The following is a 282,941-nucleotide window of genomic DNA, read 5'->3' as shown; positions in this document are numbered from 1 at the left end:
GGTCACCCTAATTACATAAGACTGCATTGTCCAAAAAACAGAGGGCCAGGGGGTCTTAGGCCTCTGGTCCCCTAGGGTAGGACTGAACAGGATGACTTCAGTTGGGCAGATGGCAGTGAAGAGGAGGGCAGCTCACTTATTCTTCAAGTCCTCCACCAGCCCCTGCATGTTGCCAAACTCTGCCTCCAGCCTCAGTTTCTCCTGGGCCAGCGTATCCAGCTGCCGCCGAAGGTTGTTGATGTAGCTCTCGAACATGTTGTCCATGTTACTGCGAGTCGTCTTCTGCTGCTGCAGGAGGTTCCATTTGGTCTCCAGAATCTTATTCTGCTGTTCCAGGCTCCGCACCTGCATGAGGGAGGAGGGAATGAAAATGTCCACATCAGGCCAGGGCTCAGAATCTGGGGGGGAAGCAAGCAGTGTTTTCTACTCCTCGAACAGTGGGTCTCTGGAACCCAGGAAGCTAGTTAGCCGTGACCTAACAGAGACACTATGGTGAGTGGGGAGGGAGCCATGTTCTTCTAACTTAGGGGAGGAGGGGGCATGGGGGTGCATGGTTGGAAGAAGAGAGCTAGGAGAGTCCTGTTGACACTGTTTTGCAGAATAAACAGGTCTTTTTTATTTAGAGTGCGTATTACAGATCAGTTAAAAATAGCCGAGTGTTAACACTTTATATAAGAAAATGTAGATTGTTCTATTATTTACTATAATCATCATCTAGAGTGACTATAATCATAATCGTTTAGAGTGACTTTGAGAAACTCATACAGTTTACAGAAAAACGTTAGCCCTAGGGCCTGGAGAGCAGTGGCCAGAAGACCTGGGTTTTAGCCAAACACTGCTACTAACCTGGGCACATCACCTTGAGTTGCTTCCCCTCTCAGAGCTCAGGGCTCCACGCTACAGTGGCCTAGCCCTAGAGGAACTCAGGAGGGCCTTTCAGGAGCCCCACTTAGGCAGAAGTCACTTGTGTCCAGGGAAAAGACAAAGGACTAGGTAGATCTGTCTGCGAATGGAAGACTTCCTCCTACCCTACCCCCACCCTTCCATACCCTGGAAACCACAACCCTCTCCTCCACCCCAAACATGACAGTCCTGGGTTCCTTGGGCACAAGGAAATCCAGATTTTAGGATGAAATTAAGGCATGTTAGAAGGGAAGGGTTTAAAAAATAACAGACTGGTTCCAGGAAGAGGAATTTATTTTCCTTAATCAACACAAAGTTGTAACTTTTTTTTTTAATTGGGAGGGACTTAGCCCCGGCCGGTTTGGCTCAGCGGTTAGAATGCCGGCCCACGGTCCAGAGAGACTTGGGTTCGGTTCCCGCTAAGGGCACGTACCTCAGTTGCAGTTTGTACCTTGCCCTGGCTGGGGTCATGTGGGCGGCAGCCAGTCCATGTGTCTCTCTCACATTGATGTTTCTCTCTCTCTTTCTTCTTCCCTCTCTCCCTCCTGCTCTATCTGAAGATGAATGCAAAAGCGTCCTTGGGTGTGGATAAAGAAAAGAAGGTTGACTTAGGGTCTGGCCTAAATCCAATAAATACATCTGTAAATCCCTTTCTTCCCCAGGTCATTCTGCCCCAAGATTATGAAAAATAAGTGATTATAACATTTGGCTAAACTTTATACCTTCATTACATGCTTGAATAGGCAAAACCTCTGATTTAGGGATTATCATGCCCATTTTATAGATGAGGATATCAGAGTCAGCAGGGAACCCATCAAAGGAAAGGGCGAGCACTGGGAACCAGGAACTGAGACTCAAAGCCTGTATTTAACTACTTGCGGGGAGGACTCCAGAGCTAGTCAAGAAACAACGTCAAGGGTGCTTGCTTAGAATCAAGGAGCTAGGAAGCCCTCCCCAAAGATCAGGGAGTTCGCGCTTCCTGAGGAACTCCAATCCCTAAAGATGGCAATCTGCCCCAGGATTTCCCCCCTTCCGTTCCCAGAATGCCTCCCAGGAGCCAGTCAGCAGGGAGGGGCCCAATCATCCAGCACGCTGAGGCCCCCGGGGCTCCCCAAGGGCGCACACCCCCATGGCTGCAAAACACGGCCTGGCCTCTGCTCCGGGAAAGCGGAGCCAGGCCGTTGGGGCGGAGCCTGGGAGGGAAGAGAGGGAACAAGGGCCAAGTGGGGAGAGGGGCGTGGTGGACAGACGCGTTATCTAAAGCTATAAACTCTGAGGTTTAACAGGACGTGAAACCTGAGCGGGGCGTCCAACGCCCAGAGACTTTGAATCCTGGATGGGCTTTCCTCAAGCCAACTTCTGGCGTCGCCCCCACGCCCACCCCACCCACCCCACCCCACCCCTCCCAACCTCAGAGGCACAGAGCTCCCCAGGCAGAGCGGTGCATTGCCCAGGCCCCGCACCCCACCGCGCACCCCACCGCGGGGCGGGACTCTGCCACGCCCGGCCACGCCCACTGCAGGCTCCAGGGCAGGGGCCAAGTATGACTCACCTTGGTGCCCCCCAGACAAGCCTTGGGACGCCAGAGGCTCCAATCAATATTTGCCCGTTTAGATCAAGACACCAGTTCCTTCCAGAATCCTATCAAACTCCCATTTTACAAAACAGCCCAGGGGCACCTTTGTGAAGTTGTTGGGGTAGAGCTAGCGGAGAACGGTGAACCTGGAGGAGGGGCACCTCTTCCACCTCACAGCTAAATAGTTGGGACTCTTCAGGCTGAAAGCTTTATCCACAATCAGAATTTGGGTTGGGGTGAAATGAGTGAGGGAGAGAGAAAGCCCCAAGATTTACAATCAGAAACTGCCAGACCCCCTACCCATTCCAGGACGAGCCCAAACCCAAGTGAATGGGAGGAGTGAGTCATAGGTTGGAAGAAAGGGTTGCCAGAGTGGGCAGGGCCCAGCAGGATGCCCGTGGGGCCTGGAATGTGCCCACGGACAGGGCGACCAAGAGAAAGGGCGTGGACCCTCGTCAGACCCCAGGCACAGCTGGCCATACAGGGGGAGCCCTCACCTTGTCGATGAAGGACGCGAACTTGTTGTTGAGGGTCTTGATCTGCTCCTTTTCCTGGTTGCGCACAGCCTGGATATTAGGGTCCACCTCCAGCTTCAGGGGGCTCAGCAGGCTCTGGTTCACTTGGACAGCTGTGATGCCCCCCATACCCCCAGCAAGACCCATGTTGGCGCCCAGGCCAACCCGGTAGCCACTGCCCACCCGGGAAAAGGACGAGGAGCTGATGCGGGTGCCAGGCCCACTCGAGTACGAGCGGCTGCTGAAGGCCCGGGGGCCAGAGCTGGACACCTTGAAGGACTTCTGAGTCACCCTTGTGGACATGGTGGAAGCTGGAGTGGAAGCGAGGAGGCCGAACCAGACAGAGATTCAAGAAAGAGCCAAAAAGCTGCTTGTAAGTGGGGGACAGCATGGCCCTTTATAAAAGAGAGCCCAGCCCAGAGAGAGGGGGATGGGCCTCGTACCTGAGTGGCTAAACCCTGAGGAGGCCGGGCCTAACCTGACACCTGCCACCTACAGGCCGGACTCAGGTGGGGGCAGCAGAGAGCTGCTCCCACCCTGGAGCCCATTCCTGCACCACCCCAGAAGCCCAGGAAAGAGCAATTTGGTGAATGTGAAATGGCAAGAATCCAGGGCCCTTGCACAAGTTCCCTGGAACAGAGACTGGCCAGGGATTACCCACCACTACTGCTACCCTGACTCCTGAGTCTTGTCTCCTTCCCTCCTGTGGGAAATCAGTGCAAGGACTGGGAAGCACAGCAGGTCAGGGATCACTGCCATTTAGGTCTCTAGGAGCCGCTGACACCCAAGTTCTTGTCTCCACTTTGAGTGACTGTGAAGGACTGTCCTGGGCTGGAGGACTGGAAACCTGGGTTCTGAATCCTTGAACCTGAGGTCAACCATTTGCCTAGACTCTCCTCAGTTTGTGTTGTACTCTCCGCACCTGGTGCAGTGCCGAGAGGGGCTGGGTAAATATTCGTGGAATGAATGAATGAACACACACACACACACACACACACACACACACTGGGCAGTCTTCCTTCTGAGTCTGTAGGTACAAGATAAAGTGAGATCCAACACAGCACTTTTCCTGGACACAGCCCAGTGCCCTCTCTCCTCCCAAGATCTCAGGATTCCCAGAGCCAGGCTGAACACTGTAGGCCTTGCTGAAGGGCACAGAGGATGAAGAAAGAGAGCTAAAGAGGTAGAGGAGTGAGGAGAGCTTAGGAGAGAGGAAGCCAGCTGCACTGGGGTCTTCGTTGTTCTCACTGTCCCTTGGGGGAGTCGTTCCCATAGCTCCCAGTGGGTAAGTCAGGAAGGGAGGCAGGATGGAATGGGATGGAGGAGGGGGACGGGGGCGGGGACTGATGGTGAGTTGACCTGCAGCCACCCTGGCCCTCTTTCTCTTCCTAGGCCCCCAACTAGCCCAAGGAAGTGAAGAAAGAGTCTCTGCACCTGTCTCCCTGAACCCATTATCCAAATGAGTCAGGAGAGCAGGTTGGGGCACAGCATGCACCTGCAGATTGAAGAAAGGGGAGCTGAACAAGACACCCCAGGCCTGGGCGGGCTGGGTGGGGCAGGCTGTGGGTGGAAGGCAGGAGGTTTGTTTGGGTCCCCGAGGCAGAGATTCCAGCTGTAATCACCTGGTGATGGGCTGACTTTTCTGCGAGCTCCTGCAGGGCATGAAGTAGGGACTGGATGGCTCTAACTCCAAAGACCAACAGATGCCAATTGCCCAGATCCCCTGGGGGAGAGGGAGAGGTGACCCAGGAGCCCCAAACCCAGAGAAGGGGGTGACTAAGACTGCCCATCTATCATGTGGGTGGTTATACAGGTTCCTCCTCATCCTTCTCCAGCAGAGACAACTTGGCTCCCAGAAGGACAGGCACATAGACCCCTACAGAGGGACAGAGAGACCCAGAAGCCCCCCTCCCAGGGACAGATATAAATCCAAAAAAGACTACACACACACACACACACACACACACACACACACACACAAGACAAAGACACATTTTGAAGTCCCTTCCAAAAAGACAAATCCAGAATCTCCCAGAGGGGACACAATGATCACATCCCTTTCTCCCTCCCCTCTCTCCTGCCCCTCCCCAGCCCCTCCCCAGGCTCTGGCCTCCAGATGGACTCCATCAAGAGGGGAAATCCAGTTAGTGCCTGTTTGTGCCAGCCCCTCTCCCAGCCGCTTTAAACAATGCTCAATTTTCCAAAGAGTGGTTTGAATGCCTGCCATCCCCTCCCCATCAAACACCAACACCTAGCAGGGCAGCGAGATTTCTCCTTCCAGAGACTAGAGGGAGGGGTATGGGCTCGGTGCCAAACCCAGGACAGAGAAGGCGGAAGGAGAGAGGGAGGGGCCGGTCAGACTGGTACGACAGCTGTGGGGAGAGAGGACAACCAGCTCCCCACTTCTTCCCCTCCCCCACACTGTTGTTGGGTGGATCTGGGCAGACTCTGAGGGGAGGGCCCATATCTAAAGTCCTGAGCACAGAAAAACCCGGAGCCCCCCTGAAATCTCAGCCCCTCTGCCACCTCCCACCTGGTCCCCTGGTTCCAGGAGTGCCTTGTGTTTAAGGTGCGGACACAGGGGGTTACAGGGACCCTGTGGTTGTCGGGCTATAGGACTGGCCCAGATCTCACCCTCTTTGCTCCCAGAACAACCCAGGACCAGAAGTGTCTGCATCTCATTTGTCGGCTCCCTATTGCTCAAAGACCCCAGCAACCCTGCCCACCATCATGTCCCAAGCTCAGCCTCAATGAGAGAAGAGGCTAGCGCTGCTCTCCTGAATGGCCCTGCTTGAGGTGTCAGGGTGGGGGCAGAAGGGGAAGGCCCCGGGACGAGGGCCAAGCGGTGAGAGGAGAGAAAACCGGACTGGGGCAGCCTGCAGGTACAGCTCCTCACCAGGCCGGCTGATGGCTGTGGTCTGCCCGGCGAAAGGGAAAGTGCGCACGATGATTGTGCCTGGCCCAGAAGATGCGCCCCAACCGCCTTTCCCGAGAACAGAAAAGGGAAGGAGGAGACACTCGACTGTCCCCCACCCGCTCAGGAGGCCCTGAGCCCTGGGTGGCTGTGTCAAGGCTGTGGGCAGAGGTGGGTGGGCAGGCAGGGTATCATGACATCACTCAATCATCAGAAAAGGTGGTCTGAACAAGTTCTCAGTCTCAGGACTGGTGACAAAGACGCCACATCACAGAAGCACCATTCACAACAGCCAAAACAGAAACAACCCAAATGTCCACCAGCTGATGACTGGATCAACAAAATGTGGCATATCCAGACAATGGTGTATTATTTGCAATAAAAAGAAGTGAAGTACTGATACTTGCTACAACGTGGATGAGCTGGAAACATTAAGCAAAGTGAAGCAAACCACAGATCGCATAATTCCATTGATGTGAAATGTCCAGAATAGGCAAATCCATAGAAAAAAGAAAACAGATTCCAGGTTGCCCAAGCTGGAAGAAATGGAGGTGATTGCTAAAGAATGAATAAATTGCTAAAGAATTTGTTTCTTTTGGGGGTAATGAGAATGTTCTGCATTCAATTGTGTTGATGATTGCACAAGTTTGTGAAGATGTTAAAAACCATTGTTTTGTACACTTTAAATGCCTGAATTGTATGGTATGTGAATTATAGCTCAATAAAGCTTTTACCAAAGGAAAAGAGAGAGAGAGAGAGAGAGCAATACCACAAAGCATAAATTAGCTACATGTTAAAAGCGGGGACTTTATGGATCAACATAGGCATCGGGATAGAAGAGAAGGTTTTGTTTAGATGCTGAAAGTAAAGAAGTTCCTCCAAAGGGTGGTGTCTCCAAAGCACTGAAATCACTTTAAAAGATGGACACAAAAGGAGTTGCCAAAGAATATATATGCATAACCCATGAACACAGACAACAGTGTGGTGATGGACGGAGGGAAGGGGGGATGGAGACTGGGTAGAGGGGAGCAAAGTGGGGGCGGGCGGAGAACATCTTCAATAGTGTCAACAATAAAAATAAAGAAATAAAAACGATGGACAATTTAAAATCTTATTGTTGACATAGTAATAACTGAGTTGACATTGAACAGCCAGCAAGAACAATTAAAGTAGGAAGCCACAGATGGTGGGAACACCCATCAGTAAGCCACATCATAAATAATGAAGTTGATTTGATTGTTGATTTTTGTGCTGTGTGCCTCAAGGCCAAAATTGTTCACAGTCAATGCCCAGTGAAGGGTGGCTGTTTTTCTTTATGAGTAATGATGGCTCTGATGAGGACAGCGAGCGGAACGGGAAGAGACTGCCTACACCGGCAGCAAGCTCCCGTCCCTGGAGCTCGAGACTGAGGCGCCGTACCATCTGTCCCCTGGGTGCACTGTAGCGGGATTTCTAGGTCAGGAAGGGGTCTGGACTGAATGTCCAACTCCTCTTCACTCTGAGAGCCTTTGCTCCATGTCCCACCACCACAGAGCTTTACACATAGATTAGACATTCATGAACTTTCTCAGAATAGAAATTTGGATTTTGATAAATGTGCTTAGAAGTTATTAGAACCTGGATGGGGAGAAGGTGGCAAGGTAAGCCTTATTGCAGAGGAAAGGAGACATAAAACCTGTGGGGGAAGGGACATCCCCTTCCCCTTTCCCTCTTGGTTCTTTTGGCTGGTGAAATAATTAAAGTGACATAAGCATATTTACGGAGTGGGAGGGGGAATCAAGTTTTAATACATACTCACGGAAAATTCACATAAGCATGAGAATTCCATAAACGGTAAGGCAAAATGGGGGATTATATGTCATTTGGGACTAAGCAGAGAGAGTAGGGGTCTGGGACTTCAAAGGGAAAATAGGCCAGTCACAGGGAGATGAGAAAGAGCAAAGGCTGGACAAACAAATATTTGCCCGGACCACCCAGAAACAGCGGAACACAGATAAAGTCTAACAAACAGACCTGGCTAGATTCCTCCCTGTCTGCCACATCTAGTTCATATCCAGCTCCCATCCTGGAACAGGTTTTTCGGTCTGAATTCCTATGAGGGAGGCAAAAAAAAAAAAAACTCTCATTGAGTTCGTTGGGCTTTAATTGTCAGCTGGAAATAATCTGCAGGCTGCATGCCGGGTGGCACATTCTGGGAAGACTTGTTCTGAGCCCCTACAAGCCCAACAGCCTGAAGATGATGAGGTCTCCCTCCCCCCTTCACATCCTCACATCCTCACCTCCACTCATACCAAACCAGAAAAGGTCAAGCCAGGCGGGAGGAATTCAGCTGTGGCTCAGCTGTTGGAGTCCTTCCCCTGAACTCTGGTTGTCTGGTGGAGTTTACACATCGGAACCACCCAGGCCACACTCAATCTGCATTTTATAAAGTTTCCTCCAAGCAGCCAGAGTTGAGCACCAGACTTTGGCTCTGGTCCCACCACCAAGACCTAGAAACACACTTTTCCCCTCCCCAAGCCCAGAGCACTGCAGAGTCCCTGCTCAGAAAGGATGATATACCTGCCCCTGAGGAAGGAAAACAGACAGTGGCCAGTCCCCAGAGCTTGACCCTCCACCACATTGGCCAAGTACACAGACAGAGACTGAGTGAACCTGACCAGGTCCCACTTGCAGCGTAAGAAAAGCAGTGTGGGGGACCTGAATGATGGGAGGCGGAAGGCAGGACATCACCAGAGAAGGCTTCCCAGGGGATGGTCCCTGAAAAAAGCCTCAGGAAGGAGCACTCCCCATCCCCCCACCCCATCTTCACTGCAGTAAAAACACGTTCCTAAAGGTGTGTTGAGGCAACCAGTGTAAGGAAGGAATGGGAGGACTTGGGAATCAACCATCGCCCCTGTCCTCACCCACATCCCCACACTCCAGCTCCAAACCTGGGCTGCTTGGCAATGAGCTATTGTCCAGAGGTCTGTTGTTCTGAATTTCCTCTCAGGCAACCTGAGGACCAGGGTGGGAGTGGAGAAAGGAACCCAAGGCCTTTATTCCCTCTTGATTTTATTCACCCATTCATTCATTCAGCTACTCATTTGCTTTTCAGGTACTAGCCTAAAAAGTTTAAGGAGATCACTTTTGGTTCCTTTCCCACCAGTTAGGTATAAGTGGGAACCTTCTTTGGCCAAGGCAAGATTTATCTAGAAGGACTCTATTAAAAAATGACCATTAGGAGTCCTTAGTCATTAATTAAGCATATTGGTGGCTGACTATATACTGGGCACATGCTGGGAAGGTTCTGAGGGAACTGGGTCTTTAATGGCCTTCACTGCATGTTGGGGAAGACAGATAGACACATAATGCCACTTACTCTAATATTGTAATAATTATACTTACATGGTACAAAAATGCCTTATAAATATTAATTCATTTAATCTTCATAAGAACCCTATAAAGTAGGTGACATAATCACTATTTTTGTCAGGTTGGATTGAGTAACATGCCCAAGGTCACACAGCAGTTGGCTCTTTCTCCATGCTCCTAACCTCTATATCACATTTGGGTGCAAAAAAAGTGGCCTGGTGGTTTAACAGCTCAGAGACTGGCCTCAGATTGGCCCACTGGTATTATTAACAGGGGCAGGGCCTGAGAGGAGGGGACTAAAGACAGCATACTTCGAGGGGCAAAGGAGCACTGGGTCTGAGGATCCCTTGAGGAGTCAGAACTGGTGGAAGGGTGACAGATGCTGAGGTGAGTGCCCTTATCTCTGCGTCGCCTGAAGTTGGTTTTGTCTGGAATAAAAACTTCTGAGTCTCCATTTTTTAACCCCCTACTCCCAGTCACAGTTCCTCAGGGAAATTAAGGACTCAGCTTATAAAGGGGAGCTCTTTGTAGCCTGTAAACATCTCCCAGGCACCCCCTTAAAAACCTGTAATGTGTAATGGGTTAGGCAAGAACCTTTTAATGCCCTGCGACCTTGTACTTGCCAAGGAGCCCTAAGTTAGGGCCACTCTCATACACTAGTCCAGATGCTCACAGCGGCCCCTGGGGGAAGAAAAGGGCTCCTTTCTTGTTTTCCTGATACATAGGAATAGTGACCCTTCCATTCCTGGTACAGAAGAGAAAGCCACACAACATTGGCCGGGGGCTGGGGAGTGAAAAGTCATGGGTAACTCACAGTCCTCTGAAAGGTGTTCTCCTAGTCTTCATATCTCATCCCACCTCACCCAGGAAAATGGCCATTGCTTAAGGTGTTCTCAACCTTTTCCACAGTCATGAGTCATGGCCAGCATGACATGATCATTTGTGTATGGCAGGCTGGGGTCAATAGAAGGGTCTGCTTGGGACCAGATGTGCTCAGGCCAGAGGCTATGGATGCCCCAAGCTTCACCCAGACACTCAGAGAGCTGATGGGCCTGGTATACTACATAGTTTTAGACCACTCTTGGCACAGTCATCATGACCAGGCACGCTGGCTGGGAAGCTCTGGCTTAGGGAGACCAACTGTTTTGCTGAGGTGAGGAGCTGAGGGAAGAGCAAGAAGAAATGGGATGCACACCAATAATGGGCACTCAGAAAGGGAAGCTAAAAAAAAAAAATTCCATTTACCATTGCAACAAAAAAATTAAGAAATCCCACCTGGCCGGTGTGGCTCAGTGGTTGAGTATCGACCCATGCACCAAGAGGTCACCGTTTCGATTCCAGGTCAGGCACATGCCCAGGTTGTGGCCCCAATCCCCAGTGGGGGGCATGCAGGAGGCAGCCAGTCGATGTTGGCTCTCATCAATGTTTCTTTTTTTTCTTTTTTTTTTTTTTTTGGTACGTGCCCCTAGCGGGAGCCGAACCCAGAACTCTCTGGTCCGCAGGCCGATGCTCAACCACTGAGCCAAACTGGCCAGTGCTCATCAATGTTTCTATTTCTCTCTCCCTCTCCCTTTCTCTCTCTCTAAACTCAATAAAGAAAAAATAAAAAGAATATTTTAAAAAGTAAGATATGTAGGAATAAACTTAACCTAGACGGTAAAAGACCTAGTCTCAGAAAACTACAGAACATTGAAAAAATAGAGGAAGATATTAAAAATGTGGAAGCATATACCATGTTTATGGGTTGGAAGAATCAACATCATAAAAATGTCCATACTACCCAAAGTAATCTATACATTCAATGCAATCCCTATTAAAATACCAATGGCATATTTCACAAATCTAGAACAAATACTCCAAAAGTTCATATGGAACTAAAAAAAACAACCTGGAATAGCTACAGTAATCTTGAAAAAGAAAGACAAAGTAGGTGGGATCCCAATACCAAACGTCAGGTTGTACTACAAAGCCATTGTAATCAAAACAGCCTGGTACTGGCACAAGAACAAGCATATAGATCAATGGAACAGAACAGAGAACCCAGAAATCAACCCAAGACATTATGCTCAATTAATATTTGACAAAGGAGCCAAAAGCATACAATGGAATAAAAACAGTCTCTTCAATAAATGGTGTTGAGGAAATTGAACAGATACATGGAAATAAATGAAACACCATACACAAGAATAAACTCAAAATGGATAAAAGACTTAAATGTAACTTGTGAAACCATAAAAATCCTAGAAGAAAATGTAGGCAGGAAAATTTCAAACATCACATGTAGCAGAATATTCACCGATACATCACCTAGGGCAAGAGAAACAAAGGAAAAAATGAATAAATGAGACATCAAACTAAAAACTTCTGCACAGCAAAAGAAACCAGCATCAAAATAAAAAGGGAACCCACTCTATGGGAGAACATATTTGCCAATGATACATCAAACAAGGGGTTAATATCCAAAATATATAAAGTACCTATACAACTCCACAAAAGGAAAACAAACAATCCAATTAAAACATGGGCAGAGGACCTGAGTAGATACTTCTCCAAAGAGGACATACAAATGGCCAACAGACATTTGAAAAAATGTTCAACGTCACTAATCACCAGAGAGATGCAAATTAAAATGACTATAAGGTATTACCTCACACCTGCCAGAATGGCTGCCATCAACAAATCCTCAAACCAAACGTGCTGGCGAGAGTGTGGAGAAAAGGGGACTAGTATACTGCTGGTGGGAATGCAGACTGGTACAGCCACTATGGAAAACAATATGGTGTTACCTCAAAAAATTAAAAATTGAATTGCCATTTGACCCAGTGATCCCACTTCTAGGAATATACATAAGAAACCTGAAACAGCCCTGGCCGGATTGGCTAAGCAGTTAGAGTGTCGGCCTGCGGTCCAGAGAGACCAGGGTTCGGTTCCCGCTAAGGGCATGTACTTTGGTTGCAATTTGTCCCCGGCCCTGGTTGGGTCGTGCGGGTGGCAACCACTTGATGTGTCCCTTTCACATCAATGTCTCTCTCTCTCTCTCTCTCTCTCTCTCTCTCTCTCTCTCTCTCTCCCTCTCTCTCTCCCCCTCCCACTCTATCTGAACTAAAAATGGAAAAATGTCCTCAGGTGAGGATTAAAAAAAAAAAAAGAAACCTGAAACACCAATCAGAAAGTATATATGTAGCCCCATGTTCATAGCAGTGCTATTTACAACAGCTAAGATCTGGAAACAGCCAAAATATCCATCAGTAAATAAGTGGATAAAAAAGCTGTGGTACATATACAAAATGGAATACTTAACATGGTGGTAAGAAAGAAAGGTCTCTTACCCTGTAAGACAACATGGAGGGAACTGGAGAATATTATGTTAAGTGAAATAAACCAGTCAGAAAAAGACAAATATCATGTGATCTCACTTATTTGTGGAATATAATGAACACAATAAACTTTAGAACAAAATAGATCCAAAGACATAGAAGACAGAAACAGACTGACTAACCTCAGAGTGAAGGGGTGTGGGGAGGGGTGGGAAGAGAAAAATCAAAGAACTTATATTCATACAGGCATAACCAATGGACACAGACAATACAATGCAGTGAAGTCAGAGGTGGGGAGGAAGATGTCATTGGTGGGGGGACATCTGTAATACTTTCAACAATAAAAATATATCCAAGCCCTGGCTGGTTTGGCTCAGTGGTTAGAGTGTCCACCCGCGAATCAGAGAGACCTGGGTTCGGTTCCCGCTAAGGGCATGAACCTCGGTTGCAGTTTGTCCCCGGCCTGGTTGGGGTTATGTGGGTGGCAGCCAGTCAACATTTCTCTCTCACATTGATGTTCCTCTCTCTCTCTCTTCCTCCCTCTCTCCCTCCCACTCTGTCTGAAGACAAATGCAAAAATGTCCTCAGGAAAGGATAAAAAAATTACATATATATATATATGTGTGTGTGTGTGTAATTTTATATATATATCTAAAAAAAAAAAAAAAGATAATTAGCTGCCTGGGATTAAAGGCATAAGGAAGGATAAACAGGCAGAGCAGAAAGGATCTTTAGGGCAATGAAATTATTCTGTATGATACTATAATGGTGAATACATGTAATTATACATTTGTCAAAACCCATAGAATGTACAGCACAGAGAGTGAACTCTCATGTAAACTACAGACTTTGAGCGGTAATGATGTACCAATGTAGGTTCATTGAGTGTAACAAATATACCACACTGTGTGGAGGAGTTTGTAGATGTGTGGAGACAGAGGGTATACAGAAACTCTATACTTTCTGCTCAATTTTGCTGTGAATCCAGAACTGCTCTGAAAAATAAAGTTTATTAATTTAAATAAAAATTTTTAAAAAGAAGGAATGGGATGCAAACCTATAAAGCTCGGCCCACCTTGGAGAGAAGTCTCAGGGGTCAAAGGCATCTATCAGAGCTGAAAGCTACCCCACCGGGTTTCTCCCCAGCCATAAATATGTCGCCTGAGGGTAGTCACCCACTATAATGTAACCACAGCCCGGAAAGGAAGGACTGAGGAAGGGGCTGTGCTCAAAAGTAAGCTGCCCCAAGGCCAGTCCTGCCCACCCCTGTCTCCACCTGTGGGAGGAGAAGGAAGTAATGGCCTAATCTGGCTGAAATTTGGCTGCACCCCAACAGTCACACCTGTCTGAGTCTATTTCCTCCTCTGATATTAGGGGTTGATCTAAACAGCTTCGGATATCTCTGACTCCACCACACTCCCACAAAACATAAAAAAAAAAAAAAGTTTTATTTGTCTTCAGATTACTAAAGGATTCTAAGGAATTTGACTTCAGTCTAAAAACAATGATTTCTCTGAAGTGTGGAGGCTAATGATAGCATGCAGGTGTTTTGTGATCACATAGAAACAAAGCTCAGCCCCTGCCCTCAGGAGAAACAGGAGCCAAGTGCTCTGCCAAAACCAACAACCCCTACATGTCCACCCCAATCTGTGCCCACACAACCTCGGCCTACACCACACACTGCCTCTGTCCACATGCACCCTCACAGCTCATCAGTCACTTCCTCTCTCTCTTTCTCCCTCTGCGTGTGTGTGTGTCTCCCTCCATCTCTGTCTCTCCCTCTTACGCACGCGTGCACACACACACACACACACAACACTCTCATAGGAGTATGTGTCACCCCTCTCCTAGCCCATTTACCCATCACAGCCACGTACACGCCACTCTTCAGTGCACATCACACAGGGACCCATGCACACACAGCCCCAATATCCAAACCCAAACACATACACAATATTGCTCAGGACTCTTGATTTTAAGTGACTGAGACCCAACTCAAATGAGCTTAAGCATAAAAGGTAATTTATTTGCTCACACAATTAGAAAGCTCAGAGGTGCATTTGGCTTTTAAAATAGCCAGATGAGGGACTCAGTGATGGCGGCAGGACCATCTTCCCCCACTGCTCTTGACTCTCTTTTCCTGTGTTGGCTGGCCATCCCCATGCTGCAGCAAGTGCCTCTTTCCCAATTCTTCCCACTCAAGTTCCAAGGCTGATTCTCAATGGGCTGACTTAGGTCACATGCTCATCCCAGAACCAATCACTGTGGCCAGGGGACTAGCATACTGTAATTTTGACTGGACTGGATTATGTACCAGCTCCTGGAGAGGGGGGTCAGCCCCACCCAAACTATATAGAAGGGGGCAAAAGAGATGATTTACCAAAAGACAAGGAAGAGATGTTGGACAGGTAAAAACAACAGATGTTCACTACCCACACTGACCCGAATGTACACAAAGGAAGAGGTGGAAGATATCGGTGTCCACACTGAGCCCTATATAAACATAAATACTGCCTGGCCAAAGTCCACCTCTGCACTTTATCCACAAAATATGGATTTCAGATGAATGAGTGATCCAGACATATGCTGTAGGATTTCAGAGAAACAGGAAGAGCTATTTCAAGTGGGTTCAGGTTTGGTCAAGTTGAATTTAGAAACAAAGTAAGATATGGCTACAAAATCTGGAAATGCAATGAATCACTGAATGGGAACAGGTTTCCTAAGGCCAGAGTTCCTCCTGTACATCACAGGGGCCAAGAAAGTGCGGGGCAGGAGACATGGTAAAGCAGTGTTTTAGGGAGATCAAGCAGACTGAGATATGTAGGTTAGATGGTAGGGGCAAAAACTGAAGGCAGGAGACTAGAAAGGCTGCTATTGCAGAATGAAACTGAGGAGGCATTTGGTGTGATAGGAGCAGTGGGATGGGAACACAGGGTGGAATCAAGCACTGGTAAGAAGGAAGAACCAGCAGATGTGGCAGTTGATAGCATGGCTGAGTCCAAGGCGAAGGGAATTGAGAAAGTAACTCAGATGCACTTCTGGGAGCTCCCTGCTGAACCCTAGCACCTTCTACTCCAGCCAGACTGGTGCACACACTTGCCCTGAGCCGCTGGACTTACCCCTGCCATCCATTCATCTCACCAGCGTCAGCCCACAGCTCCTGGCAGACAGAGCTGCCTCATCTAGTGTCTGTGTCTGGCTCCTATCTCTGTGCCAGCCTCTGCCTGGCAGGACACTGACCCAGAGTAGAATTCCCCTAAACATCCATTTTACACGTGTCCTTACCTTTGTTTATCATATGCAGGTACCCACACACAGCCACCTTCACTCTGCCAACAGCGTGAAGAGGCTGCCAGAACCCTCCGTGGTCCTTGGCCACAGAAGCAAGTGCGACCAGCACATTTTCTCCCTCTGATTATGCCATGCCTGGAGAACAGTATTTGGCTCTTATCTGACTCTTAGGAGGCACTTGGACAAGTGGAACAAGGAGGAAAATGGGTACCACATCCTGCAGAGATACAGCTGCAGAAAGATGGGAGTAGGAGCCCTGGAGAAAAAGAGGCATGGACAGCCAGGAGGAAGAAGGGACATGCATCTGTGTGGCCCAGCAAGAAGAAATCCCCAGAAAGACCTGCTCGCTGTAAGCAAACACTTCCCCAAACTTCGAGCTTTGTACGGGTGGGATCTGCATCATCCTCTGGGAAGTGGTGGCTCTCCATGCATGAGGAAGGGTTCAAGCAGAAGGTCAAGGGGACTCGAGCATCCAATGGGTTTTGGAGCCTCAGAAACACCTCCTGAGGGTCTATGTGCTGCACACTTCACCTCATGTCGACTCATAAAGACCCTGCCAGGCCTGGGATGGGAAAGTGCCCAAGTTCACAGAGCTGTGAAGGGGAGAATGGGAATCATAACTTATGGACTCCTCACTGGTAGACTGAAGTCTATTTACCCATGTTCTCCTGCTCTCCCCACCCCCAAGTGCGACTGAACTTGACTCTCACCACCCCTCCCTGCCAATCCCCCTGTCTTTCCTGAAGACTTCCCCTGTGCAGCTTCTCCCATCGCCTCACGGTCTTCAAGACCACCCTCGATGGGACTTGTGTTTGCACGGGCTTTAGCACAGTTGCTTCATGAGAATTTAAGCCTGTTCCCCTGGCAGGACAGGGTAGCGTCTCATGCGTCTTTATGTCCTCTTCAGTGTCTTTCCAGCACATTCCCAGATGGGACAGAGCGCTGGCCCAGAGGGTGGAGGGTAACTAGACGGAGGTGGCAATTGGGGCTCTAAGGAAAAGGCTACAGGATAGTAATAAAGAATCACATGCAAAAATCTGCCACCATGCAAAACAGAAGCCTGCAAATCTGCTTTTTAGAGAACTGGCCATGCAAACTTAGCCCTGCCTATTGACCACCCCTTTCCTTCCCAACTCTCAGTCCAGGGCTCTTTTCCCTGCTGACTGTGGTGGTGATGGGAATGATGCTGATAATTATGCCAAATCTCACTTATTGGATTCCCACTGTGACGAAATGTCAGAGCTCTTACACATATTATTTGTTTTTTGTTTGTGTGTGTGTGTGTGTGTATTTTTTTTTTTTTTTTTTTTTTTTGTAGTATGTGCTCCTAGCGGGAACCATACTTGGGACTCTCTGGTCCGCAGGCCGACTCTCAACCACTGAGCCAAACTGGCCAGGGCTGTTTTTTTGTTTTTGTTTTAATTTTATTTTCTTCTTTTTTTTCTTGATTGATTTTTGAGAGAGGAAGGGAGAGGGAGAGAGATAGAAACATCAATGAGAAAGAACACCGATTGGCCACCTCCTGCATGCTCCACACTGGGGATTTGGTCCACAACCCAGGCATGTGCCCTGACCAGGAATCAAACTGGCGACCTCTTGGTGTATGGGTCAACACTCAACCACTGAGCCACACAGGCCGGGCACACATATTATTTGTAACCCTAAAATAATCCATGTGACATTACCCTCCCCCCCCCATTTTACAGATAAGGAAACTAAAAGTCCTTTAAGACTTGACCTCAAGTCTGGGGTAAGCCCAAAGCTAGAGCATGCTCTTTCCAGTGATGCTCGCTTATTGCCAGGGTCGTCATCTCCGTCAAGGGAAGCAGTAATGTGGATAACCCAGAAGGATTCAAAGACATTATTTCTTGTTTATTTGACAATCAAATATATACATTACATTCGTTCAATTAGCATTTATCAAACTTCTAAATTACCTCGCTGACCTTGGGAATTCAGACAGACTTAGGGGACCTCTCCCCTGCCTAAAGGAAATTTCCATGAAGGCAGGGACCTTGACTGTCTTGTTAACTATCATATCTACAAAAGTAGAAAGTGCCTAGCAGGCACTCCACTCCACCAGTATATGAGAAACAAATTCACAAATGATTGACTCAGCCTGCGGCATCATGTGTGTGTGGGGTGGGAGTGGGGGGGGGGGTGACTGACAAAATAAGAGGGAGAGGGAGAAAGCAGCTCAAGAAAAGCCCTGCTACCTGCCACTCCATTACCAACCTCCCTCCGGGATTCCCTGGTCTCTAAGGGCTAAGTAACCCCAAAGTGGGACCCAATGACTCACACATTCTTATGGCAGATCTGCTGACCTGGAGAGTGAGAATGGGCTGGTCCTGCGCCAGCCTGGGCCAGTGTAGCCCCGGGGAAGCACATCAGGTGAGCTCCCATGGCAACACAACTCAGCCTGTGTTTATACATTCTCAACAGAATTCCAGGCTGGGGCCATCTATCCCCCAAGGCCAAACAGCTCCCTCTCCTTCCTTGCCTTCCCAGGTTTCCCAGGGGATCATCTCAGGAAGTTAAGAGAAGCTCAACAACAAAAGAAGCCTCCAGAACATGGGAGGCAGAGAAAAGAAAGCCCTACCAGGGAGAGGGCCATTTCCCTCCCAGACCAGAACTTCTGGCTCAGAAGTGTCCAGCTGTAGAAGTCAAGATCCTCCTCCTAGACCCATGGGTCCATAGTTCCCATGGTCCCAGGTCCAGCCATAGTAACCCTCCACCCCCAACCACCCCTCCCCACCCATGGCCTGCCCTGTTCCACTTGGCAGCCAGGTCCTACACAAACTCTCTCTACTCAAGAAATTCACCAGGCCAGGGATCCTCCTGCTCTCTCTCTGTCTCTCCAGCCTGGCTCTACCCTAAACATCTCCTTCAAGAACCCCTCCCAGACTTCCCCCTCCCCAGGCTTCTCCTTCCAGCCCTCCAGCCTGGGCTCTGATTGGACATCCCCAGCTCTGACCTGTTCTCCCAGAGTTGGCACCCCAATGGCCCAGGAATTCCCTTAGGTGGTAATGGCATAATCAAACATAATCGCAAGGAATTTTAGAAATAAATGGTACTGTTTCGTCATTATACATATGAGACAACTATTGCCCAGAGAGGGGAAGTGACTTGTCCAATGTTGCACAGCAAGTTAGAGACTGAGTTAAGACTAGAACACAGGTTATCTGTTCAATCTGTTCAGAAACTATGAAATAAGTATTATCTCCATTTTAGAGCTGAGCAAACAGCCTCAAGGTTAAGAATGGTTTGTGCTCTCGCAGTTAGCCAATGGGAGAGGCAAAACGGGACCCTGCCTGCCTTCAAAGCCAGTCTCACCCCCCTGCCTTACACCTCCCACTCTCCCTATTTCTCCAAGGTAGTGCCATAGACTTTTTATAACCCCATTTAATCTTTACAATTAAGCCTATGAGGAAAGTACACATAGCCTCATTTACAAATTATGATGCTCAGAAACATTTTATGTTTCCTAAGGTCACATAGCAAGTAAGTGCCAGAATCAGAATTCAACCCACCTCTTCTAGCGCCTTGGGTTTCCCAGGCCCCTGAGTCCAGCCAGACAGGCTGAGAGACACAGAGGAACGTGGGCTCTGCAGGCCAGCATGAGGGCTTTGACTGTGATCAGCCAGCACCTCTAATAAAGAAGACGCCTGTTGGAGGCCTAGGAACCCAGGCCAGCTGAGCGCGGCTGGCTCGGTAGCTGACCCCTCAGCTCTCCATCCTTCCCACTCATGCTGTGAGCTGACACACCATCCAGTCCTTTCCCTTCTGCAGATTCCTACTACCACCTCCAAAGTGCTCTAGGATTCGTGAGGAAAATGAAATAAAATTAAAATTAATTTTCATTGTGAGCATTATTTCATACAATTTTTGGAACAATATGACATAGCAGGAAAACATAAATTTGGGACTCAAATAACTTGTGTTCTAGTCTTAACTCAGTCTCCAACTTGCTGTGCGACATTGGAAGGTCACTCCCCTCTCTGGGCTACAGTTGTCTCATCTGTATAATGACGGAGTAGTACCATTTATTTCTAAAATTCCTTGTGATTATGTTTGATTATTAATTACATTTAAATTAATTTGGTTTTTAGAACTTTGCATTTTCCAAGTGATTATAACTTGAAATCATACTTTATTTGGCTGTCAGCTTTTGTCCTGTCATATATAAAATAAATTAAATGATGATAATATTTGTGAGGTTCTTGTCACCCCCTGTAAAGTGCTAGAATAGGAGTCCTGCTGCGATGGGAGAAAACTTCAAACTCTTCTCCAAGAATCCTCCCTTCCTGCTGTCTCTCCTCTCCAGCCTCAGTCCGAGGGCTCTGGCGACAAAGCACGCCCTCAACTGCGCTCCGCCATCTGCCTGAGTCCCTCCCACTGCAGTGACAGCCACTGAGCATAACACAACTTACTAAACATTGAAAGGGCGCAAAAGGATAGACGGAAGAAGGACCGACTGATCCAAGGAGGAGGGGTAGAAATGAGGGACTGGAAGGGGGATGCTCCTTTGAAAGGGAGTTGTGCTGGGTCTCTTCTCACTCAGACCTAGACCCAGTCAGGTCTGCCCAGAAGCCCAGAAACAGATGAGTGGGAGCAGCTGGCCCCAATGGGGCAGGAGCAGAGCAAGGCCAGGATGGTGAGGAGAGAGCTTCTGGGGAGGAGGTGCTGAGCGGGTTTCTTAAAATTCTCCAATGGGCCCGGCCGGTGTGGCCCAGTGGATTGAGCATCATCTCGTGCACCTAGAGGTCACTGGTTTGTTTCCAGATCAGAGGATATGCCAGGGTTTCAGGCTCGATTCCCATGCAGCCGATCGATGTTTCTATCTCTCTTCCCCTCCCTTCCTTTCTATCTAGAAAGTCAATAGAATTTTTTTTCCTCAAATGGTCTGCAATTCTTGGAAGAGATTGAGTAAGGTTGGGTCAGGCCTGGGAGGAATGCAATTGGAAGGTATGTGTGCACAGCAGACACCTCCCAGAGAAGGAGCCTATCCAGGGCCATAAACCCTTCTTCCCACCTGGAGAGCTAGCAGAGCCATCTCCAGAGCTCAGGCTGAGTCAGGGCTAAGGGTGGGGGGATTGTGGGCCTGGGCAGCCTCTGTGAGTCACTCCAGGGTGTGTGGTCCGTCTGGAAATGAGAGGGAATAAAGGGGGAGAAGGGATGGATCAGGCTGACTGGTCTCAACAATGGCTAATGTCTCAAATTTTTTTTACCAGTCAGTCCCAGACCAGAAATTTTCCTCCCAGGAAAGTTAGGTCCCACGGATGGACAACACTGTCATCTTAATTGGCCTGTGCTACTGAGCTCTGGGGTTCATGCACAGCTCTTCCTGGGCCTGATGGGTTCTCACTCTCTCTGTCGCTATTAAGTAACTCTTTAGCTTTAAACACTACAGTTGACTCACCCTATGGACCCTGGCTCCCATGGAGGCAGGAGAAAGGAGGCAGTGTTCCCTTGCTCTCTGTGTTCCTGAAAAATTCTCCACCTCCCCGTGATGTTCCCTTCCTTCTTGCAGGCTGGTGAGAAAACCCTCTGCCTAGTGGCCAGGGCGGGGGTGGGGGAGATGACATCATCGTCTGTCCTGAGGGTCCTAGACATGTACACACTCTCCCTCTGCCCCTCTGTCCCTGTCCCTCTTCACATCCCTCATTCATTTGCTCCAAAATGTCTTCTGGTGCCCAGCCAGACTAATCTTCTACAAACACCACTTTGATCCTGTAACTCCCCAGCTCAGAACTTCCCGTTGCCTTCAGAATAAAGGTCAAACTCATCTGGAGGCTGAGCTGAGCCTGCCCTGCCTGGCACTAGCTGCCTCCCTGCCCCAGCCCCAGGGCCCTTCCCTCCCAGAGCACCTCCCTGTCTCCTGCACCTGCTGAAACTTTACCCTTCCTGCAGGCCCTGGCTTCAGCACACCTCACTCATTCTGCAAACATTTACTGAATGAAACTCACACACCAGGCAGCCTGCCACAGTCACCACTGCCGGAAGTGGCCATACTCACAGAGACCCCAAAAAATGGGCCTTTGTTACACCCCTGGGCTAGGTTACACTTGCCTGAGTGCCCCTCCTGATTGTAAACCTGATCCTCAGGCATACTGCTTGCATTAACATTGGCTAATGGGGTGGTCTCTCATATTTGTCTCATTTGATCCTCACAATGACCTTAACAGTTCAGTATCATTATCCTTATTTACAGATGAAGAACTCACATCTCAGAGAAGTAACTTTTCCAGCAAGTGGTAGTGAGACTCAAACCAGAGTCCCCAGACTCCTAGCCCAAGGCCCTTACGGGCACCAAGTCGCTTCCCTCAAAAGCAGTCACGTGTCATACGTGTTTCTGTCCCCCAGCACCCAGCACCGGAACGTGTTTGAATCAGAGCGAACGAATGAGTGGTTCTAGGATTCTGTTTTATCCAGGTGAATCCTCTTCTCCCCTCTGATCCCTATTTTCTCTCCCGCACATTCCTCTTCTCCTAGCTTCTCCTCTCCTTCACCTGGGGCCCCAAGGATCCAGAAGACAAGGGAGGAAAGAAGCTGTGATTCATCTCACTGTTACCTGGGGTCAGGAGGGCCTCCATTGACCCAGCCCAAAGGACATAATCCAGGGCAGGAAGTCTCCTCCCTACACCCCACCAGCCCATTTGGTAGACAATGTGAACCCTAGCCCTTTTTTCATCCTTCCTCAATTCCAGCAGGACATAGGTGGGGCAAGAAGGAGCAGCAGAGCCAGGCAGAGAACAGTAGGGGGTGGAAAGGGGACTAAATTCAATGACTCACCACCCTCATGCCTACCCTGGGGTAGGGGTGGGGGACACCTGGACTCTTGAAATTCCAGCTCATGCCTGGGGAGACAGTGAGGTGTCAGTAAACTGGACATGAGGAGGAGGAGGAAGAGCTCTGTTGATACCAAACTAAGGGGCAGCCATGGCAACGGAGGCCAGAGTTATCAGGGCAGGGATCAAAGGTCTTGGGCCAGAATGAGGGCCTTGCTGTCAGCCAGCCAACTGGGCCTGTTGCCCAGACCATGCTAGCCAGTCCTTCTCTGGTGGAGCACCCCCTTGTGGGCAGAGTCCATCCTGAGAGCTGGAGAGGGGTAATTCTGAGGAAGAAGAAACACGTTTTACAAATACACACGTGTTCCCATCTCCTCCCCATCCCTTTCTGTGAACTTTCTCTTTAGAGACCAGACACAGACAGACAGACGCTGAACCAGGGGAAGCTCTTGGTCTCTGTGCTGGACAAAGAAGGAATGAGAAGCTGAGCTAGCAGCTGGAAAGAGCCAGTGTGGAGGTGTCAGTCAAGGAAGGCTTCCTGGAGGAGGAGGACAAGGTAGAACATAAGGAGGCGCTGTGTCCCAGGCTAACAAAAAAACAGTGAAGTCTTCAGAGCAGAAGATGGTGTCTCCTCAACTGGTGTGAGAGACCAGAGACGCACCATTGCTTCTTCCCTTCTTCTAGTCACCAGAATCATAAAGTCTTGGTGCCCGAAGGGGCCCAGGGGCTGCCACTACCATCCTTAACAATGCTTCCCTCACCTGTTATCTATATCCATTCCCGCCCTTACCTCCTTCCTGGAGGTGGAGTTGGCACTCCCTGTGCTCAGGGGCAGGCCTTCCATGGTGCTATGAACTCCACCCTCTCAGAACCTTGCTCCATCCAGTTGCTTCTCTCTCTGGCCCTGGTACTCCCACCCTCATCCCAGGATGGATTTCAACCCCCTACCTGTATCCATGAGCAAGTCCCTTCATCCTTAAAAAATAAAAGTAAGAAAGGAAGGAAGGAGGCCAGGGAAGGAGGGAGAAAAACCATCCTTGACCGCTTACTTCTCTCACTCCTTACCTCCAAAGCCAGACTTCCCAAAAGAGGCCATATTCATTGTCAGGTCTCACGTCATCCTACCTACCACCACCCCAGCCACCATCCACAGAAATGATTAAATTCTTCAATGATCAACTAATAGCCAATTTGGGTGGGCTCTTTTCAAGTTATCTCTTACCTGACCTCCTTGGAATATTGCAATGGACACCACTGACCACTCCCTCTTTCTGGAAAGACTATGTCTATAGAATAAGACAAGACATCTTGGCCTCCTGACAGCTCCTAAATTCCTTACCATCTCCCTGGCCACTCCTTTCCAACCTTCATTCCTGAATCCTCTTTATCTATCCACCACTTGAACCTGCAGTCCTTTATCTTTTTGGTGGGCCATGCATGGCCTTGAGACCCTAAGACACCATCACAGATTGCCAGCATCTCCCATATAACTCAAGGGACTCAGGTGCTCAGGAAATCCATCCAGAGGCTCTGTTCAACCTCTTTTCTTCCGGCCAGTCCCATTCACTCCCAAGGTAATGGCTCCTGGATTGCCATCTCCAAACTCTCAAGAAAGCTGCAGACCCATGTTTCTACTTGTCACCTGGGTGTCTCACCCAAGTCTCAAAGTCAGTAGATTCCAAAGTCAGTAGATATGACTGAAGTCATATCTAAGGCGACCCTCCTGGCCTCACTTCCTCTCATGATCTTTGTCTGGTGAACAGTATGACTTCCTCCAAAAGAAACCTGGGAGTTACCTGAAGTCCCGGGGATGGTACTATAACCTGCCTCATATGCTTGCTATGGAGCTAAATAAAGCTTGTAGAAGCGTGCCTTGCACATCATAGGTGCTCAATAATTGTTAGTTATTATTGTTGCTATTCCACTTCTTTTTTTCCCATATATCCAATTAGACACCAAGAGCTGCCAACTCTAACTTCTGAATTTCTCCTGAATCTATCCTGTTCCCTCTGTTTCCACTGAGCCTCCCTCAGTTCAGGCATTCATTATCACTTGCCTCGATGATCGCAGTAATCTGCAGCCTTGTTCCGTCCTATCTTCCCAGGACAGCCAGCTGGAACGGTCTTGCCAAAATGCAGTTCTGATCATACACTTCCTCGCTTCAAGTTTCAATGTCTCCTCAGCTCCTGAAACATTAGCCCTCAACCTTTAGTGTATCTCTAGGGATCTTGTTATAAACAGAGGCCCAGACCTTAACCCCAAAGAGTATTCAGGTAGAGGCGGTACCTGGGCACCTGCATTTGTAACATGTCCCCAGTGTATCTAGTACAAAATAAAGTTGAGAACCAGGAAAGTGCAAATTTCTCATGGCTTACAAAGCCTCCTTAACCTGATCCTTATTCAATCTTTCTCACTTCATCTTTTTATCTCTTCCTTTTCTCTGCTACCCATATATTTAACAAATATTTATTGAGTATCTAGTAAGTCCAAGCACTAAGAACACAATAATGAGCAAAATAGACAAGGCCCCTGGAACTCACAATTTAGTTGGTAAAAGATAGTAACCTAATAATCACATTAATAAAACTGTAAGTACAGCCCTTGCTGGTTTGGCTCAGCGGTTAGAGTGTCAGCCTTCGGTCCAGAGAGACCCGGGATTGGTTCCTGCTAAGGGCACATACCTCGGTTGCAGTTTGTCCCCGGCCCTGGATGGGTTGTGCGGGTGGCGACCACTCAATGTGTCCCTTTTGCGCTGATGTTTCTCTCTCTCTCTCCTCTCTCTCTCCCTCCCACTATATCTGAACAAAGAATGGAAAAATGTCCTTGGGTGAGGATAAAAAATTTTTAAAAAGATATAAGTACAAATAGCTACAATTTATTTTCATGAAACCAACATGATCTTATAAGAGTACATTACAAACGAAGCTGGCCTAAATTTGAAGGAGTTAGGAAAACTTTCCTGAGGAAGCACTATGTATTTAAAGATATGAAGTACATGTTAATAGAAAAAGCTGAAGTAAGAGGAAGTGAGTGATCTAGATACAGGGAATTGCACGTGCAAAGGCCCTGGGTAAGCAGGGTGCAACATGTTCCAGAAATAGAAAGAAGCCATATGAAAAGGGAAGAAAGGTATAGCTGGAAACTGGAGAGGGAGGGAGAGCCAGAGGATGCAGGACCTTGTAAGCCATCTTAAGGTTTGGGGCCTTTCCCCTAAAAATAATAAGACCTAATTAGATCTAATTAGATTCAGAGGGATGATTTCATTTGAGTTTTTTTAACAAATCCTGCCTGCTTGAAGTGTGGAAAGTGGATTAGGCCAGAGCAGATTCAAAGAGAGCAGTTAGTGAACTTAATAGAGTAGGCCAAGCAAGAGCTAATACAACGATAACTTGGACTAGGGTGATGATTGTGGAGCTGAAGAGTAGAAAGAGTCAAGAGTTGTTTAGGAGGTAAAACAAACAGGTTTGACAATGCGTTGATATTGTAGTGAAGGGTGGGAAGTGCTCAGGATGTTCCCAGTTTCTGCCCCTGACACCTCTTTGGGTTGTGATATCATTCCCTGAGAAGGGAAAATTAGAAGAAAGTCACATGAATATCAGACAAAATGGACTTCAAAATAACGAACATATCTAGGATAAAGAGGGACATTACATAATACTAATGGGGTCAATTAGTCAGGAAGATATACAGTCCTAAATGTATATGCTCCCAACAACAGAGCTTTTAAAAACATAAAGTAACAGGACTAAAAGAAAAATTCAAAATTATACTTGGAGCCCTGGCCAGTATGGTTGGAGCCTCAGCCTACACACCAAATGGTCGCAGGTTTGATTTCTGGTCAAGGGCATATACCCGGTTTGCAGGTTTGATCCCAGGTTCGGCTCAAGTAGGGGCACATGCAGGAGGCAACCAGTTGATGGTTTTCTCACATCAATTTCTCTCTCTCTCTCTCTCTCTCTCTCTCTTTCTCTCCATTTCTCCCTCCCTTGCATTCTCTCCAAAAATCAACAGAAAATATATCCTCTGGTAAAGATTAACAAAAACAAAGTTTTATATCTTGATTTATGGGAGCAGTTCTACAACTGTATCCATTTGTCATAACCTACTGAATTGTATATCTAAAAAGGATGAATGTTACTGTATGCCAATTGTACCGCAAAATCTGAATTATTAAAAAGCAGGAGGGAGCCCTGGCCACTTTGGCTTAGCGGTTAGAGCATTGGCCTGTGGTCCATAGAGACCCAGGTTCGGTTCCCGCTAAGGGCCCGTACCTCGGTTGCAGTTTGTCTCTGGCTCCGGTTGGGGTCATGTGGATGGCAACCACTTGATGTGCCTCTCTCACATCAATGTTTCTCTCTCTCTCTTCCTCTCTCTCTCCCTCCTGCTCTGTCTGAAGATAAATGCAAAGGTGACCTCCAGTGAGGAATAGAAAAAAGCAGAAGGCGGGGGAAACAAATACAGGAAGATCATTGCTCAGTCGATCTGATAAATTTATGATTTCTTTTAATCCTCCAATTGTGGATAGTATCCAGTGATCAGCAGGAAATACAGGTCTGAAAGTCAGAGGAGGAGACTCCGTTGGATGTTTTTTGTTTGTTTGTTTGTTTGTTTGTTTTGTTTTGGTACGTGCCCCTAGCGGAAACCGAACCTGGGACTCAGGCCGATGCTCCAAATGCTGAGCCAAACCGGCCAGGGCTCTGTTGACTGTTGTAACAGGTCCCAGTGCTGGTCATTTTATCTGGAAAGCCTTTTCCTTGACCCCCTTGTCTCCCCAGCAAGTTCTTATTCATTTTTTGAAGGTCTGGCCAAGCATTCTCTCCTCCATGAGGTTCTCCATGACCCCTATCCTTCAACACCTAAAATATGAGCTCCATGAGAGCAAACTACCTTATCTGGCTTTTCTGTGCTGTATCTCCAGAGCCTAGAACATGTCTGGCATACGGTAGGTGCCTTACAAATAGTGAGTGAATGAAAGAATTATCCCCTCCTTTGATAGTACTTTAGAACTTTTCATAGTACCTATACGCTCTTATTTTGTTTGTCCAGTTATTTGTCCCTTCTATTTAATTATTGTCTGTTAAATGTATCTTTGTATTTCCCAGCTCACTGTGGAACTGAACCAAACTGAGAGACTCAAACCTCCATACTGATGATTCTTCCAGAAGGAGGCAGGTGAACACCCTTGAACAGCACCTGCTATGCTCCCGGTCCTGTCGTGCACATTTAATTCCTGCAACAACAGATAAGGAAACTGAAGCTCACTAACTTGGGCACTTGACTTGATCAAGATCACTCAGCAGGCAAACAGCAGAGCTAGGATACAAACTCAGATGTGTTGGACTCCAAAAATCTATGCTCTTTTACCATCTTCTCTACTTTGAATCCTTAACTCCATGATTTTCAGCACCTTCAGCCACTTTCAAATGACATCATCTGCTCTGATCCTAAAGTCTGGGAGTTCCTGACTTGCCACACCTAAAGTCTGACCTGCCACATTTCCTGGGCCCTCTACAGCTGCTGTCATCCATCAGGTCAATTCCCAGTCCCTGGGCTCTTTCTTTTTTTTTTTTTATCCTCACCCGAGGATATTTTTCCATTTTTTGTACAGATAGAATGGGAGGGAGAGAGAGGAAGGGAGAGAGAGTGAGAAACATCGACGTGAAGGGACACATCGAGTGGCTGCCACCCGCACGACCAACCAGGGCAGGGGACAAACTGCAACCGAAGTACGCGCCCTTAGCGGGAACCGAACCCGGGTCTCTCCGGACCGCAGGCTGACGCTCTAACTGCTGAGCCAAACTGGCCAGGGCCCTGGGCTCTTTCTTTTTCACTGATGTCTTCGGTTTCAACCCACCCCAAGAACCTGTCATTACAGTGATGTTTTGTTTGTTTTTATTTTTGTTTTTATCCTCACCCGAGGACATTTTTGCATTTATCTTCAGATAGAGCAGAAGGGAGAGAGGGAGAAAGAGAGAGAAAAACATCAATGTGAGAGAGACACATCAACTGGTTGCCACCTACACAACCCCAACCAGGGCCGGGGACAAACTGCAACTGAGGTACGTGCCCTTAGCGGGAGCCGAACCTAGGCCGACGCTCTAACCACTGAGCCAAACCGGCCAGAGCACAGTAATGTTTTAAACCTAGATTCCTTTGCTCCTGTGTTTCCATCACTCCCACCCTCTCATCTCTTGGTGAGAGATGCCCTAAGATCGTTTCTTGTGCGGTTTGTCTCAACAAAGAACCATGTTGTGTAACCTCCCCTGGGACCTCAAAATCATTCACATATCCTTTCATGTTTCGTAGGTAGACCATGTATCTCAGCACATATGCTTCCATCTCCTCCCACCTCTATTCCACTCTTCCCATTGGTAGAGAGAGTTGTATCTGGGGGAGACCAAAAGGACCAGGGTCAGAAGGAGAAGAGGTCAGAAGAGAAGCTGCTGGGGAAGCTGGCTTTGCCAGAGAGGCTGTAGCGGGGCCCAGGGCTGGGGGTGGGCTCCTAGAAGAGCCAGATTCCTGGAGAGTCCTCTCTGAGCTTTAGTGAAGATTCCTGGGCAGTCACATGCTCCTCAGCGCTGATCTTTTCTTCCTTTTCCCCTGGGGAATACCCCCTGGGTGCAAACCCAACTGAAGTAAGTATATAAAAGTGTCAAAGCCACTCGCCAGTTTTGCTGAGTGGTTAGAGCATTGGCCTGCGGTTCAGAGAGACCCGGGTTTGGTTCCTGCTAAGGGCACGTACCTCGGTTGCAGTTTGTCCCCGGCCCTGGTTGGGGTTGTGTGGGTGGCAACCAGTTGATGTGTCTCTCTCACATCGATGTTTCTCTCTCTCTGTTCCTCCCTCTTTCCCTTCTGCTCTATCTGAAGATAAATGAAAAAAAAAAAAGTCCTCTGGTGAGGATAAAAAAAAAGTGCCAAAGCCTTCTTTGACCCTGCTAGCCTGGCCTGAGCTCGCTCAGCACCCCTCCCCCACTCGGCACTGGACAGGCCTCCACAGAGCCTCCAAACAGGGCAGGAGCACCTCCAGAGAAATTCCCGAAGTCTGGAGAGATTAAGACTGGGTCCTGCACCCAACTCAACTGCAACCCACATCATCGAACCTGCCTCCACAACTCACCTGACCACATTTGTTGGTGCCCCAGCCTCACCCAGTACCCCCTTTACATTAATTGTTTGAATGAAAATAATTTCCAGTAGTCCTTAGGGTCCTCCTGTGGGAGGCCCACTGGCATGCACTGGGCCCTCCACTGAGGGGTGCTGGGGAAGCCTCCCAGGCTACCCTTTCACCCACCAGGCTGCCTCCAACCCTCCCCAATACAGGAAACTCTTACTCTTTCTAACACACCTTTGGAGAAGAGGATGGGACTCAGCCCCTTCCCCACCCCCTTACCTCAGTTGCTATTCTAAACTATTCTCCCTCAATTGTTATTCTCCCTCCTCAGGGTTGAGCAAGAAATTTCCAGGCTAATCGATAAAGCAAAACCTGAAGGATGCCAGGCCTCATGATCCTGACTCATCCCCTAATCTCCCACCATCTAGTTTCCACAGAAACGTTGTTCTCCTGCCCTCCAAGGGACATTGGGAGGAGGGGGAGGAATGAGCTGACCCACCCTTATCAGGATCATCTCTGAGTTTACTCAGTAGTTAAACCTGCCTCTCAGGTTCCCCACTGTCCCTGAGCAGGACCTGGGAATGCAGGGTAGGATGGGGGAGGGGAACCATTCCTCACCCCCTGCAGGTCTCCCCTCTGCTAGGTCTCTTTACTCTAAGGGCCCTTTGACTTTGCTCTGGAAACCTCTCACCAGGGCTCCTCCTGCTCCACCATCTCCCAGGACCAGCCTTCCAATCACCTCTTCCTTCTTTCACCTTGCCTCCCGCCCCACTCTGTCTGAGAGCCCCAATGCTGGGAATCTGGGGACTGAAACTCCCCCTAATGCTCCCCTCCCAGCACTCCCGGAGGCTCTCAAACAGAATGAAAAGGTCCTGAACCACAGAGGAATCTGGAAGAGGTAGAAAAGGGCAGGCTGGTGCGAGAACCTAAGGTTGGTATTTGCCCCGTGCTGCAAGAGGTCAGGAATGTGGCCACTGACATCACTATGGGAGATAAGACCCAGTTGGCAGCTCTCCTCCTCCTCCTGCCCCTAGACTGAGACTCCACAGACCCCAAAAGGTCCTGAGCAGTTGCAGTGGGGGAGGGATTAGAGACTATCTGGAAAAGAGCTTAGATAAGAATCCTGGAATCTGGGCCTGATCCCCAGTGGAATTCAAAGTCCCCCAAGGGTTTTTTTTTTCTTTCTTTCTTTCTTTTTTTTGTGGTACGTGCCCCTAGCAGGAACCGAACCCAGGACTCAATGGTCCGCAGGACCACGCTCAACTGCTGAGCCAAACTGGCCAGGGCTCTTTTTTTTTTTTCTTGATTGATTTTAGAGAGAGGACGGGAAAGGGAGAGAGAGATCGAAATATCAATGAGAGAGAACATCAATTGGCTGCCTCCTGCATGCCCCCAACTGAGGATTAGGCCCACAACCTGGGCATGTGCCCTGACTGGGAATCCAAATAGCGACCTCTTGGTGCATGGGTCGATGCTCAACCACTGAGCCACACCGGTTGGGCCCCCAGGGGTCTTAAGTGACTTAGAGAGAGCCCTTACATTGTTGAGCCATCCCCCACTTCAGTCCTCCTGGATGTGTGACTCTGCAATAAATAACTAGTATTTGTTTAATAATTGAGTGAATGATAGTTAACACTTGCATCCACTGCTGCCCAAGGAGATAGCCTGGACAGGCTTTATTATTTCCCCTTTACAAGTAAAGAAACTGAAGTTCAGAGTTAAGTGACTTCCCCAAGGTCACACCGCTAGCAAAGTGTCCAAACTGGCTGACTTCAAGCTTAGCAGAAAATAGTAAAGACAATCTATCACATGTTTCATATATACACTTGACTGTAATTCTGCACAACATGACAATTCTGGAGGGGGGGAGCGGCCAGGGTGAAGGTGACACTTAGGAGACCCCCGTTTTGACTGGCTCAAACCGCTAATCTCCCGGAAACCTTCCATGTAAAATGAGTGGGCATTCATTTGTATGCTGTTTTGCATACCATTTGCTTTTTGGCCTTCATCAGACCCTGACCCTCCCCACACCAGCTCCCACCCTTATCTACCCCTAGCCAGTTCCCATTAAGTACTATGGGGCTTTCCCCACTAGAAGGTGGCAGGCCTGGGGCAATTCAGGGCCAATCCCCCCTCATCTGAGATGTCTTTCACCCTGGTCCACTGGCCCAGCTACTCCCAGGCTCCTTCCCTTCCCAGGCCTATCTCCTGCCTGTTCCCACCTCTTCAGGTCAGCTGGCAACTGAATAAGAATCAATAGGTGTACTCCAGAGCAAAGAGCACAGACAAGTGTGTGATGCCAGGCCTTGCCGAGCAAACAAGCTGCTGGTGGCGACAGACTTGACGGCCCAGTACCTCAAGATTCCCTCGCCTCCTGCCCCCCCCCCAGATCACTCAGCAGGGGGTGGCCATCCAGCTTCAGGGGTACAGGGAGCAGTGGGAACTTTACACCCATATCCTGACCTAAGCTTCCTGGAGGAGGCAGCCCCTCAGGGCAGGCTTGGGATCCAGAGAGCCTTTTGAGGGGAGGCAAAGGAAGGAGGGGGCCCTGCAGAAAAGTTCTAGTAAAGGGAGGTTGGCCACCAGGTCTGCATCTCAACTGGACTGTTTCTAGGTGTGTGTGTTTGTCCTCTTAGGCCCCATACCACCTGAGACACGTTACAATCTCCATGAGGGAGTTTGGTCTCTGTTACTTGCTGCTGTTCTCCCAGCAACTAGAACAGGGTCTGATGCACAGCGAGTGCCCAAAAACTATTGGTGGAACTGTAAGTGCTCAGGAAGTATGTGTTTACCCAAGGATGTAGGCAAAGCTGATTCACAGGTGTGCAGAAGTGCTAGCGTGTCCCCTGATCAAATCACTATGCATTCCATGGAAGCCAGGCCTCCGTGAGAGTGAGCCGAGGGGGTGGGGGGAAGTGAGTTCAGGGAGTGTGTGTTCAGGAGTCTGAACATACTTGGTCACTGACATACACATGTATGATCTGGGCAGGAATGTGTGCCAGTGAACACATGCAGGCGGGCGTATTTGGGACCCATGTGAGGTGGGGGTCGACTGTGTAAACCAGGAGAGTTTCAAAATTGAGTCTCTCTTCCTCTTCTCCAGCCCCCACCTTTTCTTCTTCAGGACTCCTGGGGCTCCAGGATCCCCCCAAGATCCCCTCAGCGGCAGGACTTGGGCTGCAGGCCGAGAATATCTATGGAGACTCACACCCCACTTCACTCGTTCATTCCCCAAAACTCCCAAATTCTCAACCGGCCAGCAGCTCCTCTACCTGGGGAGGGGTATAAAAACGTCATTTCCTGCCCTGCAATCACGTCGCCAGGGCAAACACCACCTGCTGCTCTCGTCCTTCCCGGTTAGTCACCCCCTTTCTAGGGGGCCCGGGGTGGCCTTGGCAGGGCTGTGCTGAGGGGACCGGAGCAGGCTCTGAACCCGATGCGCGGTGTCCCCCGTGGCAGTCCACCTGTGGCTGAGCGCTGCGGCGGGGCGGGGGCGGGGCCTGCCCTGCGGCTCCCCACCTCCTCCCTCGGCCATATAACTTGAGTCTCTGACCTGGCACTCACTGCTGCTTGAACCTGAGTCTCGGCTTCTCGCCTTCCTCCCTGAACAACATGAGTTTCAGCACCCGCTCCAGCTTCTCCTCAAACTACCGGAGCCTGGGCTCCCTGCAATCGCCCAGCTACCGGGCCCGGCCGGCCAGCAGCGCAGCCAGCGTCTATGCAGGCGCCGGGGGCTCCGGCTCCCGGATCTCCGTGTCGCACTCCACCATTGTGCGGGGTGGCTGGGGGTCCGGGGGCCTGGCTGCGGGGGTGGTCGGGGGTTTGGCGGGCATAGGGGGTGTCCAGAGTGAGAAGGAGACTATGCAATGCCTGAATGACCGCCTGGCCACCTACCTGGAGAGGGTGAGAAGCCTGGAGGCTGAGAACCGGAGACTGGAAATCAAAATCCGGGAACACCTGGAGAAGAAGGGACCCCAGGTCAGAGAGTGGGGGCATTATTTCAAGACCATCGAGGACCTGAGGGCTCAGGTAAGGGGACATGGAGGGAACAGCCCAACTCCCAGCCATGTTTGTCTTCCACTCAGTACCCATACTTCCTCCCCTTCTCCCAAGGATAGGAATTTTAATTCCCGCTTTCTATTTCCACCCCACCTCCTGTTGTCCAGGGAGGCTGTTAGGAACGCCTTGGATTTCCATACACACCCCTAGCCACAGGGCCCCCAAGGGTGGTAACTGCTCGGGTGGGTCCTTTCCCTGGACATCGTGGGAAGCGGAGGCCAGAGCTTATGGAGCGGACAGCATGGAGGGAGGTGGGACAAGGCCCATAAAGAGGACCCAGACACTGGCTTCTGGCAGAGTGGGGACAGTTGGAGGGTTAAGCGGATGTGGTTAAGGCTGAGTCATCTCAAGTGTAAACTGGAGGCCTACCTGGGGGTGGAGTGGGTAGGGTGGGGTCAGGTGGGGTGTAAGCAGGTGCACTAGGGGAAAAAATGCCTGGAGAGGGCCAGGGAGAAGACTTGTACAGTAGCTGCTCACTTTAAGCAGGCCAGCCATCACAGGCCCGGAAGTAGGGGCAGAAGGAGACTTGTGAGAGCCCTGGGATTTAAAACTCCAGGAATGGAAGGACCAGTGTGAGGGGCACAGGGGAAGGGGATAGCCTCTGGCTATTCCTGGGATTAGAAAGTTTTCACTGAGACATATCACACACTTGGCCCATCCCATCATTGACTTCCCATTCATAGAGCAATCTCTCTCATCAATCCCCAGATCTTTGCAAGTTCTGTGGACAATGCCCGCATGGTTCTACAGATTGACAATGCCCGTCTTGCTGCTGATGACTTCAGAGTCAAGTAAGGCTGGGGGGACTAGGGAGCTAGGACTGGAGCTAAGAATGGTCTGCTTCCTGAGCTGGGTCAGCTAGGGGCTCACAGTGGGACCTTTTTCTTTTTTTTTTTCTTCACTGATTTTTAGAGAGAGAGGAAGGGAGAGGGAGAGAGATATAGACATTGATGGGATCAGGCTCACAACCTGGGCATGTGCCCTGACCTGGAATCGAACCAGTGACCTCTTGGTGCATAGGTTCATGCTCAACCACTGAACCACACCGGCCAGACCACAGTGGGATCTTGTTAAACTGTGGGTGGGGCTAGGTGGATGAGAGTTAGGCTCCATCATTTTATTCATTCATGTAACCCAGTTTACGAACACTGTCCTCCAAGTGCCAGAAATGTCATTCAGAGGATTACCATCTGATTCCTGACTCCGTTTCTGGTTTGCAGTGGGCACACTGCTGCTCTTAGGAGGTGGCATGGGTTGAGAAGTTTCTAGATCTGATCACCTTCACTTTCACAGGTATGAGACTGAGCTGGCCATGCGCCAGTCTGTGGAGAGTGACATCCATGGGCTCCGAAAGGTCATTGATGACACCAATATCACTCGGCTGCAGCTGGAGACAGAGATCGAGGCTCTTAAGGAGGAGCTGCTCTTCATGAAGAAGAACCACGAGGAGGCAAGCAGGGGCCACTGGCCAAGCCAGGAACCAGGGGTCAAGACAAGTCTGGGGGAATGATGAGTCGGGCTACCTCCAAGGAGCCTTGCAGGGAAGTTTAGAACTACCAGCCTCGGCTCCTCTTAATCAGACTGTTGCCAGACTCGGTGGGTCTCCTAAGTTACCACATGATGAGGTCAAGAGGCCACGGGTGAGAGAATGAGATGAGGACAGAGGCAGAAGCACTTGCATCAGGAGTGAGGGGTAATGGAGGAGTGAGGGCAGATGGGGCTGGCAGGGCTTCCCGGAGGAAAGCGTAAGGAGCAGCTTTGTGGAAGGAGGGCAGATGGAGGGACAGGGGGAAGGAGGGGAAATTACTTGTGAGCGATAGGCATGGGCAGTGCGTGTGGCATTTTACCCACCCGGAGAAGAAAGCCGAGAGTGCAAAGCTGAGAGTTTCCTGTTCTCTTCTCCAGCTGATCCTGTAGCCCTGGAAGAGGCAGTCACAGCTGAAGAGCCTTACTGGAGCTCAGCCCGAGCCCCTCCTCACTTTCCCCCTCTGTCCTTTAGGAAGTAAATGGTCTACAAAACCAGATTGCCAACTCTGGGTTGACCGTGGAGTTGGATGCCCCCAAATCTCAGGACCTCAGCAAGATCATGGCAGACATCAGGGCCCAGTATGACGAGCTGGCTCGGAAGAACCAAGAGGAGCTAGACAAGTACTGGTCCCATCAGGTACAAAAGGGAAAGAGATGGATGCCAACCGGGCACAGAGGCCCAAGGGGTGGGAGGGAGGCCGAGAGAGGAAGGACCTGAGAATCACGCCCACCCTGCAGATTGAGGAGAGCACCACAGTGGTCACCTCGCAGACAGCTGAGAAAGAAGATGCTGAGAGGACCCTCACAGAGCTCAAACGTACGTTCCAGTCCGTGGAGATCGACCTGAACTCAATGAAAAATCTGGTAAGAGCCCTCACCTCACATGCCCAACTCCTCCTGGCCCCTGACCCCTGTCTGCCTCAGACCCATCCTGTCTTAAACAAAGTCCTACCCCTTCCATCATGAATTTCTTTTGCTCAGAAAGAGTTGTTACTCTGCATCTCCCACTTCTCCTACCCCCTACCCTAGAACTTGGACAAAGTGGGTGCTCAAAAATGTTGCAAAGAGTGAAGTCCTGAGTTCGGAACTGCTCTGCAGAGAGTTGTAGACTCTTTCTCCACTATACCTCGGGGTTTACCTGACCCTTTTCCCTGTGGCCCCTGCAGAAGGCCACTTTGGAGAACAGCCTGAGGGAGGTGGAGATGCGCTATGCCGTGCAGATGGAACAGCTCAACGGGATCCTGCTGCACCTGGAGTCAGAGCTGGCTCAGACCCGCGCAGAGGGGCAGCGCCAGACCCAGGAGTACGAGACCCTGCTGAACATCAAGGTCAAGCTGGAGGCTGAGATTGCCACCTACCGCCGCCTGCTGGAAGAAGGGGAGGACTTCAGGTAGGTGAAGCTCTCCTCCCACCCACACAAGCTAGGGTTAAGATATCATTTCTCCCCAAATCCTGAGCTTTTGAAAGCCCTACTGAGCACTGAGCTGGTGCTCTGTGCATGCCACTATGTCTGCAAGGGAATAATAGTTACAGAGTTTCCCTCCTAGAGAAGAGAATGGACTAAGTAGCGCCCCTAGCCATACTTAGAGTACCAATGGAATTTGGCCTTGTGTTTCCCTTTTATGGAAGTGCCCAAGGGGAATTTGGAGATAAAGGCACAAGGCGAGGCTTTTTTCCATTACTTTCCTTGTCTCCCTTCTCTTTGGGTCTGTTTATAACTGCAATTTGGTTTTCTGTTACAGCCTTAGTGATGCCCTGGACAGCAGCCACTCCATACAATCCATCCAAAAGACCACCTCCCGCAAGATTGTGGACGGCAAAGTAGTGTCTGAGTTCAATGACACCAAAGTTCTGAGGCGCTAATGGCAGCAGAAGTGGGGCATCCCTTGATGGGGCAGGAGGCCAATAAAAAGTTCAGAGATCACTGAACATTACTTTGTGTCTCCCTTGGCTGTTTTCATACTGTGTGCGAATCCCATTCCCAATAGTCCTATCTCTGATTCAGGAATCACCTCTGACCCCTGGGTTTTATATAGGTGGGGGAGTGGCAGAGGACGAGTCTGGGTTCTTGGAAACACCTTCTCAGAGTAAGAGGAGGAAATGGGCCAAGGGCAGTGGGGAAAACTACAATGGAATTGTGGAATCTTAGCTTTGACAAGACCTGGTGATTATAAGGCCTATTCAGCCTGAGAAGGAAGTAAAGCCAAAGACAAGGAGAAATGGAAGGAGAAAGGCAGGCAGAGCACACAGCTGGCTCTTCCTACCTTTGCCGCTCTGCATTCTTGACCCACCGCCCTGTGCTCCCCACGCTTCTCCACTTACCTCTCTTGCATTCAGCCCCCAAATCTATGGTTTTCTGTGCTCTGTTCCTTCACTCATCTGGAATGTGACTTCTAGTGCACTAGCAGTCTGGCTAGAAGTGGAGTAAATGCCATCATTGCAGGTGAAGGAATATTTCAATGGTCCCCATCTAGGTAGGTGGTGCCCCTAAGTAAGCACCCACTTAGGCATTTAAAAGTACCTTAAAGCTAACTGAAATGTCACAACTCTGCTTTTCACTGGAAGTGGCTGGCTTCTAGTAGTGAAAACAATGGATGTCTAAAACTAATCATATGCTCTGATTGGGATGATAATTTACCTTTTTAAATTAAAATACCATCACCCAGCCCATGTGGCTCAGTGGTTGAGTGTTGAGATCATGCACCAAGAGATCACCGGTTCAATTCCTGGTCAGGGCACATGCCCAGGTTGTGGGCCCAATCCCCAGTGGGGGGCATGCAGGAGGCGGCCAATCGATGTTATCTCTCATCGATGTTTCTATCTCCCCCTCTCCCTTCCTCTCTCTCTCTCTCTAAAAGCAATAAAGAAAAATAAAATAAAATAAAATTAATTAATTAATTACAATACCATATATAAAAGTAACATATCAAATCCAGAAGAAAATAAGATTAAATACTTCCCATCCCATCCCCAGAGGTAACCACTGTAAAATAGTTTCTTAAACTGGACATATACACATTTTTATTTATACTTATAGGATCATACTGTTCTGCACCTGGATTTCTTAAACTCTGCTTTCTTCATTTCACAACGTATCTTGGACACCTTTCTGAAACAGTATGTGTACACCTAACTTGTTGTTGTTTTTTAATCCTCACCCGAGGACATTTTTTCCATTTTTTGTTCAGATAGAGTGGGAGGGAGAGTGAAGGAGAGAGAGAGAGAAACATCGACGTGAAAGGGACAAATCAAGTGGCTGCCACCCACATGACCAACCAGGGCCAGGGACAAACTGCAACCGAGGTACGCGCCCTTAGCAGGAACCGAACCCAGGTCTCTCTGGACCACAGGCTGACGCTCTAACCGCTGAGCCAAACCAGCCAGGGCCACCTACCTTTTTTTAAAAAACCCAGATGATTAAATTTGAAGTCATTTCTACCTTCATTTGGAACCTATATGATATGCATATTCCATTTACCAAAAGGAAATTGTTAGTTCAATATTGGGGGACACGGAATTGCAGTGATTATACATTCTGTCACCTCCTGTTTTGGTGACATTTTTGATGACTTTTTTTGTACCCATTGTCCGGTTGAATGTTTATATCATACAAATCTGCTCTCAATCTGCAATAAATAATAATTACTATGTTCCAAATTCTTCCCAAAAATTAGAACTTTTATCTATTAATGTCCGATCACGGTCACCAGATCAATTTGAAAAGTGATATCTAGGTCTTTCTTGGCCCTTGCCTTAGTAATTTGTCATCAAGTTTGAGAGACAACATACAAAATATGACATCATTTTACATAAAACTTTTTATTGCACCTGTATAGGAATGATGTTGGGATCGTTATTTAGAAGGACCCTCAGAATCACTTTCTCTCAGGTCTCAGCAACCAAAATTTGGTGGAGATGGTGCTGTTATATTTAATCTCCTGTATATTAAACATCTCTCTTTTTTTAAATCACTTGCTGAGTACTCCAGGGTGTGGAATACAAATGTGCTTAACCCAGGTCTTCTAGTGATGGCTGTCTTGGTCTTTAGTAGTTTTAGTTTTTGCAAAAATGCTGCAATTAATGTTAACTAATATGCAATTAATATTTGTAATTAAGCCCTGGCCAGTTTGGCTCAGCAGTTAGAGCATCGGCCTGCAGACCAAAGAGTCACAGGTTTGATTCCGGCCAAGGGCACGTGCCTTGGTTGCAGTTCGTCCCAGCACTGGTCGGGGTCCTGCGGGAGGCAGCCAGTCAATGTGTGCCTCTCACGTCAATGTTTCTCTCTCTCTCCCTCCCACTCTGTCTGAAGATAAATAGAAAAATATCCTCAGGTGAAGATTAAAAAAAACTTTTTTGTGATTAATAGGTATGCTATTTGAGCATACCTATAGGATAAATTCCTAGAAATGATATGCTGGCCTACTATAGTAACAAATATTTATGAAGTATATACTTTGTGCCAGGCCCTGTGCTAGGCATTGAGTATACGTGTGGTAAACAAAATGGGTATTGTCCCTACCTCACGGAGCTCACAACCTAACGGTCAAAAACATGTGCATTTTTATTCAGTCTTTCAACAAATACTTTCTGAGGACCTACTATGTACCAGCCACTCTTCTAGGCACTAGGGATACATCAGTGAACAAAGCAGAAAAAGTCCCTCTCCTCATGAAGCTTATATTCTGGTGACAGGAGACAGATAATAAACAATGAGAATAGTACAGCATGCTAGCAGGGGATGAGTGTTATAGGCCTGGGCAGAGCAGGCAAAGAGAGTTGCAGTGGGGAGAGGCAGGAAAGTAAAGGGGGGATGCATGATTCAAGATAATGAATCTTTGCCTAAAATGGAAAACTCAGTTTTGCTAAGAAATACAGTGTGTTTACTCTGCATCGCTAACCATATGGGGGTCGTTGGTGGAGAAAAGCTTAAAACTGTTCAAGGCCCAGAGGACACCAGGACAGGCAGCCTCTGTGGATGGTGGAGAAGCCCCCAGAGGGAGGGGTGGACATCTTTATCACTGTAGGGCCCTGAGAAAAGATGGGTCAGGAGAGCCTTCGAAATGACAGCGCATCGGCCTCTCCTCCTGAGCAGGGTCTAAGTGTGAGTTACACAAGAGACTGTCTGGGAGCTTCTGTGGGCAGGGTCCCCTGTGGCCTCTGCTACCTGGAGGAAAACATTCTACCTGAAAGCAAGGTGCCCTGGTGAAGTGTTGTTCACCCTTCTGAAAACATAACAATCACCTGCCTCACTTGCTTGTGTTCTCTCTCCAACCCCAACTTTTTCCACCCACATTCCAATCTTTGCAGGAATCTGCAGAAGAGTCTTTGGGGAAGGTGGTTGAGCTTTATTTTCTGAGATTTGTTTGAGGAAAGCACTGGAGTAATTCACCTGCCCTGTCCACCCCTCTGTTTTCCAAATGTTTAAGTATAATATGGAATGTGCTTGCTCAGACACACAGATGCCCCAGAGGTCTGATGGGCACCCCCAGAGGGTTATACCGGCCTGACTGGCCATCACTGTAAATTAGTCAGGAGGAATCAGCCTTCCTCTGGGCCCCTAAAAAGGAGAAACTGAAGGCTCAGCCGCTAGATGTGGGACAGGGAGCAGACAGGCCCGAGAACAGCAAAGGTGATGGGATGGGGACCTGCCTAAGGGTGAAGCAGAAAGTCCCTGGCAGAGCCTGAGCAGGGCTTGCAGCTGAGTCAGGCTGACTGAAGTAACCCGAGATAACGCACCTGACATGACTAGGTCCTACCAGACAAGGTCCCACAATTCCCAGGGCGCTTATGTATTTGATCCTCATTACAATCCTGTGAGGTATGCAGGGCAGTGGGTATTTCTGGCTCTGGCTCAGAGGTAGGCACTGAGATTCACAAGATCATGTGACTTGTCTGAGGCTACTGCACTGGAAGCTTAAAGCAGGAAACCACATCCCCGGATTCCTAGTTCCAAACTCTGTCCTTCGTGTAATATAACTTAACCCTAATATAACTTAACCCGGGGGTTCTCAGCCCTGGCTGCAATTCAAGTTACCAGAGGAGTTTTACAAACAATACCATGTCCTACACCTCATCTCCAGAAATTCTGATTGAATTGTTCTGGGGTGGAGGGCCCAGGCTCCCAGCAAATGTTAAAAAGCTCTCTATGTGGTTCTAATAAACAGGGAAGGTTGAGAGTCAGACCCAAGCTGTACCTCCTGATGCAGACCATGGACATGCCTGTTTTTGTTGTCGTTGTTGTTGTTTTTTATCCTCACCTGAGGATATTTTTCCATTCAGATAGAGTGGGAGGGAGGAAGAGAGAGAGAAACAATGACGTGAGAGGGACATATTCACTGGTTGCCTCCTGCATGACCCCGACCAGAGCCGGGGACGAACTGCAACCAAGGTACATGCCCATTACTGGAATCGAACCCAAGACCCATTGGACCTCGGCCAGTGCTCTAACCATTGAGCAACCGGCCAGGGCAACATGCCTGCTTTAAACAGCACACTGCCCAGTGCCTTTGGGGTGATCTTCCTCATCCCTGTGGGAGGATGACTGCATGAGGGGTGGCCTCTTTTGTCCCCAAAGTGCCAAAGGAGAAAATTAGCAATTCAAAGGTTGTAATATGGAATTATCTGTCCCATTTCACTCATCCCTGTCTAGGTGAAATCAGGACCAGATACTAAATTAATAAAGGGTAATGGAAGGGACAGAATGGCCAGTATCATATACTGTCATTTGTTTTGTTTTTTAAAGGCAAACACAACAACTATATACATATATATAACATACACACACACACACACATATAGCGCCAGATAATATTCATTTGTATATATCCTTGTGTATGCAAAGATCTCTGGAAAGATACACAAGAAATTGGAAGTAATGATTGTCTCTGAAGAGAGAAATTGGTATAGGGAAAATCAAGGTGGGAGGGAAACTTACTTTCCCTTGCATATTCTTTTGCACCTTTTGAATCAAACACTGTAATTCAAATACAAAAATAAATTTTTGTTAACTTTTACAATAGTACAGGAAACTACAGCCCCCAGGAAAGAAAACGTTGTACCCATCACTGTTTCTGTCCCACCTCATTCATTCAATGAGTCATTCAACAAATATTTATTGAACACCTACTGTGTGCCAAGAACTGTTCTAGGAGCTGAGGATTCAGGGGTAGAAAAACAGACAATTCGTGCTCTTGTGGAGCTTACATTCTAGCAAAGGGAGACAGATAATAAATGATAAATGTAATGAGTAAATTATATAATATGTTAGAAGAGGCATTATGGGGAAAAAAATGAGCAGGATATGGGGAATCAGGAATTGTGGGGTGTGTTCATTTCTTATTATTGTTGTAACAAATAGCCATAAACTTGGTGGCTTAAAACAACACACATTCGCAATCCTACAGTTCAGGAGATGTCCTTGGGAGAGGTCCTTGAGTCCTGCCCTACCTGTTATCTTCAAAGTCAACTCTATAATCTCTTCAAATCTTTCTGTCTCTGACATCTGCTTGCATGTCATCACGTCTTCTTCTCTGACTCAAGACTCCCGTCCCTCTTGAATGAATGTCCTTTGGATTGCATCGGCTCCACCAGACAAATTCATGATAATCTCCCATCTCAAGTTCCTTACCTTAATCATGGCTGCAAGGTCCCTTTGCCATATAAGGTAACGTATTCACAGGTTCTGGGGATTAGAACATGGACATTCTTGAGAGAGGAGTAATCATTTTGCCTACCATGGGAGAGGAGAAGCAGGTTGCAATTTTAAGTTGGGCAGTCTGGACAGAAGGGGCATTTGAGTCAAAACTGAAGGAGATGATGGAGTTAGCCTTGCAAAACTGGGGGAGCAGGAGTAAGGAGAGAACCTGCCTAAGGTGTGTGAACAGCATCCCTCTGCCCCTGATGCTCACACTCAAGTCTCCACTTGTGTGTGCCTTTAGGTCCCCTTGGGTCCCAAAGGGGATTGTGGAAGGGTGGACTGTCAGTCTACCTCACCCTGAAGTTCCCTCCACTTGCCTCCTGCACACTGCCACAAAAGCCCCTCAAAGGCCACCAGTCTGCCAAGTCCAACAGCTTCCTCTGTCTGCTCATCTTTTCACCCTACGGCACCTGACCCTGAGGCTGCTTTTGGTATCCATGCCTCTGCACTCCCCTGGCCTGCGGCCGCTGCCTGTCTGCATCCTGGACTGGCCCTCTGACACAGCAGGCTGCCCTCCGCCCCTCTCCCTGAGCACCCTTCTTTTTATTCCTTGATTCTACCTGCCATCTCTGAGCTGATAGCTCAGTGTTTACCTTTAGCCCTGGAGCTGCAGAACCGTACTTTCCAACGGCCTTTGTTTTGTTTTGCCACATGTCATACTTAGCTATTTATTTCTCGCTTCCTCCATAAGAGTGTAAATTTCTTGAAGGCAGGTACCCTGTTTTATACAACATTGTTTCATCCTGAATGGATTATAACAGCACTGGCACTTATAACAATAACTAACATTTATTGAATGCTTTCTATGTGTCAGGCATTACGCTAAATATTCACATATATTAATTTACTTAATTTTAATCAACCTCCCTATGTGATGGGTAGTATTATAAGCCTCATTTTACAGATGAAGAAACTGAGGCTCAGAGTGGTGAACTGATTTTTCTCAAGGCCACATAGCTAAATAAATGGCAAAACCAGAATTCAAACCCAGGCCGTCTGGCTACAAAGTGCAAATGCAGGGGACAGCGTGGATTGTCACTCAGTTCCATTCCAAGTCAAGCCTTTCTGCTTCAGAGGTCATAAAGCTTTAAAAGTACATTTCTCAGACACCCTTGCAGCGAGGAGGAGACTTACCTCCACTAATGAGATGTGGTTCAATCCTATTTGAAGGGTGGGAATGAGACAAAAAGCCCTGTCCTGCTGCTATGGTTGTTGCTGCTGGCAGGCATGGTCACAGGGCTGTTGGATTTTTCTGGAGCAGTGTCCTGTCATTTGTTTCGTGAGTAATGAGAGGCGTCTGTACCAGGAAGAAGTAGTGGCTTCCTGATCCATGCATGGGTCACAGCTACAGGAGTATGTCATGAGGTCAGTCAGCTTCCTGAGGCTGGAGTGGTTTGTGTTTCCTGCAACTAGAGTCAAGTATGAGACCTTCAAGGAGGAGATTTGGGAGCAGTTATCTGACTTGACTGGGTTTGAAGGCACTGAAGTCCCAGTTACCACATGTAATAGCAAAACTATTAACTTAATTTACCACCGGAAGCTACCTGGAAGGCAAGGTTTCGGCCGACTACCCAGCAGTCACAATGGACCATAATGGTGAGGAAAAGAGAATCGAGGGCTCTGCTGTGGTCTGGCAGCTTTGCTGCACTGGTAAGCTCAAAGAAAGAAAATGGAGCCTGGCCTGTGTGGCTCAGTGGTTGAGTGTTGACCCATGCACCAAGAGGTCACTGGTTCGATTCCCAGTCAGGGCACATGCCCAGGTTGTGGGTCCAATCCCGCAGGAGGTGGCCAATCGATGTTCTCTCTCATCAAAGTTTCTATCTCTCTCTCCTTCTTCCTTCCTCTCTCTCTAAAATCAATAAGGAAAAATTTTTTTAAAAAGAGAAAGGATCCCTGGCCGGTTTGGCTCAGCGATTGGAGCATCGGCCTGAGGACCAGAGAGTCCTGGGTTCAGTTCCCGCTAAGGGCACGTACCAAAAAAAAAAAGGAGTGGAAAGCTTAGAGTTATAAATTCTTGACTCAAGAGGACCAGGCTGCTTCTAAGACTTCATAAATGAATCTCTCAACTCCTGCAGTCACAGGACTGATGCAGTGGAAACCGGATGCTGCAGGTTATTGAACTACATCATAAGTTGAAATCAGCCTGGCCAGAGTGGCTCAGTTGGTTGGGCATCATCGCATGAACCAAGAGGTAATCAGGTGGATTCCCAGTTGGGCACAAGCCTGGGTTGCAGGCTTGATCCCCAGTAGAGGGCATGCAGAGGGCAGCCAACCGATGTTCTATCTTTCCCTCACCCTTCCTCTCTCTCTAAAATAAATAAATATATATATGTTGAAATTCTATAAGTTGAAACCACAAGCAGGTCTTACATAAAAGCCAAGACCTTGAGGAAGATCCTAAGAATGCGCAAAGAGGCTTTGAGATATATTTCAGAATGCTAACTACCCAGTCCCTGCTAAATCTCACTGGCTGGCAAAGGTAGCCTCTCCTCTGTCTAACGAGGCTGGTCCTGTCCTGCTTGAACACTGTGAGGGTCTCACCTGTGGGAGCTAACGTGCAATGGATGACTGGGTGCATCAGTAGGGGGACAAGTTCAAACTCTGACTCTAGAGGAGAAGGTGCACAAACCAAAAGATTTTGCTAGTTTATATAAACACAAACTTGAGGAACAAGTGGGGTTGGATTCTAAAGGTGCTAAACCAGAGAGAAAGATTTTTTTATTTTTTAAATTTTTTAAAAAGAAATGATGTGTTTATTTTCTTTATTGATTCTAGAGAGAGAGAAAGGGAGAGAGAGAGACATCAATGAGAGAGAATATCAATTGGCCGCCTCCCACATGCCCCCCACCGGGGCTTTGGCCCACACCCTGGGCATGTGCCCTGACCAGGAATTGAACTGGCAACCTCTTGGTGCATGGGTTGATGCTCAACCATTGAGCACCATCGGCCAGGCTGCAACTTTATTCTTAATAGCTAAAAACCAGAAACAATCTTGATGTCCTTCAACAAGTGAATGCTTAAACTGGGGTACACCTGTGCAGTGGAATACTACCCAGCAATAAAAAGGAATGGACTATTTATTGGCCCTGGCCGGTTTGGATCAGCAGTTAGAGCGGTGGCCACAGACCAATGAGTCCCAGGTTTGATTCCTGTCAAGGGCATGTGATTCGTCCCTGGCCCTGCTCAGGGTTGTACGGGAGGCAAACCAGTCGATGTGTCTCTCCCACATCGATGTTTCTCTCTCTCTCCCTCTGTCTTGCTCCCTCCCATCGTAGCTGAAGATAAACAGAAAAATATCCTCGGGTGTGGATTAAAAAAAAAATAGGAATGGACTATTGATACATGTAACAGCCTGGATGAATTTCCAGGGAATTATGCTAAGTGAGAAAAGCCAATCCCAAAAGATTACATACTGTATGATTCCGTTTTATTTATACAACATTCTTGAAATGACAAAGATATCGAAATGGAGAACAGTTTAGTGGTTGCCCAGGAATTCAGGAAAATACAGGGACAGAGGAAGGTGGATGTGGACACACAAGGATAATAACAGGAATCTTTTTCTGTCTTTACACCACCGATGTCAAGATCTTGTCCGTGGTATAACGCTATCGTTTTGTAAGATGTCACCATTGGGGGAAACTGAGTAAAGGGTACATGAAGGTCTCTCTGTGCTGTTTCTTACAGATACAAGTCTATAATTATCTCCCAAAAAAGTTTAATTTTTTAAATGGATGTGTAAAATGTTTTGCATTTATTTGCTCCAAAAATAACTCAAGGGTTAAAAAAAAAAAAATTCAACTCTTACCCTAACTAAACACACACACTGAAAATTTTCCTCCTACGTGTTATAGTAGAAAACATCTCCCCTTCTTATTTTAGGAGACTGGAAAGAGGTTGCAGGTGCCCCGAGACTCACCCTGTTTTCCCAGGAGTCCCAGGGCAAACTGGAAACAGGAGACTTTTCCAGCTAGTGGGGTGCGGATGAAGGGGCGGCAGGAGGTGAGGAGGCCCTGCCCTGAGTGTCGGTCCCAGTCTCCGCGGGGCCACGGGACAGGCGTAGGCCCTGAACCCTGAGGGCGGGGGACACTCAAGCGCCACCCGCCAACTCCACGTGGGCGCACGGAGTGGGGTGGCCGCAGCGCCCTTCGGGGCGCATTGTCAGCGCAGAAGGTGTAAAGACGCTACAGAGAGAACGTGGGGAGCCAGCAGGAATTCGGCTTCCCCACGCGGTTGGCTCGGGAAATGAGCCGAGACGGCGGACCGCGCAGAGCCCGGAGCAGCTTCCCCAACTCCAGAGTTTGTGTAAGGAGGAGTTTTGGAATCCAGGGTCCGTCTTCCTGCCCATCCCCTCTCTGGCTGAGCCAACCTAGCCTGGTGCGCCCCCAAGCTCCAGGACTTTGGCGCCTTCTCTTGGTTCCTCCCCCGACCCCTTTGGGTTCCCACCTTGGTTGTGCTTTCAGGGGATTCCCACTCGGACACAAAGCTTCTTTGTGTTCTTGCAGTTCCTCTTGGCCCCTCAGTCCCGCCCACGAGGAATGTGGCCTTGGACGCCGCCTCTGAGGTGATCAGGTTGGAGGAGGGTGCAGCAGGTGCCTGGGCAGCCAGTTGGTCAGGTGCCCCCTGTGGGGAGATGGGGAGTGAGGATGAGCTCCAGACCCAGAAGGGGCCGAGGCCAGAACCTCTGAGGCAGACGTTGAGCAAGACCGCCTGGGCTCCAATCCCTGGTGAGCCACTAGCCGAGTGAGTGTGGGCAGATTATTTAACTGTCAGTACCTTAGTTTCTTTGATCCTAAAAAACAGCTAAAAATAGTGCATGCTTCTTGGGGTTGTTGGAAGGATTAAATGAATTAACATATGCAAAGCTTTTAGAACTCTGCCTAGCCCACAGTAAGTACTGTATAAGATTTGATATTATTATGAGTACTTAAGCACTAGAATTCAGGTGTCCTCTTCCCAGGTTCTGTAATTGCCCCTTTCCCCACCCCTCGTTGAAAGTCCTGTCACAATCTGGTTATGCTCACTGGCCCACAGGAATGAGAAGCCAGTCCCCTCTCCCCGCCGAGGTGCCTCTCCCCTCTCCAAACTCTGGGGAAGTCCTCAGCTCTTGGTGAGTGGAGGGAAGGAGAGTGATGTTCTGGCCTCACCTGATCTGAGTCACACACCAAAGTAAGAAAAGCTGGGAAGCCCTAAAATCTGAATTCTTGTCCCAGCCCTGTCACTACCTCCATGACCCTGAGTCAGCTACCCTCTGGGCCTCATGTTTTTTTCATGAGTGAAATAAAGATTTTCCTTTCTTGAGCACACATTTATAGATGTAAGACACGGGCCTGGCCTGGCCTATTTTAAGGGTTGTGACAACCACTTGAAAAAAATGCAGGTGGAAGTGAGTCATGAAGTTCCATAAAGTTCCACACATTCTATAATCCTGGCATTATATGGGGTCTTCCAGTTCACTCAATGCTTACCTTCCTGCTCCTCCCGTCCACCACCACATCAGCTCCAGGAGATTAAGGATGGGACGTTTAGTCTGTTTGTACTCAGATGTGACCCCAGCACCTAGCACAGTGGATATAATAGGTAGTCAGTAAATACGTGTGGAATGAATGAATGGTTCAAATTTGGCCTCTTGGGATAGGGATTTTATTTATAGCTTTCCTTTCTTTCTTCCTTTGTAGCTCACCTTTGTACCAGGATATAGAACCTAGCAGGAGAATAGCTGACCTTCCTCAGTTTGTGGCCCCACTTCACACCCTTCACAACTTTATCTGATATCTGGCCTCTGTGTGAAGGCTTTAAGATAGATTTTAAGACGCCCTGGCCGGTTTGGCTCAGCGGTTGGAGCGTCAGCCTGCAGACCAGAGAGTCCCAGGTTCGGTTCCCACTAGGGGCACGTACCAAAAAAAAAAAAAAAGATAGATTTTAAGAGACTTCAAGATAGTGCCAATTGGGCACTCTAGTTATTAAAACATTATGTCTCCTACTGGGTGAAAATCTACCTCCTTCTAACTTTCTAGACCCAGCTCTGCCCACTAGACTTACACAGAACTTCCTCCTCCATTAGATTGCATATGTGAATGGTCAGTATTCTCCGAATCGGTGTAGAGGGAGCCCCAAGCATAGTGTAGGATTTTGCTCCACTGCTGGCCTCAGCCCTACCCACCTGGGGATGAGCTGGAGAAGTTCTCTCCACAGGAACATCTCAAGGAATTAGAAGTACAGTGCTCCTCATATCTTGGGAGTCTTTCTCCCAAAGGCCCTGGTCAGAACACGATGAAGCAGATCCTCCACTTTTTCTCCATTCATAGGCAAGATGGCGAGAATTTCTAGAACCTAGAGAATGGAGCCACAGGAGAGAAGGGGGTTGTATCTGAATGGCTATGTGGAGCAGAGCCCTTCTACCAACCCGTTTATAAGAAACCGGAAACATAAAGTTGAGTCAAAGGCTTAAAGTGGAAAGGAAGAATGAAGTTCTCTTAAATATGTGAAATGTCTGCCACTTTACAGCCAAGTTTTCATCTTATGGGATTTTTAAAAACTAATCAACAATATTATATAGCAGTGGGAACGAATAAAATACAGCTACACACATCAAGTTAGATGCATCTCAGAAAATAATATTGAATGAAAAAATCAAGTTGCTGAAGAATTCAGTGATTCCATTTATATCAACTCAAAACATTCAAAACTAAACTACAGATTGAAGATATCAACATATGTGATAAACTACAAGGGAAAGGAAGGGAATGATAACCCAACATTTAAGGTAGAGGTTTCCTCCAGGAAGGAGCAGTATGACATGGTGTGGCACATGGAAGACCTCAAAAATGCCCAGGATATTTCTTATCCTGGATGGTGGCTATATGATTGTCTATTTTACTGTAATTCATCATACCCTATACATATGGTATAATTATTCTTTTGTATCCATTTAGTTTCTGATAAAAACAAAAAATAAGTTGAGAACAAGCATATCTTGATATACAGTAAATTTTTTTCCTGTAAAAGAAAAAGTGCTAAGCCCTGGCCGGTTTGTCTCAGCAGTTGGAGCGTCGGTTGGAGCACGTACCAAAAAAAAAAAAAAAATGTGATGAAATGACTGGTGCTGTAGCAGGAGAGATCTAAGGTAAACATCTGGGGATTCTAAGGATTACAATGCCCTGAACCTAAAGCACATAGAGTTCTCCCCAGATCCCACCCCAGATAGCAGAGTCTAATTGGCTGACCTTTCTCTATAACCTACACCCTCAACAATCTGAAGACATTCATTAACATTGTTGAGCTTCTTCAATGCCCTTCCCATACCTGTCTGTGTTTGAGTTCTGATTTGTTTCCACGGTTAGAGCTAATAATTTACACTCAAGGCCAGATAAAAGGGAGCCAACTCACCCTTACCACATGGGAGGGATGGGGGGGGGGGCAGAGGCTTTGAAGTCACCAAGTGTGGGGAGTGAATTTCAGCCCCTTGTGGCCTATGATCTCACCCCAAGTTAGTCCCCTTTGCCAGGCTTACGCTGTTCCTTTTCCTTTCCTCCTCCCAAAAGCAACTGGGATCTCTTCTAGGGAGCCTTCCTCCCCTCGTCGCTCTTCTGTTCTCTACCCCCATCAGCCTGCCCCACCCCAGTAATGTCTAAAGCAGTATTTTTTTTAACTTATCTTTATTGTTGAATGTATTACAGATGTTCCTCATTTTTCCCCCATTGACTCCCTTCTCCCCACTCCCGCCCCCCTCCTGCCTTTCCCCACACTGTTGTCTGTGTCCATTGGTTATACATATATGCATATAAATTTTTGGTTTATTTCTTCCCTCTCCCCACCCCCCTTCCCTTGGAGGTTTGTCAGTCTAACAACCAATTTGTGCTTCTTAATCCCTTCACCTTTTTCACCCATTCCCCCAAACCCCCTCCCATCTGGCAACCAACAAAATGTTCTCTGTATCTATGAGAATGTTTCTGTTCTTAAAGCAGTATTTTTCAAACTGAGGGATATGAGCAGAAGAGTTGACTAACCAGCATATAAATATATTTTTAATAAAATAGGGTAGAATAAAGTAGACCACATTGCCTCCCATGTGGTAAGGGTGAGTACTACTGCTACACTGTTTCATGAAACCCTTGATAGAGATAGATAGATAGATAGATAGATAGATAGATAGATAGATAGATAGATAGTCAGATAGATAATATATATTATTATATATGTATATAACTGTGGGTTTTAATCAAAAAAGTTTTTTAAAATATGATTTTATTGATATTTACAGAGAGAGAAAGAGAGAGAGAGATAGAAACATCCATGTGAGAGAGAAACATCTATCGGCTGCCTCCTGCATGGCCCCCACTGGGGATCAAGTTCGAAACCTGGGCATGTGCCCTGACTGGGAACTGAACCAGGACGTCTCAGTCCATGGGATGATGCTAAATCCACAGAGCCACACCAGCCAGGCTAATCAAAAAAGTTTAAAAGCCACAGTCTAGAGCACTTGGTTGTTTCATTCTGAAGATCTAGTCTGAGTCTGTATATACGACCCATTTGCCTTGTCTGTTCCTCTTCCTCCTTCTCCTGCCTCTACTCAGTATCCAATAGAACAATAGAACTTCCTGCAGTAATGGAATATATACTATATCTGTCTTGTCAAATATGGTAGCCACTAACCACAAGTGACTATTGAGCACTTAAAATATGGCTAGCATGCCCTGGCTGGTGTGGTGCAGTGGTTAGAGTGTCAGCCTGTGGACTGAAGAGTCACGGGTTCAATTCTTGCTCAAGGGCAGGTACCTGAGTACCTGGGTTGTGTGTTCAATCCCAGCCCCAGTTGAAGGAGGCAACCAATAGATCTCTCTCTCTCTCTCTCTCTCTCTCTCTCTCTCCCCCCTCTCTCTCTCTGTCCCCCTCCCTTCCATTCTCTCTAAAAAAAAAAAAAAAATCAATGGAGCCCTGGCTGGTTTGGCTCAACAGTTAGAGCATAGGACCATGGACCAGAGAGACCCAGGTTTGATTCCCATTAAGGGCAGGTACCTTGGTTGCAGTTTGTCCCTGGCTCCAGTTGGGGTCGTGTGGGTGGCAACCAGTCAATGTGTCTCTCTCACATTGATGTTTCTCTCTCTCTCTCTCTCCCTCCTTCTTTTCCCCTCCCACTCTATCTGAAGATAAATGCAAAAATGTCTTTGGGTGAGGGGAAAAAAAAAAAATCAATGGAAAAAATATCCTCAGGTGAGGATTAAGAATAACAACAAAAATATATGGCTAACATGACTGAGGAAATGAACTTTTTACTATATTTAATTTCAATTAATTTATATTTAAGTAGCCACAGTAGTGGCAAGTGGCTAATGGCTACCATATTGGACAGTGCAGTATTAGGCTATAAGCTCCCTGTGGGCAGAAACCAGGCTATTTTTCTCACATTATATTGTTATAATCCTGGGACTTAGCACAGTTTCAGCACATGTTAAATCACCACTAAACAGTAGGGGAGTTGTTTTTGAGATAAAATTAAGTCACTCTGACCTGTAGCATTTGCCAATTTCCATGGTGTAAATACTCTCATTATGATCAATTTAAAGCCATTAGTGGTTTAATTCTGGCAAGCAAAATTCCTGAACTTAACAGCCAGCTTTCACTAGCTTAGGAATGAATGAGTGAATGAATGAACACATGCATGAGCAAATAATCTACCAGGATGGGGCTCTATATGGAGAACACCCAAAGGAAGGAGGAAAGAGAGTAGAGGGATCTTTTTTTTTTTTTAATGATTTTTTATTTATTTTTAGAGAGAGGAGAAGGGAGAGAGAGCAAAAGATCGATGTGAGAGCAAAACATGGATGGGCTGCCTCCTGCACACTCTCTACCAGGGATCAACCCCTTAACCCAGGCAGGCACCCTGATTGGGAATTGAATCCGTGACCTTTTGGTGCACGGGAGGATGCCCAACCAACTAAACCACACTGGCCAGGGCGTAGAGGGATCTTTTAAGCTGTCAACAGGCATCTTTCTTCCTTTGCACCTCCTCTCTGTACCAAGAAATAGAACCTAGCAGGAGAATGGCTGAACTTCCTCAGTTTGTGGCCCTGCTTCACACCCCTCACAGCTTTAAGAAATCCCAGGGGCTTTCCAGCAGGTCCCATAAGTCATTCTAGCCAGAGGAAAAACCTGCACGTTACAAAAGCTATTGAATTAATATTAAAGCATGTGAAATGAATACTAAGTTCATGTAAGGTAGTCACTACCATTTAAACAAAAAAAAATGTCCCAGGTACAGAAATTACTGCAGCCTCCCTCATTCATTTAAACAACCTTAGTAATGGGAAGGTGCTAAACTATAAATCCTGCTGTCATTTAGGAATGCTCAGTGCAAATATTTAAAGGCTCCAGACACTATTTTCACCTCACCCCTGAAGGGCACCTTTGAAGGGGTCATCCCTGCATTCCACACATGCTCAAGAAAGGAGGGGCAGGTTAGCCCTAACCGATTTAAAACACAGAATGTTCAAATAAAAATCCAAGCAATAAAACAGAATATTCAAATAAAAATTCAAGCAACAAAACATAAGATGAGGATACAAGTAAAGTCGCAAGGTAAATTTAGAGCGAAAGAATGGCATGGCAGCCAATGGTACAGGCGTTCACAGGAAGGGTAGTGATCGTGATTCATGGCAGAAGTGGCACCTGGGGGGGTGCTAGGACGTGTGCAGTGGGAGAGGTGTGCCTTTCACATGAGAAAATAATGAGAATAAGGTCCCCAAGGCTCACCTGTGGGCCTAGCACATAGTAGGTACTCAGTAAATACATGTTCATTGAGTGAATAGGGTCCCGGAGAATCTGAGTCTGCTCTTGGCTGCAGCAGTGACGAGAGAACATGGGTGGGCAAATGCCAAGCCTCAGACAGTACATCACCAGGGAGATAACCTTGAGCTGGCAGGAGTAGCAGGGGCATAGGTGGGGCTGAGCTGGGCCAAAAACACTAACTAAAGGTCTATCCCTGCTGCTACTATCCAAGAAACCAACCCTGCAGCTGCCCCAAGGTCCCGGCCGAAAAAGAAGGTGACATTCTGCCTGCAGAACATGGCTCCGCCCAGCGAGGGTCTCAAAGACCTGCTGCCTACCTTAGCGCTGCCTTGAACCCTATCTGGCACCAGACCAAGCCACATGCTGTTCCTCAGAGCTATCAGGTCCCTGTGTTGGCAGGGCCAAGGACAGCTGGACAGTCACAGACCTGGTCAAATCAAAGCCTTCCTGGTGTTTCCTGGAGCTGTCGCTCATATGGCACCCATTCCAGGCCTCTGTCACCCCACCCCAGTCCTTCTCAGCAAGTTCTCTGGCTTGTTCAAGCTCCCAACAAGTAATACACAAATAATCCTTAAAAGACAGTATCATATTGTTCAGTCTGTTACCCAACAATTCCAAACTCCAGAAATCTCTAAAAACTAAAAGTTCTTTGTATTCACTTACATGAAGCTATTTATAGTTTTCATATATCGCACTTAGTGTAAATATTGCTACATTTCACTGCAGAAATATCCATGTCTGATCCCGTGATTCCAGGTGCCACCTCAGCCCCACTGTGATTGTCCTTGAACATTGTATGCACTACATGCCCTTTCTGAAACCTAAAAGATTCTGAATCCCAATAGTCATCCAGACCCAAGGGTTAGGAAGGGACTGTGGATTCACAGCACAAGCCCAGGCTTACATTTTACAGCCGAAGGATTTCAAGCTCAAATCCCTGCTCCTCAGAGCTGAGACAGAGAAGACCCCCAAACATGGAGTAGGCGGACTTGGACAGCTCAGGCAGTGACTGTTTACCGACTGGGACGTAAGCGTTGTGTTTCAATGCTTCAACAAGAGCAGTGCAGGGGTATACCAGCTGCCCAGGAACCGTGGCTTCACCTCTTCCAGGGGCCAGACTACACGCTCATCTCCTCACTGATTTTCCTTCAGCATTTAGATGAAGCCCTTGGTGGGGATGAAAGAACTGAACTGTGTAGCACACTCAGTGAATATCGGCTACTTTGATTGTTCCTTCATCCAGTGTTTCTTGACCACTCTGTTCTGTGCTAGGCCCCTGGAGGCAAAACAATGCTTAAATTACAGGGTGAACTCAAGCAGAAGGACAGAAGGTACACATACAATTAGAAGCAAATTGAACTGAGTAGACTCAAGGAAGATTTCAGAGGAGGGAAGAGTTTGGTCTTGAGAAAAGGAAGCCTGGGGGCTAAGAAATGAGCCCTGGGTGGTGTCAGGAGACCTAGGCCGGGTCAGGCCAACTCACGGTGCAACCGTAACACATTCCTTCTAACATCCCTCTATGGGCCCAGTTTTCCTCATCAACAAAGTGTAGACTTAGCTTTCAATCTCCTCTCAGTTCTCTTCCACTCTCTGTGATGCCAAATATCTGAAGGACTATTATCTAAGAGAAGAGAAATTAGACCTAGTCTTTGTGACACCCAGGGGTACAAGCAGACCAAAGGGTGGAAGCCGCGGGAGGCAGATTTCTGCTCAAATGAAGGACTTTCTGAAATGTTGTCATATAGTCAGGAGGGCTGCCTGCCTCCTCATCCCAGAGAGGCAGTCCGAGGTTTGGGCATCGGGCAGAGAATCAGAGCAGATGGTCATGTGGTCCCTACCCATCCAAAGGGTCTGGGATTCAATAAGCTGAACCTCAAGAGAGGCCTGGTATTTGTAGAGCATTTGCCAGCTTACCTAGTGGCAGTTTTACCTAATTCCACCCTTGAAACAGGTCTAGAAGACAGGGAGGCAGGAACTTCCAGTTTCAAGGAGGTGCTGGGCCCCAGGACCCTGGGTAGAGAGCAGAAATATTGTTCCTAGGCACCTGGATATTAAGGGAAGAGAATTTATTGTCATCTGTGCACATAAAATGCAAATTACATACTAAAGAGCAGAATATAATCAGTGGGGTCTTAGTGGTGACAAGAGCTGGCAGGGTTAATGGAGTAGTTGGTGTCCTCACTCCCCTCTCCAGTGGGGGTGCAGCTGCTGCCCTTGAGGAGTGCAAAGTGTGGCTGACCTATCCACAGGACACCATGAGGGACTAAGGTCCTGCAGAGTCTGTTCTGCTTGGTTGCCAGAGAGAAGTGCACTGAGGGTTACAGAGAAGGAGGGCAGGCGGAGGAAGGGGCTCCCTGGAGGTGGTGGGCACCATGTTGATAGGTAAGGATGAGTGGGATGTAGATGGGCAGAGGATGGAGCGGGGAGTGGTGGTAGGAGCATCATGAGTAAGGACACGGAGAGCCACCTGCCTTGGTCCATGAACACTTCCCTTCTAGAAGTAAAGCAGGGACCATTTTTGGAGAGGACCCAGGGATCAGGGAAGTGGGTATGCTGATTTAATCATGAAAATACCTCCTCCTCCCCCACATTTGGAAGCAGCCATGTATATACACATAGGGGCCTCCTCCCCCACATAGGGGCCCGATTGCACCTTTGCCCCAAGACTGAAGGGCCTGCAGACAGCACTCTTGCACCAAGCTCAGAGCTGAGGCTGGCATGTGCCACCTTTCCAGCCCTGTCCTGAAGGACTAGTGGGATGGGTCGGGGGAGCAGGATATGAAGAAAGCGGGGTGGGGGAGGGTGAATGAAGACTCAAAGGTCTGAAATCCTAGCACTCCTGTTAAATGTTATTTCCCTTCTTGTAATAGTAGTTCCACAGGGGCCAGTCCCAGATTCCCAGAGATATCCCTGGACAGAAATCCAAGAGCTCAGCCAACACCCCCTCAAGAACAGTCCTAGAAAGGTCGGTGTCTCCATCCCCCTCCTCGGAGACATTCGCCTAGATCCAGGAATCAGTGTGGGTCTGCAGGTCTGCCTCCCAATGGACTCTTTCCCAACCCCACCCTGGCTTCTGGAGCAGAAGAGGAAAACAGGGAAGGGATAGAGGTCATTGAGGCCTGGGTCTGGGGGTCACAAAGAGAGGAAACATTCAGGGGACCCTTTTTGAGTGAGCTGAGCCTCTGGGATGTCCCCACAGATACAATGAGCTCATTTCAAACCATCCCCTTTGCTTTTGAATTTCTGCCTACTGCTCCTCCATTCCCCACTCCCACCTTCCTGGGCCCGGCCAAGTGAGAGTGCGGAGAGGGCAGGTAGCACGCAGGAACTGAGCTCTTCCCTCAGGAGAGGGCAGGTAGCACGAAGGAACTGAGCTCTTCCCTGGGGGCAGAACAGCTCCTGTCCCCTGCTGCCTGGGAGGCAGGGAAGGCTTTGAGGTCTGAGTTCCACTGTGGACAAAATTCCTGGCCAGGTGTAGACACAAGGTCCGAGAATCCCCGACTGGTGGGTGAGGGATGGTGTCTCCTTCCTGGCCGGCTGAGACAGTGGCAACAGGTGAAGGTAAAGGGCGCGGGGAGGGGGGGAGGGGAGGTAAGAGAGAACAGGACCCTGACTTCTCTACCATGTACAACCTTGTACAACAACAGTCCACACTTGGCTTCCAAAATTATCTTTAAATCCGTATCCATCCCCCTATCAATGCTCACCTGCCTTCATTATAAACACTTTTGATGCTTCCCATTGAAAGTATAAAATCTGATCTCCTTGTCCCTACATTCCATCTCTCCCACCACCCTGATATTTGTCTCCCTACCTAATGCTCCAATCTCTTCCTTCTCTAAACCCTCTGCTCCACCTGAACTAATCCCAAATAATGTGTCCTAGTCTGCCTCCTGCCCCTCCTCTGTTTACTCCTGCCCCTACTTCCTACATCCCACACTTCTCTCAAGGCTTAGCACAAACGACACCTCCTCCCTGAAGCCTTCCCCATAATTCTAGCACCTGCTGCTGGTGTCCTCTCCTTCTCTGGACTCCTCGGATTAGCACCACACAATGAAGTTGTTTTTATTATTATTATTTTTTTTTATCCTCACCCAAGGACATTTTTTCATAAGATAGAGCGGCAGGGGGAGAGAGGAAGAGAGAGAGAGAAACATCGACGTGAAAGGGACACATCGAGTGGCTGCCACCCCCACAACCAACCAGGGCTGAGGACAAACTGCAACTGAGGTACGCACCCTTAGCGGGAACCAAACTTGGGTCTCTCTAGACCACAGGCCGACGCTCTAACCGCTGAGCCAAACCAGCCAGGGCTAAAGTTGTATTTTTTACTACTTGGGGTGCCTGGCCTCATATATGGATGGCATTGATTACTCAAAGGGACATTGTATTGGTCTAATCATGGTGCCTGTTCCAGAAGAGATAGGGTAGAAAAGCCCATATCAGGGGTCAATAATCCCCAGCTTGAACCCAAGAGATGTCTATGTAATGATTAAAATGAAAGGTCTCATGTGTTGTAGAACTGTGTACCTGAAACCTGTGTAACTTTTTTGTTAACTGGTGTCACCCCCAATAAATTCAATTAAAAATTTTAAAATATGAAAGATCTCCCTCCAGGTTCAGAAGCAGAGACGCTGTACAAGCCAAAGGAGCCATAAGGGATGCGAAGGGAGAACCAAAGCTGGAGGTGAGGGCTGAGGTAGGGTACATAGAAGGAATATGGGAGGCAAGTTCCCTCCAGGGAAGAAGATAAACTTCAAGAACCCAAGAGCACAGAAACTAGTTCCTGAGAAAGAATGTGATATTCATCCTAGAAGAAAAAAAAATGGAAGCTCTGGAAAGGAGGGGTCTTGATCTTATCTGATATTTGCATTCCAGAAGGCCCCAACTGCTTCTTCTCCTCCTAATTAGAAAATACCTAAGGATCCCAGCTACGTGCTGGGAGAAAGGAATTCAGGCGCCTCCTCTGACCTCCACACCCAGTCCTGCTCACCTCACCTCTGACCTCTGGGCTTGCTGTGTGGATAGATGGATGGGGACAGAGGCTCTGTCTGCATTTCTGTTTCTTTGTCTACATTAGGTTGATCCTTCCAGCTGGTATTTTTTGGCAGATAATGTAAGAGCGTCTGGGAACTGTCAGGACTGCATTCCTGCAGGGAAAAAAAACAAAACAAACAGAAATATTCCCCAAGAGAAATAGCCGATTCTCTCCTTCAGTTGGCCACACACCCCACCCTACCCTCATCGACCTTACTCTACCGCCATGATGTCTACTTATGCACTTTTGACATTTCATGCACTCACTCAGCTGGCTGTCCATTCAAAATCACTTATTAGGGTCTACTATAGAAGTGTCAGATGCAGTGCTGGAGTACACACACTTCTGTGGGAGTCTCTGTCCTCAATGATATATGATAAAAGCTAGAATCCAGCTATGCATGCTGTGAGTGGGTGAAGACAAAGTTTTGCCTTGTAGATGTCCCAGAAGCAGTAACATCTGAGCTGGTCCTTGAAAGATTTATACAAGGTGAGCATCTCAGGCAGAAGGAAAAGCAGGGGCAAAGAACTGGACCCTCTCAGTTGACCTTCCTCTTTCTCCTACATCAGATTTCTCTCTCATTCTGCTAGGTCTTTCCCCTTGGCATTCAAACCAGTGCAGCTCCTTCTCTAGCAATCTGTCCCTTTCCACAGGCTCTCCCTTTTCTTACCCCTGTCCACTCCTCAGGTGGCCCTGGCTCCTATCGCCCCAGGGAAATTGCATTAGCTCAGGTTCCCAGAGACTCCACATTAAAATCACCTCGGACACTTGACATTCCTTATATTCCTAGACCTCTCAGCTTTCAGCAGCATAATGCTCCCTCCTTGAAACACCATCTCTTGCCCAGCTGGTGTGGCTCACTGGTTGAGCATCGACCCATGCACCCAGAGATCGCTGGTTTGATTCCTGGTCAGGGCACATGCCCAGGTTGTGGGTCAAATTTCCGGAGTGGGGGCATGCAGGAGGTGGCCAATCAATGTTCTTATCTCTCTCTCTCTCTCTCTCTCTCTCTCTCTCTAAAATCAATAAAGAGGGAAAAAAAAGAAACACTCTCTCTTCCTGGCCTTCTTGACACCTCACTTCAGGTTTTCCTGCAGGTATACCTCTTCAGTCTCTTCCCCAGCTCACTTTCTTTATCTGATCTATAAACACTGATGTTCCGATCTGATCATTAACATCAATGTTGCTCTTTCTCCTTCCTCCCTCCCTTCTTTCTTTCCTTTCTTCCTTCCTTCCTCCCTCCCTCCCTTTCCTTCCTTACTTCCTTCTTTCCTTCCTTCCTTCTTTGCTTCCTCCCTCCCTTCCTTCTTCCTTCTTCCCTCCCTATTTTTCCTCCCTTCCTTCCTCCTTCCCTTCCTTCATCCTTCTCTCCCTCCCTCCCTTTCCTCCATCCTTGCTCCTTCCCTCCCTCCCAAAATAAATAAATAAATAAATAAAATAACATCAGTGTTCCTCAGGCCAGATCCTAGACCCTCTTTTCTTATTCCTGTGTACTATCTCCTTGAGTAATCACACCCGTTGCCATGGCTTTAAGTACATTTTCCATACACTAAAGACTTCCAAATGCAGGTGTCCAACCCAGACCTTCCTTCTGAGCTCCTAAACAGTCTATGGAATTTTCTATTTGATGTCTCCTTTTAGATGTCTCTTAGGCATCTCAAATTCAACTTGTTGACAACCAAATTACTGAGCCCTGGACGAGTGGCTCAGTTGGTTGGAGCATTGTCCCATACACCAAAATATTTCAGGTTTGATTCCTGGTCAGGGTACACACCTAGGTTGTGGATTTGATTCCTGGTCGGGGTGAATACGGGAGGCAACCAATGGATGTTTCTCACATTGATCTCTCTCTCTCTCTCTTACTCTTACTCTAAAAATCAATTTTAAAAACATATCCTTGGGTGGCCCTGGCCAGTTTGGCTCAGCGGTTAGAGCGTCGGCCTGTGGTCCGGAGAGACCCGGGTTCGGTTCCCGCTAAGGGCACGTACTTCGGTTGCAGTTTGTCCCCGGCCCTGGTTGGTCGTGCGGGTGGCAGCCACTCGATGTGTCCCTTCACGTCGATGTTTCTCTCTCTCTCTCCCTTCCTCTCTCTCCCTCCCACTCTATCTGTACAAAAATGGAAAAATATCCTCGGGTGAGGATAAAAAAAAAAAAAATATCCTTGGGTGAGGATTAAAAAAAAAGAAAGAATTATTGATCTTAGTCTCCCCACCAGCTCCTCCTTAATTATTGCTCATCTTAGTAAATGATGTATCATCCATCCAGTTGATCATACCTCAAACCTGGGAATCATATGCCACCCCTCTGTCTCTCTTACCCCACCCCCCTGCATCTAATGAATTATGAAGTGGAAGTCTACTTCCAAAATATATCTAAACCTATTCCCTTTTCCTCATCTACACACCTTGTCCAGGCTGCAACCATCTCTCCACTGTACTGCAACACCTCCCTAACTAACGATCTTCTCGTGGCCACCAGTGACCCCTTACGTGTCCTCCACACACCATCCAGCATGGTCTTCTTTAAAAATAACCTCATCATGTCCCTCACCTACTTAGGATCCTTCCATGGTCTCAGAAATGCCCAAAATACATGTCAGGCACCTGACTCTCTCCAGCGCCAGCTTTTCCAGTCTCCCCCTTGTTGACCAGTCTTCAGCCACACTGGGCTTCACCTGGTTCTTCTAACCAGCCACATTTTTCCAGCACCAGGACTTGGGAGTGTGGTCCTCTTTGCCAGTCACACTTAACACATCCATTCCACACACCTTGCCCCTCACTTAGCTCCCTCCCACCTCACCGACAGGGACTCTTCCCTTACCTTCAATGGCTCTGGCTAAATGCTTTGATACACAGAGGTGTTCAGTGAATATGGGAGAAGGAAGAGAGGACAGAGGGAGAGAAGGAAAAGTCATTGTAAGAGAGTGAGGCTTACAGAAAGCAGGGGAGAGCTGAGGAATGAGCCTGGAGAGGTGCTTTGAGCTGTCCCTTTAAGCATTTAGTTTCAAGATCTGCACCTGTTTGAATTATTCTGTTTTTGTCATTGTTATAATGTTCTGTTTTATTTTATTATTTTTTTTATCTTCACCTGAGGACATTTTTGCATTTATCTTCAGGTAGAGCAGGAGGGAGGGGGGAGAGAAAGAGAGAAACATCCATGTGAGAGAGACACATCGACTGGTTCCACCCACACGACCCCAACCGGGGCCAGGGACAAACTGCAACCGAGGTACATGCCCTTAGCGGGAACCGAACCCGGGACTCTCTGGTCCACAGGCCGATGCTCTAACCGCTGAACCAAACCCGCCAGGACTAATGTTCTGTTTTATTGAATAGCAGCTGAAGGCGTTGTTGGCTGACTGAATACTCCAGCTGGTCCTGGGGAAGCAGGATGACCCCCCCCCCCCCCATTGATTTTAGAGGGAGAGGGAAAGAGATAGAAACATGGATGAGAGAGAACATTGATTGGCCGCCTCCTGCATGACCCCACTGGGGATTTGGCCCACAACATGTGCCCTGACCGGAATCAAACCAGCGAACTCTGGGTGCATGGGTCCACGCTCCACCCCTGAGCCACACCTGACGGGCATGACTCTTAATCTTACTCTGCCCCCTGGTGGCCTTCAGAGTGAAGACGGCTGTTCTTTCCTAACCCGGCACTACTATGTTGTGCTTTGATTTTTTTTTCCTGCCTTTTAGCACCACCGTCTGGCCAAAGCTACTAATAGTTACCTTCTCCACTTGCGTACACCTCCACTTTCGATTTAGCATTCCCAGGGTAGAATCATGACCTCTTGGAGTGAATGTGGCATTAGTGGACTGAAGTCCCACCCGGAACTTTATCCCATACTTGAAATTCATTCTGGAGAGCCATGCTAGAGGTGTCTACAGAGTAGCAAATGACCATGGTCCAGCAGTCAAGGAACTGGCAATATGAATGCCAGGAATGGGGCCCCAACCCAGGACATCTCCCTTGTATTCCCATACTTTCCTGGTCCTTCCCCCCATCTGGTCCTCCCCACACACCTCTCACTCCTCACCCTGCGGGGAAAGTCAGGGGTCTCCTGCCGGCTGCGTTTCCAGATTAGCTCAGCCTAATTAACATAATCTGTTATATTACCCATCTGACTCTCACCACCCTTTTAAAAATAAATGTTGTAGTTGTTCCTTCTTATAACAGAAGGGTGTGTTAATTGTTGAAAATCAGACAACACAGGTGAGCAGAAATAATGGAAATAACCATTGTTAACACCTTGATGTATGTCCTTCAAGATTTTTTTTAAATCCTCACCTGAGGATATGTTTTTGTTTCTATTTTTATTGATTTTAGAGAGAGAGGAAGAGGGAAAGAGAGAAAAAGAATCAATGTAAAACAGAAATATTGATTGGTTGCCACCTCTACATCCCCCAATCAGGGATCAAACCCACAACCTAGGTAGGTGCCCTGACCAGGAATCAAACCCACAACCTTTTGGTGTACAGGATGATGCTCCAAACAACTGAGCCACCTGGCCAGGGCGGTCCTTCAAGATCTTTTAACATACATTTGTTTCTGTTTCATCAAAGTGAGATTGAATTGTATCCCTTGTTTTGTAATCTCCTTTTAATACATAACATATATAATGGGAATTTCTTTTCTCATAAATAAATATTCATCTACATAGATTCTAATATTATTTTTAAGAATTGAATTGTATTTCTTCAATGAATGGATATAGCATAATTTATTTAACCAGCCCCCTCGTTGTGAATATTTACATTGTTTTTAGTTTTCTGCCATCATAAAGTGAACTGCAACAAACATGCCTGTGGCCTTTCTTTTTTTATTTTATTTTTTTTTTGTTAATCCTCCCCGAGAACATTTTTTCCCAATGATTTTTAGGAAAAATGGAAAGGAAGGAGGTGGGGGAAGAGAGAAAGAGAAAAACGTGGATGCAGGGGCCGGGAATGAACCTGCAACCCTGGTGCCTGCCCTTGACCGGAAATGGAACTCCGAGACCCTTCAGTGGGCCAGCAGACGCTCTAACCACTCAAAACACTGGCCAGGCCCCTGTGGCCATTTTTAAAGTAATTTGAATTGCAAATGCTCCTGTGGATGACGTTGACCCGTTAAATTGTGAAGCCTCAGCCCTGGCCGGTTTGGCTCAGCGGTTAGAGCGTCCACCTGCGGTCCGGAGAGACTGGGGTTCGGTTCCCGCTAAGGGCATGTACCTCGGTTGCAGTTTGTCCCCGGCCCTGGTTGGTCATGAGGGTGGCAGCCACTCGATGTGTCCCTTTCACGTCGATGTTTCCCTCTCTCTCTCTTCTTCTCTCTCCCTCCCACTCTGTCTGTACAAAAAATGGAAAAATGTCCTCGGGTGACGATAACAAAAAAAAATTGTGAAGCCTCAGAGATAAACCCATTCACCTCTCTTTCCCTGATGCAGAGCCACACTTCCAGGCGACAGTCCTAGGCCACCCTCCCCTCTCCCCTCTTCCCTCTGGAAGCACTGGGACAAGTAGACTCCCTTCTAATCTAACTCCCACACACCTCAGCGTTCAGCTGCTCCGGGGCTTCCATGTTTCTTACTTTGTTCTTACCTCAGACATAAATCTGTATCCATCTATAAATTCGTTTCAAAGTAATGTGCTGACATGTTCATAACCCCATAATTGATGATTGGTAAATTATTGTGCTGACTTGTTTATAGCTCTATAATTGATGACTGGGAAAGTCACTGTGTGCCCTCTAGCTGAATCTGTTTTGTAAAGACCCCCTGAACCAAGAAATTGTTGGGAGCCGGCTACGTGTCTGACAGAGTCCACGGAGCCTGGAGGTCTTGAGTTAGAGACTCGACCTCCCCCACAATCTCAAGGAATTAGGCTTCCATTGTGTTTGTGCAGCTTGGGGCTAAGTGTGACCCAATGTACCTTGAAATACCTGGGTGTTCCTGCATGTTCCTGGGCGTGCCTGGGTGTTCCTGCTATCCACAAACTAATTCTATACAGCATTGGTGTAGCCCTGGGCATTATATCAAGAAGATCCTATTTTCTTTTATCATTAAACTTTTGCTGTAAGGTATAAAAGGCATGTAATAGAGCATATTGAGGCTGATCTCCGAAGACTCTGTCACAGACGCCAGCAGGCTAATAAACGGCTCTTATTTGGATTTCAGTTCTCTAGTGGTCCTTCTTTGACTCTATCACGCCACAACAGTAAGGTGTATTTTTACCTGGTGTTTAGGTCCTTTACAACAATATCTAATACTTGTAAAATGTTTTGCAGTTTATTAACTGTTTTATATGGAGCTACCAGACACTGTGGAGTACTCACTCTAGGCACTGTGCTTAGAATTTGAAATAACTTGTCCCTAAGCTTCCCAAGATAAGTAAGTATTAGGGTGTTCCATTTTATGGAAGAGGAAATTGGGGTTTAGAGCAAGGCCAAATGGCATAGTGGAAAGGGTTTTGAATCCAGCCCAGATCAAGTTTGAACTGTTTATTGATGCAGTGTCACAAGCTGTCAGCCCACCCCATAGACGCTTCTCAAACGAGACCACTGACTGTGAATGCCTCGAGGCAGGGCATGCGCTCCTAGGTCTCCAGTCTGCACCACTCTCTGTGACTGACTTACACTCCTTCACGTTCGCCTCTCTGAACCCTGACAGCATTTGAATTTGGGACCCCTGAAAATATTATCCCATTTGATCTTTAACAAAGACCTTGTGCCCTTACTGGTTTGGCTCAGCAGTTAGAGCATCGGCCCGTAGACCAGAGAGTCCCGGGCTCGGTTCCCGCTAAGGGCACATACTTTGGTTGCAGTGTGTCCCTGGCCCCGGTTGGAGTTGTGTGGGTGGCAGCCACTCGATGTGTCTCTCTTACATCGATGTTTCTCTCTCTCTCTCTTCCTCTTTCTCTTTCTCCTGCTCTGTCTGAAGATAGATGCAAAAAAATATCCTCAGATGTCCTAGCTGGTTTGGCTCAGTGGTTGGAGCATTGGCCTGTGGACCAGAGAGTCCCCGGTTCGGTTCCCGCTAAGGGCACATACCAAAATATATATATATATATCTCCTCGGGTAAGGATAAAAAAAACAAACAAAGACCTTGTAAGGAGAGCAAGGGAGTAGTCCACCCTGCATTGTCTATAGAGAATTTTAAAACTATCAATAAAACTGATTAAAAGTCTGTTTTTATCTTCAGTTTGTGGGCAATTCTAAACAAGGTCAGAATACTCCATGCGAACATCTTTTGTTGGTATAAATAAATAATTGTAATTACTATTGAGTTTTAATAATAAATGGGCAATCTTCAAATTAACACACTTTCATTTTCTGCCTTTTAATAAACATAGAATTCTATATGGAATGAATACCCAATGTTTTCCACTACCCTTGTTCATTTTGAGAAAAGTCTGTAACAGTTGTAAAGTCTGTCCAAGCACTGGCTAGCCAGTTCTTGTGATAATGCATATTCCTGGGTTTAAACAGTAGATGAGAAAGACACAACCGCACACACAGTGACTGTAAAAGAAATAAAACTTAATTTACTCCAGTTCTGCCATTCTACATGGACAGTTAGAATTTTCATTTGTGTTTGAAATTTAAAATGACAGTGCAAACTGCAAGGTTTAATATTTTTGCTTGGCAAAGCAAACTTTAGTTCATACATAAAATGTTTTACTGGATTTGAATAATTTTTTTTTTTAAGGTTCTTTTTTTTCTCATTTTTATTTATTTTTATTCTCACCTGAGGGTATTTTTTTTGCATTTATCTTCAGACAGAGTGGGAGGGAGGAAGGGGAAGGGAGTGAGAGAAGCATCGATGTGAGAGAGACGCACCGAGTGACAAACTGCAACCAAAGTACGTGCCCTTAGTGGGAACCGAACCCAGGACTCTCTGGTCTGCGGGCCAATGCTCTAACCGCTGAGCCAAACCAGCCAGGGCCTTTTTTTATTATTATTATTGATTTTAGAGAGAGAGGAAGGGAGAGGTAGAGAGAGATAGAAACATCAATGAGAGAAAACATCGATCAGCCGCCTCCTACATGCCCCCACTGGGGATTTGGTCCACAACCTGGGCATGTGCCCTGACCGGGAATTGAACTGGTGACCTCTTGGTGCATGGGTAGACACTCAACCACTGACCCACACCAGCTGAGCTGAATAACATCTGTTTAAGAGGAGGAAGAAGAGAGAGAAACATTGATATGAGAGATATATCAATTGGTTACCTCCCATACGCATCCAGACTGGGGATCGAATCTGAAACCTAAGTATGTACCATGACTAGGAATCAAACTGCAACCTTCCCATGCATGGGACGATGCTTCAACCAACTGAGCCATACCAGCTAGGACCAAATAATATCTTTTAAGTTAAATCATACTTTATTTTTCTGTTTTTATTATTTTTAAATCCTCATCTGAGGATATTTTTCCATTATCTTCAGATGGAGGGAGGGAGAAACATCAATGTGAAAGAGACACATCGATTTGTTGCCTCCCACACGACCCGAACCAGGGCCAGGGACCAAACCGCAACCGTGGTACATGCCCTTGACCAGAATCGAACCTGTGACTCTTTGGTTCGAGGGCCAATGCTCTAACCGCTGAGCCAAACCGGCCAGAGCAACCATACTTTTAAATCATTAATTGTTCTAGAGCTGAAGAGTGAATCAAGAAAATAATAATTCTGCTCTGGCTGGTTTGGCTCAGCGGTTAGAGCATTGGCCTGCGGTCCAGAGAGACTCGGGTTCGGTTCCCTCTAAGGGCATGTACCTCAGTTGCATTTGTCCCTGGCCCTGGTTGGGTCGTGCGGGAAGCAGCCACTTGACGTGTCCCTTTCAGGTCGATGTTTCTCTCTCTCTCTCTTCCTCTCTCTCCCTCCCATACTAGCTGAACAAAAAATGGAAAACTGTCCTCAGGTGAGGATAAAAAATAAATAAATAAATAAATAAATAATGATTCTGTCTAAAACCAATTTTGTCCTTTAGAGGGAGAAGTGTCAAGTACTCTATACAGTACTACTGGAGAAAGACGATTCATTTTTTTAAATATGATATTTATTAGAATTATTATGGATCAACCATTTATTTCTTTGTTAATTAGTATTGTTATTGAATGAATAATGTTTGCCCTATGGTTACTGTGTCAAAGTTCTCCAGAGGTATAGAAACAATAGGATATACATAGATATAAGAGGAGATTTATTATAGAAATTGGCTCACACAGTTATGGAGACCAAAAAGTCCTGTGATCTGCTGTCTTCAAGCTGGAGAACCAGGAAAGCCAGTAGCATAACTCAGTCCAAGTCCAAAGACCTGAAAATCAGGGCCTAATGCTAAAAGTCCTGGTCTGAATCCAAAGGCCAAGAATCAGAAGTGCCAATGTCTGGGGGAAAGAGAAGATGGGTGTCTCAGCTCAAGAAGAGAGAGTGGCCCTGGCCAGTTTGGTTCAGCGGTTAGAGCATCAGCCTGTGGTCCAGAGAGACCCGGGTTCGGTTCCTGCTAAGGGTGCATGCCTCGGTTGCAGTTTGTCCCCGACCCTGGTTGGTCGTGCGGGTGGCAGCCACTCGATGTGTCCCTTTCATGTCGATGTTTCTCTCTCTCTCTCTCTCTCTCTCTCCCTCTCTCCCACTCTATCTGAACAATAAAATGGAAAAATGTCCTCGAGTGAGGATAAAGAAAAAAAAAAAAGAAGAGAGAGTGAATTGGCCCTCCCTCTACCATACATCATATGCGGGTCCTCAACAGAATAGACAATGCCCACCTTCCCTAGTGAGGATGATCATTACTCAGTCCACTGATTCAGATGCTAATCTCTTCCGGAAACACCCTCACAGACACACCCAGAAGTAATGTTTTACCAGCTACCTGGGTTATCTCTTAGCCCAGTCAGGTTGACACATACAATTAATCATCACAATTATAAAGTTGAACAGTACAAAAGATATACAATGAAAAGTAAGTCTTCCTCCTAGCCAGATTCCCAAACTCATACTTCACTCCAGATGCAAACATTATTTATAGGATTTCTAATGTATAGGTAGATATAATTTTAATCTCACTGAGGACATTGAGACTTACAGAGGTTGAGTGATGACCTGGAATCACACAGCTGATGGAGCTAACCAACTGAACTAGATCTTTTCCTTGACACCACACTGCCACCCTTACATCATCCTGAATTCATATTTATGTGTTGGGTGTGCATCCTGGACTAAGGATCCTTGGAGAGAAAGAGCTGTACATGGCTCCTGCTTGGGGCAGTACCCAGCACTGGGCCTCTGGGCACTATAGCGGGAGGCCTGGGATCTGGTCCACAGTTAAGCCTCTGCTTGGTGCTGGACAAATCTCTTGATGTCTCCACCTGTCCTTCTTACTTACTCACTGGGCTAGGGTGAGACTCAAACAAGCTAAGTAGAAAGATGTCTGGAAAGTAAAAGTGTCATACAGATTCAAGAAAGGGATTATGATAGGGTTAACTTTGCACTTTCATTTGAGTACATGTGTATGTGTTCAGATGTAAACTTCTTGGAAATGTGTTACCTGTTCACTACCTCTCTTCTTTTATTTATTTATTTTCTTTATTGATTTTAGAGAGAGAGGAAGCGAGAGAGAGAGAGAGAAACATCGATGAGAGAGAACATCGATTGGCTGCCTCCTGCATGCCCCCCCCCACTGGAGATTGGCCCACAACCTGGCATGTGTCCTGACCCGGAATCAAACCAGTGACCCCTTGATGCATGGGTCAGCGCTCAACCACTGTGCCACACCAGCTGAGCGCTACCTCTCTTCTTTTAAAGAGAGTTGGCTTCTATTTCCCTATGAGTGCCCAGCCCAGTGCAGATAATGAGCCTGTCAAAGGAGCTGCATGGGCACCTAGAAGGTTCAGGGCCAAATCACATACCCAGGTAATGACACTTCCTTCCAGGAGTACCACAAGCATCCCAACTAGCTGGGGTACAGGAGAGCTGAGCAAGGAAATTTGATCATGAGAAGCAGCCTATACAGTTGGCCCTCGTTTATCGCTGCTAATCAGTTCCAGACTCTACCGCGATAAACTAATTTCCGTGAAGTAGAATTCTTTATTTACTATACAGCTGTTCCTCACTACTTCCCTTCACTCTATCTATGGTTGAGGCTTCTATCGCTGTAGAGTGAAGCCGCAACCGTCAAAGCGCAAAGTGGCGAGGGACAGCTATATTCCCAAAGAAGAACACATGTCCCCTTCCACTGGCTGACATTCTATGACTGCACAGACAGTACTATATTAGTTTAACCATCACTGCGTAACAAAACAACCCAAGACTTAGAGGCCTAAAACAATAGACATTTATTTACTCACAACTCTGCAATTTTTAGCTGGGCTCAGCTGGGCAGTTCTGCCGGCCTCACTTAAAGTTGTTCATGTGGCTAAAGTCACCTGGACCAGAACAGTCCAGGATGGACTCGTTTGCATATAAGGCAGTTGGCTGGGGCTATTGGCCAGGATTGTTCAGTTCTCCTCCATGTGGCTCTCCAGCAGAACAGCTTAAAGTTCTTATTTGGTGATGGCAAGTCCCAAGAGAGTGAAAGTAGAAGCTGCAAGGTCTCTGGAAGTCTAGGCTCCAGAAGTCACACATTGTCACTTGTGACATATTCATTGGCCAAAGCAAGTCACAAAGCATTTCCAGATTCAAGGAGTAAGAAAATAGACTCTACTCCTTGATGAAGAAGATGCAAAATACTTTGGTCATGGTTTTCCATCTAGCACACACTTTATAATCCACCATTCAATAATCCTCATCAGTCAACAAGCCTGCACTGATTAAACACCTAATATACACTAGACGTTGTGCTAGATGCTGAAGAACAAAAGAACTCTAAGACCCAGTCTGTGTAGGAAAATTTGTGAAAAACTTTGAAATGAGCAAAAGATTCCTGAGTGCTTTTTCAATGGAATTGAATTCTGGGCTTTGTCCAAGGACACTTTAGTGTTATTTGAATCTGTAGGAACCTCTACCTTTGACTTTTTTGTTGTTTTTGTTTTTGTTTTGGCATTAGAGATGTAACTCAGATAGGCTTTTTATTTTGTGTTTTTATTTTCTTTATTAATTTTAGAGAGAGAGAGATAGAAACATCGATGAGAGAGAACATCATTGGCCACCTCCTGCATACCCCCCTACTGGGGATCAGGCCCACAGCCTGGACATGTATCCTGACGAGGAAATGAACCAGCGACCTCTTGGTGCATGGGTCGACGCTCAACTACTGAGCCACAACAGATAGGCTGTTTTAAAAAATGATATTTAGAGAACAAGGAAGAGAGAGAGAGAGCAAAATATCAATCGGCTGCATCCTGCATGTGCCCCAAGTAGGGATTGAACTGGCAACTGGGGCATGTACCCTGACCAGGAATTAAACCAGCCACTTTTTGGTGCATGGAACAACGCCCAACCAACTGAACCACACATGCCAGGGCTTGTATTTTTGAATTTTATAAAAATAGTTTATTTTAAAGACTCTCAATAGGATTTCAACATCTTATTTTTAGATATACCAAGAAGACAATCAATATGTTCAGTATAGCCTTTGGTTGTTTTTTTTACTAGATTCATTTATAGCCCTGGCCGGTTTGGCTCAGCGGTTAGAGTGTCGGCCTGCAGTCCAGAGAGACTGGGGTTTGGTTCCCGTTAAGGGCACGTGCCTCGATTGTAGTTTGTCCCCGGCCCTGGTTGGGTTGTGTGTGTGGCAACCACTCGATGTGTCCCTTTCACATCTATGTTTCTCTCTCTCTCTCTCTCTCTCTCTCTCGTTTCCCTCCCTCCCACTCTGTCTGAACAAAAAATGGAAAAATGTCCTAGGGTGAGGATAAAAAAAAGAAATCTAGATTAATTTATAGCTTTGTAAGTTGGAAAAGCTGACATTAATGCAAATGATGTTTGTCCATAGAAATGCAAATGGATTTTGTCCAGTGAGATAAAATTGGTTTCCACCTAATAGAAAAAAATATTCCAAATATTACATTTTCATACCTGTAAGATATTAATCAGTTTTGTACCTATTAGCAAATTCATTTCAGTATTCCTGATAGCCTATAAATGTCTCCTCTTCAGATTCTTTTTTCAATTGGCTTTAATAAATTGTAGGTTTCCTTCTTAATTAGTGACTTAAACAAAATCTTTGATGTGTGTTCACCTCACATTTGTATGAGAGTTATTATTTTACATTTTAGAAAATGATCCTATAACATAGTTGTCTCAGCTATAAAATGGTAATAACAGTAGCTCCCCATGGGGTTTTTAGGTAGATTAAATTAGATAAAATATATACATATATTATCATAGTACCAAGCTTATAAAAGTGATTAATAAATATTATCTACTTTATTGTTATTTATATTATTCAAAGGACTTAGAATTTAGTTGGGAAATCACACAAAGCAGCAAAGAGTTTGAGTACATCATTAAGCTCTAAACTGTGGCACAGATTATTAATCCTGGTGTTTAAAAAGGCCAGAGGAGTCTGGAGTCATCCAGGATGGCTTCCTGGAAGAGTGGTCTTAGCTGATCCTTGAAGGATGAGCAGGATTTGGATGAGGAAACAGAAGGGGGACAAAAACATCCCAAGTAAGGCAATGTCAAGATGGCAAAGAGTATAACTTGACCAGGCTCTGTGACAGTTTCATCCCTAACTCTCTCCCCTATTGCATTTACCTTGGATTTGTCTATTAGAGAATACTTCACTATTCATTTATCATTTATTTACATACAATAAAAATATTAATTAGTTGAATTATTTTTTCTTTTTTTTCCCCTCCTCACCGGAGGACATTTTTCCACCTTTTGTTCAAATAGAGTGGGAGGGAGACAGAGGAACAGAGAGAGAGAGAAACATCGACGTGAAAGGGACACATCGAGTGGTTGCCACCTGCACGACCAACCAGGGCCGGGGGACAAACTGCAACCGAGGTACGTGTCCTTAGCAGGAACCAAACCCGGGTCTCTCTGGACTGCAGGCCGACGCTCTAACTGCTGAGCCAAACTGGCCAGGGCTAAATTATTTTCTTAACAATACCTGCCAAAAGCACACAATTAACTAGATTTGTGAACTTCTGAGGGGCAGAGGTCAGGCTTTTAGTTGTTTCTCAAATACACTTCAGCATTAAAATGTCTGAACTGGCCCTGGCCGGTTTCTCAGTGGTTAGAGCATCGGCCTGCAGACCAATGGGTCACGGGTTTGATTCCGATCAAGGGCACGTACCTCAGTTGCGATTTGTACAACCAGGGCTGGGGTCATGCAGGAGGCAGCCACTTGATGTGTCCCTTTCACATCAATGTTTTCTTCTCTCTCTCTCTTTTCCTCTCTCCCTCCCACTCTATCGGAACAAAGAAATGGAAAAATGTCCTCGGGTGAGGATAAAAAAAAAAGTTTGAACTGATAAGTGAAAGGGGAAAGAGAGTGAACTTCAGTCTGCTACTGTCAAACAATCCTGTCCTAATGAGCAGCCCAAGACTCCTCTCCTGCCTGGGTCCAGAGTTGGATTCAGGTTTGAAACTCTACATGGCAAATCTGTAGCCAAAGTCCTCCCTAGTTCCTCCTTTGACTAATAATCTCCAAGCCAAAAAATGGGAACTATGGCATCTTTGGTGATGAAGGTTGGATTTGGGCAAGAAAAATCCCATCCACACTCCTCAAGCAGTCGGCCTGCGGTCCAGAGAGACCCGGATTCGGTTCCCGCTAAGGATGCGTACCTCGGTTGCAGTTTGTCTCCGGCCCTGGTTGGTTGTGTGGGTGGCAGTCACTCGATGTGTCCCTTTCACGTCAATGTTTCTCTCTCTCTGTGTTCCTCTCTCTCCCTCCCACTCTATCTGAACAAAAAATGGAAAAATGTCCTCGGGTGAGGATAAAAAAAAAAAAAGAAAGAACATTGATAGGGTAGAGAAAAGAGGAAAAAGAAAAGGAAAGAGAAAAAATACCTGTAAAAAACACCTCCTGGCCCTGGCCAGTTTGGCTCAGAGGTTGGAGTGTTGACCTGTGGACCAGAGAGTCCCAGGTTCAGTTCCCGCTAGGGGCATGTACCAAAAAAAAACCTCCTGGAGTTTATAATCTAATTAGAACGATGAGATAAACCAAATACGCAATAAAATAGAAGACCAAGCCAAGAAGGTGACTTGGGACAACATGTTGGAATAGGTAGGACTTCTCTGGCAAAGGATTTGGCAAAACTGAGAAGGTACAGCTTTTCTAGGTAAAGAGAATAGTAACAGTGGGAAAGCCCAGCACCTGCTCTGGGCAAGGCAGAAGTTGGGGGCAACAGATAAGGTTGGAGAAGCAAACTAATGGCAGATTATGAAGTGCCTTCGATGCTGGGGAGAAGGGCCTTGGAAAACGATGGAGTGTATATTAGTCAGGATTCTCCAGAGAAACAGAACCAATAGGATATATACAGATATATAAGACAAGATTTATTATAGGAATTATCTCAGTTATGGAGGTTGAAAAGTCCCATGATCTGCTGTCTGTAAGACCAAGAAAGACAGTAGTATAATTCAGTCCAAGTCAAAAGGTACGAGAACCAGAAGCACCAATGTCCAAAATCAAGAGAAGACAGATTTCTCAGCACAACAGAGACAGTGAGTTTGCCCTTTTCTCTGCCATGTGCTATTCAAGCCCTCATCAGACTGAATGATGCCCACCAGCACTGTTGAAGGTGATGCTTTATTCAGTCTACCAATTCAAATGTTACTCTCTTCCAGAGATACCCTCACAGAAACACCCAGAAATCATGTTTTACCAGCTATCTGGGAATCTCTTCCCAGTCAAGTTGACACGTAAAGTTGACCATCACAGAGCCCTGTTTTAAGAAATTTGATTGAAGCACCCTGTGCTGGGTGGACTGGGTGGAGATGAAATGGAACGACTCCTGAAGCGGTCCAGAGGGAAAAGGAGAATCATAACTAGAGCAAAGACAGTGGGGGTGGTACAGAACGAAAGGATTGGAAAGGTGTTGGAATTTCGCCCAAAAAATTCCTTGTTTCTGGTTGATCTTCTAAAAAGTGGAAGATCTGGCAATCCTGGGCTCACATTTCACTTGATAGGAGGAGTCTGGACTAAGTCGTGACTGCTTCCTTTAAAGAAGATGGACAGAATAGGCTAGGCTACAATACCAAAATAGAAGGATTTTAACACAATAAAGATTTGTTTCCTGTTCAAGCAAAGTCCAGCATAAATTGGGCAACCTTCCCGGGAAGCTTTCTTCCTAGCAGTGACTCAGGGATCCAGGCTGCTTACACCTTATGGTTGTACTATTTCTATTTGTTTTCTCCATGGTCACATAAGCAGGGAGCAAAAGAATGTAAAGCTTTGGCCCTGGCCGGTTTGGCTCAGTGGTTAGAGTGTCGGCCTGCGGTCCTGAGAGACCCAGGTTCAGTTCCCGCTAGGGGCGCGTACTTCGGTTGCAGTTTGTCCCCGGCCCAGGTCAGTTGTGCGGGTGGCAGCCACTCTATGTGTTCCTTTCACATCGATGTTTCTCTCTCTCTCTCTATTCCTCTCTCTCCCTCCCACTCTACCTGAACAAAAAATGGAAAAATGTCCTCGGGTGAGGATAAAAAAAAAAAAAAAAAGAATGTAAAGCTTTGTACCTGACAGGACACATATTTCTTCCACTGACAGTCCATTTCAGAACTAGTCACATGCCCCCAAGCAGGGAGCTGCAAGATGGAAAACTCATGGACACTGGGTGAGCAATAAGTTTCTCTGCCACAGGGAGCATATGCTCTGCATGCACTATGCCACAATGCTTACCAGTCTGCTCAAATCATTCGCATTACCTCTCTGGGTCCTGGAGGCATTTTGTATTTGCAGCCTTGGGTACAAAAAGAGAGGAACGATCGGGAGAGAAACCTGTGGAATGCTATCAGGGAGTAGCCATCATAACAGAACCCTACACTGGCCAGGTGTCTTCTGCCTTTCCTCACCTCCCTAAGGGAGCTGCTATAAGTGATAGAACCTGGGAAGGGATCTAGCCATACCTTTCCCATTCGCCTGGGCATTCCCACTGAGGGGATGCCCACTTCTTCTCCAGAGGTGAAGATTCAAATGTTCATGTGCTACAACTATTTTCATATTTCAAACTTCTCATAGTTAAGAAGACTCCTATATTCTATCCGCTTTACTTTTCCCTGCACTGTGCTTCCTCTGTTTACCCTTGTTCTGCAGAACAGAGCTGCAATGAGAGCCTGTATTACTAGGCTCTGTACAGTACAGATCCCCATGAAAAATGTTACTCAGGAAGACTTAATGTTTGTGTTGTCCCTTTAAAGTGCTTGTTTTATATATATCTTATTTTTCTTTTCTGGTTATTATTATTATTATTTGTTCATTTCTGCCTTCTTTTGGATTATTTAAATAACTTTTAGAATTCCACATTGATTTATTTGTTGGATTTTTAACTATAATTCTTTGCATTATTTTTTAATGCTTATTCTAAGGTTTAGAATGCAGCCTTAACTTTCCACAGCCTACTTAGAGTTAACATTTTATCTCTTCAGATAGAAGAACCATCATCTTTATGCTATAGGTGTAGTACAGGGTGGGGCAAAAGTAGATTTACAGTTGTGAGTATGTGAAACACAGTTTATTCTTGTATTACTTTCCATATGAACAACTGTACACCTACTTTTGCCTCTCCCTGTATATGCATTTCATCTAAATACATTATAAAGCCCACAAGACAATGTTCTAATACTTGCTTTTAGCAGTCAGATGTATATTAAAGTCTTTCATATTTACCCAACAATTTACTATTCTTGATACTCTCCATTCTTTCCTGAAGATCTGAATTTCCCTCTGATATCATTTCCCCTCAGCTTGAAGAACTTCCTTAGCTTTCATTTTAATGGAGGTCTACTGACAATGAACTCTTAGTTTTCTTGAATCTGAAGATGTGTTTATTTTGTCTTCCTTTTTGTAAAACAATTTTAAGAGGTAATTCACATACCAAGTAATTCACCCACTTAAAGTGTACATACAACTCAGTGGTTTTTAGTTAAGTTTTTAGAGTTGTGCAACCAGCATCACAATTTTAGAGCATATTCATAACCCCCAAAAGAAACCCCACATGCTTTAGCAGTCATCCCTCATTCCTTCCATCCCCCAGCCTTAGGCAGCCACTGATATACTATCTTTATAGAGTTGACCATTCTGATCATTTCATATAAATGGAATTATGCAATATGTGGTCTTATGAGACTGGCTTCTCTCACTTAGCAAAATGTGTTCAAGATTCATCTATGCTGTAGCATGTATCAATACTTTGTTCTTTTTTTTTTATTGCCAAATCATATTTTCTCTGGATACAGAATTCCAGGATGCTTACACCTTAGAGCATTTTTTTTTTTATTCTGGCACTGCAAATATTTTGTTTCTCTGTCTTCTGGCCAGCATAGTTTATGGTAAACCCAGTGTCATTAAAATTATTGGTCTCGCCCTGGCCGGTTTGGCTCAGCGGTTGGAGCACCGACCTGCGGTCCGGAGGGACCCGGGTTCGGTTCCCGCTAGGGGCATGTACCTCGGTTGCAGTTTGTCCCCGGCCCTGGTTGGTTGTGCGGGTGGCGACCACTCGATGTGTCCCTTTCACATCGATGTTTCTCTCTCTCTCTCTTCCTCTCTCTCCCTCCCGCTCTATCTGAACAAAAAATGAAAAAAAAAAAATGTTCTCGGGTGAGGATGATAAAAAAAAAAAAAAAATTATTGGTCTCACCCAGCCGGTGTGGCTCAGTGGCTGAGCATCGACCCATGCCCAAAGAGGTCACTGGTTCAATTCCCAGTCAGAGCACATGCCTAGGTTGTGGGCCAGATCCCCAGTGGGAGGCATGCAGGAGGTGGCCAATTGATGTTCTCTCTCATCAATGTTTCGATCTCTCTCTCCCTCTCTCTCCCTCTCTGTCCAAAATCAATAAAGAAAAAAATTTTAAAAAAAAACAAATTTTGGTCTCCTGTATGTGATGTCACTTTTTTTCTGAATGCTTTCAAGATTTTCTTGTTGTCGTTGGTTTTTAGTATTCTGACTATGACAAGCTAATACAGTTTTCTTTGTATTTATGCTGTTTGGGGTTTGCTGACCTTGATTCTTAACCAAATGTGGACAGTTTGGGAGTATTATTTCTTCAAATATTATTCTACTGCATCTCTGTTTTTCCTCTCCTTTTGAGACTTTAATAACATGTATCTTTTGATATTGTCCACAGGTCCCCAAGCTCTGTTCACTTTTTTCTCCCTCTCTTCTTCAGAGTTGATCATTTATTTCTATTGATTGACCTTCAAGTATAAAGACTCTTTACCTTTATTCTGCTCTTAATTCCATCTCATGAAATATATTTCAGATATTTTAATTCTAAAATTTCCATTAGATTATTTTTATTTTTTTTCTCTCGTGGGATTTCCTAGCTTTTCATTCATTTTATTTTACATTATCTCAATGAGCATTGTTACAATAACTGCATTAAAATCCTTGTCTGATCATTTCAACATCTGGGTCATCTCAGCATTGGCCTCTGTTGATGCTCTTATTCCTAGAGAATAGGTCACATTTTCCATGTTCTTCATGTGTTGAGTAACTTTTATTGTATCCTGTACATTGTGAATGTTATATTGCGGAGACTCTAGATTCTGTTATATCTCTCTGTGGTAAGCAGAATGGCACGTTCAAAGATGTCCACATCTGAATCCCTGGAACCTGTGAGTATGTTATGTTACATGGCAAAGGAGAATTAAAGCTATAAATGGAATTAAGGTTGCTAACCAGGTGGCCTTAAAATTGGAAGATTAACTGGATTATCCAGATGGACCCAATATACCACAGGGGTCCTTAAGGGTGAAAGAGGAAGACAGAAGAAAAGTGAAAGTCAGAGTTATCATTGTAAGAAGGATTCAGCCTGATCTTTCTGGCTTTGAAAATGGAGGAAAGGGGCCATGAATCAAGGAATATGTACAATATAAAGAAGCTGAAAAAGACAAGGAAATAGATTCGCCCCCAAGGTTCCCAGAAGTAACAGTCCTGCCTATACCTTGATCTTAGTTCAGTGAAACCTGTTCCATACTTCTGACCTCCAAAGTTGTGAGAGAATAAATTTGTGTTGTTTTGAACCACTAAGTTTGTGGTAATTTGTTACAGCAGGAACAGGAAATGAATATATCCTCCAAAGATGCCCATGTTTTTATTTTAGTAAGCAATTAAATTGGTTAGACCCAAACTGCAAACTCTCTCACTTGCAGTAGACAGCAGCAGCTCAAATCTGTTTGATTCCCTTGGTCCTTTTCTCAGCTGAACTGTTTGCAGCAGAATTCTGGCTCTCTTCCTTACAGGATCCCCCCCACACACACACACACACACACACACACACTTTCTGAGAGCAGAGACTGACTGCCCTGGGCAATGCCTTCCTAATGGCAAAAATGTGGCAGGATTTCTAGGGAAGTTTCAGCCACACTGGGCTGTTCCACCCCACATCAACACCTTCTTCCAAGTTTCCTCTCCCCTCCAAAGTCTGCTTGCCTTCCTCCACAGCTTTCACATAGTTACAGGTTTTGTGGGTTTTTTTGTTTTTTGTCTAAAGTTTATTGTTATTTATGAGAGGGTCAATCTATCTACTGGTAACTTATTTACTATACTAAAAATAGAACCCCCCCCAAATTTATATATATATATATATATATATATATATATATATATATATATATATATTAATCCTCACCCAAGGACACTTTTCCATTTATCACCAGAGAGAGTGGGAGAGAGAGAGAAACATTGACATGAGAGAAACACATCGATTGGTTGCCTCCCATACAACTCCAATTAGGGCCAAGGATGGAAATGCAACCAAGGTATGTGCCCTTGACTAGAATCGAACTTGAGACTCTTTGATCTGAGGGCTGATGCTCTAACCACTGAGCAACCAGTCAGGGCAATACCGATATATTTTTTTTTTCATTTTTTATTTTTATATTTATTTATTTATTTATTTTAAAGCTTTATTGTTGGATGTAAAATGTATTACAGATGTTCCACATTTTTCCCCCATTGACCCCCCTCCTCCCCACTCCAGCCCCCCTCCTACCTTTTCCCACACTATTGTCTGTGTCCATTGATTATGCATATAAGTTCTTTGGTTTATTTCTTCCCACCCCCCAACCCCTTTCCCTTTGAGGTTTGTCAGTCTAGCAATGAATTTGTACTTCTTAATCTCTTGACCTTTTTCACCCATTCCCCCAACCCCCCTCCCAACTGGCAACCAACAAAATGTTTTCTGTATCTATGAGAATGTTTCTGTTCTACCTGTTCATTTTGTTTGTAGATTCCATTGTTGATAGATATGTATTCATTGCCATTTTGTTTGTTCATATATTTATCTTTTTCTTCAAAAAGACCCTTCATCATTTCATATAATAACGGTTTGGTGGTGATGAACTCCTTTAACTCTTTCTTGTCTGGGAAAGTTTTTATATGGCCATCAATTCTAAATGACAGCTTTGCAGGATAGAGTAATCTTGGTTGTAGGTTCTTGTTTTTCATCACTCTGAATATTTCTTGCCACTCCCTTCTGGCCTGCAAAGTTTCTTTTGAGAAATCAGCTGACAGCCTAATGGGTACTCCCTTGTCGGTAACTAGCTGCCTTTCTCTTACTGCTTTTAAGATTCTCTCTTTGTCTTGAACCTTTTGCATTTTGATGATGATATGTCTTGGTGTGGGCTTCTTGGGGTTCATCTTGTTTGGGACTCTCTGTGCTTCCTGGATTTGTATGTCTGTTTCCTTCACCAAGTTAGAAAAGTTTTCTTCCATTATTGTTTCAAACAGGTTTTCGATTTCTTGTTCTCGCTCTTCTCCTTCTGGCACCCCCCCAAGATGCGAATGTTGGCATGCTTGAAGTTGTCCCAGAGGTTCCTTACACTCTCCTCATTTTTTTGGATTCTTTTTTCTTTTTGCTGTTCTGATTGGGCATTTTTTGCTTCCTTATATTCCAAATCAATGGTTTGTTCCTTGGATTTACGTACTCTATTATTGAAGCTGTGTAAATTATTCTTTATTTCAGTTAATGCCTCCTTCAATTCTAACTGTGTATCCATGATTTCTGACTGATCCTTTTTTATGCTCTTGAGGCCCTCCCTAAGTTCACTGAGGTTCTCACTAAGTTCATTGAGCATCCTTATAAGCAGTATTTTGAACTCAGTATCTGTTAGGTTGCTTATCTCCCTTTCGCTTAGTTCTTTTATTGGGGTTTTGTTCTGTTCTTTCATTTGGGACCTGTTTCTTTGTCTCCTCATTTTGGCTGCCTCCCTGTGTTTGTTTCAGTGTATTACTGAATGAGAGGTATGGGGCTCACTGAGACCCGATGCTGCTCACTTGAAAGAATTTAGGAAAAACCTGAAACAGGATCCAAGACAGGCCAATCCTATGGTTAAGCAAGTGGCAACAGCTTGGGTGGGCTTGAAAGTTGGGTGGGGTGGGACGGGGCCTCAGGGAGTCAGCAGGGCGGGGCTACCAGTGTGAGCCAGGTTGCTGGAGTCCCAGATATGGCTTCTGTCTGCCGCCCCAGGGAAGGGCTCACCAAAGGAACAAAGGCCTCTTACAGCACATTTGTCCCCGAGGAAGCCCCCCCTCCAGCCCTCACTCCAGTGCCAAACAGCTCAGTTCTTCCCTGTGTGTCTCTGGCGCCCCTCGAGCTGCCTCCCCTCCAAGCTTAGAGGGAGAGAGGCCGATAAGTCTGTGTGCGGGCCCTTTAAGGAGCTACCTGGGGCTCCAGCCACCTCAGCCTCCCTGAGCCTCAGTTCCCGCTGGTTTTCCAGCCAGAAATGATGGGGATTCTCTTCCTGGCACTGGAACCCTGAGCGGGGCACCTGGTGTGGGACGGGGACCCCTCAGTCCTCAGGAAGAACCTTCCCAGCTGAGGTATCCTCCTGATTCTTATCCACCACACGTGGGTGTGGGACCAGCCAGTTGCTCCGCCTCGCACCGCCGCCCCTCCTACCAGTCTGGATGTGGCTGCTGCTTTAATTCCGTAGTTGTAGGACTTCCATTCAGCTTGATTTCAGGCGGTTTTGAATGATGGTTGTTCTGTAGTTTAGTTATTAACTTTGATGTGGTTGTGGGAAGACGCGATACCGCGTTTACCTACGCTGCCATCTTGACCGGAAGTCCCGATATATATTTTAAATTAACCTTACACATTCAAAACTGAGTGATAAAGAGACTCTTATTTTAGAAAAATATACATCATTAAAATAGTGATATATTTTGCTTGGAGTGTGCTGACATAAAGCAGAAAACAATTATAATTTATTATTTCAACTACACAGGCTGAACAAAAGAGAAGTAACTGTCATATGAACCATATTCTCTTATTAATGGATTAGCTTAATCCTGGTTATCTGAAGAATGTCTTTCCAGCTTTACCAGAAAGAAAATCATAATATCCACAATTAGCATAGCAGATTCATAAAATGACCAAAAAAATCTTTGAAATCATCTAGTTAAGTGCCCTCCTTTTACAGATTAGAATTCTAAGGCTCAGAGAGGAACAAGGAAATGCTTTATTTAACTAAAATTTATTAAGGTAGTTGAGGTTTTTTTTTAAGGAAAGAAACATGGGTTTGTTTGGGGTTTTTTTAATGATTTTAGAGAGAAGAAGGGAGAGAGAGAGAGAGATTGATGCGAGAGAAACACACAGTTGCCTCCCGACACGTGTCCCAACTGACCAAGGATGGAACCCACAACCTGGGTATGCACACTGACTAGGAATCGAACCTGCCATCTTTTGGTGTATGGGACAATGTTCCAACCAACTGAGCCACACTGGCCAGGGCTGTAGCTGAAATTTTTTAAACTGCCAGGTATAATTATTTGTGTTATATTTATATATCATATTTATAAATATGTGCATGTGTGCGTGTGTGCATGTGTGTGTGTGTGTATAAAAACAGGATGATGACCCTGGCCAGTTCGGCTCAGCAGCTAGAGCATCGGCCTGCGGTCCAGAGAGACCCAGGTTCTGTTCCCGCTAAGGGCACGTACCTCCGTTGCAGTTTGTTCCTGGCCCTGGTTGGGTTGTGTGGGTGGCAACCACTCGATGTGTCCCTTTTATGTCAATGTTTCTCTCTCTCTCTCTCTCTCTCTCCCTCCCTCCCTCCCTCCCTCCCACTCTATCTGAACAAAATATGGAAAAATGTCCTCAGGTAAGGAGTAAAAAATAAAAATAAAAACAGGATTATTTTCAAAGGAAAATTTGGACAATTTCAACCAAATTATTGTAAGAATCTCAAATATTAGGTTAAGCCTATTAGCTTAGTAAATTCAGACTCTCGAAAACAAATATAAACTTACATGCATTTGCTTGTTTGCTCTATATTAACTTAGTTTACAAACGTTTTCCAGTTTGAAAAAGTCTAAAGAGGAAATCGTTTTTGCTTTCTTCCTGTGAAAGAAACCATTGCTTTTAAGGGTTACATTTTCCAGTTCAATGAACATTAAATTAATCCAAGCATAGGAATCAATCTATGATAACCTCCTCAATGAATATAATTCCTTGAAAGTCTGACTCTAGTTCCAAAAATATATGTACTGAGTGCCAACAATGTTCCAGATGCTAATGCACAGAAAACACAAAAATAATCAACATGGATTCTGCCCTTGAGGAGTTGATGGAAGAAGAGTGAAGGCAATTCAAGGAGGAAGGTGACAAATGTCGAAAGAAGATACAGGCACAGTCCTGGTGGGGTTCAGAGAAAGCAGCTCAGAAAAAACTTCCTAGAAAAGGTGACATTTGAAGAGCCCTTGTATTCTTGACCCATTTGGTAGTGAAGGAGGAAAGAGCATTCCAGGCAGAACAAAGAGCAAAGGGCAAAAAAAAAGAACTAAGTTAGAAAAGCACAGGTGTACATGGCTGGAACATAACAACAAACAAGGGAGGATAGTAGAAAAAAAAAGTGATTTGAGGCTGGAGTACACCAGTCTTGAATGTCTGCTAAGCCATGTAGAGAGTCATGGAAAGTTTATTAACAGGGGAATGTATTCAGATCTGTGCTTTAGGAAAATAAATCTAGTAGCTACACATTATATGAATTGAAGCAAGGAAAGACTGTAGGCAGGAAGACTCATTAGAAGACTAATGCAGTGGTCAGGGTGAAATATGACAAGGGAAATAAAAGGAAAATGGAGAAGAGGATATGAACATAAGAAATATTGAAAATGTCAGGACTTGGAAAGTGATTTTCAATAACCAATTTCTAACCCACAGAAGCTGAGATAATAAATGTTTGTTGTTTCAGGATAATTTGTCATACAGCAATCGACAACTACCACAATTTGTTTCTTCTTAATTTCTTCAGAACAAATGCTACAAAGTGAGTGCTGTAGACCTATCTTGAAATTTTAACAGTTTTATGCTTTAAGAAGTATCTGGGACCCTGGCCAGTGTGGCTTAGTTGGTTGGGCATCATCCCACTCACCAAAGGGTTGCTGGTTCGATTCCTGGTCAGGGCACATGCCCAGGTTGTGGGCTCAATCCCCAGTGGGGAGCACACAGGAAGCAGCCCATCAATGTTCCACTCTCACATCAATGTTTCTCTTCCTCTCTCCCTCTCACTTTCTTTCTCTCTAAAAAATCAATAACCATATATTGTTTTAAAAGTCTCTGGGAAACTGAACATGGACCTGAGATAGAGAGCCCTAAGTCCACTGTTCTACCACTTGCTAGCTGTGTGCACTCAGGTAAGGTACTTACTGTTTCTGAGCCCAAGTCATGATTATTATTATTATTATTATATCCTCACTTAAGGATATATTTTTAATGATTTTCGAGAGAGAGGAAGGGAGCAGGAGAGAGAAACGTATATGTGAGAGAGAAACATTGATCAGTTGCCTCCTGTATGCGCCCCAGTGGGGGATCAAACCCACAACCTGGGTATGTGCACTGAACAGGAATTGAACCTGCAAATTTTTGGTGTACAGGACAACAATCAAACCAACTGAGCTACCCAACCTGGGTCTGAGTCATTATTTTTAAATAATATTAATAATATTAACCTTAGAGGGCCCTTATGAAGACTATGCAAACTAGTTTTTTAAGCGTCTGTATTACCATGAAATATATAGGTGCTTAGTAATTGAAAGTCTCTCTCTACCCTGTATATCCCTATCTTATTTGGCTTTTCTCAGAACTCTTTGAAATGTACTGTCCCTAATGGTAATTGGGTTAATGCTTTTTTTCCCTTAATTCTCAGATATCATTCCATTTTAATGATCCAAACCAGAAGAAATGCAAAATCTCAGGCTCACCCCAGTCCTAATGAATTGGAATATGGCTTTTAACAAATTCTTCAGGTGATTTGTTGTTGTTTTTTATCCTTACCCTAGGACATTTTTCAATATTTTGTTCAGATAGGGAGGGGGAGAGAGAAAGAGACAGAGACAGAGAGAGAGAGAGAGAGAGAGAGAGAGAGAGAGAGAGAGAGAAACATCGACATGAAAGGGACACATCGAGTGGTTGCCACCCACAGGACCCAATCAGAGCCTGGGATAAACTGCAACCGAGGTACGTGCCCTTAGCGGGAACCGAACCCAGGTATTCTCCAGACTGCGGGCCAATGCTCTAACCGCTGAGCCGAACTGGCCAGGGCTCTCCAGGTGATTTGTAAGCACATTAAAATATGGGAAGCACTGAACTGGTAGCTACCTCAAACTTAATATAGCTAAAACAGAGCCCACACACCCTCTCCAAATCGGCTCTACCCCAGGTTTTTCCATCTAAGTAAATGACATCACCCACACGTTTATGCCCAAAACTTGGGAGTCATCTTTGATAGCTCCCTCTCCTGTGTCCTCCATGTCTAAGCAATCACCAAGTCTACTTCCAAAATATTTCTGCACCTACCCCTTTCCATCTCTACACTCATATCTGGACCACCATCTTCCCTCACCAGCATTATAGCAGCTGGGGCTGACTTACCCAGTAGGCACAGCAGGCACAGTGTCTAGGCCCCACCATGCTTTTAGGAGACCTCAAAAACATTTTAGTTTAAAATTATAAGAAAAAAACATTCAGGTTAAAGAAAATGTTTTAATGTATAATATTCATAAATCTGTCTTTGTATCAACAATCATAAAATACAATTTTTAATATTGTTTTTATGGAGAAAGGGGCTTATGAATGCAAAAGTGCTTAGAGTCCATGAAAAGTCATAATGGGGCCCTGGCAGCAACAACCTTTTATTTTATTTTATATTTTTTTTAAATATTTTTCTTCATTGATTTTAGAAAGCGAGAGAGAGATAGAAACATCAATGAGAAAGAACGTCAATCAGCCACCTCCTGCATACCCTCCACTGGGGATGGAGCCCACAACCTGTGCATGTGCCCAGACCAGGAATCAAATTGGCAACCTCTTGGTTCATGGATCGATGCACAACCACTGAGCCACACTGTCCTGGCAGCAACAACCTTTTTAACTAACTGGTTTTTCTCTTTCATTCCTGCATCTGTATAATCCACCCTCCATTCAATAGCCTAAGTTATTCCTGTTATGGTCTTTTTTTTTTTTTTTTTTTTTTTTTTTTTTTGCATTAAAGTATAACTTCTGGCCCTGGCCGGTTTGGCTCAGCGGTTAGAGCGTCGGCCTGCGGTCCAGAGAGACCCGGGTTCGGTTCCCGCTAAGGGCACATACCTCGGTTGCAGTTTGTCCCCGGCCCTGGTCGGTTGTGCGGGTGGCAGCCACTCGATGTGTTCCTTTCACATCGCTGTTTCTCTCTCTCTCTCTGTTCCTCTCTCTCCCTCCCACTCTACCTGAACAACAAATGGAAAAATGTCTTCGGGTGAGGATAAAAAAAAAAAAAGTATAACTTCTGTAAGTAAACTGCACAGATCTTAAGTGTAGTATGTGATGAATTTTTACATAAATATACACTCAAGTAACCACCAACCACATCAAGATACTAATCCTTCTCAAAATTTTATTTTGAGTCATGACATCCCCTTATATAAAATCCTTCCATGCTTTCCCAACCCACTCAGAATAAAATCAAACTTTCAAACCTGGTTTACAAAGCCACATGTGATCCAACCCCTACCTATTTTTCAAACTTCATCTTGTATCCCACCTTTACCATACTCCAGCTACCAGCCTTTAAGTTCTTCAACTTAACCCTAGATGGTTTGGCTCAGCAGTTGGAGCATCATCCCAAGGACCAAAGAGTAGGTTTGATTCCAGTCAAGGGCATGTACCTCTGTTTGATCCCCGGCCCTGGTTGGGGTCCTGTGGGAGGCAAGCAGTCCGTGTGTCTCTCTCACATTGATGTTTCTCTCTCTCTCTCCCTCCCTCCCGCTCTATGTGAAAATCAAAGGAAAAATGTCCCCTGGTGAGGATTAAAAATAAAATAAAATAAAAATAAAGTTTTCAACTTACCAAGATATTCCTGCCTTGTACTTTTGGGGTTTGTTTGTTTTTTAATATATTTTTATTGATTTTTAGAGAGGAAGGGAAAGGGAGATAAAAACATGGATCAGCTGCGTCCTGCATGCCCCCTACTGGGGATAGAGCCTGCAACCTGGGCATGTGCCATGACCAGGAATTGGACCAGTGACCTCTTGGTGCATGGGAGGATGCTCAACCACTGAGCCACACTGGCTGGGCTGCCTTGGAGCTTTTGATCTAGCTGTGCATCCTCGGCCTTCTCCTAAAGCTCCTCGTAAAGATGTTTACAGGGCTAGCTGCTTGTTTTTGTTTTTGTTTTAGCTGCTTGTTCAATAAGCTTATTGTCTATTTGAAAAATCTTTATAGAAAATTTTTGTTTGGTTTATTAGCTCTCAGCAGCCCTTTCCTGAGTTCTATGGAAGCTTGCTTTCTTCTGAGCTACCCAATCTTTCTTCTGGGCAAAAGACATTTTGGGATGGTTCCATGTCTCCTTTTTAACTTCTTTCTTGGGCTTCTTCTCATAGACTGGATTCTTTCATATAGCAGCATAAGTTTGTTTTTGTTTTTTAATTTCTTTTCTTTATTGATTTTAGAGGGAGAGGAAGGGAGAGGGAGAGAAAGATAGAAACATTGATGAGAAAGAACATCAATTGGCCACCTCCTGCATGCTCCCCACTAGGGATTTGGTCCACAACCTGGGCATGTGCCCTGACCAGGAATCAAACTGGCGACCTCTTGGTGCATGGGTTGATACTCAACCACTGAGCCACACTAGCCAGGCAGCATGAGCTTTCTTATACATCTCCATCGTGTCTGGAGTTATGTTGTTCTTTATGTATTGAATCATTTCTTATAAGCATCTTCTTCTATTAGATAAAGCATGTAATCTGCAACATCTGACCCATGATGTGCTTCTGATGTACTTCTGCATTGAATTCCTTGCTTTCTGAATCATAACCAGGGAATCGTTTGGTACTATGAGGGGTAGATAAGCCTCCATCCACAGCTCCCTTCAGGACCCCAAAAACTTTATTTCCAGTAGTAGTTCTGACAAGTCCTACATCCTAATAGCAGGTGAAGGCACCAGGTTGACCATCAATGCTTTTCACATTGTATTCATCTCCAGTCAGCTCCACCTAAACTTCACAGACCTTGTCCATGCCAAACCTATGGAGAAACCTGTGGGCCAGCAGCAAGTCAGTACAACATGCTGCAGCATAATTTGTCAGGCCAACCTTCACACCATACTTTGGGAGTTTATTAGCATAAACTGCACAAACTATCATATCTCCTTCTATATGGGCATAAGCAATCTGACAAATGATATCTCTGTTGGTTAAATGAGCTATCATCCTGTATTTAGGTGTGTTGTACTTATTTTTATCCTGGGTTACCAAGGATTTCTGGGCATAGTAATCAGTTTTTACCTCTCGTCATCTTCTAAATTTCACTTGGTATTTCTTGAAGTACTCATTTTTGACAACTTTAACAAACCCCATCCTGTAGAACAGAGACCTGTGTCCACAGATCACAACAGACCTGCAGGCCTAGCAGGAATGGCTATTTGTAATTCACATCTCAGTTTAAATGTCACTTCCTCAGAGGCCTTCCCTGACTAGGCAATCTAAAGTTGCCAACAGCCACCTTTTATTAAAATCACCTTAATTACCTAGAGTGCTTATCTTTCCCTCACTGGACTATAACCTCCTTTGCAGCGGTTTTGTTTTCTCTTGTACTCGAAAAAGCCAGTAACAGCGCCTGACACATGGTAGATCCTCAATGAAACTTCTCATTGAATGAAATGTTAATGTGAAAAATAAAATAAAATGAAAATAAAAATAAAATAAAATGTAGCATTAGCTGGAGAAGCATGGATAGCATTAGTCTGTGAAATTATTGACTGAACCTAGCCAGTAAAATGAAGGTCTAAATGAGGTTAAAAAAAAATTTTTTTTTTAATAAAAAACCATGACAATTAAGTGTTTTATATTTTTTACTTTGTTATTCCCTCTAAACCTGCCCAATTAAAACCATCTTTTCCCAGGAGTGTGGGTTTGTTTTACTTTAACAAAAACAAATTAAAAAAGAAACAGAATCTTCGCTTTCAGAAAATCAATTGTGGCACATCCATTCCGAGTTCCAGCCCGCTTCCATTCGGTCCCAGAGAAATGGCGCTAGCCAGCGCGGCCCGCCCCTTCCGCTTACCCCACCGACAGGAAGTCCGCCGATCAGGAGACCCCGCCCCGAGCTCAGACCCTGCCCCTCGTCGGCGCGTAATCCTACGTAACACGTTAGGGATTTCGCGACAGCCTGTGCCCCATCTCTTAGGCCACATGTCGCGCAGGTCTTCCGGTAGGACGCCGCACCACCTCCTTGCGCTGCTTTACGAACCTAGAGCAGTGACGCCCCGCCTCCTGTCTTACTCCTCACCTCCCCGCCCCCTCCCATTTTCGAGTCTCCTAGACCGGCGCTCCCGCTATAATCACGTGATTGCCTCATCCGGGTCCTTTGCGTTCTCTCTCCCTCTCCCAACATGGCGGCCTCAGGTGAGTGAGCGGCCGAGTGCGTCCAAGGACCGGGCTCCCAAGCCACTCTCTGAGCCTGATCTACTGATTCCCTGGAGTCGGGAAATGCTCCAAGTGGCACTGCTTCCCTTCGGATTTGGGGGCTGTGGCAGGCTGGCGACTTGGCCCTGTTAGGTTATCGCCTCGGAATATTTTGGGGGAGGGGAAAGACACCCTCCCCCTTACTCCCTTTTCACCCCATCTGCGTGAGGTTGGAGCGGGGGTAATAATGGACTCTGGCTTCAGTTGGAAGGAAGAAGAGGCACAGAAAGATACGCGGGAGGCGGGAGGCCTTCTGATAAACGCAAAGCACTGTGCCAGCGTGAAGGCGTGGAGGAAAGAAGGAGGCGGTTGGCGCGCGGACGGGTGCACGCTAGACTAGGTCTCCCAGGCGCGAGGCCGTTGCGGAGGGGAGTGGGGGCAGGGGAATGGGGGGGGCAGTTAGAACGCGAGCGCAAGTCGGTGGAGGGGCGGGGGATGGCAGTGGTGCGCGTGCGCGGTAGGCGAGCCGAGGGTAGTAGAGACGGGCGCGCCTTAAAAGCACGCGCGAGAGTGCAGATGGCAAGATGTTACGCGCCTGTGCTGCTTTTATGTTCTTCCACTTTCTGCTCTTCCCTTTTTAGAGTGTTGCCCAGCGTGTATATTTCAAGGGTTGTGTGTTAGTTTTGGAGTTTGAAGTTACTAGAGTTAGGTGGGGGTGGGAAACCCCCTGTAGTGCGCCCACGTGTTGGAGGAGAGGAAGCAAGGGTGGAGACCTAGATTTCTTTTAATTAAGTCAACACATTTTTACTGAGCACAAACTATGCTAGGCACGGTTCATGGTGATGGAGATACAGTGATGAATAAAATCAGATCCGTTGACAGCTTCCACTTTGGTTGAATTTTTATGGCTTCAGTGGTGGGGTTCAGCTCTTTAGGGAAAAAAAAGATAATTGCACAACTACTAGGAGGTGATTTAAAAATAATACTAGTTGCTGGAGTTGGTTTCTGTTTAGACTTATTGAGGGAATATCACTGTCATGCAAGTCTACTTGCATTTCTAATGGACTTAGCAGTGAATTGTGCAGCATTTTGTAGCAGTTTTAGTTTTGGGGATATACAGTGGGCATTCCTAATCTGAGGATTCAACCAATGGGGATGGAAAATATTGGGGGGGGGTTGTTTTGTTGCTGGCATATGCTATGTAGCTAGCTTATGATAGTTGTGTGTACTGAACTGTATACTTTATATTATTTCCTAAATAGTACAGTGTAACAACTATTTACATAGCATATACATTGTATTAGTATTAATAAGTAATCTAGAGATGATGTAAAATATGGGAGGGTGTGTAGTTTATATGCAAATACTGTGCCATTCTATATAAAGGACTTGAGCATATGAGGATTTTGGTATCCATGGAGGTCCAGTAACCAACCCCCTACCGTACCAAGGATTGACTGTAGTTCCTTTTCCCTGGCACAGCCTTGCATTCTACAAAACATTTATTGAACCCCTGCTATCTCTGGACACTCATTCATCACCAGGAATTTACCATCTCTGTTATTGCATAGGAGACTAAGAATTGTGTATGTCTTTGGAAAATGTTGAGGGAATTGAGGTACGTTTGAACATTATACTTTTTCATCAGTGTAGCTCTAGACAATTAACCAAGCACTTTGATGTCTTGTCTCATTTGATGCTCTGGGATAAATGTAGGCAGATGGTGGTATCTCCCAGCTGAAGAAAATGAAATTATTTGTTCATGGTCACACTGTATCCAGGTGGCAGAGCAAGGTCAAAATCGTTGAGACTCCTGACTTTTCTCCATTATCAACTTGGAAATAACAAGGTTGGCTTCCATGTCATAAGTTTGGGGTGGTGCTCAAAAGCTTCATCCAAAGTAAAGCACTTATTAAGCCTGGATTTGCCATCATGGCGGCTTAGTGTCATAGTGAAAAGGCTATACTCCCTTTATTCCATAACTTATGTGGGATTTTTATAAGTGGAAGACATGTTGGCAGTTTGTGTCATTCATTTTACAGAGTTGAGTGAAAACCAGACTGGTTAACAAGATTTGCTTAGTGATGTCTCCTTCTATTCCATATTTACTCTACCTCCTTAGAAGCCCTCATCTCCTTCAATTCCATAAATCTTTATAGATTGTGTACTGTGTGTAAAGGACACTATGCTAGTATCTGAGCACAGGGTTACATCTGACAGTTTGCCCTTGAGGAATTTGGAATTTGTCAAGTTTCTTTCCCCACTTTGAGTCTTTTCGCATTGACTTTGTTGAGTGACCAGTATTCCCAGATATTGGTCACTCAACCAATATGGCTGTAGTAATAAAACTATAAAATTCTCAGTGTAAATTCAGTATACTTCTTGATGTTAAATGTGTTTTATACAGGTTATTTTTGAGACTACAATGCTTTAAAGTTGGAAATAGTATATTTATGCCCACAAAAGAACTTTATCATTTGCAGAACACTTCGAAATGCCGTTATACATGGGATCTTGTGGTTTGTTTGTTTTTTTATAGAAAGAGGATGGTGTCCATTGATAGTTTCGTACAATGCTGAACCTTATAGTTAGTTAAAAATAGTTTCATTGCCCTGGCCGGTTTGGCTCAGCAGTTGGAGCATTGGCCTGTGGACCAGAGAGTCCCGGTTTCGGTTCCAGTCAAGGGCATGAACCTCTATTGTGGTTTGTCCCCGGCCCTGGTCGGGGTCCTGTGTGAGGCAACCAGTCGATGTGTCTCTCTCCCATCAATGTTTCTCCCTCCCACTCTTACCTGATGATAAATGGAGAAATATCCTTGAGTGAGAATTAAAAAAAAAAAAAAAATAGTTTCATTGGTTGCTATTTATGTTGTTCACATATTAACTATTTTCAAATCCCATCCTCTACCATGTATGTTATTCTGGGAATAATATACCCAGAATCAGAAGGCCAAGATTAAAACTTAATGAAAATTCAAGTACAAATACAGTGAGTATTGTCAAAATAGAAGTGTTTCTAAGTAATGTCATTTAAATACATACTTTTAAACAGCTTTGAGATATAATTCACATACTATATATGTATGTCTTGAGATAGAGTGCCCTACTGCTTGGTATTAGTCTCAAAACATCCTAGAACTTACTCTCTTTTCATGATGGTATGGGAAAGAATGAACTTCAGGTGTTTTGTTTGTTTTTTAACCAAGTGCTTATTTGTAATTAAGTATGTGTATGTACATTTACCAGTGCACACACCAAAGTCAGTTTAGTCAGTTTCTCAGATTTGTGATAGATATTGCTATGGTTTTAATGGTAGGAAAATGCCCAAAGCAAGAAATTATTCTTGAATATTCATAGCTCCTCTCTTACAGAGAAGCTCCAAGTACTTTGTTTAATGGTTAGCATGACATGTATTAAGTGCTTATCTTTTATTTTTTAATGTGAATTATCAAATTGAGTGGAGAGGTAAGGAAGAGGCAATAGGCATTTTCTTCAGATTGTGTCAAGATGAAATTGGGCAGAGAAGAGGGGTTCATATATAACTGAACACGGGTTGAAGTGGTGGAGTTTATTAGTCCTGACTTAGTCTTTATTCTGTACTGTGCAGTAAAGGTGAGGCCTCACAACAACATGAGCATTGTATGAAACCGCTTTTCATGTCTGGGCTCTAAACAGCCGCATGATTACTCTAGTTCTAGGCACTCTGGTATTTGGGTGTATTGATTGCATTTATACGATACTGTTTCTTTAAGGAAATGTTTTTGATCACTAACACATTTTTAATTCTGGAGGATTTGGCAGGATTCACTTCCTAAAAGAAACACTCATGCCCGGCTGGTGTGGCTCAGTGATTGAACATCGACCATGCACCAAGAGGTTACCAGTTCCATTCCCGGTCAGGGCACATGCCCAGGTTGTGGGCCTAATCCCCAGTTGGGGGCATGCAGGAGGCAGCCAAGGGATGTTCTCTGTCATGGATGTTTCTATCTCTCCCTCTCCCTTACTCTCTCTTGCAAATCAGTTTTTTAAAAAAGAAAGAAACACCTTATCCATTAACAGTCATTTATCCTCTCCCTCCCCCCAACATTAATCTGTTTTTTTGTATTTACTTATTCTGAATATCTTATACAATGTGTGGACATTTTGTTATTAACTTCTTTCACTTAGCATTTTTTCAGGGTTTACCTATATTGTAGGATGTGTGGAAACTCAGTCCTTATTGCCAAATTGTATAGACACTTGTATTTGTTTATCAGTTGGTGGACATTTGGATTGTTTCTAGTGTTTTGCCTATTATGAATAATGCTGCCTATGATTTTTTTTTTTTTTTTAATCCTCATCCGAGGACATTTTTCCATTTTTTGTACAGACAGAGCGGGAGGGAGAGAGAGAGGAAACATCGATGTGAAAGAGACACATCGAGTGGCTGCCACCCGCACGACCAACCAGGGCCGGGGACAAACTGCAACCGAGGCACATGCCCTTAGCGGGAACCGAACCCGGGCCTCTCCGGACCGCAGGCGGACGCTCTAACCGCTGAGCCAAACCGGCCAGGGCGCCTATGATCTTATATAGGTTTTTATGACACTTGCTGCCTTCCTAAGTTTGTGGTTACTAAAACATTCAGAAGAGTTATAACCCTATAAAATAAGTCTGACAAGATCTAAAATTAAGAAACTTAATTTTAGATAAAACCTCATCTGAATATTAAGAGCTATGTGAATTCCCCTTCCTAAATAAGAAGTACTAGATTAAGTAAGATGCAGGAGTGGAATGGCATTGTACAATCAATAAGCTTTATTGCTTACCGTACTTTATCATGTCCTCTGTTTTGAAATAGAGAACTAGCAGCCAGTCTATAGATTTTATCACTCCAATATCTGCCAGTTAGTGCTTTTATTACTAATACAATGGAGTAATAACAAAAACATCCTGAGAAAAATAAAGAAAACATTTTTTTACATGCTACAACCTGATAATTCTGAGTACTTGGTTTATTGCAGTCACTTCTCTGCTACTATACTTTATGTAGGACTAATGTTTCCTTTTATATTTATTGATTTGAAAATAACACTTAGAACAGTGGTTCTCAATGAGGGGCAATTTTGTCTCACCCAGGGGCATTTAGCAATGTCTGGATGCATTTTGGTTATCACAGTAAGGTGGGGATTTTCCTACTGGCATCTAATGAGTAGAGGCTAGAGATGCTGGTAACATCCTACAATGCACAGAACAGCCCCCTCAACAAAATTACCCAGCCTACAATGTCAGTGGTGTAGAAATTGAGAAAACTTGAGTTGATTGTGTTTATTTTTGTATATATAGTAACAAACCCCGTTTATTAAGAAGGCTACAGATTGTCTCTTATTTAAGGACTTGTAGACTGGGGGAAAAGGAGAAACATCTGTAACAAAAACAAATTAATAAAATATATTTTTTTTAAAAAAAAAAGGACTTGTAGACTTACTTTTGAAAAAAGACTCTTTTTAATATCTTTCACTTAACCTATATCAGTATATAAAGAGCTTCACAAGTATAGTTGGCCCTCTGTATCCACAGGTTTCATACAGGCAGATGTCACCAATCGCTGATGGGAAAAAATATTAGGGGGAAAGGGTTATGTTTGCCGGCTTGTACTGTGTAGTTAGGTCTGCAATGATTGTACCTGTATAGACAATGTACACTTTTTTTCCCTTGTCATTATTCCCTAAATACTATTTACATAGCATCTATATTGTTTTTGGTATTAAGTAACCTAGAGATGATTTAAAGTATGCGGGAGGATGGTTTAAAGTACACCATTTTATATAAGGGACTGGAGCACCTAAGGATTATGGTATTCATGGGGGAAGGGGCTGGAACCAATCATCCATGGTTACCTAGAGGTCACTGTACCCATGCTTGTTCAGTAAATTACATTGTAATTGAGGCATCAGGCAGTTAGAGGATTTAATAAAACATCTGGGACATGTGTCGTTGTCTTCTCCCCTTACCCCCTTAGTTCATGTGGGTTAGGTTTTTAACTGGGGCGTGTTTTGTGAAGTGTTTGGTTTCACTTTTTAACCAATTCCATTAAAGAAAAATAAGAGTTGGACCAATTCGATCATTGTGAGAAGGGATTGATAAACCTGGGGTATGACACGATGTTTTATTTATAAAGAAGAGGAGAACATTGTTGAAATCCTAAACATGTTATGGGCCTAGATATTGGAGTAGCAAAGGACATAGAGGATTTAGATAACTTCTTTTCTCAGATTTTGGAGTAAAATAGAGTGAAGTAAACATTGGCATCCACTTTAGATTTATTGATTTTACTATTTAAAGTCTAGTTCCTTTAAGTCTGTTGCTTATATTTTGACTGAGTCAGTGCTGCTAGATTTAAAGAAACTTGTTAGAAATCTTGTGAAAGAATTTTAGCCTGTCTTTAAATAAAATCAATCATTATCCAATATGGATTTCTCAACCAGAAATTTTTAGAGGGGGTGATGACAGAATCGGGAAATGGACATGTATGATTTGAAAAGGCATTCTAAAATAGTGCTTTGATTTCTTTAGTCATGATATTTAGTTTATTATTTTTGAAATTTCAAACAACATAAAAGGAGGGCGGGAGACTTGTTTGTCAAGAGTCATGGGGTAAAAGTTGAGAAACCCTGATCGAGAAAGTTGATTTAAGCCAAAATCAGACCAAAGGGCAAGTTAATTTCAGATTCTGCTGTTTGGGTATTAGACATGTATATAGAACAAAGGGGGAAAGAGTACCTTAATCAAATTCTTTTTTTTTTTCTTTTTTTTTTTATCCTCATCCGAGGACATTTATTGTTCAGGTAGAGTGGGAGGGAGAGAGAGGAAGAGAGAGAGAGAGAAACATCGATGTGAAAGGGACACATCGAGTGGCTGCCACCCGCACGACCGACCAGGGCCGGGGACAAACTGCAACCAAGGTACACGCCCTTAGCGGGAACCGAACCCGGGTCTCTCGGGACCGCAGGCCGACGCTCTAACCGCTGAGCCAAACCGGCCAGGGCTCAAATTCTTATTAACCTTATGTTGAACTTGGTCTCATTGTATGGACTAACCACAAGTTCTGTTCTTATTGTCCTAGTGACCAGACAGATACAGCTGATGATACTAGGTTACATCCTATGGGGGTAAGGCTTTCTAGCTAGCATCTTATTAGTCCCAGATACTATTTTTTAACTAGAGGATATAGAGAAGACTAAAATACGCCTATACACTATAAGCATTCTACCTCAGAGTTATGCTTTATGTCTTATTCAGTTAACTTTAAAATTTCCCTTTGGTCTTTACATATGAGCCAGGAGCAGCAGTATCACTGCTATGATACCCAGCCTCTGTGTAACTGATTTCTTTGGAAGCATAGAATAGATCCAAAATATAACCTGGTTGGTTATAGGTTATACTTTTGGAGCAAGAATAGTATTAATTTACTTGACAGAAACCTGGAAATGTCCCATTCAAGGCCATCTTTTCCCTGTACTGCAGCCAAGTTCATCTGGTTTGCACACTGAAACCATGATACCTGAAGTTCTTATTATATCCAAAAGATTGTTCATAACATTCATAGCAAACAGGTCTTTATTTCCCATAAGATGGGGTTTCTTTTAAAGTCTGGTACCAAGTGAGAAAAAGCACCCTTTTTAGTTAAGCAAATGGTGCATCAAGTTACAGATTCTTAGTCCTCTTGGATTGAAAATTAGAGGAGAGTTGGAACATAGAGGAGGAACTCATGACTATAAAAGCCATGAAATTGATCTTTGTTACAACAAGGCTTCTTACGTTCTTACCATGTAGCGACTGCTCTCGGGCCAATTCTAGAACTTCAGTTAGTCATTTCAGCTCTTCTGCATTAGCTGTTGATTGGTGCCATCTTAGAAGTTCTGAGGACTAGATAGTCAAAGAGCCAAGGTCAGTCCACTAAAGAGTCATTTGGAGATTCTAGAAGATTTCATGACTGGAAAGCATTTAAATGTGTTGGTTCTTAGGGATTTCTTATTTATTCCCTTTAGTAGGATATCTCGTTTTCCTATGTGGTGTTGAGGTGGGGAAGGAGATAATTTTTTTTCTAGAGGGCAGAGCAATCCAGCTGTGTATATGAATCTTGCCATTTTAAAACTTTCAAATGACAGGGAGTACAACATTTTACCATGATTATTATAGCCTGCCATAGAACTAGTAACAAGCCTCTTAGATGCTAGGGCTCTTGTGGGAAGAGCCCTATGCTTGGTATCCAAAACCCTGGGTTTAATTCTAGCTCTACTATCTAATAGTTCTGTAACATCAGGATAGTCATTTTATCTCTTGAGTCTTAATTTCCTTTTCTGTAAATTTTGATAACTAGTGATTTCTACCTCACATGGTTATTTTACAAGTATCAAATAGTTTTCAAGTGCCATACAGAACATGATGTTAGGGATATGGATTTTGTTTTTATTTCTTTGTATCCCGGGAACAACGAATATAGTAACCTGTCTAAAATACAGATAGTTGCTAAATTAAAAATCTCAAGCCCTGACTGGTGTGGCCCAGTTATTAGAGCATTGACCCGAGCACCAAAGGTCTCGGGTTCAATTCCCGATCAAGGGCACATACCTGGATTGCAGGTTCAATTCCCACCCCGATTGGGCTATGGAGGGGGCAGCCAATCATTGTCTCTCTCACATAAATGTTTCTCTCTCTCTCCTTCCCTCCCTTCCTTTCACTTTCTCTAAAGAAATCAATGGAAAAAATATCCTTGGGTGAAGATTAACCAAAAAAAGAAATCTCAGGTGATATATGAGTGAATATAGTAGGAAATAAAAGGTTGCCCCTACCCCATCCTTTCTCCACAGAAAACACACTTGAAAATTCCTTCTAGACCCTTTTCCATATATAAGGATAATGTGTGTTTAAACAAAAGGGAGTTGCATAGTATGTATTCTGCAAAATTTTTTCTTATTGGCACCAGTATATTGTGTTTTCTCCTTATTTATATCTGCATAGTGTTTCTTTATATAAATGTGCCATGATCCAATTCTTTGATGTTGCTTTGTGTGTTTTTTGTTTGTTTTGTTGTTTGAGAGAGAGGAAGGGGGGGAGAGAAAGAGACAGAGACATCTATCAGCTACCTCCTGCATACCACCTACTGGGAATTGAACTGATGGCTTCTCAGTGCCCTCTGCTGAGCCACACCAGCCAGGACCATTTAACAGTAGTGCTTTGTACAACCTTGTAAATGCCCAAGTATTGATGAATAACCTTTCTCACCTTTTTTTAACAGCGAAAAAGAAGAATAAGAAGGGGAAGACTATCTCCCTAACAGACTTTCTGGCTGAGGATGGAGGGACTGGTGGAGGAAGCACCTATGTCCCCAAACCAGTCAGCTGGGCTGATGAAACAGATGACTTGGAAGGAGATGGTAATTTTTACTTTCCATCATACTTGGAATTTGTATTATCTTCCAGGCAAAACCTATTTCATAATAGTGTTTTACACTTGTAATTTGAAAGGAACTTACTCATTTTGTGGAACCTGAATCTCATGTTTATGTATTTTACGAAATTTTAGGTTTAGGCTTTAAGGGTTTGTAATAGGAACCAAAGTGGTGATTTAAGAGAGCTAGTTCTGGCTCTTGCATTAACAGATTTTTCTTCAGATTTTTCTACTGTCCCTTCAAATCTTATTCTTCATTTGAAAAGTAAGAACCAGATTATTTCCTTTTGGGTCTAAATTTCTGTGAAAAAGTGAATTGCAATGTAATCTATAAGCTGTTTACACTCAGTCAAGGAATAATTTGTTCTAGGAGCTGTTGGTATGAAGTCACAGTGTCCCTGGGTAAATAAAAGTGGTCTGAAGAAAGGAAATAGGAATAGTAATTATGGTGGGAAAATATAGAAGTGTCATTGGGGTATCATTTGGACAAGTTTCTATACCTTCAAGGAGTAGCCAGGAACAGGCAGGAGCTATATATAATCACTACCCATCATTGTTTTTCTAAAAGCTTTCATAGTAGACTGAAGAATACTTTTTTTTTATTATGACCTATTTTTATAATTGCACATAGATTGTACTTTACATAAGTATTGATATTTCAGGTGCAAATTCATGGGCAGTGCTATTGGGACAGAATTGATCTTTTTTTAAGTAGTTTTTGTTTTTCTTTATTGCTTTTAGAAAGAGAGATAGAAACGTCGATGAGAAAGAACATCAATTGGCCACTTCTTGCATGCCCCACACAGGGGATTGGGCCCACAACTTGGGCCTGTGCCCTGACCAGGAATGAACCAGCAACCTCTTGGTGCATGGGTGGATGCTCAATCACTTAGCCACACCCACTGGGCAGAATTGATCTTTTTTAGGGAGGGATGGGGAGAGAGAAAAACATCGATGTGAGAGAGACACATTGACCGATTGCCTTCCACACATACCCCAGATGGGGCCAGGGATCAAACCTGCAACCCAGGTACATGCCCTTGACTGGGAATCGAACCCATGACCCTTCAGTGCGTGAGCCAACACTCTTAACCACTAGGCCACACTGGCCAGCTGGTTTTTTGTTGGTGGTGGTGATGGGTTTTTTGTTTTTTTTTTAATAAAGGGAAGATAAACCATGAAGAAAACACTTTCTTTAGCTTGAAAAGTAAGAATGAGCTGTTCTTGGTGGTTAAGTAACTTTGTAATAAGAGGGACCCAAGTCAGAATCCTAGTTCTACCAGGATTACCCTCTACTATGTGACCTTGGACAAGTTACTGGACCATCCTGAAATCTGAGTTTCCTTCTCTGTAGAATGGGGAACAATCTCACAGGATAGTTAAAAAGATAAGATGGGATGTAATGAATATGAAGTACCTGGCAGATAGTAACATTCTGTAAAGAGTAGTTGATATTCTATCATTTTTCTACATAAGGAATAACCATCACCATGATTCTGTTAATAAAAGCCTGGGCCTTGAAATACTTGGAATCAAAGAAACTGAGTCTTTTTGCATTGCTATTCTGAGTCTAACATTACCTGTTTCATTCTTGAGGTAGCTCATTTAACACTTGGCACTTAGCACAGGTGCTCTTATTCTACAGTGAGTGAAATTTCCTCTAATTTATGTCCACTTTTCTATCCTAGTTTCAACCACTTGGCACAGTAATGATGATGATGTATACAGGGCACCTCCAATTGACCGTTCCATCCTGCCCACTGCTCCACGGGCTGCTCGGGAACCCAATATTGACAGGAGCCGTCTTCCCAAATCGCCACCCTACACTGCTTTTCTAGGGAACCTGCCCTATGACGTGACAGAAGACTCCATTAAGGAATTCTTTAGAGGATTAAATGTAAGTCTAAAGGTTTAGGCAATTAAATAGATATGTAGGGTAGTATATTGATAGTGACTGTCTGATTTTCTATGTTCAGAAAGATCCTAAGGTTGTGTCTAGACTTGGAAGAATATGTATAATTAAATGGTATTGAAGCTTTTTGGCTGTGAATGTTCTTATCCAACACCAGTCAGACAATCTCAGAAAAATTAACAATACCTTATTGATACAGAGAGGGTCAAAAACCTGTACCCCTTCTTGTTAAGAAACTTAAAGGTGATGTACCCACTTAAATGTTCAAAGGTAGAAAGTTTCTCTGAACTCAGCCATTGTTAATGACATTCAGGCTTATATCAAAATACTTACTAATTTTTTATAAGAATACATTTAAGCCCTGGCCGGTTTGGTTCAGCGGTTAGAGCGTTGGCCTGCGGTCCAGGGAGACCCGAGTTCCGTTCCCGCTAAGGGCGCGTACCTTGGTTGCAATTTGTCCCTGGCCCTGGTTGGGTCGTGCGGGTGGCAGCCACTCGATTTGTCCCTTTCACATCAATGTTTCTCTCTGTTCCTCTCTCTCCCTCCCACTCTATCTGACCAAAAAATGGAAAAATTTCCTCAGGTGAGGATAATAAAAAAAAAGAGAGAGAAAACATTTAATTTAGCAGACGTATAATTTATATTAACGTTTGCTCACATATAATTTACAGTGTTTATAAGCCTGCTTTAAAAGTTTAGGTAATTTTTTTTATTAAATTTATTGGGGTGATAGAGGTTTCAAGTGTAGTCTATGATATATGATCTGTATATTGCATTATGTACCCACCACCCAAAGTCAAGTCATCTTCTGTCACCATATGTTTAGCCCCCTTTACTATCTCCCTACCATCCTTCCCTCTGGTAACCATATTACTGTTGTCTGTGTCTCTGAGTTTGAGTTTTATATCCCACATATAAATGAAATCATATGGCTCTAAGCTTTTTCTGACTGACGACTTTTGCTTAGCATGATCCTGTCAAGGTCCATTCATGTTATTGGTAGTATTTCATCTCTTATGGCTGAGGAGTATTCTGGTGGTACATTTCAAAATGCTGGTCTTGAAAGTTCCAGAGTGGAGAGGTGCTCAGAAGTTCTTTTTTCAAGCTTTGATTTAAAAATACTTAGTACTTTTTAAAAAATAAAACAATGAGTAACAGGTTTCAGTTCTATTAGGTTTTTTCTCAGTCTTTGCAAATGAGAAAACATTTAAAAATACATTTAAAAGTTGTTCCCTTCTGTCCTGTGGTTGGTTTTTTGGTGTGATTATTTTTGACTGCCATCTACAAATTGTTCTCTCTGTTTAATTATGTAGACCAACTAGAAGGCTGGCCTGTTCTTGATTTCTCTCTAGTGGCCTCTTTTTGTAGAATGTTGGATGAAATCTTTGGTCTGTTCAGACCTTTCACCTTTATGTTCTAGAACTGGTGTTTAGCTACTTCCCCCTTTCATATTGAGTTCCTTTTTCTACTACCTCGTGAGTTGAATTCAATTAGAATTTTTAAAAAGCTAACAAAATCTATATCTCAAGAGAGCCAGCATAAATATCAAATCAGAAGATAAACTTCAATATAGTAAATCAAAAGGGTAAGGAAAACAGATGTAGATGACAAGAAAATAGTCAAAAGTATTTGAAAACTGTCTTTAAGTTCAACATGAGTGCATAACCTGTTATAAACAATTAATAAATAAAAATTAGTGCAGAGACTGTCTTATGAAACTTTAAAGGAAAGAAACCTGCATTTATCATTATAAAGTACAAGTTAACCTCTAATTAAAACCAGGCTATTGTGAATTTTTTCCTGTGCCTTCAAAAAGTAAAGATTCAGTGGTTTGCCATCTCAGAATTCAGCAGAGGGGATAGGGGTGAGGGAATTTACAATCCAGTGTTTGTTTCTACCAAACTGTTAATGTATGAAGACAACGGTTCTCAGATAAAGGTTTCTGAAAAATATACTGCCCCAAAAATGTTTTAGCAATAATTTAGTTGACTTTCTGAAAGAAAAAAATTGGAAATATGTATTTAAATGAACTAAAATAAGACAAATAGAAGACTAAAATAAGCTAATTGTGGGATGGGCAGTTGTTATTGATTGCAAAATAACTAAAAACTTAGAAGCAAAAGTCAGGGACACAAGGAATACACTGAACTCATGTTTTGGGGGTTTTTGTTGTTTTAAGATTTAAATTCGTATTCAAGTTAAAGAGGTTTAATAGGACCTACAGTGATGTCTGTCTTCTATCCCTTGGCACCAGTTTTTTGCCTGGAGATAACCAGATATTTGTGTATTCAAATACATTCATTGTATATACTATAAGAGTGGTCAAAAGACAAATGAACCAGAATATTGATTTGGGAAACATTTTGTTTCTTTACTCCTTCAGATCAGTGCGGTGCGTTTACCACGTGAACCCAGCAATCCAGAGAGGTTGAAAGGTTTTGGTTATGCTGAGTTTGAGGACCTGGATTCCTTGTTCAATGCTCTGAGCCTCAATGAAGAGGTAAGGAAAATAGGGGTGGGGAGTTTGAGAGTGGGAGCTGACACATCTGGTGTTTATCAAACATTTTTTTAATTGGGTCAGTAGCTGTTTCAAAGGTTCCCAGAATGTCTACAAAGAAAAGCCTAGGTTATTTAACAATATAACACTTAAAAGTCACACCTCACTTCAGCAAGTTCAGCAGGCTTCAATAATTCAGGGAGGTACATAGGTTGGAAAATTGTGGAAATAATTCACCACACCAAGTCTTTTAATAGAATCTCACATTCATTCACTCACAGCTTTGCCTCAGCTCTCGTGGCTTTGCTTTTTCAAAATAATCTGACCAGATCAAGCCAAATAGAAAATTCATATTAATCAGGTTAGTATGAAAAGGCTTTATCTCATTTCAGGGAAGTAATGATGTTTTTTAAATAATTTTAAGAGTGTTTGGAAACATTTCTCACTTGAATGTTGTTTGTAACAAATGCATGCTTCTAGGAGTGTTCTACATTCAGTCCTACTTTTCAACATTGCCATCGATGTTTTCTATCCAAACACATTATAGGTTTAGTAGGGAGAGGGAATTCAGCTGCTAATGCCTGAGAGGGAATAGTGATTAAATCTAATTGTAATGCAGTTATTACAGGATTGGTGCTATGTAGCTATTCTAAGGCTACCCCAAGCAGGATATTGAAGCATTTATTTACCTTTTAGTGATTGAAGTTTTAATCTAGGAACTGCTTTTTTTTAAACCTCCAGTGACTTTAGAAATCAATCTATATCTGGGAAGGAAAAAATGCTTCTTTTCTCTTTTAATTCCAGAAATCCCTCATTGTTGAGAAGGCAATTGCCAGTGCCATTTGTGCCATAATTCTATGATCCCGAACTGCCGTTTGACATGATTAAAATCAACACCTCTTAAAATATTTTGCCTGTCTCATAATTACCACCTTGATAATCTCAAGTAAATGTTAGTTAGAAATAAAAATTCACTTATTTAATTAAATACATGAAAAGCTGAAGTTAATACAAAGTATTTATTCTCAGATCATTTTCAGATTTTTATTAACATTACTAATTCTTTTTTTTTTTTTTTAATCCTCCCCCGAGGACACTCCCATTTTTTTGTTCAGATAGAGTGGGAGAGAGAGAAACATCAAAGTGAAAGGGACACATCGAGTGGTTGCCACCCGCACGACCCAACCAGGGCCGGGGCCAAACTGCAACCAAGATACGTGCCCTTAGCGGGAACCAAACCCGGGTCTCTCTGAACCGCAGGCGGATGCTCCAACCGCTGAGCCAAACTGGCCAGGGCAACATTACTAATTCTTAACTTCTTGGTCTGGATTTTTAAAAAGAGTAGCATGCAATTATTATCTGAAGTTTGCTGGATTAACTGTTAAAATGTTGTCATGGTCCAGACTAAGGAGTTGCCGTGTATTTAGAGATTTTATTATAGTGGTATTTAGTTTAATTCTGGGTATTTTTAACTAAATTTCATTGTTATCCTTCTTCAACTGTAGATTCTACTATGAAATGAGGAAAAAACAGCAGTAGAATTAATTAGGTTCAAAGTATATAAAATGTGGGAAAGGGAAATCAGAGGGTATCCTGGAGGGACTGATTTACTCAAAGGTAACATTAAATGAAAGAACTTAAGATTATACACAAAATCCATGCTACATAATAAGGGCTCTGTAAATGTTTGATTGAGTAATTACTCTGGACCCAAATGTGTCTTTTATTTAGCTAGTTGTTTGGGAATTATTTTTAATTTCTTGTACTTGATATTAAATTGCCTTTTATGGTTGAAAAGTTAACTATGCTGTGAAATTCGGCCTTATAAAAATAGTAAGCTAATTGACCTGACATCATTTAAACCTAACTTTTGTTAATTCTGAGGGGTTATTTCCGTTTTCAAGTCTTTATAAAGGATTCTTTAGCCAGTAAATTGGAGTGTTGGGTAGATTACAGTGTTTTTCCTTTATCTTCCTTCCCCTAGTGCTTCTGCTATGCCCAGATGTTCAAGGTCACTCATGGGATTTGTGCATAATGGGGCAAAAGGTTGGTTAATATGGTCCTATGCTCTCAGTCTCTAGGTAACAGGAGAATTCGAGTGGACGTTGCTGATCAAGCCCAGGATAAAGGTAAGAAAGCTGATAGAAGTTCTCCTATTTTGTTATTGTCCTAGGATGACAAAGCAGGGGTGCCCTTTCCCATAAAATTTTAATCAAGTTAGATAATGATAGCTCTACCTTAATTTAGAGCAGTCGTTCTTAACTGAGGATGATTTTGTCCTAGGGGACATTTGTTAATGTTTGGAGACATGGTGGGTTGTCACAACTGGGGGAGTGCTATTAACATATAACAGAATCCAGGGATTAATCCAGTAGTGCATAGGACAGCCCCCCACAACAAAGAATAAGCCCGTTTAAAATGTTAGTAGTGTTGAGATTGAGAAATCCCGATTGACATAGGTGAGTGTTAAGTGTATAATAAATAGATTAGGTACTCAGTACTACATTGGACACAAGAGGGGTCTAATTTATGTATATATCAGGGCTCCTCCTATATAGAAGTTGAGACAGATAAGCATTAAGCCAGTAGGAGTAAATGTGAGGAAATACATGACTCAGTTGAGTTGGAAAGTGCACTTATCGGGTCTGGGGTAACTTCATGACTGTGCTGTGATATGAACAAGAAATATAGAAAATGGAGTGGAGTTTTCTGTGCACGCGAGAACTATTGAGCAAATGTTTCTGTGAGCTCACTTGTGGGCTTTCTTTTTTTTCTTTTTGCTTTATATATCTATAGATAGGGATGATCGTTCTTTTGGCCGAGATAGAAATCGGGATTCTGACAAAACAGATACAGACTGGAGGGCCCGTCCTGCCACAGACAGCTTTGATGACTATCCACCTAGAAGAGGTGATGATAGCTTTGGAGACAGTAAGTTCATTTTTATCAAGTTAATTTTTCTGTGTTCCTTTTTCTCTTTTTTTGGAGACAGTTGTTTATAAAGAAACCCAACAGATTCTACAAAGTATAAAGTACTCCAATTAAGAGTTCAGCAAGATTGATGGGTTTAAGAGTGTTATACAGTAAGTCCTCACTTGACATCATCAATAAGTTCTGCAATTTTAAGTGAAACAGCATAAAATGAAACCAGAGGCTAATTGATAGAAAAACAAGAGTTCCTACGTTATTGGAGAGCCTGCTATACAAAAATTGGTTGCATTACTAGCAGCAAACAGTCAAAATGTAAATTTTTAAAGACACCTTTGAAAATAAAATTCATTCAATTCAAAAATACTAAATGTCTGTCATGTGCCAGATACTGTTTTAAGTTCAGGCTATAGGAGTAAACAAAACAGATAAAATTCCTGTCCTCATTGGACATTGTTTATACTTGGGAAGAGAAACAATCTGCAAGTAAAAGATAATTTAAAGAAGGGGAATATTATGGGGTAGGAGTTGGGGTGAATTACAACTTTTACACATACTACCTAAATCAGACCCCATTGGGTTCACGACCCTTTCACAGGGGTGGCCTAAGACCATCGGAAAACACATATTTCCGATGGCGATTCATAACAGTAGCAAAATTACAGTTACGAAGTAGCAACAAAAATAATTTTGTGGTCGGGGTTCACCACAACATGAGGAACTATATTAAAGGGTTGCGGCATTGGGAAGGTTGAGAATCACTGACCTAAATCCTACAAAACCTTTGTAAAACATTTATGGAGCCCTGGCCGGTTTGGCTCAGCGGTTAGAGCGTCGGCCTGCGGTCCTGAGAGACCCGGGTTCGGTTCCCGCTAAAGGCATGTACCTCGGTTGCAGTTTGTCCCCGGCCCTGGTCGGTTGTGCGGGTGGCAGCCACTCGATGTGTCCCTTTCACATCGATGTTTTTCTCTCTCTCTCTCTCTGTTCCTCTCTCTCCCCCCCCCCCCACTCTACCTGAACAAAAAATGGAAAAATGTCCTCGGGTGAGGATAAAAAATAAATAAATAAATAAAACATTTATGGAGAAAATTAACGCAACTTTATTAAAATACATGAAGAAATACTCAACAGTGTTTGTATTTTTTAAATGGAAAGAACCTACTATTGAGTAAAGAAATGACTAAGTAGTAGTTTGTTCATAAATGGACTACTTTATGGTATAACATACATGTAACAACAGTGATAAAATTCAAAACCTATTAAGGGACCAAAAATATAGAAATTTGAAAACAGTATTATATAGTATTAATACACAAGTTGTGACCGTAGGCCAACGCTCTAACTGCTGAGCCAAACCGGCCAGGGCACAATCATTTTAATATCATCAAGTTTACTGCCTATCCAGAAATAAAAAAACATATTTCAGAATAAACAGCAGGGTTTTTTGGATGTTTGTTTTTTAATTCTGTTCTACTTTCCTGCAGATAATTACTTGACTAGTATTAGCATGTCATTTAATTTGTAAAATTTAAACTACCATGGAAGGTCTGTTCACAGACAAAATGATGTTCTTAGCAGAATGAAATCATTGTTTAAAAGGAAGCATTCATAAAATTACTATCCCCCTTTGGCCTATACACATCAATTATTAAACTTAAAATGTTTCAAGATTTATTTTTTAATGGTTCATGTTTAGAAATTGAGATTTTTTTAATGCAAAAATCTGGGTTCTCGCCCTGGCCAGTTTGACTCAGCGGTTAGAGCGTTAGCCCACGGACCAAAGACTCGTGAGTTCAGTTCTGTCAAGGGCATGTACCTTGGTTGTGGTTCAGTCCTCAGCCCTGGTCAAGGTCATGCGGAATGCAACCAATTGATGTGTCTCTCTCATATCATCGTTTCTCTCCCTCTCTCCCCCTCCCTACCCCTCTCCCCCTCCCTACCCCTCTCCCCCTCCTTCTCCCTCTATCTCAAGATAAATGGAAAAGTATCTTCAGGTGAGGTTTTGTTTGTTTGTTTGTTTGTTTTTAACTGGGTTCCCAGCTTCTCTCAGAAAATTGGAAGGTCTAGCAAGTCTTCTGAAGCTGAATAGTCACTACCCTCCTTTTTATAAATGAGGTTTACTGTTCACAGTTGCCACCTGAGCTACTGCATTTTTTTTTTTTTTTTAATTCTTACTTGAGGACATTGTTCCATTTTTTTTGTCGTTGTTGTTGTTAAGACAGAGTGGGGGAGAGGTGGGGGGAACATCGATGTGAAAAAGACACATCGAGTGGCTGCCACCCACATGACCCAACCAGGGCCGGGGACAAACTGCAACTGAGGTACGTGCCCTTAGTGGGAACTGAACCCAGGTCTCTCTGGGCTGCAGGCCAATGCTCTAATCTCTGAGCAAAACCGTCCAGGGCTACTGCATTTCTTCATACAAATTTCTAGCATTCAGTGTGGCCGGTGTGGCTCAGTGAATTGAGCACCATCCCATGGACTGAGAGGTCCTGGTTCGAATCTGTCAGGTCACATACCCAGGTTGCGGGCTCGATCCCCAGCAGGGGGCGTGCAGGAGAGAGCCGATCCATATTTCTGTCTCCTGTCCCCTCTCTCTAAAAAAATCAGTAAAAACATACAACCCTGGCTGGTTTGGCTCAGCTGATAAAGGATTGGTCCTCGGACTAAAGGGTCACAGGTTATGTTCCTGTCAAGGCAACATGCCTGGGTTGCAAGTTTCCCCGGCCCTGATCAGGGCTGTGCAGGAGGCAACATTGATGTTTCTCTCTACCTTCCTCCCTTCCACGCTCTCTAAATATATGTGTGTGTGTGTGTATAAATTGGAATAAACTTTTTTAAAAAAAATATTCAGATTTCTGACATTAAAGGCTTCTGACATTGATATTCATGTATGTGTGTGTAAAATACAGTTTATAACATAACTTTTTTCAAATAGTAGATCATGAACACATTTAATAATTACATTTCCCATTCATTTTATTTTAAATATGTTTTTATTGATTTTCTAGAGAGAGAGATAGAAACATCAATGAGAGAGAAACATGGATTGGCTGCCTCCTGCATGACCCTACTGGGGATCAAGCTTATAACCTGGGCATGAGCCCTGGTCCAGAATTGAATTGAACTGGCAACCTTTTGGTGCATCCCATTCAGTTTTTTTTTTATCCTCACCCAAGGACTTTTTTTTTTTATATTTTGTTCAGATAGAGTGTGAGGAGAGAGAGAAACATAGATGTGAGAGGAACATATCTACTGGCTGCCTCCCACACGACCCCAACCAGGGCCGGGGACGAACTGCAACCTGGTACGTGCCCTTGGCTGGAATCAAACCCAGGACTTACTCGTCCGCAGGCCAGTGCTCTATCACTGAGCCAAACTGACCAGGGCTGAACCTCCTTTTGTACATGTGTCCAGTTATTTGCTCAGGAAAAATTCCTATAATTTGAATTGTTGGCCTAGATGGTATGCATAATTTAATACATAGTTCTGAAACAACTTTGAGAGTGGTTGTACTATTTTAAAATCATCAACAGTGTAGGAATTGACTTTCTCTTCTAAACTTTGCCAACACAGGATGTATCATTTATTTTCATCTTTGCCAGTTTGGTAGTGGAATATGATGTCCTAGACAACCCATTGTCATATGTTGAATGTATTTTTCTCCTTTTCTTTGCCTCAGATTTGTGGTGGTGTCTATTGTTTTTTGTACTAAACTTTTTAAGTGATCTCTGATTGGTTCTTTGGCATCAGGGATAGAAGATTGCAACTATATTTTCTTCTAATGTTTTGTACTTACAAGTTTTATTATCTAAATCTTTAATTCTGGAAATTTGTTATATAATATATATTTTTTCTTCTCTAACTTTCTCCTAAATTTTTAATTCAAAAAAATACCAAGCCCTGGCCAGTTTGGCTCAGCAGTTAGAGCATTGGCCTGCGGTCCAGAGAGACCCAGGTTCAGTTCCCGCTAAGGGCGTGTGCCTTGGTTGCGGTTTGTCCCCGGCCCTGGATGAGTTGTGCAGGTGGCAACCACTCGATGTGTCCCTCTCGTGTCGATGTTTCTCTCTCTCTCCCTCCCCCCCGCCCCCCACTCTATCTGAACAAAAAAATGGGAAAGTATCCTCGGGTAAGGATTAAAAATATATATATATACCAAGAATACTTTAATTCAATACAAATTCTTCCGATTTTTGAGCAGCCTGTGTGGCTCAGTGATTGAGTGTTGACCCATGCATCAATGGGTTATCAGTTTGATTTTCAGTCAGGGCACATGCCCAGATTGTGGGCCCGATCCCCAGTGAGGGACATGCTGAAGGCAGCTAATCGATGTTTCTCTCTCTCCCCCCCCCCCCTTCATCTCTCTCTAAAAATCAATAAAGAAAAAAAATTTTTTTTAATTCTTCCACTTTGGATATAAGGACTTATTTTTATAAAAGTAGATTCAGCCGTGGAAATGAATTCATGAAACCAAATTGACCTAATTGGCTATCTTGTTTCTTTAGTGTCCAAAACAAATTATTTTACTTGTCTCTCTTCCCTCTAGAGTATCGAGATCGTTATGATTCAGACCGATACCGTGATGGGTATCGGGACAGCTATCGTGATGGCCCACGCCGGGATATGGATCGATACGGTGGCCGGGATCGCTATGATGACAGAGGCAGCAGAGACTATGATAGAGGTTATTATAAAACACCATTAAGTTAAATTGCTTTCTTTTAAGACTTCCCTTCTTGCCTTTTCTTCCCTCCACTGTGATGATGACCATTTAGGGTGTATTTATTTACAGGCTATGATTCCAGGATAGGCAGTGGCAGAAGAGCATTTGGTAGTGGGTACCGTAGGGATGATGACTACAGAGGAGGCGGGGACCGCTATGAAGACAGATACGACAGACGTGATGATCGGTCATGGAGCTCCAGAGATGATTACTCTCGAGATGACTATAGGCGTGATGATAGAGGTAATCATTTTCTTTTGCTTGCTTAATGGGGCAGACTATTGAACAAACTGATGGGAAATTTTTCAATTATGTTCAAACCCCTTAATTGAGCACAGATAGAATTTACACATTGTAAAGGACGCAGCAGAGTAGAACAGAAAGAGCATTGGATATGGATAACATAATGGAAATGAAGCAATGTCTAGTTCTAACTTCCCTTAGTATATAGATTTTTCAGTTGAAATTTATTGAGTAAACAAAGCAGAAAAGTAAAAAACCATTGTCAGACATTTTTATGGTGTGATTTCATTTAGTAAATTATACTTAAGAAATAGTACCATCATTTTTTTTTTTCTTTATTGAAGAAGGGGGAGAGAGATGGAAACATCAATAAGAAAGAACATCGATTGACCGCCTCTTGCATGCCCCCCACTGGGGATTTGGCCCACACCCTGGGCATGTGCCCTGACCAGGAGTCAAACCAGCAACCTCTTGGTGCATGGGTCGATGCTCAACCACTGAGCCACACCGGCCAGGCTGTGCCATCTTTCTAATGAAGGCAATAATAGTTTCATAGCCAGTAATTGGCACTATGGGGATCAAAACCAAGTGTTCCTGATTGCAGTGCCATTATTAATTACCACAGTAATTGGTATTCATTAATTAATACTAGCATGTCAATGCACCTGTCCTAAAATTATGCCCCTAATGTTATAACATTTATGTAAAACCTGTTATAAATTTGATCTCTCAAAAAGTATTGCTAATTGGCCACCATTTGTGTTCTTACTTTAGTGATATCATTTAAAAAATAAGATATCTGGGCCCTGGCCGGTTTGGCTCAGTGGTTGGAGCGTCTGCCTGCGGTACAGAGAGACCCGGGTTCAGTTCCCGCTAAGGGCACGTACCTCGGTTGCAGTTTGTCCCTGGCCCTGGTTGGTCGTGCGGGTGGCAGCCACTTGATGTGTCCCTTTCACATCGATGTTTCTCTCTCTCTCTCTCTCTCTTCCTCTCTCTCCCTCCCGCTCTATCTGAACAAAAAATGGAAAAATGTCCTCGGGTGAGGATTAAAAAAAAAAAAAAGATATCTGACCCAGAATTTTTATCTTTATTTTCAGAAAGCAACCCCTTGGTCAGCTCTGACTTGGTGCCAAGTGCTTTATATATATATCATCACCTGTAATCCCCAAAGTAAGGAAGATAGACCTGGATACTAACAAAACATAGTGGGGTGACAAAAGTCATGAGAGCCAAATTGAAATTATACTGCAATAACATCTCCTCCCTCAAACAAAAACAGAACAAATACAATGTTTCCAGTTTTTTCTACAAAACTTTTAATTTTTAAAAGCATTGCTGTTAGTTATTTCCATTCAGGGAACCTAGAAATAACAACTTGCATTTATTGAGTACTCTGCACCAACAAGCTGAGTTACAAGTATGATATAATTCTAAGAATTCTGTCTGGCATGTGTAGGCACAATTATCATCTTCAGTTGACTTGTGAGAAAAGTGTAGTCTCATATGTGGGCCTCAGGTCCTCTTTACTTCTGACCTGTTCCTCTCATGCCATTCCTTCCCTCTCCCAATAGGTATACACCTGGTTTTTTTTTTCTGGTGACCCCATGCCCTACTGACCTGCCACCCTTGTCTCCCAAGTCACTAGCACTGTTTTTATTCAGACTTCATTGCTATACCCACATGACTAACAAATTTTTCTGCCTCACTTCATCTTCACACTGGCCCATATTGTCTTTCAGGAATAGTGTCTAATTAGATTACTCTCCTTCTTTTAAAAACCTTCCTAGTCTCTCTGTGGTCTGAAAGATCTCTCTTTGTCTGTACTTCTGATATCCAAGGGCCTTCACTGTTCTGCCTACAGTTTACTTCAGTGTTGTCTCCCATCCCTTCCACATCTACCCTGTTAGGTGTGTGCTCAGTTTTCAAGACTCCAGTGTTAGTACTTTGAAGCCTTTATAGGGTTCCCCAAACCCAGTCCCACTGTTATAACTTTCATATGGATAAATCTATTTTGTAGAAGTTAGCACACTGTATTCTTTTTACCTCTGATCCTCCCACTAAACTGGTTTTCGTGCAGATCAGAACTGAAAACTTTGCAACCATTGAATTCCTGGCCTTAGCACGGCTTCTGAAATATAGGTGCACAGGTTATTTGCTCAGTAGGTAAATAAATGGAAGTTATCAAAGAAAGAAGAAAGGGGTAAGAGCAGCATGCATGGTAAAGATAAAATACCACGTTCAGCATAGTGGTTATGAGAAGAGAGCACAGCTAGGCACATCATCAGAGGAAGGATACTCAGGCTTCAGTGGTTTTCATAGTGTTTTACTACTTCAGCCAGGTGGTTGGTACACATGCTTGCTTGCTTTTTTTTCTTTATTGATTTTAGAGAGAGGGAGAGAGAGAGAAACGTCAATGAGAGAGAACATCAATCGGCCACCTGCATGCTCTCCACTGGGGATTGGGCCTACGACCTGGGCATGTGCCCTGACTGGGAATTGGACTGGCAACCTCTTGGTGCATGGGTCAACGCTCAACCACTGAGCCACACCAGCTGGGCATATGCTCTCTTTTTTAATTTTAGAGGAAGTTTATTAAAACTAAGTACAGTGAAACAAGAAAGGGCTGGGGAAATGAGTCTAGGCTGTTTTGGCTCACTTAAGAAGTCAGGTGGGGGCCTTAGGGACAAATTCAGGGGATTTGCCCAGGATGAAGTGCCACTGCCCATTGCTGCCTTTGTTGCAAGCCTCATTGGGTCCCTTAGAGTTTAGGAGATGGATGTCTGTGGAGAAAGAAGGAGGGAAGGGGAAGGTGCAGGAGTGCTCCTGGGAGGGGAGTACACATAGATCTTTTTACCTGCTATACCTTTTGTGTGTCTGAAATATTTAGGGTAAACACTGAATTTGGGAAACAGTTTCCTTGAACCACTCAAGTTTGTCTTGACATATGCCAACGCTTGAATCTGGGAAGAATTCAAACTCCCTTAGGGTTTATATTCAGGTGTTCAGTGTTGCATGCTGTGCCCTATGAATCACTGTCAAATTTATATACAGAGACAAGAGTATAAGAATAGAGTCTGTCCTATCATATTGCTACAAGCTCTTAACCTACTTAAGTAATCCATCTTCCATTTTTGAACAAAATATATTCATCTAGTTTATTGTAGTTGAAAATTTCTTCCCACGTAATAGTAAGCATGATAAATGATCGGTTTGCTGTGTAAATTTTTGCTATTTTTAGTCTTCCCCTTAGTCTGGTACTGCATCATGGATGTGATAGTGGAAGGATTGATTGGACTTGGTTATTTAAACCACCCATTTTCTAATCTCCCTTCTCTGCTGGATTGGCTAGGCCACTAATCTGAATCCCATGTAAAAGCTATGTCTGGGAATCTGGCTTCCAGCCATCAGCTTGTGATTTTGAAAACCTATTACTTAGAGTTTTATTTAACTTAGGTCCCCCCCAAAGACCCAAACTGAATCTAAAGCCTCGGAGCACTCCTAAGGAAGATGATTCCTCTGCTAGCACCTCCCAGTCCAGTCGAGCAGCCTCTATCTTTGGAGGGGCAAAGCCTGTTGACACAGCTGCTAGAGAACGAGAAGTAGAGGAGCGGCTACAGAAGGAACAGGAGAAATTGCAGCGTCAGCTGGATGAGCCAAAACTAGAACGTCGGCCTCGGGAGAGGTGAGGCTATTGTCAATATGAATTTCCCATCTGAATCCAGTGGTTCTTAGTGGGGACGTTTCGTCCCCAGGGGACACTTGGGAAATTTGTGTGGGTGTTGTTGGTTGTCATTTATCAGCATATGGAGAGTTTAGCCCAGTTAGGAGTGGTTACTATCCCTCAAATTTTTCAAAATACGTACTTGGTTTAACCTACAACAAATATAACTGGGTGGTACTTTAATACAGGAGTCAGCAAATTATGATCTGGGCCTGTTTTTATAAGTAAAGTTTATCTGGGCCTTTAAGAAAAATTTGCAAACCCTGCTTTGGTATATAAAGTAAAACTCCACCATGGTGAGGTGGGAAGATTTACCTCTTTACAGTTTACTAGAGATAAAGGAGAGAGGAAATGTTTACTGTTTTTTAATTTATTTTTACTTGTGTGTATGCTGTGTCTTACTTAGGATACTAAAAGGAGTCATCATAAAATATTTATTATTAAAAGATGGCATTGGCTCTAATAGGGTAGAAATCTTCTTTAACAATGTTCTGGAAAATTAGGCCTAGTTTTGAATGACTTGCAAAATTATGTTACCAGTAAGGGAGGGCAGTGTTGTAGATTATGTAGGAGAATTTTCTTAATACTAGCTGATGCTTGCTGAAATAGTTAGAACCAAAGTATCTTAATGCTACAGCTTTCAGATGGTTTGAGGAAAAAAGAGAGACAGATGCATCCACCTGCCCATAGATAAAGCAAGTGTGATAAAATATTAATAAGCGATGGTTCTTGGGGGGTCAGCATGACTTCAAGGAGGACCTCACCAAGCTGGACACATATATTTTGTTAAATCTTTTCTACAGACACCCAAGCTGGCGAAGTGAAGAAACTCAGGAACGGGAACGGTCAAGGACAGGAAGTGAGTCATCACAGACTGGGACCTCAGCCTCATCTGGCAGAAGTAAGTCAGACCAGGGTGGGTATCATATTATTGCCCTTTTTCATTCCTATTCACAACCAAATTGTGCAGAGACTTTGGGATATCAAATTTAGTTGTGGACACTTCTTTTGGGTTATCCTGGATTGACCTGAGTTTTACATCTCCTGCTCTGAAAAATCTGAGACAGGGGAACCAGAGGGAGACTTAGATGATACCATAGAGTATACTTGACTGTTATATTTGTCCATTCATGTGTTGACATCTCAGAGTTTTGTTTATTTAGAGCAATGTCTCAAGTGATGATATTCTGCTCTTGATTCTTCCTTCCTCACTTGAATTTTACTGATGGTCACAAGCATGTTTAGTACTTTGGAAAATGAATGGTTCATTTATAACACCTCCCTTCCCTTATTGTGAGCCAGTGTTTTTTAAAGTTTCTCCTCCCACCTCTAAATTGATTTGTACTTGAGCATTTGAAAACATGACTCAAGGCTGGGGTTATTTGGAAATAGTCATCCACGTGTTGTAGAAATTTTCTGGGAATTATTAATACTGGAGTACTCTTAGTAACAGGTTGTACTACCTCATTGTACCCTGGTAGGAGTATGATGATTGGGTTAATTTGTATCCCTATTGCTGAAGAGCTTGCACTTACAGTGTAAAAAGAATCTGACAAAAAAATAAGCTCCTGGTTTTATTTTATTATTAGTTTTTAATCCTCACCCGAGGATATTTTTCCATTGATTTTCAGATAAAGTGGGAGGGAGGGGGGAGAGAGAGAGAAACATTGATGTGAGAGAGACACATCGACTGGTTGCCTCCCGCACAACCCCGATCAGGGCGGGGATCAAACCAGAGACTCTGGTCTGTGGGCTGACGCTCTAACTGCTGAGCCAAACCAGCCAGAGCAAAACTCCTAGTTTTGAGGAAACATTTGGTGCTTTCAAAAAAAAAATACGGTATGTGTATGTTCTGGTTTTCATGAATGTATCAGTTGGATAGAATTGTTTTATTATATAGTGTGTGTTTGTGTTGAGCCTCTAAAGTTGATCAGTGGTTCCTGGAGTTTGCAGTTTCAACACAGGTCCCTTTTACATAGACACACACAAACACAGGTCCCCTTTACATACACACACACACACACACCATTCTCCAAGTGTGACCATTTTAACACTGAGACTAGAAAAGCTATAGTCTTAAAATAAAGAATGCTTGCTATGCTGAACGAAATAAGCCAGTCAAAGACAAGTACCACATGATCTCATTTATGGAATATCATGAACAAAATAAGCTGATGATCAAAATAGATCCAGAGACATGGAAGTGGGAAACAGATTGACAAACCTCAGAGGGAAGGGGTGAGGTAGAGGGGATTTGGGAAGAGCTAAACCAAAGAACTTACATGCATATATGCGTAACCAATGGACACACAATAGTGTGGGGAAAGCAGGAGGGGCTTGGGAGCAGGGAAGGTGAGAGGGAACATCTGTAATACTTTCAACAATAAAGATTTTTTTTTAATTTCAGAAAATAAAAATAAATAAAGAGGACTTGCTCATTCCTAGGAAAGGCTATAATTTTGGGAGCCAAATTAGAGTGTATTTAAGAAAAATAAGAGTCCGGCCAGTATGGCTCAGCGAAATGAGCATCGGTCCCATGTACTGAGAGGTCCAGGTTCGATTCCATCATCTCATGATGTGGTTGTGGGCTCGATCCTCAGTAGGGGTGTGCAGGAGGCAGCCGATTGATGTATCTCTCTCACATCAATATTTCTATCTCTCTCCCTTCCGCTCTCAAAAAAATCAATAAAAACATTTTTTAAAGAAAAATGATAACAGTAAATGCTATGTGGACTATTTCCTACTCTGTTGAGATTCTAATAGATGGTTGTACAATACGCATTTTTGTCTGATAATTTGATCTCCCCTCTAACTTCACAGATGCACGAAGGAGAGAGAGTGAGAAGTCTCTAGAAAATGAAACACTCAATAAGGAGGAAGACTGTCACTCTCCAACTTCTAAGCCTCCCAAACCTGAACAGCCTCTAAAGGTAATGCCAGCCCCTCCACCAAAGGAGAATGCTTGGGTGAAGCGAAGTTCTAACCCTCCTGCTCGATCTCAGAGTTCAGACACAGAGCAGCAATCCCCTACAAGGTGAGTCAGCTTGGAAACAGCAGTTGGATAGCTGTAGAAGCTTAAATATTGTGACGTCATGATGGAAAGTGCCCTATGGAAAGTTGGCTTTAGATAGCATCTAGCCCTGTCTTTGTTCTCATAGTGCAGGTTCAATGTATACTGGAGCTGGCTGCTAAGCACCAGGTGTTCCATTTTCTAGAGTTTTGATAGCTGGTTGACATCACTTTGGTGACTCAAATAATTGCTTTTTTTTGCTGTCTCCCATATTTTAATGTTCCATAGCGTTAAATATGTATTTTTGGTTCTTTGTAAAGCTTACTGCATTTGGAGAGTGATTATAAGTTTCTTATCTCTCTTAAGAAAACTGGTATGATTATATGTTTTCCTTCTAGTGGTGGGGGGAAAGGACTTCCAGCTCAACCATCTGAGGAGGGACCAACAAGGAAAGGTAAGACTACAAGGAGGATGGTTTTTTTCACCTAGATGCCTAAATTTTAAAGTCTATAAAGGAGTCATGAAATACTGAATTTTGGTGTATTTTGCACCTGGTTTTGTGTTAAAGGTTCTTAGATTATTTGCCTATTCTTGCCAGTAGAGGGCAGGAGTGGTCTCTAGAGAAAGTATGGAACCCTGCCCTTTCCTGGTAGAACATTTCTTTGAAGGGGGGAGAGAATCGGAAGGAAATTAACATGCTAAGTACAGATTAGAAATGTCACCATCTGCAAGGCCAAGGTCACTCACAACATAGCATTGTTGCCCTTATTACCAGTTTGCTTTTTATGATGGTGAAATCCTACGGTGGAACTTTTTAGTGGATCTTGTTTGGGGGGGGTTGTTATATATAGAGAGAGTACGTGGGAAGAAGGACTTAGGAAGGAAGTCTGGGTTGGGGTGAGGTTTAATTTCTCAGTACATGAGCACATTTTTCTCCAGCCCTTAGGAAACTTAGGAGAGGGAGAGTAATTATTTTCCTTGCCTTCGGTTTATTTTTGCATTTTTACCCAAGCAGATGAAAATAAAGTGGATGGGTTGAGTGTCCCAAAAGTCCAAAGTGGGAACTCCAGCCGTGGTCCAGGAGATGGAGGGAACAAAGATCACTGGAAGGAGCCAGATAGGTATGGGTGTTTTCTCTTGTCATTTGTAACTTTTTCTGATGCTAGACATACGTGTCTTTGTAATTAAGAAGTTCTTGGTTCTCTGTGCATTGCCAGATCTCCTACTGTGAACAAACTAAAGTCGACCAATATTGACAGTTATAATTCTGAGAATCTAGAAATAACAGTGTCCAGATAGAAAGGACTGTTGCCCTGGCTGGTTTGGCTCAGCGGTTAGAGCGCTGGCCCATGGTTCGTAGAGTCCCGGGTTCAGTTCCTGCTAAGGGCACGTACCTCAGTTGTAGTTTGTCCCTGGCTCCGGTTGGGGTCGTGTAGGTGGCAACCACTCGATGTGTCTCTCTCATGTTGATGTTTCTCTCTCTCTTCCCCCCTTTCTTCCTCCTGCTCTGACAATAAAAGCCAAAAAAAAAAAAAATTTTTTTTTTTTGGACTGTTGCTTAGAGGTGCCTGTTGTGTGCCTTGAAACTGTTTATGGGTGTTGGGAGAGTCCTCCCCTAAAGATGTGTGGTCTTATACTCACATCTCTGCAGGAAAGATGGCAGAAAGGATCAAGACTCTCGATCTGCACCTGAGCCAAAGAAACCTGAAGAAAATCCAGCCTCTGTAAGTGTCAAAGGCTTGCCCTCAACTTCCCTTAGCTTTTCCTGTTGAACCTCCCTTACATTTAGGGCTGTAAACATAGTGGTTGGACATAGTGAATATTTAGATTAGTATTTTTCTCTGTTTTTACCTTTTACTACTCTCATCCCCTTTTCAAGATGAAGGGTGGTGTATGTCTTGGAGAAGTAAGAACACGTGTGCATGCCTCTGACAGCTCTCCCTAGCTGTGGAAATGCTTCTGTGGAAAATGCTAATAAGCAAGCCAGTGGTTGCGGTCTGGACCAAAGTATCAGTATCCTGTTTCTTGGATTTTGATGTGAGAATCCAAGGCCTTTGTCACTTTATCACTCTTGTCTGTTATAGAAGTTCAGTTCTGCAAGCAAGTATGCTGCTCTCTCCGTGGATGGTGAAGATGAAAACGAGGGAGAAGATTACACCGAGTAGACCTCTACATCCTAGGTTTTTTCTGAGTCTCTCTCTACCCTGGAACATTCAAGAGCAAATCAAACCTCTATCCAGACAAGACAAAATAAAACGCACCATCTCCTGGAGACTTTCTTAACTTTTTTTTAAAAAATGAAATGAAATGAAATTCTTTTGCATGCTGCTGCAGCCTTTAAAGTATTGAACTAACTGGAGAATTGCCAATATAGCCAGAGAGAAAGACGTATTTTAGTGGAAAAGTTGTGCGTTTTTATGACACATGCAGTTGCCTGTGTGATTAGTGCCTAGGGGCCTCCGTTTAGGAAAATGGCAATGACAGTGACGCAATGTCTGGAATCTGACTGGGCAGTAGGGCAGGTATGAGGAAGAATATGAGATTTCTACCTTTAATTCTTACTATCCTAATGTGGCATATATGAATTCTAACATCTGAATAAATTCTCCATCCTTGGAAAGGTAGGTTTAGTCTCTGAAATTTTAGTCTCCAGGAGGCTGCCAGCCCCTCCTCTTATTTAATTCTGAGTTACTGGGGCCAGCCTAGGGGGAATTCCTTCATTTTTACCCCCCAGGGGGGTAGCTGGGAGTAAGTCTACAGGCCACTAAAGAATAGGACTATTTGGTGACCAAAATAAGTGGGGAAATCGTGGTTTGAAAAGAAGCTTTGGGGAGGTGATGGATTATTTTGCACCAGTAATAGGGAAAATGGTATGACCTCCAATAAACACATGAATGGTTACTTCCTGGAGCAGGAAGCACTTAGGGGGTGTGGGAATTCCCAAGTTTTTTATGTGTCCTGGTTTTGCCCTTAAATACTCTCTATCCTACCTATCCTTTCTGAAAGTTCAAGTACCCTCCTCTGTTGAAATCTTGAAGCTTTAAAAATTGACTCCTGTCGTCTTGTGTTCCTCATACTACTCTTTCCTATTACCTCCCAAAAAGCAGCTTCTGTTGAAGCCACACAAGCAGTCTCCCAGGCATCTGGATCCAGCCCCTGGGAGCTGTCAAATGAGGAATCACTGCTCTTCTCAAGTAAATCTTGGCTCCTTTGTCTTTGACTCTCCTTCTGTTCTGTCCTGCTTCTTTGACCCCTTTTACACCAAACTCTAGAATGGTCTTAGGTGGTGAGTGAGGGTGGATAAATAGGGACATTAACTGGGAGCCTTTCTTAAGACCTTGATTGGGGTTTTTGTTTGGGGCTTTTTATTTTTTGGGTATGTTGGGGTATTTTGTTTGTTTATTTTTGGGTTTTTTTTTTTTTTTTTTTTTTTTTTACAAGTTTCCTCCACTGAAATCTCACACCAATGTTTGGATTTATAATGTGGCCTAGACCAATGTGTGGTTTTGTTTTGTTTTTAGCTCCCCTTGAGAATAAATGATAATGGAGAGAACTATTGAACAAAGTCCTGGTTTCTCTTGCATTAAAATAGCTTAACTTGCCTGCTTTTATGTGCACCTTTGTACTGTCAGCCCAGTAGGTGGAATCCTTACGGGCAACATTGGTACCTACAGAGAAATGACACCTTGGTGTCTTGTTTGCGAGTCCTTCTCCCATTAGTCCTAGGTTAGCCCCTGTCTGGCCATGCAGGGGTGTTGGTTTATGAGTGCTGCAGCAGTGGACATAAAAGACATACCAAGTGAAGTAACTTTAACAATTGGTTTGGGTGGCTAGGAAATGGCTTTTAGAAAGATACACAAAGTTGAAAGGGTTTTTTTAAACCATTTGCTGTAGATGATGAAAAGGTAGGGTTTGCCCTCTTCAAGTCTACTCCTTCCAAATAGTTGTGTCCAAAAAAGCGGTTTTTTTCCCACTCTCCCTACCAAGTCCTTCATTAAAGCAGAAACAGGGATTTATGTCCTACTCCTAATACATGTAAAATTTGTACAAAAATATCTTCTATGAAAATGATTTGTAATCTGTAGACTTACTACCTGGGAGGTGTCTTGAGATGTGAATCCCATCCTTTGGGTTGTGGGTTTTTTGTTTTCTCCAAATAAATCTGATCTTTAAAGTTCATTTTATGCTGAAATTCTTTGACACACTCTGTGCTCTCAGTCCTCTTGGACTCCCCAGTAACAGTCTGCTACTCTGCCTTCCCGTCTGATTGAGTACCATTTTGTGTAAGTACAGAGGGTGGGGTTACAAAGCGAATCCATCTGGTCATTGAGGCCCAAGAACTGGGAATTCAAATCAACTCCCATCCAGCATTTTTGCTTGGTGTTAACTTTGAATATCATTTGAGCAGATCTGCTGTCCATTTCCTGTGCTGTTTATTTACTAAGATGAAGTGGGAGCTCTGGGGAAAAGGCCTCATGTCCTTGAGGCAGTGCCTCCATAAACGTCCACCCTTCAGCAGTTGAGAGATGCTGCCTATTTTCTTGGGTTGCACTGCACAGGCAGAATGGAGTCTGGGTTGCCACTGTTTTTTTTTTTTTTTTAATCCTCACCCGAGTACACTTCTGAATGTGTCTTCAGTTAGCATGGGAGGGAGAGAGGGAAGAAGAAGGAGAAACATCTCTTGTTTGTGAGACAGCGCGTGGCTGCCACCCGCACAGCTCCAACCGGAGCGGGGACACTGCAACCAAGGTACATGCCCTTAGCGGGAACCAAACTCGCGACTCTGGTCCGAGGGCCAATGCTCTGACTGCTGAGCTAAATCCGCCAGGGCTAATTTTTTTTTTTATTGATTTTTAAAGAGAGGGAGGGAGAGAGAAACAGCGATGTGAGAATGAAACATTCATCGGCTGCCTCCTGCACACCCTAACGGATCAAGCCTGCAACCATGCCCTGACTGAATGGAACCCAGTGATCTGGTACACAGGATGGTACCCAGCTAAGCCACACCAGCCAGGCTGGGTTACCATTTTTGATCATCACTCAGACTTAGTGGGAATTTTCCAAACAGCAGGGACAGACTGTTCATTGTTGCAAGGCAGGAAAGAGGTTAGGAGAGTGGCAGAGAATCCTTAAGGTCACAAGGGGGTGGAGCACAAAAAGCCCAGGAAACCTCAGTCAACAATTGTGGAGCCAAGGGGAAAGGGGTAGGGAAAAGGGAAGGGAGTTGGGAGCATAGTTACATGAGTGGCTTACCCCTGGGCCAACTGCAGCAGCTGGTCTGGTGGTTTCTTGCTGGTGCATTGATTTCTTCAAAATTAAGGGATAAGAGGCTGAGGGTGCATCCTGTCAGCGTGGGGTTAGGTAGGAAGGGTGAGGGCCCTGCCCAGGCTGCCTGTGGAACCTACAGAGCAGTGCTTGCTTAACTGGCTTCACCACAGGAATCGGTCTGTCACACTCCAAGCCATCACTTTGAGCCACACCCCTCACTGCAATGCTGATATCTAGGTGAATTGTAGAAAGTGGGAAAGGCTGACTTGTTCCTTTTGGTTGAGTACAACGGGAAGGGAAATGGATCCTAGGACTGGGCAGCCTTGGCTGACAACCTGCTGCAGATTTTAAGTAACCAGAGGGTGTAGGTATGGCATTCTACTTTACAAGGATCAATTTTAGGTTGGTTAGGTCCCATGTGTTTAACAGGCCACATAGCCTAGTTTCTCCTAAACAAAATCTAACACTAAGATCTGGATCCCAAGGCAGTGAGGGTCCCAGTTAGTGCTAAGGGCGTCACCTCAAGTGCTAAGTGAGCTCACAGCATCTGGTTTCTCAGGAAGTGGGAGAGCTACACATCTGCTCCTGGGAAGCATTATTTCTCAAATAAAACTTGTTTCTCAGCAACCATCACAGCCCCTAGGGCCACAAGTGAAGAAGGGACTCGCCTTCCCTCACCCTCCCACCTCACCAAAAAGAAGGGGTTTGGAAGAGGCGAACTGAGCTGCTCCCCGCCCAGCTCCAGCAACCTCCGGGTTGGACAATACAAGCTCTGTCCTCAGCCAGGAGGTCCGCCTCTAGAGTCAGCTCTGCTCTTCCCCCCACTCTTCTGGTTCCCAGCATCCAGCCCTCCACTGAAGTTCCCCTGACCCAGTGCTCTTCCAACCCTCAATGCCCTCCTCCTACAGTCCCCCAGCCCAAGGATCTCAGCACACTGGGCCACAGGCATGGGCTCACCCCAGACCATGAAAGAGGGGGTTCAGCCTTCAGTGCCAAGATGGGCTGCCCTCTGCATAATCAAGGTAAGAACCTGCATGAAGGGAGGGTGAGAAGGCGTTCCTAAAATTGTTTCACCTTTACTAACAAAATCCTGGCTTTCTCCTCCCTTTCCCCTTCCTTTCTGCAGCTCTTGGTCTGGCTGGCCCCATGTGCCACCCATTTGTATTTTACTCCCACCGAGCCACCTTATATATAATTTTTCTCTCTCATCCGCTTCCTTTCAGCAGCCTCCTTCCCCGTGATCTCCACATTGAGAGCAGGCATCAAGTCTGAACTGGTAGTTCAGCCAACCATCTTAGGACCCTCTTCCAATTCCTTGGAACCTCAAAAAAAAAAAAAAAAGAGGGGTTCCTCTTTAGGGGCAGCAACACCAGTTTGAGTGTTAGGCTCTAGCCCACCCACTGCTCTGAGATTCAATCCAGTGCCTCTTCACTGAGTCCCAGTCTCTCCTTTGGAACCTTTAGAGATTAGAACCTATCGCTTTAGCATGTATCTCAGGACCCAACCAAAAACTGATGAGCCCTGGGGAAGGCAAGATGTTAAAAGAACTAGCATATATTCCAAAGAAATGAACAAATTTTCGTATCACATGTATCTCAATTACTTAAATCTTGCCAAAATACATACAATGACCTTCAGCCCTGCCCCCACCCCAGTAGCCTTTGATCCCTGCTCTCCTAACTCCTGTCACTCCTCCCAATCTCTTCCCTCCCCAGCTCTTTGAGTCCCCCAGCCCCCTCCCTCCAGAACCCCCCCCCCCGTGACTGCTCTAACCACTGGACTGCCTATTGGACACCAACTCAGCCAAGAGTAGTAAGATCAAGGCTCCCTAGTCCCAGCAATATCCACCCCTCCCAAATGCCAGTCTCTGGGGAACCCACACTGTCACCATGTGCTGCTTCACAGCCTCTTCCCTGCCGCCAGATTGGAATCAGGTGCTCCACCCCCTGGTAATCAGAACCAGACTTCCCAGCCTTTGCCAAAGGCAAGATGAGCACAGAAAGGATGGAGGGCCTTAGAGTTGGTGGTCCTGGCTGCTTTGAGCAGACATTGGGCATTGAGCCCTGGGCATTGGCTCCCTCTCACAGCCGCCCCCCCCCCCCCCACGTTTTCATCATGGAAAATCCAGTAGGGAGGGGAAGAAAGGGAGAAAGCTTCAGGAAGTGCTCGTGCTCCCTGCTAAAGAACATTGGTGAATTTGGGAGTGGAAATAGATGCAGAGCTTCTAGAAATACATCCCTTTCCTTTACCTTCCCCTCCGGGGTGGCACAACTCAAACCAGCCCCATGGCCCATTAAGTCAATTACAGGAAGTTCCTATCCAGTGCCAGATTCAGACACTGCGAAAGGGAATGATGTTAAACCACAGAATGAACCTCCGCATCCATTAGAAGCCTGAGACTAGAGTTAAATGTGAGGAAGACTTTTATTAAAGTCTTCTAGGGAGTGGGAGTGACTGTCCAGCTGCAAAGCAGGGCAGTGGATGGACTGGAGTTGCTTAGTGATGGTGGAGTGTGTGTGTGGGGGGGGGGGGTGAACTTGACGTGGAGGTCCTCAGCTCTAAGTCCTTGGAGGAGAACTGGTGACACCTGAGAAGTTTCCCATGAGGCAGAGGGCCAGGGAAGGGTGTCCAGAGCCTTGGAACACAGGTGACACCAGGTATCTTTATCTAAATCTAGCGCTTCGGTGGTTAGATGGCGCTAGCCGCACCAGGCCAGGCCGCGCTGGTGGGTCCAGACTTTGCGGTCAGGCCCAATCCCAAATACACTCCTGTGGAGGGGCCGATCCGAGAGAGGCAGTTTTCTGTCCTGTTTCTAGTACCTTCTGGACCTATGCCCACCTTTTCTTCTGCGTCTGTCTGGCTTGTGTGGGTTTTTTGGCCTGTGTCCTCCGTGAGCAACCTTCCTCAAAATCCCTCTCCCCATCTCTTGTCTCTTCCCGTCTCCGAGCGCTTCTCAGCGTCTCTGCACTCCTCCTTCGCAGCTCTTTGTGAGCGGGATTTGCAGAAGGTGGGGAGAGAAGGGAGAGAGGAGGGCGAGGGGCGGGAGCGGACGGAAGGTGGGGATTGGAGCGGGGCAAAAGGGAGGGGAGCAGCGCGGGAGGGAGGAGAGGGCGGCGCGGGCGCGGCAGGGCGGGAGGGAGCCCAGGAGCGCTGGCGCCCGCTCCCGCCTCCTGCGCCTCCCGCGCGGCCGCTCGGCGCGGGCCCGGCCGGGATGGGCTGGCCCGGGGGCTCCCCCTGCTGCTGCTGCTGCTGCCCCGCCCCGCCGCGCCCCCGCCCCGCCGGGCGCCCCCCGCAGGTGAGTGGCCGCTCGGGGCGGGAGGGCGGCGGCCTGTGCGTCACGGCCAGGGGGCAGTGCCGGGGGCGGTCGCCAGGGGGCGCGAGGCCGCCGGGGCTCGAGGGGGTGCCGGGAACGGGGCTGGCGCCCCGGGGCTGGGGGCCGGGAATGAGCTGGTCATGGCGAACCCAGACAGCTGGCAGCCGGGAAGGTGACCAGGGGGCGGGGCGCGGGCCGCAGTCACACTCGGGTCGGGCCATCACGCCTTCGTGCGTCCTGGTGCGCACACGCCCCCAGGCACGGCGCTGCCGCGTCCCACCACGAATCCGTGCGCCCCTTACCAGGCGCGGGTCCTCCAGAGTGGTGGGACGTGGCCCCCCACTCGGAGGTCCGGACTCTGGCGCCGCGTTCTGGCCCCGGCCTGGGAGTGCTTGGAGGGTTTTTCTTTCTACTTCACCTCTGGGGAAACTGAGGCAGAAAGCAGGCACTAAAGAAGCTGATTTCACTTTCCAGCCCCACTCCTCGGCCCCCTTGTGCTGCTACTCTCAATTCTCTAGATCCTCCTGGGCACACCCATAGACCCGCCTTCCTCCTTCTCTCCTTCCTTGGGCCTCACCCCACCGTGGCGGCTGGGCTCCCGGCCTCTCATCCAACCACAGCTATTTCCAGGAAGGGGGAGTGTGGGTGGAGGGGTTTCTCCAAACAAACCCAGGGCTTCAGAGTGCGATGGGGGCCAGGCTGGGGGAGAGGCTGACAGGCTTTGGAATGTTCCAGGCAGGAGAGGGGTCCTCCCCGGTCTGGTAATGCCTTCCCCGCCCTGTCCCAGTGAGCTACTTTTCCTCTAGGCACAAGCTGGGGGAATCAGTGCTCTCCCAACTCCATCTTCCCCCAGAGGTGCCTCACGTGGTGGGGAAGGACTCAGTCTTGCTTCCCTGGCCACCCACAGGGGTTAGTGAACCCCGCAGGAGAAAAGAGTGAGGGACAGATGTTTGCAGACCTGTTGCAGATAAGGGTGACTGCCAGGTGAGGGGACGGGACTTTCAGCCTCTCTAGATGGAGCAGGAGTAGAAAGGAGCATGCTGGAGGGATCCTGGCCAGGGTTTGAGCAATAGGAGCAGAGAAAGGCCATCCACCCTACCACAGTGCCTCTCCTCCCCCAAACAGAGCTGGAGAGACTGGATGAGGCCAGGCCCAGTTGCCCACACTGGCCAAGGTCCTGGAATGTCCTGGGACCCAGCCAGAGCTGGTGGGGTGGGAGTGGGTTGCAGAGCCAGTGCCCCTCTCCAGTTACAGGCTAGGGGCCCAGGCTTTGCCACTCCGATGCCTCCCTATGGGCAAGGTACCCTGGGGACAGACTTCCTGACCTGGAAGGAGAATGAGAGCTTCATGAGAAAACTGAGGTGAAGCCCAGATCAGGCAGGTACACAGAAGCGGCCTGAGTGGGCTCCCATAAGGGAACTCATCAGAGAAGGCAGGATTAGACCGGCCCCAGGGGCAAGAGGGAGGGAGAGAGAAGTCTAAGGACCTAGTGGGAGATGCCAGAGCTGGGGGAGTTGCCTGAGCTCTGGGACATTCAGTAAATACCATGCAAATGGGGGGGAGGGGGAGCATATTGGCACATTCTTTCTAGTGACAGCTCTTGCCGGCTCAAGGGGCTGCTTGTCCAAGGCTTGGGGCTGAGGACCCCCAGAGCATTAACCCCTTATATTTTTGGGAGATTATTTCCCTCATTTCCAAGGCCCCAATCCACCTCCTTCTCTTGACTCCCAGGACAGGAAGTTGGCCATGTTCCCAGGAGGGAGGCAGGAGGCCCATGGAAGGGTGTGGAGTATGTGTTGGGGGGAGGGGGGACTCCTGTCCAGTCCTCAGGTCCTGGGACAGATACTGAGGAAGGAGAGGAGAGCTAGGAGAGCCATGAAGGTAGTACTCAGGCTTTGGGGGAAGGCAGCCCTAGGGCCTGGGTGGAGGGCCCAAGTGGCAGGGCCCAAGCCCGGGAAATGAGTGAGCGGGGGACTGTGTCAGGAGCAGAGCAGCTGGGGGCTGTCAGAAAAAGGGCCTCAGATGCCTTGAGCTGGAGCGGGAGAATGGATCACTCCTGTGGGCAAAACAGTCTTCTGGCTGGAATTTGCCTTCCAGTGTGAATGAGAGAAGAGAGGACATAGGTGTTTTCCTTTTCCTACTTCACAACCAGTGAAACTGAGGCAGGAATCTGGCCCTCAGTCCCATTTTCCCTGCAGGATGCTCTCCGGATCCTGGGATCCTGGGCTGGCCAAGACAGTGATTTTCACCACCACCATCACTCCCCCCCCCCAGTCCCCCACATACACATACACACACCCTAGCCACCACCACCACCACCGGAAGTCCCTGGAGTGCCTGAGAGTTCAGGCTGGAAGCCTGGCCTAGCCAGGACTCGGTGTTCCCCACTGGCTCTTGAGCTCTGCCCTGAGACCTAAATTCCCACCCAACCCCCACCCTGCCCCATCACACCGGGAGGGGTAGAGAAGCTGGATCTTTGGATCTGTGCAGATCCCTGGATAGGATGGATCCCTGGGTATGAGGCAGCTCCAAAGCAAGAGGGGTGGGGGGCAAAAGATCTTGGGCTGACACTCCCAGCAGGGTAGATCCTGGGAATCTGATCTCCTGGCCTCCCCCACATCCTCCCCCCACCCCACTTCCTGGAGCAGCGACCTGCCCCCTTCCCGCCTGTACTCCCCTCCGCTTCCAGGGCTGGGCTTCTCCTCACACCAGCCAGACAGCCTACCCTCCACCCAGGGGAAGCGGCTGCCTCCGCCAGGCTGCTTCCAGGAAGCCCCAGGCCTGGCCCCAGCATTGTTCAGGGCCTGCGGCGGCACCCCAGCCAGCCGGACAGGACACCATGAAGTCCAGCGGCCCCGTGGAGAGGCTGCTCAGAGCCCTGGGGAGGAGGGACAGCAGCCGGGCCACCAGCAGGGTAGGAGTACCCACCAGCAGGGCAGAGGAGGGGCGGGGTGGAGGTGTGGGCAGTGGGGGCGGGGGCCAGGGGATAAGATTGCCAGGCCAGACCCTCTCCTCCAGCCTTCTCCCCTTACCCTGCATTCCCTCTTTACTCTGCCCCTTTGGGATGGCCAGGGCTGTGGCAGGAGCAGCAGAAGTTTGTGCTAGAGCAGAACCAGTATGTTTTGGCTCCTCTCTCACCTCCCTGCCCTAGCCCAGGCCAACCCTGGGGGATCCTGGCCCCTTCACCGGCATCTTGGTATACTTCATTGTAGGACCTTTCTGGATACTACCCTGGAGCTCCCGGGCAAGGCTCAGACCAGGCTCCTTCCCCAAGCTGAGAAGTTTAGGGGAAATGATGGGGGGAGGAGGGGAGGCAGCCAGGTCTCAGGAGTGCTTTAGGCTCTGGGCTTTGCTTTCCACTGATACTGTCCCTGTGTGCCACTCATGGCAAATACACCCAAGTTTCCCAGTGGGTCCAGCAAGGTTGGTCCAGTTTAGGAGAGCAGCGGCTGGTTTAGTCCAGCTGTTTCAGGGACAGACAGCCAAGAGACCAGAGGTGCTGCCTGGAGGACCCGGCTGGGGGGCCTGAAGGCCCCATCACTCCCTTTCCCCACATTTTCTCAGCCTTACCCCAAAAGCAGCATGAGACAATACTATAGAAGGGAAGGGGGCAGGAATTTGAACTCCAGAGGAGAAAAATCAGGTAGGAGAGAGGAGGCAAGGAGGCAAATGGTCCCCAGAAAGAGGATGGGAGGAGTGAAACACAGTGGGAGGGATGGGACTGAAGTAGGCCCAGCCTCCTGCCTCATTGCACATCTGGGTGGGGAGGGGTCAACATCCACACATCTGGCCCACCCCTCCTTCATTCAATGCTGGAATCCCACTTGAACCTCCTCAAATGACAGGGTGCTCACTACATTCAGAAGTAGCAAGGCTGCTAAATATTTTCCCCAATGTCATGCCTTAGTCTTCCTCTCCCTCCAGCACTACCACCCACCTTCTTACACAACTTCTGCCTGCAGCCTCAATGCACAATGAGTAAACATGTTGTTCTTGCGGGAAGGAGGGGGCAGCGGGGGAGAGGGAGGGCATGTCAGCTGCCTAGAGCGTGGGGACTGCAGGAGCCAGGGGAGCAGGACTGGCTGAGGCCACTCCTGCCAGGTCAGTCTGGGTACTGCTGAGTGACTGTCATCCTACATTCATGTCTGGACCCTTTGCTGCTCACTCTGCACATTAGCCTCCATGGAGGGGGGGTATGATGGGAGGAGAAACAGGTGGCCTCATAGAGAAGAGTAAGAGAGCACCCTCCACCAGGAGGAAAGCTCTCTGGTGGGGGGGTAGTGACCACAAGCATATCACACACCACAGCCACGTGAGGGACCAAAGTGATCCCTTGGGGAGGAGCTGACCCAGCGAGGCTGACGCAAGGGGCCAGATTCCATGCACTGTCAAGGACAGGCCCCACAACTGGCCGGAAACAGCTGTGGCCAAGTGTGTCCTACCAGTTTAGGCACTTCAGTCAAGATGGAGGAAGAAAGGAACCAGTGCAGTGGTAAGGCTTCGGCCCAATCCTGGAGATGGGCCCACTAGGAACAAACACCTCTGTCTGTGTCTGTCCCTCCACCCCTAGCCTAGGAAAGCTGAGCCACATAGCTTCCGGGAGAAGGTTTTCCGGAAGAAATCACCGGTCTGTGCAGTGTGTAAGGTGACCATCGATGGGACGGGCGTCTCGTGCAGAGGTGAGGCACCCTGTTCTGTGACACTGAGAGTCTCCACCCAGCACCACTGTGTCACACAACTCCAGCAGGCAGATGCACAGAATAGGAACATAATGTGCATGCCGCCCCTGGATCAGAGCGTGGGAGCCTAGAGGCAGCTGCCTCCCTTCTGAACCCTAGCTCCCCATGACGAACACCCCCAGCAACCCAGGAGACCCCAGTATACCTTCTTTCCCACCCTGACCTGTGACTGGGGACTTCCCGCTCTCTCTTCCTTCTCAGCCCTACCCAGCCTAGAACATGACCCTGGCTCCCTCCCATCCTGACCTGGGCAGTAGTGCCCCACTGCCATTCTCTGCCCCTGCTCCCCACTCCATCTCAATACAGCCGGAGTCCTGAAAGTCCCAGGGCCTGGGGAGATGGGAGAGGGTCACCCCTTCCACTGCCCCAGAAGGCCCCTGCTAACCCCTCCCCTCTCTATTCCCCTCTAGTCTGCAAGGTGGCCACACACAGAAAATGTGAAGCAAAGGTGGGTACCTGGTGGGGGGAAGGGGACTAGGGTCCCTTCCTCCTTTGAAACAGGCTTCTCCAGCCACACTGGCATCAACCCTCCACCTGTCTCATCACTGGGGAACCCCTGCTGGAGTGGGAGAGGGTGCTGTGCTGGGCCCTTTAAGAACCACCCTACTCCACCCCCTGGAGGTCTGGCCCAGGCCAGTGGACAGCTAGACAGCGTTTGTCTTGGTGCGGTGCCCAGGCTGCAGCTGGCAAGAGGGTGGGGGTGGGGAATGAATGAGGAGGAGGAAGGGTGGGGTGGGTGGGTGGCGGAGCAGGATTTCAAAGACTGGGCAGCCGGATGGGCTGTGCCTTCCCTGGGGAAGGGGCCTCAGGATGCCTGGGTGGGTCCTGTCCTGGGCCCTGAAGGGACTGGGCAAAATACAAGCTGTAGATGTCACCCACTGTCCACTGGGGACCTGAGACAGCCCCATCCCTGAGGAGGTTCTCTGGTTCCCCTCCTGCAGTGTGGGGGTTCCCAGGGCCTTGGAGCCAACTTAGGGGAGCTGTGAGCCCAAAGGCGGGGTCTCCCGGTGAAAGAGACCAGTGTCCGTCCCTGGCCATGGCCTGCCTGCATGGCTCTATATATAACTCCTGCCCTGCAGCTGGATGAATGGGGGTCTGTGTGGGCATGGGGCTGGGAGCCAAGAGCAACAAGTGGGGGGCCTGGGCTGAGGGACCTAGAGGCCAGAGGGGAGGCTCCCTTAAATAGAGGAACTTCAGCTGGAGCCTGCGCCCATCTCCTGACAGCCCCTCCACCCTGCTGAAGCTGAGGGGCGGCCCTATCCTTAAGCCCAGGAGAGCCCATTTCACCGGGAGCTTAGCCCTCACTCAGGTCTCCTTGCAGGTGACTTCACCCTGTCAGGCCTTGCCTCCTGCAGAGCTGGTGAGTGTGCTCTGGGATGGACGGGGGGGCCAAGGAACCTGGCTGCAGGGTCCAAAGGTCTGGTGGCCATGGGAGGGGGGCAGGAGGTTACCTTGAGTGGACTACTGTGGGTATTGGTCATCCTGAGAGAGGGAAAAAATGCCTGAGCCCTCCGCTGTTCTTATCCTCTGGGCCTGCTGGGGGCTAGGACTCTTCTCCCTTTGCCCAATACAGCCCACACAGGGACCCTGGCAGGCTGTCTCCACTTCCCCAGGCCCAGACGGGTCCTTGCTCCAGCCCTAACCACTCCCTTTTCCTCCCCCGGCTCCACCTAGCGGAGAAACACGGCCCCTGTGAGGCGCATAGAGCACCTGGTAAGGTGATGCTGGAGGGGGCGGGGTGGGGGCAGAAGCAGGCAGCTCTGGCAGTAAGGACCTAGGTTTCTTCTGAGGACAAAAGTTCATGGAACTCTGGAGGGGGAACCTGTTTCAGAGGAGGAAGGGACCCACCGAATCTCTGAATGCTTATCTCATCTTATCTCATCCACCAGGGATCCACCAAGTCTCTGAACCATTCAAAGCAGCGCAGCACTCTGCCCAGGTAAGTGAGGGCGCCGAAGGTGGTCCCACATGAGCCCTTTCCGCTGTCCCCACACCTCAGCCCAGGGCAGTGCCCCCCAACAAAGTTCTCCGGGAGAGCCCCACGCCCCTAAGCGGTCCCACCCACCCTCAGGAACCCGGAGGCCCTTCCATCACACCAGCCCCCCTTGGGAACCCGCCCTCCGTTCCTCATGCAGGCTTCACTCCTTCCAGGAGCTTCAGCCTGGACCCGCTCATGGAGCGCCGCTGGGACCTGGACCTCACCTACGTGACCGAGCGGATCCTGGCCGCCGCCTTCCCGGCGCGGCCAGACGAGGAGCGACACCGGAGCCACCTGCGGGAGCTGGCTCACGTGCTGCAATCCAAGCACCGCGACAAGTACCTGGTGAGAGGCGGGGCCTACCGCAGTCAGCCAATGAGAGGGCTGGAAGGCCCCCATGGGCACGGCTGCGGCCTGACAGTCAGTCCCTCGGAGGCGGGGCCGGGGGCGGCTCTAGAGGACAGTGGCCCAGGCGCAGCTGGAACCGATCTGGAGCGAAGACCACCTGGCTATCACAGCTGGGCAGGGCGTTAGCAACCTCCCCATTTTGGAGACTCTTAGGGCTACAGCGGGGTGCTACTGTGTCCATGCACCACCGCGCCTCGCTGCGTCAGGTCTAAGCCCTCCGCCCTTTTCTTGCAGCTCTTCAACCTTTCAGAAAAAAGACATGACCTGACCCGCCTAAACCCCAAGGTAGGAGGGGATTGAAGCCATTGAACTGAATTATCCCCACCCCAGAAGCCCCCAGCCTCCTGGTTATTAACCGTAGCAATTGGCATCTACTTCACTCTTAAGCACTTTCTCATATGACATGTATACTTGTGAGACACTCCAAAGCATGGTGCATCAGGTATGAACCCACTGTACAGGTGAGGAAAGTATTGAGGCTGTTGTGTTGGACATCCAAGAGGCTGACCTTGTCCCAGACCCCTGTGTCCTGTTCCTTTTTACTCCCATCTCTTCGCTTATGGCTCTCATTCCCAGTTTCACTCCTGCACCCCCCACCCAGGTCCAGGACTTTGGCTGGCCTGAGCTGCATGCGCCACCCCTGGACAAGCTGTGCTCCATCTGCAAAGCCATGGAGACCTGGCTCAGTGCTGACCCACAGCATGTGGTCGTACTGTACTGCAAGGTGGGCTGGGACCTCAGGTTGGCAGGGCTGGGATGCCCTCAGCCCGGGGCTCCAGCAGGCCCTCTATCCCTGTCTCTATCCATAGGGGAGCAAGAGCAAGCTCGGGGTCATCGTCTCTGCCTACATGCACTACAGCAAGATCTCTGCAGGGTGAGGCTCCCCTGCCTTTGAGTGGCCCCTTCCCCAAAAGCCCTTCTTCCAGCTGGTTCTTGACAACCCCATCTCCCCGGAAGCCCCACCTCTGTGTTCAGAGAGCCATTTACTATAAACTTGGCATTGCCACCTCCTTTTTCTCATTTGTACTTCACAGTTCTCTGGGGCTGCTGTAACAAAATGCCACAAACTAAGTGGCTTAAGACATCAGAAATGTATTGTCACAGTTCTGGAGGCTAGACGTCTAAAACTGAGGTGTCAGCAGGGCCTCACTCCCTCTGAGACCCTGGGTAGAACCCTTCCTTGCCTCCTTCTAGCTTCTGGTGGTGGCCAGCAATCCTTAGTGTTCCTTGGCTTGTAGCTACGTCACTCCGATCTCTGCCTCCATCGTCACATGACTTTCTTCCTGTGTGTCTGTGTGTCTTCTCTTCTTCTAAGGACATCAATCATATTGGATTAAGGGCTCACCCTACTCCAGTATGACATCTTAACTAATTACATCTGCAACGACCCTATTTCCAAATAAGGTCACATTCTGAGGTACATATCTTTTGGGGGGGACACAATTCAACCCATAATATGGTTTTATTGCCCCATTTTACAGATGAGGAAACTAAAGCTCAGGGAACAATTGTTTGTGGTCCAACAACTAGTCAAATGACTTATGTGGGGTTTCTAGTTCTCTTTACCACTACAGTAGGCTTCCTGTAGACTTGGGGTCACCTCTCATCTTTCGCTGGGGTTTAGGTATGGGAGACCAAGGTAGAGACCAGCCCCTCATCCCCTGCACTTGTTTGCTCTCCCCAGGGCAGACCAGGCACTGGCCACTCTTACCATGCGGAAGTTCTGCGAGGACAAGGTGGCCACAGAGCTGCAGCCCTCACAGCGCCGGTGAGCAGCCTGGGGGGTATAGGCCGGAGGAGCAGCTCCTGCCATGGCTTTCTCATTCACATAGCACACTTTAGTGGCGCACCCCGATATGCCAGCTCTGTGCCAAGTGCGGAGATTTCAGAACAACAAATTTGCTGTTATGAACCTTACATACCAGTGGAGTAGAAGGCAATAAACCTGTGATAAATAGACAAGATCATTTTGTTTTTATTTTATTTTTCATCCTCACTCGAGGATATATTTTTCCATTTATCTTCAGATAGAGTGGGAGGTGGGGAGAGAGAGAGAGAAACATCTATGTGATGTGAGAGAGACACATCGATTGGTTGCCTCCCGCATGACCCCGACCAGGGCTGGGACCAAACTGCAACCCAGGTATGTGCCCTTGACCCGAATCGAACCTGAGATTCTTTGGTCCTTGGGCTGACGCTCTAACTGCTGAGCCTAACTGGCCAGGGTGATGAGATCATTTTGGATGATGACAAGTGCTGTGAAGAAAATAAAGCTGAGTCTTATGATGAAGAGAGACTTGCAAGTTCTGCCTCTATAAGTTCTGGGGGAAGAGCATCCTAGGCAAAGGGGGCAGCAAGTACAAAACCTTTGAAGCAGCAGGAAGGATTGAGGTTAGAAACAAGGAAGAACTTTCTGGTGGCTGGAATGGGAGGGAAATACTGAGGAGAAGGGCAGGCCTTCCGAGGATGGGTGGGGGTGTGCACAGTTGAAATGCAACAAGAGAACTTCCAGAGGAAGGGGCTTATGTTCGTTCTTCTTGACACACACACACACACATACCCCACCTTCCGCTTCAGATATATCAGCTACTTCAGTGGTCTGCTGTCCGGCTCCATCAGAATGAACAGCAGCCCTCTCTTCCTGCACTATGTGCTTGTGCCCATGCTGCCAGCCTTTGAGCCTGGCACAGGTGAGTCTACCTGGGATATACTCCATGGGGGGCTGTTCCTCCACCTCCTTCACTCAGCCCCCTTCATATGCCTTCTTGCCCCTCCAGGTTTCCAGCCCTTCCTCAAGATCTACCAGTCCATGCAGCTCGTCTACACATCTGGAATCTAGTGAGTGCTATGTCCCCAGGCCCCTACTCCCCTGGGCTCCAGCTCCGTTTCTCCAACCTCCCCAGACACCTGGGCCTCCAGCTCTAGCCACTGTACCTGAAAACCTATACCACCATGGGATCCATTTTACAGATAGGGAAGCTGAGGCTCCCTAAAGGTCTTTCACTCAGGGCTCAGACTCCCATCTCCCAAGTCCCTCCTGACTCTTCATGGCCACCACTGAGCCCGAGGGCCTCTGATTCAGTTCTGCTTTCCCCTGTCTTCCAGTCGCATTGCAGGCTCTGGTCCCCAACAGCTTTGCATTGGCCTGGAGCCAGCCCTCCTCCTCAAAGGCGACGTCATGGTGAGGGGGCCTTGCCAACAAAGGGTCTTGGAGGTGGGACAGGGGTGGTGTTGTCTCCTGCCAGCAGCTCAATCTCTAGTGAATCATGAATTCAATCCACATCGGGGGCAAAAAGGGAGTCCCTGAGTGGGGGTCACCTTGAGGTTGAGGCAGGGCAGAGCTGTGTCCAGGCAGTCCCCAGGGCGGAAGCACAGAGGAGGTGTAACGACATGAGGACCCGACCTGTCTCCCTCACCCAGGTGACATGCTATCACAAGGGTGGCCGGGGGACAGACCGGACCCTTGTGTTCCGAGTCCAGTTCCACACATGCACCATCCACGGACCACGGCTTACCTTTCCCAAAGACCAGCTGGATGAGGCCTGGACTGGTGAGTCAGAGACAAGTAGCACGAGGGCTAGAGTCCGGGAGGCGGTGGGGCAGGCAAGCAGGTGGGCGGGGGACCGGGCTTTTCACTGTCCTCTCCTCACAGATGAGAGGTTCCCCTTCCAAGCTTCAGTGGAGTTTGTCTTCTCCTCCAGCCCTGAGAAGATCAAAGGTAAGAGCAGGGCCTGGGGTCAGGGCTGAAGGCTGCGTCCCTGCTTCTCACCACTTGGGCCTTTCACAGGCAACACCCCACGGAACGACCCCTCGGTCACTGTTGACTACAACACAGCAGAGCCCGCGGTGCGCTGGGACTCCTATGAGAACTTCAACCAGCACCATGAGGACAGTGTGGACGGTGTGTGCCCCAGGTCCAGGGGCAGTGGGAGGTGGAGGTTTGGGGGATGCACTCCTCCCCAGGCAGCTCTACCTCCCAAGAGATACCCCCTGAGCTGGAGTGTCCAGGGCAGTCCCCTCTCATTAACGCTCTCTTCTCCCTGCCCGCCCACCCTTCTTCTCCTCACTCAGGCTCCCTGACCCATACCCACGGCCCCCTAGATGGCAGTCCTTATGCCCAGGTGCTGCGAGCCCCCCGGCAGACCCCACCAGCGCCCTCTCCAGAGCTGCCCCCACCCCCTCTGCTGTCTGTCAGCAGCGACTCTGGCCATTCATCCACGCTCACCACTGAGCCAGCGGCAGAGTCCCCTGGCCGGCCACCCCCAACGGCGGCTGAGCGGCAGGAGCTAGATCGCCTCCTGGGAGGCTGTGGAGTGGCCAGTGGGGGTCGGGGGGCTGGGCGCGAGACAGCTATCCTGGATGATGAAGAGCACCCCCCTGCGAGTGGAGGCACCCACATTGGAACATATTCAGGCCACAGACCTGCCCTCAGCCGCCACTGTTCCTGCCGCCAGGGTTACCGGGAACCCTGCGGGGTCCCCAACGGGGGATACTACCAGCCAGAGGGAACCCTGGAGAGGCGGCGGCTGGCCTATGGGGGATACGAGGGGCCCGCCCAGGGCTATGCCGAGCCTTCTGTGGAGAAGAGGCGCCTCTGCAGGTCGCTGTCTGAGGGGCCGTACCCCTACCCCCCTGAGCTGGGGAAACCAACCGCTGGGGACTTCGGCTACCGCTCCCCAGGCTACCGGGAGGTGGTGATCCTGGAGGACCCTGGTCTGCCTGCCCTGTGCTCCTGTCCTGCTTGTCAGGAGAAGGTGGCGCTGCCCACCACGGCTCTGTATGGGTTACGGCTGGAGAGGGAAGCTGGAGAGGGGTGGGCGAGTGAGGCCGGCAAGCCCCTTCTGCACCCGGTACGGTCTGGGCACCCACTACCCCTGCTGGTGCCGGCTTGCGGGCATCACCATGCCCCGATACCTGACTACAGCTGCCTGAAGCTAACCAAGGCAGGCGAAGAAGGGCATGAGGGCTGCTCCTACGCCATGTGCCCTGAAGGCCGGTATGGGCATCCAGGGTACCCTGCCTTGGTGACATACGGCTATGGAGGGGCAGTTCCCAGTTACTGCCCAGCATATGGCAGGGTGCCTCACAGCTGTGGCTCTGCAGGCGAGGGCAGAGGGTATCCCAGCCCTGGTGCCCACTCCCCACGAGCTGGCTCCATCTCGCCGGGCAGCCCACCCTACCCACCATCCAGGAAGCTGAGCTACGAGATCCCTGCAGAGGAGGGAGGGGACAGGTATCCACTGCCCGGGCACCTGGCCCCAGCAGGACCCTTGGCATCTGCAGGTGAGGGGCACTGGGGTGGTGAGTGCTCAGGGCAGAGGAGGGTTCTGGACTATGGTTGGGAAGGTACAGAGTGAGAAAGAACTAAGCCAGACAGAGGCCTGTTCCTGACTCACAGCCTCTACTCCCTGCAGAGTCGCCTGAGCCAGCGTCCTGGAGGGAGGGCCCCAGCAGGCACAGTACCCTGCCTCGGTCTCCCCGAGATGCCCCATGCAATGCCTCTTCAGAGATGTCTGGTCCCTCCACACCCCTGCACACCAGCAGCCCAGTCCAGGGCAAGGAAAGGTAGACAAGCACCTCCTTGTCCAAGTAGACACTGAAGGCTGGGGCTGGGGGCAGTTCACAACAGGGGCTCTGAGAACCGGCTGACCACCTGCCCTCTCTCCCCGCAGCACCCGACGGCAGGACACCAGGTCCCCCACCTTGGCACCCACTCAGAGACTGAGTCCTGGAGAGGCCTTGCTGCCAGTAGCCCAGGGAGGTGCTGAAAAGCCTCCTGAGCTGTCATCAAGAAGTGGGCTTGAGCCTCCGGGCCCTTTCTCCCCGACCTCCCCACCCAGCTCACCCAATGACTGGCCTCAGGAGAGGAGTCCTGGGGGCTGCTCAGACAGTGGCAGTCCAAGGGGCCCTGTGCCCACCACGCTGCCCGGCCTCCGCCATGCCCCCTGGCAGGGCCTTCGAGAGCCGCCGGACAGCCCGGATGGGTCCCCCCTTACTCCTGTGCCTACCCAGATGCCCTGGCTTGTGGCCAGCCCTGAGCCACCCCAGAGCTCACCCACACCTGCCTTTCCCTCGGCGGCATCCTATGAGATCAGCAGCCCCACCCAGCCCCCACTTCCTGAGAAACGCCACCTGCCGGGGCCTGGGCAACAGCCAGGCCCCTGGGGCCCAGAGCAGGCATCACCACCACCCAGAGGCACCAGTCACCATGTCACCTTTGCACCTCAGCTCCCAGATAACACCCCTCAACCCCCAGGTATAAAGGCCTTGAGGGATGGGGTGGGAGGGCCACCTTACAAGAACCCTTTTTCCCACGGAGGGGCATGCTGTGGGGACTTGGGAGCCCTGAGGCCAAACTCAGTCCCTCCCTGTCCTAGAGCCCCCAATGCAAGAGAGCCAGAGCAACGTCAAGTTTGTCCAGGACACATCCAAATTCTGGTACAAACCACACCTGTCCCGTGACCAAGGTAAGAAGCCAGCCCGCCCCGCCGCTGCCACTCGCTCGGCTCCGTCAGGCGGCTCTGTACCCAGTGCAGCCCTCCAGGTGGCATCCTCCTCCTCCCATCAGTGTTTACTCTGAGCTGAGCTTCTCACTAGCAGGTGATGCTCGGCTTTGTGCCCAAGGAGGTGAACATGTAATGTTGCCAATGCCCTGTTAATTCTAAAGTTCTGTACCCAGATGCCCAGCACTGCCACAGCTGTCAGGACGAGGGCCTGGGAGCTGGCTAGCAGGGTGGGGCAGGGGCTTCACGGGGCTCAGTCAGCCACTCTGAAAAGTTATTCTCCTGCCTCCCCCAGCCATTGCCCTGCTGAAGGACAAGGACCCTGGGGCCTTCCTCATCAGGGACAGTCATTCATTCCAAGGAGCCTATGGGCTGGCCCTCAAGGTGGCTACACCCCCACCCAGTGCCCAGCCCTGGAAAGGTACAGAATGCCCAAACCTAAGAGAGAAGGGGAATGGAGTGGGGCAGGCACAGAGGCAAGACGAGGGGTATGGGCCCGGCCACTTCTTGGTGGGAGGGGCAGGAAGTGACTCTCATGCTCTGGAAAGAATCCCAGCAGGATAGAAGGCAGGAACCTGGAATCTGATAAAGGCTTTCCTCTCCTGGCCTCTCAGGGGACCCCTTGGAACAGCTGGTCCGCCATTTTCTCATTGAAACTGGGCCCAAAGGGGTGAAGATCAAGGGTTGTCCCAGTGAGCCCTACTTTGGTAAGAAGCAGGGGCTTGGGGGGAAGGCAGCTACACTGGGTCGGTTAGGGAGGCCAAGGGATTTCAGGGGGTAAGGGAAGTTGGGTCTTCTCTCACCTCGCTGCAGGCAGCCTGTCCGCCCTGGTCTCCCAGCACTCCATCTCCCCCCTGTCTCTGCCCTGCTGCCTGCGCATTCCCAGCAAAGGTAGGTGTTTCGCTGTCTGCCCTTCCACCTCTCCCCACCCACTGCAGCCAAAGGCAGAGTCCGGACCCTGGCTCCCAGCCTGCCTTGGCTCCCTGCTGACCTGCCCTGTTGGCCCTTCCCCTCAGATCCTCTGGAGGAGACCCCCGAGGCCCCAGTGCCCGCCAACATGAGCACCGCGGCAGATCTCCTGCGTCAGGGTGCCGGTAGGAGCCTCCTCCACTCCCCCTCCCCCGGGCACCAAGGGGGCACTGCCGATACAAGCATAGGACACTGAAAGGCCTGGAGATGGATGGGCCCTAGCAGATGCTTTTAAACCCATAAAGGCACGGGGAGCCTCATGTTTGTAAGGAGGGTGGATAAGGGGGTCCTCAGTCAAGGTTCTATTTTATCAGCGTGAGAATCGTGGGGAGGGGACTTATTAGAATGCAGACTCTCAGGCCTCTTTCCAGGATTTCTGACTGTAGACCTGGGGGAGTCATAGAATCTGCTCTAGCAGGTTACCTTTGTGATTCAAATGCATGTTGAGTAGCATTAGCCAGGGAAAGTGCAAGAGTGGGTGGAGTGGGGACACTAGGGGGAGACCAATCTGGAGGCTGACAGAGCCAGTGCTTCCCCCAACCCATTTCGTGCCCCCACAGCCTGCAGTGTGCTCTACCTGACTTCAGTGGAGACGGAGTCTCTGACGGGCCCCCAAGCGGTCGCCCGGGCGAGCTCCGCAGCTCTGAGCTGCAGCCCCCGCCCAACACCAGCTGTTGTCCACTTCAAGGTCTCTGCCCAGGGCATTACGCTGACAGACAACCAAAGGAAGTGAGTATGTGTGCCGAGCCCCTAGAGAACCCTAAGTTTAGGCCCTTGGGATCCCAGTTTCTGGGTACGAGTCCTCCTTCTCTCCTCTTTGCAGGCTCTTCTTTCGCCGCCATTATCCAGTGAACAGCATCACCTTCTCCAGCACTGATCCTCAGGACCGGAGGTGACTCTCCCTCCCAACCTTCTCTTCCCACAGACCACCCCCCCATCCCATCAGACCTCACAGACCAGTCCCCTGGCCCAGCGCCTCCTTTGGTAGCCATTCCCTGGGGTACATTCCTTCACAGTTCTTTTCCTTCTGCAGATGGACCAACCCCGATGGGACCACCTCCAAGTAAGCTTCCCACTAGAACACTCTATTCCCTCCATGGGACTGAGGTGCCTCCTTCCTCCTGGACACAGGGTCTGTAGTCCCTTGTGGAAGGGGTGCTGAGCCCCCTCCAAACCCTGCCTTTGTACCCCTAGGATCTTTGGTTTTGTGGCCAAGAAGCCGGGAAGCCCCTGGGAGAATGTGTGTCACCTCTTTGCAGAGCTTGACCCAGATCAGCCTGCAGGCGCCATTGTCACCTTCATCACCAAAGTTCTACTGGGCCAGAGAAAATGAAGGCAGGCCACGAGCTGAGCCCACGTCAACACTGCATCCCTCCCAGCACCCCACAGCCCTCACTTCCCCTGGCCTGGACCCTGGAGACCCAGGAACCAGCCCCCTCCCTTAGGACAGGGAGTGGGCATCAGCCTGGGACACTGCCTCCTTCCCTGCCCCCAACCTGCTAAGCTAAGTGGACGGGCCCATGAGATGACCTTGCACGTGAGCAGATGGCAGAGATGGGCATGTGAAGGGTGAGGAGGATCAGCAGTTGAGCTCTGGAAGGGATCAGGACAGTCCCACCTGCACAACATCAGCCCTGGAGACGAGCCAGTTCTACCCAGCGGCAGGTCCCAGCACGGCAGGGAAGGGAGAGGTGTGAGGAGCAAGTCCTCCCTCCTCTGCCTTCCCCTCTGAGCAGAGAGATCAGAGTGGAATCACATGGAAAGGGGGGGGAGAGAGTCTATTTTTGTCTAATAATAAAGAATTTCTATAATGTTTACTTTGGAATTGGAGTCGTGCCTATTCACAGGAAGGGCAAAGCCTCATGTCTCTCAGGGGCACACCTGTGCCGGGGGCATCCCATCTTCAGAGTCAGGTCCATGGAACATAGGAAGTCCCCATCCTTGGGCTCACACAGGTCTCCATTTCCGGGTGAGCATGCTGCCCTCGGCTTACCCCACCTCCAGCCCTGTCCCCAGTCCTAGGTACTAGAAAGGACTCTGTGTCTTGGCCATGCTGATAAATATGGAAACTCCATCTTTATTGGCTGTATAAACATCTGTCTGTACATACATTTCATACATCATAGTGCAGGGCCTGAAGGGAGGGCCCAACGGGAGGCCCCAGCAGCACAACAGCTACCCCCCTTTCCCGAAGCCCTATCTGCTCTGTGCAAACCAAGGCCAACAGCTCCTGCTCCCGCTTCCTCCCAGAAGAAGTCACTGTATGGGGAGGGGGTCAGAGGTCAAGGGGGTAGGAGACGGGAGGGCTTGGTGGGGGAAGACACATGTAAGTGCTAGAATCAAACACGAGCAAAATGGACAAGTGGCACAGGCAGCAAGCAGGGGCAGGAAGGGGCGTGAGGGTCTAGCTGCCCTCTGGGACACTCGGTGAGGGCTTTGGAGTCTTGCCCTCTCTACCACAGGAGACATGCTCTGGGGTCCCAGCCTGCAACCCAGGAAACTGGACACAAGGGTGCCATTGGTAGACAAAGGATGGTAAGGAGGAGATAAGAACACAGGCCTTGGTCTCTGTGCCCCCACCCGACAGCCCCTCTCTCATGCCATTAAACACCTAGTGGGCACCCATCAGTGTGTGTCCAGCTGGGGGAGCCGGTGACTCTGGTTCTCTGTGGAACTCTGGTGCCTGAACAGCTAGTGAGGGAGAAGGCCGGCTCTCAGGAGAAAGAACACAGACCCTAGAGCAGTCTTCTTGAGAAAGCAGCCAGTGGAAGCAGAGAGGGCCCCAGGGAGCCCCCCTAGCCCAGCCAGGGGGGATGATAGCAGCAACCGACTCACATGAGGAGGTCAGGGAACAGAGAAGATGCAAGGAGAAATGCCGTGCTCAGTAGGGGAGGGCTCTCTACTCCACACTCTGCACAGCCTCAGGCCCACACAGCAGCTGAGACAGGGCGCTCACTCCTCTCCACTCACGTGGGCTAGCAGGGAAAGTGGGACGCGGAGCCCACTGGCCAAAGCAAGTGGGACCCGCCAATATAACACTATTCTTTGGGTCTGCTCCTGTCCAACCAGGGACTAGGGCCCAGGGACTGATGATAGGGGTGGTACCAGGTCAGAAACATGGGCACAGAGGGCTTGGCAGGGGCCTGATCTGGTAGGGGCAGAGTGACTATACACCCTTGGGGCCTCAGGTAAAGAAATCCTCAGGGAGGTCAGGAACTGGGTGCCTGGTCCTGTAAAGGGGCAAGAGAGGAAGAAGGGGCTGGTGTACGGGAAAAGTCCCTAGCCACTCAAGGGGTGCAGGTCCACTTTGACTTTCTCCCCACAGCTCAGCATTCCGATGGTGGGGAAGAAGCCCCCAGACGGTACAACAGCATCCTTCTTCCCGATGATCTTGCCATTCCGAGTGAAGAAAACCTGGGGGCAGAGGTGGGGAGAAGAGTGGAGCAGGCAGCTCTGGCCTCTTCTCTGAGGATGCTGGAGCTACATAGGACTGAACCCCACTCAATCCTAACTCCCAGGACCTCTTGTAGAGACTTGGGGTGATGCAAGAAGTGACCACAAGAGGGTGTCCTAAGGCTGGAAACCAAGTCTCCCAACTCAACACTCAATACCTCAGAACAGAAGCCCGCCCGCGGCCGCGCCAGGCCTTCCCCTCCTCCCTGCCTGGCTCCACTTTCTATTCCCACCAATACCAGTCCTTGTCCAGGCCCGAACCCTAGTCCAATCCCAAACCCTCCACACTCACCACCACCTTCTTGCCCTCATGCTCCTGCTCTATCTCTTCCCCATCATCTTCCTCTTCCTCTTCTTCCTCTTCCTCTTCCCCTTCCTGGTGCAGGTACATGACATTCCGGACATTCCGGATGGCTCGGGCAGTCGGGGACAGGATCACTGTATCACAACTGTCATCACTGTCACCTAGAAGATCAGGAAACCTGAGCTCCTGTGGTACTGCCCCCACCCTCCACTAGACCAGCCTGGTTGGCCACCCCCACCCTACTCACCTTCACTGTCCAGAATGTAGTCCCGAGGGAACATGATTCCGCAGCCCATAATGTCCCCTTTGTAACAGCGTGGCCCAAAGGGGTCCCCCACACCACTGCCATGGAAGATCTTCCCATCATCTGTTGGAGGGAGGGGAGAGAACACCCAGTGAGGAGGGGCTGACACTCTACACCCCCCAGAGCGGTTCCTGCTTGAAGTGGATGTTTCCCTACTCCCTCTCTCTGGCCCAAAGGAAAGAAGACAGGTGAAGCAAAGATGCAGAGACAGAGTGGGAAGAGGGCACCAGAGAGACAGAGAGAGACAATATGGGCCCAACTCCAGGGGCTAAGGGGGAGATTCCTCAGGGAACTGGTCAGTGAGGGAAGAGGAGCCAGGGATTGGAGGGAGAGGTGGGACCAAGAACTCATGGTCTGTCCGTTCTAAAGAAAGACCCAAAGGAAATCACGCTGACCAAAAAAAGAAATTGCAGAATCTGCAGGAAGGCACAGAGGGAGCCAACTCAGAGGCCTGGAATGTCCAGTTTGGGCCCAGATCCCCCGCCCTTGCTCTGCTCCCCTGGCTTTTAGGGCTTGGAAGAAAAACACAGATGAGGAGAAAGCAGATTTGGAAGGAAAGCAAATGACAGCAGGGGGAAGTCTCTCCAGGCAGATGCTGGAGAAGAGGCCACTTGTGAGGGGTCAGAAAAATGGGTGTCTTGGAGTCTCCACATACCCCACAACCCCAGCTTCTCTAGGGCAGCCCTACTCACCTGCATGGTAAGCCACAGACCCTCTGCTCCAGCCAGGGTGCCTGTTCTTGGGATAATCCTGCATGAAGAAGAAAAAAGAAAATCTATGGTACAGTGCACAAAAGAGGACAGGAAAGAACAGCATCTGAACCTTCAGTCTTCTGGAATAAGCTAAAGCCCAGATGGCTGCTCCCCAGCCCTGCAGGCTCACCCCCTTCAAGCACGGGAAGCAGGCAGGTGAGAAAGGTCCCGGGCTCAGTGTGTGTGGTGCAGTCACGACATGATCTCAGGTCCTAGGTTACTTGGGGTCTGTACCCTTCCACAGCACACACACACAACCAGGTTCTGTCTCAGGTTAAGTCCTGCCCTCTGTAGCCTGGCCCCTGGACTCCAAACCCACCCCAACAACTCCCAAGCTGAGCAGCTCCACAGGCAAAAAGCAGCACTAGTGCCCACCTTCCGGGCCAGCCCCAAGGCGATGTAGCATTTCTCTCCAGGGTCTACGATCTCCACCTCGAAGTAGTGGCTCCGAGTGCTCAGTGGATGCCGGGCCTGGGCCAGCCCCACGTCAACGATGCTCTTGCCCTTGCCCAAGTACTCCAGCAGCTGTGGGGAAGCAGGAGGAGGAGGGTTAGAAGGCAGGCTGTACCCGCCCTGGAAACCTGGTCCCCAGGCAGTTTGGGGACTAGTTTCCTATGTCTGACAAAAATCCCTGACTGAAAGGCAGAGGATTCTAGAGGTACAATGTGGGCCTTTTTGCAGGCCTGGGAGAACAGGAATGGGGGTGGGGCAGCGAAGGTGGCAGGATGAGCAAGGAGGCTGAGCCCCTTGCTAAATGCTGCACCCACCCGCCTACTGAGCCTAAGACCCTCTCCTTGTCTTGGGGGAGACAGGGAGAACAGCACAGCCAGCCAGATGGCTGAGTGCTGGGAACCACACTAGGGGTCTCTAGGCTACATCATCATCCCTGAATAACTCTGCAGGGAAGGTACACCCAGGGCCCCTGAACAAAAGAAAAGGGGAAGAGTAGGCTCAGAGGAAACCTGACCACTTTCATAGAGGGCCTACTGGGGACATGTTTGGTGCCAACTCCAGATGTTTGGAGGAGGGGAGACAAGCTCAGAAGCCAATTCGGTCTGGAATAGAACTGAAATAATTTCTCAAGGCCTTTGTTTTACTTGGCTTTAAACAGAGCTGTTCATAGCTGGGGTCAGGGAGGTGCCGAGCGAAGCCAGTGAACTCAGAAGGACCAGCTCCACTCCTTTATTTAATGTGAGGGAGCAGAGTAGGCAGAACAAAGCTAGGAAGGCAGGTTTTCCAGTTCCCAGCCCCTCGTGGCTCTTTCAAGCTGGAGCAGAGATGTGGAGAGGGGAGAAGAGAGGAGATGACTGATGGGCTCTTGGGGCTCTTAAGTCCAATGGTCCTGCCTGGGCCTGTTGGGGCGGCAACCCCCAATCTGGGAGGATTTATTTATCAGTTGTCATGGTAATAATGGGCCTATGACTCAACCCCATCCCCTCTTTCCCCCACCTTCAGCATCACCTGGGATTCCATAATCCCTTTTTAATTAGCCAAACTGCCCCTTAAGACTTTCTTCTACCTTCCTACCCTTCCAGACCTGAAGAATACACATTCCCTGGGGACCTCCTTCACTTATCCCTGGCAAGCTTTGGGACACTGGCCTCTCACCCCACCAAAGAGCACCTGCCTGAAGAGGAAAGGAATTATGTTCACCCGCACCAGTGAGCAAGCCTCTGTCTTCAGCACCCCCTTCAGAAAGTAAATAAAGGGACATGGTCCCCTTCTCAGCTCTGGATTCACAAAGCCCTGCCACCTCAAGTCCATCCTCCCTTTCTCTCTCCAAAGAGAACTAGAGGTGTGTGGTGTAGGGGTTGGGGGTCAGGGTAAAAGCCAGATGTACAGAAGACCACCTAATTCACACCCAGGCGGACTCTCCTCTCATTACACATCTGGGGTTACACTGGCTCTTTTCTATTTACACTCTTTTCTATTTACACTCCCAGTCTTCTCCATATATCACACACTGCTTGTTTCAGCAGAGAGGGGTCCCTGCATCGCCTTCAAGGTACTAATTAAGGCCCACACTGTTTAGATTCTGTTTGTGGTCCTTGGATGTTCTCTGCATGGCCTGGGTTCCTGCTCTCACCTCTCCCCCCAAGCCGAAAAGGATGTAGCTTGATCATACTCACGAGTTTCCACCCCACCCAGTCAGAGCAGCCCCCAGCCCACCCTCTCCACCCAGCATTGCAGAACTGGGTGGCGGACCCCACAGCTGCCCTTGACCCCCCTCCATCCAACTGGCCTCGGCATAGGAAACACAGTGTTCTCCACTTCCAGAGCCAAGAGACAAGCAGATCCAGACACTGATGCTTAGGAAAAACCCTCCCAATCATTCCCTCTAGCTCGGCCCTGAGAAGGGCAGCCCTGCAGTTTCATCTGTGGATGGGGCAGGGATGATTCTTTAAGCCACAAGGCCAGGAAGATGAAACACACTAATGGGGACTCTAAAACTCACTCTCCACTCCACAGAGCAGTTCAGACAGACTGCTGATGGCCTGGAAGGCTAGATCCCTGCACAATCTGCCCTCTTCAAGCGAGGAACCACCCACCTCTCAGGAGGGAAGCCACCCCAATTTCTCTGGTTCTCTTAGATCCACTCACCTGCTGCTGGGCAGAGTCCCTCCAAGCCTTCTAGAGCCTTCTCAGAATACTTAGAGGGATGACGTGAGGGGAAGTTTGGCCTCCCTGACAGATCTTTGCTTGAATCAGCTCCTCCCTTCCTTAGACTAGAGCTATTAGGAACCTGAAGAAGATGGGAGGCTTAGTCCCTAGAATCTTGGTTGCCAGAAGCTTGATGCTGGTCCCTTAATCAGTGCCTCAGATTCCTCTTAGTTTGAAAGAGAATCATTCATACCTGGGTCCATACCCTAACTCCTATTACTCACTAGACACTAACCTTGAACAAGTGACTTTCACTTCTTTAAGCCTAAATTTCTTCATCAGTAAAATTAAGATATTACTACCTGCATCTCCGAAAACAGGTGAGAAGACTAAATGAAGCGTGTGCCAAGTGCTTAGCACAGAGCCTGACACCCAGTAGGTGATCAATACACACGTCTGCCTTTTCCTAAATCAAAAAGGAGGTAATACTGGAACATGCCAACGTATCAGTGCTCCCTAAACATTAACAGTCACCCCAAAGCCACAACAGACTGGAAATCCAATCACAAATTAGGAAATGATCCTTCATCTCAGCCTTTACATCCACCTGGAACGGGCCCTGGGCTCCCAGACCTAAGCACTGTTTCCCCAGGACAGAGGGCCACTTCCCCGATGACTCTACCCCAACTGACCAACGGTCCTCCTCCCAGTGTTTCTCTTCAAACAACGCCCAATCTGCAGGCATGTTCCTCTACCTCTTTGGTGGGAGTACGGGGAACCCTTCCCTTGGGGCTCTCATGTCCCCCTGCCTCTCATGTGTCCCTCCAAACACAACCAAAGCCTTGAGAGGCCAAACAGATGGACTCAATGCCACAGAGTGGAGGATGCACACCAGACTACAGGGAGCCCCCTGCCCTCCGCCCTCTCCTTGTACCAGCAGCACCTTCTTAGCCTCTGCTCTCCTGCTGATATCCGCCCTTCTCCTCTTGCCAGCAGAAACCCTAATCAGAAGCAAAGGAAGGCTCCGTGCCCTGAGGGCCTAGAAGCAGCTGAAACAGGAGCCAAGAACATGCTCTCTACCAGCCAGTCAGGACCCAACACGGTCTTCTCATTCACACACACACCCCTTTGTGTAACAAAGCTGTCTCCTCGTCACTAAGGGTTGTCAGAGGAGCTCTAAACAGAAAACAAAGACGAAATTAGTCTAATTCCCCAGCTTTACCAACTGCTCCCCACCCTCCATGCATTACCTCACTTTGCAAGGCCTGGCAGCACAGATGAGGTGAGGGGCAACACCCCTCATCCCTGAGCAATGCAGCAGCAGCACTTCCACACCATCAGAGTATGTGCAGGAGAACTCTTTAGGAGGAGAAACTGAGGCCACAGGAAGCAGGGGAAGAATTCCACTCAAGAAAGAGCCAGTGTGGCTTGGTTGGGTATTGTTCATGTGCTGAAAGGTTGCCAGTTTGATTCCCAGTTGGGGCACATGCCCAGGTTGTGGGCTCAGTCCCCAATAGGGGTATTGCAGGAGGCAGCCAACTGATGTTTTGCCCTCACATCAATGTCTCTCTCTCTCTAAAAATCAACAAAAATATATTTTTTAAATGAGCCAGACACTAAATGTATACAGACACTGAGATTAAGCAAACATGACTAAAAATTAACAACTGTTGAATCTAGGTAGTGGGTACATGAGTGTTCACTGTACTATTTTTTCAACTTTTCTGTATGATTGAAATTTTTCATAATGAATATTAGAGAGAAAAAAGGGTCAGAAATTGAATTTGCTCTTCTTTATGGGAAGAACCAGTGAGAAGGGAGAGGATAGGATGATTGAAACCCCAAAACTGAGGAAAAGGGTTAGGAGTAAAAGAATTCCAAGGCAGCCCAATGAACGCACCTAGGAGAGCCTTGGCTGAAGAAACTGGACAGGAGAAGCCCAGGGAAGTGGGAACTGAAGCCCAGGAACTCCAGGTTCATCTTAGGAGAAGGGGACAGGAGGGGAGATAACTGGCTACAGGAAAGGGGGCTTGGGTAGAAGGTAACAGCACATAACAGACAGTAGAAAGGCAGTGGGTAAGGGTCAAAGAATGAATATCTGAGCTTAGGTTTCTCACTAATTCACTTTTTAAAAAAAAATTTTTTTTCTTTATTGATTTTAGAGAGAGAGGAAGAAACATCGATGAGAGAGATCATTGATCAGCCAACTCCTATGTACCCCCCACTGGGGATATGGCCCATAACCTGGGCATGTGCCCTGACCAGGAATCAAACCGGCGACCTCTGGGTGTATCGGTCGACGCTGAACCACTGAGCCATACCGGTCAGGCACTAATTCACTTTGTGACATTTGAACAAGTCTCTTTTCAGTTCTCTGGGACTGTTTTTTCATCAATAGCTTAACATGATATTTGGGAATGTGTGGCTGTCACAATGTCTAGGGGAGGGAGTACCAGCATCCTATGTCTAGGAGCAGAGATGCTGAGCATCCTGCCCATCAAGGAACTGTCTCACCTAAAATGCCCACAGCCTTCGCACTAAGAAACCCTGGACTGCCCTGGCCTGTTTTGCTCAGCGGTTAGAGCATAGGCCTGCAGACCGAAGGGTCATGGGTTTGATTCTGATCAAGGGCATGTACCTGGGTTGCAAGTCTGATCCCTGGCCCTGGTTGGGGTCGTGCAGGAGGCAACTAATCAATGTGTCTCTCTCGAATTGATATTTCTCTCTCTCTCCTACTCCTCCCTCCCTTTCACCCTCTCTAAAAATCAATGGAAAAATATCCTCAGGTGAGGATTTTAAAATAAAAAAATAAAAGAAACTGGACTGGATGGCACCAAAGCCTCTCCCAAACCTTTACTGCCCGAAGGGTGCTCTCCTGAGAACATCACCCAGGGTGGAAGCAAAAGGCTTCAACACAGCAAAGGTCTGAGGTCCCAGGTAAGGGCTCCCCACAGAGGGGAATGAAAGAAAACAGGAAGGGCAAAGAGGACAAAATCTATGCTAGACACAGAAGTAGGCACAGGCACGGTCCAAATGATCTCCCCTAGGCTCCTCCAGGCTGATACAACTCTGAGGCTGAATCAGGAATTCAGTGCATGATCACAAAAGGGAGGAGATCAAGAGACAAGTGGAATGGGAGGTCGAGGGGATGGAAGAAACTGGGTAAGTCACCCTCATTTGAAAGATGGAGTAGTTGGCAAGACTAGAACAGAGGCACATGTCCCTCAGGAGGCGCACGCCCAAGTCTGCCCCAGAGAAGCAAGTGCTCAGGGAATAGTGTGCCCACCCTGCCAGCTGTCACAAGATGGAGTGAAGGTCTGAGAAGAGTCAAACCTAACAGCTTTTGTCTAAGAAAGAAAAAACAAAAGAAAAAAAAAAATTCAATGCATGGCCTGAGGGCAATGCAGGGAGCGCAAAGAGGAATGAAGGCTATTTATAAATGTCTACAGGATTCTGTATCAATTAGAAAAGATTGCCTGGGAGGAGCTGGGGGAAGAGTGGGGACAGGTCCAAGCAGAGAAAGGATGCCAGAAAAACACTCTTGAAGAGAGGTCAGGGACAAGAGCTGGAACATAGCCCTGGCTCAGCCCCAAGTTCAACTCTGTAGACATAGTTAAAATGATGGTGGAAGGGGAAAGGAAAAGGAAGAGATAAGGGTCAAAGAGTGGGCATCTGAGGCCTCCTGGCTTACAGCCACTGAGGTCCCAGACCCTAGTGTCAGAGAGTGCAGAGTGCCAGAAGCAGCAGACTGGCACACTTGCTGCCATGTTCCTTGAACTCCCAAAGGCAGAGAAGGACCTTGCTCATAATCCACTCCCACCCCCGCACTGCTTCTGTTTTGCTATGAAAGGATGATCTGAAAACAGCCTGGGTTGGGGTGAGAAGGCCAGAGGGTGGAGAAAAGGTTGAGCCAGGAGCAGGAGGGCAGCAGAGGGACAACTTGAAGTGGGAGGCCTGAGCAGTCCACCAGAGGTCAGGGCCAGACCCCTGACTCAGCATCCATTCACTCCCAGCCCAGCATGAGGTACAAGGTGTAGATATGAAGAATTTCCCTCTCTCAAGGTCCATACACTTCCCAAGAAAGTTTAAAATCCAGAGAAAGACTAAAGCAGGTATGACAAGAAGATGAATAAAAAAGCAAGCTTTGGAGGGTCAAGGATTCTCACTGATCTCCCTGTGCCTCTAGCCTCATCCTCTAAAAAATGTAGGGGAAGACAGAAGAGATGACACTAATGCTTACTCAAAAAAGATCTCCAAGAACCTTCCCACATGATGGGACTTGTGACCACACCTGCCCCACAGCACAGTGACTGGAAAGCCTGGGCCAGCTTAGCTGAGATCAAGCCCAAAGGGAGATCTAAGCATCCTGCCTCCCAATCAGCCCCAGCCTCTCAAAGGCAGGTGTGCAGGGGAACAGAGGGCACCAAGTACTGAAGGAACCAACGAAGACAAAGGAGAACTACTACTTGTTCAGAGAATGAAGCTCTCAAATGAAGGAAAAGGGAAGAAAGTGAATCAGTGCTAAGGAGAAAACAGACAAAAAATCATGGCAAGACCCCAGGCTATTCTGCCAAAATGCCCATTTCCCAAAACCCTACAAAAGAGTGTCCTCACCCCCAATTCTATGCGATTCAGGCAAGCTTATGTGGCCCACAGGTGTCCCGCCCAGCCCTCCCCACCCCACCTCTACTATCCCTTACTTACAGTTCCACAGACTCTGACATCATGCAGCCGGCCCCATTCGTCCTCATAACTGTCCACCATCATGACACTGTCATCTTCACGGCCCAGCTCAGCGTTGAGGTGCAGCCGTACCTCCTCACCCAGGGAGTGCATGCCCACTGCTGGGAACAGCCCATCTGGGGACATGGGCATGATGGTGGAGCCCACCTGCAGTGGGGGAAGGGAGGGAGCTGCCATCTGGCTCACTTTTCCATAGCTTACCTAATTTTCACAGGGTACTTTTGAGATGATGCAAAAAATAATTATCAATACACTGACAGACAGAAAAACAGAGGTACAGAAAACATTTTAAAGCTGCTAAGAACGCCTGGCCGAGCAAGGTATCCACAGAGCTAGAGAGCAAACACAATTCTCTCAACTGGCTGCCGAATACATTTGGTATGAGTGAGTGTCAACTGAGGCAGAAAGGTGCTGAGGCCTAGATGCTGAGGGAGTAGGACCCCTCAGCCAAGGCCTGAGGAAACAACTCTGCCATGTGCTCTTATCCCATCTCTTCACTCCTACTAGAGGAAAGGGAAGGGAAAATAAAACACAGAAAAAACATATCCTCAAAAGTATTCAAGTCAAAAATTCAAAACAGACCTCCAGCTTATGCAGCCAGTCCATAACCGTCTTTGTTCCTGCTCAAAACCCTCCCTCAAGTCACCCAATTCTGTCCCCCCAAATTTCTACTCATCCTCCAAAGCACTAACTGTCCCTCTACATCTTTTATCTGGGGAGTATCCCAGTTTCCTCTGGGCAGGGGAAGTGTCTTTTCCTACACGCAGGAGACTTTAAAACCTGAGACTGAACTGAAGATGAGAACTGAGCCTGAGGGTCCCTGGGCAAGACCCACCAGCAGACTCTTATCACTCCCACAAATTCTTTTATTTTTTTATCCTCACCCGAGGACACTCTCCCATTTTTTGTTCAGACAGAGTAGGAGGGAGAGGAAGAGAGAGAGAAACATCAACGTGAAAGGGACACATCAAGTGGCTGCCTACCGCACGACCAACCAGGGCCGGGAACAAACTGCAACTGAGGTATGCGCCCTTAGCGGGAACCGAACCTGGGTCTTTCTGGACCACAGGCCGACGCTCTAACCCCTTAGCCAAACTGGCCAGAGCTCTCCCGCAAATTCTTAAACAGCCTCAAAACACTTAAAACCAACTTGGAATTTCCCACTTACCCGCTTCCCATTTTTGGTGAAGAAGATCTGAGCAGTCTGCACATCAAAGGACACAGGCTCAATACCGCAGCCAATCCGGTCCCCAGAGTTGCACTTTGACCCAAACTGGCGGCCCTTGGCTCGGCCATTGTACAGTCTATGGACAGAGCAGCACAGACACAGGACCTGAGCTGAGCCTCCCAACTTCTCCCTAGTACCAATAGCTGAGGCCTCATCTTGCTGCTCTCAGTCATTCTGTGTTGGCATCTACCTATGTCCTAGCACGTGTTCCACCCTTCCCTCCACCCTTACAACCTCTAAGGGTAGCTGTTAGGCCATCTTCCTGTCCTGATCAGAAAAGTCTAAGAAAATACCCCAGGATAGGTGAAGGGATGGTAAAAGCCACTCTGAGGTAGTCCTTTATATCTAAGATTTCCAAATCCATAGGAAGGAGGTAGGTTCCACAGGAGGTAACTCACTTGCCATCGTCAGCATGATAGGCTACAGAGTCAGGCAACCAGCCAGGCTGGTGATCCAAACTGTAGTACTGAGGGACCAGCCCCACAGCAATAGTGCCTCGGACACCACTGTCCACAATAGACACCTGGAAGGAGGAGAGCAGGGCAGTTAGCACAGATGGGAAATGGGAACTGCTCGGGGTGCAGGGTAGGGAGGTTGGACATCAAAGGGGGCAGAGGCTCAAAGAGACAACAGACATGGGAATCAGAGAAAAAAGACAGGGCACTCAAAGGGAGAACTGGGAGAGTGGGGGCCTACATTACCATATTACTTAGAAAATAATTTCCAGTTAACAGATAGAAGATGAAGTAGATGCTGGCTTGGTTAAGGGGTAGGAAAGGACATGGGTCAAAGTCTGGGATATGGGTCAAAGTCTACTTAGATGAGGGGCAGGAGAGCAGAAGGGACAGCATGACAGGACTCCCGGGCACCCATCTCTCAGATTAGGCACCGTGGTATCCAGTGTCCTTTTCCCAGCCAAAAGGCCAACAGGACAGCCCAGATCATAAATCTAGTAAAAAAGGTCCTTGGAGCTTAATGATCTCACTCCCTGTTCTGCCCACCTCAAAATAATTGCTGTCCTTGGTCAGGGGTCGAGAAGCCACATAGCAGCCAACTTCACCAGAGTTTCCATGGTAACTAAAGGAGGAATGAGTGGGAAGTTCCATTAGCAGCCTAGCCCAGGTATTGGGGGACGGGCCTCATCTCCAACCCCCACCCTTCGAAGGCCAGCACAGAGGAGGATCCATTAGGCCACACTTCAGGACATCTGCACAAATACCATAACAAGATACTTGAGGTCACCCACTCCTCCCACTGCCTCCAGTCAGGGTCCAACCCACCCCAGACCAACACAAGCCTGGTTTCTTCATTTCCAGGGGGAAAAGAAAGCGGAGCCTCCCTTAGTTGCCTATTACGGGTCTCACAACCCTGTCTAACCTCAATCCCTCATGCTGCAGCTTCGGCCCTTTTCCTCTGGCTCTGTCCTCAGTGGAGCTGGAGAACGGCTGGTCTCTATCCTCTGTACCAAAGCCCTTCGTAGATTGGAAGACAGTTATTCAGTCCCCACTCCTCAGCTTTCTTGTTTCCAGGCTAAATAGCACTACTTCCTTCCCCAACTTCAGTGACAACTTTGTGAGAGAGTTAGGCTCAGAAGGAGTCAGGGAAGGGGTTCAAGCCAGAAAAGAGAGAGAAAATAAACACAAACACACAATCCAAAGGGTTGTAAGATGGTGAGTAGGACACACTACATAACTGTCCTTCCCCAAAAAGGAAATCCACTGCCTTTGAAACGGCCACTCTTCACCTGAGGCAACCCCTGAGACACAGGCAGGACACCCTACACCCCACAGACCCACTGGAGTCCTCTCAACAGGCACTTGGGCAGCTCCTGACACCCCCAACAGCCTCCTACCTCTCACTTGATTGCTTCCAATGCAGACCAGGATAGTGACCCAGAGACACAGGCAGAAGGGAGTGCAGAGGGAAGCTGCACACACGGCCCCACTCAGAAAGGCCTCCATGTCAACAGCATTCCCCTCCCAGTGCAGTGTAGACAGTTCTCTGCCTCTAAAAGAGCCCATTTTCATCTCTAAGATCTGGCATAAAATGCAAAATGTGGAAAACTCCCCAAAACTCACCTCAAAGTGTCTCCATCTACAAGAATGTGCTTGAACCTCTCCTGATACCGGAAAGCCCGGACCTCCCGAATCTCCCGGATCCGCCGACGCCAATTCAGAAACCGGTAGTGCAGATTGAGGTCATCCATCTTGTTCATGAGAACAAACCTGTAGGTGGGGAGAAAGGGAATGAGGAGAAAGTAGGGCCCTTAGCAAAGCATCTCAGACGGTTTTCCCAAAATGTGGTGAAGGCGCTGGACTTGAAGCCAGTTGCCCAGATCAACCACAACAATCTCCATCCTCATTCTTTTTAATTTTTTTTTTTAAATCAGATGGAGTGGAGGGAGGGAAACAGAAACATTGACATGATAGAGCCACATCGACTGGTTGCCTTCCACACAACCCAATGAGGGCCTGGGACTAACCGCAACCGAGTTACCTGCCCTTGACCGGCAATTAAACCGGCGACTCATTGGTCCGCGGGCCAATGTGAATGAGATGGATGGGGTTCCTGTTCTAATAGGGCTTCCATTCTAGTGGAAGGAAGTATTCCAGACAATAAACAGACATAACCATGTTAGACACTGGAGGAAAAAGCAGAGAAAGGTGATAAAGAATATGGGTTGAACTCTACCTAAAGAAGGCCTCTCTCTGAGGAGGTGACATTAGAGTTAAGATGAGAAGGAGCCAGGCATGTGACAAATCCAAGAAAGAGCACTCCAGGCACAGAGGACAGCCAGGACACAGGTCCTGACATAGAAGGGAGATGGCATGATAGAGAAGTAGAAAGACCAGGGTGGCTAGTGTATAGGGAATATGGGAGACAATACAAGAAGAGGCCCTGGCTGGTTTTGCTCAGCAGTTTGTCCCCAGCCTGGCTGGGTTGTGCGGGTGGCAGCCACTCCATGTGTCCCTTTCACATCGATGTTCTCTCTCTCTCTCTCTCTCTCTCTCCCACTCTATCTGAACAAAAAATGGAAAAATGTCCTCGGGTGAAGATAAAATAAAAATTAAAAAAAAACAAAAAATACAAGAAGAGCCCTGGCAGGTTTGGCTCAGCGGTTGGAGCGTTGGCCTGCGGTACAGAGACCCAGGTTCGGTTCCCGCTAAGGGCACGTACCTCGGTTGCAGTTTGTCCCCGGCCCTGGTTGGTCGTGCGGGTGGCAGCCACTTGATGTGTCCCTTCACATCGATGTTTCTCTCTCTCTCTCTCCCTCCCGCTCTATCTGAACAAAAAATGGAAAAATGTCCTCGGGTGAAGATAAAATAAAAATTAAAAAAAAACAAAAAATACAAGAAGAGCCCTGGCAGGTTTGGCTCAGCGGTTGGAGCGTTGGCCTGCGGTACAGAGACCCAGGTTCGGTTCCCGCTAAGGGCACGTACCTCGGTTGCAGTTTGTCCCCGGCCCTGGTTGGTCGTGCGGGTGGCAGCCACTTGATGTGTCCCTTCACATCGATGTTTCTCTCTCTCTCTCTCCCTCCCGCTCTATCTGAACAAAAAATGGAAAAATGTCCTCGGGTGAAGATAAAATAAAAATTAAAAAAAAACAAAAAATACAAGAAGAGCCCTGGCAGGTTTGGCTCAGCGGTTGGAGCGTTGGCCTGCGGTACAGAGACCCAGGTTCGGTTCCCGCTAAGGGCACGTACCTCGGTTGCAGTTTGTCCCCGGCCCTGGTTGGTCGTGCGGGTGGCAGCCACTTGATGTGTCCCTTCACATCGATGTTTCTCTCTCTCTCTCTCCCTCCCGCTCTATCTGAACAAAAAATGGAAAAATGTCCTCGGGTGAGGATAAAAAAAAAAAATACAAGAAGAGGACGAGAAGGCAGGGGCCAGATCAAGGCGCTACAGACCATAGAGAGGAGTTTGTCTTTTACTCCAAGTGTGATGGGAAACCTGTGGAGAGTTTTAAGCAAGGAAATGATACGAACTTAATGTTTCTCAGGTCTTAAAGACCATTCAGGCTATTGTTGGAGGACTGACCAAAGGCAGAGCGAGAGTGGCGAACAATTAATGTCAAGGTTTTGGCACCAGTTCAGAGGAGAGATGGCATCCACGAAGATGGCAGCAATGAAGATGGAGAGGAGAAGAATGATCTGGGTATTTGAACCAACAATGGTGCTAACATGTGAATGAATGAATTTTTCCTGGGAGCAAAAAAGTGAGAAAAAGGTAAGGTACTTTTCCTGTCCCCCAAACCCTGAGACAAGGGTTCCATCAAGGCCTGACAGCACTTTGCACACACTAGGTGCTCAGTAAGCCTTGGCTGGGCTGAATTCAATCTCAAGGCACATACTAGACCCTTTTGCAGTAGCTACAGCCACCACGTGGCCTAGAAAGGTAAGCACCGGCGGGGCAGCCATAGGACTGCCCTCACTCGGCCAGGGCTCGATCGAGGTTGATACTGGCGCCCCAGACCTAGAGGTATCTATCTGCTTGCCCAAAACCTCACAGCCATGGCACCGGCGGGTGGCGGCCAGCCCAGCCCCCGCCTCCACCCTGGCACGGCCTGGGCACTCAGAAGAGAGCCGGGGGCAAGGGCCAGGCTGTCAGTGTGACTACGCCCAGTCTCCCCAAGCCCGGCTCCGGGCCGAGGGTCCCGACCGGGTAAGCCTGGAGACCAGAGCGCAAAGCGCCGCCCGGGACCCGCAGCCTCGCCTAAGACCCCCGCTTCCCGCCTCAGGTCCAGGGAGACCCGAGATCTCTGGGACCCCGCCCCCGATCCCCGCCTACCGGGGCCGCCGCGTCCTCCTCATCCATAGGCCTCTCAGCTCGCACTCTAGCTCTTCGGCCGCCGCCACCACACACATCCGGGTCCCCGCCCTTCCTACGCTCCCCAAGACCCGCCTCTCGCCACCAAGCCTGACCAATCCGAGACGACCTAGGACGACAGGCACCTGAAATTGCCAATAGGAGGGCGCAAGCAAAGTCGGGTGCGGCTCGGTGAACCGGGTACCTAGCGCTGGGTCGGGTTTGGTAAACCCGGGTGTAGGGAAGGTGGGAGGCGGCGACGTGGCGGCGCGCACGCCGCGCTGGGCCGTCTGGATGCTGACGGGGCGGTGAAGGGGTGGCTCCTGCGCTGGGCAGGGCAGGCGAAGAAGGTGGAAGGGCACCGGTTAATACTGCGCTGGTCTGCGCGAGACGTGATGCCAAAAGCTTTGTGGGGATGTCCGTTCAACAACCAAATGAAATGAATCTTATTACTATCTATTTTCTTTTGCAAATGAAAGAGCCTGAGGCCGGCCTTCATAGTTCGGGGGCTAAAAGTAACCACATGTTTTTTATAGTCTCCTGAGCTAGACTATTACCGTGCGTGATGTTCTTCGGGGCTCCATTTCTTGCACCCTTTCGCTCACTCTGGGACATTCCATTCTAGGAGAGAATGTCGAACGCCAAGAGCACAGTGGCATGTAACTGTTCAGGAACAAAGGGGTTTGGTGTGACTTAACAAAGTTAGGTTGCAGTCATAATGTAAAGGGAAGAAGGATAAAAACATATTGAGAACCTACTAAAGGGTGTTTATTGCCATTCTGGGGAGGACTTCCTTGATTTCCTCCCATCACCGAATCCCTTTTTCAAATAGGAAGGTTTTTTTCCTCTGTATTCTCGTACTATGTCATTTGCACCGCATTTATAGCACTTGTTACAATCTTACTTTTATTATTAAAGTCACCTCTGTATGTAGACCTGTCCTCACGGGCTTGCTAGACTGTGAGCTACTTCAGACTCTGGGATTTACTGTTTTCTTACCATAAATAGGTACTCTACAAATGTTGAATGAAATGGAAGCCATCATCTCTTACACCATAAACAGTGACTACTGGCATACTGGAAATAGGTGTAGATGAGAAATTGAGAAACCGAGGTTAGATCCCCAATTCTGTTTTTATCGAAAAACAATTATTGAAACATGTGTTCTCTTAGCTCCCTTCCAGCCTCTGGGTTACATAGTTCTGGATAGTTACTCTCCCCAATTTGTCTCCAACTCCTGTTTCCTTCATTCTTCTCTTCTACCTCCTCTTCCTGAGCTATGAAAATACTCCAAGCTCTTCCCAAAGGCATCTAGAGAGTGACCAGCCAGGGCAGCTCTCAAAGTCATGTCCATGCCACACTGGGACTCCTGACTCCCTCCAGAAACTAGCTAGCTGGCTAGGCCTGAGACAGAGAGAGATGGCAGAAGAAGGTGTTTCTGAAGTGTTACTGATAGTTGGTGATTCTACTCGGAATTTCCCCATCTTCAGGTTCCAAATGTGGGGCTGGCCTTTTTGGCGAATCTTCAATCTGTTAGCATTCTCAGACCCTAATTGATATCTAAATATAAACAGCTTTATTGAGGTATCATTAACATACTTTAGGCCATAGATGTATAAGGCATACAATTTGATAAGTTTTGTATACATTCATGAAAATATCACCACAACCAAGATAGTGAACATACCATACCATCACTTCCAAAAGTGTACTCATGCTCCTTTATAATCCCTCCTTTTCATCCCCAGGAAACCACTAATCTGCTTTTGTCACTAGTTTAGTTAGCTTTTTCTAGAATTTTATGTAAGTGGAATTACACAGTATATCCTCTGGATAGGGGGGTCTGGCTTCTTTTATTCAGCATAAATTATTTTTAGATTAATCCATGTTATTGCATGTATGGATAGTTCATTTGTTTGTTTGTTTGTTTTAATTTTTTTTCTTTATTGATGTGAGAGAGAGAGAGGAAGGGAGAGGGAGATATAGAAACATCGATGAGAGAAAACATCGATTGGCTGTCTCCTGCACACCCCTCAATGGGGATTGGGCCCACAACCTGGGCATGTACCCTGACCAGGAATCGAACTAGTGATCTCTTGGTGCATGGGTCAATGCGCAACCACTGAGCCACACCAGCTGGGCAGTTCATTCTAATTTATTGCTGAGTAGTATGCTGTTGTATGGATATACCACAATTTGTCATTCAGTTGTTGGTGGACATTTAATTGTTTCCAGTTTGAGGCTATATTACAAATAAGGCTGCCCTGGCCGGTTTGGCTCAGCGGTTAGAGCGTTGGCCTGCGGTCCAGAGAGACCTGGGTTTGGTTCCCGCTAAGGGAGCGTATCTCGGTTGCAGTTTGTCCCCAGTCGTGTGGGTGGCAGCCACTCGATGTGTCCCTTTCACGTTGATGTTTCTCTCTCTCTCTCTTCCTCTCTCTCCCTCCCACTCTATCTGAACAAAAAATGGAAAAATGTCCTCGGGTAAGGATAAAAAAAAAAGAAATCTTTGCTGCCCTGGCCGGTTTGGCTCAGCGGTTAGAGCATTGGCCTGCAGACCAAAGAGTCGTGGGTTCGATTCCAGTCAAGGGCACATACCTCGGTTGCAGTTCATCCCTGGCCCTGGTTGGGATCGTGTGGGAGGCAGCCAATCAATGTGTCCTCTCACATCGATGTTTCTCTCTCTCTCTGCCTCCCTCCCACTCTATCTGAAGATAAATAGAAAAATATCTTTGGGTGAGGATAAAACAAAAACAAAAAACCCATCTTGCCAATTTCTAAAAAAAAAAAATGCTTTCTGGAATTTTAATTGGCCAATTTTGGGAGAACTGACATTTTAACAATATGTAATCTTCCAATCCACAGACATGGTATATCTCTCCATTTATTTGTCTTCTTTAATTTATCTCAGCAATGTTCTATAGTTTTCAGTGTGCAGATCCTTTGTCAGATTTATCCCCTAAGTATTCCATATATATATATATATATATATATATATATATATATATATATTTATCCTCATCTGAGGACATTTTTTCATTTTTTGTTCAGATAGAGTGGGAGGGAGATAGAGAGAGAGAGAAACATTGACATGAAAGGGACACATCGAGTAGCTGCCACCCGCACTACCCAACCAGGGCCGGGAACAAATTGCAACCAAGGTACGTGCCCTTTGCGGGAACCGAACCCCGGTCTCTCTGGACTGCAGGCCGACGCTCTAACCGGCCAGGGCAGTATTCCATATTTTTGATACAATTGTAAATGTTTCTTTTAATTTTAATTTCCAATTGTTCGTTGCTAATATACAGAAATACAATTGATTTCTATATATTAATTTTGCATGTATTTTATTTTTTTAAAATCCTCACCTGAGGATATGTTTTCATTTATTTTAGAGAGAGAGGATGGGGAGAGAAATATCAATGTGAGAGAAAAACATCGATCAGTTGCCTTCTATTCATGCCATGACCAGGAATTGAACCCAAAACCTCTTGGTGTACAGGACAGCGCTCCAACCAACTGAGCCACCCAGCCAGGGCTATATTTGATTTTAATGTATGAAATTTAGTTACTATTTCCCTGAACTAAACTCTAGTATTAAATTCTAGACTCTCAGGACAAAGTTTTAGAAAAGAAAAACAAAATACTTACTATAACCAATGTTTTATTACAGCCCAGGATACTTTCTTCAGCAACTTTGCCAGAGACAGGCTATGGGAGGGCACAGCTTGCCTGCCCAGACATCATACAGCCCTACGTTGCCTTTGGAAAGAGCCTAGACTTAGGCTTGGGGTACTTTCATAGCTCAAGAAGATGAAGAAGAGGAGGTCTGGTCTTTTCATGACTTGCCAGGGATCTTTAATCTCTGGTTTTATTCCTTTATAACTTCTTTCCCTTTTCAATCTGCTGTTTATCATAATAATATATTTCTTGTGTTTATTCCTACCCCATTCCCAATACAAGACAACCCTTCTTTTTATTTATCTTAAAACAACTTCTCTCTTGCTCTAGAAATTGCATGTGGTTTGAGTATTTAGAAAGAAAATAAAAAGTCGTATTTAACTTATCCAAATTCTTTTTTTTTTTTTATCCTCATCCGAGGACATTTTTGGATATTTTGTTCAGATAGAGTGGGAAGGAGAGAGAGAGAGAGAGAGGGAAACATCGACGTGAAAGGGACACATCGAGTGGCTGCCACCCGCACAACCCAACCAGGGCCGGGGACAAACTGCAACCGAGGTACGCGCCCTTAGCGGGAACCGAACCCGGGTCTCTCAGGACCGCAGGCCGACGCTCTAACCGCTGAGCCAAACCGGCCAGGGCTAACTTATCTAAATTCTTAATGTTTTTCTACATCATGAAAGTTTTTATGTTGAAGTGAAAAAACATTGAACTTGGAATCCAGTGGATCTCACCGCCTACCTGTGTGGGCTTTGCCAGGTATTTAACTTCTCTGAATATGTCTTCTTATCTGGATATCTTAATGAAACAGTGTGAGAATTATGCAAAAAATAAATAAACATTTAGTGAACTTGAGTTGAATCTGAATATCTCTGCCTCCTCTTCAGATTGAGAGCCCTCACCTGTTTGGTTAGTTCTCACAGGCTGGTATCCTACCTTGCTAATTGTGTTTCTCTGGATCTTTTCCAGTTCAACAAGGCCCTCCAAAGCATAGAGCTCCAGCTGTGGACACAACAAATTTGAACCAGGGTAGGATCATTCATTCGACAAATACTGAGTACCTTAGTGTGTGCCAGGAACTGAGTTAAACACTTCCATCATTCATTATAGAAAAAAATTATTGAGTGCCTAGCATGTACATCACATGAATTATCCCTAACAATCATAACAATTCTGGAAAGTAGGTATTGCAACTTCCATTTTACAGAGGGGAACTAGAGGAAGTGGCCCTTATCCTAAAGGTGTTCATAAACCAGTTAAAAGCAGACAAGATATAGTATGTGAAAAGCTGCTAGAAATACAAGACAAACTATAAGAGGTGTTAAGAAGAGACACGTGAGCCCTGGCCGGTTTGGCTCAGCAGTTAGAGCGTCGGCCTGCGGACCAGAGAGTCCCGGGTTCAGTTCCCGCTAAGGGCACATACCTCGGTTGTAGTTTGTCCCTGGCCCTGGTTGGGGTTGTGTGGGTGGCAACCAGTCTCTCTCACATCGATGTTTCTCACTCTCTCTTCCCCTTTCTTTCCCTCCTGCTCTATCTGAAAATAAATGCAAAAATGTCCTCAAATGAGGATTAAAAAAAAGAAGAGACACATGATAAACAGCCATGTGTTTGTTAGAGACAGGTGCTGCTCCCTCTGCTTAGAACCCTTCCCCTCAGTCCCCTCCCTCACAAACTTTTATTCCTCGTAATAATCAACCAAAGCATCACCTCCTCTGTGCAGCCTTATTTGATTCTCTCAGGCAAACTTAAATTCTCCTTCCTCTGTGTTCACTTGGCCCTTGAGCCTTCTTATCCTTATATAGTGTCATTGTTGATTTGTTTTTATGTTTTCTCTGGAGACTGTGAGCTCCTTGATAAACAGGAATAGGTAATATCATGGGAAAATTGGGAGAATGATGAGACCAGTAGCCAAAATAGGAAAGCTGAGGAATGGTTTGTTGGAGAAGATGATAAGTACAGTTTCTGATGTGCTGAGTTTGAAATGACAGGTAGAAAGTTCCATTAGGACTCTCAGAAATGTTTTCTGGTTATTTCCCATATTCTTCCTTCTGATGCCTACTATTCTGATGGCTATGTTAGCCACTGCAACATACAAAGGGTTCAGAATGTAACCATGGATGCTCTGTGGAATGGCCCTTTTCCCAGTGTACATAATCATATTTAAAAGCCCTTGAGAGCAACAACCCACAGCCCATTAAGAGGCCTTTTGGAAACAGATTTGCCCAGCAGATGATACTAAGCAAAGACATCCAACAATACTCCCCAAAATGATTAGTAGGAGGCTGGTGACAGTGAGGCAGGTCACAGAGGGCTCAAGTGAAATCTGGGTTCCAAACGCTGCCCCATCATTGCTCTCTTTGATGTCTCAGTGCTCTCCTATGGGAAGAATAATGGAAGGAATAAAATGACACACCTTATAAATTTATAGTGAGAATTAAATGTAAAGTACTTAGCACAGTTCTTGACATATGGAAAGTATTATATAATGTTAGTTATTATTATTATTGTTGTTATTATGATTATTACCATCAATAGTTTATGTGGCTATTCTCTACTAGACTGTGATCTTGTTGGAAGCAGAAGCCATGTCTTACTTATTTCTGTATCCTCAGCTCAGGGAATGGCTAAGGATTGATGATGACCACTAGAAGCTAGGGAAAGTCAAGAAAGGGTTCTACCCAGAGTGTCAGAAGGAATATGCCCCTGCTAGCACCTTGATTTTGGACTTATAGCCTTCAAAGCTGTGAAACAATACATTTCTGTTGCTTTAAACCACCCAATGTATGGTGTTTTGTTACAGCAGCCCTCACAAACTATCAGTATGCACACATGTATATTTATTTTATACTTTATTTAACCCAATACTATTAATTTTGTTGCACAAATTGTTATAGCTTTGACCATTGGGAGCTCTTTTAGCTTGGTTCTTATGCCTCTTTGATATGCTTCCATCCTTTTTTCTTAAATCCTCACCCGAGGACATTTTTTCACTTTTTGTTCAGATAGAGTGGGAGGGAGAGAGAGGAAGAGAGAGAGAAACATCAACGTGAAAGGGACACATCAAGTGGCTGCCTCCTGCACGACCCAACCAGGGCCGGGGACAAACTGCAACGGAGGTACATGCCCTTAGCAGGAACCAAACCCAGGTCTCTCTGGACCGCAGACCGACGCTCTAACCACTGAGCAAAACCAGCAAGGGCATCCTTTTGTTTTCCGAATGCTTCCTTACTTTCTAGTTCTACAAGATGCTCCAGCCCATTTTGTTTTGCCCTGCCTCAGGCCTAAGATCAGCTGTTTCTGGAAGGAGTTCTGTTTCCTTTTATTGGAGAATGGTATTTGGAAACTAAGATCTAGGTTCTAGAAGCCCTCACTGCTTTTGGGGTGTCATTGCTCCTAGGACCTCTCAGTGAACAGAATTAGGTAAAATAAGTATGTATGTTGACCCATGTATTTAAACATGGGTCAACAAACACGTATATTTTACCTTCATATCTGTTACACAAAGATGTGTTTTCCTACCTGAGACGCCCTCCACCTTCCCCTCTCTTCAACCATACTTATCTCTTCTCCCAAACTCTATTATAAAGGCTTATTCTCCAGGAAGCCCTATTTGACTTATCTTGGGGCCTGGTTTCACTTGGGGGCTGGGATCACTCAGAAATACAGAACACTGAGGGAGCCTGAAGAGGAGCTGGCCCTTTCTGGATACCCAGAGAGGGTCCCATAGGCATTGTCCTCTTTTCCACATAACTTAAGGAGAAACTTTCACAGTGTCCGGAGCCCTGGATGTCCAGCCAATGAAAGATGAGGATGTCCTCGAATTCCTTGCAGCAGGAACCCACTTAGGTGGCACCAACCTTGACTTCCAAATGGAACAGTACATCTACAAAAGGAACAGTGATGGCATCTGCATTATAAATCTGAAGGGAACCTGGGAGAAGCTCCTGCTGGCAGCTCGTGCCATTGGTGCCATTGAAAACCCCACTGATGCCGGTGTCATATCGTCCAGGAACACGGGCCAGCGAGCTGCGCTGAAGTTCGCTGCTGCCACGGGAGCCACTCCTATTGCTGCCACTTCGCTTCTGGGACCTTCACCAACCGGATCCAGGAAGCCTTCCGGGAGCCGAGACTGCTGGTGGTTACTGATCCCAGGGCTGACCAGCAGCCTCTCACAGAGGCGTCTTATGTTAACCTGCCGACCACTGCTCTGGGTAACACAGACTCTCCTCTGCTTTACGAGGACATTGCCATCCCTGCAACAACAAGGGGGCTCACTCAGGGGGCCTGATGTGGTGAATGCTGGCCCGGGAAGTACTGGGCATGCGTGGCACCATCTCCGGTGAACACCCGTGGGAGGTCACGCCTGATCTTTACTTCTACAGAGATCCTGAAGAGATTGAAAAGGAAGAGCAGGCCACTGCTGGACAGGCTGTGACCAAGGAGAAATTTCAGGGCGAATGGACTGCTCCAGCTCCCGAGTTCACTGCTCAGCCAGAGGTGGCAGCCTGGTCTGAGGGCGCAGGTGCCCTCTGTGCCCAGACAGTAGTTTCCTACTGAAGACTGGAGTGCTCAGCCTGCCACTGAAGACTGGTCTGCAGCCCCCACTGCTCAGGCCACTGAATGGGTAGGAACAACCACTGAAGGTCTTAAGCTGTTCTTCCACAATTTCTTAACGGAATGGAAATAAGGGTGATGGAAATAAACAATTTCTAAAAAAAAAAGAAAAGTTGGAATGTACTCCCTTTACCTCTCAATGCCCTTTCCCAAGGCTGCCTTTGCTCCCACCAAAAACACTAACCTTTACTTGTATCAATTCCAAACTCCTTATGGGGTCGGGAGCTGGGGGCCCGGAGATGAAGAAGGTGTGGGGCCCCTGATCTCAAAGCACTCACATTCTAACTGGAAAAATAAGACACACAAAAAAGATAAACAAAAACATAAGACAGCAACAAAATAATGTGGATGAACTCAGAGAAGGGCAGAGAGCTGGCAGAGCAGGTAGGGGAAGAGATGGCAGAATTTGATTTGTAGTGAGGGGAGTATAGGGAAGGTTTAGTCCTTGTGAGCTGAGAGTTTGGGAGTCCAGGGAAAGAAATTATATCTGAGCACCAACTATGCTACACCTTTACTTCCCCTTATTTCAGTTCAGGCCCAGAGATGGGAAACTGCCAGGTGTTCTAGGGAAGGTGATCCAACCAATTTGGTTGAAGTTGGTGTGTTTCCAGGGTCATTGTCTACAGGGCCACGAATGCCAGATGGAAGCATAGGTTCTGGGGGGTGGGGGGTATGGAGTACCACCAAAGGCCTTTGAGAGATCACAGTAGCAAGACTTGCCCCGCAAGGACAAAGTGGGAGGTTGTATATGGGACAGATGGCAGAAACAGAGGCTGGAGACCTGCTGAGATTATCACAACAGTTCCCATCAGGCCCACACCATACTTAGTGCATGTCATGATGTGGTTCTTGAGCCTTCTCTCTGTTTTTTTTTTTGTTTGTTTGTTTGTTTGTTTGTTTGTCTATGGACTATGCCACCATTTGTCTTTCCTCAGACTCAAGATCAAAAGAGTCCAGGCAGCCAGGCTCCCTCCTTTATAGCCTTATTCTCAAAAGGAAGTCATTTCCTAGAGCTGCCATGGATTTGGAGGGAGAGGCTGGGTGCGAGATACAGAACATAAGGGACCAGGAGAACAGAATATTACATACAAAAGGAGGAGGAAGTCCAGGCAGAGTTTATTTATGGAAAAGCCTAAGTAAAAGTCCAAGCTGTCTAGCCTTTTCACAGCCCTAGCAGAAGCTTTCAGCAAACTCCTCTCACCCAGAGGCCAGACAGATTCCCAGGGGTTTGCACCTTGGCCCACACTCCATCCTGAGTGCCCACTATGTGCTTCAGATCCCTACTCTGGATGCTGAGGTGAAGGGCATCCCAAAGGGAAGAGAAGCAAAATTCATGAGTCTCAGTCTGCAAGAAAGAGCCTGACAGCATACAGCTCTGGACTTCCATGCTGGAGGGATGGGGAAGGGGAAGTGCAGTGCTGGGGTGGTGATTGATACTGGATTGTGCAACCCAGTTTAGGCTGCAGGGAGGGTCCAAGCTGGGCAGATGGGAGCATTAAACAGGGGAAATCTGTAGGGGTGGTGGTGGTGGTGGTAGAGATGTGGCAGGGGGGAGGGGGAGTTTGCGAAGGGAGTATTGAGAAGAGAGTGATAGATGTGAGAGGCTAGCAGAGTATTGGACTTTTTTGCAAATATAACCCACAAAGGAGGAGTACAAACACTTTTTGGTTGTTGTTGTTAATCCTCACCTGAGGATATTTTCTTTTTTGTTTGTTTGTTGTGTTTTGTTTTTTTTTAATAAATCAAAAGGCATTTATTGAGTGTTATGTATTTTACGTGGTAAACCAAATTGGTAAGATAAGATAACCTTTGAACACCCTTTCTGTGTTTGAGGATTCTCATCGTCTGATGAGTTCATCCCTAACATAGAAGTGAAAAACAACTTCTTAGGTTCCATATGACTGGGTGCTTACTGGGTATGCCAGTTCCACAACTGAATGAGAATTCAGGTCAGAAGAGGGTGAAGCAAAGATGGAGGTACCACTTGCGATCCATTCAGTCTCGATGTGGCTTCTTTAACTTCATAGTTGTAGGACTTCCAGTCAGCTCAATTTCGGGCGGTTCTGAAGGATGTTTCTTCTGAAGTTCAGTTGTAATTTTGATGTGGTTGTGGGAGGAGGTGAGTACCGCATTTACCTACGCCGCCATCTTGACCGGAAGTCCTCAGAGGATATTTTCCCATTAATTCTTAGATAAAGTGGAAGGGAGGGAGGAAGAGAGACACACACACATTGGTTGGTTGCCTCCCTCGCTACCCTGACCAGGGCTGGGGATCAAACCTGCAACCCAGGTATGGAATCTAACCCGTGACCAGAATCTAACTGGCAACCCTTGTGTCTGCAGGCCGATGCTCTAACCACTGAGCAAAAGAGCCAGGCCACAAACACATTTAAAAAGCCACACTGAGATCCTGCAGGGAACACGGCCATCTCATCCCCATCCCAACTTCTCACAGGCCTTTCTGTCTTACTCAGGAGCTAGGAACTGAAGCCCAAAAGAAAAGCCCTTGCCAGAACTATGTGCAGAGCAAAATAAAGTGATACGGATATCGGGACAAGACAGAGCTCTGCACCCTGGGGTCAGAGCTTGGGGCAGGAGGTCACAGAGCCTCTGCAGAGTGGAGGAGAGCTACCTCTTCCCACTCCCCCAAACTCTCCCTACCTGTCCAATCTGCATCAGTGTCTCAGGGCTGCTGGAGGACCCTACTCCCCAAATGTGGGTTCTAGGGTCCCAGGGTAGGCCTGGAGGGCAGTGCTGGGAATGAGGTTCTTTTATTTTGTATTTACCCAAAAGTTCAGGAAGCCCTGACATTCTTGCTTGGAGGCCCAGAATTTAAATTTAGTTACTGTCCAGAGCCCTTGTTTTAGGAAAGTCTGAGATGGCTGTTTCGTAACCCAGAGCCAGAAGGGTGTGGGTTGCTGAAGGAAACTGTCCTTCCTCCTCCCTCTAGGAAGGAAGGCTGGGCCAGGAGTGTTGGGGATGGTTAGCGCATGGGTAAGGGCAGTGGTGGGTGAGGAGACAGAGCTGTGTAGTGAAGACACTTGAGCAGGCAGACAGAAATACCCAGAACAGTCACCATGGGACAGCCCTGGGCATAGCACAGCCTGATGAGTCCAGATAACCCACTGGTTGATACTGGGCAGGGACAGAATGAGACAGGTTCTGAGACAAAAAGAATGGAGGATAGGCTGATTTGAATGAGGGGAGGGAGGGTGGTGGTGTTGGGGTGTCCTACTCTCTGGCAACTGTTCCCAAGAGCACCCAGAGTATGGGTTCTTTAACTTTTGCCCACTCCCCATAATTTCAAATGGCCAATCCCCACCTCCCAGGTGTTCAGCCAGTTCGCACCCGGGCACATTCGCCCCTCCGCAATACTTCCAGACTCCCGTGGCCCCACCACAATATTAGGGTTTCTGAGGGTTCGTTCAAGGTGTGCCTCCTCACCTCACCCCTTGCCCGCCAACCCCTTCTATCATCGTAGCACAGTCTGGCCCCCTGACACCTGTTATCCCACAGTCGCATTTCAGGAAGCTTCTCTTCCCCTCCCCTAGCAGTGCTCTTCCGCTCCTTGCCCTTAATTTACTTTCTCCCATCAGCAGTCGGTGCTTATCCATCTTCTCGGCTTCTTTTCTATTTTCAGTTACCCCCAGCTCTCTCATGACCCCCCCACACCATCCCTTCTCGGTCCACTTTTACACCCAATCGTCTTACTCTCCGCCAGAGTCCCCGACTCCCCGGTATCTCCCTGCACTAATTGGATTTCAGGTTTTTCCTTCATCCCAACTGCCGTCTTCTCCTCTTTTCACCCCTCCCCGTCCTCCAGGCCCTCGGGCCAACTGCCCTTCTTCCAAATTCCGGGCGAGATTCCCGGGAACAAAGCAAGAAAAATCAGAGTAATTTGGAAGTAAACAGAAACTGGGACGAGAGCGGGGAAGAAGAGTGGGGAGGACCCAGGTTGGGGGGGAGCCTCTGCAGTCCCACCCAGTTTAGGGAATGCCTCTCCCCCACACCCCCCTTCACCTGGCTCTTAAAGGGCCGGCCCCTGACCGCGGCTATTTAAGGCAGAGGGGCGGCGGCAGGCAGCAGCTGCGCTACGGTTGCTCTGGGAGGAGTGGACCCAGCAAAAATCTCGACCATGACCCCCCACAGACTGCTGCCACCACTGCTGCTGCTAACTCTGCTGCTCGCTGCCCGCCCTGCAGGCGCCTTGGCACGGTGCCCAGGCTGCAGGCAGGGGGTGCAAGCGGGTTGTCCAGGGGGCTGCGTGGAAGAGGAGGGCGCGGGGCAGCCGGCAGAGGGTTGTGCGGAAGCTGGGGGCTGCCTCAGGAGGGAGGGGCAGCAGTGCGGGGTCTACACCCCTAACTGCGCCCCAGGACTGCAGTGCCAGCCGCCGGAGGAAGAGGAGGCTCCTCTGCGGGCGCTGCTGCTGGGCCGAGGCCGCTGCCGCCCGGCGCGCGCGCCCACGGGTGAGTCCGCACCCCGTCCACGTGAGACCCGCTTCTCTCAGGCAGGGTCCTGGAGAGGTGGGCGCGCGCAACCCTACAAGCCTCTGGGTCCTTCCACTGACGCGTCTACTCCCACAACCCTGGGGGGTACGCTAGAGGGGTAAAGGGGTAGGTGCAGCTAGAAGGCTGGGGTGCAGCTAGGGGCCCTGGGGATAAAGCAGGGAGGTGTCTGAGCTCTCAACCTTTTTTGGCTCCTCTGTTAATTTCTCTTGAGGTGAAAGACATGGGGAGACGGAGGGGTTTGTGGCCATGCTATATGTATGCCACAGCAGCCCAACTCCTTCACTGCTAGACCCCCACGTTGGAGAAGGGACCCAGATGTTCTCAGCTTGGAGGAAGAGGGAGTGGAACACTAGACTCCCCAAACCTGCATGCACTGAGAAATATCTCCTCCTCTCCTTTCAATATTGGGGTGTCCAAAGCACCTGAACGTGGGGCCTAGAACACAAGATACCCTCAATCCGGAGTTGTTTCAGACTACACCAGGGTCAGAGGGTAGGTGCTGGGGTCCTGCTGATGGAGACTAGAGGTGGGAAAAGAAGAAATCTGCCAACTCAGGGTTATGATTTAAAGCTGCCACCCACCCCACCCCAGAGTGGAGAATAGAAGGCTGAGTCAGTGGGTGGGTGGGACAGAAGTGAGTCAGAACTGAAAGATGGGGGGCATCAGGGAGCTGGGGAGGGCAGGAAATGCAAACATTCCCCACCTCAGGGGCATCTGAGCTTCCGGTTTCTTCCATAGGAAGGGATGGGAAATTAACTTGGAGTTCCTTTCAGTCCCAGATGCAAGCGTCCAGGCCGCTAGGGGTCCTCCTAAAAGGGGTGGTCGATGTGGGTCAGAGGAGGCAGTAGGAGCATAGTCTGGATGTTAAATGGAGGAAATGAGGGGTAAGAGCTGAGGAGGGAGAATCACACTGGGACCACAGATGAAGTGGCTCCAGCTGTAAGTAGCAGGCGGAGGAGGGCACTCTCTCTGTCTGAGGACTGGGCCCGTAAGCAGAGCTTGTTTTGGGCACAGAGAGGGAGAGACAATCCCTTCAGGGGTCATAGGATCTATTGTTCAGCTGGGTGAAGTCCAAGCAGTTTATGCCCCGCTTCCTGCCTTCCCCTCGCCCTCGCACCCTAACTTATGTCCTCATCTCATTCCATACTGAGCCTGCCTCAGGCCCCACAGACACCATATATGAAACTTCCCCAGAGCCAGGAGTGACCTGCAGGTTGAAAGGCCCTCACTCCTGCACCTTTGCAACCTGCCTTCTGCTGGTCCTTGTTAAGGACAGAATAGCACAGGTGCCTGGGACAACTAGGGTTGAGCTGGGCTAAGGCAAAGGGAGAGGCCCCTACTGTCCCAAAAGTAACCACATCTCAGGCATGGGAGAAGTGGGCTGAGTCACAACAGGGTCACAGCAGGGACACACATTCCACTTGGGTGGATGTTGACCCCTCCCACACCCATTGCTCCTCTGCCCCATCTCCCTGGCTTGGTGCACCCCCTGCTGGCCTCTGGTAAAACAGCCAGGTCTTTCACCCCACCCCAAGGCCTCTCAATGTACAGTAGTCCCCTCTCATCCAGAGAATATGTTCCAAGACCCCAGTGGATGACTGAAACTGAGGGCAATACCAAACCCTAATCAGCTTCTTCAACTCAGCGGGAAATGTGGCAGCAGCTTCTACACCAACAGATGCAGCCTCCCCAATAATTTTTATACGTTTCAGTTCAAACCTTGTCCTGAATCTGTGTAACCATCCCTTACCCTCAGTAAATGTCTTAGCGTCACTTGTATCAGGGGATTCCCTTGCTGAAGTCTTCATATAAGGCTTACTGTGTTTTTGTTGCAACACATTGCCTTCGATCAGAACGCGTTTCCAGTCCTGGCTGGTTTGGCTCAGCGGTTAGAGCGTCGGCCTGCGAACCAGAGAACGTGTTTCCTGTTTGTGTCTCCTACCCACAAATTTAATGTCTTTTCCATCTTAACTAAGCACTTCCTGTGGACATATCTTTTCCAGTTTGAGATGCAACAGCAAAGCCCTCATGAGTTTCTTCCGCACAATTTCTGGGAAGAAGATCCATTTTACTGTAGATCTTAGCAACCTCAGCAAACAATTTTCATTCTTTCTTGATTAAACTGAGAACTTTCACCTTTTCACTCAAAGGCAGCACTTCCTGGCTTCTTTAGCATATCTGAATTGCCAGCATCACTACTCTTGCACTTTGGGACTATTAATAAGTAAAATAAGGGTGGCTTGAACACAAGCACTGAGGTAGCGTGAGTATTGATCTGATAGCAGTGATGGCTAATAAGTGACTAACGTATGGGGAGCATAGACAGCGTGGAGACGCTGGACAACGGATGATTCACATCCCAGGCAGGAAGGAGCAAGAGGGCGAGCGATTTCATCACACTACTCGAAATATAAAACTTATGAATTGTTTATTGTTGGAATTTTCTATTTAATATTTTGAGACTACAGTTGATTGCAAATAACTGACACCACAGAAAGTGAAACTACAGATAAGGGGCAAAAGTTGTATTTGTTATTCGTGATTTTTGCTTTCCAAAGTGTTTATCCCTTATAAGCCTTAAAACTAGTTTGGGGATGTTGTCAGGAAAGGTAATAATGCACTTGTCAGAGAAAAAGGCTGAGGCCAGGAGAAGGTAACAGTGGACTTCTACTCTCCAGAAGCCCTTCTCTTTCCCACTTCAGGGGGTAGGGGTGAGTGAGGCTCTTTCCCTTGATATCAGGCTGATTTCCGGCCTCTTCTTCCCCCATCCTCTTGTGGCTATAGGGGAGAATCCTAAGGAGAGTAAACCCCAAGTGGGGACCACTCGCCAACAGGACGTGAACCGCAGAGACCAACAGAGGAACCCGGGGACCTCTACCACTCCCTCCAGGCCCAATTCTGGGGGTGTCCAAGACACTGAGATGGTGCGTTTGGGGCTGACAGGGAGCAGGAGGGGCGGGGAGCCCTGGAGATAGCCATCTGAGACTGCTTCCTTGTGCTCGGAGAATTCTCCCATGTTAGCCCTGGGAGCTTGGCAGGTGGGGCCAGGGGACTGTGCAGTGGAGCTCAGCTGGAATGATAGATAGTAAGTTGCTTGTTCTCCCTTCCCCCAGGGCCCATGCCGCAAACATCTGGACTCAGTGCTACAGCAACTTCAGACTGAAGTCTTCCGAGGCTCTCACACCCTCTACGTGCCTAATTGTGACTATCGGGGCTTCTACCGGAAGCGGCAGGTGAGGCCATTCCTCTCTCCCCATTGGTCCATCAGTACAAGGCTCCTACCAGGGATGGGAGGCTCATACAGTTGCATAAATAAGACACTGGCCCTACCTTTAAGGATCTCCCAACTTCCGGGCCCACACAAACAGAGAATAACCAACCACACACTGTAGTAGAGGAGTTAGACTGCCTAAGGCATGCGCCTAACTCAGAGGTACACAAATGTGAGGCGCATCAGAGTCACCTAGAGGGCTGTGAACACACAGGTGGTTGAGTTCCACCCACAGAACCTGATCATATGCATTTCTTTTTTCTTTTTTTTTTTTTTATCCTCACCCGAGGATATTTTTCCATTTTTTGTACAGATAGAGTGGGAGGGAAAGAGAGGAAGGGAGAGAGAGAAACATCGACATGAAGGGACACATTGAGTGGCCGCCACCTGCACGACCAACCAGGGCCAGGGACAAACTGCAACCAAAGTACGTGCCCTTAGCGGGAACCGAACCCGGGTCTCTCTGGACCACAGGCCGACGCTTTAACCGCTGAGCCAAACTGGCCAGGGCATATGCATTTCTTGTTGTTTGTTTGTTTGCTTTTTGTTCATCCTTACCTGAGGATAATTTTTTCCATTGATTCTTAGAGAGAGAGTGGAAGGGAGAGAGAGAGAGAGAGAGAGAGAGAGAGAGAGAGAAACATTGATGTGAGAGAGACATATCAATTGGTTGCCTCCCATATGATCTGACTGGGTCCAGGGATTGAACTGCAACCCAGGTACCTGACCTTGACCAGAAATAAAAATGGAGACCCTTTGGCATTTGGGCTGATGCTCCAACCACTGAGCAACACCAGCCTGAGTTGAGAATTTGCATTTCTAACTCCATCCCTAATGATGCTGATGCTGTTGGTTTGGGAACTACACTTTGTGGCCTAGAAGAATGGGCACAATCTTGTGAGTGGAGAGAAGGAGGAGCCAGGGAAGAGAACCCAGCAGTACTCATGGTCCTAAGAACTCTTGGATGTTTCTACATACTCAGACTCAGGAGTCAATAACCTATCCCCACCCATTGGACCCCTCCCGTCTTCCTGTTGGAGCCTTGGCTTCGCCTCTGATCTGTATGCCTCTCTCCCCAGTGCCGCTCTTCCCAGGGGCAGCGCCGAGGTCCCTGCTGGTGCGTGGATCGGATGGGCCAGCCCCTGCCAGCATCCTCAGACAGCAATGGAGGCTCTCCCTGCTCCACCGGGAGCAGTGGCTAAGGCTGGGTGGTGACCCGCAGGGTCACTGGCAGGAGTATGGGGCTGTCATATGGGGTCATTTGTTGAGTAATGAGTAACTCAGCGCCCTGAGTCCCACACTCCACCTTCAGGTCCTGCCCCATTGTCCCCCTCATCCCTGGGACATCACACATGGAAAGATTGTTGGTGTTGGCTTGGGGTGTTAATAAAGCCGTGTTGGGGGTCTCTGGTTTATGTCTCTATGTCTGCCTCTCACATTTCTGAAGCCCCTGCCCCTTCTCTCTCCCCCTTTAAGCTCCCCTATAGCAGTTCTCCTTTCCTGTGGACTACCTTTGCTCCTTCCCGCTGCACTTGGAATGAAGGAAGCAGCTATTGGCAGAGGCTTCAAGCCCTGAAGCCTCTCCCAACTACCCACCAGAAATTCAGGGGGTCAGGAGATAGAGGTAGGGAGACACTGAGCCCATGGCCTTGGACTGAGGTTGTGCTCTTTTTTTTTAATCCTCACTCAAGGACATTTTTCCATTTTTTTGTTCAGATAGAGTGGGAGGGAGAGGGAGGAAGAGAGAGAGAGAGAGAGAAACATCGACGTGAAAGGGACACATCGAGTGGCTGCCACCCGCGCGACCAACCAGGGCCGGGGACAAACTGCAACCAAGGTACATGCCCTCAGCGGGAACCGAACCCAGGTCTCTCTGGGCCGCAGGCCGACGCTCTAACTGCTGAGCCAAACCGGCCAGGGCTGAGGCTGTGCTTTTGTTTCTAACATGATCTTTGGACACAGGGGAGAGGAAGAATTAATAGTTAATCTCCAGCAGGAACCTAACAAAGAGAAACTCTCAAAGTACTTACTCTTCTGTTACATCCTGCTGAAAAGGGAAGGACATTATTATTTATTTGTTTTTTTTTAAATCCTCACCAAAGGATATTTTTCTATTTATCTTTAGATAGAGTGGGGGGGAGAGAGAAAGAATCATCAATGTGAGAGAAACATACCAACTGGTTGCCTCCCGCACGACCCCAACCAGGTTCAGGGATGAACCACAACCAAGGTACGTGCCCTTGACCGGAACCGAACCCATGACTCATTGGTCCAAGGGCTAATGCTCTAACCGCTGAGCCGGTTGCCCCTGTTTTTCAAAGGAGGAAACTGTAGCTTAAAATATTTGGGTCATTTGCCTGAAATAACACAGCCAGGAAATGATCAAGGGAGGATTTAAATCTTGTTCTTCCATATATGACAATGCCTGGCATTCCTTAGGTGCTAAATATGTGTTTGTTTTGCCCACATGCTAGAGCTGACATTCAAGAACACTGCACCTAGCACTTCCTGGAGGGACCACAGCAACACAATTGTCACAGGTGTCAACCCCATCAGAATAAAAATCACATGCATACAATGCTTTCAAATTGATAAGTTTCTTTCACACACCTTATCTCATGGTTTAAGAGAGCTGGGTGTACTGATACCTGAAGAGGTTTCTGACTCGGCCTGACCTTCAGCCTACTGGGAAAGAGATGGGAAGGTGAACCATGCTCTCTTAGGTGATAAGCCCCAGAGAGGCAAAGTCCCCCTTCCCACCACATGCATAGTCACTATTCCTGTCGGAGGAGAGCACCCTTGCTCAGAGCTGGGTATCTGCATAGTGGTTAGGCTGTTGCGGGGTTGCATCCAGTCCATCCCTGCGACAGCCCACGGAGCCTGTAGCTGGGAAGATAACCTATCATGTTCCTGGAGGCCCCCTCCTCCTGAAAGGACTTTAATCTTTGGAGCTGTCAGCTGAGCCGAGAGATGGGAACTCAGCAGGTTGGCAGGCTGTGAAGGAAAGGAGGAAACAGCAGAGGCCACCTGCTGCCCAGTCAAGACTCACATCATGGTGCCAAGGGCAGCCCGACTGCAGCGCAGGAGAACGGGGCCAAGGACAGAGCAGCAAGACGCAGCCTCGGGAGGAAGTGAGCCACCCTATGGGAGTGCAGAAAGCTCCGGTGGGGTTGGAGGTGAGGCTGCCATGTTGAGAGGGAGCTGGCTCCTGCTCTCTACCTGAATCCCTTCCTGCTGTCCTGGGAAGGCAGACTCTGGCCTCTGCCCCTAACCACCCAGCTGGGAGATGGAGGGGGAAAGGGACATTCAGAGCTGTGGCCTTGCCTTGTCTCTCTGACTCTCTAACCTCTGAGGGTGAGTCGAGAGGCTTCCTGTTCCCTGAGTACCCTTTCTCCAGTAGTGTCACCAGGCTCCCTGCTTACCAATGGTCTCCTCACTCCCAGACAAAATAACTTCCCCTTCTGACTGTCCCACCCACGTACAATGTATCTTCTGATTGAGGGTATGGGAGGCTGCTGAGCACACAGAAAGTATTTCCTGGCAAAGGATGCCTCTGGGCTTACACCAGGCAGCAGGACCCTAACTCCTCCCCTTTGGGTGTGCCCTCTGACCCCTCCTTTTAGGAACCGCTGAGGTGCTTAGAGGCCCTGACCTGGTGCAATGGATCCAACATATGGAGGTGAGGGACCTCAGAGGTCAGAGGTCACGATGGACAGGTCCCATAGTGGAGGGAGGTAGGGGTGAAGACTAGTTTGGCAATAAAGACAATTTGTTCTTGGGTTCAAGCCCCTCAGGTCAGGTTAGAGCTAAGGGTTAAGATGAAGGGGTTTGAAACACAGCTCGGTCGTCAGGGCAGGGGCCAAAAGGCGTCAGCCAGTGAACAGTCTTCTGTTAGTGGGGCTAGAGGTCAGGAGAGGGAAGGCTGGGGTCAGGCAGAAGAGAGTCAAGTCGGAGATGACAAGGTTGGGACTGGACATGTCACTACTGCTGTTTCTCCTTGATTGTCACTGCTGCCCTGGGGAGCCAGAGGGAGATCAATTATTGGGGAATTTATGGGCATGAACTGTGCTTTCTACCCCTAGCACTCGTGTGCATGGAGAGAAGCTCAGTCAGTGTGGGGTGAATGAGAGGATGGAGGGTCGGTGGGCCCTGCTTTGTCCTGCAGGCTGTGAAGACGCAGCTGCTGGAGCAAGCACAGAGACAGCTGCTGGGGCTGCTGGACCAAGCCATGTCAGAGGCCATACAGTCCTACCCACCACTGGGCAGACCTCTGCCCACCATTCCTCCAGATTCCCTAAACAAGTAAGAGTCTGAGGAGCCAGGGGCTGAAGAATGGTTGGAGCAGACTCCTCCGCTGTAGGATTATAAGCCATAAATATCATCTCATGTGCCCTTCACCAGCACTGGTGTGACCCTCACTTCAACCTTCCCTCTTCTCCTTTTATTGCCTCTGCCTTCCTGGCATTGACCTCCACCTCCAGCCTTGCTCTGCCCTGGCCCTGACCTTCTGCCTGGTCCTGCCCTATGGCCCTAGACTTGGCCTTCTGCTACTACTACCCTTGGTGCCCAAGTATCGATCTTCTGCAAGGCCCTGCCTTCTGTCCACTGCCTTCTTCCTTTCAGTCCTGACCCAGAACAACTATCTCAATTCAGGACCCAGGAGCCATCCCTGAGGAAACGGAAAGTTTTTATCATCCGCAAGTCCCTGCTTGAGTAAGTCGAGGATGAGGACAGGCGGTGGGAGGACAGGAAAGGGCTATGGTTGGGAGCCCAGGGTACCTCGGTTCTCACCCCCAGGTTCTAGGTGGTTTGGGAGAGGACTTGGAAAGGGCTTTTAAGGTTCAGTTTCCCCATTTGCCCTGGGTGTGACTGTGGAAGAAAGGCCACCAGGATAAGTAGTGTCTGGGATGGAAAGGGCTTTGGTCGCATCCCAGCCCTTAGAATTTCCAATCACTAGGCCCCGTCCCCACATGTATACAGCGCCTGAGCTAGTCCACATGACCTTGAGGACCCTTCCACATGGACATTCAGGCCCCTCTCCCTCCAGTGAGCTGATGGAGGTGCAGCATTTCCGGACCATCTACCACATGTTCATCGCCGGCCTGTGTGTCTTCATTATCAGCACCCTGGCCATTGACTTCATTGATGAGGGCAGGTAGGCTCCTCTGCTGCCCAGGGTAGGCACACAGATCAGATCAGACCCTTTGGGTTCCCAAAGCCCCACCTACCACTGGCCTAAGAGAGCACAGGTTCCCCTTTGATTGTTGCACACGCATCAGTGTTGCTTTCAACAACATTCCCACCTAAAACACGCTCGTGGCTTCTTCCTTCCACAAACTTGAATGGGCTTGGTCTGTTCTCCCAGGGTCAGCCACTCTGGGGACAGCCAGTCCAATACTTCTTTTTCTTTATTTTTAATTTTTTTCTTTGATTTTAGAGAGAGAGGAAAGAAGAGAGAGAGAGAGAGATAAAAACATTGATGAGAGAACATCGATTGGCCACCTCCTGCATGCCCCTCACTGGGGATCAGGCCCACAACTTGGGCATGTGCCCTGACTAGGAATCAAACCAGTGACCTCTTGGTGCATGGGTAGATGCTCAACCATGGACTTTTATTATTATTATTATTTTTAGCTCTCAACACATTTACAGCACCTTAATGAGAGTGAACTTTTTTTTTGTTTGTTTAATCTCACCCAAGGATATATTTTCCATTTATCTTCAGATAGAGTGGGAGAGAGAGAGAGAAACATTGATGTGAAAGAGACACATTGATCGGTTGCCTCCTGCACGACCCAGACCAGGGCCAGGGACGAACTGCAACCGAGGTACGTTCCATTGACCTTAATTGAACCCACAACTCCTTGGTCCATGGGCCGACGCTCTAACCACTGAACCAAACCGGCCAGGGCTCGAAATCTTCTTATCTTGAGACAGATACGCATTGTGTGTGCACATGTACACACACTTCCCACCCCACTTATTTCCAAGTCAATGCTGTTCAACTCAAGTAACCTCCTTTGAGCATCTTCTAAGGACAAGGCCTGGGGGCCAGAGAGAAAAGGGGCAGACCCCATTCCTGTCTATGAGGCACTCTCAATCTTGTGGGGAAGACAGACACGCACACAAGTGCCTTGGTGGATTGTTTCCCCCAGAGAACAGCCCTACAGGCTCTGGGGGATGAGCTTCACGATGCTGTACACCCCTGGGGTCTGTATTTGCAGGTCCACCTCTGCTAAGTAGGGCTTAGGAAGCAGTTAAAGAAAGAGGACCAAGAATCTGCAAGTTCAGCAATACCACTTCCTTGTGGTAAATTGTTGCTAATTATGAGTATTAGAAGAATCAAATCTCAGTAAAAAGTTCAAATACATGTAAAGTTATAGCCCTTCTTGACCACCCCCTTCAACCCCAGACCACTTCCCAGAACTTACATTTTCAACAGTTTTGAGTTTCTCTCCAGAGCAGTTTTCATGTATTCCATCCATATGTATATAAGAACCAAAGAGATGTATATTGTAGGGTTTTACATGAGTAAGACCTTTACTGCACCTATTGTTTTGCTTTCACTCCCTAACAACCTGGTTTAGAGATCTTTCCATGTCACTCCATTGTTTTTAATGACTGCAAAGTCTGAAGAAGCCAGGTTTGGTTCATTTTGTCCTTTCCTAATGGACATGTAAGTTGTTTGCAATTTTTCACTGTTAAAACTGTATAACTGTATACTCTTTTTTTGTTGTTATTAATCCTCATCTGAGGATATATTTTCTATTGATTATATTTTAAAGAGAGTGGAAGGGAGGGAGGAGAGAGAGAGAGAGAGAGAGAGAGAGAGAGAGGGAAATATCCATGAAAGACAGACACATCAATTGTTTGCCTCCAGGCCGGGATCAAACCTGCGACCCAGGTATGTGCCCTTGACCAGGAATCAAACCTGCTACCTTTCAGTGTGTGGCTGACACTCTTTTTTTTATTTTAATTTACTTATTTATTTATTTTTATTTTTTTATCCTCACATGAGAACATTTTTGCATTTATCTTCAGATAGAGCATGAGGGAGAAAGAGGGAGAGAAACATCCACATGAGTGTAGCTGACCCTCTAACCACTGAACCATACAGGCCAGGGCAATACAAAAAACCCTGACTCTCTGGTCCGCCAGCAGACGCTCTAACCCCCCTGAGCCAAACCAGCCAGGGCAAAACAATATACTTCTAATCTAAGCAAACAAAACACTCAACAACCTGCTGGCACTTCAGAAAGTACATCAAAGTTAAACAGTAAATACCCCCTATCCTAACAGCGGTTGTATGCAAAGTACAGAGCCCTTCTGCAACACCATAGTATTCACAGAGGGCTCTAACAGCAATATGGAAGCAAACCCATTTCCCGAGTCTCCTCAGGCAACACCCTGCACCAGAAGTCCTAGGCAACAGAGGTGCCATCTTGACCACTTTCAGAGATGAGGAGCTCACAAGCTTTGCAAGGTATCTTCCAAGAGCTCTGGCTGCAGAAGATGGGGAAAAGAATGGGCTGAATATTTGTCTACTTTGTCTCTCCTTCCCCACTCCAAGGCTGATGTTGGAGTTCGACCTATTGATCTTCAGCTTTGGACAGCTGCCCATGGCTCTGATGACTTGGGTCCCCATGTTCCTGTGCACTCTGCTGGTGCCCTACCAGGCCCTCTGGCTGTGGGCGAGGCCCCAGGCTAGAGGGGCCTGGACGCTGGGGGTGGGCCTGGGCTGCATGCTGCTGGCCGCTCACATCGCAGTGCTTGGCATACTCCCGGTTCACGTGGCTGCAAAGTATCAGCTCCCACCAGCCTCCAGCTGTGTCCTGGTCTTTGAGCAGGTGAGGGGCGGGGGGCGGGGAGCGGTGGAGGCCGGGTGAGAGAAGGCACTCCATACAGTATTGATGGGGTGGAGCCAGTTACTAGGGGCGGAGTACTTTTCCAGGAATTGAGCGAACCAGAAGGCTCCAAAGAAATGTAGAGGAAATGGACAGGGCTAGGCAAATATAATCTTACTCCTCAGAGAGTCACAAGGGGTTGACCGAATGGAAAGCTCCACGCTGGTCTTTTCGTTACCCCCCTTACCCTCGATTTATCCCAGCAATAAGGTGATCCGACAAAAAGATAAAGTATGTGCTCTGACCATACAGATTTTACAAACTGCCTGCTCTATTCTCTCTCCCTTTCTCCCTCTCTCCTTCCCTACTCTCTTCCCTCCCCCTGGTCAAAGGAGAGGACAGAGAGATTGTGATATGCTTTAAGCCACACAGCAACTTAACCTCCCTCCACTCCATCTCAGGTCAGACTCCTGATGAAAAGCTACTCCTTCCTGAGAGAGGCTGTGCCTGACATCCTTCACGCCAGAGGAGGTGAGGCCTTCAGCCCGTGCTGCCGTGAGCTCAGCCTCTTGGCTGATTGAATAAAGCCAGCGGTGGCAGGATCCTCATAAAAGCTCTGACTTCCTAAGCCCACCTTGCCCACTGGGCACAGCTGTGGCCTCCAACTGAGCTCTGTGGGCCTTAGACATTAGGCATTCTCAGGTCCCACTCTGAGAAGTGGCAAGTCTGTTGCCCAAAACTTCTAGTGCTTTCCCATTTCCGGGCCTGGCCTGGAGAGGGAGGGAGAATGGGTAGTGGAACTTCTGGGGGCCAAGTTGAGCTTCAGCCATAGCAGGTCCTGCCCACAAATGGGGTGCCTGGAATAAAAGTAAGAAGGGGTATTAGAGAGCAGGTTCAGCTCCTGCCCAGTTTTACCACCCACCCCAACTTAGACCCAATATCTAGCATCTCTGTCCTAACTGGCTCTCCACACCCTAGTCCCAGCCTCCTTCACCTCTGCCTTCTGCGCTCTCTCCCTTCCCCCTTCATTGATGGACCCCTCTCATTCCTCCCCAGGTGAGGGGGTCCGGGCCCCCAGTTTCTCCAGCTACCTATATTTCCTCTTCTGCCCCACACTCATCTACAGGGAGACTTACCCCAGGTAAGACCCTACATCCTTTCCCCAAATGCTGAGGCCCATCAGGGACCTTGCCCTCCTCCTCTCTTCGCCCTGAAGTCCCTAGCCTCACCCCAGATACTGTTTCTTTTCTTTAAAAAAATTTTTTTTTTCTTTATTGACCTTAGAGAGAGGGGAAGAGAGAGGGAGAGAGAGATAGAAACATTGATGAGAGAGAACGATTGGCCACCTCCTGCATGCCCTCCACTGGGGATCTGGCCCACAACCTGGACATGTGCCCTGATCGGGAATCCAGCTGGTGACTTCCTGGTGCTTGGGTCGACGCTCAACCACTGAGCCACACCAGCCAGGCCACCCCAGATACTTTCTCAGGAAGCATCCCCATCACAGAGATAAGAAAGAAGTGGCAGGTAGACTATCTCTTCTCCTTGCCCAACCCATGGTGACACGAGGGTGATCAACTGTGCTGGTTGCCCAGGATTGTCCCTGTTTTAGCACTGAAAGCCCTAGGTCCTGGGAAATCCCTCCATCCAGAGCAAACTCCGGATGGTTGGTCACCTTAGTTGACATGCAAGCTAAAAATTCATTTGCCATCTCTGCTATGGAAAGTGCAACGTGTTCCAGTTTCCTATCTCCCCAGATAATCCTCCCAGGCCTGAGCAATTGAGGGGCTATGGAGAAAGGACCCCAGAACCTGGGTCCCAGCCTGAGCAGGGAACAGGAAACATATCATTCCCATTGCTGTTGCAGGACACCCAACATCAGGTGGAATTATGTGGCCAAGAACTTTGCCCAGGTCAGTAGAAGGGTGGACCACCTGGGACTCATGGTGGCTAAGGGGGCATTTCTGGGAGTGGGGCGGAGAAAGCCAGAGGGAAGAGAAGGCAGATGCTGGGTCAAAGTCCAATTCCAGAGTGAAGGGACAGCTGCCAGTGTTCCCTCTCAAGGTTAAGTGTCTCCCACTCCCTCTCCAGGCCCTGGGCTGTGTCCTCTATGCCTGTTTCATCATGGGCCGCCTCTGTGTTCCTGTCTTTGCCAATATGAGCCGGGAGCCCTTCAGCACGCGTGCCCTGGTGCTCTCTGTGATGCATGCCACACTGCCAGGTACGCCCACTAAAGCAGGACTGGAGAGGGCTTTGCTCTGGGAAGGCTTAGCTGGGAATTTCCCACTCCCCTTGCTCTTTACCTTCTTCCTCTGAATCTCCCTTCCCTTCTGTCCCCTCCTGTCACTGCTCATTTTCAGGGTCTCAGTTCAGATTGCCATCTGCTCCCCCCTTCCACATCAGCCTCCCAATCTGTGTCCCTCCCACCTGAATCTTTCCTCTCCCATCTGCCCCGGAGGACATTGCTGCCCAGATGAACTTCCCGCCTACAGATTAATCATTCCTGATCCTGCTTCAAAAGCTCCAGTGACTCTCCATTGTTGAGCTCTCCAGATAAGATCTGAACCTTGGCCTGGCATTCACGGCCCTCCCTGTGTGTCACATCCCACCAGAAGCCCAGCCATTCCCCGAAGAGCATGCACTTTCAGGCCTCCAAGCCTTTGCTCCTACGAATCCCTTAGCTTGGAATGAATGCCTTTTTACTACTTTCCAGTTGTGAAATCTAGTTCCTTCTTAGAGGCCCATGTGAGAGGCCCTCCTTTAGGAAGCCCCCCCCCTTTTAAATATGTTTTCATTGATTTATTAGAGAGAGAGGAAGGGAGAGATAGAAACATTGATCGGCTGCCTCCTGCATGCCCCCCACTGGGGATCGAGCCCACAACCTGGGCATGTGTCCTGACCAGAAATTGAACCAGTGACCTCTTGGTGCATGAGATGACATTCAATTCATTGAGCCACACTGGCTGGGCAGCCTTCCCTTTTTAACCATCAGTTACCATGACAAACCCCCAACACATTGATGGCCACCATGCTTAACTCCCAATACATTTGAACTTGATGTGTGGTTGGACATGTCTCTCTCTTTGTCTCTCCTCTCTCTCTCTCTCTCTCTCTCTCTCTCCCCTCCCCCTCTCTCTCCAACAACTCTGAACTTTCAATGGCCAGGGGCTTTGAGAATCATTTCATATCTTCAATCTCTGGCATGTGGTTCATGAGCAAATGGATAAATTAATAAATGCATGAATTAGTAAATGACTAATAAATGATGGGTAAGGTTGAGGCCCTAGTTGCTAGACAAGGGCTCCTCAGGTTTTCCTGGGGGTTCCAGGTAGGTTAGTCTAACCTGTAGCCCCTTGTTCCCATTGGCCAGGCATCTTCATGCTGCTGCTCATCTTCTTTGCCTTCCTCCACTGCTGGCTCAACGCCTTCGCAGAGATGCTACGATTTGGAGACAGGATGTTCTACCGGGTGTGGCCTGGACCTGGGCCACTTGGGAGCTAGAGGCAGGGAGAGATTGGGAGGGACCTGGGGAGGATGGTGGCTATGTTGGGTGCCACCTCAGCTGTGCTGTCAATCTCCCACAATGAGAAATGCGCCCTTCTGGGTGTGGTTAAAATGCCACCCCTCCACCTCCTGACTAGCCAGGGCTAACTGCTTTTGTGTGGATGGAAGGGGAGTTTCAGAAAGAGGGGGAGTAACAGGGAAAGCAAGGACCCCAGGTCCTGAAGAGGGAGCTGGGAGAGTGCTTGCTGTCTCTATTTTGCCTGGAGTCAGCCCTTGTGAAAGGACATTAGGTGGGGGCAGGGGTGAAAAGCTGAGCAGCTGGGTCAGGGCCTGATGCCTACCTCCTTGCCCCACTCTGACCCCTCCCCTTCCCCAGGATTGGTGGAACTCCACATCCTTCTCCAACTACTACCGCACTTGGAACGTGGTGGTCCACGACTGGCTGTACAGCTATGTGTATCAAGACGGGCTGTGGGTATGGGCTCTGCAGACCCCCAGCTCCCACAGTTAGTGGAACCTCTCTGGGACAGCCTCTCCTTTCCTCCCTCTGTACCATCCAACCTAAGAGTCCCTTGACATCCATCTGCCCCATTCTACCCAACCCCATGGACAGATAATTCATCTCGTGATCCATCTTCCGTCCTTCCTGTTCTTAATTCCTCTCCCTCCACAGGGCCTTTCTGCCTTCCTAAGGAACATGCATATATAAATTTTCAGTTACCAAGAGTTGTTACATACATTTAATCTGAACAACAACCCTGAGATATATTATTATATCCCCTTTTTAAAACTGCATCTAAGAGCCAATGGGCTAATAAACTGCTCTTAAATAAGACGTGTCAGCCCTTCTGACCCCAAATCCCATATTCTTTCCATTGCACCTCATATTCTCCTGGCTTTCTTAAAGAGGGGGCTTTTTGTGGAGGGATCCTAAGTACAGTCACCCCACATTCCTCCCCCTGTCCCTGCCAGCTCCTTGGTGGCCAGGCCCGAGGGGCAGCCATGCTGGGTGTGTTCCTGGTCTCTGCAGTCGTCCATGAGTACATCTTCTGCTTTGTCCTGGGCTTCTTCTACCCTGTCATGATGATACTCTTCCTTGTCATTGGAGGTGAGCATGGTTTCTGTGTGCCACTGAAGGGGAATTCCTCCAGAGGGAGGAGGCCTGTGCTACTGTTCCTGGAGAATCCAGACTGATGGGGGAGGCCACACACCCCAGACAGAAGGGGATGAGCATGCCTCCTGAAAGAAGGCATGAGAGTTGTGTGTGAGAGTTGGAGTGGGGAGAGACTTGGGAGCAGGGATGGAGGCAGCATCTGATGGCAGCAAGGGGTATCCTGGGGGTGTAGGAGAAGATTTCTGGCTGGAGAGGAACATCTGAGCAGGACACACATGGAGACGAAGGGAAGAAAACTGGTGGAGGTTGAGTGTGAGATCTAGGATATTAAAGGGTAAACTGAGGAATCCTGGTTTTACATGAGCCACATGAGACCTCCGTTGGTTTCCGAAGCTGGGTTCAAGATCTTTTCCTACCTTTCTGTTCCATATCTTCCCAGGGGAGAACAGCCAGGGACACGAGGTACAGACAGGTATCTGGAGCTGGGGTGACAATTTTTTCTCCTGCCTCAGGACCAATGAACTTCATGATGCATGACCGGCACACTGGCCCAGCATGGAATGTGCTAATGTGGACCATGCTGTTTCTGGGCCAGGGCATCCAGGTTAGCCTGTACTGCCAGGAGTGGTATGCACGGCGACACTGCCCCCTATCCCAGGTAAGGAACCATGACACCCACACTCAAGTCTTCATTCAGGAGTACATGCTTCTCCTGCAAAACAGCTAGCCCCCTATTTTTGTCCAATTCAATAGTTATGATCAGGACCCAGGGCCTTGTTTGGGGGTGATAAGCTCCCATGTTTTGGGTGCAAGAGTTGGCACTGGGAGGGACCTCACTCAAGTCACCTTTCTCTGACACAGACAACCTTCTGGGAGCTGGTGACACCTCGATCTTGGTCCTGCCATACCTAGAGGTCAGGGCACCCTCACTGCCCTGATGACACCTCCAAGTTCCTTGCCTAAAAAGCCTGGGATCATGGCTCATCTCTCTGCACTCCAAGACCTGTCTCTGAGGCAAGGGGTCCTAACATGCATGAGCCCACCAGGGACTCCAATCTGTGGGCCTGTAGACAGCTGAGCACAGACCCAGAATGGTGGTGGCTCTTGAGTCTCCTTCCCCATAGACTGGGCACCAGGCCCCCTCCCACCCATGCTGTCCAGACTTGAGGAGACTTGAAGAGAATCACATATTTGGTGAATGTGGTATGACTTAGAGAGACCTAGGGCCATCAAGATCTGAGAAGGGTTTTGTTCTTTTTTTTGTACTTCCAATACAATAATAAACTCTGAGTTTCTTTATATTCACTCATTTGTTTATTCATTCATTCATTATTTACTGAAGGCCCGCTTTTGACAGGCATTATTGAAGAGTTGTATCTGCTGAGACAAGACTTTGTGGCAGGAGAGGCTGATGGTCTTAAGTGACATTTTGCCTTACCTTCTCTCTGCATTCCTCTCTCCCCAAAACCTGGCCTCACCCCCTCTTCCACCTTGACTCCTTCTTCAGCTCACATTTCCACACCCCTTTAACCATTCTGCTCTCGGCAACCTCTAGCACATTTTGAGAAGGCACACGGCAGGTCTCTTTTCATTCAGCAAACCCAGGAGAGGAACCTCCTCTACAGACCTTAGGCAAAATGTTCTACTTCATGAGCCTGTTTCCACAACTATAAAATGGACATTAAAATTAGGAGTGTCTCGACTATATGGAGACAACAGATTAAAATATTTATATTCAGAACCATTCCAGAAACCAGACTGTGTGGTCTCCCTAAGGAGAGGGTCATCTCTGTGCTCCCTACACAGATCCCTTCCCTTACCTGGTGGTGAGGAGACATCTGGACTAGGAAAGGAGGAAAGTTAGCTTCAAGGGAACTGAGAACCAATAAACCAGGATCCCTAAGAAAGAGGGGGGCACTTTTAAAAACATTTGAACAGTGTCTATAGAATATCTTTTCATGTCAATAATATAGATCTATTTTATCATTTTAATTACTGCATGGCATCACACTGTGTGTGTATACTATAATATATTTAATTAATTATATACATTTCAGTTGTTTCCAATATTTTGCTCTTTAAAACAACTCTATGATGTCCGGCCTGTGCGGCTCAGTGGTTGAGCGTCAACCCTGCACCAAGAGGTCGCCGGTTTGATTCTCGGTCAGGGCACATGCCCAGATTGTGGGCCTGATCCCCAGTGGAGGGCATGCAGGAGGCCGCCAATCCATGTTCTCTCTCTTTGATATTTCCATCTCTCTCCTTTCCTCTCTCTAAAACTCAATAAAGAAAAAATATTTTTTAAAAAGATAAAACAATCCTATGGTGAACTTTCGTGTGTGTGTGTGTGTGTGTAGGAGAATGTTCTAGAATCAGAATTACTGGAACATGGGTGGGCTTATTCAAATTTTATACACATTGCCTAACTTCCCTCTAGAAAGCTTATGTGAATTTACAGTGATATTGCCTGCCTATCTCTCACCCCCTTGCCAATCAATATGGGGTTTTATGAACTTATTTCTTTTTACCAATCTGATAAGCAGAAAACTCATTTTTATTTTGCATTATGCTTATTACATTTTTTTATAAAATTTTTTTCTTTATTGATTTCAGAGAGAGAGGAAGGGAGAGGGAGAGAGAGATAGAAACATCAATGAGAGAGAACATCAATTGGTCACCTCCTGCATGGCCCCTACTGGGGATCGGGCCCACAACATGGACATGTGCCCCAACCAGGAATCAAACAAGTAATCTCCTGGTGCATGGGCCAATGCTCAACCACTGAGCCACATGGGCTGGGCATGCTTACCACTTTTAAAATTAAATGTTTTTCTATGTGTACCAACCATTGTTATTTAATATTTTATGTATTTTAATAAACTTTATTTGTTTATTTATGTGTAATCCTCAACCAAGAATATATTTCCATTGACTTTTAGACAGAGTGGAAGGAAGGGAAGGAGAGAGGGAGAAAGAGAGAGAAACATCAATGTGAGAGAGAGACACAATGATTGGTTGCCAGGGCCAGGGATCAAACCTGCAACCCAGGTACGTGCCCTTGACTGGGAATCAAACTGGAGACCCTTTGGTCTGTGGGATAGACGCTCTAACCACTAAGTTAAACCAGCCAGAGCATTTTTTATTTATTTATTTTTTCTTTTTTGTTGTTTTTATCCTCACCTGAGGACATTTTTTCACTTTTTGTTCAGATAGAGTGGGAGGGAGAGAGAGGAACAGAGAGAGAGAAACATCAACGTGAAAGGGACACATCGAGTGGCTGTCATCCGCACCACCAACCAGGGCCGGGGACAAACTGCAACCAAGGTATGTGCCCTTAGCGGGAACTGAACCCAGGTCTCTCTGGGCCTCAGGCTGATGCTCTAACCGCTGAGCCAAACCGGCCAGGGCAGCCAGGGCATTTTTTAGAGCAGATTTAGGTTCTCAGCAAAATTGAGCAAAGATAGAGATTTCCCATATATTCCCTGTTCCACACAAACATAGCCTCCTCCATTCTCACCACTCCCCTGCAGATGGTGTACTTGTTACAACTGATAAACCTACAATGACACATCATTATCACCCAGAGTCCACAATGACATTAGAGTTCACTCTTTTTTGTTGCACGTTCAATGGATTTGGATAAATTGATTTATTTCAATTTTTAGTTTTTTCCAGACTTACTGAGATATTACTGACATATAACATGTGAGTTTAAGGTGTAAAATGTGATGATTTGATACATGTACATATTGTGAAATAATTACCACAATAAGGTTAGTTAACACCTCGCTCACCTCACATAATTACCATTTTGTTTGCATCTGTGATGATAACGTTTATGATCTACTCTCCTAACAACTTGCAAGTATGTGATAGGGTGTTGCTAATTATAGTCAGCATGCTGTACATTAGCTCCTCCCAACCTTTTCCTCTTACAACTGGGAGTTTGTACCTTTGACCAACATCCCCTTGTTTCCCCTACTCCAGTCCCTAGCAATCACAGTCTACTCTTTGCTTCTATGAGTTTGGCCTTTTTAGAGTCTACATTTGAGTGAGATCATATAGTATTTGTCTTTCTGTGTCTGACTTATTTCACTTAACATAATGCCCTCAAGGAGATTTGAACAAATTTATGACATGTATCCACCGTTATAATATACAGAGTAGTTTCATTGCCCTAAAAATCCCCTGTGCTCTGCTGAATATCTTATTTTTTATTTTGTTTATTTGTATGTTTATTTTGACTGGCTAACCAAACTTTAAATTTTTCATTTTTGTTTCATTTTTTCTTTTCTGATTTAACTTATTTGTTTTCAATTTTTATTAATTTATTTTTGTTACAGATGTTTCTCCTTTTTCCCCTCTAGACACCCTCCTCCCCATCCCCCCAATCCCCCTGCATTGTTGTCTATGTCCATTGGTTATACATACATGCATATAAGGTCTTTGGTTCATCGCCTCCATCCCCCCTGCCCCACTACCCTGAGGTTTGTCAGTCTGAACCATATTCCTTTCTATGTCTCTGGGTCTATTTCGTTTATCAGCCTACCTTGTTCATTATATTCCACAAAATAAGTGAGATCTTGTGGTATTTCTCTTTCTCTGATTGGCTTATTTCACTCAGCATAATACTCTCGAAGTCCCTCCATGTCGTCTCTCTTTTTTTTTCTTTTTTAATCCTCACTCAAGGACATATTTTTCTTTTTTTTATCCTCACCCGAGGACATTTTTCCATTTTTTGTACAGATAGAGTGGGAGGGAGAGAGAGGAAGAGAGAGAGAGAGAAACATCGACATGAAAGGGACACACTGAGTGGCTGCCACCCGCACAACCAACCAGGGCCGGGGACAAACTGCAACCGAAGTACGTGCCCTTAGCGGGAACCGAACCCGGGTCTCTCCGGACCGCAGGCCGATGCTCTAACCGCTGAGCCAAACCGGCCAGGGCAAGGACAAATTTTTCCATTCTTTGTTCAGATAGAGTGGGAGGGGGAGAGAGAGACACACACATTGATGTGAAAGGGACACATCGAGTGGTTGCCACCTGCATGACCCAACCAGGGCTGGGGACAAACTGCAACCAAGCACGTGCCCTTAGCAGGAACCGAACCCGGGTCTCTCTGGAACGCAGGCCGACGCTCTAACTGCTGAGCCAAACCAGCCAGGGCCCCTCCATGTTGTCTCAAAGGATAGGAGATCTTTCTTTCTTAGAGCTGCATAGTACTCCATTGTATATATGTACCAGGGCTTTTTTATCCACTCATCTATCGGTGGATACTTGGGCTGTTTCCAGATCTTAGCAACTGTAAATAGTGCTGCTATGAACATAGGGGTACAAATAGTCTTTCTGATTGGTGTTTCAGGCTTCTTAAGATATATTCCTAGAAGTGGGATCACTGGGTCAAATGGCAATTCAAGTTTTAATTTTTGGGGTTTTTTTTTTACTTTATTGATTTTTTAGAGAGAGAGGAAGGGAGAGGGAGAGAGCAATAGAAACATCGATGAGCCCTGGCCGGTTTGGCTCAGCGGTTGGAGCGTCGGACTGTGGTACAGAGAAACCCGGGTTCGGTTCCCGCTAAGGGCCCGTATCTCGGTTGCAGTTTGTCTCTGGCCCTGGTTGGTCGTGTGGGTGGCAGCCACTCGATGTGTCCCTTCACATCGATGTTTCTCTCTCTCTCTCTTCCTCTCTCTCCCTCCCCCTCTATCTGAACAAAAAATGGAAAAATGTCCTCGGGTGAGGATTAAAAAAAAGAAAGAAAGAAACATCGATGAGAGAGAACATTGATTGGCTGCCTTCAGCATGCCCCCATCTGGAGATTGGGCCCACAACCTGGGCATGTGCTCTGACTGGGAATCGAACCAGGACCTCTGGGTGAATGGGTTGACCACTGGGCCACACCATCCAGGCTCAATTTTTAATTTTTTGAAGAAACACCATACTGTTTTCCATAGCGGCTGCACCAGTCTGCATTCACACCAGCAGTGTACTAGAGTCCCCTTTTCTCCACACCCTCACCAGCACTTGTTGTTTGATGATTTGTTGATGGCGGCCATTCTGACAGGTGTGAGGTGATACCTCATAGTTATTTTAATTTGCATCTCTCTGATGATTAGTGACATTGAGCATTTCTTTATATGTCTCTTAGCCATTTGTACTGTTTGGAGAGGTATCTATTTAGGTCCTCTGCCCATTTTTTTTTTTTTATCCTCACCCAAGGACATTTTTCCATTTTTTGTTCAGATAGAGTGGGAGGGAGAGGAAGAGAGAGAGAGAGAGAGAGAGAGAGAAACATTGATGTGAAAGGGACACATCGAGTGGCTGCCACCCGCACAACCAACCAGGGCCGGGGACAAACTGCAACTGAGATACACGCCCCTAGCGGGAACCGAACCCAGGTCTCTCTGGACCCCAGGCCAACCCTCTAACCATTGAACCAAACCAGCCAGAGCTCTGCCCATTTTTAAATTGGGTTCTTTGTCTTCCTTTTGTTGAGTTGTATGAGCACTCTATATACATTTTTGTTTTATTTTTAAATAAGATTTTTATTTTGAAATATAGATTGACATGCAATTGTAAGAAATAACACAGAGAAATTCTGTGGACCCTTTTTTTTACTTCCCTTCATGTTAGTATCTTGCAAAACTGTACACAAGTGTATGCAGTATCACAACTAAGATACTGACAATTTAGTCAGTACACAGACTATTTCCACCACAATGGGATCCCTCATGTTGCTCTTTTAACCCACACCCATCCACATCTCTCCCACCTCATCTCTTTCTTAGACCCTGGAAACCCCTAATCTGTTCTCCATTTCTATAATTTTGTCATTTCCAAAGCTTTATTTTTTAATCCTCTCCTGAGGACATTTTTGAGGACATTTTTTCATTTTTTGTTCAGATAGAGTGGGAGGGAGAGAGAGAGAGAAACATTGATGTGAAAGGGACACATCGAGTGGCTGCCACCCGCACGACCAACCAGGGCCGGGGACAAACTGCAACCGAGGTACGTGCCCTTAGCGGGAATCGAACCCAGGTCTTTTGGGACCACAGGCTGACACTCTAACCGCTGAGCCAAATCGGCCAGGGCCCAAAGCTTTATTTTTTAAACATACTCATATATTTACAATGCAACACATTCTTTTTCTCATCAAATAAGCAGTGTGTTCAAATTTTTAGTTTTCTCATACTTTTTTAGTTTGCTTGTTTGAATCAAAATTCAAATAAGCTTTATACCTTTACACCTTCTTTTCATCTGTTGGTCCCTATTCCATCTCTTAATTTCACTTTTTTTTTTTTTTTTTTTGCACATAATAAAATGTACAGATCTTAACTGTTTCATCTAATGAATTTTGTATACTCCCATGTAATCATCAAGGGTCTGATTCCTAGTCAAGGGCACATACCTGGGTTGCTGGTTTGATCCCCAGTCCCATTAAGGGCACATGTGGGAGGCAACCAATCAATGTGTCTCTCTCACATCAATGTTTTTCTCTCTTTCTCTCCCTCTATCATCCTTCCCTTCCACTCCTTTTTTTTTTTTTAATCCTCACCCGAGGTCATTTTTTTGCATTTATCTCCAGATAGAGCGGGAGGGAGAGAGGAGGGGAAGAGAAACATCATGTGAGAGAGATACATTGACTGGTCCCCACCCACACAACCCCAACCGGGGCCAGGAACAAATTGCAACCGAGGTACGTGCCTTTAGCGGGAACCAAACCCGGGACTCTCTGGTCCATGGGCTGATGCTCTAACCGCTGAGCCAAACTGGCCAGGGCCCTTCCACTCTTTCTAAAAATCAATGGAAAAAATATTCTCCAGGGGAGGATTAACAAAACAAACAAACAAAAAACTTGCCCTGGCCAGATGGCTCAGTTCATTGGAATGTCATCCCTTGCACCAAAAGGTTTTGGGTTTGATTCCTGGTCAGGGCACATACCTAGGTCTTAGGTTCAATCCCTGGGTGGGAGGCAACCAACTGATGTTTCTCTCTCACATTGATGTTTTCCTTTCTCTCTCTCTCTCTCTCTCTCTCTCTCTCTCTCCCTCTTCCACTCTCTCTAAAAAATCAGTAACAATAAAAAATATACTCAGGTGAGGATTTAAAAATTTGCCCCCAGAAAGTTCTCTTACATTCATGTCTAGTCAACTCTTCAACGAGAGGCAAACACTTTCTGATTTCTACTCTCATTTTGCTTGTTTTACAACTTTATACAAAGAGAACTCTACAGTATGTGCTCCATTATGAATTGCTTGTTTTATTGAATGTTTTTAAGATTAAGCCATGTTTTGCACCTATCAACTGTTTATGCCTTCTATTGCTCAGCAGTGTTCCACTTATGAAAATAACACAGGTCATTTATTTATTCACCTGGTGATGGAAATTTGGATTGCTTCCAGTTTGGGGTTATTACCAATAAGGCTGTTATAAAGATTCATGCACAGATCATTTTGTGTGTAAATTTTTCATTTCTTTTAGATAAATACCAAGAAGCCGGGTCATAGAGGTGATGTATGCTTCACTTTATAAGAAGCTGCAAAACTTTTTTCCAATATAGTTGTACCATTTACACTCCCACTGGCAATGTATGAGAGTTCTAGTTGGATCCACAGGACTCCTCACCAGCATTTGATTTTGCTAGTCCATTTTAATTTTAGTGAAGTGTGATTTTAATTTGCATTTCCCTGATGATTAACGGCGTTGAATACTTTTTCATGTGCTTATTGACCATTAGTGTGTCCTGTTTTAAAAAGAATCTATTAAGTATTTTGCCTATTTAAAAAATGTAGTTGTGAAGGGTAATTCATGATGGCAGGGCTGGTTTCGCTGCTGTGTCTGGGGCAGGAACCCCAATAATGGGGCCTGCAGGCCAAAACCTCTTCCCTGAGAAGCTCCTCGAGTTTCTGCGACCCGCTGTGCAGCAGCTGGGCTCTCATGTCCACGCGTCAGAGAGAGCCGGGAGGAGCTGCGGGAACAAATTGACAACCTAGCTACAGAACAACTGTGCCCTATCAATGAAGATCAGAAAGTGGCCTTGGATCTCGACCCCTAAGTGAAGAAGCTACTTAATGGCCGCTGACAAGTTGTCTTGGTCAACAACATTCTACAGAATGCCCAGGACTGACTGAGGTGGCTAAATCATAGCGTTGCCAAGGAAACAGCCCAAAGGAGGGCAATGCTGGATTCAGGAGTTTACCCCCCTGACTCCCCAAGGAGACAGGACAGAAAATTGGCTTCAGAATAACACAAGTACTATTTTCCAGCTGCCTCATTTTCCCCAGGACACCCTATAAACCTTGGGACGTCAAGGCAGTTCTATGGATTGTGTTCAAAGCACTTAAGTCTTACCCACCCTGACTGGTGTGGCTCAGTTGGTTGACCACGGTCCAGTGCATCAAAACATTGCCAGTTTGATTCCCGGTGGAGGTGCATACAGGAGGCAAAAGATGTTTCTCTCTCCCTCTCCCTTCCTCTCTCTTTAAAAAATCAAAAACATATTTTAAAAATATATATCTTACCCACTTACGTGGGGATCCAAAGAAACCCGTATTCAACAGAATCCAGGATCCCAAAGGATTTATTCCAGTTCTTGCTTTCTTGCTTTCTTCTGAGACCCCTACATTGGATTTTTTGTTGTTAATCCTCACCTGAGGATACTTTTCCACTGAGTTTTAGATAGAGTGGAAGGGGGAGACAGAAACATCAATGTGAGACACGTCAATTGGTTGCATCCTGCAGACTGGGGCCAGGGATCAAACCTGCAACTGAGGTACGTGCCCTTGACTGGGAATTGAACCTGAGACTTCTGGTGGGCTGATACACTAACCACCGAGCAAAACCAACCAGGACTGATTTTTTTTTTCTCCAATCCTCACCTGAGGACATTTTTTTTTCTATTTATCTTCAGATAGAGTGGGAGTGAGGTAGAGAGAGGGAGAGAGAGAGAGAAACATCGATGTAAGAGGGGCACATGGACTGGTTGCCTCCCACACAGCCCTGACCAGGGCTGAGAATGAACCACAACCGAGGTACGTGCCCTTGACAGGAATCGACATCGCTGAGCCAAACCGGCCAGGGCTGATTGTTTTGTTTTGTTTTTTATTCCTCACCTGAGGATATTTTTCTACTTATTATCAGATAGAGTGGGAGGGAGGGAGAGAGAGAGACAGAGAGAAACATTGATGTCAGAGCCACATCAACTGAATGCCTCCCGCATGACCTGACCAGAGCCGAGGATGAACTGCAACCGAGGTACGTGCCCTTGACTGGAATCAAACCCATGACTCATTGGTCTGCCAACATTCTAACCGCTGGGCCAAACAGGCCAGGGCTGTTTTTTGTTGTTGTTGTTTTTTTAAGGTACATACTCAAGGCCTACTTCTACTTTCAAACCTAGTTAACCAGGGAGGGGCTTCCTGTTACATGGCTGGTTGTTGAGGTCTAGGCAGCATGTCCTCTACGTATGACTTCTCATTTTTCTGTTTATACTGAGGATTTGGAGAGGCCAGGCAAAAATGTGAATGACCTATTTACCCTCTTTTGTGAATTTCACTGGCTTCAACGCAGTAGCAGTCTTGCTAGAATCACTTAATTCATTAAATGCTTACACAGTAAAAATAAGTAAATAATAAAAATTAAAAATGTAGTTGTCTTTCTGTTGATTTGTAGAAATTATATATTTATATATTCAGGTTATGAATCCTTTTTCAGATATATGTAGTATAAATATTTTTCCCAGCTTGTGCCTTGATGGTTTATTTTCTTAATGGTGTCTTTTGCTATGGAACAAGGCTCTTGTCTGTCCTTCCAAGAATGCTTATTTGCGTATTCTTGGAAAGACAGACAAGAGCCTTGTTCCATTGTTTGTCTCCGAAGAGAGACACAGGGTTGCTGGGGAAAAGGAAATGTTGACAGAAAACATTTTCACCCTTTTGTATTTTGTAATATACAAAATGGTATTTTGAGTATTACTTGCTCAAAAAAGAAAATAATAAAAATAAAAAATTTTAGGAGTTAGCTAGAGCTGGGTCCATTGCCTGTTTAGGCATTTTAAGCTTGGTAAACTTGGAGAGGTTCTTTACCTAAAAATAATTCTCACATATATTGACAGCTACTAAAGGGTTCTATATTATATCCACGGATCTATTTTTAGTCCAGTGCCATAGTGTTGTAGTTTTTTAATTTATTGATTGATTTTTTAAAAAGATTTTGTTGTTGTTGTTGTTGTTAATCCTCACCTGAGGGTTTTGTTTTGTTATTCGTTTTTTTTAAATCCTCACCCGAGGACATTTTTGCATTTATCTTCAGATAGAGCTGGAGGGAGAGAGGGAGGAAGAGAGAGAGAGAGAGAGAGACAGGATGCGAGAGACACGTCGACTGGTGGCCACCCACACGACCCCAACCGGGGGGGTCGAAGACAAACTGCAACCAAGGTACGTGCCCTTTAGTGGAAATCGAACCCGGGTCTCTCTGGTCTGCAGGCCAACACTCTAACTGCTGAGTCAAACCAGCCAGGACCCGAGGATTTTTTTTTCATTGATTTTTAGATAGAATGGAAGGAAGTCAGGGAAGGGGGGAGAGAGAAAAAAAAACATTAATGTGAGAGCAAGACGTTGATTGGCTGCCTCCTGCATACACCCTATCAGGGATGTAGCCCAAACCCCCAGCATGTGCCCTGGCAGGGAATCAAACCAGCCACCTTTTAGTGCACAGGATGACACTCAACTGACTGAGCCACACCATCCAGGGCTATTGATTGGTTTTTGAGAGAGAGAGAAGAAGGGAGGGAGGGAGAGAGAGAGAGATTTGTTGTTCCACTTATTTATCTTGTATGCACCCTGAATTGGGATCAAACCCGAAACCTTGGCATATTGCGACGACGCTCTAACCATCTGAGGTTCTGGACTAGGGCCTAATGCCACAGTGTTTAATTACAGAAGCTTTAGAGAATGTTCTGATATCTAGTATGCTGAATCCTCCTTTATTATTTTTTTTCTTTGATATTTTGGGGAACATGTTCTTCATATGAAGTTTAAGATCATTTGATCCTGTTTTCTCCCTAAACACTCTTGGCCTTTTCCTTATATACTTGAGGAAATAAAGGAACACATGATGTCAGATATTTGTATCAATAACAAGCTTAAAGAATTTGGATAACTTAGACTTCAAGATTGATGTTTGTCATGTAACCAGGGTGGGTATTGAATATTTGTAAGAGCATAGAAATAATTGTGATTATCCCTTTAAAAAATGAATTTGACACATCTGTAATAATGTCAACAATAAAGCATAAACTTAAAAAAATAAAACAAAATGGCATAAAGAAAAAAATGGATTTGACAGTGTATGCTTATACATAATCTAGTTATTTAGTAATATATTTTAACCACTTTATTGAGACATAATTAATATATATATAAACTAAATGATTTAGTGTATACAATTTTTTTAGAATTTTATTTTAGTATTTGTTACTCCTCACCCGAGGATACTTTTTGTTTTTCTTTTAAATAAGGTTGTATTGATTTTTGAGAAAGAGAGGAAAGGAGAGAAAGACAGAAACATTGATGCAAGAGATACATTGATCGGCTGCCTTCTGCACGCCCTCACCGAGGTTCAAGCCTGAAACCCGGGCATGTGCCCTGACCGGGAATCGAAACAGGACCTCTCAGTCCATGGGACAACGTTCAGTCCACTGAGCCACACTGGCCCGGCTCACTGGAGGATATATTTCCGTTGATTTTTTATTTTTTTATTTTTATTTTTATAGAGTGGAAGGGAGAGAGAGAGAGAGAAAGAAACATCAATGTGTCACATCAATTGGTTTGCCTCCTGCTGGACCCCTGATTGGAGCTGGGGATCAAACCTGCGACTCAGGTATGTGCCCTTGACTGAGAATCAAACCCGCAACCCTTTGGTTTGCAGGCCGACGCTCTAACACTGAGTCCAACTGGCCAGGGCCATTTTGATAAGTTTTAAATAGATATACATCTGTTTAATCATCACTGCAATCAAGGTAATGAATATATCAATCACCCCAGAAAATTTTCTCTTGCCCATTTTTAAATCTCTCCTGTCTATCTCCGTTCCCAGGCAATCACTGATCTGCTCTTTTGTCATATTTGATTAGTTTGCATTTTCTAGATTTTATATAAATGGAATCATACAATATGTACTCTTTTTCTCTATATTCTTTGCTCTGCATAATTATTTTAGATTAATTTATATTATTACATTCATTCTTTTTTATTACTGAGTAGTAGTCCATTTTATCACAATTAGTTTATCTATTTTCTTGTCCATGAACATTTGTGTTGTTTTCAAATAAAGCTATTAAAATGAAGCTGCTGGGAGTAGTTATGTACAAGTCTTTCAATGAACACATATTTTCATTTTTCTCGGGTAAATACCTCAGAGTGGAATAACTGGGTTGTACAGTAGGTGTATGCTTAACTTTTGAAGAAACTGCCAAATTGTTTTCTGAAGTGGTTGTACCATTATACATTCCCACTAGCAGTATATGAGAGTTCCAGTTATTTCACATCATTGTCAACACTTGGTATAGTCAGTCTTTTTAACGTCAGCCATTCTAATAGGTATGTAGTATTATCTCATTGTAGTTTTCATTTACATTTCTATAATAACTAGTGAGGTTAAACATCTTTTCATGTGCTTATTTGCCATCAGTATATCTTCATTCAAACCTTTTGTTCCTTTTTTCTGTTTTTAACGTTTTTTAAATATTTTAGTATTTAGTAATCTGTCTGTAGTTTTATCAGTCTCTAAGTGGCTTCTTCTTTATATGCTTAGTTAACGAGGAGTCTGTTCAGCTAGTCTTCAGGAGGTCCTCAATAATAGCTGTTCTGTAATTTAGCTGCAATTTTGGTGTGGTCATGGGAGGAGGTGAATACAGCATTTACCTGCTCCACCATCTTGACCAGAAGTCTCCCCTTTTGCTTTTTAAAAATTGGGTTGTTGCTTTTCTTATTATTACATTTTGAGAGTTCTTAAATATTTTGGATACAGGTCCTTTATCACATAGTTGATTTGCAAAGATTTTCTCCCAGTCTGTGTTTTTCTTTTTATATCTTTAACAATGTCTTTCATAGAGCAGAAGTTTTTAATTTTAATTAAATTAAATTTATTAGTTTTTTTTTTTTTTCTTTTATAGATCATAGTTTTGGTGTGGTATCTAAAAATTCTTTGCCTGCCCTGGCCAGTTTGGCTCAGCAGGTAGAGCGTCAGCCTGCGGTCTGGAGGGACCCGGGTTCGGTTCCCACTAAGGGCATGTACCTCAGTTGCAGTTTGTCCCGGCTATGGTTGGGTCGTGTGGGTGGCAACCACTCAATGTGTCCCTTTCACGTCGATGTTTCTCTCTATCTCTCTCCCTCCCACTCTATCTGAACAAAAAATGGAAAAATGTCCTCGGGTGAAGATTAAAAAAATTAAAATTAAAAAGTAAATAAATAAATAAATATTCTTTGCCTACCTCAAAGTCACAGAGATTTCCTTTTTCTTTTTAATATGTCTTCATTGGCAGAGAAAGGAAGAGAAAAGGAGAGTGAGAGAGAGAGAAAAACATCAATGTGAGAGAGAAAAATCAATTGATTGCCTCCCATGTGCACCCCACCAGGGACAGAAACTGCACCCTGGGCATTTGCCCTGACCAGGAATTGAACTGGTAGCTTTTCAGTGCATGGGACAATGCCCAACCAGCTGAGCCACACTGGCTGAGGCCACAGTAATTTTCTTATGTTATTGCCTAAAAGTTGTATAGATTTTGGGTTTTACATTCGGGTACATGATTAATTCTGAGTTCAGTATTGTATGTAATGTGAGGTATATTATAAGCTTTATTTGTATGTGTGTCTACAACTGCTGAAGTACTATTTGTTGAAAGGCTATTCTTTCTCCACTGAATTGCCTTGCAATTTTTCTGTTTTCTTAAAATGAAAGTTGAAGTCATTCATTTCAGACTTTTTTCTTTTATAATACAGGTTTCTAGGCACTGCTTTGAGTGCCTCCCACAAATTTTGATATGTTTCATTAAGTTCAAAATACTTCGTAATTTTACTGTTGGTTTCTTCTTTGGCCTGTGGGTGGTTTAGAAGTATGTTGTTTAGTTTCCAAATATTTGTGTGATTTTCTTTTTTTTTTTTTTGCCTTTTAATTTTTTTTATTTATTTTTTTGTTACAGATGTTTCTCCTTTTTTACCCCATTGGCACCCCCTCCCCCCCACCCCCGCCCCGTCCCTGGCTTTGTTGTCCATGTCCATTGGTCATGCATACATGCATATAAGTTCTGTGGTTTAGCTCCTCCCCCCCCCCCCCCACTCTTCTGAGGGATGTCAGTCTGTGCCCTACTTCCATGTTTCTGGGTCTACCGTGTTCCTCAGATTGTTATGTTCATTATATTCTGTATATAAGTGAGATCATGTGGTATTTGTCTTTTTCTGCTTGGCTTGTTTCACTTAGGATAATACTTTCCAGGTCCCTCCATGTCGTCTTGGGTGATTTTCAAGATTTTTTTTTTGTTATGGATTTCTAATTAAACCATTTTGGTCAGATAATATACTTTGTATGGTTTGTTTTAAATTTACTGAGACTTGTTTTGTGGTCTATCTTGTAAATGTTTGGTGTGTACTTGAAAAGAATGTGTATTCTGTTGTTACTGGGTAGAATGTTCAAACAGGTCGAGTTATTTGATAGTATTGTTCAATCTTCTATGTTCTTACTGACTTACTTTCTACTTGTTCAATTAATTATTGAAAAGAAGGTGGCCCTGCCAGTGTGGCTCAGTGGTTGAGCGTTGACCCATGCACCAAGAGGTCGGCAGTTTGACTCCCGGTCAGGGCGCATGTCCAGGTTGTGGGCCCAATCCCCATTGGGGACGTGCAGGAGGCAGCCGATCAATGTTATCTCTCATGGATGTTTCTATCTCTCTCTCCCTCTCTCTTCCTTTCTCTCTAAAATCAATAAAGAGAAAAAACATTTTAAAAAAATAGAAGAAAAGGAGGTGATGGAATAATTGTGGGTTTTTCTATTTGGCTTTAGTTTACTTTTTTTTTTTTCTTTATTGATTTTAGAGAGAGAGGACGGGAGAGGGAGAGACAGATAGATACATCGATGAGAGAGAACATTGATCGGCCGCCTCCTGCATTCTTCCCTCTGGGGATTTGGCCCACAACCTGGGTATGTACCCTGACCAAGAATAGAACCAGTGACCTTTTGGTGCATAGGTCAATGCTTAACCACTGAACCACACCAGCCGGGTGTAGTTTCACATATTTTTAAAGCTGTTTTTATGTACTTAAACATTTAAGATTACGTCCTCTCAATGAACTGACCTCTTTGTCATGAAACAGCCCTCTTTATCCCTTGTAAGATACTTTGCTTTGACATCTACTTTGTCTGATACTAGTATGGCTACCCCATCTTTCTTTTGATTAGTGGTAGCATCCTATAGTTTCTTCAACTGTTTTACTTTTAACCTATATATCTTTATTCTTTTAATATTTTTATTGATTTTTAGAGAGGGGAAGGGAGAAGGAGAGAAAGAGAAACATCAGTGTGAGAGCGACACATAGATGGGTCGCCCCCTGCACGCCCCCTACTGGGGATGGAGCCTACAACCCAGGCATGTGTCCTGACTGGGAATAGAACCAATGACCTCTCAGTCCATGGGACAATGCTCAATGCCTCTCCTCCACCTGTGCCTTTTCTTTCTTTTGGAACTAATATATTTGACTGTTAGGACTACTGAATCTATTCTTTAAGTCTCATATTTTCCTCATTATTTTCATCTCTTCATATTATTGCTCTGTGCTTTGAAATATTTTTTCCGCGAGTTCTTCCAAGCCACTAATTTGAGTCGGCAGAAGCCAGACTTCTCTCTTTCAATATATGTACTGATTTGTTGTTGTTAAAAACAATGGCTTCTAGTTCCAGAAAATATTTTTTTGCTATACTACTTGAATTTCTTTAAGTGGTCCTAATATCTTCTTAAGTTGCCATATACCTCTTTAGTCATTCAGTCCTGTGCAGTCTGTAGGCAGGAAAACCTCTAACGACCTCATGCTTGTCGAAGCAAGGACCTCTGAGTCACGCTCTTCTAGCATCCCCACAGTCCTGACCCCTGCTCAGGGGCTCTCCAAAGCTGGTCTCCAAGCTCCTGTGAGTATGAGGAAGCTCCCCACCAGGGCTCCACACCAGGCCTTCTCCTTAACAACCCAGTTCATGCCTTCACTTGCACACCCTGACTGCTGACCCCAGCAGCAATATGGCTAAGGAGAGGCAGGTGTGCCCTGGCCAGTTTGGCTCAGGGGTTAGAGCGTCAGCCTGCAGACCAATGAGTCTCGGGTTTGATCTGGCCAAGGGTACCTCGGTTGCAGTTCTTCCCCGGCCCTGGTTGGGGTCGTGCGAGAGGCAGCCACTCGATGTATCCCTTTCATGTTGATATCTCTCTCTCTCTCTCTCTCTCTCTCTCTCTCTCTCTCTCTCTCTCTCTCTCTCTCTCTTCTTCTCCTCTCTCCCTCCCACTGTGTCTGAACAAAAATGGAAAAATGTCCTCAGGTGAGGATAAAAAAATGAAAAAGAAGAGGCAGGTGTTTGAAGATGGAGTGGAAAATCTCTTAGAACAGTGGTTCTCAAATTTGAGCATTCCTTAGAATCACCCCCCAGGGCATATGTTAATATAGACGGCTGAACCTCACCCCAGGAGTTTCTGATGTAATAGTCCAGGGTGAGGCCTGAGAATTTGCACTGCTAACCGTTCCCAAGGAATGCTGATGCTGTGATCTGCGAACTACACATTGGAACACATCAAACCAAGCCCTCCTCCTTCTTCTTCAAAAGTATACCTTTCTTATGTTAAGGAAATTAATCTCATGTCAGGAAGCTATGATCTCCTCATTTTACCTTGGATTCTTCAACTTCTTCATCGTACTGAGGCTTATACAGAACTGGGCTCCACCCAGGCCCCCTCCTCCACCAAAGCCCTCATATGTGCTTTGCTGCCCTGACTCCTGGTCTGAGAAGAGGGCGCTGGCAGAGGCCAAAGGTACCCAGAGCAGGATGCTCTTAGGTGGAGCTAGAATGGAGATGTCAGACTAGATTCCTTTGCACAGGCTCAAAACCCCTTTCACCTTGTGGTACCCTTGTTTTACCCTTTCACCCACAGAGCGGCAGTGGGACTGCCTAGCCCTCCCTCCAGGACCCACTGGCGTGGGTGGAGATGTGGGGTGGAAAGTGCCTGGAACAGGGGTGCTCATGCAAGGCAGGGGCTACCCTCTTGCACAGCTGGGCTCTCCTTGGCCAAAAACCACCTTGTCTTCCTGTAGGATCTCTTCACTGCTGCCCCTTCTGTGTCCCCCAAACTCTGCAACCACCCTCCTGCTTTGAACATCTTCCCTTGACCCCTTTAATTTTGTCCAATTTTATTTACAAAACTCTTGCCTGTCCTGGGACTCCCCACCCCCATGTATTACCCACTCCACTACTCTGTAGGTCCCTTTCTTGTTTGTTTGGTTTTTTTGGTTTTAAAATTTTTATGAGTTTATTTGAGCCAAACTGATGACAATTTGTAGGAAGCAAAATCTCGACAGTCTGAGAAAATGCTCCCTGTGGACCCCTTTCTAAGCTGCGCAGCCCAGGGGTCTGTGACGTCCATAACACTTCATGCTCCACTATTTGGAGCTCCGCCCTCCCATAGTGCTCCTCCCTGGCGCTGCGCTTTGGGGGCGCCCTCCCATAACACACACTCCATTCGTCTGGAACACAGACCTCAGATGGGCATTTCAGCAATGTTCAATGACCCTGCTGTTTATCAGGAGGACTCCCATCCCATTCTCCAAAAAACCTATTTCATTCCTTCTCTCTCCTCCCATCATCCATCTCCAAGTCTACAGATTGACCCCCCAACACAAATACCCCTCCTCTACTCGAATTTCCTCTCATTAACAGGAGGAATTAGCCCTTTTCACATTAAAGGCCACTTTCTCCCCTCTCACCATCTTCTTTTTTTTAAAATATGTTTTAATTGATTTTTAGAGAAAGAGAAAAGGAGAGGGAGAGGGGGAGGGAGGGAGAGAGAGAGAGAGAGAGAAAGAGAGAGAGAGAGAGAGACATCAACCTGCTGCCTCTTGCATGTCCCCTACCTGGGGATTGAGCCTGCAACTTGGGCATATGTCCTGACTGGGAATAGAACCTGGCGACCTTTTGATGCACAGAATGATCCTTGACCAACTGCCAACTGAGCCACACCAGCCAGGGCTTCTCTCCCATCTTAAACATTTAGTCCCTTTGATGAATTCCAGGCACTGGCCCCTCTTATCTGTTCTCTACCAAATTGCTCCCATCAGCATTCAGCATGCTTCTCTACTGTGTCCCTCCTTTAACTTTCCCTCTCTTCACCCCACATCTTCATCAAGCTGTCCCACCTCTCAGCTTCCTGTCATAGTTAACTTCTGGAAAGAGTTATCTGTCCTGTCCTGGCCAGGTGGCTCATTTGGTTAGAGGGTCATCTATACATCAAAAGGTTGTGGGTTCAATTGCTGGTCAGGGCACATATCTAGATTTTGGGTTCGATCCCCAGTCGGGGCACATACGGGAGGCAACCAATCGATGTTTCTCTCTCTTTTTTAAAATTTATTTTCTTGATTGATTTTAGAGAGAGAGAAAGAGGGAGAGAGAGATAGAAACATCGATGAGAGAAAACATCAATTTGCTGCCTCCTTCATGCCCCCAACGGGAATCGGGCCTACAACCTGGGCATGTGCCCTGACCGGGAATCAAACTGGCAATCTCTTGGTGCATGGGCTGACATTCAACCACTGAGCCACACCAATCAGGCAATATTTCTCTCACATCAATGTCTCTCTCTTTCTCTCCCCCTGCACCCCTCCTTCCTCTCTCTAAACATATCCTCAGGTGAAGATTAAAAAATTTTTAGCCCTAGCCAGTGTGGCTCAGCGGTTAGAGCGTCAGCCTGTGGTCCAGAGAGACCCGGGTTCGGTTCCCGCTGAGGGCACGTGCCCTCGGTTGCGGTTTGTCCCCGGCCCTGGTTGGGTTGTGGGGGTGGCAACCACTCGATGTGTCCCTTTCACGTCGATGTTTCTCTCTTTCTCTCTCCCTCCCACTCTATCTGAACAAAATATAAAAAAATGTCCTTGGGTGAGGATAAAAAAAAATTTTTTTTAACTAGATTGTCTGCTCACTGTTGCTGGTTTCTCACCTCCATTCACTTTTGTGTTAAACATGGGTCTACAAAGGTGCTTCTTCATATTTTTATATGGATTATTTTCTCCAGTATCTAGCCCTTCCTGTCATTTCCCTTCATACCATAGGGATCTACTCTAATATATGACAAATCTACATGTATTCTTGAAAAATATAGTGTTGTACTATATCTTTTAAATTTATATAAAGTAATTTATACTATAATTTTCACTGTTTTTAAAGCTGCATCAATGCTGGTACAAGTAAAGCTAGTTCATTTCTGCCAATACCTGTGTAGTATTCCAACATACGTAAACACACTATATTTTATATATGCCTTATGCTAGTAGTGGACATTTAGAATGGGCCTGAGGAAACAGTGGTTCTCTGTGAAATTTCTTAGAAACTAGTTCTTAATTTTTATAAATTAAAAAAAATTTCTTTATTGATTATATATTTAAAAAAATTTTTTTATCCTCACTCAAGGACATTTTTGCCTTTATCTTCAGATAGAGCGGGAGGGAGAAGGGGAGAAAGAGAGAGAAACATCGAGGTGAAAGAGACACATCGAGTGGTTGCCACCCATACAACCCCAACCGGGGCTGGTACAGGCAACTGAGGTACAGGCCCTTAGCGGGAACCGAACCTTGGTCTCTTTGGTCCTCTGGCCAACACTCTAACCACTGAGCCAAATCGGCCAGGGCTCTTTATTGATTTTTTTTTTCTTTATTGATTTGAGAGAGGAAGGGAGAGGGAGAGAGATAAAGAAACATCGATGAGAGAACATCGACTGGCTGCCTCCTGCATGTCCCCCACTGGGGATTTGTCCCACAACTTGGGCATGTGCCCTAACCAGGAGTCAAACTGGCAACCTCTTGGTGCATGGGTCAACACTCAACCATTGAGCCACACCAGTCAGGCACTAGTTCTTTTTTAAAAAACTTATTTATTTTTTTTTAGAGAGAGGAAGAGAGAGAGATTGAAACATCCACGGGAGAGAGAAACATTGATTGACTGCCTCCTGTATGCCCCTACTGGAGATCAAGTCCACAACCCAGGCAAGTGCCCTGACAGGAATCAAACAGGGACTTCTCAGTCTATGGGACAATGCTCAATCCGCTGAGCCACACTGGCCAGGCTAAACTTATCTTTATTGTTTAATGTATTACAGATGTCCCCCCTTTTTTCCCTGATTGACCCCTTCCTCCCTGCTCCCAATCTCCTCCTGTCTTCTCCACACTATTGTCTGTGTCCATTGGTTATGCATATATGCATATAAATTCTTTGGTTTCTCTCTTCTCATTGCTCCTCCCCCCTTCCCTTTGTAACAACTAATTTGTACTTCTTTTTTGTTGTTGTTCAGACAGAGTGGGAGGGAGAGAGAGGAAGAGAGAGAGAGAGAGAAACATCGATGTGAAAGGGACACATTGAGTGGCTGCCACCGGCACGGGCCAACCAGGGTCGGGAACCAAACCCCGGGTCTCTCTGGAACACAGGCTGATGCTCTAACCGTTGAGCCAAACCAGCCAGGGCTAATTTGTACTTCTTAATTCCTTCACCTTTTTGCCCATCCCTTCAACCCCCTCCCATCTGGCAACCAAAAAAAGTCCTCTGTATGAGTCTATATCTGTTCCACTTGTTCATTTTGTTTGTAGACTAATTGTTGATAGATATGTATTCATTGCCATTTTATTATTCATATTTTTTATTTTCTTCAAAAAGACCCTTCAATATTTCATATAATACTGGTTTGGTGGTAATAAACTCCTTTAGCTTTTTCTTGTTTGGAAAACTCTTTACATGTCTATTTATTCTAAATGATAGCTTTGCAGAATAGAGTAATCTTGATTATAGTTTCTTGCTTTTCATCACTTTGAATATTTCTTGCCATTCCCTTCTAGTCTGCAAAGTTTCTTTTGAGAAATCAACTGACAGACTTATGGGAGCTCCCTTGTAGATAACTAACTGCTTTTCTCTTGCTGCTTTTAAGACTCTCTCTTTGTCTTTAACCTTTTGCATTTTGATGATGATGTATCTTGGTGTGAGCCTCTTTGGGTTCATCTTGTTTGGGACTTTCTGTGCTTCCTGGACTTGTATGTCTGTTTCCTTCATCAAGTTAAGGAAGTTTTCTGTCATTATTTTTTCAAATAGGTTTTCAATTTCTTGCTCTCTCTCTTCTCCTTCTAGCACCCTCATGAGGCAGATGTTGGTACACTTAAAGTTGTCCCAGAGGCTCTTTTTTTTTTTTTTTTATCCTCACCCAAGGATATTTTTCCATTTTTTGTACAGGTAGAGTGGGAGGGAGAGAGAGAGAGAAACATCGACGTGAAGGGACACATCGAGTGGCTGCCACCCGCACGACCAACCAGGGCCGGGGACAAACTGCAACCGAAGTACGTGCCCTTAGCGGGAACCGAACCCGGGTCTCTCCGGACCACAGGCCAACGCTCTAACCGCTGAGCCAAACCGGCCAGGGCCAGAGGCTCTTTACACTATCCTCATTTGGGGGGGACTCTTTTTTCTTTTTGTTGTTCTGATTGGGTGTTTTTTGCTTCCTTATATCCCAAATCGATGGTTTGCTTCTTGGCTTTTCCTACTCTACTATTGATTCCCTGTAAATTATTCTTTATTTCAGTTAGTGCATCCTTCATTTCTAACTCATCTTTTTTTATGCTCTTGAGCTCTTCACTAAATTCCTTGAGCATCTTTATAACCAGTGTTTTTTTGTTTGTTTTTTTAATTTTTTTCTTTATTGATTTTATTTATTTATTTTTTTCCAAAAAGAGCCATTTATTAGCCGGCCAGCATCTGATTCCAAACATCCCTGTGACAGAATCTTCAGAATCAGCTTTCTTTATTGATTTTAGAGAGAGAGGAAGAGAGAGGGAGAGATAGAAACATCGATGAGAGAACATCAATTGGCCACCTCCTACACACACACCGTCCCCCCACCCCCCAGGGATTGGGCTCGCAACCTGGGCATGTGCCCTGACCAGGAATCGAACTGGTGACCTCTTGGTGCATGAGTCTACACTCAACCACCGAGCCACACCAGTCAGGTATAACCAGTGTTTTGAACTCTGCATTTGTTAGATTGCTTCTCTCTCTTTTGTTTAGATCTTTTCCTGGCATTTTGTTCTGTCCTTTATTTATATATATATAAAAATAAAGGGCAATATATATATGTGTGTGTATTTTACATTTTTAACTTCAGACAGAGCAGGGGGGGAGAGAGAGAGAGAGAGAGAGAAACATCAATGCGAAAGGGACACATGGACTGGCTGCCACCTGTACGACCCCAACCAGGGCCAGGGATGAACTGCAACCGAGGTACGTGTCCTTGGCCGGAATCAAACCCGGGACTCTCCAGTCCACAGGCTGATGCTCTAACCGCTGAGCCAAACTAACCAGGGGCTTGTTCCGTCTTTCAATTTGAGAAATGTTTCTTTGTCTCGACATTTTGGCTGCCTCCCTGGGTTTGTTTCTATGTATTAGGTAGAGTTGCTATGTCTCCTGGGCTTCACAGGGTGGACTATTGTAGTAGGTGTCCTATAGGGTCCAGTGGTATAGCCTCCCTAATCACCCCCCCCCCCCCCGGCCCTCAAGGTGCACCTCTCATGTGGACTGTATAACATTCTGTTGTAAATGAGTCTTTATTACTATTGGCATGAAAATGGGAGGAATTTACTCAGGGTGACCAGCTGAGAGGACTGGCTGTGCCCACTGACCACTGATCTCTGACTACCTTGGAGGTTCATTGGTGTAGGGGCCCACCACACAGAGCAAGACTTACTTCAGCAGGGTTCTGGTACCCACTGAGTCCACTCTTTGAGTGTGTTGCTTGTGGAGGTACTTGGGTGATGGTGCTTCAACATGGTCTAAGGCTGTCCACTGGATGTGCTGGCTCTGGGGCAAGGTCAGCCACTGCCTGTGTTCTACCCAGGGCCACCAGGCATAAGTACAAAGCAATCTGCAGATGGCTGCTTCTTGTGCTGGGTTTGGAGGTGCTCAGGCAAAGCCAAGCTGTGAACCAAGGCTGGCTGCTTCTAGTGCCAGTCCTGGGGCCACTTAGCCAGAGGTATGGGACTCGCTGAGGCCAGATGCTGCTTGTTTGAGACATTTTAGGAAAATCAGAAGCATGAGCTAGGACAGGTCATTCCAATAGTAAAGCTACTGGAAACAGTTTGGGCGGGCCCAAAAGTTGGGTGGGGTAGGACCTCAGGGAATCACCAGGGCAGAGCAAACAGTGTGAGCCAGGTTGCTGGAGTCCCAGATATGCGTCAGCTGGCCCCATGAGGGAAGGGCTCACCAAAGGAACATCAGCCTCCACCAGCGTGTCTGTTTGGGAGAAAGCTGCCCCTCCAGCCCTCACTCCAATGTCAAGCAACTCAGCTCTTCCCCCTATGTCTCGGGTGCCTTTCAAGCTGCCTCCCTGGTGCTGGAGCCCAGAGAAAGTGAGTTCAAGTAAATCTGTGTGGACCCTTTAAGAGGAGCTGCCTGGGATTCCAGAAGCCTCAGCCTCCCTCAGCCTCAGTTCCCACTGGTTTTATAGCCAGAAATGATGGAGACTTCTCTTCCTGGCACTGGAACCCTGAGCCAGGGGGCCTGGTGTGGGACAGGGACCTCTTGCTCCTCAGGGAGGACCTTCCCAGTCGAGGTATCCTCCTGATTTGTATCTGCCACAAGTGGGTGTGGGACCAGCCCGTCCGCACCTCCACACTTCCTACCAGTCTCAATGTGGCTTAATTTCATAGTTGTAGGACTTTCATTCAGCTCAACATCTGGCGATTCTGAATGATGGCTATTCTGTAGTTCAGTTGTAATTTTGATGTGGTTGTGGGAGGAGGTGAGTACAGTGTTTACCTATGCTGCCATCTTAACCGGAAGTCCCAGGAACTAGTTCTTAAGACACTTAATTTCACTAAGAACTACCAGATGGCCCGGCCAGTTTGGCTCAGTGGTTGAGCACTGACCCATGCACCAAGAGGTCACTGGTTTGATTCCCAGTCAGGGCTCATGCCCATGTTGTGGGCCTGATCCCCAGTGGGGGGCATGCAGGAGGCAGCCAATGTTCTTTCATGGCTGTTTCTCTCTATCTCTCTCTCCCCTCCTCTTTAAAACCAGTAAAGAAAAAAAAAAAAAAATCAGTGAAAACATTTAAAAATAAAATAAGCCCTGGCCAGTTTGACTTAGCGGTTAGAGCATCAGCCGGTGGACTGGAGAGACCCGGGTTCGGTTCCCACTAAGGGCACGTACCTCCGTTGCAGTTTGTCCCCAGCCCCGGTTGGGGTTGTGTGGGTGGCAACCAGTTGATGTGTCTCTCCCACACTGATGTTTCTCTTCCTCCCTCTCTCCCTCCCACTCTATCTGAAGATAAATGCAAAAATGTCCTCAGGCGAGGATAAAAAATAAATTAAATTAAATACCATTTGTAACAAGAATAACAATAGGGAAATTATTAATAACTTATGAATAGAAAAATGTTTTCCCCCCAATGGTGAAGAGAATTGGGTCTGCAATTTGGATATTCTTTTGCTATGGTTTAGACAGTTTGTATTTGCCTCTGCAAATAATTTTGGATGACTTTTATATGACCACGTTATTGTTTTCATAAATGGTATTTTAGGAATTGGAAATAACAGAAAGTTCTGGTAGACCTGCCACTCACCCTTAGTAACTGGTGTAAACGCCTTTCCCAGAAGGTGACTGAACACCACTGGAATTGGAAGTGTAAAATGAATGTTTTTATGTAAGACACTAGCAATAACAGAAGACATTAACAGTGGTTTGGTTGCTGGTTTTTTTGTTCTTGTTTTTAACTTGGTTTCTGTTTAAACTACAGGGAAAAAAAATTTTTTTTTGGTGAGGATTTGTAAAGAAGTGGACAAGACTCTGGTCTCAAGATACTGTCAGTGCCCATTGTGTTTGGATGTCACTTCAAGTACAATTAATTTTAGAGTGACTCCACTTCCGGTCTTCCCCTAACCACTAAAGATTGTTGGGGATAACATTTTTCTATCTTTAACCTGCCTTTTAAAAAAAATTAATATGCATTCTCCGTTATTTGGTTGAAAGGTAACAAACTTTGAAACGTACCAAAACAGTATAGTTGAAATTTTAACTTTATTATTTTTCTATTATATAATAAAAGGAGGAAGCACAAGAGGCATAAAGAAGTTAATTTATTTAATTGCCTATAATCCCACCTGAGGGAAAACTATGAACATTTTGGCATATCTCATCAGTAGTTTTCTATGTATTTTTTTTTCTTTATTAATTTTAGAGAGAGAGGAAAGGAGAGGAAGAGAGAGATAGAAATATCAATGAGAGAGAACACTGACTGGCCGCCTCCTGCATGACCCCTACTGGAGATTTGGCCCACAACCTGGGCATGTGCCCTGACCGGGAATCAAACTGGCAACCTCTTGGTACATGGGTCGATGCTCAACCACTGAGCCACACTGGCTGGGCTCTATGTATTTTTTAATTTAGCTCAGGTATTACTATATATAAAGTATATCCAAAATTTTCAACATAACAATAATATTATTCTCTCTCATATCATTCTTTGTAAACATAATTCTAAAGGCAGACTAACATTCCATCATAAGGACACTATAGTTTATCAAAAATTCTCCTAATATCAAATACTTAAATAGAAGAGTTAGTAGATCAAAGGATATAAACATTGTCACAGCCACACTGTTTCCTAAAAAGACTGTTCTTGAGAACACAGAGAGGGAATACACAGAACCAGCGAGGGTGAAGGGGTGTCAAGACCAACAGTAAGAAGAAGGGGACTCAGAGGTCTTGGCCTAGCCTTTCCAGCTCATCGAGGAGGAAGTCCAGATCAGCCTGGGTCAGCGCGGGGTTGGCCACGATCATGCGGAAAAAGTTGCCCCGGGTCCCATGGGGCTGGTAGCCAATCATCATGGAGCCCTCCTTCACCATGCGCTCCTTGAGTACTGGGGCCACCTGTGGAAGGGGTACAGAGAGTGTCTAGCTACAGACTGGGGTTAGGTGAGGGGTGGCTTCCCGGCCAGTGAGTTACCCAGGATACATTTCCCTCCCACCCAGCCACCTTCTGGAGGTAGCAGGCATTGCTCTGGTCCTGACCATGGCCCCAGTTTACCTTTTCCATCACATCCAACCTGCTTGGCCTTCTCTACCGCCTGCTAATATTCTTCCCAGTCTCACTTACTTCCAAGCTGTCTGTCACATGGGGCATTTTCTGTCAAATCCTCACTTGTTCCTGCTTCACAACGCTGCTTTAGTCTAACTTCAAGCCTCCGTCATCCTTAACACCTTCTCTCCCTCTCTGAATTCCTGTAATGTTTTTGCTCTGTACTCTGTGATCTAACATGTATATTTACAATATTTCCTTGAAAACATTGGTTTCAAACAAGTAACGCTTGTTTTCCTAATATTACTCCTTAAAGGCAAGAACAATCTTGTCCTTTCAGATCATCTGCAGTACCTACTGTCAACCTATCCTTAGGGACCTGTGACTTATGTCCTCACGTCCAGGAGGCATGTCTGGACTGGTTGTTCTGTCCTCAGTATCAGTGAGTCAAGTTCTTCCGTGATCTTCCTGCCTCACATCTCTGTTCTGGATCTGAGCTCCCAGCAGAACTCCCAGCACAGAGGTCTATGCACACTGGTGACTTACCCTGTCATAATGGCCCTCTCTGTCTTCTTCTTACTTTCCAAAAACATACTTTATTCTCCATCCCCATCCCCAAAGAAATGAGGACAAGTTGGTGTTTTCCAGTTTATGTCCCTACCTCAGGACCAAGAGACCAGCAAAGGGACCTGCCATGTCACCCACAGCCAGCAGGGTGCGGACATGCACCAGTTCCCTCAACCAGGTTTACCAGAGCCACAGGGAAGAGAAAGCCTACCTTAGCCAGCCTTCCACTGTAATCCAGACTCCCCTGCTTGCCCCGCAGGCTGGGGGGCACAAACCAGAAACATACATTGACAAACTCAGGCTGGGAGGAATGAGGGAGAGAAAGGTATGAGTTGAGGAGGGGGACTATGCCCCCTCACTGCTCCCCTTCTTCCATCAGGGCTGTGCGTGTAGGACAGGATATGGGGTACAGGGACAAAGAGCACGGGATAGGTCATACCTCCATGACCAACTCAAATCCTTCCCGCTTCTTCATTTCCTCCACCAGGTACCTTCCAACAGAGAGTGACAAATCACAGGTGGAGGAGGAAAGAAAACGAGAGACCCACAGAATGAGCTGGAGAGGCACTGAGAGCAACAAAGGGTTTCCGGGAATGGACCTGGGGAGAACTAGAACTGCCCCTGACTCCTACCCAGCAAGGGCAAAGGCCTGATCGACACGCCGCTCCAGCCCTTGCCCGCCCTGCGCCTTCCACATGAGCCACAACTTCAGACAGTCTACACGGCGGCCACACTGCACCACCTTGTCTCCCGTGTCCAGGGCCACATCGTAGAACTTGTCCTGCTGGAAGAGGTAGCTGGCCTGGGACCCATGGCAGCGCTTGAGCAGATTCTGGGGGTGGGGGTGGGGGGGCTGTCAGACCCCACACTCTCCACCCAGGTTTCCTGCAACGCTTAATTAGACTTCTTAGCTCGTCCACTCAGTCCTTTCCCCGGACCAGGTGGGGTAGCTGCCAGCTGACTCAGATCCCTTTCTTTGGGTTTTCTCCTAACACCCAGAGTTCTTCCCAAATTCAACCCAGGATCTCTTCAATTACAACTTCAAGCTGGAAACTTTTTCCTTCGCATGAAGACAAGCCATGGGGGAAGTGAGAGAGCCCACTACAGGGAGCTAGGGTGGTCGCAGATATCCAGCTTCAGATGGGATGGTAAGGAGAACACAGAAAGGCCAGGACCCCCTCTAAGGTGAGACAGAAAAGAAGACAAGGTCTAAGGTGAGAGATGGGACCAGGCCAGGGGCAGGGGCAGACCCACCGTGGTATCCCGGAGAAGAAGAGCTGAGCACTGCAGGCCTGCTGTGAGGAGTTTGTGGGGATTCCAGGCCACAGAGTCAGCCCTGGGTGGGCACAGCAAAGCTGGTTCAGCTGGCTCCTCCTCAAGCTGCCCAACCAAGCTGCCCTCCCTTTATGGACCTCAGTAAAGGAGCTTTACTCTCACCCTAGCCCAGCAGTGGGGAAGGATTGCCGTCTATCATCTGAACTATCAGCCCAAATCAACCATCTCTCCAAACCCTCCCACCAGCCTCCTTCCCCTGCTGCCACCTAAAGTTCCCTAGACCGTGACTATTCTACGGATCAAGGATTTGAAAAGTGGGATTCGGGGAACAGCAGCTATAGGCACCTCTGGATCCCGTCCAGGAGATGTCTATGTGTCTGTGACAGCAGGACGCTTCCACCCCAGGCAGCCTGTGGAGCAGAAGGAACAGCATGGGCTTGGTCTCAGCTCAGCCCACCCCACCCTCAGGCCTAAGTCCTACTCACGTCCACATGCAGCCACAGCCCATGATGCTGGCACACATCAGCAATTGCTTCCAGGGGGTCAAAGGCCCCCAGAACAGTAGTGCCAGAGGTAGCACTGACCAGGAATGGCACAACACCCTAATGCAAAAATGCAGAGAGAGAACGAGGCTGTGAAGTCATCTAAAAAGCAACCCGGAGCCCTGGCCGGTTTGGCTCAGCGGTTAGAGCGTCGGCCTGTGGACCTGAGAGACCCGGGTTCGGTTCCCGCTAAGGGCGCGTACCTCGGTTGCAGTTTGTCCCCGGCCCTGGTCAGTTGTGCGGGTGGCAGCCACTCGATGTGTCCCTTTCACATCGATGTTTCTCTCTCTCTCTCTGTTCCTCTCCCCCCCCCCCACTCAACCTAAACAAAAAATGGAAAAATGTCCTCGGGTGAGGATAAAGAAAAAAAAGAAAAATAAAAAGCAACCCGGAGCCTGGTGCTAGAGATCAGCTTTAAACTCTGCATGCCTGACCTGGGCCCTTTCAACCTTACAAGGTACTACTGTCCCCTTTAATTTGAGGACACTGAGATTCAGAGGTGTGAAGAAACTTGTCCTCAAGCTGAAGCTCCAGGGGTGGAATCCAAACCTAGGTCTGTCTGATGGTCTATCTCCAAAGCTCGCACTCTTCAAAAATGTTAATGCCTTACAGGAAGATAAGATGCTATTTTAAAATTACTAATAGTACAAAAGTTTATAAAGAAATTGAGCCCTGGCCAGTTTGGCTCAGCGGTTAGAGCGTCGACCTGCGGTACAGAGAGACCCGGGTTCGGTTCCCGCTAAGGGCATGTACTTTGGTTGCAGTTTGTCCCCGGCCCTGGTTGGTCGTGCGGGTGGCAGCCACTCGATGTGTCCCTTCACGTCGATGTTTCTCTCTCTCTCTCTCTTCCTCTCTCTCCCTCCCACTCTATCTGTACAAAAAATGGAAAAATATCCTCGGGTGAGGATAAAAAAAATAAAATAAAAAAAGAAATTGAATTCGTGAAATAAGCCAAGCAGAAAAAGACAAATACCACATGATCTCACTTATATACAGAATATAATGAACATAACAGTCTGAGGAATACAGTAGACCCAGAAACATGGAAGTAGGGCACAGACTGACATCCCTCAGAAGAGGGGGTGGGGGGGTGGGAAGAGATAAACCACAGAACTTATATGCATATATGCATGACCAATGGACATGGACAACTAAGCCAGGGACAGGGCGGGGGTGGGGTGGGGAGGGGGGTGCCAATGGGGTGAAAAAGGTAAAATATCTGTAACAAAAAAATAAATAAATAATTAAAATAAATAAATAAATAAATAAATAAAAAGACATTGAATTCGTATTCAAGAAAATGTCACAAAGAAAAGCCCAGGCTCAGATGGCTACACTGATGAATTCTACCAAACATTTAAAAAAGAAGTGATACCAGTTCTTCACAAACTTCCAAACACAAAAAGAAATGAGAAGGAAACACTTCTGAATTCATCCTATATGGCAAATATTACCTTGATATCTAAACCAGACAAAACATGACAAGAAAACTACAGATAATATCTCTTATGAATACAGATATAAAATCTAAAAAACACTAGCAAACTGAAATCAACAGCATATAAACAGAATAATACACCATGACAAAGTAGGGTTTGTTCCAGGATTGCAAGCTTGGGTTAATAACCAAATTTCAATACAACCTATCAATAGAAAAAGGGAAAAAACCTCACCTCAAAGTGATATATTGATCATCTCAATAGACAAAAAAATATTTGACAAAAATCCAACGCTCCTTCAGGACAAAAACACTCAACCTAGGAATTGAAGGAAACTTCCTCAACCTGATAAAGAGTAACTACAAAAAAACCCACAGCTAGCCCTCACTGGGTGGGTCAGTTGATTGGAGCATCATCCCATATATTAAAAGGTTGTGAGTTCGATCCCCAGTTGGAGCACATACCTAACTTGCAGGTTCTATCCCCAGTTGGGACGAATATGGGAGGCAACTGAGGGATGCTTTTCTCACGTTGATGTTTTTTCTCTCTCGCTCTTTCTCTCTTCTTCTCTCTAAAATAAACAAACAAAAAAACAAACCCGCAGCTAACATTGTACTCACTGGTGAAAGACTAAAAGCCTTCCCCTAAGATCAGGAACAAGACAAGAATGTCCACTCTCTCACTTATATTCAACATAGTACTGAGGTTCTAGCAGCACAATTAGGTAGGAAAATAAAATAAGAGGCATCCAGATTGAAAAGGAGAAAAATTATCTTATTTACAGATAACATGATATTGTATCTAGAAAATCCTAAGGAAGCCACTAAAAAAAAAAACTATTAGAATTAATAAATGAGTTCAGCAAGTTTGCAGGGTATAAGAGCAACATTAAAAAATCAATTGTAGCCCTGGCCGGTTTGGCTCAGCGATTAGAGAGTCGGCCTGTGGTCCAGAGGGACCCAGGTTTGGTTCCCACTAAGGGCATGTACCTCGGTTGCAGTTTGTCCCTGGCCCTGGTTGGGTCGTATGGGTGGCAGCCACTTGATGTGTCCCCTTCAGGTCAATGTTTCTCTCTCTCTTCCTCTCTCTCCCTCCCGTTCTGTCTGAACAAAAAATGGAAAAATGTCCTCAGGTGAGGATAAAAAAAAAAAAATCAATTGTATATGCACTAGCAATAAACAGTTCATGGATTGGAAGAATTAACATCATTAAAATGTCCATATTACCCAAAGCAATCTATAGATTCAATGCAATCCCCATCAAAATACCAATGACATATTTCACAGAACTAGAACAAATACTTCAAAAGTTCATATGAAACCAAAAAAGACCCCAAATAGCCACAGCAATCTTGAAAAAGAAGGACAAAGTAGGTGGGATCACAATACCGGATATACTACAAAGCTACAGTCATCAAAACAGCCTGGTACTGGCACAAGAACAGGCATATAGACCAGTGGAACAGAATAGAGAACCCAGAAATGAACCCAAGACATTATACTCAATTAATATTTGACAAAGGAGGCAAGAGCATACAATAGAGTAAAGACAACCTCTTTAATAAATGGTGCTGGGAAAATTGGACAGCTACATGCAAAAAAATGAAACTAGACCATCAACTTACACCACACACAAGAATAAACTCAAAATGAATAAAAGACTTAAATGTGACCCGTGAATCCATAAAAATCCTAGAAGAAAATGCAGGCAACAAAATTTCGGACATCATACGCAACAGAATTTTCACTGATACATCACCTAAGGCAACAGAAACAAAGGAAAAAATGAACAGATGGGACTACATCAAACTAAAAAGCTTCTGCACAGCAAAAGATACAATCATCAAAATGGAAAGGCAACCCACTGTATGGGAGAGCATCGTTGCCAATAATATATCAGATAAGGGGTTAATTTCCAATATATATAGAGTGCTCATACAACTCAGCAAAAGGAAAACAAAGAACCCAATTAAAAAGTGGGCAGAGGAGCTGAATGGACACCTCTCCAAACAGGATATACAAATGGCCAAGAGACATATGAAGAAATGCTCAACATCACTAATCATCAGAGAGATGCAAATTAAAACAACAATGAGGTATCACCTCACACCTGTCAGAATGGCCTCCATCAACAAATCATAAAACAACAAGTGTTGGCAAGGGTGTAGAGAAAAAAGGACTCTAGTACTGTGCTGGTGGGAATGCAGATGGGTGGAGCCACTATGGAAAACACTATGGTGTTACCTCAAAAAATTAAAAATTGAATTGCCATTTGATCCAGTGATTCCACTTCTAGGGATATACCCTAAGAAGCCTGAAACACCAATCAGAAAGAATATATGTACCCCCATGTTCATAGCAGTACTATTTACAATAGCTAAGATCTGGAAACAGCCCAGGTATCCATCAGTAGACGAATGGATAAAAAAGTTGTGGTACATATCCACAATGGAGTACTATGCAGCTGTAAGAAAGAAAGATCTCTTAACCTTTGAGACAACACAAAGGGACCTGAAAAGTATTATCCTAAGCGAAACAAGCCAAGCAGAGGAAGACAAATATCACATGATCTCACTTATTTGTGGAATATAATGAACATAACAGTCTGAGGAATTGGGTAGACCCAGAGACATGGAAGTAGGGTACAGACTGACAACCCTCAGAAGAGAGGGTGGTGGGGGGAGGGAAGAGATAAACCACAGAACTTATATGCATGTACGCATAACTGATGGACTTGAACAACAAAGCCAGGTATGGGGTAGGGGGGATGGGGAGGAGGGTGTCAACGGGGAAAAAAAGGAAAAACATCTGTAACAAAAATTATTAAAAACATCTGTAAAAAATTATTAAAAAAAAAAAAAAAGAATGTGAAAAAGCCTGGCCAGTGTGGCTCAGTGGATTGAGCATCATTCCATGGACTGAGAGGTCCCGGTTCAATTCCCAGTCAGGGCACACGCCCAGGGGTGTGGAGTTGATCCCCAGTAGCAGGAGTGCAGGAGGCAGCCAATCTATGTTCTCTTTCACATCAGTGTTTCTATCTCTCCCTCCCTTTCTCTGTCTCTCAAAACTCAATATAAACATTTATCAAAAAATAAATAAAAAGAATGTGAAAAGAGGCCCTGGCCAGTCTGGCCAGTCTGGCTCAGTGATTATAGAGTGTTGACCTGTGGACTGAAGGGTCACGGGTTCGATTCCTGGTCAAGGACATGTACCTGGGTTGCAGGTTTAATCCCGGCCCTGGTCATGAAGGAGGCAACCAATTAATGTTTCTCTGGCTCTCTCTCACCCTCCCTCCCTTCCACTATCTCTAAAAAAAATCAATGAAAAAAATATCCTCTGCTGAGGATTAACAAACAGAAAAAAAGAATGTGAAAAAAGGAAACTCCATACTATTTTCCATAGTGGCTGTACCAGTTTGCAACCCATCAGCAGTGTACTAGAGTCCCCTTTTCTCCACATCCTCGCCAGCACTTGTTGTTTGATGATTTGTTGATGGCAGCAACTCTGGCAAGTGTGAGGTGATACCTCATTGTCATTTTAATAATTAATGACTTTGAGCATTTTTTCATATATCTGTTGGCCATTTGTATGTCCCGTTTGGAGAAGTGTCTATTCAGGTCCCTTGCCCATTTTTAATTGAATTGTTTGTCTTCCTTCTGTTGAGTTGTATGAATACTTTACATATTTAGGAAATTGACCCCTTATCAGATGTATCACTGGCAAATATGTTCTCCCAAACAGTGGGTTCCCTCTTCATTTCATGCTGCTTTCTTTTGCTGTGCAGGAGCTTTTTGGTTTGATGTAGTCTCATTTATTTTTTCTTTTGCTTCTCTTGCCCAATAAAGATTTTTTTAAAAAAGAAAATGAAAAGACAACCTAGAGGCTGGAAGAAGATATTCGCAAATCATATATCTGGTAAGAGACTTATAGTTAGAATAGAAAAGAATACACACATGACAGGATGTTCAACGTCATTAGTCAACAGGGAAATATTAATCAAAACCACAGCAAGATACCACTTCACACCCACTAAGATGGCTATAATCAAAAAGAGAAATAACAGGTGTCAGTGAGGATGTGGAGAAACTGGAATCCTTATACACTGCTGGTGGGATTATAAACTGAAGCACTTTGAAAAAACAGTCTAGCGCAACCAGTGTGGCTCAGTGGTTGAGTGTCAACCCATGCACCAAGAGGTTGTTGGTTCAATTCCCAGTCAGGGCCCTGGCCGGTTTGGCTCAGCAGTTAGAGCGTCAGCCTGCGGTCCCGAGAGATCCGGGTTCGGTTCCCGCTAAGGGCACGTACCTTGGTTGCAATCTGTCCCCGGCCCTGGTTGGTCATGTGGGTGGCAACCACTTGATGTGTCCCTTTCACATCGATGTTTCTCTCTCTCTCTTTCCCTCCCACTCTATCGGAACAAAAAATGAAAAAATGTCCTCAGGTGAGGATTTAAAAAAAAAAAAAAGAAAAAAAAAAGAAAAGCCCTGGCCGGTTTGGCTCAGCGGTTAGAGCATCAGCCTGCGGTCCAGAGAGACTCGGGTTTGGTTCCCACTAAGGGCATGTACCTTGGTTGCGGTTTGTCCCCGGCCCTGGTTGGTCGTGCGGGTGGCAGCCGCTCAATGTGTCCCTGTCACATGGATGTTTCTCTCTCTCTCTCTATCTCCCTTCTACTCTATCTGAACAAAAAATGTCCTCGGGTGAGGATTAAAAAAAAAAAAAAATTCCCAGTCAGGGCACATGCCCAGGTTGTGGGCCCGATCCCCAGTGGAGGGCATGCAGGAGGAGGCCAATCGATGTTCTCTCTCATCGATGTTCTATCTCTCTCTCCCTCTCCCTTCCTCTCTAAAACCAATAAAGAAAAAAAAATTAAAAAAAAAAAGAAAAACAGGCCCTGACCAGTTTGGCTCAGCAGTCAGAGCGTCAGCCTACGGTCCAGAGAGACCCGGGTTCGGTTCCCGCTAGGGGCGCGTACCTCAGTTGCAGTTTGTCCCCGGCCCTGGTTGATAGTGCGGGTGGCAGCCACTCGATGTGTCCCTTTCACGTCAATATTTTTTTCTCTCTCTCTCTCTCCCTCCCACTCTATCTGAACAAAAAATGGAAAAATGTCCTCGGGTGAGGATAAAAAGAAAAAAGAAAAACAGTCTGGTGCTGGCCAGTTTGGCTCAGCGGTTGAGCGTCAGCCTGCAGACCAGAGAGTCCTGGGTTCAGTTCCTGCTAGGGACACGTACCACAAAAAAAAAAAGAAAGAAAGAAAGAAAAAGAAAAACTGTCTGGTGGTTCCTCAAAGGTTAAATATAGAATTACCATATGACTCAGCAATTCCACCACCAGGTATAGAACCAAAAAAAATGAAAAAATATATATTCACATAAAACCCTGTACACAAATGTTCAGAGCAGCATTATTCATAATAGACCAAAACTGAAAATAACCCAAATGTCCATCAACTTAGAAACTGATAAATAAAATGTAGTATATCCATACAATGGGATATAATTCAGCAATAAGAAAGGAGGAAGAACTGGTACATGCTACAACATGTTAAGTAACAGAATTTCATCACAAAACACCATGTATAATATGATTCCAATTCCATGAAATATCCAGAATAGGCAAATCCATAGAGACACCAAGTAGATTAGTGGTTTCCTAATGGAAAGGAAGTATGAGGGTATTAGGGATTGAGTATTGACTAGAAGATATAAGATTTCTTTTGGGGTGATGAAAATATTCTAATATTTATTGTAGTGATGTTGCACAACTCTGTAAATATGTTAAAAACCACTAAATTGTATACTATAAATTGGTGAATTGTATGGCATGTAAATGGAATTATATTGCAATAAAACTATTACCCAAAAAAGTGTATATAATAAAAGTGATACTCCACTGTTCTATTTTTTAAATTTTATTTTAGAGAGAAAAAGGAAGGGAATGAGAGAAAAAGAGAGAGGAATATCGATCTGTTGTTCCACTAATTTATGTATTCATTGGTTGATTCTTGTATGTGCCCTGAATGGAGACTGAACCCACAACCTTGGCATACTGGGACGGCACTCTAACCAAATGATCTACATGGCCGGGGCCTATTCCACTGTTCTAGTTGCTGCTCATACTACTACTCAGAGGTAACATCTATATGTCAATAAAATCATATTGTTCTAAATAACAAGAGGCTCCTACAGTGCAATTTTCTATATATACTTTATTTATATACAGACTTAAATATAGTGGAGATATTTTCATGTGAAGATATATCTTCCCATCTTATCCTTTTAACTGTCTACAAAGTACTCCAATAATAATAACAAAAATAATAGTAGCTAATGTTTTTTTTTGTTTTTTTGTTTTTTTTATCCTTACCTGAGGACACTTTTCCCATTTTTTTGTACAGATACAGTGGGAGAGAGAGAGAGGAAGGGAGAGAGAGAGAGAAACATCGATGTGAAAGGGACACATCGAGTGGCTGCCACCCACACGACCAACCAGGGCCGGGGACAAACTGCAACCGAAGTACGTGCCCTTAGCAGGAACCGAACCCGGGTCTCTCCGGACCGCAGGCCGACGCTCTAACCGCTGAGCCAAACTGGCCAGGGTGTAGCTAATGTTTTTACAGTGCTTCATGAGCTCTAAGTGTTCTACATATATTAATTCACTTAATCTTTATAACAATCCTATGTGATAACTTCTACATTATGCTAATTTTACAAAGGAAAAAACCGAGACACACAGATATGGTATCATAATTTATCTACTGATTGACATAAAAAATTTTTTTTAAAATTTTACACTTAGTTCCAGTGCACAGAATTCTAAATACTGTGATAATGATTTATAGAATAAATCCTGGCAGTGGGACTCGAAATCAGTGGACAGATACATTTAAAATTTACATATAATAAGATCTAAGTTGTCCAGCTATAGAAACACCAAGATGCCAAATGATTTTCATACTTATTTGCAATATTTTAAAGATGCAATAAAAGCCTCATATTGAAAAAAAAAATTACAGATAGTGAAAAATGCCCTGGAAGACAGCTGCAGCGGTTCACACAGTCCCCCAGTGTGGAGGAGGGTGCTGGCCTCCACATTTCCCACTGCTCAGTCTGCACCCCTCACCACTGCACATCTTCCCAAGGTTCTCTGCGCACAGACTCTCTCAGCTCACAGAAACCTTCCACACTACATTTCAGGCCCCCATTCTCCGTGGTGTCACCTTGGGATTCCACTCAGGAACCCAGTCCTGCTCCTGCCTCTTGGGCTCCAAACCTGCCTGTGGGTCTCGGCAGAGTTCCTAAGAGGACCACAATGTGTCCCTACCCCTCAGACTCCCCACGCATCACTTCAGCCCACAGAGAAGGTGGGTGCAGAGATCAAGGAGAAGGATGATGGGCGCCTTGAGTAGAGAAAGCCCAAAGAACCCTCCGAGAAAGAAACACACCCCAGTGCCCCTCACTCACTCACTCACCTCGGCCTCCGCCAGGCTGATCTGCCTCTCCAGATCCTCAGGGATCATTTTCCCTCTGGAAAAGAAAATTAAGTGGGTAAAGAAGAACTGGTGCTCTCGGCTAGGAAGTGTTGAGAGCAGGGTAATGTGGGGTTAGGAATACAGAGGCCACAATGTTGATTTTTCCTAAAGAAGGGTCAACATCTCAGGAGACAGGGCAGGAGACTCTAGTACTGAGACAGAAGCAACAATTCTGCAGGAGCAGAGAGGAAAGAGAAGTCCACCAGAGGCACAGGCATGCAGCCAGAGAGCTTCTGACAGTTGGAAGGTATGTTGCACCAAAGCCCAGTCAGGACCACGAGGACAGGACTGTCACCTCTCATCTGCCATGACCACTCGGACACTGTCAGTGCCAAGTCCCAGGAAAGCAGCTCCCTTTTTGATGGAGTAGTGACACTGTGGAGGAAAGGAGAGAGCATGTTATGCTAGGGGTGAGAGGGCAAGGAGGATGGGGAGAAGAAGGACTAGTCAAGTGTGAGCTGTAATAGGTGAGACCCTGTAGACCTGGGCTTCTCAAGCATTCATGAGCCTTCAAATTGCTAGGGTATCTGATTAAAATACAGAGTTAGGTATAATATGCCCTGGCCGGTTTGGCTCAGTGGTTGGAGCGTTGGCCTGCGGGCTAGAGAGTCTTGGGTTCGGTTCCCTCTAGGGGCACGTACCAAAAAAAAAAGAACAAAGCAGAGTTAGGTATAATAGGTCTGGGGTGGGGCCTGAGAGTCTGCACTTCTAATAAACTCCCCAGTAATACTGCTGGTCCATGGACACATTCTAGGTAGAAAGGGTGTCAACTGTCCACCTCACATGTTGCTCCTTCCTCTCCCTACCCCCTAGACTGAAGGCAAAGTGAATGGGAGCCCCTTTGACAGGAAGGAAGCACATATGCTTGGGGGCAGGCTGGCCTTGGAGGAGATGGGTCTGGGCAGGCAGAGGACCTGACAGATCTTGAATTCAGCTGGCCAGAGATCAGAATCAGGAGCCTAGGGTAGGCCTGTGCCTCTTCCCCACCTCGTTTGTTGTGAAGAGGGCCAGGGGTGGCAGTGCCCGGAGGCCCCTCTGCTTGCAATCGGGATAGCGCTGATAGCGTGCCAGGTTCACCGCATACATATTGGAGATGGAGCCACCTGTCACAGGGAGGGAATGGTGGCAAGAGGGAGGGACAGTGGGTCAAAATTGGAGATTGCCTCTCTTGGCCTCTCTACCCAGAACTGACCAAAGCAGCACAACTGATTGGCTCCCAGGTCTCTGCGAATGCCGTAATAGTCCAGAACAGACGGGGATCCAGATCCCTTGACTAACTCCCTACATATCCTGGGCTGCACCCAAGACAACCCCTACCCGGAAAGAACAGGCATGGTAGCACTGATCCCATGGACTGTTGGGCAAAAACGGGGATACAGGGCATTGGGCAGCCTCTTTCTGATTTGGCCAGAGTTCAGCTAGAGAGGAAACAAAGAGGAACTCCCCCCTCCATACCAGCTTAGAGCAAGAGAATAGTGGGGAAGGAAACACCCTCAAAAAGGCCAAAGAGAGACACCCCCCTCCTTCTCACATACCAGGGCAGAAGACCCCATCCCCAGAGCTCCAGCCCACCAGCGCCCGGAGTTTCTTCAGCACCTCTTCTTCCATGAGTACAAACACGGGGGCGATTTCATAAGTGTACCTGCCAGGAGAAGGAACAATGAGGAGGGAAGGGACAGGGAGGGATGCCAGGTGAGACTCTGAGAGGAGTCAGAGAAAGCCAGAGATGAGGAAGAGTGAGAGAAGGGCCCAAAGAGAGGAAGGGATTAGTGACAAAGAACCAAGGAAGCAAGAATGAGAACAGGCCCTGGCTGGGTAGCTCAGCTGGTTAGAGCATCATCCCAGTACACCAAGGATGCGGGTTTGAATTCCGGCCAGGGCACGTACAAGAATAAACAAAGGAACACACAAATAAGTGGAACAACAAATCAATGTTTCTTTCTCTCTCTCTCTCTTTAAAAATCAATCAATAAATAAAAATTTAAAAGAACGAAAACAAACTAGGGTCAAGAGTAAGGAGAAAGCTTAGCGAAAGGAAACCCGAAGGGCAAGAAAGGAAAGACTGCCAGCAGAGACTCCCAGAAAACAGAGATGGGGGCAAAAATAATTTTCTTCCCCTCCCCCTAGGGCATTTCTCCAGCAAACCCATATCCTTCTGGGGTGATGGGAGGGGCCCTTGGCATGGCTCACTGGCTGGTGTTGAGGCTCTCAGTGACAATGCGCCCAGCCAGAGCATGGGGGTCCAACCCTGAGAAGAGCTGGTTGAAGAAGCGAGGGTGACCTGGAGAAGAGGTCAGGGAGCTCAGAGAGGAGCTGGGTACAAACTCCAGACATTCTCCCCACTAGAACCCAGGACACACAGGTCTTCACACTGTAGCGGATCACAGCCTGGCACCGCTCCAGGATTTGCTTCTGTGACTCCCCCTGGCTCCGAAGCTCCAAATCCAGCAGCTGCTTCAGCTCCTCTGGCTCCTTCCACTCGCAGACCTAGGAGGAAAAGCAGGAGATTCTAGGGGCCCTTAGACACTTTATTGACTGACTGCCCAAACCACATCTCAGTATACACAAGACACCACCAATGTGCACTTAAAGCAACAAGTCAGGAATATTTTCAAAGCAACACATGAACAAGGGTAAATAAACACAGTAAGACCCAGTAAATAATCCCTGAGGTACACAGTGAGACAGTAATAAAGTCTGGGGAGAAGGCTTGTCGGAGGAGCAAAGTTCTGAGCCAGGTTGATGGGCAGGAAGAGGAGGGAGAAAGGACCCACCTTCTCAGTGGCACGGGTCCCTTTCCAAACGACTTCATCCACAACAATCCCAAACACATCCCGAAGCAAGGCTTCTGCAGCCACGGGGTCCCAGTCGAGGGAGAGGAGAGGTTTAGAGTCAGCCATCAGGATAAAATCTGTGAGCAGAGCAGCAGGAGTTATTCCCTACTCAGCCTGAGTACCCCACCTGGATCTAACCAACAAAACCCCAACCCCTTAATGAGCCTAGGGCTCCAGTGCTGCAGCTCAGTCCCAGCCTTCATTGTATAGACAAAGGTAAATGAGAGTGTCCAGGGAGAAAGCCAGCGAAACAGGTAAGAGAGAAAATGGCAGTTACCACTGAGCAGGTGAAATCTAGTGGCCACTGCCCACCTAACACAAGAACAAGAGGCTAGGTCTCTGTTCCGGTGAGCTGGAGGCAGGGTGCACAATCTGCTTTTCAGAATGTTAGGACCAGGGAAGCACAGGGAGTGAGGTACAGGCAGCAGTCACATGACCATGATATCACTCTCATGACCTTGCCCTAAAGAAAATGTACACAGATTTGGGATAGGGACAATAAGTTAAATCCCCTGAATAACCATTAGCTGACATGAAGATGGGGGAAATGAGAAATGGCAAAAACACATGCCATATTAACATCAGCGTTAAGAGGAACAGAGAGCCAGAAAGAAGAGGGGCTTCCCATCCTGAACCAAAGGGCCCAGAGTGGGGTTCCGAGAGACTTTTGGCAGGGAGACAAGAGCAAGGGGAGGGGAGCCTGAGAGAGACTGGTGGAGGTGAAATGGTTTAGGCAGGCCTCAGAGGCCAATCTCTGCAGCCCAACCCCCGCAGTCTTTTCAGAACTATCCCCCGATTTCTCAAGCCTTCTTCCAGAACAGGAAGTAAAGGAGGTTACGTGGAGGAAGCATTTTGTTAAATAAGTGTAACCCTGTGCCTTGCAAGCTGAGAGTGCTCAATAAACAGGGAGTGGCTGAAGTGAACACCAGCTGTGTTCATGACAGGGTGCTGGGGACTGAGAAAGCCTCCCAGTCCCACTGGAAGGACACAGATACACATGCAACAGTTATAGCCCAGGACATGGCTGGATACTGACTCCAAGCATTATTCAGGAAAAGAGGACTGATGAAGGCTGATGACTGGGGAAGATCGGAGAGGAGCTGGAGCTGAATCTTGAAAGTGCGCAGGAGAAATGAGACTGTCCAAAGGGAGGAAGAGAGGCATGCAAGGATAGGGAAGGAATGCCATGAGCTTACATCGGGAATGAGTATGGCTTGTTCTAAAGTCAGTGAAGGAGAATGGCTGGTGTGGCTCAGTGGTTGAGTGTTGACCCACGCACCAAGAGGTCGCCAATTCGATTCCCAGTCAGGACACATGCCCAGGTTGTGGGCCCAATCCCCAGCGGGGGGCATGCAGGAGGCAGCCAATCGATGTTGTCTCTCATCAATGTTTCTATATCTCGCTCCCTCTCCTTTCCTCTCTCTCTAAAATCAATAAAGGGAAAAAAGTGTAAAGTCAGTGAAGGGTCCCAGTTGGCTGGAGGGAGGGTCTGCAAGTGATACAGCTCTGGCTGGTGTAGCTCAGTGGTTGAAGTGTTGGCACTGAAGGGTCATGGGTTTGATTCCAGGTCAAGGGCACGTACCTGAGTTGCAGGTTCAATACCCAGCTCTGGTGAAGGCATGTGTGGGAGGCAACCAATCACTGTCTCTCTCACATTGATATTTCTCACTCTCTCTCTCCCCCCCCCTCCCTTCCACTCTCTCTAAAAATCAATGGAGAAAGTATCCTCCAGTAAGGATTAACAACAACAAAAGTGTGATACAGGAGCACAGCTACAAAGGATTACGAGGAGCCTGTAGTGCCAGCCAGGTTAAGGAATCTAAATTCCTTAGATATTTTCTAACTTAATTTCCCTGCAGAACATGGGAAGTGACTGAAAGATTCTGTGTCAAGGAAAAATGTGATGAAATTGATGTTCTCAAAAGACCAGTGGATAGGAGCAGGATGCAGAAGAATTAACAGGCTGTTGCTATAAATCAGGCAAGTGGTGATCCACACTTGAATAGAGTGGTGTCAGTAGGAAAGGACACAGAGAGGAATCTGCAGGCCTGGCCACTCACTAGATTACACTGAGTTCAACACTTATGGAATCTACATTGGAGGAGAAGGAAGAGTTTCAAACCTGGGTGACTGGAAAAATAATCATGCCCCTGAAAGCAATTGGGATGCAGAAAGGAGAAGCTGGATGGAAAGTGAAATGGTTACTTCTTGGAAATACTCATCTAAGTGGAGGTGTCCTGGGACTACAGATACTTATATGGGAGGCGGTCAGGCCCAGAGCTCTGATGAGATGCTAGAACGAAAAGCAGATTTGAGAGTCAGGGTACCGCTGAAGCCTTGTGACCAGCTCCACTGCCCCAGGAGAGAAGGTTCAGAGGGATGGCCAGGAAAAGAGGGGCAACACCAAGGCCTGGGAAACCCCCCAAATGAGAGGGCAAGAGAATCAAGAAAATGTGGAAAGGGAGGAACCTTCCTCAAAGTGGGCTGCTCTAATGTAATCCACTGTCAATAGCCACTGGACCTCACTTTAGTTGAAAACAAAGGTCCCAGGGACCCTGGTGGTCCTACCCTTAAACTTTTCCTCAGTAGATTGGGTTTGAAGCAAACAAGGAAGCTGGCCCATGACTTGAGAATGAGTCAGTCCTTCCTCAGCATTCACACTAGCTCCCCTGACAGGCGGCAGCAGTGGTGTACTTAGGTTGAAAGGTTTAAGGGAGAGAGGCTAATCAAAATAGATACCATTGAAGGAAGTACTAACCATGTGCCACACTCTGTACTCAATAGGTATTATTCTAATCTTCACAACTGTTTGGGGTAAGGTTATTACCAACAATAGAAGATGAGGAAACTGAGATTTCAGAGACTATGTACTTAACTTGTCCAGATCACGCAGCCAGCATGTGGCCAAGCTGGGTCTGAACCAGGTGTGTCTGGCTCTGAAGCCCCTGCTGCTAACCATCATGCTCAACTGTCTCATGCATGGCTCTCTCAGGCAATGAGTTTGCTAGTGTGAAGGCCATTGGACCAGGAGTGAGGATACCTTAGGACCTGTTTCTGTAAAATAAGGGGTTTAAAGGGAGACCCTCAAAACAATTATGAAGTTTCATCTCACACCTGTCGGAAAGGCTGCCATCAACAAATCCTCAAACAAGTGCTGGCGAGCGTGTGGAAAAAAGGGGACCCTAGTACACTGCTGGTGGGAATGCAGACTGGTGCAGTCACTATGGAAAACAATATGGTGTTACCTCAAAAAAATTAAAAACTGAACTGCCATTTGACCCAGTGATTCCACTTCTAGGAATATACCCTAAGAAGCCTGAAACACCAATCAGAAAGAATATATGTACCCCTATGTTCACAGCAGCACTATTACAATCACTGAGATCTGAAAAACAGCCCAACTGTCCATCAATAGATGAGTGGATAAAAAAGCTGTGGTACATGTACACAATGGAATACTATGCAACTGTAAGAAAGAAAGACCTCTTATCCTTTGAGACGACATGGAAGGACTTGGAGTATTATCCTAAGCGAAACAAGTCAATCAGAGAAAGACAACTATCACATGATCTCACTTATTTGTAGAATATAATGAACAAAAAAGCTGATGAACAAAATAGACCCAGAGACATAGAAGTAGGGCACAGATTGACAAACCTCAGAAGAGTGGAATGGGGGGAAGGGATGAGATAAGCCACAGAACTTATATGCATGTATGCATAACCATGGACATAGACAACAATACTAGAGGTGAGGGGGGGGTGGAATCGGGAGGAGGGTGTTAATGGGAGAAAAGGAGAAACATCTGTAACAAAAATAAATTAATAAAGAAAAAAAAAGAGAGATTCTCCAAGGTATCTGCTGATGTTCATGGGAGCTCAGGCCCTTGGATATGGCAAACAGGCCAGGGAAGACTTTCTGCTGGGGTGAAAAACAAGTTGCAAGGGGTCTGACAGGAGGAAATGACCAGTGAAGAAAGAGAGACCACTGGCTGGAGAGTGGCCTTTCCCAAAGCTCTGAAGAGAGGGCTCAATCCACCTGGCACCTTCTTTGTCCATTCCATGTCAGTCACCTCTTGGAAATGAAATCTGGAGGTGAAAATTCTGAACATCCCCTTCCTCCAGGGGTAAACAGAAAGCTGAGATATCACTACCCTCATTCTCCACACAGAATACTGTCCTGGGTACCTGAGAGAAGGAAGAGCCCCTCCCGCCAAGAGTTTTTTTGTGTTTTTTTTTAATTTTTTAAAAATATTTTTCTTTGTTGATTTTTAGAGAGAGAGAGAAAGGGAGACGGGGAGAGAGATAGAAACATCAATGAGGGACAACATCGATCATCTGCCTCCTGCACGCTCCTCATCGGGGATCAGCCCGAAACCTGGGCATGTGACCAGGAATGGAACCATGACCTCTTGGTGCATAGGTCAATGCTCAACCACTGAGCCACACCAGCGAGGCAAGAATTTTCCTTTTTTTTTTTTTTTTTTATCCTCACCCGAGGACATTTTTCCATTTTTTGTTCAGGTAGAGTGGGAGGGAGAGAGAGGAACAGAGAGAGAGAGAGAAACATCGATGTGAAAGGGACACATCGAGTGGCTGCCACCCGCACAACCAACCAGGGCCGGGGACAAACTGCAACCGAGGTACGTGCCCTTAGCGGGAACCGAACCCGGGTCTCTCAGGACCGCAGGACGACGCTCCAACCGCTGAACCAAACCGGCCAGGGCAAGAGAGTTTTCTTTTTAAAAGCAAGGACATTAACCTGCAATACAGAATGATTAAGCAAAAACAAAACAAAACAAAACAAAACAAAACAAAAAAACATGAATGAGGCTAGGAATAGTGCTTTAGCCCCTGGCCAAGATGTTGATTTTTTTCACAAGTTTTTTTTCTGACTTCATGGGATCTCTAGTCCATGAACTCCTAAAATCATCAACTCCCTCATATCTTTCTTTCCTTCGCTTATACAATATAGATTGTACAGTCCATCATTTCAACCACTGTTGGTCCAAAATCCTCAACTCCCAGCCCTACTGTCCTTCCACCAACCCACTTGGCAAAACCTCAATTCAACTGGCCAGTTCTTCTCTTACCTAATGTATCAGAACTTCTGGATTCGCTAGTAAAAACCACCTAACCATCAAATTGGTATCACTATAAATTCATGGTCTCTGTGCTCATTCCAATTAAACCAGCAGATTAAACACATATGTTTACTACTCCTCCTTCCTGAAACCCCACCAAAATTACATCAGTGGAATTTTAACTCCAGAAGAATAAAACAAATGAGAAGAGAGACAAGAGGCAAGAGATGTCAATAATGGTAGAAGATGCAAGGCAGATGGGAAGTGGTAAGCGGTTTAGCAAATGGCAGAAAGTCAAAACCAGTATGTCTGCAGAGGGCTATGCCAATAGGAAACTATCTGGTTCTTGGGGCAGAGGCCCAAAGAGGCTCAGGAATTAAAAACACTAGCTATCTTGGAAGGCAAGAGGGAAGGACACAGTTACAAATATGGAAATTGGATGAAAATTTGTATAAAGAACATTAGGACCCTCACTCTTCACCCCTTGCCCATTCAGCCAGGCAATTCCCCTCTCCCTACTTCCAAAAGAAGGAGGAGACTTGTTTCCCAGAGAAATTGAAACAGGGAGGCCTGGACTTAGGGACACCAGGCACAGCAGGAAATGAAGATGAGGCATTGTACTAAAGATGAAAGAATTAGGAGAAAGTTAAATATTGAATCAACTCCTTTCTCCCAATCAGCATTCAGAACCAGTAGCCAAAGGTAAAAATCCTCCAAGGCCAGGAGACTAGAGGATTCCTCTCTAGAGAAAATGACCCAGAGAAAAGACCTACTGAAGCTCTTATTTCAGTCCTCATCCAATCACCTAGTCAGCGATGCCCATAAGTCAATACAATGTATCCATACACTTGGGCCCTCCAATATGCCTAGTGATACACTTTTAAATGTGAGTAGACAGATAATCAAAGATTATCACACACTTAAGGAAAGCCCCTAACACGAACTACAGAGGTAAAAACAGACAAACTGAAAAAAAGCACTTGGTGGAAGAGAAATGCAGGGAGTAGAAGAAAGCCTTAAAAATTCAAGAAGAGCCCTGGCCGGTTTGGCTCAGCGGTTAGAGAGTTGGCCTGCGGTCCAGAGAGACCCAGGTTCAGTTCCCGCTAAGGGCGCGTACCTCGGTTGCAGTTTGTCCCCGGCCCTGGTTGGTCATGCGGGTGGCAGCCACTCGATGTGTCCCTTTCACGTCGATGTTTCTCTCTCTCTCTCTCTCTTCCTCTCTCTCCCTCCCACTCTATCTGAACAAAAAATGGAAAAATGTCTTCAGGTGAGGATAAAAAAAAAATTCAAGAAGAGCCCTGGCCAGTTGCTCAGTGGTTAGAGCCTTGGCCTAAGGTCCAGAGAGACTTGGGTTCAGTTCCCACTAAGGGTATGTACCACGGTTGCAGTTTGTCCCCGGCCCTGGTTAGGTTGTGTGGGTGCAGCCACTCGATGTGTCCCTTTCAGGTCGATGTTTCTCTCTCCCTCCTACTCCATCTGAGAAAAAAAAAAAAATTCACGACACTGAATCCATAAAAAAAAAAAAAATCCTAGAGCTGCTTCTTCTCTGAGCATTCCTTTTTGAGAGCAACCTTTTTTTTTAATCCTCACCTGAGGACATTTTTCCATTTTTTGTTCAGATAGAATGGGAGGGAGAGAGAGGAAGAGAGAGACAGAGAGAGAGAAACATCGACATGAAAGGGACATATCGAGTGGCTGCCTTCCACAAAACCCAACCAGGGCCCGGGACAAACTGCAACCGAGGTACAGGCCCTGAGCGGGAACTGAACCTGGGTCTCACTGGACCACAGGCTGACGCTCTAACCGCGCCAAACCGACCAGGGCGAAACTCTAGGATTTAAAAAATATAACAATGAGCCTTGGCTGCTTTGGCTCATTGGTTAGAGGGTTGGCCCTTGGATTGAAGAATCATGGGTTTGCTTCCAGTCAAGGGCACGTACTTCGGTTGAGGTTTGGTCCCTGGCCCTGGTCGGGGGTCCTGCAGGAGGCAACCAAGAGATGTGTCTCTCTCACATCAATGTTTCTCTTTCTCTCCCACATCTATTTTCACTGAAAATAGATGGAAAAATATCCTCGAGTGAGGATTTAAAAAAAATACACACACACACAAACTGAAATGAAAAATTAGAAATAAAACAGGGCCCTGGCCAGGTAGCTTAGCTGATTAGAGCATCGTTCCAATACACCAAGGTTGTGGGTTTGATCCCCAGTCAGGGCACATACAAGAATCACTCAATGAATGCATAAATAAGTGGAAAAACAAATCGATGTTTCTCTCCCCCCACACCCTCCCTCCCTAAGTAAAACAATAAAATAAAATTTTTCAAGAAAGAAAACAAAGCCAAGAAAATTATACAGAAAGATAAAAATACAAAGAGATGGACAATAAAAGAAAAAAGAATTTTAGAAGATCTATCCAAAAGGTCCAATAGTCCATTAACAGAAGTTTTAGAAAGGGAAAGAAAAAAGGAAGAAAAAAATCAAAGACAAAAAGAAAGTCGAAGAAAGTTTTATAGAACAGAAGAATAGATTAAAAGCATCCACTGAACCTACTCTGAATCTTTATCAGTAAATATTGCTTGATTCATTCAAATAAATAAATAAAAGCGTCCACTAAATGACCACACAAAGACAGATAATACAGGGTGGGGCAAAAATAGGTTTATAGTTGTTCATATGAAAAATAATATAGTAAGTAATAAATAATAACACAAGAATAAACTCTGTGTTTTGAGTACTCACAACTGTAAATCTACTTTTAACCCACCCTGTATTGTTTTGAAATAATGGTGACTCCAAAGACTTCTGGAGATAAAACAAAACAAATAAGCCCTGGCCGGTTTGGCTCAGCGGTTAGAGAGTTGGCCTGCAGTTCGGAGAGAGCCGGGTTCGGTTCCCGCTAAGGGAACGTACCTCGGTTGCAGTTTGTCCCCGGCCCTGGATGGGTTGTGCGGGTGGCAGGCACTCGATGTGTCCCTTTCACATCGATGATTCTCTCTCTCTCTCTTCCTCTCTCTCCCTCCCACTCTGTCTGAACAGAAAATGGAAAGATGTCCTCGGGTGAGGATAAAAAATAAATAAATAAATAAATGGAGAATCAGACCACATCAAAATGGAAAAATGTCCTCGGGTGAGGATAAATAAATAATAAATAAATAAATAAATAAATAAATAAATAAATAAATAAATGGAGAATCAGACCACATCAAACTTCTCCATCACAGGATAGAGGTAAAGGTAGTAGACATCTTCAGAGGGAAAAAGCAGCAGTGATTATGCTCACTGGACACTTAACACTGCCTGACAACATAACAATTTTTCTATTTTCAGCTCTATCTCCAATTCTCTGTAGCAACTACTTAAAATTTTTCCCACACCTCTCAAATTACTGACCTATCAACCTTCTCCGTTTCCCTTTCATTTCAAATTTCTTAGACAAAATAAATAAAAGCCATTAAAACTCATTCAACTTTTTGTTTCCTGCACTCTGGATCCCTTCCTCTCTCCCACTTCCTTCCTGTAATATTTATTCAGTAACTAATATATGCCCAGCACTTTGGTGAATGCTGGAGGCACAGTAGAGAGCAAAGACTGCAGCCCTGCCCTCATGAAGTTCACAGTCTAAAGTACAGGTCACAAACTGGAAGATAGCAAGCCAACTCCCACCCAAATTTTTGGCTTACACAGTACATTTTAAGACATTAAAAAATAACTGTCAGTCCTGGCCAGTGTGGCTCAGCTGGTTGGGCATCATCCCGTGTGGCTGGTTTGATTCCTCATCAGGGCACATGCCCTGACTGTGGGCTTGATCCCTGGGAGGAGGCATGCAGGAGGCAGCCGATCTGTCCCACTCTCACATAGATGTTTTTCTCTTTCTCTCTCTTCCTTCCTCCCTCTCTCAAAATCAATTTTTTTTTAATCTTAAAAAAAAATAAATAATTGTTAGCATTACTGAAACTTCCAGCTTCTGATGAAAAAAGTCTGATTAATTTAGGCAATGCTGGGCCTAAATTAATAAACAGCAATGATCACTTGCAGTTAGAGCTGCCCTTTTATTATTATAGTTTTGCATTCACTGTATTCTTTTCAATTTTTAAAAATTGTAATTAAGCAATATATTCAGGTAGTTCAAAATCAAAATATAGCCCTGACTTACGTGGCTCAGTTGGATGAGCATCATCGCATGCACCAAAAAGTTGCTGGTTCAATTACCAGTCAGGGCACATGCCTGGGTTGTGCATTCAATCTCCAGTAGGGAACATGCAGGAGGCAGCTGGTCATGTTTCTCTTTCACAGTGATGTTTCTCCCCCCCACCCCCCCAAATCCCCTCATTCTAAAATCAATTAAAAATATTTATTTTAAAAAATTTTAACAGAAAATAGCCCGGCCAGTGTGGCTCACTGGTTGAGCATCACCCATGCACCAAGAGGTCGCCGGTTCAATTCCTGGTCAGGGCACATGCCCAGGTGGTGGGCCCAGTCCCCAGTGGGGACATGCAGGAGGCGGCCAATTGATGTTCTCTCTCATTGATGTTTCTCTCTCTCTCTCTCTTCTTTCCTCTCTCTAAAATCAATAAAGAAAAAAAATTTTTTTTTTTTTTTTGTACAGATAGAATGGGAGGGAGAGAGAGGAAGGGAGAGAGAGAGAGAAACATCGACGTGAAGGGACACATCGAGTGGCTGCCACCCGCACGACCAACCAGGGCCGGGGACAAACTGCAACCGAAGTACGTGCCCCTTAGCGGGAACCAAACCCGGGTCTCTCTGGACCGCAGGCTGATGCTCTCACCGCTGAGCCAAACTGGCCAGGGCAATAAAGAAAAAATTTTTTTAAATTTTAAGTATATATAAAATATGTTAATAGTGAAAAAGTCTAATTTCTACCCCCAATTCCACCCCCACCCCCACAGTTTCTTGGATAACCTTTCTGTTTTTATTTTTTTAATATTTTTCTTTATTGATTTTAGAAAGAGAGGAAGGGAGAGGGAGAGAGATAGAAACTTCGATGAGAAAGAATATCGACTGGCTGCCTCCTGCATGCCCCCCACTGGGGATCAGGCCCACAACCTGGGCATGTGCCCTGACCAGGAACCGAACCCGTGACCTCCTGGTACATGAGTCAACTCTCAACCACTGAGCCATACCGGCTGGGCTAACCTTTCTGTTTTTAATGTATATACTAATAAGTACAAATATACATTCTTGTTTTCTCCCTTTTCACACAAAAGATAGCATGTGACCAGTTCTGCACCTGGCTTCTTTTCAGTTAACAATATACAGGCAATCTTATATCAGTACATACAGAACTTTCTCATTTTTAAAAAATAACAGCTTTATTGAGATATAATTTACATATCATAAAACATACCCCTTTAAATTGTACAGGTTCAGTGGTTTTTCATATAGTAACAAAATTATGCAACCATCATCACTATCTAATTCCAGAATATTTTCATCAACCCAAAAAGAAATTCATTAGCAGTTACTCCCCATACTACCCTCTTCCCAACCCCTAGCAACCACTAATCTATTCTCTGCCTCTACGGATTTGCCTATTCAGGACATATCATATAAATGTAAACATACAATACGTGATCTTCCATGACTGGCTTCTTTTTGTTAGCATAATGTTTTCAGGTTCACCCATGTTGTAGCATATATCAATACTTCATTCCCTTTTCTGGACAAATAATATCCCATCATACTGATATACCACATTTTATTTATCCATTCACTAATTCATGGAACTATGGGTTGTTTCCACTTTTTGGCTATTGTGAATAATCTTTGCACAATAATGCACAAGTTTTTGTGAAGGCATATGTTTTCAATTCTCTTGGTACATACCTGGTAGTGGAACTGCTGGGTCACATGGTAACTCTGTCTTTTTTTTTTTTTTAAATCCTCACCCAAGGATATTTTTCCTGATTTTATTTTTAGATACACTGAGCCAAACCAGCCAGGGCAATGTTTAACTTTCTGAGGAATTGTCGAACTGTTTTTACTGACTTGAGAGAGAGAGAATAAGGAAGAAGGAAAGAGAAAGAAACAAAAAAGAAAGACATTGTTCATTTGCCTCACACCCTAACCAGGGATTGAACCTGCAACCTGGCTGGGTATGTGCTCTGACTGGGAATTGAATAGGCAACCTTTTGGTACATGGGACGAAGCTCAACTGAGCCACACCAGCCAGGGCTATCTTTTTTTAAAAATATATTTATTGATTTTTGAGAGAAAGGAAGGGAGGAGGAGAAAGAAAGAAAAAAAACACCGGCTGCCTCCTGTGTGCCCCCAACTGGGGATGGAGCCAGCAACCCTGGGCATGTGCCCTGATCAGAAATTGAATCTGCGACCTTTTGGTGCATGGACGATGCTCAACCAACTGAGCCACACTGGCCAAGGCCAGAGCTGTCTTCTTCATTACAGCCATCTGCATTTATGATCTTGATAAGAACTACCAACATCATAGAGGTACCAGTGTATGAAAGTGCTTGTGTTCTCAGTCTAAGTAAATTTTTTTTTTTGAATCCTCACTCGAGGATATTTTTCTATGTATCTTCCGATAGAGTGGGAGGGAGGGAAACAGGGAGAAAGAGAGAGAGAAATATCGATGTGAGAGAGACAGACTGACTGGTTGCCTCATGCACGACCCTAACCAGGGCCGGGGACGAAGTGCAACCAAGATACGTGCCCTTGACCGGAATTGAACCCGCGACTCATTGGTCCACGGGCCTAAGCTCTAACCACTGAGAAAACCGGCCAAAGCAGTAAACTTCTTTTTAATTTGAGAAGTAAAAAATGATATTTTAATAGTTTTATTTTAGTTGAATTTCTGTATTCGTCAGCTTTGCTGTGGTAACTAATGGCCTCAAATTTCCACTGGCTTACAAGAGGTTTATTTCTCTTTCATGGTTTACATTGGTGGTTGACGAAAGCTCTGATTTGTGTGCCTTTATTCCAAGACCCATGCTGAAAGAACAGCCCCTATCTGGGACACAATGTTCTCATGGCAAAGGGAAAAGAGAAAAAAGCAGAGAAAATCATGTACCGACTCTTAAAATTTCTGCTTAGATCTGGCATAAGGCATACCTGATCATACATATCCTGTTGACCAAAGCAAGTCCTCGGACAGTAGGGTGAAGATGCACTGCAAAGAGCATGGCAATGGTGAGGATGTAAAATCCCATCACAAGATCACTGGGTACAGGCCCTTAGAAGTTTGCAGTTTCACTTTAGTCTACACCAGCCCACCTCATTCATTTGCATTACCTGCCAGGCCCTGTCGATAATCTAAGTTGGAACCACTGGTCTAAAGGCTTCGCTTCTTTTCCCTCTGGGACAGCCTCTTGATTATTCCCTCACTTCTTCAACTCTCCCTACTACTTCTCACAGCATTTTAAATTGTTTAAACCTCTCACAATGTGTTCCCACTCCAGCCAGCTCCTCTTCACAGCCAATCTTCAAAAAAGACTTGTCTCTAGTCCCTGTCTTCACTTCCTCTCCTCTCACACTTTCCTCAGCCCCCCACCATGCAGCTTCCACCGAGTCACCAAAAAATTCCCTGCCTCCAAGTCCAAAGGATACATCTCATCTTCATCCTACTTGAGTTCTCTGGAGCCACTGACATATTTTGCCACCCCATCTTGAAATATTATTTTTCAGTGGCTCTGACCATTTCTTAGTTTCCTTTGCATTTTCAGCCTCCTCAGGCCCTCCCTTAAATGCTAGTCACTCAGGAACTATCCCAGGGCCTCTATTATCAGTATTCTGCAACTCTCCCTAAACAATAGCATCTATTTTTAGGGCTGCATGATGGTGACTCCTCCACCCCAGATCTCTTTCCTAAGACCAGATCCATGAAACCACCTGCCTAACTTGGAAGTCTCACAGGCATTTCACATTCAATAGTGTCCAAAACTGAACTCACTATCAGCCTTCTCAAATATGCTCTTCTTGGGTTCCCTGGTTCAGTGAATGGCATGATCTTATACTGGTTGCTCAAACCTAGATTCTAACTGATCTGCTGCCTCTTCATCCTTGGCTGGTTTTTTTTTCTCTTTTGTTTAATCTTCAAATGTTATCTTTCTCTCTCACTCAAAAACATCAGAACAACATTAAAACCTGGATAAAGCTTCACTTTTTTCTTCTGGGCTATGTTGTAATATTCTTTTTTCTTAAAAACACTTTAGAGGGAAAATGGTAACTTTACAGTGGAGAAACTTGATGGACACCACCTTACCCAAGTGATCTACATTAACATCATCAATACATGGACAGACTAACACAATGGGCCTCCTGATGTAAGGCACTGAAAAACACTCAGCGTCACTCATGTAATATTAAGGGTCATTCTACAAAATAACTAGCCTGTAGTCTTCAAAAATGTCAGTTTCAGGCAACCAATCCATGTGTCTCTCCAACATCAATGTTTCTCTCTCTCTCTCACCCTCCCTCCCTTCCTTCCTCTTTCTCTAAAAAAAATCAATGGAAATATATCCTCGGGTGAGGATTTTTTAAAATGTCAATTTCATAAAAATCAAAGAAAAACTGAAGAACTGACTGTTCCAGACTGAAGGAAACTAGAGACACTATAACCAAAAGGAATGTGTGATCTTAGATCAACTCCTGGATAAGGACAAACAAACCTGTTATGAACAACATTATTGGAACAACTGATGGAATCTGACTATAATGGCATCATAAATATTAGTATTCTATCAATGTTAAATTTCCTGAGTTTGATCATTGCATTGTAGTTATATCACAGAACATTCTTATTCTTAAAAAACAAAAACAAACAAAAAAAACATATGCTGAAACATATAGCAGTAAAGGAGCATAAATACTGTAACTTTCAGTTCAGAAAAATATACTACTACGTACTTGTATCTACAAGCATTTTGAGAAAAGTAACAGCTTATCATAAAGTTCACCCTTTTAAAAGTGTACAACTCAGTGGGTTGTTTTTTTTTATTCACAAAGTTGTGTGTCAATCACATTATTTAATTCCAGAATATTTTTATCACCCCAAAAAGAAACCCCCCATACCTACCAGTAGTCACTCCCTATGTAAAAAGGACGGAAGAAGTCTTCAAAATATTAACGGTGGTTATTTCTGGGTATTGGAATTATAATTTTCATTTTTTTATTTATATACTTCTATATTCTTATAACTTTATATGATAATTTCATATTACTTATATAATTAAAATAAAGGGGTTGGTTGTTTTTTTGTTAATGCTCACCCGAGGATATTTTCCCTTGATTTTTTTTTTTTTAGAGAGAGAGGAAGGGAGGGATGTAGGGAGGAAGGGAGGGGGAGAGAGAGACATTGACGTGAGAGAGACACATCAACTGGTTGCCTCTCACATGACCCCGATAGGGACCAGGAATCAAACCCAAAATCCAGGTACATGCCCTTGACTGGAATCAAACCTGTGACCCTTCGTTCCACAGGCTGACACTCTAAACCACTGAGCCAAACCAGTCAGGACTAAAGGTTATTCTTAAGAAAAAAAAAAAAAAAATTAAGGAGGAATTAAGAAGCAAGAAGAGCCCTGGCTGTTTTGGCTCAGCAGTTAGAACATCGGCCCACGGACCAGGGAGTCCCGGGTTCGGTTCCCGCTAAGGGCACGTACCTCGGTTGCAGTTTGTCCCTGGCCCCAGTTGGGGTCATGTGGGTGGCAGCCACGCTGTGTCTCTCTCTCACATGGATGTTTCTCTCTCTCTTTTCCTCCCTCTCTCCTTACTGCTCTATCTGAAGATAAATGCAAAAATGTTCTCTGGTGAGGATAAAAAAAAAAAAAAAGCAAGTAGAATTACAAAATACACAAAGTGACAGGCTCAAGGACTGACTCTAGTACATCATGTAGTTTCCCAATTCCTCAACCCATTACCATCCAAAAAGTTGAGTGTCAAAAGTAGCCATATACTGCTCATTTCCATCACACAGCCCAGCGGGCTCTCAGAAGGAGGACCGGGTTCAGCTAGTTCAGCAAACACTGGTTGAGTATTACTTCTGTTGCCAGCTAACAGGCCAGAAGGGAAGCTAGCAGGTAAAATAAGGGCAAGCTCACCACAATAGAGTGGAAGCTTATGAAGGAAAGGCAGGGCTGGTGAACTTTGCTCAATTGGCCCTGGGTAGCCTTCAAAGAGAAAAAAACACTTAGGCTCTCCTTAAAGCTATAGAGAGCTAGTGCAGAAAAACACAAATCGGTATTCATTACAATACCATTTCAATAAATGATGGGGTGGGCCCGAGAGAAGACTGTACCAAGGAAGTCAGGGAAGGTCATACAGGAGGGGGCCTGCCTGTGGGCAAAGGAATTAGGGAGGTAGTTCTTTTTTAAAAAAAATTTTTCTTTCTTTATTGATTTTAGAGAGAGAGGAAGGGAGAGAGAGAGAGAGAGAGAGATAAAGCATCAATGAGAGAGAACATCGATTGGCTGCCTCCTGCATGCCTCACACTGGAGATGAGGCCTACAACCTGGGCATGTGCCCTGACCGGGAATCAAACGGGGGACCTCTTGGTGCATGAGTCAACGCTCAACCACTGAGCCACACCAGCCAGGCAGGGAAGTAGTTCTTAAAGCACTTTCAGCTAGGTTTATTGTTAGAAAATGGAAACACTGATTCTGTGCTATCTACTGACTTAATACCCACATTAATAGAGAGGCACCTATTCTCCTTCAGTATCCAGTATTTCCTCCCCTTCTAGATTGTAAATACCTGGGGGAGAAGAGGACTAATTATTATCCTTCTTTAAGAAAAGCACCAGCCCAGCCGTTGTGACTCAATGGCTGAGCATCAACCCGTGCACCAAGAGGTTGTTGGTTCGATTCCTGGTCAGGGCACATGCCCAGGTTGTAGGCCCAATCCCTAGTGGTGGGCACGCAGGAGGCAGCCAATTGATGTTCTCTCTCACTGATGTTTCTATCTCTCTCTCTCTCTCTAAAATCAATAAAGAAAAAAAAATTTTTTTTAAGATTTAAAAAAAAGAAAAGCACCAAATACAAATAGGCACTCAAAAAAAAGTTAGTTTTCACCTTTCCTACTCTCCACTCTCTTCCCCCAAGTTTTTCCACAAAGGCATTCAATAAACATTCAGTGAATCAACCAACAATTTTCAAGTACAGAAAAATAATACTGCATTCCACTAACATTTGATTTGCATAAACCAAAAATCTAATACAAAAAGCAAAAATCTAATATCTCAAAAGATTTGCAAAGGATTTCTTTCTCTTTTTTAAATATGTTTCTATTGATTTTTTAGAGTAAGGGAGGGAGAGAGATAAACATTGATGTGAGAGAGAAGCACTGATCGGCTGCCTCCTACACGCCCCCTACTGGGGATCAAGCCCACAACCAGGCATGTGCCCTGACTGGGAAGCAAACGGAGACCTCTCAGTCCATGGGCCAATGCTCAATCCACTGAGCCACACCAGCTGGGCAGCAAAGGGTTTCTTTTTCTTTTTTTTTCTTCTCAAAGCCTTCTCATCTAAGATCTCATTATTTCCCCACAGTAGTGCTAGAAATTAGCCTGAAAGGGTATTTATTTATTGATCCTCATTTTCAAGATGAGGGCTCTTAGGCCAGATAGTGAGAATTAATTTGTCCAAGGTTACAAAGGTAATATGGGAGCAAGCCATGATCATTGATTTCTGACTTCTAGGCTAGTACCTCTGCCACTACATTATTGCTCCCTTTTATTTATTTATTTATTTAATCCTCATCCAAAGATATTTTTACATTTATCTTCAGACAGAGTGGGAGAGTAAGAGAGAGCGAAACATCGATGTGAGAGACACATTGACTGGTTGCCAGCCGCACAACCCCAACCAGGGCCAGGGACAAACCGCAACTGAGGTACGCGCCCTTGGCTGAAATCAAACCCAGGGCTCTTTGGTCCACAGGCTGATGCTCTAACCGCTGAGCCAAACTGGTCAGGGCTATTGGTCCCTTTTAAGTATGGCATTTCCCACTACCTCTCACTGTACACAAAAATAAACTGCAGCTGAGACAAAGATATTAACTAAAAATAACAACTATAACAATACCAGAGCCCTGGCCGGTTTGGCTCAGTGGTTAGAACGTCGGCCTGCAGTCCAGAGAGACCGGGGTTCGGTTCCCACTAAGGGAACGTACCTCAGTTGCAGTTTGTCTCCGGCCCTGGCTGGGTCGTGTGGGAGGGAGCCATTCGATATGTCCCTTTCATGTGGATGTTTCTCTCTCTCCCTCCCACTCTATCCGAACAAAAAATGGGAAAATGTCCTCGGGTGAGGATAGAGAAAATAAGTCTGTGTAAAGAAAGACACCATTAAATTGGTTAAGATAACTGATCACTTTATTTTTCCCCACTCATTATTCTACCCACTCAGTGTATTCCAAAATGGTTTCTCCTCTCCTTGCAATTATTTCTTTCCATGTAAATTTTAAAATAAGTTTAAGTTCCATGAAAAGTCCTGTTTTCTAAATATATTTTTACTGATTTTTTATTTTTTTACTTATTTATTTTTTTAGAGAAAGAGAAACATCGACATGAGAGAGAAACATCGACGGGCTGCCTCCTGCATGACCCCTACTGGGGATCAAGCCTGAAACCTGGGCAAGTGCCCTGACCAGGAATCAAATTGGGACCTCTCAGTCCATGGGATGACGCTCAAACCACAGAGCCACACCAGCCAGGCTTTATTAATTTTTTAGATAGAGTGAAGAAAGAGGGGGAGAGATATGGAAACACTGATAGGCTGCCCCCTGCACAACCCCTACTGGGCATGTGCCCTGATCACAAGTTAAATCTGTGACCTCTTGGTGCATGGAACATTCAATCCACTGAGCCACACCAGCCGGGTGAAAGGTCCTGTTTTAATTAGAATTTAACTTAACATATGTAAAAACATAGGTCTCTATGATATTGTCTTCCTACTAATGGACGTGGTAAAACTCTCCATTTAAACAAGGCCTTTTTTTTTTGTCTTTCTCTAAAATAGTCTGATTTTTTATTTTACTTATTTATTTATTTTTAATCCTCATCTGAGGATATTTTTCTGTTTATCATCAGATAGAGTGGGAGGGAGGGAAAGAGAGAGAAACATCAATGTGAGAGAGACACATCAACTGATTGCCTCCCGCACAACCCGACCAGGACCGAGACGAACTAACGTGCCCTTGACCAGAATCAAACCCAGGACTCATTGGTCTGTGGGCCTACACGCTGACCACTGAGCCAAAATGGCCAGGGCTAAAATAGTCTGACTTTTTAAAATACTATGACTCAAAGTTTCCTCTTAAATTTATTTCTAGAAATGTCAAATTTTTTATTGTGAATGAGTTTATTCTATGACCTTTTTTGGTTGGTTATTGTTGTTACATTTTATTATTTAATTTTTGTTTATAGCCCTGGCCGGTTTGTATCAGCAGTTAGAGCGTCGGCTCGTGGACCAGAGAGGCCCACGTTCAGTTTCCGCTATTGGCACGTACCTCAGTTGCAGTTTGTCCCCAGCCCCAGTTGGGGTCCTGTGAGTGGCAACCAGTCGATGTGTCTCTCTCACATCAATGTCTCTCTCTCTCTCTTCCGCCCTCTCTCCCTCACTTTCTCCCTCCCACTCTATCTGAAGATAAATGCCAATAATGTCCTTGAGTGAGGATAAAAAAAAATTTTTAATTATCATTTTTGTTTGTTAATCTTACATGTGGCCATGCTACTAAACTCACTACTTTTACTATTTTGTCAGTCGAATCTCTTTCTAGGTGAATATATTATATGAAAATAATGAGATTTTTTTGAGTGGCCAGGAGCTTTACTAGAATATTCGTTTTTGTTGTTATTTTTTGTTAATCTTCACCCCAGAACATTTTTCCATTAATATATATTTTTTTACAGAGTGGAAGGGGGAGAGAAGGAGAGAAGGAAACATCGATGTGAGAGAGTCATATTAATTGGTTGCCTCCCACATGACCCTGATTGGGACAGGGGATTGAACTTGCAACCCAGGTATGTGCCCTTGACCAGAATCAAATTCAAGATCCTTCAGTCCACGGGCCAACGCTCTAACCACTGAGCAAAACCAGCCAGGGTGAATATTAGTTTTGTTTTGTTTTGTTTTTTAATTTTTTTTTTTATACTCACCCAAGGATATTTTTGCATTTATCTTCAGATAGAGTGGGAGGGAGAGAGGGAGGAAGAGAGAGAGAGAAACATCGATGCGAGAGAGACACATCGACTGGCTGTCACCCACATGACCCCAACCGGGGCTAAGGACAAACTGCAACCAAGGTACATGCCCTTAGCGGGAACTGAACCTGGGACTCTCTGGTCTGTGGGCTGACGCTCTAACCGCTGAGCCAAACTGGCCAGTGAGTGAATATTAATTTGGATGGTAAATGTTCTTGTCTTGTTCCTATATAGAAATGTTTCATATATTTTCCCATAAAGCATAACTTTTGCCCTGAAAAATAAAGTTGAAAGACATGAAAATCCAAGAGAAAATATTTTGAATGCACATGACAAAATAAAAAGTTAATATCACATGGAGAAGAGTTCTACCAGTCAATAAGAAATAGATAGCCCTGGCCGGTTTGGCTCAGCAGTTAGAGTGTCGGCCTGCGGTCCAGAGAGACCCAGGTTCGGTTCCCTCTAAGGGCACATACCTCGGTTGCAGTTTGTCCCCAGCCCTGATTGGGTCGTGTGGGAGGCAGCCACTCGATGTGTTCCTTTCACGTCGATGTTTCTCTCTTTCTCTCTCTCTCACTCTCTCTCTCTCTCTTCCTCTCTCCCCCTCCCACTCTATCTGAACAAAAAATGGAAAAATGTCCTCAGGTGAGAATAAAAAAAAAAAAGAAATAGACAGATGATCTATTTATGATCTACTTTTTTCCTTAAAGGGCTAAAAATGAACAGGCAGTTTACAAAAACAATGAAAATGGTAAACAAGAGATGCTCAATTTCACTATTAATGACATGCAAATTAAACAATAAAGTTACTATTTTTCACCTATCAAATTAGCAACTGTATAAAAAATTCATAGCATCCAGTATTGCCAAGGTTGTAGAAAATGGGGACATTCACACGAGGTTCTGAGTGAATACACAAATTGTTGTTTTTTTTAATTGTTTTTTTTTTTTTTTATCCTCACCCGAGGACATTTTTTTTCCCATTTTTTTGTTCAGATAGAGTGGGAGGGAGAAAAAGAAAGAGAGAGAGAGAGAAACATTGACGCAAAAAGGACACATCAAGTGGTTGCCACCTGCACGACCCAACCAGGGCCGGGTACAAACTACAACTGAGGTACATGCCCTTAGTGGGAACCGAAACTGGGTCTCTCTGGACTGCAGGCCGACGCTCTAACCGCTGAGCCAAACCAGCTAGGGCAATACAAAAATTGTTATAAACTTTTAAAATTCAATGTCACAGAATCTGTTAAAATTTAAAATGCACATATCCTATCTACAAATTTATCTAATACAAAAGGATAACTATATAAGAATGTTCACTATGGCATTGTTTATAAAACAATATTGGAACTAACCTAAATGTTCATCATGATGGGTCTGGACAAATTAAAATACAGCCCTGGCCAGTTTGGCTCAGTGGTTAGAGTGTTGGCCTGCAGACCAGAGAGTCCGGGTTCAGTTCCCACCAGGGGCACGTACCAAAAAAAAAAAAAGTACAAACTTAAGTTGGAATACTATGCAACATTCTTAAGATGTGAACTGACTTAGATGTCTAAAATCCACTGTATGGCCTGGCTGGTTGTGGTTCAGTGGATTGAGCATAGTCCCATGGACTGAGAGGTCCTGGTTTGATTCCTAGTCTGGACACATGCCTGGGTTGCAGGTTCAATCCCCGCTGAGGGGTGTGAAGGACGTAGCCAATCGATGTTGATGTTTCTCTCTCATCAGTGTTTCTCTCCTTCCCTCTCTCTCTAATAAATCAATAAGATATATTAAAAATAAATAAATAAAATAAAATAAAATCCAGTCCAGCCAGTGTAACTTAGTGGTTGAGCATCAACCCACGCACCAAGAGGTCACTGGTTTGATTCCCAGTCAGGGCACATGCCTAGGTTGTGGGCCAGATACCCAGTCGGGGGACATGCTGGAGGCAACCAATCGATGTTCTCTCTCAGCAATATTTCTCTCTCTCTCTAAAAATCAATAATAAAAGCCCTGGCCAGTTTGGCTCAGCGGTTAGAACATCGGTCTGTGGTCCGGAGAGACCCGGGTTCGGTTCCCGCTAAGGGCACGTACTTCGGTTGCAGTTTGTCCCCGGCCCTGGTTGGTCGTGCGGGTGGCAGCCACTCAATGTGTCCCTTCACATCAATGTTTCTCTCTCTCTCCCTTCCTCTCTCTCCCTCCCACTCTATCTGTACAAAAAATGGAAAAATATCCTCGGGTGAGGATAAAAATAATAATAATAATAATAATAAAAAAATTTTTAATAAATAAATAAAATAAAATCCAGTGTGGTCTGACTGGTGTGGCTAGTGGTTGTCGACCCACACACCAAGAGGTAGCTGGTTCAATTCCCAGTCAGGATACGTGCCGGAGTTGCAGGTTCAGTCCCTGGTCGGGGGTGTGCAGGAGGCAGCCAATTGATGTTGATGTTTCTCATCAATGTTTTTCTGTTTCCTTCCCCATTCCTCGCTCTCTAAAATCAATAAAAAAAAAATTATAGATAACAATAAAATAAAATCTATTGTGTGGTGCACTGTAGATGCTCAAAAAATATGTTCTGAATGAAAAACGATTTTTTATATGAACATAAAAAAGCCTGGAGGTATAAACCAAATTAATAAAAATAACTACCTTCAGGAACATGGGATAGTAGAGGGGGAAACTAAACATTTTTTGCCTTTATTCTTGTTGTGTGAATTTGTTAAAATAAATTAGCTAATTTTTAAAAAATTAAAGACATATTTCTGATCGTTTTTCTCTCTATATCCATTTTATCTCAATTTTATGAGCACAAGGACTTGCTGTCAGTGACTCAAATAATGGAATGCCTGGGGAAATGAAACCTTTGTGCAAAAAGTGGCTAGGACTTATCTTCTTCCATAAATATTTTTTTTTCTCTTACTATTGCCATTAATTCTCCTGAACTCACAACCTGACAGCACCTACCACAGAAGCTGGGACCTAAATGGTATGGACATTTCTTTCCATCAAGTACACTTTGTTTTTTTTAATGTTTTTTTTTTTTTTTTTAGAGAGAGAGATAAAAACATCCATGTGAGAGAAAAAACATTGACTGGCCGCCTTCTGCATGCTCCCTACTAGGGGTGGAGCCCCGAACCCGGGCATGTGCCCTGACCAGGTATCAACTAGACCTCCCGCTCAATCCACTGAGCCACAGGGGTCGGGCCCATCAAGTGCACTTTGTATTGTCCATATTAAGCAGGACCACTCCCTAATAGCTAAAGTTGGGAGTAGAATTTGAAGAAACCCTCCTCTCCTTTTTCCTAATGAAGCCAGGTCCACGGGCCATCGGCTTCTCCACTGAGGGGAGCCTCCTACTGAGGGGAGTCCTACAGTTTTTCCCAAGCGAGGCCAATGTCAGACTCCGGGGAGTCTGAAAGCAAACAAGACTAGCCTAAGGGTGCACTCAGAATGGAGTTGAGAGTACACAGCAGGAGTGTGCAAAGAAAGTTTACTCCCCCTGGTCCTGTGGCTCAGTTGGTTGGAGCATCGTCCCATGCACCAGTAGTGGGACCATTTCTGGTCAGGGCACAAACCCAAATTGAGGTTCGATCACAGTCGGGGCGCGTGAGGGAGGCAACCTATCATCACATCGATGTTTCTCTCCTCTCTCTAAAATCTTTTTTTTTTTAAGAGAAATAAAATTAATTCCTCTCCCAGCTGATTGGGCGGCCCCAGAATCTGCAGATCTGGGCCTGATGTAAAGCTCAGGTAAAGACAACCTCGGCCGAGTTACGTGAAAAGGCGGGGTAAGAACTATTCTGGCTCTATTTGAGGCTCCAGGTTCAGAAGCGACAGGGAGAACGTCTGCGAGGAAGGTAGGTAAAGTGATGGCGCTTTTTCGAGGATTTTTTAGCAAATACTTGCAACGAGCACCTAGCCAGTCATTTCAGGACTCTCGTTCCCGCCCTCAGTCAAGATGGCCGCCTGGAGCTCGCCCGCACTATGGCGCATGCGCCGTACTGCCGACCCTTTCTCTTCCCGTCTTTCTGTGTGAAGGCACTGCCCTCTTACTAGCTGCCTGGCGTCCTCGGCCTCACCCCCTTTCTGGCTGCCACCGCCAGTCCAAAAAAACAACAACTCCCGAACCCGGAAGTGTATATAGCTGTTCAGCGGAGAGGACGAGGGGGGAGGGGGAAGTGCTTCCGGGGAAGCGGGCCCTGGGTTGGTGTTTGTAAACTTGCCTCGGTCCCGGCGGGGGCAGCGACGGCCACGGGGTTGGCACAGTGTGCTGGGGCCTGGAGGAGGCGTCGCGCAGTGGGTGAGACAGCTGGAGGCCGCGCCTGGCAGGTAGGAGCACGCCCCAGGGAGCGTACCGTCGTCCGACCTGACGGCAGCGCTTCAGCAGCTTGCAGGCCGAGGGGAGCCGCGCGGGAAGGGGGAGGGGAAGGGAGGAGGGGCGCGTGGAGAAGGGAGGGGGCTCTCTGGGAAGTGGAAGGGGTCGCGCGCGCGCGCGCACCGCGCACCGCCCCCCGCCCGCAGCTTTACGGACCCGAGAGAGGGGGCTTGCTTGGAGGGAACGCGGGCGCGAGCACGCACCTTGCACGCTCCTCGGCGCCCTGCGTCCCTCTCCTCTCTCCAGGCACAGCGTCTGGCTGGAGTGAGGGAGGGAACGCGCAGCGCGGGTCTTCGCATGCCTGCCTTCCACCTCCGCAATGAGTTTCTGCACCTTCGGGCAGACTCGGAGAAGGTGCACGTGTGACCCAGCCCGGGTGCACACTGCCGGTCTGGTTTCTGCGTGCTACCCAAGCGCCCAGTGATAGCCCCTGAGTTTCTCTCTACCATAGTTCTGACCACCTTAATAAGAGTACGAGCTTCGCAGACTGGCCCACTGCACAAAAGCCCCGAAGGGCCCCAGCTCCCTTCTTCCATTCCTAAAATAGCAAATCGAAACATTTGGATTGTTGCGGTTCCTCCAGAAAGAGACCCCAGTTACTTTTGCTTTTCTTGACTGTTCCCTCTTCCCTCCCCCCTTACCCAAGAGACAGTTTGTTCTCGAACTAGAAAGATAATTCTGCTTGACTAATGTTCTCTTTCTCGGCTTCACATAGAGCGAGAAAAAAAGTTACTACAGGTTGTATTGCCTGAGGATGTTGCACCTAACAGCCCCATCTCCCTTTCCAGTTTCAGGTTTCTGAAACAGATCGTGAACTTCATCGAGAGAATTCAGTTGGAAAACGAAGACTGGCACGCTCTTTTTCTTCAGACAATAGGCAGGAGCCAGGCAGAGTCCAGGAATTCTTGGAACATCTACCATTTACAAGACACTTTTTTGAAGTTCTTTTTGAAGACAAAGGCAGTTCAATATGGCAGCAGGACTGAAGGGACATGAAGGAGTTGTTACAGTGATTTGGTGACAATTCTTCAAACAACAGTGTCTTAAGGAAAGGTGGATCAAGAAACCCTTGAACTTTTGGGTTGCATTAAGTGAGAAATCAGCATGGCTCAGGTAAAAAGTAGAGTCCTCCTTCAAGATCACTGGGAAGCTTGTTTGCAGTTTCACTGTTGAATGCTGCCTTAGTCAACATATTGACCAACCCAGTGAGCCAAGCTCTGTATTAAGCACCAGGGGGAGATCTAGAGGAAGGAAAGGAGACAGGCGACAGCCCCTGCCTTCAGGGAGCTTCCAGTCAAATGAAGGAGGTAGACTATACTGCATCACAGGCACTAAATGGGACATTTGCAAAGCAACAGGTACTCAGTTTACACTTGGTACATTAAGTGTTGAGGGGCATGAGGGAGTGAACAGTCTTGTGAATGCTTCATTTGTTTTGTTTTGTTTTGTTTTGTTTTCCCAATAGGACTCTATTGAGCTCTTGTTATATGCAAGGCATTGTGCTGGGGAGATATAAAAATGAATAAGATTGTCCCAGTCCCCAGGAAGCTTCTAGGCTAGATGTTTTGGGGTGGGGGGAGATGAAGAGACAGTCTGTTACTTATTTTTATATTCATACTACCTTGCATAGTGGCTGACTGGTAGAGATTCAGTGAATCTGTTGATTGAAGTAATGTGCTATAATTGAGATATGTACACAGCAGAAGAGAAAATAATACCTCTGCCTGAATGGAAAAAGAAGATGAATCTTGAAGGATGCATAGGATGATAAATCAGAACAGGGCGTTCAGACAAGGAGAATTTCATGGGCAGAGACTTAGGGGTGTGAGAGAATGTGATGAGGTTGGGAATACTGCAGATAGTTGGCTAGTTAAGGAGGAAAGGATTTAAATGAGGGATAGGATAGATAGTGATGGATGGAAAAATTGGGATGAAGGAGTTGTTTCCTGGAGAATTAAGCAGAGTGTAACCCAAGGGTCTTTTATGCCTTTCTAAGGAATTAGACTATTCTATAGGGAATGGAAACTCTGAAGAATGTTAAGTAGCAGGATGACATCAGATCAGTGTATTTAGAAGGCAATTGACATTGTGAGGATACAGGATGGATTAGAGAGACAGGATGACCTGATAGGTTATTGTCAGTATGTTTTCGTTGTCTGGGTAGTAAAGCTATGTGTAGGGATCTCTAGAGCCTCTCTCAGCTTTTTTCCAGGGACCCTCCCCTGCCTGTCTCACCAGGATGGCAGCCTGAGTACAGTATAATTGGCTTTCTTCCAGCTGCATGCATAGTTTCCTCCTTTCCATGCAGAGTAGGAACCCTTTCGTTTCTTCCTTTGTCTATTTGCAAACCCTTTCACATCATCATGTTCACTTTTATTCTGAGAAGACTGCCTTTCACTAATCACTAACTTTGTACTGGGCACTGCTAAGCAATTTACATCCTAGTTTAATCCTTAACCCTGTGAAGGTAGACACTATGATAAACATTTTGCATTTAAGGAAACTTAGGTTTAAAGAGGTGAAGTAATTTGCCCAAGATTATATAATGCAAACAGCAAGGTTGAGTTTTGTGTGTGTTTTTTAGCCTCCAGACCTTTTAGTCCAACGTCCTTGAAGGTGAGAGACAAAAGGGGTTCCAGGATATACTGATCATCTAAAAGGAATTTCTTATAAATCACTTGTGGAAGTTTGTTAACCAACTACTTCTTTAAAGTTTTCTTCATTAAAAAAGGTGTATTCTCTAGTGCTGGCTAAAACAGTTTGAAGAACGTAACAGTAGAAAGAGGAAATTTTCTTAAACATTCCTTGCTTATATAATTTTTAAACTATATTTTGAACAGGGAATGTGAAAAAATTGGGGTATGTACACATATACCTGGCCTGGTGGTATGTCAACAGAAATTCAACTCCAAAATTCTTCCAATAATTTTAATATCTGTTATAATTGGTAACACTTAGAGAATTTAAAACCTAAAGAGTGAAATGATCTAATTTTGCTTATGACATGTTTTTGGGACCTGGTAGAATATATGTTTGACACCTACAGGGTCTGTGAAACTGAGTGCAATTGAAAGAAGGAGGAAATTCTCCTAGAAATCTCCCATTTCAGTGGGCCAGCAGGACAGACCCTTATGCCCACTTATAAGGCTTTGAAATACATCCAAGTAATATGTAGACCCACACTGTATCTAGCACAGTGCTAATGATAAAAGTGTCAATAATACTTGATTAGTATATCTAAATGATAGATGACAAAGTAAATAGTTCCTGGTGAGATGAGTTAGGGAGGACTCTTGAAAGAAGCAGTGTTTGGCCCTGTCTGGTTTGGCTCAGTAGTTAGAGTGTCAGCCCATGGACCACAGAGACCTGCGTTTGGTTCCCGCTAAGGGCACGTACCTCGGTTGCAGTTGGTCCCCGGCCCCGGTTGGGTCATGAGGGTGGCAGCCACTCGATGTTTCTCTCTCACATCGATGTTTCTCTCTCTCTCTCCCTCTCTCCCTCCTGCTCTATCTGAAGATAAATGCAAAAATGTCCTCGGGTGAGGATTTAAAAAAGACCAGAAAGAAGCAGGGTTTCAAAGTGAGGAGGGACATTCCCTAGAGAGAAGCAGTTTGTTTGTAGTTAGGAGTAAAGGGTGGTTCTATAGAGGATGGCAGCCTGTTTTTGCCCTGCCAGGTGACCTGACACCTCATCTCCTTTCAACTTAGGCAAGTCTCCTGGCTTGTGAAGGCCTAGCAGGTGTGAGTTTGGTTCCCACTGCAGCCAGCAAGAAGATGATGCTGAGCCAGATTGCCAGCAAGCAGGCCGAGAATGGAGAGCGGGCAGGTAGCCCTGATGTGCTGAGGTGCTCAAGTCAGGTACAGCACTTGAGTTCATTGCGGCACCTGGGGGTCGGGTGGCCAGGCTCTCTACCAGGAGATGCCAAGCTTTGATTCCTTAGTGCTTGTTTAGGGAAGGGGTAAGGTGATCCGGCTGGGGAATGAATGCATATGGGTATTTTAGAGAGCAAAAGAAGGTCTTTTCTATACCTACAACCTCTTCAGACCAGAGTATTTGAAGAAGAAATGGATGAGTACTTTCTCTAAACCTTTGGGCAGATGGTATACTCTCATTTACAAGTTGCCTAAAAGCAGCATTTGGTCTCCTGTCTTGTGTTCTGAGATGGACTGTGAGTTTAGATTTTATTTGTATTCCAAGGGCCACCGAAAAGACAGCGATAAGTCCAGGAGCCGCAAAGATGAAGACAGCTTGGCCGAGACCTCTCATTCAAAAAAGACAGTTAAAAAGGCAGGTAATGGGGTTATCCCCAAACTGGTAGTTTAATGGGGCAATCCTCCTCTTTCTTCTTTTATAACTCAACCTGGAACTTTTCCTAGATGCTTTAGTCCCTCAACAGCCAGTAAGTGTGTTGCCCTGATCTCATTCAGAGAATGAATTTCATTTATTTGATCTCTACCCTCTGCAGAACATTTTTGGTAAGGGAAGGAAGGTTAGGGAAGCCTGAGATCCTGTGACAAGGGACAGGCAGACTACCCCTCAGGTCCCATTAAAAGTATTGCATTTGCCCTGGCTGATTTGGCTCAGTGGTTAGAGCGTCAGCCCGTGGACTAAGGAGACCCGGATTCTATTCCGGCCAAGGGCATGTACCTCACTTGCGGTTCGTCCTCGGCCCTGGTCAGGGTCATGTGGGAGGCAACAAGTTGATGTGTCTCTCTCACATTGATGTTTCCCTCTCTCTTTCTTCCTGTCTTCCTCCCTCCTAATCTGTCTAAAGACAAATGGAAAAATGTCCTCGGGTAAGGATAAAAAAATAAAGTCTAATAACTCTAATTAAAAAAAAAAAAGTATTGTGTTTGACAAGGTAGGTAGCTTACCCACACCTCCTTTCTCGGTGGGTCTCTGAACTCTAAGGGATATGGGAGATGACAGCATCAGAGGGGTTACTTTGTCCAGCTTCTGGAAATAGACCCTGAGTAGAATGGGGGCAAGAAGGGGACAGAGATAGCCTCATGACATGCCTGATTGTTGCCCCCAGGTGGTGGTGGTAGAACAAAATGGTTCTTTTCAAGTAAAGATTCCCAAAAATTTTGTTTGTGAACACTGCTTTGGAGCCTTTAGGAGCAGTTACCACCTCAAGAGGCACATCCTTATTCATACCGGTAAGTCTCTTGCTCATATTCAAGGAGGGGAGAACAGTGTATAATTGGGTATGCATGTGTGTGGTCTTTATGGGGTTTATTTTAGCCCTGGCTGGTTTGGCTCAGCGGTTAGAGAGTTGGCTTGCAGTCCAGAGAGACCCGGGTTTGGTTCCCGCTAAGGGCATGTACCTCCGTTGCAGTTTGTCCCCAGCCCAGTTGGGTCGTGCGGGTGGCAACCACTCGGTGTGTCCCTTTCACGTCGATGTTTCTTTCTCTCTCTCTCTCTCTCTCTCTCTCTCTCCCCCCCCCTCCCATTCTATCTGAATAAAAAATGGAAAAATGTCCTCGGGTGAGGATAAAAAAAAAAGTATGGGGTTTATTTTAAAGAGTAAGTACTAGAAATAAAGGAAGAAGGTAAGCTCTGGCCGGTTTGGTTTGGCTCAGCGGTTAGAGCATCGGCCTGTGGTCCAGAGAGACCCGAGTTTGGTTCCCACTAAGGGCACGTACCTCAGTTGCAGTTTGTTCCCAGCCCTGGTTGGGTCGTGCGGGTGGCAGCCACTCGATGTGTCCCTTTCACGTTGATGTTTCCCTCTCTCTCTCTCTCTCTCTCTCTCTCTCTCTCTCTCTCTCTTCCTCTCTCTCTCTCCCACTCTATCTGAACAAAAAATGAAAAAATGTCCTCAGTGAGGATTAAAAAAAAAAGATATTAACCTTCAAAGTCAATAAATATATTTTTTTTAAAAAGAATGTAAATTAATGAAGTAGATTGTCTCTGTGTATGGCTCCGTGTCTAGTATCACTGAGACCAACAGCTTTCTGGATCCTTCCTCATTAGGTGTCTGCACATTGCCAAAAGTTAAAATTTCTGGGGAAACACCTAGAACAGGGCCTCTGCCATGTATACCTCCAGACAGTAACTTCTCTCTCCACTTGGGCCAGGTGAGAAGCCATTTGAGTGTGATGTATGTGATATGCGCTTCATCCAGAAGTACCACCTTGAGCGTCACAAGCGTGTGCACAGTGGTGAAAAGCCCTACCAGTGTGAACGGTGTCATCAGGTAAGCTCACATGTCATCCATCTACCCTCTACAGAAACTTTTCCTTCCCAAGAACCAGGGCCAGCCCCCACTCCCTGGGGCCATCTGCCGTTCCTGGCCATGGTCAAGTTAGTACCTCAGAGTGAGATGTATTTCTCTGGCCTTTATGCATCTGATCCTGGGGAGGGGCCATTAGAATAGTTTTGATAATAATAATAGCATTTCTTAAGATCTTACTCTATGTCAGGCACTGTGAGAGCACACTTGACATAGATTATTCTTTTATTTATTTATTTGTTAATCCTCACCCGAGGATATATTTTCCATTGATTTTCTTTAGAGAATGGGTGGGATCGGGGAGAGAAACATCGATGTGAGAGAGACAAATCGATTGGTCACTTCCCACATATACCCTGATCAGGACTAGGGATCGAAGCTGTGACCCTTTAGTGCACAGGCTGACACTCTAACCACTGAGCAACACCAGCCAGGGCAGATTTCTCTATTCTTACATTAACTCCATAAAGTAGCTGTGTTGTCCTCATTTCACATGTAGGAGAATTGAGATTGAGAGAGGTTAAGCTTCCCAGGGACACAGCAGATCAAGGGCAGAGCCAGGATTCAGTCAAACTTCAGAGCTGGTGCACTTTGGAGGAAGAAATATAGTCTCTGCACTGGGGGTCAGTATCTGATGTGATGAGAATGTAAGAGCCAGAACCAAAACAAAGAACAAGAGATGAGAAATTATAACAACATCTCCTGGATGCTTTACTATGTCTCAAGCTTTGCTCCATGCTCTTACATTGAATCTTCAAAACGCTAGAATGAAAGTTCCATGAGGCAGAGACTTTGTCCCTCTGGTTTGCCACTCTATCTGCAGCCCCAAGAACTGTACCTACCTTGAGATAGACACTCAATAAACATTTGATGAATGAAGGAGCCACAGTGTGAGTAGGTACTTTTAGTCCTGTTTTATAGATGAATGTACTGATTCAAAACTGTTAGATAACTTGCCCAAAGTCACACAGCTACTTAGTGACAGAGCCAGGATTCAGACTTCAGAGCTTGTTTATTCTTAACCACTGTGCATTCCTGCCATCTGTGTACATTCTGAGGCAATGTGGAATTGGTTGTGTGTCTTCTGTGTGGGGAAGACAGATCTAACCAACAGGTAGCTGAGTTTCTCTTCTCAGGCACTTAACCCTCCCTTTCTTCTCAGTGTTTTTCTCGGACAGATCGATTACTCAGACACAAACGGATGTGCCAAGGGTGCCAGTCCAAGACTTCCGACGGGCAGTTTTCTCTATAGGCGCAAGGGGCCCTGGGTGGTGGGAGTGATCAGAAGAATCTACCGAAGAACGCACCCTCCTCTAGTCTGATGGTCCCACCACCACCCCATGTGTACCTGTCCCTTCCTGGAGGAGTGGACCCAGGAGACCAGAAGAGTGCATCAGGGGACAGCAGCCCCAGGGCCTCAGCTCTGTAAATAATCTGAGACTATGAGTATCTTGGGGAAGTTCCTACAGCATTCCTAGGTAGGAAAGCTAGTTCTTGGACCCTTGGCTAAGGTCATAGGTGGGGGATTCAAGGTACAGGACCAAGACTGAAGTGTGACTCCCACAACCTTGGACTCCAACTGGCAGCTGAAATGAAAAAGATTGGGGAGAGGGATTTGTTTATTTGTTTGTCCTGTTCTTGTTTTTGTTTATCCAAAAGCAATTTCAGCGGGTGCACTGTGGATACAGGTAATCTGGAGGCATGGTCACAGGGATCATGGGTGATCGAGCCCTCTCCAAAATTGAGTTTTTGTTGCAATTGATCCTCAGTGTTCCACAGCCCTGCCCCTCACCTCCTGTTTGAAGGAGAACAGGATCAGAGATGGCAGCTGAGCTTACTTTGGCCTCCTTGTACACTGTAGGGACAAAAGCAAGAATAGTAGGAGGAGCAGACAGGGGCTAGATCCAAGAAGAATGGACAGGTACCTGTTATTTCCTCTGGGGAAGAGTAAGAGTTGTGCCCGTGAGTGTTGTAATGGCCCATGCCACACTGGTACCTAATGGGATCAGCCTAAGTGCCTTTTGGAGGAAACTTGGGTGAGAGTGGCTCGTGAAGCCCTTTTCTCTCTCTTTGAGCAGTTGACCTTGGAAATAGTGTGTGGCTACCTCGCTGCCATTGATTCCTAAGCCAAACAGAGGTGTTAAATGGGGAGTCGTGGATATCAAAGTAGTTCTTCCTCCTTATGCTCTCTTAGGAACCACCCAAGACGAGTCCCAGGTTGAGTAACAACTGTTCAGGAAACAAAGAAATTTGCGTGTCCCCTGACATGACTGTTGAGCAGTGTGAGCTGTTCTCTCTGTCCAAGTCCTATCACTGTATTCAGGTAGAGGAGATAGGGATCTGGCCTTTGGTCCCAAAGAACAAGATCTTGGCTTCCTTCTTGATGGCCATCCCTACCCAACAAAGAATTGGGGGGATTGGAGTTGCTGCAGAGAAAGGACTGAGGAAGAAACTAATGTAGGTTTTATTCTTAACCATATTCTTTGCTCCTCTCTGCTCCAATACCACCATCTTATCGCCCTCAAAAAAGTGATCAGGTGTGTGTGGTATGTGAGTGTTCGTGTTTGTGTGCTTGGAGATGGCATATTATTGAGCCAAACCCTTCTCTGGCCTCTGCACAGGGGAGAATAAGCATAAGACAGCCTCCCCCATCCCAAACCTAAAGGGTGCTTAAGGTTCCAGCAGGAGCTGAGGAACTCAATTTAGGGAACTGGAGGGCCTTGTCTTGGAGGTTTTTTGTGCTTTTTTGTTTTGTTTTGTTCTTAAGATTGACTAAACAGACTGGGGTTAGGGTGTTTCTAACCCAATTCAGGGGCTTGTGAACATGAATTTTCTAAAGTGAAATAAAAAACCCTCTTCCTGCTAAGAAAAAGATCCTTATGGAAGGTTCTAGGGCTTGTGGCCTGCGTTCTGTGGCCCGCCCTGACCTGTGAGGTGGCAAGTAATCATGGAGACTTGAAAGCTGACCAAGCTGTCAGCGGGGATCTGAGATGGCAACCTCTAGGAAGTGTGATTTCTTTTCCCAGAAAATGTAGGGAACAGCAGCAACAAATTCCTGGCTGTTACCTATTCTGGAAGAAATAGCAGGGAGGGTGGGGGCAGTCCTCCATACCTCTGAGGTGGGAGGATTTCAGGGAAAGAGAAAAGAGGCATGACACCTTTGGGTTTTCCCTGACAGTACCTGAGGTCCTTTTGGGGAGACTTTGGGAAATGTGGTTGCTGCTCTTTGCTCTTCTAGCGTTAGGCTTGCACTCCCATTGGTTGTGCCCAGAACCTGCCCTGTGGTCTCTGTAAGCAGAGCATCTTTCTGCATGTGAGCCAGCCCCCTTCCTGTGAGGATGCTCTGCTCAGGCTGGAATTTGTCTATCATTCACCTTTGGGGATACATTCTGGGAAGGAGGATACTTTTAGAGAACACTATCCTCCCAAGAGCACTTTTGGAAATGGGAGGCCTCACTCCCTGCTCCTTGCAGCTAATCTGTTGTGGGTTGGGGTGGGCAGGTGGAGAAAATCATGGAAGTGATCAGTGCCCCCGTGTGTGCGAATGTGTGTCTAGGTCAGAATGTGCCCTTGCCCCCAGCAGGCCTCAGTTTCCTGCTTGAGGGGGTGGGAGAGAGGGAACTAAGTGGATGTGCAGAGCCATACCAAAACCACCCCTGCCAACCATTGGGTGTGAGGGAGACTCAGGAGCAGGTGGTTAGTTCAGTTGTCCAGGTACTGATGTTCTGGGGCCATGGATGTGAAAGGAGTGATTTAGCGCCCAGGGTGCCCAGGAGCCCCACTTATACCCCAGGGAAACCACAGACTAAGACCGCTGCAAAGGCTTCTGGGCCCAACACCCCACTCTTCATTTGCTGGGATGGGGTCTAGCACTGGAAAGATGCCTCAGGTGTGTTTGGAGTGAAGGGAAGGGGAGATGGGGCAGGCTGTCAGAGACCAGGACATGAAATTTGGGGACCTGGGAAAGAGTAGCACCACCAGTTCCTGGGTAAGCTGCTATACCAGGCCCTGCCTGCCCTGCCCTTCCCAGCACCCTGTCTTTTCTGTCCACCCCAACAGCCACTTGTCATCATTTAGCTACTGATTGTGCCCCATGGCTTGACATCAGAGGGTTAAATGAGGCACAGAGTCCTGCCACAACTTTTAACCCTCTCCCCAGGTGTTCTTTGCCTCTGCTCTAGCTCTGGGGCTTTTATCTTAATCCCTCCTACCCTTCCTCTCCACCCTCTTTTTTTTTTTTTTTTTTTTTAATATACTTATTTTGCTATTGAGGGGGGAATATCAAATGAACAAGATCACTTTTAAATGGTAGTTTTTATAAGATGTTATAAACTTGTATCTTTTTACCATTAAAGTGCAGTGTATGTTCCTTCGTGATATATTTAGGATATTTAAATAAAAAGAATGGGGCTTTTCTACATACTCATCTTTGAAAAGAATATACTTTGGGGAATTCTTCTCACTGGGGACAATGGGGGTCTTCCTTTTTCACCCCAACCATCCTACAACCCTATAAACCACCATTTTAAAATTCCAAGTCTCCCTTCTCCATAGGCCAACAAGTAGAATTAAAACTGGTATCCAATAGAAAAAGAGAAACTGTATCAATTCTGATTAAGGGAAAACAACCTGCAGAACAAGACAGAATGAGGTTATATGAAGTGTGGTCTGTGCTCCAGCGTTACCTGAGAATTCGATCCCAGGCAGCCACAGATTGGCTCTCCAGCACATTAAAATTTGAGAACCTCTCCCTTCCCTGAGGTGGCAAGAGGTGGCCCAGGCTTCACAACCTGCTTTGACCATGGGGTAAAGCAAATGACATCTGCAATCTGAAGTAAGACTTTATTGCATACATGGGTGGAGTGATTCTCACTCCTTGTGAGGTAGGGAAGCAAGTCTGTAGCAGGAGGCTAGCCCTCTCGGGTGTCACTCTGAGAGTGAAGTAGGTGGTGATAAGTCCCCTACCAGGCTGCTGCCTGCTGGACCCCATGCCCCTAATTCCCACCCTCCTCCCAGCAAGAAGAACCTTGGGGTGAATACTCCCTACCCCCTTCAGAGAAGGGGCCTTTATGTGGCTTGAAAGCGGGGGTTGATGGTTGTCGTGATGGCGCTTTTGTAGAGAGGATTTCTGTCCTGCAGGAAGAAGTTGGAAATGGTGAGTAAAAAGTTCTGGGACATCTTTATGTAATCCTAAGAGCCAACCTAGAACTTGAGCCAGATCCCAGGAACCTATGGAAATTAGCAGAGGAATGGGACAGGCTGCATACACCTAGGTGCGGGAGGTGGGGCCTTGGTGGGAAGAGTCAGAGCTGAGGGTGGAAAGAGAAAGCAGGAAGCAAAGAGGGTCTAACCAAGGGAAGCAGGTAAAACCCAGCCCGGTGGACTACAGGGCAGTCACCTGCTTCCAGTTGAGCTGCTGCTGCTCCTTCTCAAAGCGACTGTATTCTCGGCGGTCATAGATTTCCACTGAGAGCCGGTAAGCCAGGACCAATCCCAGTCCCACTGCCACAATACCCCCCACGCAGCCTAGCACAATGGCCAAGGTGTGGTCTGCTCCCTCTGGGGATGAAACAAAGACATGGGGCTAGGGCAGAGAGATTGATCAACAGTTGCCCGCACTGTGTGTATGGCAACTAGCCCTACCTGTCATTAAAAACAAAGGGAACCCAACAGGGTCATCTTCAGTGCCCAGTTCCTTAATCTCCACTTGCTCCGTTGCCTCTACTTCTGCCTGGATTCACAGCTCTGCTTCAATCTCTAGCCTGGTTCTATATCTTTACCTCCCCAACCTGAGCTCTGAGGCCCTACCCATCAAACTTCAGGGCTCCATTTGGCATTTCCAAGGCATCCCTGCCTACTTACTCTGTTGGGGTCGCACTCTCAGCATGACCCTGCCTTCACCTTCATCCTCCACCAGGAAGAAGAACAGCTGGTTGTCCAGGGTCCTCTCTTTGCACCAGCCATCATCCAGGATAGGGTCCAAAGCCAGAGTCACGTTGGTATGGGCACAAGCCATGCTGCAATTGGTGGCCAGGGGACCAGTCCCAAAGGCCCTACACTCTGCACAGTCCCTGTCCAGTAGATAGCAAAAAACTGGGCAGTTGTCACCCACACCACATGCAGGAAAGCAGTCAGGTGGCAGTGGCTCAGTGAGCCCCATGTGCCTCTGCTCCCAAAATACAAGACCTGAGGCCTCACCTGTGTCTCTCGCATGGTGTCTTGCAGCTTGGGCATTGATCACATAGGGTACCGTAGTAGCCGTCGAAACACTGGCAGCGGTTGCATTTGCAATGTCCGTGCCCACTGCAGAGCTTTCCCTCAGGACTGACACAGCCATCCATGTACCCACTGCACTCACACGCTTTGCCCGTGTGGTTGGCGTGACAGTGACACACTCCACATTGGCAGTGGCCAAAGCCTGGAGCACAGTTATGCACATGGTGACTACTGTATTCCCCACACACAGTGGACACCACAGCCTAGAGCTGACCTGCGCCTGTGCATTCAGGTCCCTCCCAGGCATGCCAGATACATGTTCTAACTCCTACACCAAAAACTCAACACTCGCCCTTAGTACTTTGAAGGGCCCAGAAGCAAAATACCCTTGGGAGAGCTACTCTGATCCTCCCTTCCAAAAGTCCCCAGGTACCTCCACAGAGGATGCCCTCATGTCGCTCACAGCTGGCATCATCACACTCGCACAGGCGCCCAGAGCTCTGTCCACTGCAGCTACAGCGTCCACACTGGCACTGTCCCTTCCCGCTGCACAAGGGCCCTGTCCCATTGGGGCCCCGGCACCCAGATTCCAGATCTGGGGAGGACAGCTCAGCCTCAGAGCACTCACAGAACCGACCCAGGCGGCCTGGGGCACAGCTGGGAGGGGAAGGAAGGGGAGGAAAAGGTGGGTCAGAGTTTGAATATCACTTGACCTGTCTTTCCTGGGACCCTCTAAACCCAAGGTCTCACAAGAGTTGGAGATAGATAACTGAAGGGATGTGGAATATAGTGAAGTACCAAGGAGAAGAGCAGAGGGAGTCCTGGTGGAGGGGAGGGTCTCAGCATATCTGGAAAGCTTCAGGAGATGAAAATCAGGGTGCAGTCTAGGGATGTCTAGAAAAATTTGTCTAGAGGTGTCAGTGAAAGGATGGAAGGCAGAGGAGGAGGAATACAGGGGCTGTACTTGTGGGGAGCCATGTAGGTAAAGGGAAGCTAGAGGCCCTCACCTGCACACCCCACATTGTAGATGCCCCTGACCATCACTGCAGTGGGGAGCTGGGAGCTGGGTGTCACCGCAATTACAATCACACAGTGTATGCAACTCCACAGTCAGCTCCTCTGAGAAGCCAAGAGCTCGGAACCTCAGAAGATGAGGCTCTTGGAGGCAGCGGGTAGCTTGGAGAGTAACCAAAAAATTCACCTGAGGGCAGGATGGGCAGAAATCAGACTAAGCTCCATGCGTGCTTCCGTGTACACACTCACACACACACCAAACCTATTGACCATCCAGAACCCTACTCCTTAGTAAAATAAGGTACAGGGTCATGCTAGCACCCATCTCCTAGCAACATGCTTGAGGAACTAGTCATTAAACCCCTTCAGAAAGGGTGGATAGAGGACTACCCCAAGTTTTTGTATTGTTTTCTGTGCCTGCCCTCTATCTTTTCCTGCCTTTCTCAATTTCTCACTCCACCTCACTGCCTTTCTCAATTTCTCACTCCACCTCAACTTCTTTCCTTCTGCCTATCTTTTTTTTTAGAGAGAGGAAGGGAGACAGAAACAGCAATTTGTTGTTCCAGTTACTTTTTATAATGTTTTTTTAAATATATTTTTATTGTTTTGTTTGTTTTTTAAGAGAGAGGAAGGGAGAGAGAGAAACATCAATGTGAGAGAGATACATCAATAGGCTGCTTCCTGCATTCCTCCTACTGGGGATCAAGCCTGCAACCCAGGTATATGCCCTGACTGGGAATAGAACCTGCAACCCTGGCATATGGGGACAACCCTCTAACCCAGTGGTCCTCAACCTTCCTAATGCCACGACCCTTTAATACAGTTCCTCATGTTGTATGTGGGCATATCTGCATGTGGGCGGACCCGCTGGAGGGGGATAGAGGAGCGGAGTCTCAGTTCCTAAGACCATCGGAAATAAGTGTTTTCCGATGGTCTTAGGCGACCCCTGTGAAAGGGTCGTTCCACCCCCAAAGGGGTTGAGAACCGCTGCTAACCAAATGAGCTACCCGGCCAGGGCCCCTTCTGCTTATATCTTGACTGGCGCTCACCATCTGGTTGATTCGGACGTGGTTGCACTGGCCCCGGTCCCCAGCCTCACCATCCCTCTTCTCATGGCCCCCACACTGAGATTCGTAAGAGATATGGACCCCTGGAGGGAGTGGAGAGTGTTCAAGTGTCACAGTAGATGACAGACTCTGTGGGAAGAAAATGAGTAACCACATGAAGGCAGGGCTCTGACCCCATCTCATGCCCTCTCCAGCCATTCCAAATTCCGCCAGAACCCTGCCCTAAGCCCCCTTGGGGCTCCTTCCGTTCTGCCTAGTCTGAAGGCATTTCTGGAAGAAGGACCTGTGAGGGGAGTGCAGGGGCGTCTGAGGCCTCTAACAGCAGTTCAGTACAGCTGCAGCAAGGGCCTGCTGGGGTCAGGGACTGGCCAGGCACTGTAAACATGCAGTGGCTGTGTTTTCAAATCCCAAATCAGAACATATAACCTGTGTACATGCAAGGTCTAAAGGGCAATCTCCCAGACTTTGTCCTGGAAAATATGATACTGTCTCCAATTTTCTCACTGTGGTTTTAGAAATGGTCCCTGTCATCAAGAAGCCTACAGTCTAGTTACAGAGATTAGACCTAAACCCAAGAAACACTTGGGAATTTTTATGGTTCCTTCTACCTGAAAAGTTCTATGGTTCCTGTGAAGAATGTCTGAAGTGTTTATAAGCTCAATGAAAGCAGGCTCTAGATGTTACATTCTTTTTTTTCATCCTCACTGGAGGACATTTTTCCATTCTTTGTTCAGATAGAGCAGGAGGGAGAGAGGAAGAGCACTGGCCTGTGGTCCAGAGAGACTCGGGTTTGGTTCCCGCTGAGGGCACATATATCTTGGTTGCAGTTTGTCACCAGCCTTGGTTGGGTCGTGCGGGTGGCAACCACTCAATGTGTCCCTTTCACGTTGATGTTTCTCTCTCTTTCTTCCTCTCTCTTTCTCCCACTCTATCTGAACAAAAAAAATGTCCTCGGGTGAGGATTAAAAAAAAAAGAATTATGAATGTAAGATTGAGTGAGTGAATGAACTATTAATGACAGCCATGTACAAACTGCAGGTAGGAGCTGTGGAATGTTACCCAAAAAACGATTATTCCCTCTTAGCTCTGCCACCCCTCCTGAGGGCACCTTCCCACCTTGCCCCAGTGTCCACCCTCACCATTCCCCCACCCTGGCTCCTCACATTATAAGCGTCCATGATGAGCTGTACCACATTGCTGGAGTTGTCACTCAGCTCGCCCACTACAGATTTAGGAATCAGCTTACTCAGCTCCTGAATTATGAGGAGTTGAGGGAAATGGTGGGTCACAACTCCAGAGGAATGGGCTTCTGGGAGTCTGGAAGGAGGGCATATGGGGGAGAGGAGAGTAGGTCTTTGAGGGACTTGCGGAAGTTTCAGGGTGAGAGGGACTGCCATTCAGACAGTTCTCACCTGGTACACAGGCAGTGTAGCACTGGTAACAGCAAAAATGGGCTGGATGTTTGCTGCAGAGAGAGCCTGGGCTACCTGTCCCACAGAGGGGTAGTCCTGGAGCAGGGAATGGGAATAAGGTGAGCCCCACAGGTCCTCCACAACATGCAAGATGCCCTCAGCCCAGGAAATCCAGGAACATGACGTCCACCAGCTAGAGGAGCCCTGGGGGCTTGGCAAGGGATGGAGGGGCTAGGGAGTCTGAGCAGGGCTGGAGAACTGCTGGTGAAAACAGCAGGGTGGTTAAGGGTAAGTAGATGAAGCTGGGGGATGGGGGTCCTGGGAGGAGAGGGGGTGTGGCTCAGATGGGGCGGGGCTAAAGGAGGGTGGGGACTCACAAACTCTGGGCTGCGACTGTAGAGGCCATTGCTGTCCAAGTGGCAGTGCCCATCACTGGGCATGAAAATACCACCCAACTTTCCATCTCCAGCTGTGTGGAATGTGTCATCCGAAGTGAACACCAGCAGCCGAGACACGTTTCTCCAGCCAATCTGCTCCTGGAGTGGGGTGGGGGTAGGCTGTGCACCTGGGCATGGCCCTTGAGCCACCCCAGACAGCAATGTGAGCCAAGGATTTGGCCAGCCTCATTCTGAGTCAGTTTGTCTATACCTCTGCCTCCAGCTCCTTGCTTTTTTTCTCTAGCCCCAGTGCAGGGTTGCTGCTAGTGGAAGCCTTCTTGTGAATTAGAAAAACTTGCCTCTTCCTCAAGATATTTTACTCCAATTTACTTGGAAATTGTCAAAATAAATATGCAAACAACAGTGACTATGATACAAATGGCACCCCCTAGAATTGTGTACTGCACAACCACAGGTGGCAGTCTTGGCCCCAAACAGTCCTTCAGATTCAGATCCCTGCCCCATCTCCTCACCTGGCAGAGTGCAGCCTGTAGAATGGCATCAAAGCCACCTTCAGGTGAGTCCAGGTTGCCAGACACACTCTGGCGCCCCACCTCCCGCTCGAAGGCCTTAGCATCCCCGGTCAGGGACAGCACATGGTGAAAGCTGAAGGGTGGTTGGCAGCGCTCCAGCCGGGTGGGACAGGGGTGGCGCAGCTTGGAGGGCACTGTGCTCACAAAGGGCAGCACCGTTTTGTCCACGAAGGAGCCAAAGCCTGGGAGGGGGAAGGCATGAAAGCTGTGCCCTAAGTCACCAAACATTAGCAGGATGGAAAGGCCACTGCTGAGGACTAGGAAGGGAGGAGTCCGTGGGGGTGGGGAGGTTGATCCTAGAGGAGGTCATGGGAGCCATGACCTAGAGGGCAGGGTCCCAGTACCTGGCAGAATCCAACAGCTCGGGAAAGTGGGGGAATGGAGGGGATAGGAGGACACAATGGGGGTCGCTCAGGGGTTTCCTGAAAGCCGAGGAAGAAGGTGGGGTGTAGTAGCAGCATGAGGCAAAGGATGGGATCGTAAACAGAAAATAGATGAGCACAGAATGTGCAGCCAGGGACAGTGGCATTTAGACCTTGTCCAAGAGATACAGGGCTGAGACAGTGGTACCAGGGCAATATCCGAGATGTTAGGTCCAGGGCACTGCCTGACTCCTGGGAGCTGTCTGAACACAGTCTCTCCAGACTCTGGGTCTCAGTTACCCTTCCTGTAAACAGTGGTCCTACTGGGCCCCTCCCCTCTTCTCCCCTCCCCTCCCCCTCCCCCTCAGTTTTTATTATTGAAAGTATTAAAAATGTCCTCCCTTTTCTTCCCCCATTGATCCCCTCCTCCCCGCTCCCCTGGGCAGTTTCTTAAATCCCCTGCAGCTCTGACCTAGAAGATAGATGCCTTCGAGAAGAAATGTCAGCAACCTGTGACCTGTTAAGAACTGGGAGATGCCCTGGCCGGTTTGGCTCAGCGGTTAGAGCGTCGGCCTGCGGTCCGGAGAGACCCGGGTTCGGTTCCCGCTAAGGGCACGTACTTCGGTTGCAGTTTGTCCCCGGCCCTGGTTGGTCGTGTGGGTGGCAGCCACTCGATGTGTCCCTTCACGTCGATGTTTCTCTCTCTCTCTCCCTCCCACTCTATCTGTACAAAAAATGGAAAAATACCCTCGGGTGAGGATAAAAAAAAAAAAAAAAAAAAAAGAACTGGGAGAGGGCAAGTGGGCCCTTGTGTGCCCAGGAGGTTGGCAGAGGCTAAGGCAGTGGTTGAAGTTAGAGGCAGAGGGCTAGCAGGTGGTGGGGCGGCGTTGCACTCACCGATACGCACAGAATGGGTGACCTCCTGCAGTCGCACGAGCAGGGCGTGCCCGAGCTGGCGCACGAACTCCAGGTCGTCCTTCATGGAGTAGCTCAGGTCCATAAGGTAGTACAGGTCCACAGGGTACCCCTCCGCACGGAGGAAGCGGACCCGGAGCTGCAGGGGCTCCCCTTGGGGGCAGAGCGATGGGGGTCAGCAGGGCCCATTCGGATCGGCGCCCAGACCTGCTGGGGCCCTACCGCCCCTCACTCACCCGGACGCAGTGTGACCCGCACCCGCTGCGGAGCCAGCTGGATGGACCCCTCGCCCCGGGTGCCCTGGCTGAGCGGCTCATCCTGCAGCACCTCCAGCTGGCCTCGGGGCTCCTCCAGCTCGCCCGGGGAGCAACCCCGAGCCAGCAGCTCCTCACGCCGGGCGCAGCGCCGCTCCTCCGCTTCTCCGGACGCTGTGAAATTCTGCACCGCAAGGGTGGGCGCGTCGGGGACCCTAATCACCCCCCTTCAGAGCCCCCAACCCTGTTCCCAGTCGGCATTTTCAGCCACTTTTAACCCCTCGGTCAACTCCTTGAGCCCCTCGATTTCCTCCCCTCCCCTTCCTTCCACAACTATCCTTGAACGCCCGGCCTTTCTTCCTTGTCAGAGCCCACTTCCTCCCTTATCTCTACCCCCCTTTTTCCCCGGTCACCTACCCTTCCCCTCCCCCTAGGGCCACAGACTTCCTGTTGAGAATCTCAGGGACCTCACTACCACAAAAAAGGAGGAGCCCTACCTCCTAGTCCAACCTGCCCTGCTTGCTCAGGTGGAAATGGGAAGAGGATCAGACTAAGACTCACAGTTCCTGGGAAGGGGAAAGGATAGGGAGAGAAAAGGAGACCCCATTCCCTCCAGTAGGTCTGGTACCCTCGGGACTGGCTGGGAAGCCACAGAGGAAGGAAATGGTTAGAGTGGCTTCTCAACTGGCCTAGGTGCCAGCCTCTGGTCTGAGGATTGGCAGAGACAGGCATATACCCGACTGCTCCAAGAGCCACCACCTGCCACCTCTGCTCTCTACCTCCTACAGACTGTCTTCCCTTCCCATTGATTGATCTCAGATTCACTATGTGCCTTTTTCCTGGGCCTGCTCAGCCTCTGTAGCCCTGCCCCCTAGTGAGTTTGCCCTGAATTCTTATCTCATGTAAATCTCCCTTTTTCTGTGAGTGCTCTGCCCCACCCCCATCTCAGGCACCCCTCATACTCTGCCACTCCTTGAATCCTGTCTCTTTAAGGCATAAACAAAGAACAGCTTTGTTTGACCAGCCAGAGCTATACCTGCTCCTTACCATCCTTCTTGGCCACTGAGGTAACTCATGCCTTTCCCCCAAACCCACAGGTTTCCAACTCCTTCCCTTCTACCTTCTCAGTCACAGGCTGATACATACTTAGGAACATACCCCTGCTGCCCCCAAACACCGACTCAGAGACCCAATCACACACTTTCCGATATGGATTACCCCTAATGTGATAGTATTTGGAGATAGGGCCTCTGGGAAGAAATTAGGGTTAGATGAGTTTATGAGGGTAGAACCCTCATGATGGGGTTAGTGCCCTTAAAAGAAGAGACACAACAGAGCTTATCTGCAGCCCATCTGAAAGCCAGGAAGAGAGCTTTCTTGAGAAACCAAATCTGTTGACACTTAGCCTTGGACTTTCCAGCCTCCAGAACTGTGAGAAATAAATTCCTGTTGTTTAAGCCACCCAGTCAATAGTATTTTGTTATGGTAGCCCGAACTGACACTTTCTCACACGTGTGCATGCACAATAGGTCACTCTACCTATGCACAAGTATGTGTTCCCAACAAGAACACACTTCTTTCAAATTCATAGTCACAAATCTTGTCCATATATACACAAATACACAATACAGACATACGCGTACATGCACAGGAATCCTATGTGCACCAACTCAGTCGTGCACAGGACTGCAGAGTATACCCAGGAAAATCACACGTGCTCACACAATCATGCACATATATCCAGGCTGCACATACACCTACACATGGCTTAAAGGCCATGGGCCCATTTTTACCAGTTGCTTGCACCATGCACAGCTTGGATGTGAGAGGATGCACTTCTGGCAGGAGGGCGCTGGCTGGCAGGATCCTGGCAGGGACAGATCAGGATCCCCCCATTCTGGGGCTTCCCCTGGGGATGAGATCTTGGCATCCAGTTCATTCTCACTTCTGCTCAGAACCAGCAGGAAAACAAGAACCATTGACAAAGCAACCATGGTCTGTAATAGGATATAAAGGGGGACATGTGGGTCATTAGGGAGGAGCCCCGCTAACCTCTCAGTCCTCTAAACTTAGCCTGTGTTTGTCACTCTCAAAACTCTACCCCAACACTTCTTTTTTCTTTATTGATTTTAGAGAGAGAGGAAGGGAAAGGGAGAGATAGAAACATTAGTGAGAGAGAACATTGATTGGCCACCTCCTGCATGCCCCGCACTGGGGATTGGGCCCACAACCTGGGTATGTGCCCTGACCGTGAATCTAACCAAGGACTTCTTGGTGCATGGGTTGACGCTCAACCACTGAGCTACACTGGCTGGGCTCTACCCCAACTCTTTATCTCCCCTCATAGTTTCACTTCTCCCTGTTGGAGTCAGCAGTTTCTTCAAAATGGCAGGAAGGAGCAAGTACCAGACCATGGTAGGGTCCTTGAAGAAGACCTGTCCATCCTGTGTGCAGACATCAAGAGGCCAGGGTGGGCGAAATGGCCTAGCCAGGAGTCTGGGGATGGGGCCTGGAGGTCTACACACAGGTCTGTTCACCAAGATTCCAAGCCATAGTGGAAATAGACCAAACGGGAAACAGACCAGATCCTGGTCCTGTCTCAGTCACTCTTTGGCTATGTGGCAAGTCACACTTTCTCTCTGGGCCTTAGTTTGCACATCTGTAAAGTAAGGGTGTTGAATAATCTGACACCTCTTGTAGCTTTTATAATCTTGGATTCCGTATAAGGGAAGAGGGTCAGAGGCTCCAAGTAAAGGGGGAAAGTCAGGGAGTACGAATGAGAAGAAAGAAAGCTGGAGCAGATGAGGGAGTATGTGAAAGAGGCAAGGCAGGTTAGCTGTATTTCATTGACGTGGTAGCAATAAAAATAAAGATTAGATCATAAGAACTTTCTAAAGGTCTGGGATAACGGAGGAGGGAAGGGGGGCGAGGGGAGGGGGAAGTAAAATTTTCTCTTTGCAAAGGGAATCGAGAGTGGAGAGAGAACTTGAAGGCAGGGTAATTCCTGGAATGACCTCTAAGGAATACCAGGCAAATTTATGATAAAAAAAAACAAAAACTTATTAATGAAAAATTGAATAGACAACCCATTACCATGCTTCAAAAATCAAAAGGTTCAATCCCAATGACCTTTTATTTTACAGAAATGGAAAAGCTAATTCTAAATTCATATGTCATTGCATGAATAGCCAAAACAACGTTGAAAAAGAACAAAGTAGGAAGGCTCACACTTCCCAATGTCTAGGACAGTGTGGTGCTGGCACAGGACAGGAATAGAATTGAGAGTCCAGGAATAGATCGATCCATGTGTGGTCAGTTGATTTTCAACAAAGGTGCCAAACCATTCAATAAGGGAAAATTATTGGGATGACTGGATATCCACATGTAAAATAATGGAGGTGGACTCCGACCTCACAACACACACAAAAATTAACTGAAAGTGAATCAAAGGTCTAAGAAAGTGCTTAAACTATAAACTCTTAGGAGAAAATATAGGAGTAAATCTTTATGATTTTGGACCTGAAAATGGATTCTTAGCTATGACATCAAAAGCACAAGCAACAGCACTGGACAGTTTTGCTCAGCGGTTAGAGCATTGGCCTGCGGTCCAGAGAAACCCAGGTTCGGTTCCCGCTAAAGGAGCATACTTCGGTTGCAGTTTGTCCCTGGCCCTGGTTGGTCGTGTGGGTGGCAGCCACTCGATGTGTCCCTTTCACGTTGATGTTTCTCTCTCTCTCTCTCTCTCTCTGTTCCTCTCTCTCCCTCCCACTCTACCTGAACAAAAAATGAAAAAATGTCTTTGGGTGAGGATAATAAAAAAAATTAAATTAAAAAAAAAAAGCACAAGCAACAAAAGAAAAAAATAGATAAATTGGACTTCATCAAAATTTATAACTTTTGCCCTGGCCGATTTGGCCCAGCGGTTAGAGCATTGACCTGCGCTCCCAAGAGACCCGGGTTCGGTTCCCACTAAGGGCATATACCTCAGTTGCAGTTTGTCCCCAGCCCTGGTTGGTCGTGGCAGCCACTCGATGTGTCTCTTTCACATCGATGTTTCTCTCTCTCTCTGTTCCTCTCTCTCCCTCCCACTCTACCTGAACAAAAAATGGAAAAATGTCCTCACGTGAGGATAACAAATAAAAAGAAAAAAAAATTTATAACTTTTGTGCATCAAAGGACACTCAAGAGAGTGAAACAATAGGCCACAGAATGGAAGAAATATTTGCAAACCATATATCTGATTAATACCTAGAATGTATAAAGAACCTACAACAGCCCTGGCCGATTTGGCTCAGCGGTTAGAGCATCGGCCTGTGGTCCAGAGAGACCCAGGTTCGGTTCCCACTAAGGGCACGTACCTCAGTTGCAGTTTGTCCCCAGCCCTGGTTGGATCGTGCGGTGCGGGTGGTGACCACTCGATGTGTCCTTTCACATGGATGTTTCTCTCTTACTCTCCCTCCCTCCCACTCTATCTGAACAAAAAATGGAAAAGTGTCTTCGGGTGAGGATAAAAAAAAAAAATAACCTACAACAAAAAGGCAACCCTATTTAAAAATGGGCAAAGGGCCTGCCTGGTGAGGCTCAGTGGCTGGTGTGGAGCATGCAGGAGGCGGCCAGTCGATGTTCTCTCTCATAGATGTTTCTATCTCTCTCTCCCTTTCCTCTCCCTTCCTTTCTCTCTAAAATCAATAAAGGGGAAAAAATGGGCAAATGACGTAAATAAATATTTTTTTAAAGAAGGTAGACAAATGGCCAACAAGCATATGAAAAGATGCTCAATACCATTAGTTGTCAGAGAAATACAAATGAAAACCACAATAAGGTACCACTTCATACTCTAGGATGGCTATAATAAAAAAAAATTTTTTTATCCTCATCCGAGGATTTTTTTTTTTTAATATTTTGTTCAGATAGAGTGGGAGGGAGAGAGAGAGGGAAAAACATCGACGTGAAAGGGACACATCGAGTGGTTGCCACCCACACGACCCAACCAGGGCCAGGGACAAACTGCAACCGAGGTACATGCCCTTAGCGAGAACCAAACCCAGGTCTCTCTGGACCACAGGCTGATGCTCTAACCGCTGAGCCAAACCGGCCAGGGCTAAAAAAAAATTTTTTAAAAAGGAAAATGAATGTTAAAAAGGATAAGGATATAGAGAAAAAGGGACTTCCTTTTTTTATTTCTTGAAAAAGGGACTTTCATTATTGCTGGTGGGAATGTACAATGATGCAACCACTATGGAAAACAGTTTGATGATTCTTCAATAAATTAAAACATAGGCTCTGGCCAATTTGGCTCAGCAGATAGAGCATCAGCCTGTGGACTGAAGGATCGAGGGTTTGATTCTGGTCAAGGGCATGTACCTTGTTGCAGGTTCGACCCAGGCCCTGGTGTCGGGGTTGTGTGGAAGGCAACCAATAAATATGTCTCTCTCATATCCATGTCTCTCTTTATCTCCCCCTCCCTCCCTCTCTTCTACTCTCTCTAAAAATCAATGGAAAAATATCCATTGATTAATAAAAAAAATAAAATAAATTAAAACATAGAATTACCCTATGACCTGACAATTTCACTCCTAGGTGTATTCCTAAAAGAATTGAAAACAGGTGTTCAAACAAAAACTTGTACACGAATGTTCATAGCAGCACTACTTGCAATAGCTAAAAGGTAGAAATAACCCAGTGTCTATCAACTGATGAATGGATAAACAAATATAGTATATTCATACAATGAAATATTATTTGACCATAAAAAGGAATTAAGTACTGACCATGCTACAACATTGATGAACCTTGATAATATGCTGAGTGAACAAAACAGTCACAAAAGACCACATATTGTACGAGTCCATTTATATGAAATAGCCTGACTAAAAAATTCATAGAGAGAGAAAGTAGGTTAGTGGTTCCCAGGTGGTGGGGAGGAGGGAAGGATGGGGAGTGATGGCTTAATGGACAATTCCCTTTTGGGGTGAAGAAAAAGCTCTGGAATTAGATAGTGTTTACGATTTCACAGCATTGTGAATGTACTTAATGCCACTGAACTGTACATTTACAAATGGTTAAAATGATGCGTTGGCCAGTTTGCCTCAGTGGATAGAGTGTTGGCCTACAGACCAATGAGTCCCAGGTTCAATTCTGGTCAAGGGCATGTATCTTGGTTGCAGTTCATCCTGACCCTGGTCAGGGTCGTGACGTGGGCAACCAGTCAGTGTGTTTCTCTCACCTCAATGTTTCTCTCCCTCCCTCCCACTCTATCTGAAGATAAGTAGAAAAATATCCGAGGATGAAGATTTTTAAAAAAATGGTTAAAATGATAAATTTTACATGTATTTTATCACCATATAAAAAATCAAAGTTAAATAAGATAGTAGGAAATCTTCCTGTCATATCCCTCATCTACTTGTTCTACACCCACCTCAAATCAATAACCATCACTTGTCCTGGCCAGTTTTCTCAGTGGTTAGAGCATCGGCCCATGGACCGGAAAGTCCCGGGTTCAGTTCCCGCTAAGGGCGCATACCTCAGTTGCAGTTTGTCCCCAGCCCCTGTTGGGGTCGTGCAGATGGCAACTACTCGATGTGTCTCTCTCACATCGATGTTTCTCTCTCTCTCTTCCTCCCTCTCTCCCTCCTGCTCTATCTGAAGATAAATGCAAAAATGTCCTCAGGTGAGGATAAAAAAAATTAAAAAATAACCATCACTTATTATCATTTGTTCCTTATAGTCTTTCTAGAGATTGTGTAATGCATATACAAATTAATATGAACATGTAGATACATACATGTATTTATACACTTTTATTTTTTTATTTTTTATTTTTTTATCCTCACCCAAGGACATTTTTCCATTTTTTGTTCAGATAGAGTGGGAGGGAGAGAAAGAAAGAGAGAGAGAGAGAGAAACATCGACGTGAAAGAGACACATCGAGTGGTTGCCACCCGCACGACCCAACCAGGGCCGGGGACAAACTGCAACCGAGGTATGTGCCCTTAGCGGGAACCGAACCTGAATCTCTCTGGACCATAGGCCGACGCTCTAACCCTGAGCCAAACCGGCCAGGGCTATTTATACACTTTTAAAAATATTTATATTTATATACTCTTCAAATGGTAGAATCAAGTGATAGAATTCTACAAATGATAGAATACCTTAGGCAGTTTTGCATTTAAAAAAAAATTTTTTTATCCTCACCCAAGGACATTTTTTCCATATTTTGTTCAGATAGAGTTGGAGGGAGGAAGAGAGAGAAACATTGACGTGAAAGGGACACATTGGGGACAAACTGCAACAGAGGTACATGCCCTTAGCGGGAACCGAACCTGGGTCTCTCTGGACCGCAGGCCAACACTCTAACCACTGGGCAAAACTGGTCAAGGCCCATCTTTTTTTTTTTTTTTTTTTAACTACTGTTCTTAGAGATCCTACTACTCAAGAAAATAAAGAACTTCCTTGTTCATTTTTACAGTCCTATTGTGTTCATTACATGGATATATTATTACATTGTAGTTAGTCTCTTATGATGGGGATTTAAATTGTTTCTAATTGTTAACTATTATAAATAATGCTGCAGTAAAATTCATATATTTATCATTTCACATGTGTGCAAGTGAATCTGTAGAATAAATCCCTGGAAGAGGATTTGTAAGGTCAATAAATAGGTATCATTTGTAATATTGCTGAGTACTGCCTAGGTAACCTTCTCAGAGACTGTACTGGTTTACATCCCCATCAGTGGTCTGTGAGAAAGACCAGCTAACTATCATGAAGCATCTGCCTCCTCCTCAGCCTGGACCTAGACTCAAATCCTGATGCTCTGCATGGAGTGTGGGGAAGGGCTGGGTGCCAAGTCGTTGACCACCCTGTCCTGCTCCCCACCACCTGTGACCTCAGGCATAGACTATATATGTAACAGAGGCTCCACCCTCCTGTGAGAGGCCAGCCCAGCGCTCAGCCTCAGTGTAACCTCAGCCTTGCTGTTCTGCACGCCTGTGGTTGGGGAGGCTGGAGATGCTGCAGCACAAAGCCCACATTTGACTCATCTCTCCTAGGTGGGGCCCCCATAGCACACTGGTTCCCCAGATAGGACAAACTCACCCCAGTGCCCTGGACAGCCCACCCCAGTGCCCTTCAAATTCCCCCTCCCCTATGTTTTCCCCTCCTTATGGATACATGACCCGCCAATTCTCTTAATCTGCCTTGCTCTCCTCTTCCTATTAAAAAAAAATTTTTAATGTCTTGAATTGATTTTTAGAGAGAGAAGAAGGGAGAGGGAGAGAGAAATAGAAACATTGATAAGAGAAAGAAGCATCAACATCGATTGGCTGCCTCCTGCACATCCCCCACCGGGGATAGAGCTTGCAACGCAGGCATGTGCCCTGACCAGGAATCAAACCAGCGACCCCTTGGTGCATGGGTCAACACTCAACCGCTGAGCCACACGAGCTGGGCTCTATTCAAAAATTTGATTATATTTCTGCTGCTTTTCTCTTCTTCACAGTTCTTTGTTTTGCTGCTTTTTCTCTCTGATCCTAACCATAGGATGTCAGAACCTTTTACTTCCACCCCCCCTTTCTACAAATGGAAACCTGAATCCTAGAGTGGTAAGTGACTTGCCCAAGGTCACACAGTGCACTAGAGACAGAACAGGGAATGAGACAGGTCAGGCCCCGTCCCTGGTTGGTTTGCTGCTTTCCTTCCCTCCAACCCAAGCACCATCATTGCCAAAATCAGTGCCCTCTCCTCAAGTAGCCCCAATGGACTCTACCTAATTTTCTGTCTCTTTCCATGGCAAGGGAGTCTTCTTTAGTCTCCCTTCTCTCCCTCTGTGGTGGTCCCATTTTCCTGGACTCAATTCTGACTCCAATATACATCCTACTGTTCCCTGAACAGCTGAGAAACAGCAGTTTCCCAATCCATCCAGATCTTCCCAAGTCAAGCAGAATCCTCTGCTGTCCACTCGGAGTCACCAGGAGGAAAGAGAACTGAGCCACTGGGCTAGTCTCCCAGGAGTGTGAGACCTGTGGCCAAGGTGCCACAGAGGAGGCCTAAGCTGAGCACCCCTCCTACTCCCCACCCCCCACTTCGAGCTCATTAAGCCACAGGGATGACAGCTGGGGAGTAATATTGGGAGAACCCTACCTTGACATAATCCTTGGTCACATGGCAGGCACTCAGATGATAGCACTCAAACATTCCCTCACCTCCCTTTTCTCCCTCCAGCCCCATTCTTGGGAAACTGATGCAAGAAAGATAGGTGGGGAGAAGGAGGGCTCATGAAAGTGGAGGAAGGAACAAGACAGGGCATCTTAGGAATGCAGAAAGGAGTTCAGAACCTTGCTCAAGTTTCAACTGAATCCTGGATGTCTTCAGATCAGAACCCTCTTCCCAGGAGGCTGGCACCAGGGGAGGCCTGGACTAGTAAGGAGAGGCCGGAGGGCTGGGCCCTTACTCACAGGTGCGAGCAGCAGCCTTTCCTCCAGCGGCAGCGGCAGCCTTTGTGTACTGATCTGGGAGGCTGCAGAGGAGGAAGTGACACGCCCAGGGTGGGGGAGACTTGGGGGTTGTGGGGGTGACTGATCTAGAAAGTGGAGCAGATAGGGGTGGAGCTGGGGCAAAGGAGTTATTGATGCAAAGTTCTGGAAGATCATCTATTGAGCACCTAATAGGTTCTGAGTGTATCATGTTGTTATAAATTAATCCTCACAGGAACCTCATGACATAGGTGTTCATAGCTCCCCAGTCCCATCGTTTACATATGTAGAGGCCTAGAGGTAAGGTAGACATTGAGGCTTAGAGGCAACAAAACTACCCAAGGTCACGTTGCTAGCAACTGGCTGGTCTGGGATTGCCTCTCAAGTTGATGATCTCTCTATTTCCTTATACAGGAGCATGGTAGGAAGGAAGGAACGTGGAGGCAGTAAGTACTGTAGAGAGGGGGAAATTAGTGACTATTGTTCATTTTATTATTTTATTTTTATTTAGAATTTTTAACATTTTAATACAGATCAGCGTGTCTGGTTCATTTCAGCTCCTTCACGGCCAAACCTGGGGGCAGGGGCTGCTTCAGCTTCTTGGCCTTCTCGTTGTCCGTGATGACCAAGGTATAGAGGTATCTGCTGCACCGGAGTTTAAACTTCACATTATCCTTATTTTTCTTGATCTTGACAGACTTGGCGTCCTTCCGCCTGGCAGAATGTCCTTGATTTCCTCAATTCTCTGAGGCATGGCTACGAGGCGCGGAGAGCGTGCGGCCGGCACAGCAGCGGCAAGAAGAGAAGAGGAAGAAAAAGAACCGGCTATTGTTCATTTTAAAAACTCAGTACCCACTGTATCATAGTGGGTGCTTAACTACACTGGCTCTGGAGCCAAACTGCCCAAGTTCAAATCCTGGATCTGTATCACTTACTACTTGTGGGACCTTAGGTAAGTTACTTACTCTTCCTGTGGCTATTTTCTCATCTGTCAAGTGTAACTCATAGGATTATCGAGAAGTAAATGAGACAATTCCTATCAATTGTTGAGAAGAAAACCTGGCCCATAGGAAGGACATGATGAGAGAATCAGTGAATGAGAAGTAATGGGGTGAAAAGTAGAGAGGCTTAGAGAAATTTAAGGTCTAGATAGCTGGGAAGTTGGGAGAGAGGCACAGGGCCAGGGCCAGAGAATGAGAATGGGCCAAGGAGCCAAGACAGTAGTGGAGCCTGGGAAAGGGGTGGAGGAGGCCACCTAGAAGCACAGCGCAGGGATGGCAGCTGGAGCCAGGGCAAGGATGAAGCCTAGAGGAAGACGGGGCGATGGAATAAGTCCTCACCTTGGCCCACTCTTAACCGGGGTGGGAGGGGGGGCTTTGAGAAAGAAGTGACATGAGGTCTGTGTCACAGATCTGTCAGAAGGAGCACTCCTTTGGGGCAGGACTAACTGAAGTCTCAATACCTAGCAAAGTGCTCATCTCATAGCAGGTGCTCAGTAAATGGCAGATGGATTATAGGGGGGTAGCTGCTGGGAGGAGCAACTAGGAAGAAGGGGCTACTTCTCTGGGTGGGCTTTGAGTGCCCTCAGGCCATGGGCCCTTTTACCCTTCCCCCACAACCAGAGGTTACCACGGCAGTGACCCCTCCTACCCTATAGGCTCTGTGGTTTCCTCCAGAGCTTCTT

The 282,941-nt window shown here is 46.5% G+C and overlaps 10 protein-coding genes and 4 pseudogenes across 18 annotated transcripts in view; 8 read left to right on the top strand and 6 right to left on the bottom strand.

The window, feature by feature from the left end:
* The window catches only part of KRT8 (keratin 8), a 6,561-nt gene extending 3,186 nt beyond the window's left edge, over positions 1 to 3,375 (bottom strand). Inside the window, exons 1-2 of the mRNA XM_036251209.1 lie at positions 2,977 to 3,375; positions 137 to 345 (exon numbers count right to left, since the gene is read on the bottom strand). Of these exons, the coding sequence (XP_036107102.1) occupies positions 137 to 345; positions 2,977 to 3,297 (530 nt within the window). The 5' untranslated portion in view covers positions 3,298 to 3,375. The remainder of the gene's footprint in view (positions 1 to 136; positions 346 to 2,976) is intronic.
* A 29,962-nt stretch (positions 3,376 to 33,337) lies between these two features.
* Positions 33,338 to 37,279, top strand: KRT18 (keratin 18). The gene is made up of 7 exons (XM_036251846.1): positions 33,338 to 33,795; positions 34,534 to 34,616; positions 35,119 to 35,275; positions 35,825 to 35,989; positions 36,091 to 36,216; positions 36,519 to 36,742; positions 37,095 to 37,279. Exons 1-7 carry the CDS (start codon positions 33,379 to 33,381, stop codon positions 37,213 to 37,215), a joined length of 1,293 nt encoding a protein of 430 aa, XP_036107739.1. The 5' UTR covers positions 33,338 to 33,378; the 3' UTR covers positions 37,216 to 37,279.
* Positions 37,280 to 87,679: 50,400 nt separating this feature from the next.
* On the bottom strand, positions 87,680 to 88,805 carry LOC118624481 (annotated as a pseudogene).
* A 970-nt stretch (positions 88,806 to 89,775) lies between these two features.
* Positions 89,776 to 121,709, top strand: EIF4B (eukaryotic translation initiation factor 4B). 4 transcript variants are annotated; one of them, XM_036251676.1, is made up of 15 exons: positions 89,776 to 89,840; positions 99,120 to 99,257; positions 100,960 to 101,168; positions 103,567 to 103,683; positions 105,755 to 105,809; positions 106,477 to 106,611; positions 111,155 to 111,292; positions 111,401 to 111,574; positions 115,028 to 115,256; positions 116,099 to 116,196; positions 118,116 to 118,329; positions 118,704 to 118,759; positions 119,318 to 119,426; positions 119,957 to 120,029; positions 120,390 to 121,709. In XM_036251676.1, the coding sequence occupies exons 1-15, from the start codon at positions 89,828 to 89,830 to the stop codon at positions 120,468 to 120,470; spliced, it is 1,839 nt and encodes a 612-aa protein (XP_036107569.1). In that variant the 5' UTR covers positions 89,776 to 89,827; the 3' UTR covers positions 120,471 to 121,709. The 4 variants fall into 4 exon arrangements, with proteins under 4 accessions (XP_036107569.1, XP_036107568.1, XP_036107567.1 ...); XM_036251675.1 differs by having other exon boundaries at positions 116,099 to 116,211; positions 119,321 to 119,426; XM_036251674.1 differs by having other exon boundaries at positions 116,099 to 116,211.
* A 5,139-nt stretch (positions 121,710 to 126,848) lies between these two features.
* On the top strand, positions 126,849 to 143,308 carry TNS2 (tensin 2). 3 transcript variants are annotated; one of them, XM_036251920.1, is made up of 29 exons: positions 126,849 to 126,868; positions 131,457 to 131,565; positions 132,036 to 132,073; positions 132,947 to 132,985; positions 133,300 to 133,338; positions 133,515 to 133,564; positions 133,777 to 133,948; positions 134,246 to 134,296; positions 134,613 to 134,735; positions 134,821 to 134,885; positions 135,696 to 135,779; positions 136,589 to 136,701; positions 136,789 to 136,849; positions 137,117 to 137,192; positions 137,432 to 137,561; positions 137,664 to 137,729; positions 137,799 to 137,912; positions 138,083 to 139,294; positions 139,426 to 139,576; positions 139,684 to 140,267; positions 140,389 to 140,478; positions 140,810 to 140,935; positions 141,129 to 141,221; positions 141,328 to 141,405; positions 141,531 to 141,608; positions 142,044 to 142,212; positions 142,307 to 142,375; positions 142,517 to 142,546; positions 142,678 to 143,308. In XM_036251920.1, the coding sequence occupies exons 7-29, from the start codon at positions 133,799 to 133,801 to the stop codon at positions 142,814 to 142,816; spliced, it is 3,852 nt and encodes a 1,283-aa protein (XP_036107813.1). In that variant the 5' UTR covers positions 126,849 to 126,868; positions 131,457 to 131,565; positions 132,036 to 132,073; positions 132,947 to 132,985; positions 133,300 to 133,338; positions 133,515 to 133,564; positions 133,777 to 133,798; the 3' UTR covers positions 142,817 to 143,308. The 3 variants fall into 3 exon arrangements, with proteins under 3 accessions (XP_036107813.1, XP_036107812.1, XP_036107811.1); XM_036251919.1 differs by lacking the exon at positions 126,849 to 126,868 and adding an exon at positions 128,714 to 128,767; XM_036251918.1 differs by lacking the exon at positions 126,849 to 126,868 and adding an exon at positions 129,437 to 129,800.
* Positions 143,309 to 143,540: 232 nt separating this feature from the next.
* On the bottom strand, positions 143,541 to 159,732 carry SPRYD3 (SPRY domain containing 3). 2 transcript variants are annotated; one of them, XM_036252620.1, is made up of 11 exons: positions 159,655 to 159,732; positions 156,947 to 157,093; positions 155,870 to 155,945; positions 155,267 to 155,391; positions 154,809 to 154,944; positions 153,602 to 153,787; positions 146,672 to 146,821; positions 146,237 to 146,294; positions 145,488 to 145,607; positions 145,229 to 145,401; positions 143,541 to 144,897 (listed from the first exon to the last, which is right to left on the bottom strand). In XM_036252620.1, exons 1-11 carry the CDS (start codon positions 159,729 to 159,731, stop codon positions 144,763 to 144,765), a joined length of 1,383 nt encoding a protein of 460 aa, XP_036108513.1. In that variant the 5' UTR covers position 159,732; the 3' UTR covers positions 143,541 to 144,762. The 2 variants fall into 2 exon arrangements, with proteins under 2 accessions (XP_036108513.1, XP_036108514.1); XM_036252621.1 differs by lacking the exon at positions 153,602 to 153,787.
* A 5,510-nt stretch (positions 159,733 to 165,242) lies between these two features.
* Positions 165,243 to 168,037, top strand: LOC118623770 (annotated as a pseudogene).
* A 3,981-nt stretch (positions 168,038 to 172,018) lies between these two features.
* IGFBP6 (insulin like growth factor binding protein 6) lies at positions 172,019 to 177,153 on the top strand. Its single transcript, XM_036252479.1, has 4 exons — positions 172,019 to 172,430; positions 175,257 to 175,396; positions 175,586 to 175,705; positions 176,823 to 177,153. Exons 1-4 carry the CDS (start codon positions 172,100 to 172,102, stop codon positions 176,943 to 176,945), a joined length of 714 nt encoding a protein of 237 aa, XP_036108372.1. The 5' UTR covers positions 172,019 to 172,099; the 3' UTR covers positions 176,946 to 177,153.
* A 1,612-nt stretch (positions 177,154 to 178,765) lies between these two features.
* SOAT2 (sterol O-acyltransferase 2) lies at positions 178,766 to 189,117 on the top strand. The gene is made up of 15 exons (XM_036252349.1): positions 178,766 to 178,874; positions 179,367 to 179,422; positions 179,909 to 180,045; positions 180,397 to 180,456; positions 180,791 to 180,898; positions 183,314 to 183,590; positions 184,049 to 184,118; positions 184,644 to 184,728; positions 185,455 to 185,500; positions 185,679 to 185,808; positions 186,958 to 187,055; positions 187,468 to 187,566; positions 188,064 to 188,199; positions 188,718 to 188,863; positions 189,067 to 189,117. Exons 1-15 carry the CDS (start codon positions 178,796 to 178,798, stop codon positions 189,115 to 189,117), a joined length of 1,578 nt encoding a protein of 525 aa, XP_036108242.1. The 5' UTR covers positions 178,766 to 178,795.
* Positions 189,118 to 192,103: 2,986 nt separating this feature from the next.
* LOC118623769 lies at positions 192,104 to 197,449 on the top strand (annotated as a pseudogene).
* A 17,587-nt stretch (positions 197,450 to 215,036) lies between these two features.
* Positions 215,037 to 229,792, bottom strand: CSAD (cysteine sulfinic acid decarboxylase). The gene is made up of 14 exons (XM_036252193.1): positions 229,667 to 229,792; positions 229,253 to 229,379; positions 229,083 to 229,173; positions 228,428 to 228,534; positions 227,880 to 227,995; positions 227,188 to 227,267; positions 226,833 to 226,887; positions 217,870 to 217,986; positions 217,730 to 217,794; positions 217,364 to 217,445; positions 216,742 to 216,941; positions 216,549 to 216,600; positions 216,321 to 216,410; positions 215,037 to 215,394 (listed from the first exon to the last, which is right to left on the bottom strand). The coding sequence occupies exons 1-14, from the start codon at positions 229,790 to 229,792 to the stop codon at positions 215,221 to 215,223; spliced, it is 1,482 nt and encodes a 493-aa protein (XP_036108086.1). The 3' UTR covers positions 215,037 to 215,220.
* A 23,384-nt stretch (positions 229,793 to 253,176) lies between these two features.
* ZNF740 (zinc finger protein 740) lies at positions 253,177 to 263,796 on the top strand. The gene is made up of 7 exons (XM_036252279.1): positions 253,177 to 253,296; positions 254,131 to 254,455; positions 257,050 to 257,199; positions 257,540 to 257,629; positions 258,378 to 258,501; positions 259,420 to 259,538; positions 260,737 to 263,796. Exons 2-7 carry the CDS (start codon positions 254,447 to 254,449, stop codon positions 260,824 to 260,826), a joined length of 582 nt encoding a protein of 193 aa, XP_036108172.1. The 5' UTR covers positions 253,177 to 253,296; positions 254,131 to 254,446; the 3' UTR covers positions 260,827 to 263,796.
* A 612-nt stretch (positions 263,797 to 264,408) lies between these two features.
* Positions 264,409 to 281,296, bottom strand: ITGB7 (integrin subunit beta 7). 3 transcript variants are annotated; one of them, XR_004958361.1, is made up of 15 exons: positions 281,240 to 281,296; positions 273,578 to 273,781; positions 271,767 to 271,968; positions 271,513 to 271,683; positions 270,194 to 270,435; positions 269,661 to 269,819; positions 269,284 to 269,379; positions 269,035 to 269,124; positions 267,854 to 268,000; positions 266,798 to 266,991; positions 266,224 to 266,447; positions 265,773 to 265,992; positions 265,437 to 265,645; positions 264,973 to 265,158; positions 264,409 to 264,707 (listed from the first exon to the last, which is right to left on the bottom strand). XR_004958361.1 is itself a non-coding variant. In XM_036252679.1 (15 exons), exons 2-15 carry the CDS (start codon positions 273,776 to 273,778, stop codon positions 264,642 to 264,644), a joined length of 2,382 nt encoding a protein of 793 aa, XP_036108572.1. In that variant the 5' UTR covers positions 273,779 to 273,781; positions 281,240 to 281,296; the 3' UTR covers positions 264,409 to 264,641. The 3 variants fall into 3 exon arrangements, 2 of the variants coding, with proteins under 2 accessions (XP_036108572.1, XP_036108573.1); XM_036252679.1 differs by having other exon boundaries at positions 264,973 to 265,133; XM_036252680.1 differs by lacking the exon at positions 281,240 to 281,296 and adding an exon at positions 281,120 to 281,232 and having other exon boundaries at positions 264,973 to 265,133.
* Positions 281,297 to 281,805: 509 nt separating this feature from the next.
* LOC118624571 lies at positions 281,806 to 282,011 on the bottom strand (annotated as a pseudogene).
* Positions 282,012 to 282,941: the final 930 nt, after the last annotated feature.

This window comes from Molossus molossus, unplaced genomic scaffold, assembly GCF_014108415.1.
Source record: "Molossus molossus isolate mMolMol1 unplaced genomic scaffold, mMolMol1.p scaffold_m16_p_10, whole genome shotgun sequence".
Lineage (NCBI taxonomy): Eukaryota > Metazoa > Chordata > Mammalia > Chiroptera > Molossidae > Molossus > Molossus molossus.
The sequence above is the reverse complement of the archived record's forward strand: the minus strand, read 5'-3'. Positions and strand labels throughout refer to the sequence as shown.

What these genes read in the sequence shown, in the direction of transcription:
- KRT18 (XM_036251846.1), top strand. Translation starts at nt 33,379, where the DNA reads ATGAGTTTCAGCACCCGCTCCAGCTTCTCCTCAAACTACCGGAGCCTG. An exon ending in TGAAGAAGAACCACGAGGAG is followed by an intron (nt 35,276 to 35,824) that starts GCAAGCAGGGGC and finishes TCTGTCCTTTAG; the next exon opens with GAAGTAAATGGTCTACAAAA. An exon ending in ACAAGTACTGGTCCCATCAG is followed by an intron (nt 35,990 to 36,090) that starts GTACAAAAGGGA and finishes CCCACCCTGCAG; the next exon opens with ATTGAGGAGAGCACCACAGT.
- EIF4B (XM_036251674.1), top strand. An exon ending in TGATGATAGCTTTGGAGACA is followed by an intron (nt 106,612 to 111,154) that starts GTAAGTTCATTT and finishes TCTTCCCTCTAG; the next exon opens with AGTATCGAGATCGTTATGAT. An exon ending in CACTGGAAGGAGCCAGATAG is followed by an intron (nt 119,427 to 119,956) that starts GTATGGGTGTTT and finishes ACATCTCTGCAG; the next exon opens with GAAAGATGGCAGAAAGGATC.
- TNS2 (XM_036251918.1), top strand. Translation starts at nt 129,726, where the DNA reads ATGAAGTCCAGCGGCCCCGTGGAGAGGCTGCTCAGAGCCCTGGGGAGG. An exon ending in AGCACCGCGACAAGTACCTG is followed by an intron (nt 133,949 to 134,245) that starts GTGAGAGGCGGG and finishes CTTTTCTTGCAG; the next exon opens with CTCTTCAACCTTTCAGAAAA. An exon ending in CCATGAGGACAGTGTGGACG is followed by an intron (nt 137,913 to 138,082) that starts GTGTGTGCCCCA and finishes CTCCTCACTCAG; the next exon opens with GCTCCCTGACCCATACCCAC.
- SPRYD3 (XM_036252620.1), bottom strand. Translation starts at nt 159,731, where the DNA reads ATGTGTGTGGTGGCGGCGGCCGAAGAGCTAGAGTGCGAGCTGAGAGGC. An exon ending in TATCATGCTGACGATGGCAA is followed by an intron (nt 154,945 to 155,266) that starts GTGAGTTACCTC and finishes CTCTGTCCATAG; the next exon opens with ACTGTACAATGGCCGAGCCA. An exon ending in TCACCAAAAATGGGAAGCGG is followed by an intron (nt 153,788 to 154,808) that starts GTAAGTGGGAAA and finishes CCCCCACTGCAG; the next exon opens with GTGGGCTCCACCATCATGCC.
- IGFBP6 (XM_036252479.1), top strand. Translation starts at nt 172,100, where the DNA reads ATGACCCCCCACAGACTGCTGCCACCACTGCTGCTGCTAACTCTGCTG. An exon ending in GTGTCCAAGACACTGAGATG is followed by an intron (nt 175,397 to 175,585) that starts GTGCGTTTGGGG and finishes CCCTTCCCCCAG; the next exon opens with GGCCCATGCCGCAAACATCT. An exon ending in GCTTCTACCGGAAGCGGCAG is followed by an intron (nt 175,706 to 176,822) that starts GTGAGGCCATTC and finishes CTCTCTCCCCAG; the next exon opens with TGCCGCTCTTCCCAGGGGCA.
- SOAT2 (XM_036252349.1), top strand. Translation starts at nt 178,796, where the DNA reads ATGGTGCCAAGGGCAGCCCGACTGCAGCGCAGGAGAACGGGGCCAAGG. An exon ending in AATGGATCCAACATATGGAG is followed by an intron (nt 179,423 to 179,908) that starts GTGAGGGACCTC and finishes TTTGTCCTGCAG; the next exon opens with GCTGTGAAGACGCAGCTGCT. An exon ending in TGGCCAAGAACTTTGCCCAG is followed by an intron (nt 185,501 to 185,678) that starts GTCAGTAGAAGG and finishes CTCCCTCTCCAG; the next exon opens with GCCCTGGGCTGTGTCCTCTA.
- CSAD (XM_036252193.1), bottom strand. Translation starts at nt 229,792, where the DNA reads ATGGCTGACTCTAAACCTCTCCTCTCCCTCGACTGGGACCCCGTGGCT. An exon ending in CAGGCCTTTGCCCTTGCTGG is followed by an intron (nt 216,601 to 216,741) that starts GTAGGAGTCAGG and finishes CTCTGTTGGAAG; the next exon opens with GTACCTGGTGGAGGAAATGA. An exon ending in ACAGTGGAAGGCTGGCTAAG is followed by an intron (nt 215,395 to 216,320) that starts GTAGGCTTTCTC and finishes CCCCTTCCACAG; the next exon opens with GTGGCCCCAGTACTCAAGGA.
- ZNF740 (XM_036252279.1), top strand. An exon ending in GCACATCCTTATTCATACCG is followed by an intron (nt 258,502 to 259,419) that starts GTAAGTCTCTTG and finishes CACTTGGGCCAG; the next exon opens with GTGAGAAGCCATTTGAGTGT. An exon ending in AGTGTGAACGGTGTCATCAG is followed by an intron (nt 259,539 to 260,736) that starts GTAAGCTCACAT and finishes CTTTCTTCTCAG; the next exon opens with TGTTTTTCTCGGACAGATCG.
- ITGB7 (XM_036252679.1), bottom strand. Translation starts at nt 273,778, where the DNA reads ATGGTTGCTTTGTCAATGGTTCTTGTTTTCCTGCTGGTTCTGAGCAGA. An exon ending in GCGGGTCACACTGCGTCCGG is followed by an intron (nt 271,684 to 271,766) that starts GTGAGTGAGGGG and finishes TCTGCCCCCAAG; the next exon opens with GGGAGCCCCTGCAGCTCCGG. An exon ending in CTACACTGCCTGTGTACCAG is followed by an intron (nt 269,125 to 269,283) that starts GTGAGAACTGTC and finishes CTCATAATTCAG; the next exon opens with GAGCTGAGTAAGCTGATTCC.